Source organism: Parasteatoda tepidariorum, chromosome 3, assembly GCF_982258835.1.
Source record: "Parasteatoda tepidariorum strain Cologne lab strain chromosome 3, Ptep-v5.0, whole genome shotgun sequence".
Taxonomy (NCBI): Eukaryota; Metazoa; Arthropoda; class Arachnida; order Araneae; family Theridiidae; genus Parasteatoda; species Parasteatoda tepidariorum.
In genome coordinates this window covers 9,430,431-9,674,223 of record NC_141757.1, presented here as the reverse complement: position 1 = coordinate 9,674,223, position 243,793 = coordinate 9,430,431, and the positions used below count along the sequence as shown (strand labels likewise).

General features: G+C 28.8%; 4 protein-coding genes across 10 annotated transcripts; all 4 read right to left on the bottom strand.

Moving 5' to 3' along the window:
* Positions 1 to 10,616: 10,616 nt before the first annotated feature.
* On the bottom strand, positions 10,617 to 113,262 carry Nup205 (nuclear pore complex protein Nup205). Its single transcript, XM_087158766.1, has 40 exons — positions 113,017 to 113,262; positions 109,196 to 109,341; positions 102,092 to 102,263; positions 99,185 to 99,403; positions 92,284 to 92,369; positions 88,807 to 89,035; positions 85,795 to 85,965; positions 84,086 to 84,204; positions 81,897 to 81,959; positions 81,063 to 81,179; positions 79,995 to 80,108; positions 78,237 to 78,384; positions 73,643 to 73,839; positions 65,286 to 65,468; positions 65,157 to 65,207; positions 62,004 to 62,213; positions 61,730 to 61,919; positions 58,161 to 58,350; positions 56,551 to 56,671; positions 56,400 to 56,472; positions 55,502 to 55,654; positions 51,759 to 51,998; positions 47,013 to 47,162; positions 43,198 to 43,272; positions 40,333 to 40,553; positions 38,285 to 38,476; positions 37,341 to 37,548; positions 35,848 to 35,934; positions 35,612 to 35,766; positions 33,922 to 34,113; positions 33,131 to 33,240; positions 29,753 to 29,897; positions 28,078 to 28,210; positions 25,068 to 25,289; positions 24,210 to 24,296; positions 22,526 to 22,677; positions 15,444 to 15,561; positions 14,287 to 14,412; positions 12,008 to 12,159; positions 10,617 to 10,830 (listed from the first exon to the last, which is right to left on the bottom strand). Exons 1-40 carry the CDS (start codon positions 113,045 to 113,047, stop codon positions 10,741 to 10,743), a joined length of 5,838 nt encoding a protein of 1,945 aa, XP_087014892.1. The 5' UTR covers positions 113,048 to 113,262; the 3' UTR covers positions 10,617 to 10,740.
* A 40,127-nt stretch (positions 113,263 to 153,389) lies between these two features.
* LOC147812760 (uncharacterized) lies at positions 153,390 to 179,992 on the bottom strand. Of its 4 annotated transcripts, none has more exons than XM_087158764.1 (6): positions 179,833 to 179,992; positions 177,731 to 177,805; positions 173,548 to 173,610; positions 165,610 to 165,698; positions 158,520 to 158,576; positions 153,390 to 153,778 (listed from the first exon to the last, which is right to left on the bottom strand). In XM_087158764.1, exons 1-5 carry the CDS (start codon positions 179,869 to 179,871, stop codon positions 158,552 to 158,554), a joined length of 291 nt encoding a protein of 96 aa, XP_087014890.1. In that variant the 5' UTR covers positions 179,872 to 179,992; the 3' UTR covers positions 153,390 to 153,778; positions 158,520 to 158,551. The 4 variants fall into 4 exon arrangements, 3 of the variants coding, with proteins under 3 accessions (XP_087014890.1, XP_087014889.1, XP_087014888.1); XR_015432417.1 differs by lacking the exons at positions 153,390 to 153,778; positions 158,520 to 158,576 and adding exons at positions 162,919 to 162,968; positions 167,494 to 167,610 and having other exon boundaries at positions 179,833 to 179,966; XM_087158763.1 differs by lacking the exon at positions 153,390 to 153,778 and having other exon boundaries at positions 158,353 to 158,576; positions 179,833 to 179,984.
* Positions 179,993 to 205,873: 25,881 nt separating this feature from the next.
* On the bottom strand, positions 205,874 to 223,530 carry LOC147812759 (ubiquitin carboxyl-terminal hydrolase 34-like). 4 transcript variants are annotated; one of them, XR_015432416.1, is made up of 8 exons: positions 223,438 to 223,530; positions 220,654 to 220,743; positions 215,759 to 215,841; positions 213,651 to 213,805; positions 212,047 to 212,163; positions 210,249 to 210,302; positions 207,977 to 208,055; positions 205,874 to 205,949 (listed from the first exon to the last, which is right to left on the bottom strand). XR_015432416.1 is itself a non-coding variant. In XM_087158759.1 (8 exons), exons 2-7 carry the CDS (start codon positions 220,719 to 220,721, stop codon positions 208,003 to 208,005), a joined length of 576 nt encoding a protein of 191 aa, XP_087014885.1. In that variant the 5' UTR covers positions 220,722 to 220,743; positions 223,438 to 223,530; the 3' UTR covers positions 205,874 to 205,949; positions 207,977 to 208,002. The 4 variants fall into 4 exon arrangements, 3 of the variants coding, with proteins under 3 accessions (XP_087014885.1, XP_087014887.1, XP_087014886.1); XM_087158759.1 differs by having other exon boundaries at positions 210,203 to 210,302; XM_087158761.1 differs by lacking the exon at positions 212,047 to 212,163 and having other exon boundaries at positions 210,203 to 210,302.
* Positions 223,531 to 223,615: 85 nt separating this feature from the next.
* LOC147812758 (uncharacterized) lies at positions 223,616 to 232,643 on the bottom strand. The gene is made up of 2 exons (XM_087158758.1): positions 232,156 to 232,643; positions 223,616 to 223,743 (listed from the first exon to the last, which is right to left on the bottom strand). The coding sequence occupies exons 1-2, from the start codon at positions 232,638 to 232,640 to the stop codon at positions 223,734 to 223,736; spliced, it is 495 nt and encodes a 164-aa protein (XP_087014884.1). The 5' UTR covers positions 232,641 to 232,643; the 3' UTR covers positions 223,616 to 223,733.
* Positions 232,644 to 243,793: the final 11,150 nt, after the last annotated feature.

Sequence of the window (243,793 nt, the reverse complement as noted above, 5' to 3'; positions counted from 1 at the left end):
CATGTTATCTATTTTGTTACAAAATTTTACAACGATAATTTCTGGCCAGGACGTTTTAGGTTTATCCATGCCTTATCAATTAGTCATATTAGAAAGTATAACATAGTGCTTCATACTTATTATAGAACATGGGAATACAACTATTTCTCAGAAATTCAATTCAATTACCACCGCATTTAGATGTAGATTAAAAAATTTATAGTAAAAATAAAATTGTTAAGAAACCTATGATGTATGCTCGCAGAAGTGTTTGGGTGAAACTTTGAATAAAATGCTATTTATTTTATTAAAATATATTTTATCTTTATTGATCCTTTTCACAGATGAAAAAGTTTATATTATCAAGAAAAATTACACCCTTTAATATTTAATACAAAAAGTTTTAGAAAAATACATAGAATTTTCAGAAAAACTAGAAAAGTATTAATATTATGAATTATTCTTTGAAAAACTATAAATTATTTTCTCAAAAGAGAAATTTTTTTGCAAAAACCTAAATATTTTCCTAAAAGATAGAAAACATTTTTATAAAAATAAAAATATTTTCTGAAATATTAGAAAGTTTCCCTCAATAATAAAAATATTTTCCGAAAAACTTGAAAATTTTGTGAAAAAACATAAATATGTTCTCAAAAGATAGAAAATTTTTATCAAAAAGAAAAAATATTTTCTTAAAAGAGAAATTTTTTTGTAAAAACATGAATATTTTCAGATAAAATAGAAAACTTTGAAATATTTTTTATCAAACTGGCAAGTTTTTAACAAAAAGTAAAAATATTTTCTTAAGAGAAATTTTTGGTAAAAACATAAATATTTTCTTAAAAAAGTTTGAAGCACTTTTTCATTGTGAATACTTAATACTGCTTTTTTGTTTGGAAGAGGTAGGTAACTGCTTGCTCTCAAAGGATTATATGTTGCTGTAAACATCTCTCGGAAATGACCAGTAGTAGTTTCCTCTTCTCCATCAACGCTTGTACGAATAAAATTTACTTTGCATATCACCTACCATTTGATAGATCGATTTTCCATTAAATCACTTTCAATTATCTGTTTAAGTTTTGGATGCGTTTCATCAAAGAATATAAGTAAATCTCCTGATGCTACCTCACTTGGAATAAGAGTCTCTTTCTGAACCACTTCGAATGCATGGGATATGATTGAGTAAATCAGATTTTAACTTCTAAGATTCACTACACAAATTAAATTTATGCGAAACTAAATGAGTTAGTAAGTGTCTCATTAAATTATCATTTTCGAAAAAAGGTCTTTTTACATTCTTCACATTAAAAGTTTCTCGATTTTTTCATGAGTTTTTAAATATCTATTCAAGTTACACTTTCGATTAAACACCTTATCTGATAAACGACATTTAAAGTCTTTTTTCATTAGAGTGAATTTTCAATTGTTGAGCCATATTCTTTTTATGCTTGAATATTTCAAATATCTACGAAGTAAAATAAACGCTATTTGAATATCACACTACATTAACTCAATGAATTATTATAAAAAAAGTTAAAGTATTGTACAGAAAAAGATTATTTTTTAAATTGATAAGTTCTTAAAGTTAATATCGATTTTTTTTCTTTGTTCTCTATTATTACTTTCAACAAATTAAATATATGATCTTTCTTTCAAAAATCAATTTTATATCATAAACAGTTACAATCTTAACTATATACGCATATTGAAATCATAAGTTTTCAAAAATCCTCGAAACGTAAATATTCAACAAGTAATTTAAAGTTATACAAAATTTAACTAGTAAAATTTCAAAAATAAAATTTGCTATTTTTAACAAAAAGTAAAAATATTTTCTTAAAAGAGAAATTTTTTTCGTAAAAACACAAATATTTTCTTAAAAGATAGAAATTTTTTTTTGTAAAAACATAAATATTTTCTTAAAAGTAGCAAATTTTTAATAAAAAAGTAAAAATATTTTCTTACAAGATAGAAAATTTTGATAAAAAGTTTGAAACATGCTTACAAAAATAAAAACATTTTCTGAAAAAAAAATTTTTTTTAGTCGAAAAGAAATAAAAATGTTACAATATTTCTGCATAACAATATTTAAATGTAAAATTTTATAGTAATGACATGAAAGACACTAGATTTAGTTTCATTCATTTTGTTATTCCTGTTTTAAAATCCGGGACTCATAAAACTCAGTCTTTGATCATTCACAAATAACACTCGCCAATGATGACAAATAACACACGCCGGATTTTACAACAGGAATACCTATTCCTACACAAAAAAATAAAGAAATAAAAAAAAGAATGAAACTAAATCTAGTGTCTTTCATGTCATTAATATAAAATTTTACATTTAAATATTGTTATGCAGGAAATATTGTAACATTTTCATTTTTTTTTCAGAAAATATTTTTATTTTTGTAAGCATGTTTCAAACTTTTTAACAAAATTTTCTATCTTGTAAGAAAATATTTATGTTTTTACAAAAAATTTATCTTTTAAGAAAATGTTTTTACTTTTTTGTTAAATATTTGCTACTTTTAAGAAAATATTTATGTTTTTACAAAAAAAATTTCTCTTTTAAGAAAATATATTTACTTTTGGGTAAAAATTTTCTGTTTTAAGACAATATTTTTACTTTTTGTTAAAAATAGCAAATTTTATTTTTGAAATTTTACTAGTTAAATTTTTTATAACTTTAAATTACTTGTTGAATATTTACGTTTCGAGAATTTTTGAAAACTTATGATGATTTCAATATGCGTATATAGTTAAGATTGTTACTGTTTATGAAATAAAATTGATTTTTGAAAGAAAGATCATATATTTATTTTGTTGAAAGTAATAATAGAGAGCAAAGAAAAAAAATCGATATTAACTTTAAGAACTTAGCAATTTAAAAAATAATCCTTTTCTGTAGAATACTTTAACTTTTTTTATAATAATTCATTGAGTTAATGTAGTGTGATATTCATATAGCGTTTATTTTACTTTGTAGATATTTGAAATATTCAAGCATAAAAAGAATATGGCTCAACATTTGAAAATTCACTCTAATGAAAAAAAGACTTTAAATGTCGTTTATGTGATAAGGTGTTTAATCGAAAGTGTAACTTAAATAGATATTTAAAAACTCATGAAAAATCGAAAAACTTTTAATGTGAAGAATGTAAAAAGACCTTTTTTCGAAAATGATAATTTAATGAGACACTTACTGACTCATTTAGTTTCGCATAAATTTAATTCGTATAGTGAATCTTTGAAGTTAAAATCTGATTTACTCAATCATATCCCATCCATTCACACACCGTCTTGTTCAAGAAAAAGGAAGATAGATCATTCCACAAATAATAATAAAAAGATGAAAAAGAATTGTGAAAATGCATTCGAAGTGGTTCAGAAAGAGACTCTTATTCCAAGTGAGGTAGCATCAGAAGATTTACTTTTATTCTTTGACGAAACACATCCAAACCTGAAACAGATAATTGAAAGTGATTTAATGGAAAATCGATCTATCAAATGGTAGGTGATATGCAAAGTAAATTTTATTCGTACAAGCGTTGATGGAGAAGAGGAAACTACTACTGATCATTTCCGAGATGTTTACAGCAACATATAATCCTTTGAGAGCAAGCAGTTACCTACCTCTTCCAAACAAAATAGCAACCAAAAAAGCAGTATTAAGTATTCACTATGAAAAAGTGTTAACAAAAATATTCACTATGAACTTTTTTAACAAAAATTTTCTATTTTTTCAGAAAATATTTATGCTTTTACAAAAAATTTTCTCTTTTAATAAAATATTTTCACTTCTTGTTGAAAATTTTCTATCTTTTGAGAGAATATTTATGTTTTTACAAAAACTTTTCTCTTTTAAGAAAATATTTTTACATTTTGTTAAAAATTTGCTAGTTTTGTAACAATATTTCAAACTTTTCAACAAAATTTGCTAGTTTTTCGGAAAATAATTTTATTATTGAGGGAAACTTTCTAATATTTCAGAAAATATTGTTATTATTATAAAAATGTTTTTCTATCTTTAAAGAAAATATTTATGTTTTTGCAAAAAATAATTCATAATATTGATAATTTTCTAGTTTTTCAAAAAAATATTTTATATTTTTGTAATAATTTTCTAGTTTTTCAGAAAATTCTATAAATTTTTCTTAAACTTTTTGTATTAATTATTAAAAGGTGTAATTTTTCTTGATAATATAAACTTTTTCACCCGTGAAAATGATCAATAAAGGCAAACTATATTTTAATAAAATAAATAACATTTTATTCAAAGTTTCACCCAAACACTTCTGCGAGCATACATCATAGGTTTCTTAACAATTTTATTTTTACTATAAATTTTTTAATCTACATCAAAATGCGATGGCAATTGAATTGAATTTTCTGAGAAATAGTTGTATTCCCATGTTTTATAATAAGTATGAAGCACTATGTTATACTTTCTAATATGACTAATTGATAAGGCGTGGATAAACCCCAAACCACCTGGACAGAAATTATCACTGTAACATTTTGTGACAAAATAGATAACATGACTCTCACAAGTTCTGTAATCAGTATCCGTTAAAGGTTATATACTTTGGAATTTACTCGCATTTTCAAAATAAAGTAAGTTATTTGCATTATTATAATATTAAATAATAAAATGAATATGTTTTGAATATAAATGAATTTATAGCGGCAAATATGTTATATGTTTCTTAGATTTAAATTAATTCATTTGTAATTTTCAGGAAATTTAATATATAATTGATAATATTATGTAAATATGTCGTTATTCATTTTCTAATAGAAAACAAAATTAATTCAAATATTTTTTTCACGAGATTAAAAAATAAGTACTTTTATATTAGAATATAATAATTAAATTATATTAGTTGATAAAATTATAAGTTTAAAGATGAAGCAAGTTTTTTTTAAATTGTATTTAAAAATATGATTGAATAAACACCGTAGATATATTATTATATATTAGTTTTTAATTAGATAATAATTTTTCTTTCATAAATGATTTTATAGAAAATTAATAAAATTTATATTTCTTAAATATCTATATTAATGCATGCTGGAGCTCTTGCAAAATAGCAAAACTAAAAATTAGGTGAAACCAAAGGCATCTGTCCAGTTTTCAACTAACTACCATTCACTGCTAATATCATATTCATTTTTTCCTCATTAGTGTAATTCCGTAATAGATTAATTATATCATAGATTAATTAATTATGTTATAATTTATGTATTAGATAAATTAATTCATAGATTAATTAATTACGTAGTAGTTTCCTTCATTAAAAGCAGATGACATAATACTATACGAATTCTCGTGTCTACTATTTATGTTAGTATTTTTCAAAATGAAGAAGCATTTAACGAAGCCAAGTCCCCGACTTGTCGTCCTACTAAGTGTAGGAGGTTTTCGTGGTTTTCCTCCTCATATAACAAGGGTACTCACAAAGTGCTCTTCGAAGACATGTATTGTCTCAAGATCTAGGAGTTCCCTTGTCTTCTGGGTTCAAAAATGAGAAGACTACATTTATAGCAGTAAATCCGAACGACGGTGATAAATGTCTAATCTTATAAAATAACATTCATTGATTTAAAATTAATATGCCTTTAATTCTAATACTTTTAATATTCACAGTAGACATACTTAATAAATACATCTTTTATTTTAATATTAAATCATTTTATTGAAAATGTATTAATTAATTATGATTAGGATAATAATAAGTCTTTTATATCATCTATATTTATGTTAATAACTAAAACGAAGAGTTATTCATATATTCTCTTTAAGTATAGATGGAGCCATTAAAGTAAAAGCATGTGCATGATATCATTTATTTATTATGTAATAAAAAGATGACGTTATTACTTCATAACATACGATTTCTCCCAAAAAGCGTCAAACTTTAACACGTGTATGGTCAGTACCGTTGCCATAAAGAGAAAGTTATAATGTCATTAAGAGGGGCAGAAATAATTATTTAATAACTGTCAAAGGTTAAGTGAAAATATATCGATAAAATTGTAGGATGATATTGATATCAAATCCTCTTCACTTGTATACGTGTTCAGTATACAAAAGTTTAACTTATTTACACATATCTAACCAAGCATTCGTAGGTCAGTGGTTATGATATCCAACTACTGACCCACGAAGGCTTTTTGTGTGGCATGAGTTCGATCCTCAGTCTCGAATATATTTAATAAATTATGAAACAGACTTAAATATTAAAATAGATTTAAAGTTATTTTATTTCTAACATTCCCACATAGATGGCGCCACTAGAGAAAATCATAATATCATTTATTTATTATGTAATAAAAGATGACGTCATTACATCATAATATACAATTTCTCCCCTAAATAACCAAGTTTATTAGTATTGCCATCCTTAAAAACTAATATTAAAAATAATAAGTGTTGCCACCCTTAAAAAGTAATAAATGAAAATATTTAAAAAACGAAACTAAATTAAAAACATAAACCGATCGTCGGAATACCAAAGCTGGTGAGCCATCGCCTCTGAATTCATGGACTTTTCAATGACTTTCAAGAACCTAAAATCAAATTTTTCAAGGACCTATTCGGTATTACAGTTATATGCTAAAGTACATGTGAACCAAATTTTATAATTACGCAGAAGCAGAAAGTGTATATTTTTAAAGCACAATGCTTATTTGACGACAAAAAATAAAATATTTATTAAATTTATCAGCTAATAACAAATGGTTGAAAGTTACATTGCTGTTTCAAACCACTTTAAAAAATTCCAACTGACCAAATTAAGTAAATAAATAAAAATATGCATTTGACATACGAACAATACTAGCTAACATCTAAAAACTTGCATCAGTGAAGCTCTTCTTGAAAAAATAAATGAAGTGAAATAGAATTAATGAAACTGAATTAATGAATAATGCATATTACATTAAACAAGCATAGTAAAATAATCGTAAATAATTGATAAAGTATATGTGATTGTACGGTTAGTAAATTATAAATACATTTTTTTAATATGTTACATTAAATTTTAGTTTACACGAAATGTATATAATTAGACAAAATATCAAAATATATCCATTTAACATATCTGTTTCAATTTTAAAAACATATCTATTTTATTACTTCAGAATATCAGTAATGTATTTAGAACATGATAAAATCTATTGCAGAACAATATTTTACAGATAACTAAGACTTATCAAGCTTTATTTTCATTAAAATATATCCATAAAATGTGAAACATGATTTTTAAAATTTTGTGAACATGCATCTTAAATTAGAACAATATGAATAGCAAATGATACAAAACGCACCAACTAACAAGACGTAATCACAATGTGTGATACATAAATCACTTTAATGTGAATTCTGTTGCGTGATTAGCTAAGTTTTCAGGTGAATAGTGATCATTACGATGCAAATTGCAATTCAAAAGGTGCTCAATATAAAACAGCTATGTGTGATTCTTAAATCATTTTGATGAGAATTGTGAGTGGTAATTCTTAAATCAAATTTAAGAATACACTATACTTTTGTGAACTGCAATTCGTGATTTGTAAACTACTAGAATAAGAATTGTGAGACATGATTCTGAAATAACTTTAATTGAAATCATGATGTGTGATTTATTAAATTCCTTACCTTGATATGAATCCTGATGAGCAATTTACCAAATCACTTTAAAGTCATATTCAATATGTGATTCATTAATCATATTAATTTAAATTGCAACTCGTAGAGCATTTTATATGAATTCCAAACCGTAAATTAAGAATCAGTTTAATGTGAAACACGATGTTTATTCAAAGTCAATGAGACCTGTAGAATTAAATTTTATTTATTAGTAGCAGGGTTTGTTGATTTTTAATTCAAATGAATTTTTTAAAAAAATCATTGATTTAAATCAACTGATTTTTTTAAATATTATATATTGATTTATAAAGTTAAATAAAAAAAAAGTTAGATTATTGATACTTTTATTATTTTCGTTGCTTAGTTTTAAAATTTATTTTAAATAAATTGCTGGATTAATTAATTTTAGTTAACAAAATTACTTTCTTTCTTGGTGTGTGTTAAATTCCAACACATTTGAAATTACATTTTTAAAAATTCTACCTTTTGATTGAAAAAGCACGGTATTAAAATCTACATTATATTTTATTGGTGGAAAGTGTATATTTCTAAAGCTTGAGGTTACCTAAAAAAGAAATTACCCCAATATGCCAAAAATAGGGTTTAAATTCTCTATTTCATATAGTCTTTAAATTTCAATCCTGCACTTGCTTCAAAATGGCTGCTGTGCATTCAAAGCTATGTATTATAATGAAAAATTGTTTTAGGTAGTTAGAGGTTCTTAAAAATTGTTATAATATAGTTTTAATTTAATTTTGATTAAGCATTCATAAAGTTTTTTCAAATCATAAATCAAAATTCTTACAGTGTATTTGAATTTTTTTTAAAAAAAATACAAACCCTGATTAGCAGTAAAAACTAAATGCAAAAATTTGATTATAAATGATAAAAAATTAATTATCCTTCGTTCATAAATTAAAAGAACAAATAGGAAAACAATATTAACCTATCATAATAACGAATTTAACACATTGAACATATTTCTAAATTGATTAAACATTATATATCATTCGAAAACTATGATTTCAAAACCTAAAATTTGCTAGAAATTTCAGCTTTCAAAACATCAGAGATGAACAATAATCTGGTGTGAAAATCTAGGAGAAAAAAGATTTGCATCTACTTTAACCCCTTTTCACTTTAAGCATTAAAAATTGCATCGATCAGAATTTCTATAATCTTCCTTTGAATTTATTTATTATTTTTTTCCTGCTTTTTTGTAAGAAAGATAAGTATTTGAAATCCTAAAAAATCAAGTACTTTTCAAGTACCCTATGGCAGAATTCAAGGACTTTCAAGTACCTTGAGAGCCCTGCATAGGGATGTTTACAGCACTGTCGCCAATAGCCCATTGTGCAGCTCCAGTGCGACCTAAATAAAGTACACAGGTGGACAAAATTAAGAGATGGAAAGCATTTTCGCACATGCAAGATACCCGCACACTGCTCCATGTGTTTGACAATGGTTCCGTGAATGCCCAGAGGTACAGGCAGGAGGTCCTAGAGCCCTATGTGCGTCTCTTCAGGGGGGCTGCTGGCCCTGAGTTCATTTTTATGGATGACAATGCGCGACCACATAGTTCTCTCATGGTTGATGAGTATCTGGAAAGCGAGGATATTCAACGAATGGATTGGTCAGCCAATACCCCTGACCTGAATCCTATTGAACATGCTGGGGATGCTCTTGGGAGAGCTATTGCGATGCGCCAACCTCCCCCCAGAACCATTCTAGAGTTAAAAATTGCTCTGGTGGAAGAATGTCTACAAGTCCTCCTTTACTCCCTTATTAACAGCATGCATATTCGTTGTGCATGCTGTCTCTCTGTCTGTCAGGAGTGACCATACACCATACTAGAGGCAACACACACTGTACAAGCCTCACTTTTATTGTCATCTTTTATCCTTAAGTTTAGACAACATTGGATTTATTGGCAATAGGTCTTGCCAGTGAATGGCACTTTCATTGTTGTTTTGCATGCTTTATTATCATGGAATAAGCTATATCCATACCAAATTTCATTTATTTATATTCAGTATTTTTTGAGATATTTGGAAAAATGTCTTCCATCTCTTAATTTTGTCCACCAGTGTACTTACCTTGAGCTGTGATAGCTTAGGGGATAGAGAGTTCACCTTCCTATGAGGTGAACCGGGTTCGAATCCCAGTGATGGATGGTCGATACGAATTCCGCACCAGCTGGCAACGACCAGTGTTGACGTGAAATATCATCAGTGGTAGATGGATCATGGCTTAGAGTTCCCTTGCAGGCAGGCTAACTGTGGGAGGTTCTCGTAGTCTTCCTCTCCATGTAACGCAAATGCGGGTTAATTCCATCGAAAAGTTCTCCACAAAGGCAACTTTCTCTCAATACTTGATCCAGGAGTTTCCTTGTCTTCTGGATTGGTTTAAAATTACAAGGCTACGAAGTTGAACATTGGTTGTCGTAAACCCAAAAATTGGGTCGGCTGTTCAACTATGGAGATAAAAAAAAAGTACCTACCTTGCGATGGTTCTGTTTTGAGTTCCAGCTCTCACTTTGACCTAGTGATCGAACCTTATTTCGTTTACTTTGAAACTCTGATTAGTAGTTATATTTTTAGATTATCTCTGATTATTTTTGTTGCCTACATTTGTAATAACTAATCTTCTCCCTTGTTGATACATTTACTAGTGAGGGCTTTTTTGTCTCAATTCAATTAACACCCTGATGAGGAGGTATCTATCTTGTCCGTGGAAAAGGGTATAACCGCGCTGATATTGCAGCTAAAACTACTCTAAATGTAAGCAGTCATCTCATAACACTTTTGGATTTAAAATTAATATGTTAATCTGCAGTAAAGGAAAGAACATTGGAGTATACAATAAAACACATGAAATGTTCCATTTCCTAGAAAACCATCAATTAGTATCCGTTGACAGGAAAACACCACCGAGAAAAAATTATTCGAATTCATGACTCTTCATGACGAAAATTAATTGAGGACTAATGTTAAAAAATATTTATTTTATATTAAAAAAAGAGGCAACATCTGTTTTAATGTTTGAAAATGCTGTACAGTAGAAAGAATCATGTTAATAGATCACTAAAATTCAAAATCTAGTCCATTTTCACCTAATCTGAATTCTCACAAGTCTCTTCAGGCGATTAACAATAGCTTCTAAAAAGCTGGTTTGGCTTCTTCGATCTTCGTTTAAATACTGGAAAGAGAAACAATAATCATTTACATCTGCATGTAATTTATTTCCCTCTCTTAAACAAAAATTAAGTTATTTTTAAGAGCTCCTTAAATTCCATTTAACTGTCAGAATATATCGATATCTGTTCATTCTTTTATACAGGATTATCACTCAATCTTTTTTCCCCTTATATCAATATCCATAGCTGCCAACTTGTTAAAAACAAAAATAGGAACACAAAGAATGGTAAGGTAATCAGGGGTAATTATGATACAAAGTGGAAAACAAAGTTTCAGAAATCAAGATTTCCATATCGAAATATCAATTTATAAACCACGAACGTTTTATATTTAACATAATTTTTCAAACTAATGGTTTTAATTAAATTACTTACCAATCAAGAATATCACGCCTTCATAATAACTAATTCCAGAAAAAACCTACTTTTTACAAGGATCATGATATTGGGTTTTAAAATACCTTGAATATGAATTAGGATGTTAAATTTTTAACTTGTGTGAATATGAATCGCAATGTTGGATGCATAAATACGAATCATGATGCATAATCATTCGGTTGCGAGAATACGAATCGCAAATCACGTATAAATACGAAAATAGATGTTTCATATTACAACTCCGGGAATAAGAATCACAATATTAGATTTTAAAAACGCAGGAAAACAATCAGCGACATTGGATTTTAAAAATAAATCGCGATATTGGATTTTAAAATTGCGTGAATATGAATACTGATGTACAATTTTTAAATCACGTGAAAAACGAATCGCAACAAGTAACTTTTTAAGTTTAACGGTCTTGAGATATGAAGAATTCTGCAATATTCGCGGAAAAATCACATACCGTGTGTCTAATTTTCAGACTGGTCCTGGGCTGAAAGAAAATCGGCATAAGGGGTAAAAAGGCGCTAGAATACCGAAAATCAGAACATTTTGAGCAAAAATTTTATTTTCGGAACTAAAATACGATTTTTGGTCGATTGGCAGCTATGTAATATCTCTGAAAATTTAAGATTACTCTGACCTTATAGTCACACCTTGTATTATTATGCCTTTGCAAAAGATCTCCAAAGAAAATTAATTCAAATGAGTAATTAGATGTGAAAAAATTAATGACTTCTTTTGATCATTAAATTAATGAGGTTAAAAAGCGTAAAAATGTTAAATCTATCTGATTACCTGTTCAGCTGGTTTTAATTTCCTGAAGAAAGGCTCCCCGAGTGTAGTTTGAACATCGTTTTTGAAACTGTCAAAATCAAAGTGAGAGGGGAGAGATTGAAAGACATCTGTAAACTTTTCTACAAAATTATCACCAGCACTTCCTTCAACATCTGAAATCAATTTACACATTATTTACTCAACAATTTTGGGATAATGGGATGATAATAGTATATAATTTAAAAAAAAGTAAATAATAATAAATAGTTAAATTTTTCCCCTTATTTTTCGTTTTTCAATACAGGGTTGCCACAGAAAAAAATTTACAAAATAGTTGTTTTTAGTAGCCTAACACACGAAAATAGTCGCCAAAACAATGAAAATAGTTGCCTAAATAAGTACAAAAAATTTTCAATAATATGACTAAAATTTTATTAAATGACTTAATTGTCATATACCATGATCCATTCAGTGAAGTTGGTGGCATTTTTATGATAACTTTTATGTATAGTGTTTTAGCACTAAATTTTTACATCAATTAGTATATTTCAGATATTTAAATGCTTTTAAAAATTAGAATTTATTCAAAAAATATTTTCTTATTAAAAAAAAAAAAAAAAAAAATACATACTTTTTCTAAAATTTTTTCTCTTTTATCAATAATTGAGCTAGCAAATACTACTGCTGTGAAACTACCGTAAGTTTTCATGAGGATGTTCAAAATCAGATGGTTATAATTTCCGAAGTTCAAAAAAACTATAGAGAATATGTAGTAGTTGAAATCTCTTCTGCAGTCATCAAAAAATTATAATTAGTGTTAACCTTTTAACTATCAAGATATTTTGATGATTTGGATACATAAATTATCAATTGTTTTTTATTGCAAAAATCAAATGTTTAGTAAAAAATAAAATACACTTAGTAGTTAAAAAGCGATATTTTGAATTAGATGCATAAAAATTTTAAGGTTTTGTAGCCACTTTATATTTGCTAGAGGCAGCTGCCACACAGCATGGTACTGGTAAAAAAAATTTCTAAGGGAGCATTATTTTCTAAAATTTGCAACAAAAAAAAAGTAGTAATAATTTTCTAAAAAAATAATCCATATAACGTTTCAAAGAACTGGACGTCATTGCGCAACAAAAAAATTCTGCCCACTTTGAACATTAACCTTTATCCTTTGACACCTTCAGTACGGTGCTGCCATCTATAGTTCTAAATTCACAGCTGCCAACACGGATAGAAAAAAAAACTAGCAGAGTCTACGAAATATAAAATTTCATAATTGTTGCATAATGTATGTACTAAATATTTTACACATAGGGAATTTTAAGGATATTTATAGTCATCAAAATAAAAAAACTGCAATATTTTCCTGTTATGATTGACATTTAACATACTTGAAATGTTATGTATTATGTTCCCATATAATTTCGAATAGTAATAGACATTTAATTTTCCCAAGACAGTAAAAAGATTTTTTTAATGAATTTAAAAAGAGAGTTCTGAATAAAAATAAACGGAACATCTTTGAACGAAAAAAAAAAAGTTTTGAACTATTTTTTACAAATGAGGTTCGCATCATTATGAATATTAATACTTATTTAAATATTCAAGCAATAATCTGTACGGAAATTCTATTTTAATAAGGATTCTTTTAGGAAACTTACTCAATTTTAGGGAATTTTTTGAAATGTACAAAAACCAGGTGAATTTTAATTAAACCAGTAGAAACTGGCCTAATCCAGTAGTCTGCTGGAAAATCCAGTATAGTTAGCTATGTAAATTGCATCTAAATAAATTTTTCCCATGACAGATTCAGGTATGAAAAAGAGTTAAAGCTACAATAAACTTCTCACGACATATATTCGGGTACAACAATACGATGCACTGACAGTTAAATGGTTCATATGAATGTTAAAAAAAATGTTATAGAAATATTTCTTTATCCCGAAACTTTGATGCCCGGTGGCAGAGTGGTAGCGTTTTGAGCCACAGGTCCTGGGTTCGATCCTCGGGCCGGGCAAGGTTGACTCATCTCTTTAGTGAGTTGATAAACGAGTATTAAGCATGTTTGGGAAACTAAACACTGGGGGTTCCTCGTTCGGCTGACCACCTGACAGGAACATCTGCTGCTGCATAACAGAGCCCAAGGTAAAGAAAACTGAGATGGGCACAGTAGGCGTTGGCCCTCTATGGGCTGTCGCGCTACTGAGTTTAGTTTCAATTCCAAAACCTTAAAACAAAACTACATTTTTAATCAGGATATAGTTAATATATTGACTAACAACAAAACAAACCTTGTAGACGGCGAATCTGTTGTAGTGGCTTGCTGGAAGCTGTGAAAGAATTGCTTTCTTTTTTAAAAGCAAAGAAATAGTATTCTAAATGTCTCAAAAGAAGAAAAGCAGAAGTTTCAATTATATCTAGCATAGATTAAGAAAAAGTCATTAAATAACATAATTGTACTTAATGCATAAATATGTATAAAAAAAAGCATATTAATTCATTTAACATATTTGAAAATTTTGGTTTGAACCCTCTTCTTTCTTGTCTGCACAAACAAAGAATTTTCGACACTTGTAAAGCAGGCTGCATAGCCAAATCTCTCAATAAAAAATAAGCACCCTTAAAGTGCTTTTTACACACTCTGAAAATATTTTTAAGAGCTATGCAATATACATTAACAAAATGCAAAATAGTTTTCAGACTTTACATGATCATAATAAAAAACTAGTTTCTAACAAAGAACTCCTTTTCTTGATTATATTAGCCACCATTAAGAGATCAATAGATTTTTCGGTTCCATTTCAGAGGGTAAAAAATGAAATTGGAGAATATCTTGCAAAATGCAGCAGAGTTGTACATGAGAGAGCAAGAATCTCACCAAACCCAGCTCAGTAGACGCACATGTGGACTCCTTAGTATTTCATCAAACATGCAACATGATTAGTGCTATTAGACGTTACGGACTGAAGTTACTCTGAAATGAATTGTGGTTGAATCAATTGTGAAAACCTTGAATAGAACAATGTGAAAACAACGCTTTTGCATCACATGCATCTAAGATCGAAATGGTAAAGAAAAAAAATCTCATTTTCGAAAAGAGTAAATTAAGTACATTTTAAAGACACCCCATAAAAAAAGCACCTTTAAGGGCTTTTAAAACACAAAAATAAGCACTTTTTAAAAACGATACACACCATATAATAGTTGGTTGTTCATTTTCTATAAGTTAATATGAATATAATGTACAGTAACTAAAAAAAAAGGACCATTCTTCACAGATCCAAATAACTTCAATTATTCTTAAAAAAAGTTGGCAAATTTTTTGAACTAAAAATGACAAAAATTAATTTTTATGTTAACATTTGGTTTACCCCTGAAATTTTCTACTATGTGCAGAATGGCCCAATAAATCAATATTTGAGTTTATAAGTTCAAAGAAAAAGGATACACGATAAGACAGATATTTCCTTTGATTTAAGTTCTATCAACTTTTGAAGAGAAGACTTGGCCAGTTCTCGTTGAAGTTGAATGGTTGGTTGTTCTTCAATAACAAATGATGGCAAGTACTAATTGAGGAGAAAAAAATATAAGATTTAAATAACTGCACAAGAGACAATAAAAACATTCAATCAGGGATCCCACTCAATTTCAGAAAAAAAAATTCTGACTTTTTCAGGTACACCAGGTAAATTTCAATAAAAATTGAAACCATATTTTCATCAGAAAAGTTTGATTCTTTCATTAGTTACATGAAATGTTAAGACTTTCTGTGTAAAAAATTATTACTAAATGAGGAAGGGCAAATTTCAGTTTAACTAAAATGTGAAATTTTTATAACAAATAATTGTAATAGATGTTGGAATTATTTAACTCAAATCTCAATAACTGATTACTGTTAGTAAGAATTTTAAGACTGGTTATTTTTCAGGTATACCACGGTTTTGTAAAAAAAAAAAAACCCTGCAATTTTCCCTGATTTTTGGAGTTAAAATAAAAGTCCCTGACAATTCCAAGTTTTCCCTGACCTGTGGGAGCCCTGTCAATATATAACACAATATGAAGAAATTAACCCCGATTTTTCAAGGTAATAAAATTCCAGGGTTTTAGAAAAAAAAATTCAACAAAATATATATTTAATAAAAATGGGAATTAGAATTATGGCATGACCATAGCAGCATAAAGCCAGTGTGGGTAAAATTGAAGTGAAATCATATTTAATAGAACATATAAGAGATTATAACACTTAATTGAGCAATACTAACTTCTAACTTAAAAAGATAAATAAATAAAATTAAACAAAAAAAAAACTTTTCTTAAACCCAAATTATCTTAAAAAGAAACTGGCAAACATATAAACAATCCATATTTACTTCACGTTAATCCATATTACTTAAGTTAAATCAAATAGAATGAATAATTAAAACATAATGCTTTTTATTAAAGACAAACAAAAACAAATAAATAAAATATAATCTTATTGTGATTAGTTTTTCCTTTACATTCAAAAATTAAAGCCATCTATATAAACAACTAATCTCTGTAAAATTAATACGAAATAAAAAAAAAAAAATCTGACAGCCGAAAGGCAATCACAGGCAAATGACAAAATGGTTGTTATCAATTGTTTTTTTTTTTTTTTTTTTTTTTTTTTTAACCCTCTTCATTTATGATCTTTACCTGAATTAGTATTGGAAAACAATCTTGAATTGTAGGTTAAAATTTCTGATTCTTCATTAAAACAATAAAAACAAAAATATCGCTCAAATGATGAAATTTTCTTTTATTCACACCTCAAGAAGTATTTATCGGATCTCTCTGGCTCTATATCTCAAAAATAAACTCACCAACTTAATGCATAACAAAATTAAAAGTGGAAAAAAAAAATCCAAAAAAATTATCAAACAGCAGCGGTTGCCATGGCAACACATGCAATGATGAAGCATGCACACTGTATACTATTACTCTTGAATACAGTTGAAAAGTGTGATGACGTCCAAATAATGTGCGCATGCCATCAAACCATAAACAACACCCATTTTGCCAATTGGTAAAAATTTAATATTTTCATTCCTTAGCTATGAAATAGAAAAATGAATGGTGTTTTCCACACTATAGAGTGCTGCAAGCTCTTGACTGCCTATACTTTCAGTTTACTGTTTTTGGCGTGTTTCGAAGATATTTGGCTCACAACGTGATCATTGAGTTTTGAAAATCTCGAGTAGTATTTCTTGTTTACGTGTATTTGTGATTTATTATTTGTGTTTATTGTCATTTCAAGAGGTAAAAATTGTTATTTGAAAAAAGATTCTTTATAAAACACTTCTTTGTTAACAATACACAGAATATGAAATTTAAACCTAAATGAAAATTTGTAAAATGAACTTAATCTCACTGCTCGAAGAGTATGCTAACACTAATGTATGGTCGTGCACGGCTTGCAACAAGAACAAACAGTAATAAACAAGTAAATCTGGACAACCAAAAAAGCAAGATCTTTCTAAATCTAGCAACCCCATGTCACCCTTTTTAACAATACCTTAATAAATAATTCAAACAAATTTTCACTTCGAATTTACCAGAATTACTTAATATCGTAGGATTATATCAGATTTGAGCTTAGAAATTACTAAATTTATTTCTTTTACAAAAAACAATCTGTTTGAAAAAAAAAATAGCCTCACAGAATAAGCTGTAGTAAGCAGCAGTATACTTTCTAACCGGAAGTAAAGCAGGTCAAAGGGCAAGAGATTTTTGTTGTTTACATTTATATTGAAAACACCATCCATAAAACATTTTAAATATGAAACAAAACTACAAAAAAATGAAAAATTAAGGGAGAACTTATTAATCAATAAAATAAAACAACTAAGTTATCCTAAAAATAAAAATATTATACAAATAATCTGTATCCAATCCACTGACAAAAATTTTAAAGAATAATGTAATCTGTTAAGATTTTCCATCTAAAAAAAAATGAATCATAAATAAGATGAATAATAGACAAAAAAAAAAAAAAAAAAAAAAAAAACATAAATTAAGATGCTAAAATCACAAACTCAATAAAAAATATTAAAAAAGAAAAAAACTTACATTAATACTAAATACAAATGTATAAATTAATTGAAGTTGTTCATTTAATTAAAGCTTAGCAAAACTACATCAAATTTAATAAAACCAAATTACAATAAACTAAAAATGTGTTGAAATCACCAAATGAACTAATATAAAACAAAATTAAAGATAAAAAAAAACGCAATAAATTTCATATCTAATTTATAAGAAAAAAGAAAATCATAAAATACAAGGGAAGCTTATTAAGCAACGTAAATAAAAATTATACTTCAAAATTACCAAAAACAGAAACATTAGTTAAAAGAAGAGCCAACATAATTATCAAAAATGCATCACTTGTAAAAAGAGAAAGCTTCAATCTGCTTCATAAATCGGAAATAAAATTACCTGTATTCTCCCACTTTGTAAAGAAAATAAATCAAAATTCCCTGTTATTTTAGGTGATTTTTAAATTCCCCGTATTTTACAGGTTTTCCTTGCTCTACCTGTAGAGTGGCAACTCTGTTAATATACAACTTTCTGCTTTTATTACTTAATAAAAGTAAATCATTTTTAACAAAAGCAGATGTGATTCTGACAAAACTTGCTAATGATATTGCACCTATGAGAAATCAAATTTAATTAAAAAAAATATTTTTTCTTGTTTCTTAAATACATACCAAATAAACTAACATAGCAGACCATAAATTAACACTGTTATGATAATTAATGTATTCCTTAAAATTGTCTTAAATTCCTTAAAAATTCCGCAATTTTTTTTACAAATCTTGACATTCTACTCTATCAATACACATAAAAACTGTCTTAGGATATGATCCCTGTGGCAGAATTTTTTCTGACTTTCTGCGACAAACTTAACTAGAACCAATATCTTTCTGCAAGACATTTTTATCGTTATAAATGTATGTGTAATGAATTTAGAATAATAGATGAAATTCGTGTTTATAAAATAAGTCTACATGCATAGAATAAAACTGTGTAGATTTTTTTTTCTTAATAAGTTTAAATTGTTTAAGTATAAATTTGCATAATCTTCGATAATAACGAAAAGTTATAAATGTATAGATCTGCAGACAAAAATGCTTACTAGAGCATAAATAAAGATTACCCAGAACCTGTAATAAGACAGAACTTATAGAAATAGCTAAGAATGGACAAAAAAATTAAAATTATAAAACAAGATAACTGAATTTGAAGTATTAGTTTAAAACAGTATCAAAATTAAATTATTAAAGCAGTTTAAAACAGTATGGTTTAATGTTTCATTGTAGTAGTTATATCAGGTACAGAAACAAATCAGGTGAAAAAATTAATATTGAAGTTGAGTAAACAAAATAATAAAATAGAATTGACTATAACCGAATTCTAAAAGCAAAAAAAAATAAAGCAATGTTTGTTTCAATTTTTTCTACATCTAATTAATTATAGATTAATTAGATTCGATTAATATTGTACTGACTTATTGAAAGATTTTTTTTTTAAAAAAAGGAGGTAAACAAGACTTTTTTCGTGATCAGATTAAGTTCAGAACGAAAAAAATACACAGCGCTTGTGATTTCGCATTGTATTGTGTAAATATATAGCATTGATTCCACACGAAGTATGCAGAAGCGGTTTCCTACTCAATATGCTCAAGTCTATTCAACATCTCGAAAAGAAATAGTCTTTATCAGTACTGAAACAGCGGTATTAGAGCCATACTCATTGGATGCAATTTTTTTCGCATGTGTATGGAAACCTGTTTGAAAGTGTTTCACCAGTAAATATTTTCCACCCATCTGGTTTTCATTCGCATGCCAAAATTATATCTATTTCTTTTTCTTCTTCTTTTTTATCGACGACTTAATTCAAAGGATATAGGCATTTTATCTTTAAAAAAATATATATATAGTAATTTTTTACTTTTTACTGCTTCTAAAATTTCTTGATTTGTTGAAATGCTGTCTCATCCTTACTAACGATATCGCTACTAGTAAGAATATTTGATTCGAATCTAGAACTTTTTTTTTGTTTCAATATTAGTAACGTGGGAAGCTTCTTTTCCTGTCGCTTTCCAGAAAAAAAATCTCTGACATCGCTAGATGTTGTCGACTTCCATCTTATTTCTTCTTCGGAATGCCGCCTTGAAAAATCAGTTTTCAAATTTGCTTTAATTATTGTGGCTTCACAATTGCAACAAATAACCTTTTCGCTAGACATGATTTTTTAAAAAAAAATAATCTTTTTACGCATAAAATTTTCCACATAAGTGCAAAAAATATAAAATACTCTGCTCTAATAAGAAAACACAAAGCAAATTACTGCGCCAGCGATAGAGGCCGAAGTTGGCAAATTTCCAAAAATAGCTTAATAAAGGGGGAAAAAATTCTCCCCTTTTTTATCCAGTAACTGTTTGTGTTGGAGATTAACGGAGAATTACGAGTGCTTTCTCCTTCCGCGGTACGCTCGAAAAAAAAATATTTAAAACAATTCTGTAAGAAAAAATTTTGCAGAACCATTATTGCTTTTGCAGAAATTTTTTGTTTCTGTAGATGTTTTTTTTTTTTTTGTTGGTAAAACAGCTTTTGTTTCTGCAGAATATTTTTGGAGAACTTTTGTTTGTGGCAAACCAAAAAATTGTATTTCCCAAATAAATAAAAAATCTTTCTGCAAGAACTCAGTCGCTTTCTGCGACAATGTCGCCGTGTTTCTGCCACAGGGGATATAATGCAGATAATTGAATATCCAGAAATTTAGAAGAATTGATAAAAAATGCATGCTTGTCTGTGTTAATACTGCTCTGGGGGCAAATTATTGATATCAGGGGTCTGTCTAGGTTTTTTTTTAGAAGTACCTATTTTGTGAAAATTTAGACATAATTTGTGAAAATTAAAAATTATATTAAAAAATCAACACAACAATATAGTAAAGTAAGAAAATATTTTCAAAATTTGTCACTACAAATAAAAATTATTTATGACTGTTAAATTTCTATATATTTTCCTCATATATTCAAAAATAAGTAAGCTATTGTAAAATTTTGGGATAAAAATTATATTCAAATTTAAAAATCCATAAAACTCAATGTCCATAGTTAAATTTCAACTTGAATTTAATAAAACCATGCATTTAACAGTACTAGCACTAAAAGTTATTTTCATTATGAGAACATTTGAATTTTTAAATATCCAAAAAAGTTTCACAAAAAAAAAAATTTACATAAAAAATAAAGGTCTGTTAGAATAAATTTACAATAGAGTTTAAGAAAATGCTCAAATTTTTAGAACAATGTTTGAATTTCAACTTTGTGTGAAGACAGGGCCTCGTTGTTCAATTTAAAAAAAAATCTCGCTTTGTTATGGTGTAAGCAACCAGTTAGGATTACCATATTGCACTATCTGACCAAACACTTGCTACCTTTGCTTAAAAGACAGCTGGGAGAAAAGCTTCTCCTTTCCATAGACTGCAACGAGAACACGGTTTGCATAAGAACTTGCTTTTTTAAAAGTATTTTGTAAAACTACTGTTTTTCCTAAAGTTGAATTCGTGAAAGTACGCTAAAAAGGAGTAAATTTGCCTTGGACAGACCAACGGATATAATAATTTAAAGGGGTTTTTGATTACATAGTATTAAATATTCATAAAAAATAAAGATTAGTAATTATTTTATTTCATATTATAACCATTGAACAGTGGATTCATTTTTGGGTTTCTGGCTATTAAGGTAAAACTTCATGTCTTAGAAATTTTAAACTCAACACAGAAGACAAGGGAACTTCTGGATAACACATAAAGACAAACTAGTGTATGAGAAAGACTAATCATGGTCATTATAATTTAAATCAATAAATATCCCATTTAAGATTGTTTTTAGAAAAATCAACAAGATCAAAAAGCACTAATTCACTAATGTTATTCGCAAAGAACACACTCCATTTTTATTGGATTTTCTTTTGTTTACCTGTTTAAGGTAACATAGTATGACAGGTAACATAGTATAGTATAGTAGTTACAAAATGATAGAGTGGCCAAGTACAAAGTCAAACTTTCTATAGCATAACTAAACTGTTCTAAGCGATTCAGCCATAGCATATTTCATTTTTTTAAGCAATGAAATCTTGTAAATTATTCATTCATACAAACAAATACCATAGTTATATATACATAGCTGCCTACTTGTACAGCCATTGAGAAATTATTTTCTTAGAGGCAGCAACATTAGTGTTTAGGCACATTAAATCTTCAAGTTTCAAAAATATTTTTTTTACTACAACAGGGAATCAATAATTTAAAAAATCATGTTGATCAAATCTATTTGTTGGCTAATGATGCTCATAGATGTCTGGATAGTATTGTTTTCAAAACTTAGGTACTTTTTGTTTTCAAAACTTAACTACCACTTTGTAAAATCTTTCTAAAAGAGCATATAAGTTGGTAGGTAGGTATGTATATATATTTAAGAGCAATGAAAATGATTACCTCACTAAGTTCATCACTTGTTAGAGTAGCTATAGATTGAAGCCTATGATGAATTAGTTTTTGTTCACCAGTGCTGATTTGGAGTTCAGTTGCAGACTGGTACAAAAGTCTTATAAGAAGACCCAAATCGGGGCCACTTCTTTTTTGGAAACCTAGGAATTTACAGTTGGATGACTATCAATTAAACAAGATTTAAAGTCAAGTAATAAAATATATATATTTACTAGGTAAACATATATTTAGTGTCTATTATATAAGGTGCATAGCTAGATTTTTCAACAAAAAATAAGCACCTTCTAAGTACTTTTTAGGCACTCAAAAAACATTTTTAATCACTTTCCTGAAAAAAATTATAATTAGGATCCGCGTAATAATAAAAATTATTTTTATCTATCGTTTAAAGTTCTTAAATTATAAACATAAATTCAAAAATATTTTCAAAAACTTTATAATCATGATAAAATAGCTAGTTTCTGTTAAATATTGCAGAGAAAAGTGTAGAAAATTACATATTTTTTGTAATTTAGAACGAAAATCGACACTGCAAAGAAAAAATCTCATTTTAAAAGATAGCAAATTGAGCACTTCTTACAAACTCCGAATAAAAAAAAAGGCACTTTTAAGAGTTTTTAAGAAATGTTAATAAAAAATAAGCACCTTTAAGGAATTTTTAAACACACTATGCACCCTGTTATGCATCAATTTTTTATGACATTCATTCAAAAAAAAAAGTACATGCCTGTGCATAGGTGCAAGCATCATGCTGTGAGTGTACCAGATGCAAAATTCAACATCCAGGTTATGTTGAAACTAAGTACAAAATCGGAAATTATTTGCTAGAGATTCTTACTTTCTTAACATCAAAGTGAAAGATAATCTGGCAAAAAAGGGAAAAATTATGTATTCCCTTTTTACCTTCAAGAATTTTCACATCGGAGTTTTTTAAAAGTGCTTGTGCAAATTCCTTTACCATTTCACATTTGATAGCACTTTAAATTGTATATATCCACTGGTGATTGTGAGCCTAACTCAAAAATCCAGAAAATTTCTTTTGAACTTTGGAGTGCTCTCTTGACCTAACTATTGAGAGCCTATTTCCTAGATTATGGCTACCCCCTATATTTTGGGGGTCAGAAATCAGACTCGGTCGAAAAAAAAGGTATGTTGATTCAGAGAAGTACATTTTTATGGCTGAATTTAAAATATTATCTGCACTTATTAATTAGCATATTTGAGGCCACCCCCACAAACCATTATGATTGAATCCTAGAATGTAAAAATCTGATCATTAGATCAAAAGTTATTCATGGTGATCCGTTTTTTTTTTTTTTTTTTTTTTTTTTGCTCAAGGCATGCTTAATTAAAAATAATTTCAGATTTACAATTCATATTTACCTTAAACCAAAATGCTTGATTTTGTACAGGACAATTAAAACCATGGTCAAAACGGGATAAAACCGTCAATTATCAAAAACTTTCAAATCCCGATAAGATAACAAATAAAAAATCTTCCCTCAAAGTTATTTGAAAAATTATTTTTTTTTTTATGAAGAGTGAACAATTACTATACTGCTAAAAAAAGCCAATTCTTCTGATAAACACATAAAAAATCACTGTTGGGGGAAAAAATGAATAAAACAGAAATTTAAAGGAAGTCATGGAAATCAATAATATTAGAACAAACCTGTTGACAACATATTAAATGAATCAACTGTTAACGCTTCACCAACGAAGGGTCCAAAGATTATAGTTGAATTTTTTGGATCAGTTCCTAAAAGAACAAAAATTAAGCAATAAAAAAATTAAACAGCAACTAATAGTATAACTACAGGGTTCTGTCTAGGTTTTTTTAAGAGGTACATATTTTGTGATAATTAAAAATTATATTAAATAATTGACACAAAAATATAGTAAAAAAAGAAAATATTTTCAAAAATTGCCACTACAAATAAAAAAATAAACGGTTAATTTCTATATTTATTTTTCCCATATGTTCCAAAACAATTTTGCTATTGTAAAATTTTGGACTTAAAGTTGTATCCAAATTTAAAAATCCATAAAAATCATTGTCCACAGTTAAATTTTAACTTGAATTTAATAAAAACATACATTAAACAGTACTAGCACTAAAAGTTACCTTCATTATAAGAACATTTTTGAGATAAAAAAAATGTTTTTATAAAAAAATAATAGTCTATTAGAATAAATGCAAATTTCGACTTTTTGTACACAATATTAGAACAGCCCTTAGTGCTTAACAATAAAGAAAGGAATAAATTTAATTTTTAAATTAAACTTATTTTACAAAGAGAAATAAAAATGATTGTGAAGAAAGCAAGAGCAGAGTTTTTTTTTTAAAATGATTACTTATGCTAAAATTCCAACTGATAATTCCAGTTTTAAATTAAATTTATTTTACAAGGAGAAATAAAAATGATTGTGAAGCAATCTTAGGGCTGAAGCAAGCATGGACGGAGGTTTTTAATTATTTTTAAAAATGATTATTTCCGTTGAAATTCCAACTGAAAGGGGAGATACATACCTGATTTAGTCATTATGCTAGAACAAGAACCCAAAATATGGTATGCAATTTGCAGCCTGCTTAATTTCATTAGAGCTAATATTTCTGGACTGAGATGAGATGAGTGTGATGCTCTGCTGTCGACAGCCATCAATCGAGGAATCAGCATTAGCATGTGTTGCCTAAGGAGAAGAAGGTGACCTCTTTGGTCGCTAGCAAAAGTTCGACCTCCAGCATTAATATCTGAGAAAAAGACAACTTTTTTATAACCAGACATGTGATTGCTGGAAGAAGAAATTATCTGAAATATTTTTCTCATTGAGTAATTTTCTTTTTCGCTAGTACATAAAACATTGTTATTTTTATGAAAAAAAGTAACATTTACAAAATTTAAAGTGAGAAAGAAATTTCGTTTTATCAAATAATTTTATTAAAATACAGATTTACGATGGTATTGTGCCCGTTGGAAAGTGATTTCTGAAATAAATTAATCGAGAATTGCATGTTGTTCCATTAAAAATTAATTCAATCTAATTGTACCCAAATAAAACACAAGTAAATTCATCACATCGATAAAATAATTTTTCTGTTACAAATCTGAATTTTCATCTAAGTAGCTATTCCATTCTGCAGCCACTTTATTTTATGATCGTTTTTTATTTATTTTTAAAATGTGGTTTCTTATATTTTTACATTTCAAATTAGATACAATCACACAATGTTATTAAGACACTCAACTTCGCAATTCAGTAACGGTCATTTATCACCGATTTATTCAAAAATCACTTTTTGACATTTTATAGCATTTTTACTTTTCAAGATCTTTTTTTACAATGACTTAAACTTCTCTTTTCTAATTCGAAATTTTAAACACGATATATGTATATATATATACAGTCAAACCCCGCTATAGTGAACGAAATGTTCGGTCCCGCACCTTGCTATACATGATAATGTTATTTTTCGTGGATATAGTGAACCAAAAAAGTGAGGAAGATGGATATAATGAGCTTTTTTCGGTCTTCGACTGATTTTTTTAGTAATAATTTTGAAATTTCTACTTCAAAATAAATGCATATACCAATGTTTAAAACCATCTATAGAGGGGAATGTAGTGATAAGGACTTTTTCTTGTTTGCTTCTTTTATCTCACTTTCCCAAACAAGCCAAGCAGATGTTTCCAACCCAGGCAGATGATGCACCTGTAAGGTGTCAGTGGGATCAATATGCATTTTCTGTCAGAGGGAATGAGTTTTTGGTCAAAGGGAGTGAGGAAATGAGTTATTCATTATTGGTCAAAGGGTTTGACACTAATATGTGTTGATAAGGCCCTCATTTCAACTCCTTTTTGCTCTCAGTTCAGTTAAAAAATGTCTGCAAACAAGCGTCTCTAACTATGGCGAGCAGTAAAGAAACGTTCTCCCTCGATGATAAAATGGGCATAATCAGAAAAATTGAAAATGGATGCAATCAAGTTGATATTTGCAGGGACTATAAACTATCCAAATCTGCAATTTGTAACATATTGAAAAATAGGTAATTAATAATTTCTGCTCATGAAATAAATTTAGATGGAAGAAAAAAGTTGAGAAAAGCAGATCACAAGGATGTTGAAGAAGCATTACTGAAGTGGTTCACCATTCGAAGAAGCCGCAATCTTCCAGTATCTGGACTAAAGTATATGAATTTGCTAAGCGATTCTATGAGACTACTTTTATGTGCTCGAATGGCAGGTTAGACAGGCTTAAAAAGCGGAATAACAGAAATTCAGGAAAAATTATCTGAGAGTCAGGTAGTGCTTCTATATCTGATGTTGAGGATTGCTCATCAGCTAAAAATTACTGTTTTTCTTTTTTTTTTTGCATGCAAGACGAAGAGTAATGAAAATTAACACTACATAATACTTTTCAGTCATTTATTTGAATAATGTGTAATAAAAGGGAGGAGTTTGGGAACCATTAGTTAAATTGCCTGCGTAACGGATATTGTGAACTAAAATTTCAGTCCCTTGAAGGTTTACTGTAGCGGGGCTTGGCTGTATATATATAATGTTCTATTCCACACAAGAAGGCTTTTTTTTAATATATATATAATATATATAAACAGAAAACACATCTGTTAATCGACATCAGTAATATAGATATTTGCTACCATTAAAATTGTACTAGAAAGGTATTAGCACTAGGCAGAATTGTTGCAGAAAGCTCAGAAAAATTCTGCCACAGTGATTACTCCATGCAGGGGTGGTTGTGAGCCCAAGTCAAAATTCCGGAAAATTTCATGAGTTAAAAAAAATATTTAAATTTAAAAAAAATTAAACATGGTTTTTTTTCATTTTTCTCAATATTTCTTAGTTTACTTAAAATATATCTAAAATTTTACACATAACTATACCATTTACACATAACTATGATGACTTGGAGAAGTAATTAAAATTTACAAATAGGTCTTTCTTTCTTGAGTTTATGATTATAACAACAATTTACTGATAAAAAATGAATATTAATCATGAATATAAGCTTATAAAGTATCTCTTTGGCTCTCCCTTACAAACAAACAAAATAAACTTTGTTTTTAAGTTCCACCTTTGAAAATTTGATTTCCGGAAATTTCTGTGATCAATGATTTTTTGAAATGTCTGAACCTTCGATCTCCGGAAACTTCTGGGTCACTGTCAGCGAAAATTCCGGAAATCCGGATTTTTTCCGGAGCACAATCAGCCCCGTCCATGACTAATGAGCTATGAGGGTAAATTTGTACAAAAAATTTACCTGCCAAAATAATTATCTCCATTGAATAAATCCAGTTTGTTATTCAAAGGAGAAATTACTTGGCAAGGAAACTTTTGCACAAGTTTTCTCAGAGAGAATACCAGATAAAAGACTAAAAGAATGTACGTGGCATAATTACTTTTAAAATAGAATCATAAAACACAACTTATAAATTTATAATTCAATGAATTTGTATCATGTTTTAGACAGAAAGATAGGTAGAAAATAAAAAATAACTAAAATAATAAAAAGAAATTCACCATCAAAGCTGGCTCGAGATAAAACAGCTGAAATAATGCTGAGTTCTTGTAATGCTTCAAGGCTGTATAAATTAGATGGATCTCGTATAACATGAGAAAAAAGTTCTCCATTGCAAACAACAAATTCTAAAAGCTAAAAAACAATAGTGTTAACAAAACAATAATAAGCATTAATTGCATTCCTATAAGTAATAACATATTCATAAATCTCAAATTAATAATATACATATAAAAAGTAAATATTTTCTGAAAAAGTAACAAAATAAAGCGAGTAAAAAAAAGATTAGTAATAAATTTAGCATTAATTTAAAAAAAGAATCATAATCAACATTTCTTTAACAGTTGTCTTTAAAAGTTTTGAATCGATGATCTTTTCCAAAGTTAATAATTCTCTTGGAGATTTATGAAGAGAGATTCTACTAGCATATATTCATTTATTTTGTTACCTATAAAAAAAATAAAAGGAAATTCTTACAAAAATCCAGAAATTCAGGAGCTATGCAATTTATACCCGAAAAACACTAAACATTTTAAAAGCTAAAAATATTTTTTTGTTCTAAGCATTTATGCATTATTTCAGACTAAATTAATTAAGGTTTCTTGTTTAGTAATTTCACTTGGGTCTTGTAACAGAATCTTAGACATAATTCTGCTTCTGGCAGACATATTTCATTAGACATAATCTGAGATGGAAAAAAAAAAAAACTCAATCAAAGAACTGCAGGGTGTGCAGTCAGATTTTTCAATAAAAAAATAAGGCACCTTTTAAGCACTAAAAAAATATTTTTAATTAATTTCCAAAAAAATCATTAATTAGGATCTGTGCAGTAATAAAAACTATTTTTTTCTATAGTTCAAAGTTCTTAATCTATTAAACATAAAATCAATAAAATTCCAAAACATATTCAAAACTTTTACATAATCATGATAAAAATAACTAGTTTTTGATAAATATTGCAGAGAAAAATGTGAAAAATCATGAATTTTTTTGTAATTTAGAACAACAGTGGAGATGGCAAAGAAAAATTATCTTTTTAAAAGATAGAAAATTAAGCACTTTATAAAAACCCATAATAATGAAAAAAACTTAAATCAAAAATGAGCACTTCCTAAAAATGTTAATAAACAATAATTAAGGATATGAGACTTTATTCATCTAATCTATAACAATAGTAAAATTAGCTACTATAAAAGGCAATTAGCCTAATGCAATTTTATAGAATTTTTTCCCACATAGTTTCTGTTTGCATTTATGGAACTTGTATGATACCTTTAGCAGTGCTTATTCCATTAATACAGGTGATTTTCATACTGAAGAATCTTTGGAAGAATTCTGAAGAGAATGCTAAAACAGGGGGAGGGGGTATAAATGCTCAGAATGATTTTAGTGAATTTCCTAGATTTTTGTAAGCAGAGGCATATATTTATTATTTATTTTTATTCTTGTACACAAAATATATTACAAAACAAAACATTTATAACTTGCTATAAGTTTAAAATAAAAATTCTTCAACCCACTTTGGTACTTGAAACTCCAATTTATTTACTTTCTTTGACTTTTTAATTAATCCTAGATTAATAATTAAAAATGCTACACATTCTGAACTGTTTATACATTAATTTCAATTGAGAAACTTAACTGTACACAAAATAGAAAGAAAGAGGGAAAGTATACCTGCAAAGATGCTTCCCGATGTGAAGAACCCAGAGTCATAGCTATTGACAATATCAACTTCATGATTGACATAAATATTTGACTGTAGCATTTCATTAAATCTGGAGAAATCCAGCTTTTGCTGTCCTGTTTGTATTCATTATATCTACAAAAAAGAAGAAGTATAATACAAACCACAATAAACAGGGTGCGTAGACAATTGCTTCCAATAAATAAATAAATAAGCACCTTTTAAGCACTATATACATTAACAAAATGCAAATTTTTTCCCCCAAGACTTGGTATAATCACGATAAAATAACTAGTTTCTGACGAAGAACTCTTTTCTTGATTATATTAGCTACCTTAAAGAGGTCAAGAGATTTCTCGGTTCGATTTCAGAGGATGGAAAATGAAGCCTGAATTTGAGGATATCCCGGAAGCTGAGTTGCACACGAGAGTGGAAAAATCTCACTGAACTCAGCTCAGTATGTGCGCATGTGGACCCACAAATATTTCATCAAACATCAGTAAACCGAAATGTATTGTGCTTGAATGAATTGTGAAAATGTTGAATATAACAATGTGAAAACCAAGCTTTTGCATAATAAGTGGGGAAACTCGAAAAGGGAAAATTAAGAATTTTTTTAAAACACTCAATAAAAAAAGCACCTTCAAGAGCTTTTAAACAACGAAAATAAGCACCTTTAAGCACTTTTTAAAATTGCTATGAAACCATAATAAATTATTCAGATTTATAGCCAGGGTAGAAAAAATAAAATTACCCCGTGAAAAAAATATTATTATTATTATTAAAAATATTATTAATAATAATATTATAATATTATTAACAGTGTGACTAAAATGTGAAATTTTTACAACAAATAATTGTAATAGATATTAGAATCATTTAACTCAAATCTCAATAACTGATTGCTGTTATCAACAATTTTAAGACTGGTTATGTTCCAAGCATGATATAGGAATATTCCAGGTTTTTGCAAAAAAATTGCAACTTTCCCTGATTTTGGAGTTATAATAAAATTCTCAGACAATTCCAGGTTTTCCCTTTTCTCTCTGACCAGTGGAAACCTTGTTAATGAAGAAGATAAAGGAATTAAATATCTGTAAAATCTTTTTTTGCCACAAAATTATAAATTTTTCCTTTCCATTTCGGGACTGTTAATAAGTGCAGTTGTTTTGCATTTATAATTCAAGATCCTGACTGCACTAGAATTCTGCCGTACAATTGAAAAAACAACGTTCACAAGATTCTGAGAAAAGAGGCCATAAAACTTTTTTCTTTCTATTGCTAAAATAGAGTTTCAGAAAATTATCAAGCAAAATTTGTTTTTGAAAATGTGTAATTTATCATACAGAGATGCCAAACAAATCTCAATTTCGAATTTTTTGTCGCTTACATCGATTTTTCTTTTGCACCGCAGATTTGGGGTCTTATACATAATGGATTGTAAAAATCTAAAAGTAGATATTTTACAGTATAAATTTAAGATCATACTAGAGCCTATCTAGAGATATTTACACATACCTGACAACACTGGAGAAATAAAATAACAGAGATTTCACAAGCAACAATTTTTAGGCTACAAGTAAAGTATTGATACATCATGTATAATTATCCAAGTGAAAAAGAGTAATTCAAAAATTGGAAATAATATATCAGGGCTCCCACTCTTTCAACAAAGCAAAAATTAAGTTCTTTTTTGAAAAATTAAGGTCTTTAAAAATAGTATGATTGTTTATCATCGAATATACACATGCCACCAGTACAATGCAAATCATTTACCTTGCAAAAAAATAAATAGAAATGAAATAAAAATAATAATAAACAATTTTATTTTAATGTGAGCACTGATATAATTGTATTAATTAACAATTACCAGGCAATTTTGCAAACCAGTGTCGTTTAAAGAAAAAAAAAATCAGATTGTTAAAAGATAGCGTTTTACTTAATTCCTTTAAGCAGATGCGTTACCAGTAGAATTGAATTCCTTGAATTTTGATGGTTACTGCGGGTCTCCTACTTAGGTACCTTAAAACTGCCCACCCCCAAAAAAGCACTATCTCTTCCACGCGCAGTATTTCCTTTGGGATATGCAGTATTTCCTTAAAAGTACTTCCTAAGTACTTTTAAGGGCCCTTTATTTTCCAAAATAAAAATTAGGCAGTTTTTAAGGACCGTACGAACCCCGTATAAGCATCTGCATTTAGAGAAGCAAAATATTTGCATATAAACCTTAATCTAAAGAAGATTTTTTTGAACCATTATTTATAATTAAACTATAAACACTCAACATACTGTAGTAAGCACCATCTGCTGAGGAATAAGATAAGTATTTGTGCCATCAGTCAATATTTTATCGGCAAAATTTTTAAACAAAAATTTCTTCAACCAATCTCTATATATATTTCTCTTACACGGCGATAAAAAAAAGCCTCATTACAACTCCCCGAATGGCAACGCTAGAAAATAGACCAATGATTACCGCTAAAAATGTCACATGCCAAATCTAGCTAAGATGGCTCAACATATAGCGCTTTTAAAAACGGAAACTGAAATAACCAGGGAGAGCATAAGCTAGGCAGAAGTCTTTGTCGATAGATCTCTATTTTGGTTTTTTGTGGAAAGCGTTTTTTTTTTTCACGAATTTATGTATTACGAATTTATTTGACAATTTTTGATTTATATCACGAATTTATTTGTTTTACTAGAATTTATTTGTTTATGCAGGTTTTTCCATTGCAATTCACTTATTTAAATTTTTAATAGACTTAATTATAGCCGAAATTTTAATCTTTTTAAAGAGATATCAGTTTTAGAAATTTTATCTTAAGATTTTATACTATAGCACATTTCTAATAGATTTAACGAATTACATGTCATTTATTTGAATTCAAATTTATTTTAAGGACTCAGTACTTACTAAAAAGATGTAATTTTTTTTAGAAACAAAAGTTGTTATATGGATTTGAATGATTGTTTTGAATTTTTAGAATTTTGTGCATTTGCAATGTACCTAAGTTAGTAGCGAGCGAAGCGAGCTTGGTTTGCGGAGCAAACCATATAACATTGAGTAGCAATTTTCGGGAGTTGGCGAGCGTTAGCGAGCAGGGGGCGCAGCCCACTAGTATGGAGAAATATGCTAATATACTGGTAAACAGGAGATAGTCGTAAAATACAGGAGTCTTCGTTGAAAAACAGGAGACTTAGTAGGTATGTTTACAGACACAAACCGCTTGCCGGGTGAGGTAAAAAACATTTTAAAAGGTATAGTTTTTTCCCCCTTACAAGTTTGATTCAGGTTCACACATGAAAATGTATCGGTTGAAGAACATACTTCAAAATAAGTATTAAATAAAGAAAAGAAGAATACTAACGCATCAGGCCTTAAATCTAAAGCTCTACACTCAGCCATTCTGTGAATGGCACCATTTCGTAATAATGCTAAGGCACCACTGGTCGAACAAGCAATTCGAGTCAACAGAGCCTAAAACAAAATATTGAATACTATAATACAATTCCTACATAATATATTCCTTAAATATAAGCACACAATCAAAAAGAATAACAGGAAAAAAATTTTAAACATGAATTATAAAATAAATTCAGTCAAAACTATTTCGCAAATTTTGACTAAAAGTGCTACATTGATATTCGTTTAATTTATAACATAATTATTGGAAACTAATAATTGTAAACATTAAACCATAATTCTTTTTATTAAAGCGTTTATGAATTCATAAAGATTAAGATCCTATTTGTCAGATATCAAATGAAGATCAGAAAATATAGACGTAAAAAAAATAAAAAAAACAATTCTAATTTATTCTTGACAGAAAAAATCTTTTTATTTATAAGCACAAACTGATTGTTTTATAAGTTTTAAAAATATTTGTACTTAAATAAACATAAATTGGTATAATTAAAATATGTTTCTTAAATAGCAAATTCTTTAACATGCTGCTAATGGAAAGTTATAATTTAAAAGTTTCAAATCATTTTCATCCACGTTTAGTCTTTTTTTTTCTTTCTCCTTTCTTTTTAACAAATCTTTTTATTGTCAAATAATAATTTACATGACAAGGCTTAAATGATTCACAGACAAATCTTTCAATTCTTTATGAAAGGATGAATAATGAATGGAAATATAAAACAATGGGCAACTTACAATCTTTGATTCAAAGACATAGAAAATTCTGAATGAATTTGAATTTTTATTAAAAAGATTCTGTAATTCTTCATCATCTTTGGACAAGCTGTCAAGGATATGTCTTAGATAGCCTTTGGATACCAGGAATGCAAGCCATTGTTGTTGAGTGTTCAAGGACAGAGCAACATCTAGAACAGCCATAGCAAGCATCTGAAATATTTATAAACATCTCAATCTATAATAAAAGTCCCAATTCAAAAATAGTAGGAAAAAACATTTAGGTATCACATGCAAGGCCTCATGGTAGGATAAAAAAAATGCAGGTAATAATTTTTAATAAAAGAGAGTGATTTTTCGGGGCTGTGATCGAATTTAAATCTCATTAGACCATTTACCGTGAATGATAAATAAAGGAAAACAACAAATGTGAGTCAGCGTAAAATACCATATAATAACACGAAAATGTATGAATAATAAAGTAATGATTTTGAAAATTAATAAATTAACATTACGTATAGTAGTTTCCAGCAGATATGTCTCAGCCAATTCATTGGTAAAACCTATCTGGTGATTTCCCCCCCCCCACGAATTTCATGTGAAAATTATGCAATCTAAGTGGATTCAATCAAAATTAAATGTTTGTAAAAATATTCTAAAGTAAAAAATCAATATCAATTTACTGAAAAAAAAAGTATATTTTTAAATAACACTTTTTCATTGAAATACAGCAGGATAAGACAAGCTCTTGATAGATGATGCTTGCTGCCGTCTACAAATGTAAAACAAACTAAACTTTAATACATGAGAATGATTATGTCTTCGCTTGTGTTCTGGAGATTTATAAATAATGTGTTCCAGGTCCATATTAGAATTAAAAAAATATTACTTTTACAATGAAATTTTTTATACATTTTTATTTTAAACTTTCTTAAGTAAACACAACGTTTCTGTTATTTTAAATTAATAATTGTTGTAATCAAAAGTATCTTAAAGCTATGCTCAGGAACCCCGTGGCAGAATCGAAGCGGCATGGCGATATTGTCACAGAACGTTACGGAGTTCTGGAAGAAAGATTTTTCCGTTGGGAAGTAAAAAATTTTGGTTTTCTTTTCTGTAGAAATTTTCATTCTATTTTTTTATGTAGTTATGACTATTGACTTCTACATAGTTTTTAAAACCCTATATTTTAAATATATAGTTTATTACAACAACTGAATCATGAAACGCATTTAGTAACCCCTTTTCAAAAGAATCAGACTCACTTGATTTCAACTTCGATCCTTTTATCCAAGGTTACTACTACGGATTTTACAACTTTTTAAAATTATTTATTTCAATGTGATGATGATTTCAAGAATGCGAAGAAGAAAACAATTAGTGTGTTTTCCCCCTACAAAATGCTCGAATATCAGCCATAATATTAGAAGAAAAAAAATTACATATTCAAATAAAGTTATATTATTTTATTTTAATCGAAAGGCTGTTAATCAATTAATTTATTTATTGAAGTTGACGCTTTCATCATTTTAAATTAGTAACATGTATGTTTGTTATTTTTAAAAATATCTTACAGAAAATTATTAATATTAGAAAGGCATGTCGCAGAAAGTCTGAAAAAATTCTGCCATGGGGTCGTCTAACATAAGGTTCTAATAGCTAAAAAGAGAAACTTTTAAAAATGAACTACAAAAAGGGGAGAAAGCAATACCTTAGTAATATCATGACCAGTGCAAGCATCTCTACAAACAATTTCCATGATAGTTTCACCAAAGCTGAGAATAACATCCATGTATTCTGTTCTCAATTTCTTAGTCTCTGAGCTTTGATCAAGGACAGCATAACCAACATCACTGGGTTTATCAGCTTTTAAAAATAATTTATTTTTATACATAAAAAAGCTGAATTAAAACTAAAATTACAAATATAAAAAGATATTCAACTTACTTTGCATATCATAAGGCTTATGAACAATGCACAACAGATTGAGAAAAGCAGTATAGAAATTGGCTCTAACTCTCTGAAAACCAATCCCTAATAAGGAATATAATATCTTTATTACTCAACTCAAAGAATTACAGCAAACTGTTCATAATGATCGGAAAAATAAAAGTAATCAAATTAAAATAGAAATGATCAATTGAAAGATTGTCAAGTCAAAGAATTTTTGTTACAAACTGGTTAAGTATCCATTGAAAAAATAGTGGAATAGGTAAAAATGTAAAACTTTTCTTAGATCTAGTCAAAAAGCAATTGTTAATATGCAATTTTGAATTATTATTTTTTTCACTTTAAAATAACTTTTTTCACTTAAATTTTTTTTCACACAGGAAAAAACTTACTAATTCTTTTTAAAATGATATGAAAAAATATTAAAACTTACCATATTAAACTTACATATTTTGCACTCTTGAAAATCATAGATTTTTATTATCAATTAATAACAATACTTAGAACTCATAAAAGAGTTTCTGCCAATTTAAACTATTAACAAATTGAGTAATTTTCAAGACCAAAGTATCATATAAAAAATAAAAATATGCAAAAAAAGAATTATGTAACACATGAAGAAAAAACAAGAGTTTTGTTTCGTGTGATACACTTTCTGACATTTAAAAACTGATTAAATTTTTTTTTAAATTTCTAGAGTATAATTTTTGACAAAATTTTCCCACTTTAGTAGCTAGTTTTCAAATTATAAAATGTAATTGTAGAAAATATTGAGATTAATGCATAAGAATATGAATTTTCTGCCAACTACCGCTGGAAAAAGTATTATATATAAACCTTAACTATAGATAATTTTGTAAAACATTAGCAAAAAATATAACAATTAAATTTATAAATACAAGCTATTTATGGAATATAGCCAAATCTTTCATTAAAAAATCAGCCCCTTTTAAAAGTACTTTTCATGCACTCAAAAAATATTTTTAAGTACTATATTCATTAAAAAAATACAAAATAATTGTATTTAGACTTTACATGATCATGATAAAATAACTAGTTTCTGACAAAGAACTCTTTTCTTGATTATATTAGCCATTAAAAAGAGATTTTTCTGTTCGATTTCAGAGAGTGGAAAATGAAGCTTGAGATTGTGAATACCTTGCGTAATGTAGCAGAGTTGCACAAGAGAGTGCTAGATTCTCAGCTCAGTAGACACACATACGGACTCGCAAGTATTTCACCAAACATATAAAACCACTAGCGCTTTCATACATTACTGTCATCCATGCTTTCATACATGGATTGTGAAAACCTTTAATAGAACAATGTGAAAAGTACGCTTTTGCATAATACATGGCGAAAATAGACATGGTAAAGGAAAAAATCTCCTTTTCGAAAATGAAAAATTAAGCACTTTTTAAAAACGTACACACCATGTTAAATTATGAGAATAATCAAGGGTCTTGAAAGAATAAAATGAAATCACAAACCAGTTTTCATCAAACAGTCCACAACTGCCCTCAAAACTGCAAGCAAGGATGAATGATGTGCAACAGGGATTAGAGGTGATTCAGCAAGAGATTCTGAGTGTGGTTTCATCAAAGATGTAATCATGCTGTTTCGAAGAGTGGACATTAAAGTTAAAATAACACTAGAGGCAGGGGGCATTAATTCAGCTAGTATTTCTGGTGACATCACCTGCAACATATCATGTTAAATACCATGATCTCTGGGTTCAAATCATTACAAAAAAATTATTTCTTCAAATGTTTATGCATTTAAGGAAATATACATGTTTTTAAAAATTTCAGTTAGTCTCAGCTTTGTATTGATAGTTCAACACTAATTTTTACTCGAAGCTGAATAGGCAATATTTGTTCTGCTCAGCTATTACTAGATATCTTATTTCTGATTCTCACATTTTTCAAAAATTAATTTAATGTGCTAATTTTTAAAAATTCATTAGTCCACTCAATAAATATTAAGTCGCTTTTTACTATATTTCCTATATTTAGCAAATCAAAAGTAATCAACAAACATATTTTATTTGATAGCTGTCACGCCCATGCTACACAAAGATACTAAAAATAAAGTTTACCTTTGAAAACAAAATGATTAGAATGTCTATCTTAAATAAAAATATTAAACAGTAACATTATTTCTACATTTATGGCATATTTAGTTGAAAGAGTGATTTTAATGCCATGAAAGTAATACATTCTATATACTGAAAACTTTTAAATTCTGCTATATAAATGAATGGAAGATTTCATAGAAAAAAAACTTAATTTTGTAGTTGCTAATCAATTGATTGAGTTAGAAACATGGTTCAAAATCTTGACGTTTTCCTGATAGCAGGATATGGTTTCAGAACATAAGGAAATTTTAATTTTATCAAACAAAGGTGTTTTATTTATAACATAATTTGACATACTTTTGATAAAAGTTCTTGCGATATTTCCAGCACCATTTGATCCTTCTTTTCACTTCCTAGAATATCCAAAGGGCAAGCTATAAGTAACACCTCAGTCACTTGACGCCAGCCTTCAAACGACATTCTTTTTGCAAGAATAATCTCACGTGCTTCATTGCACTCAACAGCATATTCTAACACCTTGGCTATCTCCTGCCAATTAAGATTAAATTAATTTAGAACAACCTTTACACAAAAACAGATTATGACTACTTATTGTACACTTATTAATACTAAATTTAGAAACAAAAGATAATACATATATATAAATGAAGCAAAGAATTCTCATTTTATTTTTAACATTCTTAAAAAATGGTTTTAGTATTAATACAGGCAAAGTTTTTCAACAAAAAATAAGCACCTTTTAAATATTCAAAAAACATTTTTTGAAGCACTTTATACATTTACAAAATAATTTTCGAAGACTTAACATGATCATGATAAAATAACCAGTTTCTGATAAAGAACTCTTTTTCTTTGAATAGGGTAAACGAACCAGTGAAGGAACACTACCCAGTGAAGGAACATTTCATATATATTGATTAAGAATAAGAATTTGAAAGTTTTTCTTTAGATTGATTGGTAACAATAGCTTACTGCCAAACAATAGGAAGTCATCTAGCAATATTTTGGATTACCTGGTCAAATAGACTTCTCTGGAAAAAATTTTGAATTTGTTATTATCTCTGCAACACCTTGTTTCGTTGGAAAAATTGAAGGTGAGTTTTTTGTATTTATATGTTTGAAGTGGAATTAATTGCATATAATAGTTTTATTTTTCTCACTGTGAAAAAAAGAGTTCAAAATATAGTTAGTGAAGTTTTATTTTTTTAAGCATCATAGCATAATAAAGTACTGAGATAAGGGGGTGTTTATTCACTGGATCACCAAACGATGAAAAACCAGTGAAGGAACAAGTGCTCCTTTACCGTTTTTTTTTCTAAGTTAATAAAAATAAAAGATAAACTTTAATTTTCTTGTACCTTTAGCGATGTTCCACATCAAAAGTATATTAAAAATACGAAAAACAACTACTAACCAGTGAGGAAACAGGCATGCTCCTATACTGGGCATAGATTTCCCAGTAAATGAACAATATGTGTTGACACTTTACTTTTCAATTCATGATTACAAAAAGAAAGTTAACATTTTCGAAGTATTTGTATGCTATAATTTCAAGAATAGGCTTGTTTTTAGATATTTGTATGGCATATAAATTCATTAAGAGCATTAAAAAATAACCGAAATTAAGTGTTCCTTCACTGGGAAATTTTGTGTTCCTTCACTTGGTCTTCTTACTACTTGTTATATAAACCTCGAAAACTTTAATACAATATTATGTAAGTTCTCGAAATTTTTTTTACGTAATTTGCAATTAGTAACATATATGTTGACACTCTCATTTAACTGAAATTACAAATTTTGAAATTAATATGATTTTTTAAAAGGCAAGCGAAGCTTAAGTGTTCCTTCACTGGCTAGTTTACCCTATATTAATCTTTTTTAAAAGATGAAGAGGTTTTAGTGCCTGTTTAAGATGGTTGAAAATGAAGCCTGAAATCGAGAACATCTTGCAAAATGCAGCAGAGTTGCAATAATCTCACTGAACCCAGCTCAGTTTACGCACATGTGAACTAGCAATCTGATCATCAAACATGTCAAATGATTGACGTTTTCATATGCTATAGACCGCCATTACGCCAAAACGGATTGTGGTTGAATAAATTGTGAAAACGTTGAAAAAACAATGGGAAGAGCACGCTTTTGTATAATACGCGGCGAAAATCGACATGGTTATTTATGAAAAAAAAATCTCATATTTGAGAAAGGAAAATTAAGCACTTTTTAAAAACACCTCATAAAAAAAAAGCACTTTTAAGGGCTTTTAAAAAACTAAAATAAGCACCTTTAAGCACTTTTTAAAAACACTATGCACCATGGATGATTTCCACTCCAGTGTAAGACTCATATCAAATTGTTATTACAACTGATGATTGCTCTAATAATACCTGTAACATAACTGGCCTTAGAACGTTTTGTAAGCCAACAGTTTCTTCAGACAACCTTTTATGTAGTTCTTGTATGTCAATCAAACCCTCCTGAATTTCACATTCTTTCAGAACACGAATAATCTCTTCGTTCTCAAAATACTCCCAATGGGGCATCGAAGGTAAAGAGTGTTCAAATTCAATACCATCAAGAATTTGCATCAATTTTCTTCTATAGGTGCCTGTTGATAAATATAAAATTGGTGTTAACATGCTAATTAAAAAATATATATATTCCAAGGTAAAATAGTTTATGTAACTTACTTACTTTATGTAACTTAAGTAACTTACAAATTGTCACATAATTTATAGTTAAAAAAAAAATCATTGTAAACGTTAGTCTCAGGGTGACAAATCAATTTCAAAAATAAAATTTCCTGACCTTCCTCAAAACTTAGTGTAAGTATAGAAGTAAAAATTACCACAACAAAATAAACTTTTTTAACTCGTTTTATTTCTAGAGTTCATACTCAAAAAGAATAAATTTCCCCCCCTTGACTTTTCTAAGCAGATTTAAGTAAAATTCTAGGATTTTTTTTATTAAAGTAAAACTCAACAAAATTTTTTTTTCATAAAAAAATAACTTCAAATCATAAATAATATTCAAACTATAAGAAAGCTTTAATAAAAATTTTTAGAAGTAAAAATTCGTAATTAGAAAATTAGGTGATGTAAATAATATTAACTCAGATTAAAAATAAAAAATTATCAGAAGCAAAATGTGACTGAAAAGGAAAATAATATTAAGGGCTATAATTATTAGGCTATATTTATTTAAAAAAAAAAAAAAAACGATCACTGGTTACTGTACTGGACTACCAGACAATCATACATGCATAGCTGCCAACCTCTAGTTATAAAATTGCAGAAGATAGACAAAAAAAAAAAAAAAAAAAAAAATGCAAAAGAAATGCCTAAAAATGCAGAAGATTCGCAACTGCATACTAATTACTAATACATTTACAAAATAAGCAGATTTTAATTAATTATTTATTTATAAATTCACTATATGAGCATAAAAAAGCAATACTCAACTTTTTTTAAAACAAGAAAAGGAAATAATTTTTAAAAAAAACTTATGACTAGCTACTTGATGGTACAATATTCTTGATTAAAGGGAAATGTCATATTTTAAGACTTTATTTTAGACATTAGTTTAATTACTATATAATAGTATGCACAGGGTTGGCAAGGTTTAGGACAGAGTGAATTAATCCACGGTTTAAACGGTCCTGTCCAAAACCCCTTTGTCCAAAACTGTCTTAAACTATCCAAAACCCTTTTACTCAAATTATGTCACAATTTTATCTGAACAATATTTAAGAGGTAAAATAAATATAGAACTAATAATATATTGATAATTAAATATACTAGAGAATATTTGTTTTTAAAAGTATAATGTTTTATTAATATTGTTTGACTCTTCAATTTAAACAAAGGAAGATTAATCAGTAATCAAGTTCAATTGGTCCTCTCATTCAATAGTACATAACTGAAGTTTGGCCTTGCCATACAGGTTAAAATATAAGGGACTAAGTGCTTGGTTCGTCATAAGCAGGTTTATTTATCTATTGTACTATTCAAGAATACTTTTATTTCATTCATGTTCAATTCTTTTAGCATAGTGGTGATACATCACCAGTGTCAGTAACTGAAACTGATGTTAAGCCCTTCAAAACTGTTAATACATTTTTCAGTTATTTTGTATTTTCAATTTAAAATAATATATTTATATTCAAAAACAATTTTTTTAAAAAAAGATGTCTTTTTTATCATCCTGTGATGCAGAAATTATAACATTTTTTAAAAAAAATATTGTGAAAAATAAAAGGTAATTTTTGAACAAATTTAGTATTTTTTTTAAGAAAAACTATTATTTTTTAAAATTGCCATATTTATCGTTATGCAAAAATATTATTTATCAGTATTAAAAGCATATTTATATTTAAAGGATTAGGTATTCACTTTTGTTGTTCAATGAATTGTGGAGCTTCAAAAATTATAAGCCTTTTCCTATTATATTATATTATTTTCTTGTAATAAGTTATGGTAAATTGTATAAAAAATATCAAATATTTATTGATACATGTAATTATTATGTGTACAATGGTTACACCTATAGAATTTTTACCTTTTATCAAAGTTCAAGGTTTTGGACACTTTAAGACAGTTTAGGATAGTTTTACCCAGTTTAGGACAGTTTTACCGAGTTTAAGACAGTAAAACCCACGTGTCCTGTCCAAAACCAGTTTAGGACGTCCAAAACCCCAACCCTGAGTATGCACTATCTATAAACTTAATAGAAATTATGAAAAAAGAATTACATAAAAAAAAAATTTGTTCTTCTGGTGTTTTGTCGATTTTATGTGTCTGACTATATCAGTTTTACCACCATGCGCTATGCTAGTCATTTTTACATATGTTGCAGCGTACATCATGTACTCCAAGATTCGATCTAGAAATAAATGGAAATTCAAGAGAATAGGACTCCTTAAAGGCTTGTTTGTATTGTTTTCGTTCAGCCATTATAAATTAACAAGATGAATGAGCAAATAAATATTGCCATAAGCTGAATTCCTTCTCTTCTGCTTCTTAATAGCTAAAATAAGTAAAAATGCGGAAAGCTTCTGCGAAATGCAGAAGGGATGGCAGCAATGTAGATGCAAGTTGACGATTGCTAGATACTTGCATATTAGATAAAGAAAAATATCTTTACATATTTTTGAAGAACGCAGCCTAAGTTATGATATTATACTCCCAATCCAAAAATATTAAATGAAGGGTCAATTAGTCAATGGTAGATAAAGAAAAAAAAAGAGAACTCACCAGAAGCAGATTTCATGAAAGAATAAGAGGATACAGAAACACTTAAAGGTTGTTCAAAAGTTGCATCAAGATTATCTGAAATACAGAAAATAACATTTGAATATGACATTTCATTCATTTATTTATTACTGACTCATTTCGAGCGAAATCAACCAATGGCTGTTGTCATTATAAGTACAGGATTTTTATGAAAATTTTTTGTAGAAAAAATTTTAATAATTTTTTAGACTGAAACTGCAATTAGGGAGCCATTTTGAAATTTGACTTATTTTAAAGAAAATTGCGAAACACATAGCTCATTAAAAATATTTATATTATGATGTTAAAAATAGCTATATCTTTTTTTATTCATGACTTTTTTTTAATTTTGGTGTCATTATGAAAGAAAAAAGTCAACAGTTAAATTATGTATAAAAAGTGGTCAAATTATGTTTTTGGTTTTTCAAATGTATAAAATTTCAGTCAAACGTTTTGGTAATTTTTCTTCCTCTTGTAAATTTTAACAGGGTTCCCACTCTTTTAACAAAGCAAAAATTAAGGACGTTTAAGGACTCTTTTTAAAAAAAATTAAGCACTTTTTTTGGAAAATTAAGGACCTTAAGACTATTTTTAAAAATAGTATAGATTGTTTATCATCGAATATATATGCACCACAAGTTACAGTGCCAATTACTTACCTGTCTTAAAAAAGAAAATCAATAAATAAAAAAAATAATAAACAATTTTTTTAATGTAAGTACTGATCTAATTGTATTAATTAACAGGGCTCATCAAAGCTGGACCAGGCAACTTTTGGCAAACCAGGGTGGAGTTTTTTTAAAAATATTTTTCAGATTGTTAAGGGTTAACGCCATCCATAAAACGAATATATATTCCATTTTTAATGATTTAATTGAAATTGAATTGTAAAATTAGGATTTACAATTTTTTTCGTATTTTTAAGAAATAGAGTAAATAAAGAAATTTGGGAAAAAATTATTACAAGTTTTTAATAAAATGTTTTTAATAAATGCTATTAATAAATGTTTTATTTATATTAAATGGCATATATATTAAATGAATTAATACTAAGAATTAGAGTTATGTATAAGAGTAGAAACAGACCATACTAATATCTAAGCACTTTAAATCATTCCACTTTTTTTTTCATTAAGCTTAAAAGAAAATTTTTTAGGTCATTGCACTAAATATTTGTATGAAAATTTTTATAGAATAAGAAGATTTATAATTATTTGCTGATTTTGATTATTTGACAAGATTTATAATTTTCAAACCAATATGTTCATTAGTTCTCAGTGAAACATAAATAAAAAGGTCTGAAACGATTTTTTAAAGGTATCAACACATCTCTATGGTCTTTGCCTGTGGCCCCCTCACACATATCTATTGTCTCTCTAAAATGCCCAACTCTTGATGCACGGACTAATCCTAGTTAATAAAAGAACAACTTTTTGTTATAAAAAATCGACTTGAAAAATTTTTTCTATCAACTATAGTGACCCTGTGGCACAATTTTTTCAGGCTTTCTGTGACAAGCTTCCCCATCACTAGTATTGTTCTGCAAGATACTTTTAATTATAACAATTACTAATTTAAAGTAACAAAAAAATTGTGTTTACAGAAGAAAGTATAGAGTAAAAATGTTCAAAAGGTTTTTTAATTATAAATGCAGTATTTTTTTAATTCTAATATTATATGCGATATTCTCGCATTTTGAAGGACTAATTATTATAGCACACGTTAATTATTTCCTCTTCCGAATTTTGTAAATCCATTACATAATTAAAATTCGTAAATGAATGAAACGATTATTAATTAAAATTCTTACAATAATTAAAATTCTTACAATAATTAAAAATCTTAAAACCTGTGGCAGTAAAACCCGAAATAAAGATTGACGACGAAATCACGCAAATAGGACTCTTTAAAAAAGAGAAGTTCAAATACGGTTGTTATAATAAATAAGATCGCATTTAAAATTTCGGATTTTAAATTTCGTGGAAATCGATAGCAATCACCGCCAAAAAATTTATAGAAAAATAATTGAATCATTGTCAAAATATGTCTAAAATTTATCGCAATAAAATATACATTGGTCGGTCTAAAATAAACATTGTGTCTAAAATATATCGGAAAATTTTAAAACCGGAATAAAAGCAATATCAATAACTGCCAAAAATACAATCAAACACCACACAGTTTTATGATACTCTTGGAGTAAATTGAGTTTGTAAAGTTCTGGACCAATGCCGCCCTGTCACTGCAATTTTGTTACAGGGTATAGTAATGCTGAAAAATTAAGGACTTTTAAAAACTTTATTCCATATTTAAGTACTATTAAGGGCCCTTATTTTCCAAAATAAAAATTAAGCAGTTTTTAAGGATTTTTAAGGACCGTGGGAACCCTGCTTAAGAAATTTCTACAGGGAAGTAACAACTTTCAACACTTCAATTTTTTCTGTTGTTATTTCCTCTGCTATACCAGATCCATGAGGCTGTGAGACTTCCAAAAATCGAGGAAAAGGAGAGGTCTCTCAAGAACCTCTTCCATGGTGAAATCCAAGCAATCAAGTAGACTTGCTGGAGTTGCACGTTTTACCCCTTTACCAATTTTTTCCGTCATGATCAATAACGATAATATTTTTCAACATACTAGGCGTGTTTTTTTAGTAAGTACCATTTTAAAATAAATAGAAAACAGATTTTTTTTAACAATTTTATTTTTATATGAAAGACTGTACTTTAATCTATTTTTCTACATAATTGCCACAAATATTGAAGCACTTATCATATCATACAACAAGCTTTTGCATACCATTGTCATAGAAGACTACCGTCTTAATTGTTAGCCACTGCAACGGAACCATTTGACGTAATCGACATGGCGCTCGCCGCCCTGTTGTTTCTTCAAATGCAGGAACAAGTGGCAATCACTGGGCGCTAGATCAATCAGAATGGAAGGTGATCAAGTTATTAGCAAAATTATATGATGAGGTCTTGGGTTCGATTAGCCGTATGTGGGCAGACAATGTCAAGAAGCAAAAAGACATGCATACTCAGCATGCCTCGTCTTTCATTCTGAATTGTGCAGTGCTTTTTGTAAAGTCTCACAATACGTTGTTGAATGGATTGTCACTACCTGCAAAAATACCACCAGCCACAGTCCTTTCCTGTCCAAAAACAGGATACACATGATATTTCAAGCTGATTTGCTTAAATTTCACTTTTTTTGGGTTAAGTTGAATTCTGCCAATTCTATTTTAATTCAGATGTACTGTAGGCCCACCAGGCTTTATCGCCTGTAACAATTTGGCTCTAAAAATCCCACCTTCTTGGTAGCGCTCAAGGCAAGTTAAGGCATTGCCCATACGTTTGGTTTTGTTCACCTCTGTCAACATTTTTCATGTGAATTGATGCAGGTACAAACCAAGCATGTGCAGAATGCCGATTGCAGCACAGCAACAGAGCAATATCAAAACGGTACTTAATTAAAAAATTAGCATAGTACGGTAATATTTGGTAGGTTTACAAGTCAAAATTTCACAAAATAATATTTTTGATTTTTTTTACACATGAAATGTATCTGTAATACTTTTTGAATTACAACAGTTGTATTTCTTCATCTAACACTTAACTTAATTTGATTAAAAGTTAAAAACAATTATCTTTATATTTCTAAAAATTAATATCATATCTCGTAATTGTAACAGCATAACGAAATTCATTTAACAGCAGAATGAGATAGGACAATCATTCAATTTAAAAAACATAACAAGATTAATATATTCAATTCAAAAACATGGTGACATGCTTACCGCTGTCAATAGGAGGTTTATCATCAATAAGTCCACTTAAGAGCCTCTGGACGTGAGAGCGCTGGTGATGAGCTGAAATGACTCTCAATTCCACAGCCAGAGATCGCAATAACCAAGATTGTTGACGCAAAATTTTTTCAGAAGAAGAACCTGTTAGAAATGAAATAAAATATAAGCTAATTAGCAAAACATTTAGTTTTTGTCACTCTTTCTTAACACCAAAATGCTAATCAAAAAGTTTAGGCACTTTCTAGAAATTTGAATTCACAGTTATTCTGATTGAACTAATTACACAACAGTCTTTGCAGAAATGTGCAACTTATCAAATGCAGTACATGAACATGCATTACATCGTAATTTCTGATCCGATAACCTTATAAAGTAATGGTCTAGTTACGGTAGAAATAGGTATACAACAAGTATTCAGGGTTCCTACACTATTTTGAGAAAACAATATCCTGACTTTTGCAGGTTTTTCCTGACCATTTACAATAAAATTCCTGACCCGCCGTTTCTCACTCCAACAAAACTTTTAATATTGCAGTTTCAATTAGTCATAATATGCTACTTAGTCATAAGTATCATAGATTGAATAGGATAAACACTTATATATATTAAAGTGGAATTGCATAATAGCACTTTATATCCCAAATTATATTTTCAGAAAACTTGTGAAACATATTTTTAATTATCCTGGTTAGATTAAACTTTTAGTGTGTTTTTGTAGTTAGATACGAAAACTATTTAAATAAAAAGATCAAGAAAATCTGTTGGATTATGGAAATATTATTTTATTTAACGTTCAGAGGAACCAAATGCACGAGTGTCGTCAGGATACAAAGGGTTAATCAAATCTGCGAGATATGTATCAGTATCCACAAATAATAATCACTCTTAAAACATACTAGAACATTTGTTACATTAAAATACTATTTTTTAAAAATCACAATTTCACTTAAAACTGACTTTTCTTTTAAAAGATAATATTGAATATAAACGGGAAAAAAGTCAAGAAAAGTTAATTAGATACAAATAAAAATTCAGATAGAAAAATTATGCAACTCGTGAGAAAAATAAAATCAAAAATATCTTTTTTTTTCCAGTATTTTTAAATTTATTTCTGTAATACTGTAAGCTTCCGGAGAAACTCAGGGGCTTCTACGTAATATAATATTTCTCAACATATTTTGTTGTTTGACAATTTCTAAATCAAGAAGATCCAGTTCTGTTGCAGCAGTTTTCATCAATTTAGATTTTCTTAATTTCGAATCATCCATCTTTTCATCTGTCCGTTTTCTAGAAATTTCAGCTTTTTTTTTTTTTTTTTGGTTTCTAATGCATGTCTCCATCTTGTTCTAGATCAGGGATGGGCAAACGTTTTTGGTCGTGGGCCGAAAATCTAGGGAAAAAAGTTTGGTGGGCCGAGAAGAAACTTCTAAAATAAAAATTCTAACTTCTGAAATAATAAAATAAAGTCAATTCATCATTGAACGCATGGCACTGTACATCAACTTTGCATTTTTTAGTTGTCATTTCGGGATTAAAAATGTTTACAAATAACTCAAAAAGGCAGTAGCCATTTCATACATTTAATAAATTCACCATTATTTACAATGAACGTTGTAAGTGTGCAGCCTTTCCATACGCAGTAAATTATGTTAGAACTCATGCCGGAAGAAAAATCCGCTCGTTGGAACTTAAAATACGTAGTAAGCCTCATGTGAAGTACAATTCACCTACATTAGATTCCATATGTCTGCTCCTAGAGAAAGACAAATATTAGTTGGAGCTAATCTACGGCTATTCTATAAGGGACTTTTGCTTTCAACATTTTATCAATAGAAGCTGTTAATGCTAATTATTTTAATTAATTTATGTTTTGTAGAACAAAAATAGAGAAAGTAAAAAGTTAAAATTCGGTCCGCGGGCCGGATAAAATCTTACGGCGGGCCACGGGTGGCCCGCGGGCCGTAGTTTCCCCATCCCTGTTCTAGATCCTTTTACAGCATCTAGCATTTTTTCATTAATGTCTATGTTTTTTATTCCATTTATAAATGAAACATAAACATACACACGCCCTTGTGAAATAATAGAGTCTTCATTGAGGTTTTCAACCAATAAGCTTTTATTGATTGAAAACCCCACTTTGACTGTTGCGTTACCATGAGAGAGGATAAGAACAATTTTTATAACCTCCCACAAATTTTCAATTTTTTTTTCTCCACGCAAATATTTCGAAAAAAAATTATCTAATCTCTCTTGCTGTGGATTGAACTCTAAGAAACTCTTTTGCTCTTTTTTTTTTTTTTTTTTGGCAGCATCAGAAAACAATAAAAATTCCTTTTTTTGCCTTTTCTGCTGTTGTTTCAGCTACTATTGTCTGTAAACCAGTTATTCACACAAAGAACAACAAACCTAGCAACCCTATCAAAAATTCCTTATCATTGGATAAACAGGAGGAAAATTGCTAACAGGACAGGTTCTACTAGGGAAAGAGGAATGTTATTATGAGGAAATTACATATTTTGAATTACAGAATTTTTCATTGAAACTTTATTTTTGCCTGTCAGTCTTCGAATGAGCTATAGTTTTTTTTATTTTCCTAACTTTATGAATATGTAAGAAAAATCCTGACTTTTTAGCTTAATTTTATAATAGCCTGACTTTTGCAGGTTTTCCTGACCGTGTAGGAACCCTGGTAAGATTCGAAACAAATAAAATACAAAAATAAAATAATATTAGAATATTAACTGTACATAATTGTTATAAAAAGTCATGAAGTCAAATGCGAAAAAACAATAAGATGATAAGCACATTTCCGTTGCAGAAGTTCTTAAACGGTCATTTCACTGATTATGGTATGTTTAGGGTTAATACATTTGGTCACAATAAGAATTTTTATATGAATATTTGGCCTAACTACTGCCTAAGTATTGCTTCGAAAATTATTTCACAACAAATTTTTATTGAGGGAAAATTCAATAAAGAATAATCTAAAATCATAGTTTTTACTATACATTATTAGGAATAGTTTTTTCACACATGTTTGTTAAGTTCTAAAATTGTTAATTTATGTTTTGAAAAACATAATGTGAATATAGACGAGATTACTTTTTACTTTATATTGAGCCATAAGTTTTGTAATGCTGATTTTAATTTTTTTTTTTTTTTAAAAATGATATTCATGCAAATCAATCTCTGTTTTTTCAAAATTTTGTTTTAAAAATTGAGAACTTTTTTGTTTCATTATCGCTTGTTTTTCTGTTCTAAGTAATGCGAAGCATGTTAACAGAGTGTTTCTAATAGATTTTTAGGAAATAGACATCAGTGCCAATCATTCAAATAACAGAGTAGCCACTCAAATCAGATTTCAAATTTCCCTGATTTTTCCAGATAAAAATCTTAAAATTTCTAGGTGTGTGTTTCTTTTTTCTCATGAAGTGTAGGATGTATACAAGAAAAGTGTTTATATTATAAAACATATTATTCAAAATGTCATTTTTTAACATATCATTTCGAAAAAAATAATTTATTTTGACAATTTGGCAAGATTTTTTATTTATTTTTTAATGTTTTGGGCAAAATTTTGAATCAAAAATTACATATTGACCAACAAAACAGTAAAATTAAATATTAATATATAGTTAGTTCTTAAAAAAACCTTTTTTTAAAAAATTAAAATATGTTATAAAATGTTAAAATGAAATAGAAAAAAATAACAATTGTAACAATTTGTCGACAAGCATTGCTGTTAGCGATTGTAAAAAAAATTTTGTGATTGGTTGGTTTGCTGAGAAAAAATAATTCACAGATTTCTTTGAATGGGAGTACAAAAGCTTTCAGAAAAAGAGTGCAATATAAAATCTATTATTATTGAATTAAAACTAACTAATTTTTGGAGTATTCTATAAAGTCAAAAATACAAAAACACTTTGTTAAAATAGAAAAAAATTACCACCAAAGCATCGGAACAAACTTGAGCCATAAATGGATTCAGCCCAAGGACAGAATTTAAAAACAAAAGCTAATATCCTAATCCCTTCTTCCACCTCCACCACAATCTTTTCTAAATTGCACAGTCCCATAGCAGTCAAAAGTTTCTACATTCGTTTAGCAACTGTGAGAGAATTTTATGTGGCATTCTAGTTTAACAGAGCTCTAATGGAGCAAATTTTTATGCAAGCAAAGTATCGCTAAGTTGATGATATTTCAACTGTTTGGCGATACATTTCCGTCTAAAAAAAAGTGGGCATAATGGATGAAATAATTTAAATTAGTGAGATTAAAAAAATTATCGAAGGAAAAATTTCCAGCTTTTCTTTAAAATTCCCTGATTTTTCCAGGTTTTCTCCAGTATAAAAAAATTCCCTGATAATTCCAGGTAGGTGGCCACCCTGAATAAATAAATAAAAAAAACATTTTATAATTATCAAGCTGTAAATAGGATATAGATTGCACATTCATAGTTGAAATTGCACAGTCCATCATCCTCAATTAAATCTTGTAATATCCTGCCATAATTTAATAAAAAAAAATATTAGACAAAAAATGAAAAATTTATCTCCTTTACCAAGTGAATTGATATTGTTATTTTAGAACATTTACTTTTTGATTGAATCCACAATGATTGCAGATTTCTAAATAGGTTGCATCGGTGGATAGGTTGAACATCACAATAATTTAACCTTATTTAGCACAATAAAATAACGAAATAGATTTTTGAAAACAAAGTTTCAATAGACTCACCTGTGCATTTAAAAGGTAAAAATTGCAGATGGCGATACATAAAGTCATGAGTAGATCGTAAATATCGTAAAGTTGGACCAGAAGTATCACTGTTGGTACAAAGTACGTAAATAAGCTGATAGGCTAATTCCGTAGCCAGGGGAGCTTTTTGAATGTTAGAGGGATAGGCATTTGAATAACTACCACAGTCCAGAAAAGATAAAACAGCATGAAAACACGTTCGTTTGGATCCCATCACTCCTACAAAAAAGAACATTATTATTGGCAAGGAAGTTCAGATATTTAAATGTAAAATATACATAGTAGTCATAATAATTTGTCTCCAATCTAAAACTATTTTATAAAATCAGATAAAATCAACTGAAAAACCCGTGGCAGAATAATAGTGACGCCGCGACAATGTCACAGAATGATATCGAGTTCTTGCAAAAATTTTCATCTTTTCTTTAACAGGGTTCCCACTCAATTTTCGAAAACAAATTCAAGGACCTAAACTCAAATTATTCAAGGACCCATTCAGTATCACAGTTAATATACTAAAGTACATGTCAACCAGATTTCTAATTACGTTGAAGCAGAAATTGTATATTTTCAAATCACAATGCTTAGTTGACAAAATAATAATAACTTAATTTATCAGCTACTAATGCAAATAGTTGATAGTTATATCACAGCTTCAAATCACTTTGAAAAATTCCAATTGACATAAATTGACTAAAAAAACTCCAATAGACATGGATACTAGCAAACATTTAAAAACTAGCATCAGTGAAACTTTTCATGAAAAATTTGAAGTAAATTAGTTGATAAAATTTTTGTAATTGCACGTTTATTAAAATATAAATACTTTTTTTAATATGTTAAATCCAAATCTTAGGGTACAGGAAATTAATATAATTAGATAAAATATCAAAATATATCCACTTAGCACATCTGTTTCAATTTTTTAATAACAATCTTGTCACTTCAGAATATCAGTAATGTATTTTGAACACAATAAAATCTATTGTAAAACAATATTTTACAGATAACTAAGACTTACGAAGCTTTATTTTCTTTAAAATAGATCCATAAAATGTGAAGCGTGATTTTAGAAATTTTATGAGCATGCGCAAATTTTCACCTTGCGTAAATTTTAAAAATCCAAATTATACAAATCTAGATTTACTATATGCAAATCAAAGTTATAAGAAAGGTGAAGTAAGTCTTGAAGATTGCGTAAATCACGTATCACAATTTGCGATTTGAAATCAAATTGCGGTGCATGTTTCTTAAATCGGAACAATATGAATAGCAAATGTTACAAAAAGCAGGAGCTAACAAGACGTAAATCACTTTAATGTGAATACTGTTGCATGATTAGCTTATAATTTTCATGTGAATATTGATGATTATGAGGGAAATTGTAATTTGTGACTTGAAAGTTACTTAATTTGGAACAACTATGCTTAATTCATAAATCATTCTGATGAGCATTGCAAGCGTTAATTCTTAAATATCGTTTAGGTGAACCGCGATGTGTAATTCTTAAATCCCTCTAATAACATATAAACTACTTGAATGAGAATTGTGATGCATGATTCTGAAATTACTTAAATACGAATCATGTTACATAACTCAGAATTAACTTGAATTGAAATCATAATGTATGTTTGATAAATCATTTTAATTTGAATCATGATGTGTGATTTTCAAAATACATTAATACGAATCCTGATGAGTAATTTGAAAATCATAAAGCAACATTCGACATATGATTCATTAATCACTTTCATTTGAATGCCAATTCGTAAAACATTTTATATGAATTCCGATGCATAAATAAAAAATCAGTTTAATGTGAATCACAATTTTTATTCATAATTCATGAAATCTAGAACTAAATTTCCTTTATTAGCAGTAAAAACTAAATGTTAATGATCCTTCTTATAAAAATTAAAAAAAACAAACAAATAAGATAGCAATATTAACCTGTCATAATAATGAAGTTAACACATTCAACATATTTCTAAATCGATTAAACACTAGTTATCATTCAGAAACTATGACTACAAAAACTAAAATTTGGTAGAAATTTCAGCTTTCTAAACATTAGAGATGAACAATAATCTGGCGCGAAAAATCTAGGAGAGAATAATTTTGTATCTTCCTTAACCTCTTTTTACTTCAGCAATAAAAATTCCATCTACTAGAATTTCTATAATTTTTGTTTGAAATTATTTAATAATTTTTTACTGCTTTTTTGTAAGAAAGATTAGTATTATTTTAATTCCAAAAAAGTACTTTTCAAGTACCCTATGGCAGAATTCAAGGACTTTTCAGGGTTCTGATTTTTTCCACCAAAATTCAAGGACTTTCAAGTACCGTGGGAACCCTGTTTAAAACGAATATTCAAAGGATGCCTTTCTCGCACATATAAGTGGAAAAAAAATTCTTATGATTTTTTATTCTCATTTGAGAATAATAAAAAATAATGAAGTAAAGAGTTTGGTTTTTGCTTTCACAGAAATTTTTGTTCTATTTTTTTTGTTGCAGTTATTACATTCATTTTCCACATAGTTGTTAAAATCTTACATTTTTAATACAATATTTATTTATTACTCGAAAACACACAATCAGTAAGCCCTTTTTGAAGAGTTCGATTGTTGTTATACACATGTACATATACATTGTAAATGGCAATGTGATCGAAAAACAAAACGCAGCTCGAGATCATTATGTGTGGAATCCTCCTCCTCAAATGCAATACAGTATTGTATTGATAACATGCTGCACAGAATTGAAGCTATCATAATGGCTAAAGGTGGCAGAACAAAATATTAACACTTTTTTGCATTAATTTTTTCAAGAGTTCACAAATACATATTTTTTCTATAGTTCGTGTTAAAAAATAGACAATAAGGTGGATAATTTACATTGTATCTAGTAAAAACAATAAAGCTGTATAGCATCACCTCATAATTAAGTGCATAATAATTAGCATTATTATGCACACACACTATAATTAGCATTATAGTGTGTCTAATTATTTGGAATTCAGGGACTGTACATAGTTTGACTGTCTTAGGATTGATGTCATTCAATTTAGCAAAATTACATTAAAAAAATGTACTTTACAAGTACTTAGAAAGCTCTTGGTTAGCAATGTAAAGTTTATACACAAGTATGCAACAAAAGAAGTATTTCATGAGCACCCATTCGAGATCCCCATAGAGAAATTCCAATAGACATTAGCTCGCTATTTTGAATGCCTACTTTAAACTCTAATTTGACAGTACTAAAAGATTTTTGATTTTTAAAAAGTGCTAAATTTGAATTTTATTCATTTACATTTTTTTTCTAAGCTACTACCTACTCAATCAAACCTATCAAAATCAAAAGTGTACATAAGTTAGATAATGCTTTAATACAGTTATAATCTCTCTTGTTTAATTTTGACAAACACACTAATAATTGCTATATTCTCTTTTCCAAAAAAAGCAATATTGCTGGCCAATCAAAATTAAAGACATGGAGCAAAATTTTGTTCAAATTGCAATATGTTCTTCATATTAAATTTTAGCATCACAATTATGAAATCTGTATTTCTACGTAGGTAAGATACTTTTAATTTTTGTTATTTTTACCTAAAAGTTTAACCAACATATAATGCCTTTAAAGATAACTATTAAAATAGTAATAATTAGGAAAATATTGAAAAACAACCAGGCTTCAGTAATAGTTAAAAAAATGAAGGAACATACCAGGATCTTGTATTTCAGTTTGAGAAACTGGTTTACGTAAATTGAAGCCCAGCAAGTAGTGGGAAATATTCGTTCCGGGTTGTCTCAAACACTTTAAAAGCAACTGTAATAATTGTTGACGAGCTTTGCTCCTGGCTTGAATATCTTTAACTCCTAAAAATAAATGATGAAAATAGTAAAATTCCCCAAACATTAGTTCAAAAACATTTTCTCAAATAAAGCAATCTATAAAGAGATAAATCTAATATAATTGCTAAGATTTTGAATAAAATAATATGAATGGACTGTAATATAACCAAATTTTTTAAATAAAGAAACTTTTACACAAATAAGCACTTAAAGTGGCATAGCTGCCAACCCCTAGTTATAAAAATGTAGAAGTTCTAGCCCCTCCCCGTACAGCGCTCCGTACTCCGAAAATAACTTGGCGTCGAAGCTCTGTCCTTTGCATCACTGATGGACACTTCTGACAACAACTGATTACAATCATTAATAAAATTCCTTAAAGATATTCATCTTATACAAGCTTCATCCCATCTTTCAATCTACAATAAGCAAGCTATAAGCGCAACCAAGCAAAGAGCTTCAAAAATGCCCGACAGTAATCATCACCCCCCCCCCCCAAATGCTGAAGAAATGCCTAAAACAGCAGAGGATTTTCTCTGCATGTTAATAAAATTATAAAAAATGGCAAATTTCATTTATATTGTCACACGCTGGTGCAAGATCGGCATCGAATAAGTTAATCCAGCTTTTGACATGATTATTAACTCACATGAAATTAATCACAAATATTATTGCTGTAGATACTATGAATAAAGATATAAAAAGAAAATATTTTATCGTATTTCACATTTGGGTAATGGGGAAAAAATAAATAAATAAATAAAATAGTTACCATCTTCATTTTCTTCAGCAGCATCCACTTCAACAACTTCTACGAAACCTTTGAGTAATATATCACTTTCATTCTAAAATTGATATCCATTAATGAATTATAAAATATTAACAAAGAGGGGAAAAGACAGAAAAATTTTATTTAAACTTACAGCGTCGCCATCTAAAACTCCTACAAAATGTTTTGATATATTGAGAGAAGAGCATAAAGCTTGAATAATACTTATAGCAAAGAGACTATGTTGAGGTAATGAAGCATTGTATGTAACATATCTGGAAGACAAAGAAAAACGTAGAAATTCAAAAAAAGATAAATAATTCTTTAGCCAAATTAGGAGCAAAATATAAGAAAAGAAGGGGATCAAATGAGGAGAAGGGATATGTTTAATATTATAACAATAGAAGGGTGGTGTATTATTTTTAATTTTTACAAACTACAATAGCAAACTACTACATATACAAACTACAATAGCAAACTACTAATAAATATAAAAAAACTTAATAATAAATAGTGATAAAAACAATTGCTACAAGTCTTTATGATGAGTAAAATTACTTCAGATTTATTGCTTCTTGTTAAGCCTGTATTTCTTGAGTCAATTTTATTTCAAGTAGAGATGATTAGTTTTCAAATTTAAGTAATCAGTCATTTTGTTATGATTAACAATGTTTCTACATAAAACATTGATCAAACATCATACAACGATTGTAAATTTTGAAGGCAAAATGTTCACTGTTTTTGTGGGAAACATTTAAGTTCAAAAAGAAATAAACAATAATGAATTAGAACAATTACGAGAGTTGGCAAGTGGAACCCTACTAGTTTATTAAAAAATAAATTAATAATATAATTACAGAATGTGCCACAATTAACACGCCGTTAAATATGCACTTTAAGGGTCTAAGATTAATAATTAAAAGAGAAAAACACTAAAAATATTGAATATTTATAGAGGAAAAACATCAAAGTCGGTTTGAATGACTTAGAAAATTAAGAGGCTTTTTCAACACTTATTCTAATGTAATTATAGTTTTCTACTCTAGTTTCATACATAGTGCTAAAATGTCTTTCAAATTTGTTTAATGTTGATAATTTTATGCAAAAAGTAAAAGAATTACTTATTGCTTTTATGTTATTTATATTGGTTACGTTAGGTAGGATGAGCCTAAGAATTTAATACTTCATCGAAAAGTATAAAAATGTAATGCTTTTTTAAACTATGAAATCTCAGTGGACAAAAAAAAGATTTAACAAAATAAGTTGAATAGTACTTAAGAAATAAAAAAATTTAAAAAGGATTTTTTTAAATTTTATTTTAATTACTCAGAAACTTATTGACCGATTTTAATCAAATTATGCATGTTTTCCAAGCAGTTTTCAAAAAAATGAAATTAGTCCTAAGAGACTGAAATTTTTGACTACTCAAATAACTAAAATATTGGTATCTTACTTTTTGGAAAGTAAGATACCAATATTTTAGTTATTTTAATTTAGTTTCCAAAACGAGGTTTTCCCTCATATTATGCAAGAAAACCCTAAACCATCATAAAAAAAAAATAGGCTGATTCCGTGAAATAACACTTTTGTTTCAGATTTTTTAATTTAAAATATTCTGCAATAATTAGCTAGCATTTTTTTAAGGACATCTCTTTGAACTATTAGCATTGCCACTTGGTTCGTGAAAATCCAACCATAGGGACAAAAATAAGAGAGGGTGATCTTTTTTGTGTGCATACTTTACGTATTTATAAAAATGTATACTTGGCAATCACTAAGAGATGATCAGCTTGTCCACTTCTTGGGTTAATATTTAAGAGTAAATTTTCAAAAGGTGTTACAATGAGGTCGCAACCAGCATCTCGAATCCACTGCAGAAAAGCTCCCTGTTTTGAAAGTGTTGCATGCATAAGCTTCAATGATAGAAGAGCACATTCTTCCAAATCAGATTGACCTAATCAAGGGAGAGAAAATAAGACACATTAATAAAGGCATGCTTTTGAAATACCGTAGAACTCCGGTGATAAAAACTAATTCCGGGCATCCCCTAAGAAAAACATAATGTATATATAAGTACAAATGTTCACAGCTATGCTTATTAGATAAGCACTTTTTGAGCAACATTTTTCTTAATGGTAGCAAAATAAAAAATAAATTTATTGCTGATCATAATTTTTTTTAAAAATTTAAATCTAGAAAATTAAAAACAATATTGTTTTCAGGGATATTGGTTCAGCAATATTTGCACTGCGATTGACCAAATGCTTGCATTTTTTCATAAATTATTTACTGTAGCATAAATGACCAATTTTTGTCAAATTATAAGTTTAAAACTGAAAGAGTCGTTTCTTTAATATATATATATATATATATATATATATATATATATATATATATATATATATATATATATATATATATATATATATATATATATATATATATGTATATATATGTATATGTATGTATATGTATATATATATATATATATATATATATATATATATATATATATATATATATATATATGTCATCAAATTTCATAATATATTTGACAATTTATAGAATTTGTTTCCATTAAAAGATTTTAACATAAGTAAAATCAATATAATAAAACTTTTGGTGGAGCTATTTTTAATTATAATGATATTAGCAAAAATTTAGGAAAAATTAATATTACGGATTATGAATGTCACAGTGAAGAAAAGAAATATTTTGAATTTATTGATCAACATCATAAACATATTATTATAGGTAATTTAAATATAGAAAGAAATTTAATGTTAAAAAGGCAAAAATTAATTTAGACCCATTGACCAAATATCAATTAATAAAATGTCTAAAATACTTAATGATTTCAACAATTTTTATTTAAAGGTATCTTATATATTTTTTTACCTTTAGGCATGTTAACAGAATGAAAATGAGTGGTTAATTATTATTTATAATTACTATTTACCTGTAATAATAAATGGAATTTAAACAATAGTAACAATAATACACTAATTTTTTCTAAAATTGATCAAGCAATTAAGCAATTGTGTAATTACCCCCATAAACAAAGCTAACGATAAAATTTTAAGTTTAAGTTTTTAAATAAGGAGTTAAAAAGTAGTAAAAATGTTAAGCTTAGTAGTTTAAATAATATTAACATTAAATTTTTTTTTAGCTTTCTATTCAAGGTAAAAAATTTTAATTGATAATATACAATTCTCATACTTAATTATCAGTCCAAAATGTCATAAATTCCAGTTAAGTTTAGAACAATCACTTGTGGCTCTAATACTTAACTAAATCTGGCGCTATTTTCCCTAAGTACTTAAATAAAATTATTAACGAAGGTTTTTCTTGGATTATCACTAATAATCAACCAATTTTAGAATTTATGAAACAAAATAAAATTAATCTCTGCAACAACATTCCCTTTTCTAAACTAGGTTCTATTTTGTTACTACTGCGATTATAAAAATATCCTTAATTGCAATTTTGATTATTGGGAAATTCCAATTAATGTTTGCCTTTTTAATAATTATCTTTACAATGGAAAATATTTTTTTTTACAAATAGAGAGAATACCACAAGGATCTAATTTCTCATCACTTCTAGCCAACTTATTTATACACTTTTATGAAAAAAAATTATACTTTTAAATTTATTGACGATTTAATTATCTGTAACTTTCAAATTTATACAATTTTGCTTAATAATATAAATCCCAAGGAATTTATCTTGCTTTGCAATCATGGTGATAAAATTAATTTTAATGTTTTGGATTTAGGTATTAAAAAGGTAGAAAATATCTGCATTGTTGACTTTTACAATAAAGGGATGATTTAAAATTTATAAAAAAAACTAATTTTATACAATTCCAATATTTCTAACGCATTTATACTAATATTTCTAAAACATTTTTATTAAAAACTACTTTAAATCAAATGAATAGAATTAAATGAATTTGTAGTAATGTTTATTTTTGCAGAAAACAAATAGACAAACTCTTCTAAAATTTGATTTAAAAAAATAGTAATAATAAATAAAAAAAAATGGATATCCAACAAATTTAATTAAATTCTACATAAAATCATTGAGTTAGTAAGTTTTAATTTTAATTAATGAATTTATTTAAAAACTTTCTTTGTTTCCAATATTTAGATTTTTTCTACGTGCAAATCTAATTCGGGTAAATCTGTGGCTATAAATCTTCTAAGATATAATAAAAAAAAATTTTTTCAATAAATGTTAATAATTTCCTTAAAATCATTAGTACCCCCATTCTTTAAATCATCGTAATTAAAAGCTATAATTAAAATTAAACCTTTTATTAATTATAAACTTTGAATTAACCAATGTAACATAAAATCCAGTCTCAAGTCAATGTAACTGAAAAAAAAAAGTGATTCTATACTTCATTAAGAGCCCGTCATATAAAACACATAACATAATCTTCTCTTCACACTTTTATTTTCAAATTCTATAATCTTGCAAACTTGTTACGAAGATATTTTAAATCAACTTTGGGGGATGCCGATAAGTGTAAAGACATTTGAATTTGTTGCTAGCCTAATATGTTACATCTTGTGTATTATTCTTTATGCTTCGTGAATTTTTATTTCCTATTTTTTGCATACGTTTTATTTTGGAATTTATTTTAATATCATTAATTTAAATTCAAAATTTTTTTGATGCTCCTCACACTATCAGAACAATATATTTTGCACTCTTTTTTGTGCGGATATAACCATGTGAACTGACAAGATTATATCTTTTACTTTTTTTCCTTAATTTTTAAAAATTTTATCTTTAAAAACACTTTACTTAGTAATAATTTTTCTTCGACGAAGATTAATGAAGAAAAGGTGGAAAGAAATGTAATTTCCGACATGTCATTAAAATGTGAAGATTTTGCACTTCTTGAAATTAAGTGTGTGATTCTTAGCAGTAATAATCCTTTTATATGAGAGAAACAAAATTCAATATTTTCTCATGCTGTAATGAAAGGCCGAGATATGATTCTGTGATTTCAAATTATTTTTCCATATAATAGCATAATCAAATAAAAATCGAAAGCAAATCTCTGGTTAAAATCATAAGGAAGCGGAGGATTCTTATCTCTGCATATTTTTTTACAGGTCGCAAGTGTTAAAAAAGATCCTTTTTCGAAAAAGAAAATTTTTGTTTATTTTTAATATTAAAAAGCGCCCAGAAAAAGAGACCTTTCCAGCAAACAGTCGGCCGGATATAGGACTATATAACATTTTATAATTTAACTAAAATTTATAATCTGATGCTTTGGATTATATAAGAATTCATAAAAAATGTTAAACCAATGTCACCTGGTGTTGGAGCATATTGATCTAGAATTCTCATTCCTTCATCCAATGTAAATAAAACCACCCTTAAAAGTCCACTGTCTTGTAACATTTTGGAGAACAGTAAAATACTTGACTTGCTATCAATATTATCAAACTGGTAACTTTTCATAACCTTCTCCAATATTTTATAACAGAGAGCCATTATTTTCCACTGTCAGAAGAAAAAAAAAATATTAAAAAATAATTAAGATCATTGAGAAAAAAAATTATTATTTTTCATTTCACACAAGCGTACCTTTTCCCCAGGGTTTTTATATGCCCGGCTATTACATTTCAATAAGACGCAGTCAAGAACAAATTCAAGGTATGGTTCAATTCCTGGATGGCGTGTGGCATGACCTAGATTGTTTGGGAAGGGGTGATTCAGCAAAGAATCTAATAAAGTCAACATTCCCCTTGTAACAGGATATTCTTCCATACGTGTTTCCACCTCTTCCAACTCCATCTGAAATTTAATACAAATCAAATTATTAATTGAATTTTACAGAGACATCATTAAAAACTATATTAGCGTAGCTGCCATCACTAATAGGAAAAATCCAGTAGATTTTACAAAATAATATAAACGCCATGATAATTGTTGCATTATATACTCAGGGTATTTGCTACATTTTAAATTTTCAAATTCATGACTTTTCATGTCTAATACCAGGAACTTTTCATGACTTAACAAAGTTACTATTTTCTCCGATAAAAACAGAATAATACATTTAAAAAGCATTATAATAACATTAATTAAAATGATAGGAATAACCAAAACTGCTATACTCTGCATTTTCATATTTATTGATTTTAAATTTAAAAAACAGAGTAAAGAAATAGTTGAAGCAATAAAATAGCTGAAAAAATAATAGCTGAGCAAATAATTTTTCTTTCTGCAGAATTATATTCTAAAGATACTTTACTTGTTCATCAGAAAGGAAAGAAATACTCCTGATTTTTCTGTTCTCATTTCGGATTTAAAAAAAATTTGCTAATGACTGGTTTGCTTCACTTAGAATTTTAAATTGATAAAATAAAAAAAAGATGAATAATAATAATTCTGAAATCACATAAGTTTAAAAGATACTTCGCTCTAGAAATTATGTTTTTTCTTTCATTTTTCAAAAAAACAGCATAATTTTTAAAGAAAATGATAAAAACTTTTTATATTTTAATAAAATATGACTCAGGGTGGAGATTTTGTTACAAATTCAGATATTCGGATCACCATGAAACTGGGGAGGGATTCCATTTTAAAAATAAAATTCTACGACGACCTAAATCCATGACTTTCCATGTTTGTTTTTTTAAAAATAGTTAAATTCATGACAAATTTTGTTCAATACCGAAATTCATGACTTTCCAGGTGCGCAGATGCCCTGTATACTAAATATTTTACACGTAGGGAATTTTTTGGATTTTTTTAGTCATCAAAATAGAAAAACTACAATATTTTTAGTTACGTTTGACATTAAACATACTTGAAATGTTATGTATTATGTTTACTCATAATTTTGAATATTAATAGGCATTTAATCCGTCAAAGATAGTTAAAAGATTTTTTTAAATTAATGTAAAAAGAGAGTTCTGAATAAAAATAAACTAAATATTTTAGAACAAAAAAAGTTTTGAATTGATTTCTATAAACGAGGTTCACTTAATTATGTATTAGTAATGTTTATTTAATTATTCAAGCAAGCAATCAAAAACAAAATTACAAAAATTCTATTTTAATACGGATTTTTTTAGAAACTTACTCAACTTTAGGGATATTCTTAAAATGCACAAAAACCAGGGGAATTTTAATTAAACCAGTAGTCCTTGAGAAAATGGCAAAATCCAGTAGTCTACAGGCAAATCCAGTAAAATTGGCAGCTATGCATTAGTCATTAGACTATCAAGCTTGCAATTATCCAGTACCGATAACTGATAAAAGAATCTGACTATATTTAGTAAAATCAGAGTAGCTTTGAAATCAATCGATTGCAAAACTGATGGTGGGAGGGTGGAAAAATAAGGAATGCTAAAGCAATAATCTGCTTTTAATCCACACCTATCGACCTAGTGGCAGAATTGTGGGAACACGTTAACACTGTCGCAGAAAGGTAGAGTTCTTGCAGAGAGATTTTTTTTTTCTTCAGATTTATATTCAAAAGATGCCTTTCTTGGGCATCAGAGTGGAAAATAAATGCTTGTAATTTTTTTAAATTCTTATTTGAGAATAATGAAAAATAAAGAATAATGAAGTAAAAAATTTGGTTTATTTTTCCGCAGAAATTTTGGTTCTATTTCTTTTATGTATTTATTACTTTTTATTTCCACATAGCTATTAATACGATATTATTTATTACATCAACTGAATCTCAAAATAAAAATACGCATTTAGTAACCCCTTTTTGAAGAGTGTAATTCACGTAATTTGACTGTTGATATTTTTTCGCTAGTTATTGCTACGGATTTAACGAATTTGTAATAATTTTTTTTATATATATTTTTTTTAATGTGATGATGATTTTCAAAATGCGTAAAAGGAAATAACTAGTGCATTTGCCCCCAACAAAATGCAAGAGCATCGCCCATATTAGAATTTTAAAAAAAATTTACATATTCAATTAAAAAAATTACTTTATTTGATACAAAAAGTACTTTTTCCGAAGTTGACGCTTCTGTTACTTTAAACTAGCAACATGTATATTTGTTGTTTTTAAAAGTATCTTGCAGAAAGATATTAGTATTAGAGAGGTATGTCGCATAAAGCACGAAAAAATTCTCCCACACGGACTATCGACCTGCCATTTGGTCGCGAGTAAAACTATATAGTTTGAGTCCTATTAGTCATAATTCTTTTTATATTTGTGCCGTTCATTAATAAATAGTAAGTATTTTACACTAATTATTCATATTACAGAAGAAAGTGGAACTCCTGCCTATCCTGCTTTTTTGTTATATGACCTACTCTTTCACACACGGCAGCAGGGTGACCAACATGTTTCAGGACAAGAAAAGGGCGAAAAGAGGATCATTTGTAGTAAAATATGAGACTTTAGAGGACCCTTTAAAGCTTAAAATGAAGACCTTGAAAACTATTTATAGTTAAAAACGTTTATATTTTGATGGCACAAAAAATTATTTAGTTCTGTTTATATAAACCCTAAAAATTCAGTTAGAAGAGAATTCACTTAGGTACAACTAATAAGATATAAATTTAACAATAAGCTTTTTAACTTAAAAATTTATTTTGAAAAGGAAAAAAAAAAAATACTGATTTTTAAAACAGCTCTTTCGGTTGGAATCTTACCAAAACAAACAAAAAAATGATAAATATAAAAAAAAAATTTACAAAAAACTATTTTTTTTTTAAATATAATAATTAAAAAAGAATGATAAAGTTCCATCATCAACAAACCAAAATTCCAGACGGATGATAAACAGCTACTGACTTCACAGTTGGTATAACCTGGAAAAAATACATATCATTAATAATATTATATCCGTGTTTCATTAATATTTTTTTTAAACACAGATAAGAGATTACCTGTGCCATTTCTAATCCTTGCCAAATATTAAGAGAAATGTCAGGAGAGGTAGCAAATGCAGCCATACAATTCAAAAGAGCCGCTTTTAAAGAAGCCGGAACGCTACAAGTTATCAGTCCCAGAATAACAACTGTAGGTACATAATGGGTGTTTTCAGACAGAGTAATTCGTGCAATTTCATCCTGTACAAAAAAAATATAACAAAGCTATATCAAGGCTTGAAAATAACTATGGCCAGTTTCTTCTAAAATCTGACTCGGTCCACCAAAATATACATAGCTGCTAACAAGAATAGGAAAAAATCCAATAGATTTTTAGAAATACAAGTTTTATGATAATAGTTGTATAATGTACTAAATATTCTAAGTAGTATAGGGAATTTCAGGGATTTTTATGATCGTCAAAATAAATATTAAAAAAAAAAAAAATTAGAACAAAAAAAGTTTTAAACTGATTTCTATTAATGAGGATCGCTTCGTTATGTATCAGTAATACGTATTTAAATATTCAAGCAAACAATAATCAGTGCAAAAATGCTATTTCATTAGGGATTTTTATCGGAAACATACTCAACTTTAGAGAATTTTCTAAAAATGTACAAAAATCAGGAGAATTTTTATTAAACCAGTAGACCAAGAGAAACTGGCAAAATCCAGTAGAGTTGGCAGCTATGTAAGTATCAGTGGTCCATTTGACCAGCAATTAATTTATTAGGACGATATGCTGTTTTAATTTGTTGATTTTCAATACATAGTTTGGTCTGTTTTATTGTCACAAAATAGCATATTTGATTATAATAATGAATATTTCACATTCTTCATATTGCAATTTTTCATTAAAATTCACTTTATTAACTTTCTTTTTTTTAAAAAAAAATAATAGAGACAAGTTAATAAACCAGTAGAATCATGCACAAACTAAAAAAAATTTTTAATCCCTAATAACTGGACCAGTAAATATATTTTCTTAATTTCTGACTCTGTTTATGCGACATTTTAATTATATAGATACACCAAGTAACACTGCTGATAAGATATGCCTGTTCTATTTCTAACCATATCAAAGTATACAAAGCTAGAAAGTTTTTGCATTGCACAGTGCACTAAATAAAAAGCGAACGATCCTGAATAACTTTTGATCTCATGATCGGATCTTCACATTCTAAGACTTAATCTTAATGATTCAGGGAGGTAACTTCAATTATGCTAATTAATTAGCACAGATGATATTTAAGATTTAAAATCAGGCACAAAAACGGACTTTGTCTGAACAAACATACCTTTTTTTTCATTGACGGATTCGGATTTCTGACCTTGAAAGTATTTGGGATAGCTGTATTCGGGGAAAATATAATCCCAATAGTTTAGTCAGGAGAACAGTTCAAAGTTCAGTTCCCTTAATAACAATTTTATATATTTTGCCGTATTTCAAGAACTTTTTAAGCAAATTGATAAAATTTTTGTGCACAACTATCAAATTTCTTTCAAAAATACATTTTAGTAAATATTTATTATTTTATTTAACAATAGTTGAAAAAAGATTGAACTGTAAGGCAAGGAGTTTTTGACATTTTAAAGTATATAACTTCAAAATTTGAGCGAAATCGATAGAAGTTACTCAGAAATAAAATTTGAAAAGAGTTGTACATTTAAAATTTGCATTCTCAAGAACTATTCAACCCATTTTGTAAGTTAAAATGATGTAAAAAATGGTATACCGAACAAATCATAATTTATTCAACTATTATTAAAAATTTACTAAAAGTTCTTTTGGTATGGAATTATCGTTGGTTAAAAGAATTTTATATTTGAAATTTGCTTTAAAAGTTCTCAAGATATGTCGAAATACACAAAAAGTAACATTAAGAGGTCCAAAGGACTTTCGATCGCTCTCCCGACCAAACTATGGGGATCATCTTTCCCATATTGCAGCTATCCCCTATATTTTGAGGGTCAGGAATCTGAACAAACAATTTGGGGAAAAAAAGGTATGTCTATTTAGAAAAATTAAGTTTTGATGTCTCATTTCGTAACATAAAATACTGCATGCACTAATTAATTAGCACATTTGAGGTCTCATTCTCAAACCATTAAGATTCAGTCTTAGAGCGTGAAGATCCAATCATTAGATCAAAAGTTATTCAGGGTCGTCAATTTATTTCCAGGTACACAGTACATCTGTTTTATATACTGTGAGCCAAAAAAGAAAGATATTATCCAGAATAATTCTTATTCCAATTATTAGATTTTAATGTACTCACATATAAATTATTTAATGTTTTCAATGAATTAAGTTACAACATCTGATTTTATCTGAACAACCATTTTTTTTTTTGACCGATTTTCATTCTTTACCACTAAAATATGACTGATTGTTATAGTTAGAAAAAATAAAAGTAAAGCTCTTTTATATTTGCTTAAAACAGCAAATAATCTATGAAAGTACTTATTTTCATTTTAAAAACATTCGTTGTCAATAACTTATAATATTTAATGCCATTCAAATCTGGTGCAAAATATTGTCCTTGTCAACTAAATTCTATGATTCTATTGCAAATTAACATAATAATTTTCAAAATTAACAAAACAAAATAATTTTCACTAAAATTACATGCTAAAAGCTTTTTGTAAAAATCAAGATTAAGACTTAATTTCCACCTTTTGCTTTGCAAACACTAACAATTTTTCTTTTAAAAAATATAAGATTACATTGTTAAAGTTCAAAAGTTTGCTTCTAATATTCTATCAACTAATTTGTTTCTTTGCATTAATTTGATTCTTCAAATAATTTCAAAGGCTTTACATGATCATGATAAAATAACTAGTTTCTGACAAAGAACTGTTTTCTTGATTATATTAGCGATTATAAAATGATCGAGAGGTTTTTCGGTTCAATATCAGAGGGTGGAAAATGAAGTCTGAAATTGAGAATATTTCTCAAAATGCAGCAGAGTTGCACATGAGAGTGCAATAATCTCATTGAAACCAGCTCAGTAAACGTCCATGCGGACTAGCAAGTATTTTATCAAATATGTAAAATAATTGGCGGTTTCACAAGTTATGGACCGGCGATAACCCAAATGGATTGTGTTTGAATGAGTTGTGGAAACCTAACATAGAACAATGTGAAAAGCACGTTTTTGCATAATGTGTGGCGAAAATTGACACAGTAAAAAAAAAAAAAATCTCATTTTCGAAAAGGGAAAACTAAGCTCTATTTAAAAACACCTGATGAAAAAAGCACCGTTATGAGCTTTTAGGAAAGGAAAATAAGCACCACAATTATTCACCTATACTACGCTTTACCTTAAATTGGCACTGCAGGGAAGGGTAGGAAATGTAACACTCCGCCTTTGAAAAGTAGTTCCTCGCTATTTTGGAATTAATTGCAGTTTAAATGCGCGTACAAATATAAATAAATGTTGTATTGTAAGAAAAGTTTATCTTGAAGCATGCATTAGAAGATTATCATGTTTAAATATATTTAACTTATAAATACCTTCTCAGTAAAGCGAATGTACAAAGAAGAAGGTGTTTTAGTTTGGCGCTGGATAAGTTTTCAAGGCCAAGGAATTGGCGCGTTGGCTATGTTTTTACACTGGTCAGCCAGCTCTTCCCATTCTCCTTACCTTTGCTTAAGTGTCCTATCTCTTGTGCAATTCTTATTTCGCTTTTTCTTTGTATTTGATTATTTAATTTTCTAAATATTAACCTCATATGTACCATATTTCTTTTCGTCTTTTGCGCCATGTGTAGCTCTGAAGTACAATTCGCTTTTTATATGAACTTTAATAATGTGATGGCGGAAATTTAAGACTTTCAGTTTGTTTAATTAAAGGGACCTTTAAATACTATCTGAAATACAAATTCCGTAATATAAGTGTGCAAATCCGTTAGTTATAAACAAATAAAATGTATAGGAATTGAAATAATTTAAAAAAAGACACAAAATTTGAATCATTAATTTTTTTTAAACATCGAAAGGTTAATTTAAACCAATTAATATTTTAATTATTATTTTCAAAATACAAAGTAAAAAAAGATGAGAGATTCTTTCTCTTATACAGAAAATATTAAGATATTTCACTACTATACTTAAATAATTAATTATACATATTTTTCTCTTAAGCCTCCTTTCACCTGAAAAGATCCTGAAAAGTAAAGGAAGGTTCTGATATTTTAAAATATGTATTTTCTTTTGAAGAAATGGGCCTAACCACCCAAGTAGAATTTCACCTGATGAGATTATGGATTGAATTCAATTCAGGGCGACCCCACAAAGAGTTTTCAGAAGGAACTGTCAACTGTTAAAATATTAAATGAATAACATGATAACCACCAGGATAGGTGGTTATCGTGTTATTCAAAGAGTTCCTGTTGAGTCTAAAAGGGTGGGATATGGTAGCTGAAAACAGGATGTCCGGGCATGCGCGTACTGTTACAAGCACCTTTGCAGGGCAGGTGATGTTTTCATGTTTAAGAGAACGGCAGCTTTCTCTTTGCGGGAATTTTCCCCAATATCTACCTTTACCTTTTCTCTGTCATGTTTGTGTCTAAATAAACTAATGAAAAGACACATGGTCCGTCATTTATTTACAGTTTAATTTACGAGGGGCGTACAAGCAGTACGTGCCCCCCCCATGTGGATATTACTAAAAACCCTTTTACCATTTTTGAGAATTATCTTTTTTAGGTAAGTTCTTTTGTCTCTTAAAAGCAAATATATTTCAGAAAAAAATAGAAACTTTCATGAAGAAAAAAAATTTGAATTTTTTATACATAAAAAAAAGAACAGTAAATTTTAAAAAAACATAGGAAACATATAAAAATAAATATTTTAAAAAAGTATTTATGAGCATCTAATAAGAAAATCTGCTTTATAAATACTAATTAAGAAATCAGCTTACAACTAGTATCTTAAAATAATAATTATTAGAAATGCTCTAAAAAATCTTAATCCGTATTCCATTCAAAATTTTAGTACGATTCTTGGTTTAAAAAAAAAAAAAATCAGCGTTTTGCTTTCTTAAACGCCAATACTGGCCACTTTCTCCCTTTTTTTGCTACCCCATCCCCCAACTGACTTAAAGAGTAACCCAGTTTTCATGACAACAGCTGTAATCCGGTCTACCTGCCTTTCTCTCCAGTGCCAACTTAAGGTGGAATGGACTATAGATAATAGCCCTCCTTTGAAAAGGTTGCACCCCCTACAATAAAATTTAGTCAGTGAAACATTAAATCTGGACACAGATCGAAATAAGTGCTTATAAAAATGCACAAAGCTTAAATTGTGTGGTTATGAAAAGGGTCCCGGCTAGAAACACATAATTATAAAAATGAACATAGGTCAAACTATGTGTTCACTGAAATAGACCTAGCATTTGATTATCTTTTCCAAACAAATGAATTAATAAAACAGAGTGAGTAGCTAGATTTTTCAACAAAAAATTAGCACCTTTTAAGTACCAGGGGTGATTGTGAGCCCAACTCAAAAATCCGGAAAATTTCTTGAATAAAATCATTAATGATGCATTTCAAAATATTAATGTCTTATAAATTTAAATTTTTAATATTTTCAAAAAATGATATTCTAAATAAATTATATGCAGTATAATTTAAATGAATAATTACTTATAAGTTTACTTTTATCTCTAATCACATTCATTATATTACTAAAAAAATAATTACAAATGAAAGAGATGCCAAGAATAAATTCTAGTTCTACCATTTTTTAAACAAAATACAAGAATTTTTATTCATAAATGTAATCGATGATTTCTTAAAACTTCTGTACCTTGGATTTCAGGAAACTTCCGGATCGTAGTTAGCAAAAAATCCGGAAATCCGGATTTTTTCCGGAGCACAATCACCTCTGAAGTACTTTTTAAGCACCCAAAAAATATTGTAAATTACTTTCCCCCCCAAAAAAATCATAATTAGGATCTGTAATAAAAATTATTTTTTTCTATAGCTTAAAGCTCTTAATTTATAAAAAAATAATCAATAAATTTAAAAAAATGTTCAGAAACTTTACAAAATCATGATAAAATAACTAGTTTCTGATAAATATTGCAGAGAAAATTGTGAAAATCATGCATAAAAAAAGCACCTGTAAGGGCTTTTAAATAACGTAAATCAAAAATAAGCACATTTTAAGCATTTTCAGGGTTCCCACTCAATTTCAGAAGAAAAAAAATTTCCCGGACTTTTCCAGGTATATTTCAATGAAAATTGAGACCCTATTTTCATCAGAAAACTTTGATTCTTTTATTTGTAATGTGAAATATTAGATTTTCTGTGTAAAAAAAAAAGTATTATAAAATGAGGAAAGGAACATCTCAGTTTGACTAAAATGTGAAATTTTTACAACAAATAATTATAATAGATGTTAGAATTATTTAACTCGAATCTCAATAACTGATTAATGTTACTGACAATTTTAAGATGGTTATTTTCCAGGTATCATATACAAATACTCCAGGTTTTAGTAAAACTATCCCTGATTTTTGGAGTTAAAATAAAATTCCCTGACAATTCCAGGTTTTCCTTGTTCTTCCAGACTTCTTATAAACGCCACACAAATATGATATGCTTCATTTGTATGAATTCCATGGTATATTTTATTAAATTGGTCTTTTTAAAATCCACTTAATTGTTTATAGTTCTGAATATGAAGAGATTGTCTGTTAAGTTATTTCTGTAACATACCTAGCCTCAAATCCAGGACTTCGGTTTGTAATGATGGTGCTTAGATAAGTCAGGAAACATAAGCACACAAATTCTTTTTATTTAGTCGTTAAATTTAGGTTTAAAACTGAAAAATCACTTTTTTGTAGTCCATTTTTTGTAAACACGCATTTCCACACGCTTTGCCCACTTTTGTAAATATGCATTCTGAGCTGCGTTCATATTTAAAAACTCAATGACGATATACTATTTAACTAAAAATAAACACCAATAAAAGATACTACTTAGAAAGCATGTAACTTTATAGCAATCTTGTGTCAGAATTTTCTTTTTATTGTCAAGAAAACGTTTGTATTAAAAACCTTTTTTCAATAAAGCAAAAATGTTGCAGTTTTAAACCTTTCATCCTAAAGTTCTAAGTTAGTTTTAAAGCTTTTTTTAAAAGTATTGTCACTAAGGCAAATTGGTCATTTAGGTCCATAATGACGTTTTAGCTGACATCACACAAGCAATAGGATCAAATTGCATTGTCCATTAACATTTTATGACAAGGTGGATTTTAGCTGAGCATACAAACGTTGCGAAAAGAAACCTTATAATTAACTAGATTTAAGATTATTTTCACCTTAAGCAGTGTTTTCACTACAGCGTGAGAATCTCGCATATATTTTTATATTCTCGCATTAAAAAATGATTACCGCGAGAAATTCGCGCATTCTATAAACCAATTTCAAAATTCGCGAATTTCTCGTATTTTGAAAAAAATTTCTCATTTGCGCCATTTAGAATAAAATCCGTTTCACTTTTCTTCCTAGATCTTTTATTATTTTCAACATCTGCCCCATTATCTAACTTCCCTATTAACCAGTATTGTTCAGAACCATTAAGAACAACAGAACACCATCCTTCCGAACCACGGAACCTCTTTCAGAACGCACTTCTCTGCAACCACGTGTTTACCGTAGGTAAGGTTTCTTCATGTAAGACGTTCAAATTTTTTGCTCGTTAATGTAAGATGGACAAATACCTTGTAAAGCCAATATCTTCTACTCCGAAACGGACAAATGAAAATGAAACAAATGTGGGTAGAAACGATCAAAATGAAACAAATACGCATTTGAGCAACCTAATGAGAATAGCTGATGAAAAAGTAAATGTAGAACATTTTCCATATGATGATGCAGCAAAAATATTCAATGCTTTAAAAATTAGAAGATGTTAAAAATGCATTATAATTAAAGAAATTATTTTTTTTTTTTCAAGTCTCTTTGTGTTTTTTTTTTTTTTTTTTAATTTTTGAAATCTCACCCTGTTTTTGAGAAAGGGTGAGAAATTCTCACCCATTTTTTTTCTGAGATGAAAACACTGCCTCAAGACTGGCTTTATTCGAAGATTTGTTTCACGCTTGAAAACCCTAAGACAACCTCGATTTTCAGGTTTTATACAGATGATTGCTTTCCAAGGTTTTGCATTAATGTAATGTGAGTAGAATAGAACGGTTTGTCACAGATCTTGTTTTAAGATTAGAAGGTTTACACATAGACCATATAAGAAACCCTTTAAGGTTTACATTAAAAGGTTTTTGCTGAGTGAAAATAAACCTTACTTTGCTATCTGGGTAGTAATTTATAAAATATACTAATTTTTAAAAGAAGCAAGAGGGTAAATACCAATTTAACTATTTGAGAAATAAGCTTCAACACAGAGATCAAACCATCCAATTCTAACGGTGTGATGACCTTAGCATGCATTCTTTGTGGGTAGGTGCGCTGACGATCGAATGCAGATGGTACTTCTTCGTGTAAGCTACTGTAATAACGATGTAAGGTGGAAAAGAAATGATCCCAGGAAACAATATTTTGATTGCCTAGAAAATAAAATTCTTTGTGAAATTTGAGATTTTTTTTTTCTTTTTTCACTTATACCAGCAATCACCAAACTGCTTCCTTTTCAGTACATCGTGTTAATGTGCTAAGATTATTACACAACATACAAAATTTAAGTAATCACTCTTCGCTTGGTTTGCGCTGAGATCATTGTAAATGTTAGACAAATGATGCTAAAAGGAATTTTTATATTTTAATTGATTAAATAACAAAAAGGTACAGGTTCGATCTTCGTCAGTTGTTTAAGATGACGATCTCATGCATTCACCTTCAGGGTGGTCACTCAAATCAGGTTTCAAATTTCCCTGATTTTTCCAGAAAAATTTTTAAAATTTCCAGGTCAGCGGGTTTCCCCCCCCCCCTGCTAAAGTGTAGTATAGGTACAAGGAAAGTATCAATATTAGTGTACTAGTCAATATAATAGTGTAGTATTCAGGCATGAAAGTGGACAAAAATAAAAAAAGCTGAACTTTTACAATGCAGGCCACTGGGAGGAGAGGGGGGGGAGTGCTCTATTTGATACTGAGATTTATAAAAGCAACTTTTAACTATGCTGGGAGATTTTTATTTAATATTTAAAGTGGCAGAAGCATTTAGACAGTTAACTTTAAATTTTGCTTAAATATAATTTTAAAATTGTGACCACTACTGTATTAAAAAAAATTCAGCAATTATAGGAAGGCATGACTATTACATGTCTTACTAATGAAAAATATACCACATCTTTACAGTAACTAATTCAAGAGAAAACTAACTTCTACTTCTTTCAAGAATCGCGATATTGGATTTTAAAATCGTGTGAATATGAATCCCGATATTGCATTTTAAAATCGCGCGAATATGAATCGCGATTTTGGAATTTAAAACCACGTGAATATGAATCGCGCTGTTGGATTGTAAAAACACGAAAATACAAATTGTGATATTGAATTTTTAAATCGCGTAATTAAGAATCGTGATGCATAATTTTTAAATCATGTGAATACAAATTACAATGAGTAATTTTTAAATAGCGTACAAATAAGAAAAATGATATCTGATATTACAACTGCTTGATAACCAATCGCAATATTGGATTTAAAAATGTGTGAATAGGAATAGCGATGTTGGATTTTAAACTTGCGAGAATACAAATCACGTTATTGGGTTTTAAAAACGCTTAAATACAAATCGCGATATTGGATTTTTAAATTGAGAGAATAGGAATTGCTAGCACGGCTTTTAAATCGCAACACGTAACTTTTAAGTCAGTTAAATACGTAAATTGATGATTGATGCTAAAATCTCCGGATTAAATTCCGGCGCAGTTCCTAATATTTAAAATTCCGAAAATCAGCCTAATAAATTAAATCAAATAACGGCGGTCGGGAACGAAACGCTTAAACTCCTTTCCACTCAATAGCGGAAGTTGAGGTAATCCGACTATTATTCGGGAGTCTTGGGTTCTCTAATTGGACTGCCCAAAAATTTTAGTTTTTGGAACATGGTCGGAAATTTTAAAAATTGGGAGAAAAAAAGCGGATTTCCGGTCTTTTGCGGAAGTCTTTCATCCCTGAGTATTTCATATAAAATGTTATTTTTTAAATATATCATCCTTAATAGATGTGGAGGAAACAATGTTTAGCTTGCAGAAAATAGCACTCTTAATGAATAAAATTAGTTGTAAGCGCTAAATAGTTTTTGCACAAAATGTACCAAATAGCAATGACCCAAAACAGCCTTGGATAAGTACAATTTAATATATTTTTATTAAGCAAAAGAAAATAATTCCAGGTGATTAGAAACAAATAAATTTTAATATTTATTTACATTTCAATATAGAGCCATTTTATACTGTATTTTATACAAACAGTGCTCTTTATAAAATTTATTGAAATAATTTTCTTTAAACCAATATCATAAATCAAATGTTTAAATAATGTTGTTTGCTTCAAATTAGCACTATTATTTTAAGACATATTCAGTATTTGTAAAGGAAAAATTGTCAATTTCTTGTTGCATATTCTATAGAGAGAAAAAAATAGATAAAATTCTTTAACTTTTATTATTTTTTTTTCTTTCTTAATGGAAATTAGAATATATTAAGAATTCCAATCTAACATGGTTTCCTAGCTTAGATGAGTTAATAGGTTTTTTTACATTTGGGCAATTCCATGGCGTGGGAATAAAAATGAACATTAATTTCTTAGATAAACTATCTTATAAAACAAAAGTTTATAATCATAAAATTTTTACATTAAATATTTAGTAACATAACCGAACAAAAAACAATTTGTTTTATAAAAACTGATTATTATAAGTTCAAATTAAATGGATTAAATTTTTGCTGTAGGATGTGAATCGCTTGAAAGTAAAAAATGATTACTGATTTACAAATTGTCTAAACTCTGTGAATTTGTTTGTAATTTAAATGTAAACTTGACTGAATTTTGAAGCTGACATTTGAATAAAAAATTCTATGCAGTTGTTTGTGAAATATGATACATAATTAATTTGAAATTTTTTATGTCAGTGTTAGACGTAAATTTCTCAAATTCGATAGAAATTTAAGTTAATGATAAGCATTATAACGACAGAAAATTACTTTAATTCTAATCTTAATGCTACAAATATTATTTTTTTAATTAAATAGCTTCCTTAAATTTAAATTGTCTTCTATTTCTGGTTGAAATGGTCAGATTAACATGTTTTAAAACAATTTCCATCTTATAAAAATTAGTTGAAAAATCACTCATTTTAATTATGCAACATATATTAACAACAATGTAATATATTAACAATATAAATGAAACTCATATTTAAGTAATATTTTCTTAAATTTAATCATTTTAAAAATCATGGAATAAAAAAAAAAAATTTTTTTTTAAATATGGGAAAAAATTTTGACAAAATTCACTATTTTAATATACAATAAAAAATAAATTATATTGGAAAAAAAATAATCACTGCATTAAAAAGAAGAAAAAATACAATTTTTTTCTCTATTATTAAACTATAATAAATTTTTCTGGGAACAGGAAAAATTATAATAATAGCTTTGTTTATTGCCTGCATAAAATTAAATAATCTTTTTGTAGCACAATATTTATGGATATGCCTTTTACTTCTATTTAGTGGCATAGCAAGCAGTGAACAAGAAAGAGTGTCCGGTTGTAGAATAAAAGATGAGCCTAATTTTTGGAAAAATATTTAACATGCATTCTAGAACAAATTTGTATCTCTTTTTAATACTCCCTCTCCAGTTTCATTGACGAATTACAGGCCCAATAAATAACTAATAATTTTTATCCCATTTACCTAAAAATTGAATAGGATGTCAGATATTGTTGTAGTTGGCTATGCAAATATGCTTAATATTTTTTTCCACAAAATTATTTTTCCTCTTTATTCAAAAAAATAAATAAATAAACAACTACAGAATGTTCTGAAATATTTTTTCTCTAAATACATACATTTTTCAAGCTCTAAGCAAATTGATTGATCTAAAATGTTCTAAATGAAATTAAATTGTTACTAAAAAAATTAAAACTGAGATGCTTACCTCAAATAAATAAATAAAATTAAATTAAAAAAATATATTAAAACTTCATTGATCAATTTTAAGTTAAGTACAGCATAGTTTCAAAAATTTTATTAGGTTACTGAGGGTGAAATATATTATTGTAAATTAACCTTAAGGAATATTTATATTGTTTTTCTTTATATTTTACTTCATTTCATGAAGAAAAGGTGAAATAAGAGATGAAAATAAATAAAAACAGATGTAATGAAAAGAAAAGCAGTGGTGTGTAAAAATAATTAATTATTAATTTAAAATAAAAATATTTATTATTATCAAAATCTTGCTTTAAACAGAAAAAATAATTTGATTATATTAAATCCTGGTGCTACAGTACAATTCATCAAACATGCAAAATGATTGGCTCTTTCATACGCTATGGATCGAAGGTACGCCGAAATGGATTGTTGTAGAATGAATGGTGAAAACATTGAATAGAACAATGTGAAATGTACGCTTTTGCATAATACTTTCCGAAAATCAACATGGTAAAGAAAAAAATCTTATTTTTGAAAGGGGAAAAGAATTAAGCACTTTTTAAAAACACCTAATGAAAAAAGCACCTTTAAGGGCTTTTAAAAAAACAAAAAAGCACCTTTAAGCACTTTTTAAAAACACTACGGATTATGTGCATAATGTATATTGTTTATATTCGCCACGGATCGGCAGGTTAAAATACTATCAGCGGGCCGGATAAAGCCTTCCTACAGGCTACAGTTGGTCCAGAGGCCATAATTTGCCCATAACTGGTGAAGACAAAAACAGCAATATCAATTCACAATAAGCAATCATATATCAAACGACATTAGACCAACATACCATTTTTGCAATTCATTTTTAGCATCGTGAAGCAGTTGTGGGCACATCTAGGAGAATTTGATATACTCCTCAGCATTTCATGAAAAGGTATGAAGAGTGGAGCAGGTAATAAATCTCCAGCAATGTGAATAAATTTAAATAAGGCAATCTGCAATTAGATAAAAGAGTTTTCAATCATCTGGAGAGGAAAAAACATTGTTTTTTAAATCATTGATCTTCATAGTGAAACATATGATTTTCATAAAACCAGGGTTTAATGATTAAAGATTGATTCTATTTATTTTACTTTAACTGTAGTTGAACAGCCGACCCAATTTTAGGTTTAGGACCCTATTTAAAATTGGCTGATTAACCCGATATTTTCTAGCCATTAAAAAAAACCTAACATTTAAAATAATAAACACTCTTCTCTAAAATCATATTTAGTTGTTTTCAAATTTCATGGGCGAATAGCCGTCAATATAACTCTAATGCTACTTTTACAATAAAATCAAAACATGCAATGCTCTTAGCTATTCGATGTTCTACTACCAGAACTTTTCATTTTGACCAAAGTGAAAATATTTTATTTTATAACCGCCGTTGAGCCAACCAATGTAACCCAATTCTGGGTCAACGACTACTAATGTTCAATTCCTCTTGTAATTTTGAGCCTAATCCAGAACACAAAAGAACTCCTGGATCAAGTATTGGGGGAAATTTGCATTCGTGGAAAACTTTTTGATGGAATTAACACATATCTGCATCACATGGAGAAGAAAACCACCCACAGTTAGCCTAATGGCAAAAGCACTCTAACCCAAGATCCATCCATCAATTAGGATATTTAATGTCAGCACTGTGGTCGGCGCAAGCCGGATACGGATTTCGCATCGACCAACCATTGCTGCGATTTGAACCCGGTTCACCTCATTGGTAGACGAATGCTCTATCCCCTGAGCCATCACGGCTCAAGATTGATTCTAAGTGTTTTAATACACAGTAGATAGAGAGAGATATCATAAACAAATGACCGCTGATACATAATATACACAAGCCAAGATGCATACATTTCTTTAATAAATACCTCTCATCTGTCAACCATGAATCTCAAAGTTGAATCACGTCATTAAACAATCATTTTTTTACGCGCTTTGCTAAGATATTAAGGTAAATTTAAATGATTTTTGTAAGCCACTATTCTTACTACTTAACATTGTTTTTAAAAAAACAGTATTTTTGTTATGAAATAGTTACGACATGCGAGTTTCAAATCGACATTTAAATAATCACTTTTTAACGCACTTGATTTGTGTTGATTTCATTGATAATTTAAGAGATTTTTAAAATTTTTTTGGCAATTATTTCTCTCCATTTTTCAACTATATTTTAAAAGTTATTTTAATACTTTCCCCATAGTTTTAAAAATTTTAAATACTTTTATTACATCATGCAAATTTAAAATCACCCATTTGACACTCTTTATTCATGCTGATTTCATCATAAATATAAGTAACTTTTTAAAAAAATCTTTTTTTCCTCATTGCAATATCATTTTCACGTGAATTCCCAAGTCTTACATTTCCCGAGATATTATAACATGGTGATAAACAAACAAGAGAGCAAGCAAACATCAAGTATGAAGGCAAAAAAAAAATAAATAAATAAATAAATAAAAAGGCAAGAGCAATGATATGTTATTTTGGGACACATATTTTGAGCACCGTACATGGACTTTTCTCAATTACATAAAAAAACAATGTATTTAAAAATTCTTACCTGTCTATGAGATGGTCTGTTGTAATATGATAATTCTGATAAGCTATCAGATGGACACCAAAAATCTGCAGCTAATTCTAAATTAAGAGGATCTTTTAAATACAAATCTGATATCTAGAAGAAAAATAATACTGAATAGTTGCAATCATTCAATATCAGGCACAATACAAAGTATAATATAGTGATTATAAGCGCAGGGGTCTATCCAGGTTTTTCTGAGAGGTACCTATTTTGTGAAAATTTAGGCATAATTTATGAAAAATTATATTAAAAGATTAACACAAAAACATGGATTTATCGTTTCTTAAGGGATACAAAAATAAAATTTCAAGAAAAAGTATTTTATGAAACTACCGTTTTTCCTACAGTTGAATTTGTGAAGGTACCGCTAAACGGTAGTAAATTTAGCCTGGACAGACCCCTGAATCGGGCAGATTACAAATGATCTGTTTATATAACAAACAAAAAATAAGTCAGAAATTTTTTTAAAAATTTTATTGCATGTTTAAGTGATACCCTAAAAATAGTTTTCATGATCATGATAAAATAACTACTTTCTGGTAAAGAACTCTTTTTCTTGATTATATTAGCCTCCATAAAACGATTGAGAGATTTTTCGGTTTCAATTTCAGAGGGTGAAAAATTAAGCCTAAAATGGAGAATATCTAGCGAAATGCAACAGAGTTGCACATGAGAGTACAAGAAACTAATCCAACACAGCTCAGTAGATACATATGTGGACTCTGAAGTATTTCATCAAACTTGTAAAATGAATTGTGAAAACGTTGAATAGAACAATGAGAAAACCAAGTTTTTGCATAGTACGTGGCAAAAATCGACACGGTAGAGGGAAAAAATCTCATTTTCGAACAGGGAAAATTAAGCTCTTTTCAAAAACATTCAATAAAAAAAGTACATATAAGGGCTTTTAAAAAACGAAAATTGAAAATAAGCACTTTTTGAAAACACTACACACTATGAACATTATTTTGCACTAGTTTCTTGAATTAGTTTATCACAGGATTTGACTGTAATAAAAAAATTAAGAAAAATATAATAATTTTTTACCAGGTTTAATAAGTGTTCAAAGTGCAGAGGTAAATTGGATGGTGGCTCTAATCCTTCCCTGAAATGTGATTCTATGATGCGAGCTGTTTCATCCCCTCTGTTTCGTAGCTCTTTCACCTGAAAAAAAAGAAAAGAACTAAATCATAAAACTCCCCATACAAAATGCGCAACACGTGTTCATTTTTTTTAACTATCAGGTTATCACATATTAAAAAAAGTGCCATATTTTATAACTAAAAAATAAATAATAACTAAAATAAAGAGAACTAATTTTCCAAGGAAGTAATGAGAGAGAGGGGGATATAAATTACTAGGTACTGTAGCGGTTAAAAATATAAACATTTCACGGAAAAATTAAAACATTTTCAGTACAATACATCTTTACTCAACTATTTTTAAGAAGGGGGAAACAAAGAACTTTAAATAATGTAATGCTCTGCCTATATTTCTTTCATTTTCCACACCATTTTTAAAAAATTAATTAATAAAATGAAATAAAGACATGGTCAACATTCAATACTTTTAAATAAAAAAATTCAGATAAGAACAAGTTTATCAGAAATTACTGTCCAGAACAGTGAAATTTCTTGCATGGGGTAAGGAATTTCAGTTCACTGTGAGACTAAGTGTATCGTGAAAGTTCGAAAGAAAAAATAGCGTATTAACCATTTTTTCATCTAGAAACAAAAATGACATTATGACAAGAAAGAAAAATATTTAGTACAATAAAATATAAGCTGCTAAGACACAGAAATATAAAATGAAGAGTGATAAAAAAAACACAACAGAATAATTAAAATTACTACTTTTAGTTCGTAGATATAAATGGCATACCTTTAAAGGCATCAATACAATAAAATCTGTGACAATGCTATGGACACGTTTTAAGAAGAATTCCTAAAATGAAATGAAAAAATTGTCACAAACATCAGAGAAAAATTTAATACTAAATAACTTTATACAATATAATTGAAAACAAATACAAGATTGCTAGTCATATCTGGAAAAAAAGTCACTGTGTTATCCCTGTACACATTATACACAATACATTAAGAGGAAATAAACAATCACTGTGCTATTGAGTGACTTACATTAAGTCTAGCTAAACTAGTTTTAATTGCTGGAGAAAGGAACAGCTTAACATACTTAAATAATGCTATCATCCGAAATTATGAAACATAAATTTAATTAAGGATGATGAAAATCGATAAACAAAAGTGGATTTAAAAAAAACCTAACTAGTCAATACTCTCAGAGTAGAAGTTTCAAGTTATTCAAATTGGACATATCATTGACATCACTCTAAAAATGCTTAATAATAAAATCTTGAGGATATACTTGATGACAGTCGGTCCGGAAAAAATTCTGATTTTTTATTAAATCCTCGATTGCCCAAGAGCAAATTATGGTTGAAAATGAAAAAGTAAAATCTCCCAATTTGACAGGGTATCAAATTCCCTGACAATTCCCGGCTTTGGGGTAAAAGTAAGTTTTCGGTGATAATTCCCAGATTTGTTTTACTCTTTTCTTTTACCGGTGCATACTAACCCTACATTCATTAGAAACGCTCTTTAAAAAATGCTGTGTCATAATAGAAACTTTGAAAAAAAGAAAAGTTTTAAAAAAAAGCAAAAGAAAACAGAAAAAATTGTCCTCGCTTCTGAAATGTGACTTCAACGATGAAAACCACACTTTACTATGTTACCTGTATCATCTGTCTTACCGTAAAGAAAAAAGTGGCAATAAAAAATAAAGTCTATATGAAATGTAATGATGCACTATAATTAGAACAAAAAAAAACAGTAAAAATTAAACAAACTAAAAAAGTTTTCCATTCTTGAAAAAAAAAAATAAGTTAAAAAATGAAAAAATAGACTTGCTCGAATATTATTAAAAAGAAAAACAATTCAGCAGTACATAACTTATAGTTCAGTATAAAGTAATCTAGTTTAAATTTTTCCAAGTTTCGCTTTTAAATATGTCTGTCAGAAAAATCAACAAGTTTTAGAACCTAACAAATAAGTGTACAAACTATTTCTAATAATGTGTTGTAAAAAATACGACATTAAATTATTCTTTACAGTGTTTTCATTACAGAAAAAAAATGGGAGAGAACTTCTTACCCTTTCTAAAAAACAGGGTTAGATTTCAAAGAGTTAAGTGAGATTTCTAAAAATTAAAAAAACACGAATAGACTTGGAAAAAAATATTTCTTTAATTATAATACATTTTCAGCACCTTCTAATTTCTAAACCATTGAATATTTTTGCTGCATCATCATATGGAAAATGTTCTTTATCTACTTTTTCATCAGCTATTCTCATTAGGATGCTCAAATGCTCATCAGCCAATCTGTTACAATATTTTGCCTTAATTCGGTTTTGGGTGCTAAATGACCTTGCAACAAATGTTAAACTATTCGGAATCACTAATTAAATTTGCAGCATTGTGCACACACTTACCTATCCTCTACATCTGCCAGCATAGGATTTTTAATTATTTCTGCTATAGAATAGCGAAGTTCGTTGACGTTGTTTCCTTGTTCATACTTCTTGTTAGGTCATAAAGCATAGTTTTTACAGATTTAAACTTTTACTAATTGCTGTAAATTGTTGATGACGGAGTTTAGTAATTCATTAACAGCTAAAAATAGAGCTAACTTTAAACAACTTATAATAAAGGACTCATTTGTTTTCTCAACACTTGTTCTCATGTCTTTTTTCAAAATGGCGGATTTTATTCAAAATGACGGAAAACGAAATTTTCTCCAAAATTTGAGAGATTTGTGCATTTTAAATTTCATTCATTGAGTGTGCGAACTTCTCGCACTAATCATTTTTTAATGCGAGAAAAGAAAAAAATATGTGAGATTCTCGCGTTCTCACACTGTAGTGAAAACACTGCTTTATTAAATCTATTAAAACAATTGCTTAACGTCCAAAACATAACCATGGTTACAGCATCGGAAAAATAATCATCTAATCAAAAGATTAATTTAAAAAAAGGGTTTATTTAAAACAAACCTGGTTATGAAAGGTAGAATTTTTCACTATGAGACTCCTCAGGGACAAAAATGCGTTTTGATCTATAGCAAGATCAATAGTTTTCTCGTCATCATCTGTACAGTCATCCACATTGAATGCTAAATTGAATTATTTTTAGATTAATAAATATGAACCACAAAAATTTCATCATATCAACTTCTGAGAAAGTAAGTACATCTCATATTATAAACAGGGGTAGCAGCAAAGTTTTTAAAATTTTAGGGTAACTTTAGGAACTTTTTTCAAAAAATTTTAGGTAAATTTTAGGGGTAATATATGATTTTGCTAGGATAAAAACAGATCACACAGTAGTTTATTACATAACGGAAGATTATTACAATTCATCCACACATATCATAAATAATTGCAAGCCATAAAATAAAGCTCTGAAGCTAAGTCAAGAATGAAATCTCTAAAGTGTAAAAATGAAATTTCAACTTTACATATTACCTATCAGAAATTAAGTGCATAATTCAGGAACAGGCAAAAGTGAGAATAAATGAAGAGAAAAAATAAATTAACACCAACTTGGATCTTTATTTAATTTTTACCTTCTTAATCAAAACTTTATTATTACCCTTTACCTTACTTTATTAAGAAAAACTATTGTGTGATATTATTAGATTTCAAATCAGCAATTTATATTAGAAGTTAGAGAAAAAGAAATTAATCATGATCATTTTTCTAATATATTCTTGATATGATTTGTGAGATTCTTTTACTGCCCTCAATAGTGTTGTGGTGATCTTCAACACTCCTCCATAATTTCGAATGGTATCTTTGATTAGTCTAAGAGACATAATAGTATTCTCATGGTGACTCACATTAAGCATTGCTTTATTTATCGAAAAACCTCTCTCAGGATCAGAATTCCCATGTGGTAAAATTAAAAGTTTTAATTAATGTAGTTAAATTCTTGTATTTTAGATTATTGCTTTTTTATTTATATTCAGCCTATAACTCTAATTTTTTAGGAACACCAACAAAATTTAATCAGATTTTTAGGAATTTTAGGGTTTGCACATAGTTTGAGGAATTTTATGAATTTTAGGGGGAATGCAACCCCTGTATAAAATTATATTCACTGGTGTAAGAGAATTCGTAGACTTGGTCGATTATCTCTAGAGTCACTGGATCAATTTTAATGAAATTTGATATGTACATATATTGATACAATACAAAACAAATAACTATGCAATAATTGTAATACACATGCATGATCATGCATTACACTCATTGGAATCAGAAGGTATGATATTGACACAAGATAATTCAAGCCAATTGCCGCAGGAAATGATAAACTGCCCTATTTTAAGTATTAAATCACACTGCAAGGCCTGTATATCTGTAAGAGAGGACCATACCCCCTATTAACCCATTTTTTTGTTGTTGTTTATTCTGCAACCGCTGTTTAATGCCTTCCGACTCCAACGAGTATTACGCACGATCTCGAGTGTTTGTTACAATTGTTAAATGGTGATTTGCTTTGTATTGTATCAATGTATGTACATATCAAATTTTATTAAAATGAGTCCAGTAGTTCTAGAGTTAATCGGCCAAGTCTGCAAATTCTCTGAATTTCTTGCACCAGCATAATATTAAATTATTTTCTAACTGTGAGTTTTAAAACACATCCATAAAATAAGTTTTAAATACATACACTTTCATTTGAAAAAATAAAGAAATACCTTGAAGGTTTGCAGAGAATCGTGATAAGGTTGTAAGAGTAACACCCCAGGCGAAGAGAAGAACGGATTTTAGTTCTGGAACTTTCCATTTATCTTGATTTAAAACTAACAACTTATGAATTGTAGATCCTATATCAGGAATGCTGAATAAATTTAACTTCTGAATGATTCCTGAAATAGATATTTTTTTTTTTTTGTATAAACAATGCATGTCAAGTAAAAAATTCTCGTATTGACATGTTCATTTTTTCATGCCTAAAAGCAATGTTAAATTTATTAAAAAATAAATAGATTTATATTTTCAGCTTAATAAATTCATTAACTTTAACAAGCTCAAATCAATATATTAATTTTCAGAAATAACATTTTAAGTATCTTAATATGCAATTTAAATTTTAAAAAAAATACTTATTTAATAAAAAGTTAAAAAAATTACAATTATTTTTCATGAAAACCAAATTAGTAATAAAATTAGCAATTATTACAATAAAATAAATAAGAGTAGCACAGCATAAAATGACAGCACTAATTCATAGCTGCCAACCTCTAGTTATAAAAATGCAGAAGATAGACAAAAAAAAAAAATGCAGAAGAAATGCCAAAAAATGCAGAAGATTTGCAAATGCATACTAATTACAAAAGAATTTATAAAAAAAGGTGATTTTAATTATTTATTTATAAATTCACAATAATATGAGCATAAGAAAGCAATATACTCACCTTTATTTTAAAACAAGAAAAGGAAAAACATTTTAAAAAAACCTTTGACCAGCTACTTGATGGTACAATATTCATTTATTAATTCTTGATTAAAGGGAAATATGTAAAATTATAACATTACATTAGTTTAATTACAATATAGTAGTATGCACTGTATATGAACTTATAATAGAAATTATGGAAAGAGAATAACATTATAAAAATCATTTTTGTAAAGATGCTTTAGAAGCACTTTTTGCTTTTACTAAAAATTCTTTTGAAAAGTCTCTTTCAAAACAAAGTCTACCTTCTTTAGACTTAATTATTAAAAGTTTTTCGAGAGTCTCATCAGACATCGATGAGCGAAATTGAGTTCTATTTTTTTTTCATAACAGAAAACACCCTTTCACATTCAGCGTTGCTGTGAGGTATAGTCAATATAGCTTTCAATACTTTTGAAATTTTTTTATATTTGGGGCAACCTTCTGCGTCATAGATATTAATCAAAGTTGCAACTTGTTGATCCATAGGATCAGAGGAAATGCTTAAGTGTTCAACTTGCAAGGAATTGAATTCAGTCTCTAGATTATTTAAAGCTTCATCTTCACTTTCTTCATTTTCTCTTGTTAATAAAAAAATAAACTTTTTAACAAAGTATCTTATACTGGCGAAAGACTTAGAAGAAATTTTGGCCAAATCTGCCACCTCAGCATGCTCCAATATCTCATCATTTAGAGGAAATCTCTTTACAATGTATTCACACAAAGCTACAAAAAACTTCCTGACTTCTGCATAAAATTCTTTTCTTTCTTCAATTGTTAAAGATTCCAATATACTTAATTTGCGATTGCCTACACGTAGATCGCCATCATTTTTTTGGACAGTAGGATCCTGAAAGGGGACTTTAATCAACTCAAACTTTTTTAGACAATTAGCATCAATAAAATAAAGAAATATGGTTTTCAATAGATTTGTAAGTATTTGCTTCAGATTATGTATTAGAGGTGAACTTGTTTGCAAAAGCATATTTATTCTTTCAAAGTCCGCTGAGGCAAATAAGACAAAAGAGCAAAATGCCTTATTAATATTAGAAGATAAGAAATAAAATATTTTTTCTTCTCTTTCTACAAAATTATTTTTATTTGCTGCTTTACCTATTTTATTTTTTTGGACTCTGGCAGATGACAGTCTACTTTTCTTTTCTTGGCATTTGAAGGGCCCTGTTGAATTCTTTCTGATCTTTGTTCTTTGCTCAAATTATCGGATGACTTTTTTGCTACTTTGGTTGTTATATTCTGTTTTAGACTAGTAGATAAACTTTCTCTTTTTACTTCACTGAGAAAGAAGCTGAGAAGAGGATCCCACTGATCTAAAATTGGACCTAAGCATCGACCAAGAGACAGCCACCGAGTAGGGGCACGTTTTAAAATTTTACGCATTTCAACATCATGAAGTTGTTGAAAGTATTTTAATTTTTCTTTTCTCTTAGAACTAAATTCCAGATAGTAAAAAATATCAATTACTGCCTGGTCAAGGGGGAAATTCATTGCAGAAATAGATTTCTGTAAAGCTAAATTAAGAATTATATTCAAAATTACAAGGATTTCTAATTATATTTTTAAACTCCCTGAGGAATCAATGTTTTCCTGGTTTTTGATGTAACAAAAAAAAAACATACCTGCCAACATTGGAGAAATAAAATAATGGTGATTTTGCTAGCAACATTTTTTAGGCTAAGAGCGAAGTTTTGATACATCATCCTTAATCAAATATGTCAAAAAGAGAAATTCAAAATTGGAAATTATAAAAGCACTTATATTTCGCGTAGTAAAAAAATACATGTATAAATCCTAATATAAGGAAGATCATTTTAAAACGTTATTAATAATTACTTAAACTATTTTATTTTATAACCGTTGTTGAACAGCCAATCCAAATTTTTCTCAATCTACCAATGCTCAACTACGGAGCCTTGTAATTTTGAACCCAATGCAGAAGACAAAGGAATTCCTGTATAAAGTATTGGGAAAATTTTGCCTTTGTGGATTACTTAAACTTTTAACACTCAACATACTACAGTACTGGAAATAGCACCATCTGATGAGGAATAAGAAGTATTTTTGCCATCAGCAAATATTTGATCGCCAATTTTTATTAAAAAATTTCTTTAATAAATACGGAGAAATTTGAGAATATACAGATAGTTGTAAAATACATTAGTTTTCGTTAAGAAACATGAGACTTGGCATGTTATGTTGGTAACAAGAAAAAATTAGTTGAGATTTTTTAAAAACTAATATCAATAAGCATTACCATCAGCTTCATCACAATTTTGCAAACAGCTAACATCAATGATATATAGAAATGCCATCATTATGAATAGCGTGGGTTTATCGAGGGAGCCATCGCTTGAAACACCAGCTTGCTTTGATAAATATGCCAAGACTCGCAAAATTTCGTCCTTCGTCAAGGATCCTTGGCAAGACCATCCAAAAACAATCTCTGAGAGGGTCAGCTTGATCTCATTGATTAAATCTGTCACCTAACATTTACAAACAAAGTGTTTCAAAATAATAAGAACTCAAATATATAACTAATTAATTAAATACAAGATTGCCACAGAAAAAAATGAACAAAATACAGTGAATTCGCGATAACTCGAATCTGATAGGACTGACGAAAAACTTCGACATATCGGAAGTTCGACTTACCGTTAGTTTCGGTTTTGTTCTTTCAAAATATTGTCGGATTATTTAATTAATGCTTATCAATTACAAATCTTCTAAATGCTTACAATATTTAGGATCATTTTTTTGACAAGCCATTTACGATAAGACTGATGTTTGAAGCACTTAATGATATCCTGGTCCATCGGCTGCAACTTTGCTGTTGTGTTTGGCGGGAGAAACTGCAGGTTTGCTGCTTTCAAATTAGGTAGATCACTATGCGCTGTGCATTTATCCATAAAAAGTATCACTTTTCTTTTTTTAGCGAAGAATTTACGATCCAATTTTCTTACATAGTCTTCAAATAAAAATGATGTCATCCAAAACTTTTTGTTAGACTTGTAATCCAAAGGATACGTTTTTACATTCTTGAAACATCGGGGATTTCGGTATTTTCTGATAACAAGTAAGGGCAATTTCTCTGTCCCAGAAGCATTTCCTTCAACTAGGACAGTCTAACGTTCCTTGTTCATTTTATCCCCTGAGCATTTTTCATCCTTAAACATCATAGTCTTATTTGGAAGACATTTAAAAAATAAACCCATATCACCAATATTGAAAACATCATTTTAACTGTATCCTTGAAGTAAGTTTGGTAACGTTTCATTTAACCACTGCTCACATACTTCAAGAGAGACAGCTTTAGCTCCTCCATGAAGAGTGCGAAAGACATTGCGTGTGTTGCAAAGGAAGGGGCAAGATATCAGCTCCTAGATTTTTTTTCTTGCTTTAAAAGATCCACAAAAAAATCGAGTTAAAGGGAGTAAAGTTCGAGTAATCGAGAATAATTAACATGAAATTGAAGATAAAAGGGTCGGGACCCCTTAAAAAAATCGAGTTATAGTAATATTCGAGTTATCGTACTTCGAGTTATAGCGAATTGACTGTAGTTGCTTTTAGTAGTCTAAAGCATGAAAGTAACTGCCAAAAACTATGAAAATAGTTGTCTAAATTAGAACAAATATTCATCAAAAATATGACTAAAATTTTATTAAATGACATAATTGTCATATACCATGATCCACTTAGTCAAGTTGGTGGCAAAAATAAAATTTTTTATACAAACGTTTATGTTCTAGCATGTTATGTTCTAACTTTTTATACCAAAAAAATTAGTATATTTGCAAAAAATTAAGCACTTTTTAATTACTAGAATTCATTCAAAAAATACTTTTCAATAAAAAAAATATTCCCTTATTACTAATTGATTTAGCATGCATATTTATATATATATATATATATATATATATATATATATATATATATATTGTAAAAAGTGATTACTCAAATTCGAAATGCACGCATCGTAATATCATATTAAAAATTGAGTGTTAAATTATTCAGAATTCCGTAGCAATAGCCATTGAAAAGGCGATCGAGAAACAAAAGAGACTTGCAATGGAATCTGTGCAAACTGGACAAATTAAAAAGTGATGACTCAAATTTGCAATTAAAAATGTTTAAATTTTTTTATTTTTTAAGAAAAGAAAAAAATTTGGCTTGTTCAGAAGCTCCACGGGCAGCAGGTTTTCTACCCAATTAATGCTATAAAAACATCGCTAGGCGTACAGAAAAATCTCCCAATAGTCTCCTTTTCCTGAAAATATATGCTTTTCTATCCTTTTCGAGCAAAAAAAGTGGCCAGTCGCCTCATGTCAAAAATAGTTGCAATTCTGCCGCCTGTGGCAAAATAGTTCAAGTCGCCTGTGGCAACCCTGTAAATAACTTAGTAAATCAATGTGCCATAAATTAAGACCATGAAAGGGAGCATAACTGTTTTCATGTTCTCTACATATCTATTTCGTACTAAAATACAAGATTGATTCAAAACAAAAAGTTGTAACTAAATTTGAATTTTGGTAAAAAGTTGATTTTTACAAATAAAAATATTTATCAAAAATATTATAAAAATATGCACATTTTATTTATCATGGTATTGAATTGACAGTTCGACTTTCTTTTTTTTTTTTTTGAACTAATAATGTAGTTTAGCATGCCATGTGACAATTTGCCACCATTGCCCATTTTTTATTTATTCGAAGTAAATACAAAAGGAGTTTTTTTTCTGAAATGATGCTTTTCAATACTCCAAATGCCATTAATTAATATGAAAAAAATTTTAAATTAGGAAGAGAACATTTCAGTCTGACTAAAATGTGAAATTACAAACAATGTGAATTACCAAATGTGAAATAACAAATAATTGTAATAGATGTTAAAATTATTTAAATCAAATCTCAAAAACTGATAACTGTTACTGACAATTTTAAGACTGGTTATTTTCCAGGAATGATATAGGATAATTCTAGGTTTTTGTAAAAAAAATTGCCCTTTTCAACCTTCCCTGATTTTTAGAGTTAAAATAAAATTATCCAACAATACCAGGTTTTCCCTGTTCTGCATGACCTGGAACCCTGTTTCGCTATGAGGTTAAGGGGGAAAAAACTTATAATTAGAAATATTTAGGATAAATAAAAAAACTGTGTGAAAGCTATAAAAAAATACTGAAGTGGTAAAGTTGAAAAAAAGAAAAAGGGAAATATAAAATTTTTTTCTTCTTAATTCTTAAAACAGAACTTCAATGCTAAAAAAAAAAAAATTTCTGGGGAAAAAAATTATCCATAAAACATTAAAAAAGGTATAATTAATGTAAAAACAGAGCTATCTTAAGACCGCCCATAAAAGATTACATACAAAAACAAAACAGAAAAAATAAAAATAGCTTCTTAATTTTTGAAAGGAACTTTTAAAGCTAAACATCTCTCTTCCATGTTTTACCCTATTTTCAAAAAAACGAGAGAAAAAAAGTAAAGAATAAAGTTTTATTGAATTGCTAATACTATTTAAGACAAAATAGAACTTCAGAAAAATGATTTTAAAAAAAAATTCAATATTTAGCTGATTGTGATTTTTATATTACACAGCAGAATAGCAAAAGAATATTATTTCCAAAGGCATTAAATAGCAGTCAGATCATAAAAATTCAACTTTCTGATGGGTAACTCAAAAGCAATTGAAACAAAAAAAAAAAAAAAAAAAAAGAGAAAGAGATTTGCATACAAACCTGTTTACGATATCTAGGTCCCCCTAAAGCACGGTTACGGTGTAAAAGCTCGAGTTCTTTTGTGGTATCATAATTTTCTATAAGATCTAAAAAAAAAGAACATTTAATTGTATACATCCAGTCACAATTATACACAATAATTTTTATTGAAATCATTTTAAATCATATTCTAAACTTTCTTTAATTAAAGTATTTGATTTGAATTTATTTTACTTAAAAGATTGAATTTTTAAAAAATTTAATTGCAAGAACATTAAAGTTTTTACTGTTAGAATTTATAATAAAACAGACTTTTGTAGCAAGTAAAAGAAACCATCACTTTATCTTAAAGATTTTATTTATTTAATTGAACTGTTTATTTTTAATTTTATCTTTTAATAAGAAGGAAATATTTTTGTTAAAAAAAATAATCAGTTTTCTATTGTTTTACTTGAGCATGTGGCCCTTCACTGGTCAATCGGCTGTGCAAGTGGCCCTTCAATCAAAAAGATAGTGCATCCGTAATGGGTATTTAAAAAAAGTCTGTTAAATTAAGTAAAAATAAAAGTTTCTTTTTTTTCTAAATTTGCAATTAAAAAGAGTTTACAAAATTTTAAAATAAAGATACAAAATCACTTAAGTTTAACATTATGTGAAAAATTCACGAACTTCAGAGGGAAAATAAATATGTAACAGCTTAGAAAAAAAAATTACTAGATTTTTAAAAATAACAGTTACTTAGTTATAGCCATTGTATACAAAGAATTGTATACAATGGCTACAAAATAAATTATAATTTTTAATATATAACTGCAGTTTTTTTTTACACATACTGCCAGAGCTGGCAAGGTTTAGGACAAAATGGATTAATCCACAGTTTAAACTGTTCTGTCCAAAATCCCTTTGTCTTAAACTGTCCAAAACCCTTTTATTTAAATTATGTCGCAATTTAAAAAAAAATATTGTGAAAAAGAAAAGGTTAATTTATGAGCAAGGAATAGAACGAAGAAAAGTTTTATTTTATCAAAAAAGTTTATTATTAATATTGCATTATTTATCCTTAAGCAAACACACAATTTATCAGTATTAAAAACACATTTATTCATATTTAAGGAATTAAGTATTCACTTTTGTTGTTCAATGAATTGTGTCCACTATAGCCTTAAATGTTATAAATCTTTTCCTACAATAATATATGAATTTCCTTTCATAAGTAAAAGCAAATAGTATAAAAAGTATCCAATATTTATTAATATATGTAGTTATTATGTGTACAATGGTTACACATAGAGAATTTTAATCTTTCACTAATGTTCAAGGTTTTGGACACTTTAAGACAGTTTTAGTCAGTTTAGGACAGTAAAACCCACATGTCCAAAACCAGTTTAGAATGCAAAAAAAAAAAAAAAAAAAAAAAAAAAAAAAAAAAAAAAAAAAAAAAAAAACTTCAGCCCTGCATACTGCACATAACTACAGAGGATGCAAAACTTTTATCCTCACCAAACTGTCGATAAACATGATTAGGGTGGCCACTCTCATCAGATTTCAAATTTCCCTGATTTTTCCAGGTAAAAATATTAAAATTTCCAGTATTAAAATTTTTCTAATAAAGTTTAGGTAGGTAAGTACAAGAAAAGTACCAATATTATTTAAAATGTTATTTTTAATATATCCTATTAAATAGATGTGGAGAAAATAATATGTTTACCTGGGAGAATATATTGTTTTTAATGAAAAAAAAAATGTTTTTAAGTATTAAATAATTTTTGTACATGATGTACCAAATAGAAAATACAGAGTGACCCGAAAAAAACCTTGGAAAGTACAGTTTAACATATTTTATAACATAACAAGCAAAAGAAAATAATTCCAGGTAATTACACATCTGTAAATTTTTATATTTATTTACATTTCAATATAGCTCCATTTTATACAGTATTTTATCCAAACAGTGCTCTTTATAAAATTCATTGATATAATTTTCTTTAAACCAATATCTTAAGTAAAATGTTTAAATAATGTTGTTTGTTTTGAATTAGCACTATTATTTTAAGAGATATTCAGTATTCGCAAAAGCCAAAATTGTCTTGATGCATATTCCATAGAAAATCACTAGATAATATTCTCTAATCTTTTTTCTTATTAGAATATTTAAAGAATTTCAATCAAACCACATGATTTCTTTGTTTAGATTATTTAATTGTTTTTGTTCTTACAAGTTGGCAATTCCACGGTATCAGACATAAAAAATTAACATAAATTTCTTAGAAAAACTATCTTATAAAACATAAGTTATAATCATCAAAACTTTAGTTTTATCAAACATCAAAACATATCAATAAAACATAAGTTATGATGATTACCATTAGCTTTATATTAAATATTATTACATCATAACCAATCGAAAAACAATTTATTTTATAAAAACTGATTATAATAAGTTCAAATTAAATGGAATGGATTGAATTTGTAATTTAAATGTAAACATGACTGAATTATGAAGCTGACATTTGAATAAAAAAATTATATGCAGTTCTTAACTTGTAATATAATTAACATTGTAATATAATTAATTTGAAATTAACTTGTAATGTAATTAATTTGAAATTAACTTGTAATATAATTAATATGAAATTCTTTACTTCAGTGTCAGACATAAATTTTTCAAGATGGATATAAATTTTAGTTATTGATAATCATCATAATGGCTATAATTAATTTAATTTTAATACTATAAACATAATTTTTCAATTTGAATAGCTTCTTTAAATTTAAATTGTCTAATATTTCCTGTTGGAATAAAAGGATCAGTGTGCTTTATAACATTTTCCATCTTGTCAAAGTTAGTTGAAAAATCAATTATTTTAATTTTAACACGTTCGCTGCCACTGCAGAACCACACCTCCTGGTATGACGACGAAGGGTTGGTGCGTCGATCGACTCTGAAAAGTTATATGCTCCGTGTTTAGTGTGGTTTTTGAAGTTGAATGGACATGTTCTTTTGGCACGTTATTGAAGCATTATTTTTTGTGGTTGGTTTTAAGAATTTTTGTTTGAATTTGACCGTCACAGCCCAAGAAAAGAAAAGAAAAGAAAATATTGACTGATTTTGAAATATTAGAATTGTTACAAAATAGTGATCTTTCGGATTACGATAGCACAGACGAAGACTACGGTTGGAAATCTTCGGACGCATCAGATGGAGAGTGATATTGTAATGGACACCAGAGAAATGTCGGATTCTGAGACAGTGCTTATTATTTGTAAATATTTTCAGCATTGTTTCATAAATGGTACTACATATACTTGAATGGTATTCCGTTTTATTCCTTTTAAGCTGCTACTTTATGCAATATGCCAGTAATTTCTGAGAATATTGATCAGACGCGCTGGAGTGTCAGTGGCACTCCCGAAGATAGGTTGATTCTGTGTGGCACTGATGCTCCAGAGCGTCGAAAAAAGAAGAAAAAAACGCTCTTTAAACAGGAAAATAATATGTTTCTTCATTTTTCTGGTTTTCCTAGTAAAATATAAGGAACACTTAAACTATTAAAACCCTGTTTTGTAATCCAGCTTCTGAGGATGGAAATATCATTTTTAGTGGCAGCGAATGTGTTAACTGTGCATTGTATATTAACAATGTAAATAAAAATCGTATTTAAGCAATATTTCCTTAAATTGAATAGTTTTAAAAATCTTGAAACAAAAAAAAGCTATTGCTATTTTTTTTTTTAAATATGGGAAAGAATGCCGAAAAGTTTAATTATTTTTATATACAATAAAAAAAAAATTTAAAAAAAAAAAACGTCACTGTACATTAAAAGGAGAAGAAGAAAAAATTTTTTTTTTTTTTTACTATACTATTAGTCTATAACAATTTTTTCTGGGGGAAAAAGATTGTATAGGTAAAATGATAATTTAATAGCTTTATTTATTGCCAGCATAAAATTAAATAATTGTTTAGTAAAAGCTCTCACAATCTATTCTATTTGATGTTTCAAAGCATACGATATTAACCAATATAACTTTTACTTGTATTTAGTGGCATAACTAGCAGTGAACAAGAGTATATGTCCCCGGTAGCAGAACAAGAGATGCACCAAATTTAAGAAAGAAATTTCTAATTTTAATCTCTTTTTAATACCCCTTCTCCAGTTACATATGTCAATTACAGGTCCATTAACTGCTAACAATTTTTATCCCATTTACCTAAAAAGTGAATAGGATGTGTGTTATTGTTGTAGTTTACTATGCAAGTAAGTTTATTATTATTTTTTTCTTCAAAAAAGTATTTTTTCCTTTACTCAAAAAAATAAATATATAAATAAACAAAAAATAAATAACTACAGAATGCTCTGAAATTTTTTTCTCTAAATACATTCATTTTCAGGCTCTAAGCAAAATGACTGATTTAAAATATGTCTAAATGAAGTTAAATTGTTTCTCAAAAATTTAAAGTTATTAATTGAGTAACTTAGCTCAAATAAATAAAAAAATAATAAATTAAAATTTAAAAAAATATATAAAAATTTCATTGATCAATTTTAAGTTATAATATAATTAACTTAAAGTACAGCATAGTTGCACAAATTTTAGTAGGTTACTGAGGAGAAATATGTTATTGTAAATTAACCTATAGTAATATTTAGTTGGTTTCTATTCACATTTCACTTAATTTTATAAAGAAAAAGCGAAATATGAGATGGAAATAAATAAAAACAGATGCAACAAAAAGAAAAGCAGTGGTGCCCGACGTAAATATAATTAATTTACAATAAAAATATTTATTATCAAAATAAACAGAAAAAATAATTTAATTATGTTAAATCCTAGCGACGCAGTACAATTAATTACGTATTTTGGCTTCGCACATAAAATATCAAAAGTGCATCTTGAGATTTTTTTTTTTAAATCAAAATGTGAAATGTTTCTACACTTTGATTATTATTTTCAATTATTTGTATGAATATAAAAAAAAAAAATTTACTTTGTTAAAGATTCACATATCACAGTCAAAAATTTCAAATGATGTAACCTTTCATTCAAAAGATTATAACTTATTGAAAACTGATATTTACAAGTCATTATATTGAAATTTTTAGTTTTTCACCTTGGAAATGATCCCTTTTTTTGAATATTAAGTTTAAAATTTTGGTCATCCCAACTTGAAACCTGTACCAGTACAGTGCTGAAGAAAGTTTTGTTTTCCTTCTTTCTAATGAACAAATATAAATATTTCTTTTATATTCTAAGTTTATACATCATTTTACATGTTTTCCATGCATTGATGGTTTTTGCCAGCTTTTTAGGGTAAAAAGAGAGGCAGTTTTAGAAATATCATCTCTGGAATGTAATTTTAAATTAAAAATTAAATATTCGTAAAAGAATCAGTTTTTCTTTAAAATATGTTATAAATGGTTCAAATGAAATCCAGAAAATTAGCACCAATGCAACAATTGTAACAATTTTGCTGTTGGCGATTCAAGAAAATGAGTGATTGGTTGGCTTCACAGAAAAAAAATAATTCATTGGATGGGAGTATAAAAGCTTTCAGAAAAAAGAGTGCAAGATAAAATCTGTTATTAAATTATAACCAATAATTTTTTGGAGAATTTTATGAAGTTGTAAATACTGAAACATTTTGTTAAAAGAAAAAAAAATACCCCCAAAGCATCGGAACAAACTTGAACAGTAAATGAATTTAGCCCACAGTCTAGAAGATAAAAAACCCATTTTTATGAGCAGAAGCAAATATACCAACCTAACCCCTTCTACCTCCCTCACAATTTTTGACTTTCCTAAACTGCTTAGTCCCATAATCTCCAAAGAGGTCAAAGGTTTCTCCAAGTTTCATATGACATTCTAGTTTAGCAGGGTAATAATGGAGAGAATATTAATGAAGTATTGCTAAGTTGAAGATATTTCAGCTCTTTGATGACAAATTTCCATCTGAATAAAGTGGATATAACGGATGGTAAAATAATTTAAATTAAAAAAAAAATTTCAGCTTTTCTTAAAATTTCCTTGATAATTCCAGGTTTTCAAGGTGGGTGGCCACCCTGATGATACTCAATAACTGTTGCAGTCTCATTTATTAAGGGGTCACAGCTCCCAAAAATTACAAACCAAAAAAAAAAAAAAATTCTGTTTATAATAAAACTTCAAACTATTTCAAATGCACTAGAAAAAAAATCATATCCCTGTCTACATTTTTAAAAAAAGTTATGAATAATTTTAGACTGCCCTAAAACAAAAACTTGCACAGCAGACAAATTTAAAGTGCTTTTTCTCATAGCTGATAATTTTATGTTTTAGTCTTAATTAAATCCCTAAGGAATTTTTTCTATTAAAGATAAATCTTTGAAGTAAACTTTTTTATCTTAAGTATAATACACTTATTTAAATTGTGCAAGGAATACGCATTTTATGAAGTATTACAGTTTTTACAGTACGTTATAAACAGGAATTTTTAACCTTTTTTCCTACTTTTTCAGAAAATAATTCATAAAAAATATTCTAATTGATATATCAACAAATGAATGCACAAAATTGCTAAGATGAATATTGTAAGCACTAAGAAAAATTTTTGTATAAGAAATGAGCATGTAAAACATCCTTAAAGTGAATGATTATACCTTTATTTAAGAAAAATTGTTGCAAGGGTTCTCTGACCCCTTAAAGTAAAAGATATTCTAATATCATGCACCAATAAATATGGACATAACTTAATGACGAATGAAAGTAACAATTCAATAAAATTTAAAATTATTGATTAAAACATTTCAATCATATGGACAGATAATGTATAGCACAGATAATTTCAGAAAAGAACATTTCTTCAGAATTTTAAAACTGAAGAAATATCACAGACAGGCTGAGATTAAAAAAAAAAAAAAAAAAAAAAAATTCATAAAAAATGTACCCATAATTTTCATAAAGATACCATCTTCTTTCAGTTGATTTGTGAAATTAGTTATGATGGAAGACAATTCAAAGCTGATGCCATGAGTCCAAGTTCTGCCTTCACGTGCTTCGACCAGAAGCTGAAGAGTATTGACCAGGTTTCTTCTGCCATCATAGTACAGCAGCATCGCTACTAGGCCTCTCGTTAATCCAGGAAAACGAGGCTGCTGATGCTGACCTGAAAGTATAAAACATTGTCTGTGAAATAAGAAATATAGTAACGGGGATAGCTTTTTGCCGGCAGAAACTGGTTATAATTGATAAAAACTGGCAGAACTAAATAAACTTCTATATTAATTCTAGTATTAATTCAAAAACGCAACAATAAATTAAAAAAAGCATTATAATAACATTAATTGAAATGATAGGTATAACCAAAACTGTTATACTCAGCATCTTCATATTTATAGATTTCAAATTAAAAAAACAGAGTAAAAAAAGAGTTGAAGTGATAAAATAGCTGAAAAAAAATAACAAAGCAAATAATTTTTTTTTCTTCTGCAAAATTATATTCTAAAGATACTTTTCTTGTTTGTCGGAAAGGAAAGAAATATTCCTGATTTTTCTGTTCTTATTTCAGAATTTTAAAAAAATTGCCAATGACTGGCTGGCTTCAGCTAGAATTTTAAATTGATAAAATAAAAAAACAAAAATAATAGAAATTTCGCTTCTATTTGGTCTAAAAACCAATATCTTTTTTATTGTATTGTCATCACTCATTCGAATCACATGGGCACTCTAATTCATTCCATACCAGCCAACGGTGCAGAAATAAAAATGGAGACTTTACGAGCAACATTTTTCTAGGTTACCAGCAAAGTTTTGATACATCATGCGCAATCATGTAAGTCAAAGACAGAAATTCAAAATTATAAGCCCTTACACTTAGAGAAGAAAAAAATATGTATATGAATCTTAATCTAAAGAAGTCTTTTTTTTAAACCATTATTTATAATTACTTACACTATAAACACTCAACATGCTACAGAACTGGCAAAAGCATCATCTGTTGAGGATTAAAAGATGTATTTTTGCCATCAGCGGATATTTAATTGGCAAAAAAAAAAATTTTTTTAAATTTCTTCAAAAAAATATGAAGAAATTTGAGAAAAACAGGTAAACAGGAGATAGCCGAAAAGATACCGGAGTCTTTCTTTAAAAACAGGAAATGTGGCAGGTATGTTATTCTATCTATTTTTATGTATTTAATAGTATCAGGTTGTTTATAATTCTAGTAAAGTTCTAAGTTAAATCTCCTTCTCCAGTTATTGTTTTCATTTACACCACCAAGTATACTCCTCAAAATCTTTCTCTCAAATATTGCGACACAATTGTCCTCCAGTTTTGTCATTGTCCAAGCTTCAGAAGCATACGTCAGGACTAACCTGACAAGAGTTTTTTAAATGAAGAACTTTATTTTTCTAGAAAGAAACCTAGATTTAATAAATCTTCTTAGCCAATTGAAAGTCCTATTTGTCAGATAGTCTGTTTTTTTTATTTCAGGAGACATTCTGTTAATCATAGTAAATCAATAATTTGAAATTGATTCAAGTTTCCTAAAAGTAGTGATAAGAAATTCTTTTACAAAAGAGTTTAAAAGGTGTACACGCGATTAAAGAATGAAATTTTGCACACTTATATGTGAGCCTCTACATAATAAGAAATAATCTTTGAGTTACAAAGAACTGAACATTATCAAAGGTGGAATAAATATTTATTTTGCCTTTTTTTTTGTATGAAATTCGGTTGTTTTGGTTCCATTAAAAAAATCGGATATTTACAACTTTTTAACAGCTTATTTCATTAGTAAAAAGTAATTTTCTGTCTATCTGTATTTAAATTTATATTATCAAGATGTGAATCCTGTGGCAGAATTTTTTTCAGCTATTTGCGGCAAAACTTTTTAGCAGTAATATCTTTCTGCAAAATACTTTTTATAACTAACATATATGCTACCAATTTAAAATAACAAAAGTGCTGTGTTTACAAAAAAAACTACATATATATTTTTAAATTGAACAGGTAATAATTTCATATTCTAATATTATAGGTGATATTGTCGCATTTTGTTTGGGGGGACGCACAAATTATTTCCTTCTTCGCATTTTGTAAATAATCATCACTATAAAAAAGTAATTAAAAATCATTAAATCCGCAGTAGTAATAGCCGGGAAAAAAAGATTGGCGACAAAATCATGCAAATAGAACTCCTCAAATGCTTTTCCCCCCCTTGAGATTATCAGATTTAAAAACTGTACAGAAATCGATAGCAATAACTGCCAAAAATTCGATCGAAATATTGTCTTAAAAAGTGTATACTAAAATGCACAATTCGAATTTTCCATATTGTTCGAAATATATCGGGACATTTAAAATCCACGTCAAAAACAATATCAATAACTGCCGAAAACACAATCGAAACATTACATCGATTTACGATACTATTGGAGTAAATTAAGCGCGTCAAACAGATTACCTAAATGTATGATTCAAATATTATGTGTCAATTTTTAAAGGAAAGAAAAAAAATAAAATTTTTTTACTTTTCAAAAGAAAAACCTTTCTGCAAGAACTGCGTAACGTTATGCGACAATGTCGCCGTAATTCTGCCATGGGGGACATGAAGCATATGCAACATACAAGCATTCCACAATACCTATAGAATAATTCTGAAATAAATTTTTTTTTTAAAAATTATTTCAATTAATCAATTTAGTCTTTCTTCCCTCTTCGAGTGGTTTTCCGAACTTGTGATTTTTGACTACTTACCCAAACCTTGTTCCTTGAAATTCGTAGTCAGACAGTTCAGTTTTCCTATATAGATTTACTCGTTCTGATGAAATACAACAATTAAAGTCATATTTACCTGATATTAGTAATTCAAGAGATGTTACTTCATTTAAATCAAACATATCACTAATGATGAGAGCCTCGTTGATAAGAGACTGGGGTAGGATCTGAAGCACAGGGCGGCCCACCACAGCAATACCATTTGTAGAAGCTTGCTTTACAGCTTCTCTATGGATAGGACTCTTAGGCTGAGGGAAAAAAAATAATCAAATCATTCCTTCGATAAGAAGTTTTTAAAAAAAGATATAAAAAAAAAGAATCTTTGTAAGCTTAAGAAATTATACCAAAATATCACCACAGGAAAAAAAATAAAATAGTTGTTTTTAGTAGCCTTAAGCATGAAAATAGCTGCCTAAATAAAAACAAAATATCATCAAAAATATGACTAAAATTTTGTTAAATGACTTAATTGTCATATACAGTACAGAACCCGTTATCCGGAAATCAGAAAACCAAAAAACCGGAACGAAATTCGATAAATTGTCCTGCTATTTTAAAAAAAATAATAATTTTTTTACCTCATAAGATTTTAGGATTTTTCTTCCTTTTTTGAAAGATGTTTACCTTACCATCATTTTAGAAATAATCATTAGTGTATTACTTCATCATTTTTTCTTCTTTTTAAGATTATTTCTAAATATTTTTCTATTTTTAGTTGGGTTTAACAATAAAAAAACGGCTTTTTGTATCGATTCAGAAAACCGGAAAAATCAGTTATCCGGAATAGCGATAGTCCCGATCGTTCCGGAAAATCGGTTCCCTACTATTATCCTTTGAGCAGGGTTGCCACAGAAAAAAATTAACAAAATGGTTGCTTTTAGTAGCCTAAAGCATGAAAATAGTTGCCTAAATAAAAACAAAAAAATTTCAATAATATGACTAAAATTTTATTAAAAGACTTAATTGTCATATACCATGATCCCTTTAGTCAAGTTGGTGGCAAAATGGATGAATTTTATATAAACTTTAGTGTTCTGGCACTAAATTTTTAAGTAAAAATAATTAAATACTTTTATTTACTAAAATTCATTCAAAATAATACAATTTTCATTAAAAAACTTACTTTCTCTAAGAAAATTTTCCCTTTTATCAATAACTGATTCAGCAAATATATATATACAGTCGGACCTCTATTTAACGAATTCATTAAATCTCGATAATAAGTTCATTGTATGGAAAATTCGTTACTTAGAAAATCACCTTTTAAAATACTTGAACAACACAAAACAGGTATCATACATAAATTCATAAACATTAGACAAAATTAAAACAGCAATTGATGCACCTTTACCTTGTAAACTAGTATCTACTATATATTTTATAAATCATAACCATAAAAGAAATATGCATGGAAAGCAAGAATAGAGTAAAACATTATCCAGTATCACACTATAATGCTACATACATTTTAAACTAAAAAAAAGCTAAATTTATGAATAAAATTCAGAGTTGGGCTTTTGACGTCAAAAAGTGGTTTTTGACATGACAAGGGTATAATACTGGTTTAAACCGTCAAAAATGTCAAAAACTAAAGTTTGCCAAGAAAATATATTAACTTCAAAACTACCAACAGTTGCCATGCATTATATTGAAATTTAATTATACTATAGGTAATCAGCAGGTTTTAAAATATTTTTTAATTAAAATTAAGGTAAAATAACAGATTTAAAATCTCAGAAATTTATATTCAAATCCATGTGCAGAAAAATTTTGCCCAAAATTTTTTTAAATATTTATATTTTGAAAAAAAAAATTTTTTTTGATACTTAAGAAAATTAAAAGTTTATTACTATGCATTTTTGACATATAAGGAACATATAACTAATATTTATAAGGAACTTACAAGTTATGTTGTATAAATACAAACTTGATACAAGTGTATGAAAAAAAAATTTAATGTTATACCGAATATCTTTATTATCCAGTATGTTAATTTGAATTTAAAAGTAGTTATATTTGGGAATAATGATAAATATAATTCATATTATTTATAATATTTATTTATAATTATTACACTTATCATTTTAAAACAATTTTTACCTCTTAATTTTTTCCCCCACTTGTATTAAGAATACAAATAATGCATATCTTGAAAGCAAGAAGTAATTATTCAACAGCTGAATATTTAGATATTCAACAAAACTATATAGTATTCAGAAAAATGAAATTCACAAGTATTTGGATAAACTAAATTTTCAGCATAGTAAATGAATAGGCTAAATATACTGTAAATCGACACTAACTACTCTGTGTATTTAACAGAAAGCACTTAAATTTGTATTGTCTTATGTTAAAAAGGTTATTAAGAAGATTTAAAAGTATATTAAAAAGAATTTTCTTTAAAAGATGTCTAATGTACAAAACTGCTAATGTTTATCTTTAAAAATGTCTAATTTTTAGTATAATCTATACTATACTCTAAATTTGGTTATAAATAAATTTCTTAATAATATCACTGCAGATTTTCAATAACACATGAAAATGAATACATAATATTACAAAAGATGTGAGCTTTCAAAAGTACAAGATTTTGGTTACTATTCAAAATATAAGTGTTTCTTCAAAATTTTAAATTTATTTTTTCTAGAACATATTTAGAAACACTATCCTTTATAAAAAATATATAAATTTTATGTATTAATTAAATTTCACATATGAATATAGGTTTTTGACATTTTCGACATTTTTGACAGTGAGGTTTTTGATGTGACGGTTTAAACCATGGTTTAAACTGTCAAAAACCTGCCAACCCTGATAAAATTATAGCTGCATTTATTACAAAAGTAATTTTACGTATACATCACCACATGCGTTCTTAGGTTTAATTGCTACTGATAAAATCCATTAATTTGGATTGAGTTCTTCGTTTGAAATGCAAACAAAAAGGGAAAGATATTCTAAAAGTTATTTTAGAGAAAGCAGTAAAACATTACATAAAGCAGAAGGTTTGAAAATTAATTCAAAATCATTTCCCCCATAAAATGCATTAACAAGTTTGAAATGTTCTGAAACATTTTAGTTAGAAAATAGGGAAAGTGGATCTCAATGAAAAGTTCGCTAAATAGAAAATTCACTTCGCTATTTGGAAGTTATTTCATGAAGAAATTTCTAAAATATCCTTGGTTCCTCGAAAAAATTCGCAAAATGGAAATTCATAAAATAGAAGTCCGACTGTATATACCTATATACATATATATATATTGTGAAAAGTGATTATTCAAATTTGACAATTCACGCATTGTAATATTGTATTAAAAATTTTGTTTTTTAACATCATGCAGAATTTCATAGCAGTAATCATTGAAAAGGTGATCGAGAAACGAAATAAGACTTACGACGGAATGTGTGCAAATTGAACAAATTAAAAAGTGAAAAGTCAAATTTGCAATTCAAAATTTTCTATTTTTTAAGGGGAAAAAAATTCAGCGAGTTCAGAAGCTCCCGCTGGTCCCAGATTGTCAACCCAATTTATTCTAAAAAAAAAAACATCACTAGGAGTACAGAAAAGTAGTTGAAAATAGTTTCTTTTCTCAAAAACATTTGCAAATAGTTGCATTTTAGTCTCATGTGGAAACCCTGAAATATGAGATCCACAGGTTTTGTAGTGAATCTTAATAAAAATCGGGACACTTTACAAAAATATCAGAGCATTATTTGTAGAAATACATACATACTAAAAGATTTTTAAGAAGTGAAACAAAGAGCTAAAAATAAATTGTAATCCACAACTTTGTAATTTTTGTTTTGTGTAACATATATTTTTTATTTCTACACTAAAATATAAAAAAGGAAATGGGCAACACTCAATGTTTTCAAATAAAAAAAATTGATTAGAAATGATTTTTAAAAAATAGTGCATTTTCACATAATCTCGGAATCTTAATTTTCTTTACCTTGGATATAGATTCCTCATAATGAATATAGCAGGGGTGATTGTGAGCCCCAGTCGAAATTCCGGAAAATTTCTTGAGTAAAAAAAAATAATAAATAAATAAAAAAGTTTAAACCGAAAAATTAGAAAAAAATTTAAACAAGGTTTTTTCCTTTTTCTCAATATTTCCTAGTTTACTTAAAATATATTTAAAATTTTACACATACCTATGATGACCTGGAGAAGCAATTGAAATTTACAAATATGTCTTTCTTTCCTGAGTTTATGATTACAATAACTGTTTACTGATAAAAAATGAATATTAATCTTGAATATAAGCTTATAAAGTAGCTCTCTTATAAACAAATAAAATAAACTGCGTTTTTAAGTTCCACCTTTGAAAATTTGATTTCCGAAATCTTTTGTGATCACCGATTTTTTTAAACATCTGAACCTTCGATCTCCGGAAACTTCCGGATTACGGTTAACGAAAAATCCGGAAATCCGGATTTTTTCCGGAGCACAATCAGCCCTGATATAGATAAAAAAAATCGAATAAGCTTTAAAAGAAAACTGATAATTATAGTCATTCTCTTGCAACAATAAATTACTTCAAAACTAACATACAAAAACAGACAATAATCAACATACTAAAGAATGAATATGTACAAAAATTAGCAAATGGTAAGAAATATAACTCGTCTTAATCAAAAAACAGAGATCATCAAACTAAAAAAATCAATTAAATTTTCAATTGTTTTTTGACAATTAACCTTGAATTTTCCTATTTGAAAAATACATATTTTTTCATACTATTCTATTACATATGATATTCAAATCGGGCATTTGGTTATTTATTTTTATTATGATGATTTGATCCGGGGGTGGGGGTGCAACTTTATGACAGTTTTTAATAATGCTACTAGTTTCCATATGGTATTTAAAACTCTGGTATTTGTCAGTTGATAACATTTTGACGCATGAAATTCTAATTGTGCATTTCAGTAATCACTTTTTGACACACTCAGCTAATTGTATCGTAAATCCATGTGGTATTCAAATTGTATTTTAGGTAGATATTGATTTCCACATGGTTCTTAAATATGCCGATATATTTCAGACAATACGGGAAATTCGAATCATCTTTTTCGAGTATTGACTTTGAAACACAACTACTCTATCATTATTTGCTATCGAAATTTTTGTAAGTAATAGCTTTTTATATCCACATAGTTTATAAAATCTCATATTTTAAATACGATTTTAATTTTTACAAAGAACAAAATTCAAAACGTAGCATGTATTTTTGTAACATTGTTTTAAAGTATCTGATCTGACTGATTTTGATATCAATCTTTCGTTTAGTACTTACTGCCAAGGTTTTAAGGAGTTTTGTTTAATGTACAGATCTACAAAATATGAAAAAAAGAAACAAAAAGTGCATCTTTCTACCTATAAAATGCAAGGATATCACCCATAATACTAGAATAAAAAAACAAATTACATTTACAATTTTTAAAAAAACTAAATACAGTTTTATTCTATGTGAGTACAGATTTTTTTTTTCTTTTGTTAACTCAACGCTTTAGTTACTTTAAACTAGTATACATTATTATTAAAAGTATTTTGCAGGAAGATATTAGTGCTAGGGAAATTTGTCGCAGGAAGTCTGAAAAAATTATATTGCTACAAGGTCAGAAAAAATTTATTTAAAATAATAGTAAAAATTGATAAAGTCAAAAAAGATTAAATTAAAAAAAAAATACTTTTGAGACTTCCTATCACTTAACCTGCGGCAGAATTTTTCCGAGCTTTCTGAAACAATTCTCTCCTATACAAAGTAAATAATTCCTAATAATAATAATTCCTAAAATAAACCTTTCAGAGAATAATTTTTAATAGTAGCAAATACAGGGGTCTGTCCAGACATTTTGTGAAAGGTCCTGTTTTTGTAAAATTGGGGGAAAAAACTAGTCATAATTTGTGAATATAAAATAAGCGTTAAGTCACATTTTTTAATCAAAGTCCTGCTTTTGTGAATTTGTGCAAATAGGGTTATTACAAAGGGTTACATAGGTTATTACAAAAATTGCTTAAAACCTTTTCAAGAAGTTTTTAAATTGTAAATAGATAAAAGATTCTGCTCAACAATTGCTGCTACTGAATTAGAGATGCAACATACAAATATTTCGCATTTAGCCTATACTGCTCAACACAGAATATTCATCTCAGACAAATAATGGAAACAAAATCACTCACATTTTAAATAACACAACTTAGTAATGCATCACTTTTAATAGGGTATGCATTAAGTAAACTTAAACAATTCTTAAATTTATAATATTTTATTTTAAAAATTGCCAGACATTATTTTTTTTTACATAATATTCTATTAATTTATGAATAAATATAAATTGATCAATTCTTTATTTACAAAAATAAATTATGATTTAATATTTATAAGAATGCTTGTAAAAGTAAAAAGAATTTTTTTTTTAGAATACTACCTTTGGAATATTTAAACTTAAACTTAGTTTGTCTCGAACCATCATTCTCCCCCCCCCCCCATCGGGAAGGGTTTATTCGATTAACAAAACAATAATGAAGATAAACACATTTTTAAAGGGTCCAATTAAAAGATAAATTATTTTGTGAAGGGTCCGTTTTATGAAAAGATATTTTGTGAAGGGTCCGTTAAAGGACCGAAATTTCTTCTAAACAGACTCCTGAAATATATATATATTTTTTTAATTATAAATGTACGAAGTTTTTTTTATTTTTAATATACATATAAAAGAGTACATAGTCTGATATTATTGCCGATACTTTCCAGTTCTAAAATCTTTTTTATGTAGTTAACTTTTTAAAATTTTATTGATTTGGAAATTACTATTTATAATATCAGTCATTGTGGAATTTTTTTTTTACTCCCAAAGCAAAGTAAAAAAAGAATAAAAAATTTAGAAGCATTTCTTATATGCGAGAAAGGCATTTTTTGAAAATAATTCTGCAGAAAAGGAGGGGGGAAAGCTCTGCAGAAAAAAAAAACTCTTCCAAAAATTCTGCAGATAATAAGATGCTCTTTTGCTTCCCAAATAAAATTTCTGCAATAACTCTAATGTTCAGTGACAATGTCGCCACGGGGATCACTTATAATTAGTATAATTTTAAACTATATATTTTTAAGCTTTTAGAAAATGTCTAGAACATTTGAAGGTATAATTATTCCTTGTATGAACAAATACTTACAGGGTTTCTTAAAAGACACAGTAAATCAGGCTTGTATTTTTTCAGAACAGTTTCAAATTCTTGTATAGTCGAGACATCTTTTTGTATAATAGCATTATAACAAATACAATACAATTTCTTATAGGGTGCCCACAAAGTGTTGTCATCTAAATTTAATAAAAAAAAGGACATTAACAATATGTTTATTGAATATACAATATGTTTATTGACATATTCTCCATAGAGCAAGTTTATTTGAAGAAGAAAAAACAATAAACTGATAAAATAATTTAAGTAAATAGAATACCATCATACCTGCTAAAATAAATTTTAAAAGTGCACAAAATTCACAACAAAAATGCAGAAGATTTTATAAGGTTCAAAATTCTTATGGAAATTCCCTGATAATCCCGAGTAAACTCGAGTATGTATAGATTGCAAGTATTTATTATCGAGTAAACTTGAGCACAGCAGAATTTGTCAAAACCTTTTGTTTTATCACATTTTCATTCGACCGGAAGCAAAACAAAAAATACTAATCTGCTATGATTGGTGTTTTCCAATATTTTTTTGGGGAGTTTGGTTATTTGTGGGACTGCAGACGTGTTTTGTACAATTCTATATGTGATGGTTGATGAATTTACATGGAAAAAAAATAATTAAAAAAATAGTGTTCACAAGCGAAAGTAATGCAGATGATTTTTTAGATTATGAATATGTGAACATATACAAACACTAATATTTAACTTTTTTCATTTGCCCGAATGGTAAATTAAATATTTTTTACACATAAAATAATTAAAATTTCAACTTAGAACTTGTCTATATGTTTTGTTTTAGTTCCTTGTATTTATTAATGAAATAAAAATATAGGTAAGGGAAGCTGTTAAACCATGAACTATTTTTCTACTCTGCAATTTTATTCTAATAAATTAAAAGTTCTACTCTAGATTCTTACAAACTGAAATTTTGATCAACTATTTATGAAATAAAATTTTAAAAAATCACTTGCTCTAAAAGTAGTGTTCCTTACCAAGGGTCTGTCCAAGCCAAATTTACTACCATTTAGCGGTATTTTCACAAATTCAACTTTGGGAAAAACAGAAGTTTTACAAAATACTTTTTCTTAAAATTTTATGTATCTCGCACGTTTTGCCCAGAAGAATATCTTACGAATGAACAAGTGATTTCTGATTTCAGCAGAATAAATGGAAAAGGTACCTATAGATTTAGATACTGTGAAAGAAGATGAAAATGAATACGAAGACCATCTTTTAGTAGTTGCCACTGAAGAAAATGAGGTTTGTTATGTTTTTAATTTTATGATCAACTACTTCACTAAAGCAGTAATTCTTGTCGACTCTAAGGCAGCTATCCAGGCAATTGCCATAAACCATGATTCAGACTATTTCAGATATTAGAGATAATTTGATTTTTCTCGAGAATGCCAACAAAATTATTATGTTCCAGTGGATCCCTTTGCATGTAGGAATCAATGGCAATGAAAAGGCAGACCAACTAGCCAAGAAAGGGACACTCGAACCACAATGTAATAAACCGATTCCACCAGACTCCCTCAAAAAACAATTTTCCGAGAAACTTAAGACCAACCTCAAGCTCAACCAAGCAGTAAAATCCACTGGAAAACCCTGGGCTAACATCCAAAACAGTTGGAAGAAATTTTGTCACAGTCCTCGTAAGAAGGCTGTGGCAAACTTCAGACTCTCAACAGGCCATGACTGCTTGGCAGAGCACCTCAACAGAATAGGTATCCTTCCATCTAGCGAATGCCAAATCTGCTATTCGGGAACAATGAACTCAGACCACTTGCTTGTATGCCCTTTACTGGACAAACAATCCCAAGAGCGGGGTGATCTGTGTAAACTTTACTGGGATGACAGAGATCACATGAACTCTCTGTAAAGACTACTCCTCATTCTTCACTGTATATATATATATATATTTTTCTTACTTTAATTTTTTTTCTATGTGTTCTTTTTGTATTAATATGTGTTTGTCATGTGTTTTCTTTGTTTGTTTTTGTAATTTTGTTCCTTTTTACTCCTTGTTTAAGTCCACTTAAAGTTGAACATTGTATATGGATTAATATTTCCAATAAAGCCATATGTAACAACATATTTATTTAATGTTTTCAACAGTTAACAATTTCTTAAAAAATATAATATAGCTTTTCAATAAATTTTGGGATTTAAAGAGATAATATTATAGGCAATAGATCAAAATTTTTGAAGAAAAGGAAACTGAACTTCATCCTCATTCATTTTATGCAGTAATGTATAACAGAAGATTTTACAGAGGAAAAATTCTAGAAGACTGTGGAAATGATTAATTCAAGATGAAATTTCTAGGCTAGTGAGAAGCTCAAAAGTTTAAATGGCTGATATGTGATAACTTTGACACAGTATATTGAAGAGCCATCCTCTTTGGTCCTATACAATTATGCGGTGTGGATCCTTTTACTGTCCCAAGCTTAAAAGGCATCCAACTGTTATTCAAGAAACTATTAAATAAATAATTCACACACATTTTGTAACTACAAAACAAATGCTTTACAGCATTACCTTTATGTATTTTTGTTTAGTACAAATTGTATATGTCAATGATAATAAAATATTATTTTAATGGATAACCAACAAGATTATATACAATAAAATGTTAGAAATATCGGTTTTTATGGTGAAATGTATATAGAAAGTAAAGTGTTTGAATAAGTTGCTTCGAGAAGGAAAATACCAAAATATGATATGTTAAAAAAATGTTTTAATTTATTTAAAGCTAAATGCCTCAATAAATTTTACTTTTTTGAATAGACTAATAAAGGAGTAAAATAAAGGTAAAAAAAATATTTCCATATACTTATGCCGCAAAAAGTTATGACAGTTAAAATATAGGTTAAATTTGAAAATTTTCAAGTTTCAACTTCAAATAATTAAGAGCGCATTAAATATGCCTCAATTATATAAATAATTTTTGAAAATGTTTTTGTATATCTTTCAAATGACACTTTATTTACCATGGCAACTAGAAGGGGCAAGCTATAGTTAGCCATTTAAAATTACATAAAACAGCAAAAACACCTCTTTTTACGACTTTCAGGGACCCTCTGGCAACAACTTGCCACAAACTTTTTACCCATTTTAATAAGTTCAACATCCTTACTTTTCTGATATTTAAATTACTTGGAGGCACTTTGCGCTAAGAGCTGTGGGTCATTGCAATTTCCATGTAGTGCAAAAACGCTGAAATTTTTCTGCAACGCTCTGAACTTTAGGGGGCCATAAAAAATGAACAACTCAACTTTGGGGCAAAAAATTTTAGACTTTGTTCTTTGACAAAGTATATAACAATTAGTAATTTTTGAAGAAAATCTGAGATTGCATGAATCACCCCATAATGTTAGGTGTGACAGTTTCTCAGATTCTTGCTCCGAATTCTTAAAATTTATGAATAATGACTAAAAGGTCAATAATCTAATCTTTGAAGTTATGTAATGAATGTAGACATTAGACTTTCAAGATATTTAATAGACGTAGAAAAAAAAATGTTGCTACATAAATTCTCGAATAGTACATTTTTAAAGATACATAAATGTAAATAGTACATTTTTCAATAAACAAAAAATCTTAGTGATGCATTCATAATAATTGTAATAACAATGTTTCGAGTGTGGAATACGTTCGGAGCTATTTCTGCACTTATTAACTGAATGATGACTATAAAAATACAAAACTGCATGCATAAAAAGGGAAGTTATTTCGTAACTTCTTTTTAATTAATCATAACTAAAATACTATTTTTATTAGAGAAACTAAAAAACATACTCAAATTCAGCACAACGTTTTCGGAATTCATGTTAATAACTTATGTGATACATTAAATATAAATCGGCGAAATTAAAACTTTCAAAAGTTATTCGGCCACAACCGCTAAAACATAACAATACTTGCAAGCTCGCGGTTGACAAAAATGTATGGTTGCCATTAGTATATAATCAATGTATTTTTATCTTTAGTGATGTAGATACTAGGCCTAAAGTTAAAGGGAATCTTTATCTTTTGAGTGGCAATGAAATTTCAAGACGGTAGGGTTAGTCCTACGTCACCGAATGACGACACTAACGAAACTTTCCCCAACTAGAGCCTATATATTTATAAATTTGGTTCTTTTTTTTAAACGCTGTACAAACTTAAAAAGGAATTTTATTTCATTTTAAATAAATAAAAAAGGCAGTGGACTCCTATCAAATATCCAATTATAACATTTAGCGGCCGCAATTAAGAAATGATAAATGATAAATTTGAAATGATATGATAAATTCATAAATAGTAATTAAAAAAAATAATTTTTAGGTGGTAGATGATAACTTGTACAAACTGAGTTCTCTTAAAAAAAAAAAAAAAAAGGTGTTATAATTTTGCTTTTAAAAATGAAATTAATGGCATTTTAAAATTTTTTTAACTGCATACACATACAGGGTGATTCTAAAATCATGAGGTAAACCTTGAGGGAAGGCAAAACAAACCATATAAGGAATAAGAATTGTACAGGAACTCATGACCAAAATGTCATCGTAAGCCGTTAGAAGCTCTTCCTCTATTATGAACTATTTCTACGTGTGCCTCCGAACAGGTATTTTTATTTATCTAAATTATCTTAATTTCAAGTTTTCTAATAATCATCTTCAAATATTTCATTTAAATTGGTCCAGTATTAGATTTTTACTTGTAATTATGTGATTTGACGAATAAGTTGACAAACTCACAAAATCATTAAATTACTATAAAACAACTATTTCTGAGTCTATTTGAATGCAGTTTTCGACGAAAATTATCAGAAAACATATCATTAATATGAAATTAGGATAATTTAGATAAATAAATGTACCTGTTCAAAGGCTAGCGTAGAAACAGTTCATAATAGTGTCCTAGAGGCGTAAAATTTTCCGATCTTGGGATCCTATGCATTTCTTAACTCTTATGGTGTATTCTACCTCTCCAAGTTTGTCCCACAATTTTAGAAACATTATGTAATAAGTGAAGAAAAATACGTACTTCTTAAGAAAGATCATTATGTTCTTATCTATTTTTTGGGGATTCCTGTGGAATATAAGTTCTAATCACCTATATGATGGTAATTGAAAAATCATATTTAATAAATTAAGTATAAATCCTTGAATTTACCTAGACGTTTCAAACATATACTCTAATTTCTTTTTGATTTCATTTGCCTACCAAATCACTGCAAACGATTTTAGATTTAAAGCTAGTTACTTTTATTGTGAATGTTTATATTTTAGTAATGTTTTTTTTTTTTTTAAATTTATTTTCCCATTTTATATAATAAATGTTGTATAATATAAGTTCTAGTTACTTCATTTCTGTCAAAGATTCAAACTAAAACCGTTTTATATCTGTAGTCTTGCATCTATATTAACATCATGTATGCCAATCATAGGTGTAAATCGTTTTTTTTTTTTTTTTTTTTTTTTTCCTGTGTCGAAACTTTTTTAGCTTCCCTTTAAATTTTGAGAAGTCGAAAGTATACCGTATTGTGTTAACTAGTAAAATTCCTTCTCTTTATTACATCATATTGTGTGGAAAACATCGGGGAATTAAAAATAAATCATTTTTTAAAAAAGCTAAATACTACTGTTATTAAAAAAACAAACAAGACCAACAGGTTTGTTCTTTAAGGGGGACCCCATACTGAATATTTCAAAAATTCGAAAGAAATGTTGTATTTTTCGAATCTTCGTACCCTTCCTAATGTCTGTCTAAAACGATATCTCGGTACCTAACTTCGTTTGGAAGTTATACCGGAAAATAGAGAGTCGTCGCTAAGCAGGTAGAAAGGCCCGCTCGGCCGGATTAGGAGGGGTGACATTCTTTTTGTGTCTCATCTATTCTGTTGACTGTATATAGAAACTTATTGAACTTATTGTGTTAAACGTTTTCCCCTACCATAAGTCAAAACTTTAAACGCATTTTTCTCAAAACGCTGTTTTTTGACCTGGCCTATCGTTTTTCTCATGAACTGTATAACGAAATGAGCTGTTCTTTATTTTAAATAACGTAAAAATATATTCTTTAGAAAGTAGCATAGGATTTTTTTTAATATTTTTATATTTCGATTTTATATTAGTATTTAAATGAATATTTTTTTAATGAAAAACTTAACTTTTTTTTTTTAAGTTGCCGCCATTTTGGTAATTTTGCGAATATCAAAAAACCGCTATGCTACTTTTTATATAATGTCTTTATGTTTCAGAAAATCTAAACAAAATCGTTTTCCTATTTTTCAGGACTTCCAAATCCATGAGGCCAGTGAGGTGCTACTTTTTGATGACCACCCTCAGCCTTAAATTCGTTTGTTTTCACCAAGCTGGCTTGCTGGCATTGGCAAGTAGCATTAGAAACAAAAACAAGATATAAGTTACAAGGATTTCTGTACTATCTCCGAAAAAAAAAAAAACATTTACAGAAAAGAAGAAATTTCATCCATCTAAATTTTCAAAATGATTCGTAAACACAAAAATTTTTTCAAATTATTATTTTAATGTTCGTATCTTTTTTACCTGTTTGCTTTAGTAAATGTAATTGATTTTTAATTTTGTATTTAAAAAAAAAATGGATTTAGTTTATTTTATTTAAATTTTGCTTCTGTAGTCTCAAAAAGCCTTAACTCCCAGTTGGGACTCTTTTATGTGAACATAATTACAATGTTTATAAATCTTAAATTAATAAAACAAACTCATAAAACCCGTATGATATCATGAAATAAAAAAGAAAACATGGAATCATTTTAAGTTTTTTATTAGCATAAAGCTACTTCACATGGAGAAAGCGAACATCCCGAAAGCTTTTCATTAGTCAGAAAATAAGTATGCCTAGTTCTTCAGACTATTGGATTCTCATCCAAAAATCATGTTATTTTTATAATCTAAACCGCACAGCCTTTAAATGATTTCTCTTTTCTTTGGCTCATTGAAGCCTTGTACTTAGTCCATTTTCTCCGTCATTGGCAAGTTTTTGGAGCATTTGACTGGCAAGAAGTTCAACACTTTTGAACCAGCATTTTAATGACTACAAATATTTTTAGTTTGTTCGCTTGCCATTTACCATCCTGCACTGGTCCAAACTCGAACCTAAACACACATAAAATCAGTATTTGTAAAAATGGTAAATTGACAGTATAAAAAAAAATAGTGCGTAGAGTCCCTCCGCGTGGAAAAAGTTAAACTCCGCAACCTACGACGTTAATTGTAGAAGAATCAGCAGTCGTAGGAGGCTCACTAGTTCTATTCAACGACTCTTTTTTCTGCTCCGCTCGCTCCGTGCTCTGTAATGACGGTAATATTGTGCATTTTTCCCTCGTGGACCTCTTGAACCAGTGGAAGTGCTTGTGGTTGCCTCATCGTCTCGCCATGGAAAATGTATTTGTATTAATAATGTATGTGAATGCGTCATTATGTAATTTTAAAAGAGAAAACCTAACAATCAATTGATATTCACAAGAGACGTACCTTGACATAACCTTAAATCCGTCGCATTGTCCGTGGGATAGTTTTCACTCATTTTTTACAATTGTTATCCACTAAATTTGAAAATAAAAAATACTATCCTATTAAATTGTACTAGGAGGCTTCGCCCCCTGCTCGCTGGCGCTCACCAATCCCCGGAACTGCTTTCGCAGTTAATTTCGGATTGCATCGCAATCCGATGCTCGCTTTGCTCGCTCATTGGATACGCTCTTAACGTCTAGCTTTCGTATACTTTTTTGAACACTGAAGTTCCGAAAACTTTTCACTGTAGAAAATTCTAAACCTGTGCATTTCAATATTAATTTGAAATTGCAAACAATTTACATATTTTTCTTAATCACTCTATTCTAAATTTCAGTTGTTGAGAAAAGTAACTGTTGTAAGTTTTGTTTTAAAGTCTTTCCCACCAGAGGGTTAAAACCATGTGTTGTAAAACAATATGAAATAGTACTGAATGCCGGATGTACAGCATCGGCTTCGATGAAGATAATTTTGTGAGAATTTTTTTTGATAATTCGGTGAGAATTCACCCGATTAGACATATTATGCTCACTACGTGCTCTTGCGCGCCGAAGCCTATCAATTAAAACGAATTAGCGTTTTATATAATATAGATTAGCCATATGATGCTCACTACGTGCTCTTGCGCGCCGAAGCCTATCAATTAAAACGAATTAGCGTTTTATATAATATAGATTAGCCATATGATGCTCACTACGTGCTCTTGCGCGCCGAAGCCTATCAATTAAAACGAATTAGCGTTTTATATAATATAGATTAGCCATATGATGCTCACTACGTGCTCTTGCGCGCCGAATCCAATCAATTAAAAATGAAAACTGTTGCCAGCGTGAGAAAAGAAATATCATCGGTTTTATTGATACATACGTACGTATTAGCGTTTTATATAATATAGACTAGGAGGCTTCGCCCTCTGCTCGCTGGTGCTCGCCAATCCCCCGGAACTGCTTTCGCAGTTCATTTGGGATTGCTTCGCAATCCGATGCACGCTTTACTCGCTCTTTGGATACGTTCTTAACGTCTAAGTTTTGTATACTTTTTTGAACACTGAAGATCCGAAAACTTTTCACTGTAGAAAATTCTAAACTAATAATATTAATTTGAAATTGCAAACAGTTCACATATTTTTCTTAATCACACTATTCTAAATTTCAGTTGTTGAGAAAAGTAACTGTTGTAAGTTTAGTTTTAAAGTCTTTTCAATATTCTGGAGGTTTCTGCATATAGGAAAATTTTTTTGTTATTGTTAAAATGGGGAAAAACTGGAGAAAATCCAGGAAAATCAGTTTATTTGCTCTTTTTCGACTTCTATTGTAACATTTTGGATATTCTAGCATGCATGGGGTGTTTTCTGTGTGTGAAGTCCAGCAAAGAAAGCGTAATGGAATAATAAAAAAAAAGAATAAAAAAATAAAATTTCTCGAGAAAGGTTCAAATTTCAAGACCCCCTAGCTCCCTTTAATATCAAGGTATAATTTTCAAACTCGGACCCTAGGTAGGGGACTATGATCCAAACAAGACTGCTGAAGATAAATTTTATAGGCCATTTGGGGGGGGGGGTCACAGAGGGCCCCTAAAGGTATATTGCGAAGATGAGAGGAGAGAACTTTTGAAGCGAAACTCTGGTAGGCTACACGTATCACCGTGGACTGGAAGGTAGGTCACCAGACAAGCCAGTTCGCTGCAGGAGGGAGGGGTCCTGGGTTCGAATCCCAGGAACGGTCAAATTTTCAAAAAAATTTTTTTTTTCTTCTTTTTCTTTTTTTAAATTATATCATATTTTTAATATGTTTTTCGATATTCTGGAGGTTCCTGCATGTAGGAAAAAAAATTTTTTATTGGGAAAGTGGGAAAAAACTGGAAAAATCCAGAAAAATCAGTTTATTTGCTCTTTTTCGACTTCTATTGTAACATTTTGGATATTCTAGCATGCATGGGGTGTTTTCTGTGTGTGAAGTCCAGCAACGAAAGCGTAATGGAATAATAAAAAAAAAAGAATAAAAAAATAAAATTTCTCGAGAAAGGTTCAAATTTTAAGACCCCCTAGCTCCCTTTAATATCAAGGTATAATTTTCAAACTCGGACCCTACGTAGGGGATTATGATCCAAACAAGACTGCTGAAGATAAATTTTATAAGCCAATTAGGGGGGTCACAGTGGGCCCCTAAAGGTGTATTGCGAAGATGAGAGGAGAGAGCTTTTGAAGCGAAACTGTGGTAGGCATCACGTATCACCGTGGACTGGAAGGTAGGCCAACAGACAAGAAAGTTCGTTGCAGGAGGGAGGGGTCCTGGGTTCGAATCCCAGGGACGGTCAAATTTTCAAAAAAATTTCTTTTCTTTTCTGTTTATTTTAAATTATATTATTTTTTTATATGTTTTTCAATATTCTGGAGGTTTCAGCATGAAGGAAAATTTTTTTGTTATTGTTAAAATGGGGAAAAACTGGAGAAAATTCAGGAAAATCAGTTTATTTGCTCTTTTTCGACTTCTATTGTAACATTTTGGATATTCTATCATGCATGGGGTGTTTTCGTTGTGTGAAGTCCAGCAAAGAAAGCGTAATTGAATAATAAGAAAAAAAGAATAAAAAAATAAAATTTCTCGAGAAAGGTTAAAATTTCAAGACTCCCTAGCTCCCTTTAATATCAAGGTATAATTTTCAAACTCGGACCCTAGGTAGGGGTCTATGATCCAAACAAGGCGGCTGAAGATAAGCTTTATAGGCCAATTAGGGGAGTCACAGTGGGCCCCTAAAGGTATATTGCGAAGATGGGAGGAGAGAGCTTTTGAAGAGAAACTGTGGTAGGCTTCACGTATCACCGTGGACAGGAAGGTAGGCCACCAGACAAGCAAGTTTGCTGCAGGAGGGAGGGGTCCTGGGTTCGAATCCCAGGGAGGGTACAATTTTCAAAAAATTTTCTTTTTTTTTTTTGTTAATTTTAAATTATATTATTTTTTTATGTGTTTTTCGCATGTAGGAAAAAAAAATTTTATTGGGAAAATGGGAAAAACTGGAGAAAATCCAAGAAAATCAGTTTATTTGCTCTTTTTCGACTTCTATTGTAACATTTTGGATATTCTATCATGCATGGGGTGTTTTCGTTGTGTGAAGTCCAGCAAAGAAAGCGTAATTGAATAATAAGAAAAAAAGAATAAAAAAATAAAATTTCTCGAGAAAGGTTAAAATTTCAAGACTCCCTAGCTCCCTTTAATATCAAGGTATAATTTTCAAACTCGGACCCTAGGTAGGGGTCTATGATCCAAACAAGGCGGCTGAAGATAAATTTTATAGGCAAATTAGGGGGGTCACAGTGGGCCCCTAAAGGTATATTGTGAAAATGAGAGGAGAGAGCTTTTGAAGCGAAACTGTGGTAGGCTTGACGTATCACCGTGGACTGGAAGGTAGGCCACCAGACAGGCAAGTTCGCTGCAGGAGGAAGGGGTCCTGGGTTCGAATCCCAGGGACGGTCAAATTTTCAAAAAATTTTCTTTTCTTTTTTGTTTATTTTACATTATATTATTTCTCTAATATGTTTTTCAATGTTCTGGAGGTTTCTGCATGAAGGAAATTTTTTTTGTTATTGTTAAAATGGGGAAAAACTGGAGAAAATTCAGGAAAATCAGTTTATTTGCTCTTTTTCGACTTCTATTGTAACATTTTGGATATTCTATCATGCATGGGGTGTTTTCGTTGTGTGAAGTCCAGCAAAGAAAGCGTAATGGAATAATAAGAAAAAAAGAATAAAAAAATAAAATTTCTCGAGAAAGGTTAAAATTTCAAGACTCCCTAGCTCCCTTTAATATCAAGGTATAATTTTCAAACTCGGACCCTAGGTAGGGGTCTATGACCCAAACAAGGCGGCTGAAGATAAATTTTATAGGCCAATTAGGGGATTCACAGTCGGCCCCTAAAGGTATATTGCGAAGAAGGGAGGGGGAGGAGAGAGCTTTTGAAGAGAAACTGTGGTAGGCTTCACGTATCACCGTGGACTGGAAGGAAGGCCACCAGACAAGCATGAGCGCTGCAGGAGGGAGGGGTCCTGGGTTCGAATCCCAGGAACTGTCAAATTTTCAAAAACTTTTCTTTGTTTTTTCTTTTTTTAAATTATATCATTTTTTAATTTGCTTTTCGATATTCTAGAGGTTCCTGCATGTAGGAAAAAAAATTTTATTGGGAAAATGGGAAAAAACTGGAAAAATCCAGAAAAATCAGTTTATTTGCTCTTTTTCGACTTCTATTGTAACATTTTGGATATTCTAGCATGCATGGGGTGTTTTCTGTGTGTGAAGTCCAGCAAAGAAGGCGTAATGGAATAATAAAAAAAAGGAATAAAAAAATAAAATGGCTCGAGAAAGGTTCAAATTTCAAGACCCCCTAGCACCCGTTAATATCAAGGTATAATTTTCAAACTCGGTCCCTAAGTAGGGGTCTATGGTCCAAACAAGGCTGCTGAAGATAGTTTTTATAGGCCAATTAGGGGGGTCACAGTGGGCCCCTAAAGGTATATTGCGAAAATGAGAGGAGAGAGCTTTTGAAGCGAAACTGTGGTAGGCTTCACGTATCACCGTGGACTGGAAGGTAGGCCACCAGACAGGCAAGTTCGCTGCAGGAGGAAGGGGTCCTGGGTTCGAATCCCAGGGACGGTCAAATTTTCAAAAAATTTTCTTTTCTTTTTTGTTTATTTTAAATTATATTATTTTTTTAATATGTTTTTCAATGTTCTGGAGGTTTCTGCATGAAGGAAAATTTTTTTTGTTATTGTTAAAATGGGGAAAAACTGGAGAAAATTCAGGAAAATCAGTTTATTTGCTCTTTTTCGACTTCTATTGTAACATTTTGGATATTCTATCATGCATGGGGTGTTTTCGTTGTGTGAAGTCCAGCAAAGAAAGCGTAATGGAATAATAAGAAAAAAAGAATAAAAAAATAAAATTTCTCGAGAAAGGTTAAAATTTCAAGACTCCCTAGCTCCCTTTAATATAAAGGTATAATTTTCAAACTCGGACCCTAGGTAGGGGTCTATGTCCCTAACAAGGCTGCTGAAGATAATATTTATAGATCAATTAGGGGGGTCACTAAAGGTATATTGCGAAGATGAGAGGAGAGAGCTTTTGAAGCGAAAATGTGGTAGGCTTCACGCATCACAGTGGACTGGAAGGTAGGCCACCAGATAGGCAAGTTCGCTGCAGGAGGAAGGGGTCCTGGGTTCGAATCCCAGGGACGGTCAAATTTTCAAAAAATTTTCTTTTCTTTTTTGTTTATTTTAAATTATATTATTTTTTTAATATGTTTTTCAATGTTCTGGAGGTTTTTGCATGAAGGAAATTTTTTTTGTTATTGTTAAAATGGGGAAAAACTGGAGAAAATTCAGGAAAATCAGTTTATTTGCTCTTTTTCGACTTCTATTGTAACATTTTGGATATTCTATCATGCATGGGGTGTTTTCGTTGTGTGAAGTCCAGCAAAGAAAGCGTAATGGAATAATAAGAAAAAAAGAATAAAAAAATAAAATTTCTCGAGAAAGGTTAAAATTTTAAGACTCCCTAGCTCCCTTTAATATAAAGGTATAATTTTCAAACTCGGACCCTAGGTAGGGGTCTATGTCCCTAACAAGGCTGCTGAGGATAATATTTATAGATCAATTAGGGGGGTCACTAAAGGTATATTGCGAAGATGAGAGGAGAGAGCTTTTGAAGCGAAAATGTGGTAGGCTTCACGCATCACAGTGGACTGGAGGGTAGGCCACCAGATAGGCAAGTTCGCTGCAGGAGGAAGGGGTCCTGGGTTCGAATCCCAGGGACGGTCAAGTTTTCAAAAAATTTTCTTTTCTTTTTTGTTTATTTTAAATTATATTACTTTTTTAATATGTTTTTCAATGTTCTGGAGGTTTCTGCATGAAGGAAATTTTTTTTGTTATTGTTAAAATGGGGAAAAACTGGAGAAAATTCAGGAAAATCAGTTTATTTGCTCTTTTTCGACTTCTATTGTAACATTTTGGATATTATAGCATGCATGGGGTGTTTTCGTTGTGTGAAGTCCAGCAAAGAAAGCGTAATGGAATAATAAGAAAAAAAGAATAAAAAAATAAAATTTCTCGGGAAAATTTCAAATTTCAAGACCCCCTAGCTACCTTTAATATCAAGGTATAATTTTCAAACTCGGACCCTAGGTAGGAGTCTATGACCCAAACAAGGCTGCTGAATATAAATTTTATAGGTCTATTAGGGGGGTCACAGTGGGCCCCTAAAGGTATATTGCGAAGATGGGAGGAGAGAGCTTTTGAAGAGAAACTGCGGTAAGCTTCACGTAGCACCCTGGACTGGAAGGTAGGCCACCAGACAAGCAAGTTTGCTGCAGGAGGGAGGGGCCCTGGGTTCGAATCCCAGGGAGGGTACAATTTTCAAAAAATTTTCTTTTTTTTTTTTGTTATTTTAAATTATATTATTTTTTTATGTGTTTATCGCATGTAGAAAAAAAAATTTTTTATTGGGAAAATGGGAAAAACTGGAGAAAATCCAAGAAAATCAGTTTATTTGCTCTTTTTCGACCTCTATTGTAACATTTTGGATATTCTAGCATGCATGGGGTGTTTTCTGCGTGTGAAGTCCAGCAAGGAAAGCGTAATGGAATAATAAAATAAAAAGAATAAAAAAATAAAATTTCTCGAGAAAGGTTCAAATTTCAAGACCCCCTAGCTCCCTTCAATATCAAGGTATAATTTTCAAACTCGGACCCTAGGTAGGGGCCTATGATCCAAACAAGTCTGCGGAAGATAAATTTTATAGGCCAATTGGGGGGGTCATAGTGGGCCCCTAAAGGTATATTGCGAAGATGAGAGGCGAGAGCTTTTGAAGCGAAACTGTGGTAGGTTTCACGTATCACCGTGGACTGGAAGGTAGGCCACCAGACAAGCAAGTTCGCTGCAGGAGGGAGGGGTCCTGGGTTCAAATCCCAGAGACGGTCAAATTTTCAAAAAATTTTCTTTTTTTTTTTGCTTGATTTCAATTATATTATTTTTTTTTCATGTGTTTTTCGATATTCTGGATGCTCCTGCAAGGAGGGAAATTTTTTTTTTCTTGTTGAAATGGGGAAAAACTGGAGAAAATCCAAGAAAATCAGTTTATTTGTTTTTTTTCGACCTCTATTGTAACATTTTGGATATTCTAGCATGCATGGGGTGTTTTCTGTGTGTGAAGTCCAGCAAGGAAAGCGTAATACCATAATTAAAAAAAAGGATAGAAAAATAAAATTTTTTGGGAAAATTTCAAATTTCAAGACCCCCTAGCTCCCTTTAATATGAAGGTATAATTTTCAAACTCGGACCCTAAGTAGGGGTCTATGACCCTATCAAGGCTGCTGAAGATAAATTTTATAGATCAATTAGGGGGGTCACTAAAGGTATATTGCGAAGATGAGAGGAGAGAGCTTTTGAAGCGAAACTGTGGTAGGCTTCACGCATCACCGTGGACTGGCAGGTAGGCCACCAGACAGGCAAGTTCGCTGCAGGAGGAAGGGGTCCTGGGTTCGAATCCCAGGGACGGTGAAATTTTAAAAAAATTTTCTTTTCTTTTTTGTTTATTTTACATTATATTATTTTTCTAATATGTTTTTCAATGTTCTGGAGGTTTCTGCATGAAGGAAATTTTTTTTGTTATTGTTAAAATGGTTAAAAACTGGAGAAAATTCAGGAAAATCAGTTTATTTGCTCTTTTTCGACTTCTATTGTAACATTTTGGATATTCTATCATGCATGGGGTGTTTTCATTGTGTGAAGTCCAGCAAAGAAGGCGTAATGGAATAATAAGAAAAAAAGAATAAAAAAATAAAATTTCTCGAGAAAGGTTAAAATTTCAAGACTCCCTAGCTCCCTTTAATATCAAGGTATAATTTTCAAACTCGGACCCTAGGTAGGGGTCTATGATCCAAACAAGGCGGCTGAAGATAAGCTTTATAGGCCAATTAGGGGAGTCACAGTGGGCCCCTAAAGGTATATTGCGAAGATGGGAGGAGAGAGCTTTTGAAGAGAAACTGTGGTAGGCTTCACGTATCACCGTGGACAGGAAGGTAGGCAACCAGACAAGCAAGTTTGCTGCAGGAGGGAGGGGTCCTGGGTTCGAATCCCAGGGAGGGTACAATTTTCAAAAAATTTTCTTTTTTTTTTTTGTTAATTTTAAATTATATTATTTTTTTATGTGTTTTTCGCATGTAGGAAAAAAAAATTTTATTGGGAAAATGGGAAAAACTGGAGAAAATCCAAGAAAATCAGTTTATTTGCTCTTTTTCGACTTCTATTGTAACATTTTGGATATTCTATCATACATGGGGTGTTTTCGTTGTGTGAAGTCCAGCAAAGAAAGCGTAATTGAATAATAAGAAAAAAAGAATAAAAAAATAAAATTTCTCGAGAAAGGTTAAAATTTCAAGACTCCCTAGCTCCCTTTAATATCAAGGTATAATTTTCAAACTCGGACCCTAGGTAGGGGTCTATGATCCAAACAAGGCGGCTGAAGATAAATTTTATAGGCAAATTAGGGGGGTCACAGTGGGCCCCTAAAGGTATATTGTGAAAATGAGAGGAGAGAGCTTTTGAAGCGAAACTGTGGTAGGCTTGACGTATCACCGTGGACTGGAAGGTAGGCCACCAGACAGGCAAGTTCGCTGCAGGAGGAAGGGGTCCTGGGTTCGAATCCCAGGGACGGTCAAATTTTCAAAAAATTTTCTTTTCTTTTTTGTTTATTTTACATTATATTATTTTTCTAATATGTTTTTCAATGTTCTGGAGGTTTCTGCATGAAGGAAATTTTTTTTGTTATTGTTAAAATGGGGAAAAACTGGAGAAAATTCAGGAAAATCAGTTTATTTGCTCTTTTTCGACTTCTATTGTAACATTTTGGATATTCTATCATGCATGGGGTGTTTTCGTTGTGTGAAGTCCAGCAAAGAAAGCGTAATGGAATAATAAGAAAAAAAGAATAAAAAAATAAAATTTCTCGAGAAAGGTTAAAATTTCAAGACTCCCTAGCTCCCTTTAATATCAAGGTATAATTTTCAAACTCGGAACCTAGGTAGGGGTCTATGATCCAAACAAGGCGGCTGAAGATAAATTTTATAGGCCAATTAGGGGATTCACAGTCGGCCCCAAAAGGTATATTGCGAAGAAGGGAGGGGGAGGAGAGAGCTTTTGAAGAGAAACTGTGGTAGGCTTCACGTATCACCGTGGACTGGAAGGAAGGCCACCAGACAAGCATGAGCGCTGCAGGAGGGAGGGGTCCTGGGTTCGAATCCCAGGGACGGTCAAATTTTCAAAAACTTTTCTTTGTTTTTTCTTTTTTTAAATTATATCATTTTTTAATTTGCTTTTCGATATTCTAGAGGTTCCTGCATGTAGGAAAAAAAATTTTATTGGGAAAATGGGAAAAAACTGGAAAAATCCAGAAAAATCAGTTTATTTGCTCTTTTTCGACTTCTATTGTAACATTTTGGATATTCTAGCATGCATGGGGTGTTTTCTGCGTGTGAAGTCCAGCAAAGAAGGCGTAATGGAATAATAAAAAAAAGGAATAAAAAAATAAAATGGCTCGAGAAAGGTTAAAATTTCAAGACCCCCTAGCTCCCTTTAATATCAAGGTATAATTTTCAAACTCGGACCCTAGGTAGGGGTCTATGATCCAAACAAGGCGGCTGAAGATAAATTTTATAGGCCAATTAGGGGATTCACAGTCGGCCCCTAAAGGTATATTGCGAAGAAGGGAGGGGGAGGAGAGAGCTTTTGAAGAGAAACTGTGGTAGGCTTCACGTATCACCGTGGACTGGAAGGAAGGCCACCAGACAAGCATGAGCGCTGCAGGAGGGAGGGGTCCTGGGTTCGAATCCCAGGGACGGTCAAGTTTTCAAAAAATTTTCTTTTCTTTTTTGTTTATTTTAAATTATATTAATTTTTTAATATGTTTTTCAATGTTCTGAAGGTTTCTGCATGAAGGAAATTTTTTTTGTTATTGTTAAAATGGGGAAAAACTGGAGAAAATTCAGGAAAATCAGTTTATTTGCTCTTTTTCGACTTCTATTGTAACATTTTGGATATTCTAGCATGCATTGGGTGTTTTCGTTGTGTGAAGTCCAGCAAAGAAAGCGTAACGGAATAATAAGAAAAAAAGAATAAAAAAATAAAATTTCTCGAGAAAGGTTAAAATTTCAAGACCCCCTAGCTCCCTTTAATATCAAGGTATAATTTTCGAACTCGGATCCTAGGTTGGGATCTATGACCCTAACAAGGCTGCTGAAGATAAATTTTATAGATCAATTAGGGGGGTCACTAAAGGCATATTGCGAAGATGAGAGGAGAGAGCTTTTGAAGCGAAACTGTGGTAGGCTTAACGCATCACCGTGGACTGGAAGGTCGATCACAAGACAAGCAAGCTCGCTGCAGGAGGGAGGGGTCCTGGGTTCGAATCCCAGAGACGGTCAGATTTTCAAAAAAATTTTCTTTTCTTTTTTGTTTATTTTAAATTATTTTATTTCTTTAAAATGTTTTTCAATGTTCTGGAGGTTTCTGCATGAAGGAAATTTTTTTTGTTATTGTTAAAATGGGGAAAAACTGGAGAAAATTCAGGAAAATCAGTTTATTTGCTCTTTTTCGACTTCTATTGTAACATTTTGGATATTCTATCATGCATGGGGTGTTTTCGTTGTGTGAAGTCCAGCAAAGAAAGCGTAATGGAATAATAAGAAAAAAAGAATAAAAAAATAAAATTTCTCGAGAAAGGTTAAAATTTCAAGACTCCCTAGCTCCCTTTAATATCAAGGTATAATTTTCAAACTCGGAACCTAGGTAGGGGTCTATGATCCAAACAAGGCGGCTGAAGATAAATTTTATAGGCCAATTAGGGGATTCACAGTCGGCCCCAAAAGGTATATTGCGAAGAAGGGAGGGGGAGGAGAGAGCTTTTGAAGAGAAACTGTGGTAGGCTTCACGTATCACCGTGGACTGGAAGGAAGGCCACCAGACAAGCATGAGCGCTGCAGGAGGGAGGGGTCCTGGGTTCGAATCCCAGGGACGGTCAAATTTTCAAAAACTTTTCTTTGTTTTTTCTTTTTTTAAATTATATCATTTTTTAATTTGCTTTTCGATATTCTAGAGGTTCCTGCATGTAGGAAAAAAAATTTTATTGGGAAAATGGGAAAAAACTGGAAAAATCCAGAAAAATCAGTTTATTTGCTCTTTTTCGACTTCTATTGTAACATTTTGGATATTCTAGCATGCATGGGGTGTTTTCTGCGTGTGAAGTCCAGCAAAGAAGGCGTAATGGAATAATAAAAAAAAGGAATAAAAAAATAAAATGGCTCGAGAAAGGTTAAAATTTCAAGACCCCCTAGCTCCCTTTAATATCAAGGTATAATTTTCAAACTCGGACCCTAGGTAGGGGTCTATGATCCAAACAAGGCGGCTGAAGATAAATTTTATAGGCCAATTAGGGGATTCACAGTCGGCCCCTAAAGGTATATTGCGAAGAAGGGAGGGGGAGGAGAGAGCTTTTGAAGAGAAACTGTGGTAGGCTTCACGTATCACCGTGGACTGGAAGGAAGGCCACCAGACAAGCATGAGCGCTGCAGGAGGGAGGGGTCCTGGGTTCGAATCCCAGGGACGGTCAAGTTTTCAAAAAATTTTCTTTTCTTTTTTGTTTATTTTAAATTATATTAATTTTTTAATATGTTTTTCAATGTTCTGAAGGTTTCTGCATGAAGGAAATTTTTTTTGTTATTGTTAAAATGGGGAAAAACTGGAGAAAATTCAGGAAAATCAGTTTATTTGCTCTTTTTCGACTTCTATTGTAACATTTTGGATATTCTAGCATGCATTGGGTGTTTTCGTTGTGTGAAGTCCAGCAAAGAAAGCGTAACGGAATAATAAGAAAAAAAGAATAAAAAAATAAAATTTCTCGAGAAAGGTTAAAATTTCAAGACCCCCTAGCTCCCTTTAATATCAAGGTATAATTTTCGAACTCGGATCCTAGGTTGGGATCTATGACCCTAACAAGGCTGCTGAAGATAAATTTTATAGATCAATTAGGGGGGTCACTAAAGGCATATTGCGAAGATGAGAGGAGAGAGCTTTTGAAGCGAAACTGTGGTAGGCTTAACGCATCACCGTGGACTGGAAGGTCGATCACAAGACAAGCAAGCTCGCTGCAGGAGGGAGGGGTCCTGGGTTCGAATCCCAGAGACGGTCAGATTTTCAAAAAAATTTTCTTTTCTTTTTTGTTTATTTTAAATTATTTTATTTCTTTAAAATGTTTTTCAATGTTCTGGAGGTTTCTGCATGAAGGAAATTTTTTTTGTTATTGTTAAAATGGGGAAAAACTGGAGAAAATTCAGGAAAATCAGTTTATTTGCTCTTTTTCGACTTCTATTGTAACATTTTGGATATTCTATCATGCATGGGGTGTTTTCTGTGTGTCAAGTCCAGCAAAGAAAGCGTAATGGAATAATAAGAAAAAAAGAATAAAAAAATAAAATTTCTCCTGAAAGGTTAAAATTTCAAGACTCCCTAGCTCCTTTTAATATCAAGGTATAATTTTCAAACTCGGACCCTAGGTAGGAGTCTATTACCCAAACAAGGCTGCTGAATATAACTTTTATAGGTCTCTTAGGGGGGTCACAGTGGGCCCTTAAAGGTATATTGCGAAGATGAGAGGAGAGAGCTTTTGAAGCGAAACTGTGGTAGGCTTCACGCATCACAGTGGACTGGAAGGTAGGTCACCAGATAGGCAAGTTCGCTGCTGGAGGAAGGGGTCCTGGGTTCGAATCCCAGGGACGGTCAAATTTTCAAAAAATTTTCTTTTCTTTTTTGTTTATTTTAAATTATATTATTTTTTTAATATGTTTTTCAATGTTCTGGAGGTCTCTGCATGAAGGAAATTTTTTTTGTTATTGTTAAAATGGGGAAAATCTGGAGAAAATTCAGGAAAATCAGTTTATTTGCTCTTTTTCGACTTCTATTGTAACATTTTGGATATTCTAGCATGCATGGGGTGTTTTTGTTGTGTGAAGTCCAGCAAAGAAAGCGTAATGGAATAATAAGAAAAAAAGAATAAAAAAATAAAATTTCTCTGGAAAATTTCAAATTTCAAGACCCCCTAGCTACCTTTAATATCAAGGTATAATTTTCAATCTCAGACCCTAGGTAGGAGTCTATGACCCAAACAAGGCTGCTGAATATAAATTTTATAGGTCTATTAGGGGGGTCACAGTGGGCCCCTAAAGGTATATTGGGAAGATGGGAGGAGAGAGCTTTTGAAGAGAAACTGTGGTAGGCTTCACGTATCACCCTGGACTGGAAGGTAGGCCACCAGACAAGCAAGATCGCTGCAGGAGGGAGGGGTCCTGGGTTCGAATCCCAGGGATGGTCAAGTTTTCAAAAAATTTTCTTTTCTTTTTTGTTTATTTTAAATTATATTAATTTTTTAATATGTTTTTCAATGTTCTGAAGGTTTCTGCATGAAGGAAATTTTTTTTTGTTATTGTTAAAATGGGGAAAAACTGGAGAAAATTCAGGAAAATCAGTTTATTTGCTCTTTTTCGACTTCTATTGTAACATTTTGGATATTCTAGCATGCATTGGGTGTTTTCGTTGTGTGAAGTCCAGCAAAGAAAGCGTAACGGAATAATAAGAAAAAAAGAATAAAAAAATAAAATTTCTCGAGAAAGGTTAAAATTTCAAGACCCCTAGCTCCCTTTCATATCAAGGTATAATTTTCGAACTCGGATCCTAGGTTGGGGTCTATGACCCTAACAAGGCTGCTGAAGATATATTTTATAGATCAATTAGGGGGGTCACTAAAGGCATATTGCGAAGATGAGAGGAGAGAGCTTTTGAAGCGAAACTGTGGTAGGCTTAACGCATCACCGTGGACTGGAAGGTCGATCACAAGACAAGCAAGCTCGCTGCAGGAGGGAGGGGTCCTGGGTTCGAATCCCAGAAACGGTCAGATTTTCAAAAAAATTTTCTTTTCTTTTTTGTTTATTTTAAATTATTTTATTTCTTTAAAATGTTTTTCAATGTTCTGGAGGTTTCTGCATGAAGGAAATTTTTTTTGTTATTGTTAAAATGGGGAAAAACTGGTGAAAATTCAGGAAAATCAGTTTATTTGCTCTTTTTCGACTTCTATTGTAACATTTTGGATATTCTATCATGCATGGGGTGTTTTCTGTGTGTCAAGTCCAGCAAAGAAAGCGTAATGGAATAATAAGAAAAAAAGAATAAAAAAATAAAATTTCTCCTGAAAGGTTAAAATTTCAAGACTCCCTAGCTCCTTTTAATATCAAGGTATAAATTTCAAACTCGGACCCTAGGTAGGAGTCTATTACCCAAACAAGGCTGCTGAATATAACTTTTATAGGTCTCTTAGGGGGGTCACAGTGGGCCCTTAAAGGTATATTGCGGGATATATTATATAAAGGGAGAGAGCTTTTGAAGCGAAACTGTGGTAGGCTTCACGCATCACAGTGGACTGGAAGGTAGGCCACCAGATAGGCAAGTTCGCTGCTGGAGGAAGGGGTCCTGGGTTCGAATCCCAGGGACGATCAAATTTTCAAAAAATTTTCTTTTCTTTTTTGTTTATTTTAAATTATATTATTTTTTTAATATGTTTTTCAATGTTCTGGAGGTTTCTGCATAAAGGAAATTTTTTTTGTTATTGTTAAAATGGGGAAAATCTGGAGAAAATTCAGGAAAATCAGTTTATTTGCTCTTTTTCGACTTCTATTGTAACATTTTGGATATTCTAGCATGCATGGGGTGTTTTTGTTGTGTGAAGTCCAGCAAAGAAAGCGTAATGGAATAATAAAAAAAAAGAATAAAAAAATAAAATGGCTCCAGAAAGGTTCAAATTTCAAGACCCCCTAGCTCCCGTTAATATCAAGGTATAATTTTCAAACTCGGTCCCTAAGTAGGGGTCTATGGTCCAAACAAGGCTGCTGAAGATAGTTTTTATAGGCCAATTAGGGGGGGGGGTCACAGTGGGCCCCTAATGGTATATTGCGAAAATGAGAGGAGAGAGCTTTGGAAGCGAAACTGTGGTAGGCTTCACGTATCACCGTGGACTGGAAGGTAGGCCACCAGACAAGCAAGTTCGCTGCAGGAGGGAGGGGTCCTGGGTTCGAATCCCAGGGACGGTCAAGTTTTCAAAAAATTTTCTTTTCTTTTTTGTTTATTTTAAATTATATTAATTTTTTAATATGTTTTTCAATTTTCTGAAGGTTTCTGCATGAAGGAAATTTTTTTTTGTTATTGTTAAAATGGGGAAAAACTGGAGAAAATTCAGGAAAATCAGTTTATTTGCTCTTTTTCGACTTCTATTGTAACATTTTGGATATTCTAGCATGCATTGGGTGTTTTCGTTGTGTGAAGTCCAGCAAAGAAAGCGTAACGGAATAATAAGAAAAAAAGAATAAAAAAATAAAATTTCTCGAGAAAGGTTAAAATTTCAAGACCCCCTAGCTCCCTTTAATATCAAGGTATAATTTTCAAACTCGGATCCTAGGTTGAGGTCTATGACCCTAACAAGGCTGCTGAAGATAAATTTTATAGATCAATTAGGGGGGTCACTAAAGGCATATTGCGAAGATGAGAGGAGAGAGCTTTTGAAGCGAAACTGTGGTAGGCTTAACGCATCACCGTGGACTGGAAGGTCGATCACAAGACAAGCAAGCTCGCTGCAGGAGGGAGGGGTCCTGGGTTCGAATCCCAGAGACGGTCAGATTTTCAAAAAAATTTTCTTTTCTTTTTTGTTTATTTTAAATTATTTTATTTCTTTAAAATGTTTTTCAATGTTCTGGAGGTTTCTGCATGAAGGAAAATTTTTTTGTTATTGTTAAAATGGGGAAAAACTGGAGAAAATTCAGGAAAATCAGTTTATTTGCTCTTTTTCGACTTCTATTGTAACATTTTGGATATTCTAGCATGCATGGGGTGTTTTCGTTGTGTGAAGTCCAGCAAAGAAAGCGTAATGGAATAATAAGAAAAAAAGAATAAAAAAATAAAATTTCTCGAGAAAGGTTAAAATTTCCAGACCCCCTAGCTCCCTTTAATATCAAGGTATAATTTTCAAACTCGGACCCTAGGTAGGGGTCTATGACCCTATCAAGGCTGCTGAAGATAAATTTTATAGATCAATTAGGGGGGTCACTAAAGGTATATTGCGAAGATGAGAGGAGAGAGCTTTTGAAGCGAAACTGTGGTAGGCTTCACGCATCACCGTGGACTGGAAGGTAGGCGACCAGACAGGCAAGTTCGCTGCAGGAGGATGGGGTCCTGGGTTCGAATCCCAGGGACGGTGAAATTTTCAAAAAATTTTCTTTTCTTTTTTGTTTATTTTAAATTATATTATTTTCTTAATATGTTTTTCAATGTTTTGGAGGTTTCTGCATGAAGGAAATTTTTTTTGTTATTGTTAAAATGGGGAAAAACTGGAGAAAATTCAGGAAAATCAGTTTATTTGCTCTTTTTCGACTTCTATTGTATTATTTTGGAAATTCAAGCATGCATGGGGTGTTTTCTGTGTGTGAAGTCCAGCAAAGAAAGCGTAATGGAATAATAAAAAAATAAGAATAAAAAAATAAAATTTCTCGAGAAAGGTTCAAATTTCAAGACCCCCTAGCTCCCTTTAATATCAAGGTATAATTTTCAAACTCGGACCCTAGGTAGGGGCCTATGATCCGAACAAGGCTGCGGAAGATAAATTTTATAGGCCAATTAGGGGGTCACAGTGGGCCCCTAAAGGTATATTGCGAAGATGAGAGGCGAGAGCTTTTGAAGCGAAACTGTGGTAGGCTTCACGTAGCACCGTGGACTGGAAGGTAGGTCACCAGACAAGCAAGTTCGCTGCAGGAGGGAGGGTTCCTGGGTTCGAATCCCAGGAAAGGTAAAATTTTCAAAGAAATTTCTTTTCTTTTTTTTCTTTTTTTAAATTATATCTTTTTTTTAATGTGTTTTTCGATATTCTGGAGGTTCCTGCATGTAGGAAAAAATTTTTTTATTGGGAAAGTGGGAAAAAACGGGAGAAAATCCAGAAAAATCAATTTATTTGCTTTTTTTCGACTTCTATTGTAACATTTTGGATATTCTAGCATGCTTGGGGTATTTTCTGAGTGTGAAGTCCAGCAAAGAAAGCTCAATGGAATAATAAAAAAAAGAATAAAAAAATAAAATGGCTCGAGAAAGGTTCAAATTTCAAGACCCCCTAGCTCCCTTTAATATCAAGGTATAATTTTCAAACTCGGACCCTAAGTAGGGGTCTATAGTCCAAACAAGGCTGCTGAAGATAATTTTTTTAGGCCAATTAGGGGGAGGTTTTCGTGGTTTTCCACTTCATATAGCGTGGGCACTTACAAAGTCCTCTTCAAAGACATGTATTGTCTCAAGATCTAGGAGTTCCCTTGTCTTCTGGGTTCAAAAATGACATGACTACATTGATATACTTAAATCCGAACGACGGTGATAAAATAAAATCAACCATTGATAAATATTAAATCTTATAAAATAATATTCATTGATTTTAAATTAATATTAATTACCTCTATCCAAATACTTTTAATATTCACGGTAGACATATTTAATAAGTACAATTTTTATTTTAATATTGAGCCAATTTATTTAAAAATCTATTAATTAATATTAATTAAGTTAATAATAATTACAGTCATTCATATCAACTATATTTATGTTAAAAAAAACTAAAATGAAGAGTTATTAGTATATTCTCTTTCTAACATTTAAGTATAGATGACGCCATTAGAATACACAGATTTCTTAAATTTATTAAGTTATCTTAAGTGTTCATCTGATCTCTGTGCATTCACAGGATAGTGGTTAGCGAAATCAAAAAGTAATATCCTGTGAAAACATTTTTGTTCTGAGGTAGTGAGTTCGATCCCCCCCCCCCAAAAAAAAATTAAATATCAACATTTATTTATTTATAGATAGTTTTTGAACATTTTCTAATTTCCTTGAATACTAAATTTTTATCACTAGATAAATAATTTAATCACTAGATGGCGCCACTAGAATTAAAGCATGATATCATTTATTATATAATAATTAACTCTAGTTTGGTCAGTACCGTTGCCATCCACAGAAAGTTATAATATCAATAAGAGGGGCTGCAGAGGTATTTAATAACTGTCAGATTTTAAGTGAAAATATATCGATGAAACTGTTTGATGACATCGATATCAAATCCTTTTCATTTATACACGTGTTCAGAATACAAATGTTTAACTTAGTTACACATATCTTAGCAAGCATTCGTAGGTCAGTGGTAATGATATCCAACTACTGACTCACGAAGGGTTTTTGATTGGCATGAGTTCGATCCTCAGCCTGAATTATATTTAATAAATAATTGTAAAACAGATTTAAAGTTATTTAATTTCTAACATTCTCACATAGATGTCACCACTAGAATAAAGCGTGTGCATGATATCATTTATTTATTATGTAATAAAAGATGACGTCATTACTTCATAATATACAGTTTTTCCCAAATAGCAAAGCCAATAAGTATTGCCATCCTAAACAAGTAAAATAATATTAATAAGTGTTGCCTATATGAAAAACAGAAACCGAAACTGACACAACAGGCGGGCATAAATAAGCGACTGCCGGTTGGGCAGAAATCGGCCTCGGTTGACTGTGACGTCACTTTCGTCGGCTATATCGCGGGTAGTACTACTAATCAGAGTTGGCCAAAAATGTAATCGATTACATTTTTTGATTACAGTAATCAATTACTTGTAATCATGATTACAATTTTCAAAAATTTTGATTACAGCTGTAATCATGATTACAATATTGATTACAGTAATCAATTACTTGTTATCGTGATTACAAAGTTTGATTACAGCTGTAATCATGATTGCATAGTCGATTACAGTAATCAATTACTTGTAATCATGATTACAACTTTCAAAAAATTTTGATTACATCTGTAATCATGATTACAATTTTGATTACAGTAATCAATTACTTGTAATCATGATTCCAAGTAATTGCGATTACAAGTAATCACAACAAAAACGATTACGAGTAATTATGATTACAAGTAATCAAAATATATGATTACATGTAATCTAAATACACGATTACAAGACTATTGTATTCTTATAAATGATTATATTTTACAGTAGATAGTAGAATGTATTTTATAATGATACATTTTGCACGTATTAACATGTACTGCATTTTGTACGTATTTGTATACGTACAAATGAATGTAACTAAAATGTATGTACATATGATTTTATCTAGTGCATATGTTCAGACATTTAAGTTTCACGCACATGTACATACACTTATATTGTAGGTATAAAATATATGTACGTATGTATATAGATAATAATTACGTATGCATGTGCAAACAATGTAGACATGTGCATTTATACACAATGAATATATGCATTTTATGCAAATATTTGTGTATGTAAAATGTATATCTATGTTCATGTACGCATGTATATACATGTACTTGTGTTTGTACGAACATACATACATTGTCTGTTCAATGTATGTCCCATGCATGCATGTGCAATTTATTTATGAACAGTATAATATATGTATGCATGTGCAATATAGGTATATCTGTAGGATGTACAATATATGTATGTATGCATGTACTTGATATGAATGTCCAGTGTATTTATGTACATATACATAATATGTTCATGCTCAATGTATGTATCCAAATATGCATAATACATTTGTGTACGATTGTACGTACATTAGGCGTATTTATATTTTACATATATTCATACATACATTCGACATGCATAACGTACGTGCATACACACATTTGAGATGCATATATTGTACAGATGTATATACATATAGCGTACAGATATATATTCATATAATGTACATATGTGTGTACATATACAGTACATATGTGCATAAATATATTGGGCATAATTCTTTCGTACAAATTTTACATGTGTACATGCATTCTATCCCTATCTATGCATATTGTGCAATGTATATATGTCCAATGAATGTATCCACACATGTACAATACACGTATGTTCCATGTATGCATATCCATATCTACTATATATGCACGTACAATACATGAATGTATGTACATACATTACACGTATACATATGTACATTACATTTATGTCTAAATATGTGTACAATGCAATAAATAAAATGCATGTAAGTTAACTTTTAATGACTCAAGCAGGTTAAATGATAAAATCAAACGATATTTAAATTTAGTTTTCAGCTTTAATTGTTCTATATCATTTTGAAATTCTCTGAATAAAAAATTATTTTCAGGTATTTTCATGAAATGTTTGACAATACAGATTTATTTTTTCATAACATAATGCACGATTCATAGAAATTTTTTAAATGGTAAGAAAAACGGTAAATTTTATGTGTGGAATTAATATTTAGAAATTCAAAATAAAATTATCGTTTGCTTTCTAAAAAATATGAGGTCGAGTTTCATATGCCTTAGAATAAATTTTAAAACAAATTTTAATAACTTTACTCATATAAATCTTTTTAATGTATGCACCCACACAGCCACAAATATCCACAACACATCTTTGAGATATCTCTTGGATAAAAAAACTGGATATTGCCATATCCATCAGAGATCCCCGAGACGTCTGAATATCCATGAAATATCCAACAGAAATCCAGGGGTCGCATCTGTGTGATGTCTAGCAGATATTTGGATATTGATGTCTGCTACACATCCAAGAGATATCCGACAGATATCTTTGGCCTATCACAGTTATCCAAGGGATATCTTAAATTAAACATTGATGTCTCTCCAACATCGTTCAGATGTCCGTTATATTTAGTTTCTGGATATCCCAAGGATATTCTTTTAGATATCTCAGAGACAACCCTGAATGTTTGAGAGATATATTTCATTTTTGTTTACTAAAGTATTTAAAAAATGCTTATTTACTAAATTTGTATTATTTATTATTCAACGATACAAATTTTTAAATGAGAATTTCTTATTAAATTGATTTATCTTATATTATGAGTATATTTAGATTGCATATCACGTAAGTTTTGAGAATATTAATTGCAAAATGTAAGGATATATGTAAAATATACTCATAATATCTGATTCACTTTATTTGACAAATTATTTCAGAATTCTAATTTGAAATATTTGTATACTTTAAATTATTTTTTGCTTTGATTGCTGCCTTAAGAAATTTGTTAAAGTTGTAAATTTTATAAAATACTGAATTTAGTAAAATTTTATTAAAATACATTTTTTTCCAAGGTGATTGTAATATTCAGAGTGTTTTAAATTAGAAACGTAATTACAATTACGGCATAAAAATTTTTATTGGAAGAAAAGAACTGGTTGTATTTGAAAAATGAAGGTTTAAGGAATAATATGAAAATATTTCAGGATTCTGAATTTCTTCAATTATGAAAAAAAAAATTGTAAAACATCAATGATTCATTTTCTAAAATAAAAATAAAAAGTTAAATTAACTTTAAGAAAAGTTTAAATTATTATTATGAGTTTTAATTTAAATTAGAAAAAAAGGAACATTTCTGAAACTGAAATTTTTTTACATTTTCACGCTTATTGAAAAGAATGTTTAATAAATAAGGGTATAAATCGAAACAATCATATATAAATAGTTTATTTACAAAAAAGTAAAATTTACAATTTAAAATTTTTTAATGAAGAAACATTCCTTGCTTTTTGCATGCCGTTTTTCATAAACTTTTCAATTTCATGGTCTGTTGCTATGTCTTGAATCAAAGGATTTCTCCTCACAGCACCTAAAAATAGAGCAATGGCATAGCATAAGTTTTAGAAATGATTGAAATTAAATATTTATTAATGACATTCAAGAAAACTACCTATTCTTTCCTTAACAGATTTTTTTTTACCCCTCAATTCTCCATCAGAAATTTTTTTTTAATAAAAATAGTTAAAATTTCAAATTTTGTTTCTGTAGTTTAGTTTGTTTACAGAAATGAGTTAAAAGTAAAAAATGTGTAAAAAAGTTAAATGTGACTTTTTAAAATAGCATTTACTCTCAATAAATGTTAACTTTTTAATTGCATACAGAATGATATGATGCACTATTTTGCCACTATAAAGTACACATTAATCTTTTTTATAATCTGGTTAAAAGCAATAAGCTTGATTTGATTGATAAAAATAGAAGGAATTATGGAGGAGTCTACCAGAAAGAGCATAAAAATCCTTTTAATTTATGCTAAGAAGAAGAAAAAAAAAATCTAAAATGTGTGCTGGTGAAAATAAAAAGACCAGTGGTTAATTTATTGGCATATTAGTTTAAACATTTTTGTTGTAACCGTTCTCCATATTTTTGCTTCTTAAAATTATCCAATCGTACTTTATCATTTAAGGATACAGTAATAATATTTATACAGCATGCATAATCAAATTTTTCAACAAAAAATTGGGACTCAAAAAATATTTTTTATCACTTTCCAAAAAAATACAAACACATTTTTGAAAACTTTAACTAGTTTCGGTTAAATATTGCAAAGAAAATCGTGAATATCACGTTTTTTTGTTTTTGTAATTTACAACAACAATCGCTACACTAAAAAATTTCTTTTTAAAAGATAGAAAATTAAGCACTTTTTACAATCCCCACAATAAAATAAAAACACCTTAAATAGCTTTTAAAATATGAAAATAAAAAATACGCACCTTTAAGCACTTTTTAAAAATGCTAGGCACCCTGTTATGTTAGAAAACGAAGGTAGATTTCATCACATTTTATTACATACCTTGCCTGCTTATATATATATATATAGATAATTATGTTTCAAATTTAAAAAGTTAAATTTTCTTCTTCTACAAATGCCATGAGTTAGACAGTGAACAAAATAATTAAGCAAATTTTTATGAATTGATGCACTGTAAATAAGGGCACAATTTGAAAATCAAAAATAAGCACCTTTAAACACTTTTTAAAAATGCTAGGCACCCTGTTATGATAGAAAACGAAGATAGATTTCATCACATTCTATTACATACCTTGCTTGCTTATATATATTAGATAATTATGTTTCAAATTTAAAAAGTTAAATTTTTTTCTTCTACAAATGCCATGAGTCAGACAATGAACAAAATAATTAAAAAAAATTTTATGAATTGATGCATTGTAAATAAGGGCGCATTATTTGAGTGATAGCTCATATGCTTTTGTAATTATTGTTAAATACTAACTCATAAAAAATTTTACTTAAGGAATACAATTTTTTCTTAAGAAAACAAATAGTAAAAAGTGACAGCTATTTTTTTCTTCTTAATTTTATGATTTTTTTTTCTTCTCTTCACTTATTTTATAATTTTTTTATAAAATATGTGTGCATATATACACATATTTAGAATCGTATATATTTATATATTTTGAACAGAATTCAACGCTAATATTAAAGGAATGATTTTGTGAGGAAAACAGGAATTCTTTGTTGACTTTCAATTCTACAAAGTGAAAAAAATTAATGTATTTAGACTTGTCAATCTGAACTGCAAAGTCTAGGAAAAGGGGGCTGTTGATATTAAAAAGACTTTTAGCGAGAAGAGAAAAATTAGTTCACGTTAGGCGTGTTCACCTGAGGAAGATTAAGTACATTGTGAAAATTTATACAAGAACGAAACGATCCGTTATTATTAGCAATAAGATATAAAAAGTATGAAAAATAATAAATATGTATTATGTAATATAGGTAAGAAGCTAAAAACTAATTAAAATGCAATTAATATTTATAATACAAAGGAAATATGTTGTAATTATTATTTTCTTTTAAGGAAAGGCATTTACATAAAATATGGTTGACAGACACATAAAATAAAGAGGAATGATTCTGAGCCAAAAATATGAGATTTAGCAGGATATTCATAGCTGTGAAGATTTAGCAGGATATTCATAAACATCAACACAGCTAAAAAATTTGGTGACTACAATATTTACACTACCATCTGATATTTTAATAATATTTTTGATTAAACAAATAGATTTATCTTTTAATAAGCATACATTATTAGAAAATGAAATCTTTAAAGAAAATTTTTCAAACAGTAACTCTTCATATTGTAAGCCATAACAATTCATCAAAGTCAGACTTATATCCAAGCTCATACATTTCAGAGATATGTAAAATGCATATAGGTGAAATAAAAATGACAATATAACCAATAAGAAGAAAACAAATATTTCAATAAAAAAAAAACTCTTACTTACTTCAACAATAAATGATTTTTATATCAAGGTTGTAAAATGAAATGAAGACGCTCGCTAAAAATGAATTCTGAGGTTTCGTATTTGGTATCAGGTTTCTGTCTTTGTTGAGTACGGTTAGAATTATAATTATCTAAGAATATTTAAAAATTCAAAATTCCGTTTTAATTCAGAATAAAAAATCTGCATCAGAAAAAGAAAATTATATCAGAGTTTAGAATTGTAAATAAAAGAATATCAATATCCAAAAACTGAAATCTCTGAGATGTCGAAAACTGGATATGCGTCAGCTATTGAGTACGATTTGAAACATCTCTTAGGCATTCTACAGACATCCAGTGATCCATGTAACCAGACAAAGCAAGTTAACCAGTGTTTAGTTTCCAAGCATGCTTGGTACTCATTTTATCGACCCACTGAAAAGGGATGAAAGGCTGAGTCAACCTTGCCCAGCCCGAGGATTAAACCCAGGGCCTGTGACTTGGGTAAGCGCTACCACTCAGCCACCGGCAAAGTGAACTGACACCTACAAAATAACATTCGTCTAATTTTTGTTTTTCTCTTTTGTCTTTAGTTTATTCCAATATCCTGAGAATTAAAAAAAAAAATTGCGTAAAAATCGCATGCAATATTTACAGCGTAAATTGTTTAAAAGTTTAGATCTAATTTTACATTGAAAATATGAAGTTAAACTTTGTTTTTTTTTACTTTATTATAGTAATTTTAGAATTAAGTAATAGAATCTTAGCTCTAATGTTAATAATAAGGCAAACTGTAAATAAAATTGCATTCGAATAGGCTATTCATATTTTTTTTATAACCGCTGCTGAACAGCCCACCTAATTACTTGGGTTTACGACTATTAATGTTCAACTCCGTAGCCTTTCTTAATTTTGAAACCAATCCAGAAGACAAGGGACCTCCTGGATCAAGTATTGAGAGAAATTTGCCTTTGTAGAGGACTTTTTGGTGGAAGAAACCCGTATTTGCGTTAAATGGAGAGGAAAACCTCCCACTGTTAGCCTGACGGCAAGGGGACTCTAATCCATAATTCATCTACTACTGAGGATATTTTACGTCAGCACTGTGGTCGGTGCTGGATTTTTTTTTCTTTACCTTGTCGATTTTCGTCACAAATTATGCAAAAACGTAGTTTTCGCATTGTTCTATTTAACTTTTCCACATTTCAACCAGAGCCGTGGTAGCTCAGGGCATAGAGTGGTCGTCTTCCATTGAATTGAACCGGGTTCGAATTCATTCGATTGCTGGTAGATATGAATTCCAGACCCGGTTCGCATTGACACAAAATATCCTCAGTGGTAGACGGATCATGGGATAGAGTCGCCTTGCCGTCGGGCTAATCGTGGGAGATTTTCATGGTTTTTCTCGTCGTGTAACACAAATTCGAGTTAGTTCTTCGGGTAATTTCTGTTGATCACAGGAACCAACTAAACATTAACAAACTTTTAAAAAAAATTTCGCCTTGCAAAACAAAATTTTATGTTTCGTGTTAATTTCATCGTTGGTGAAGTGTCATCGTCTTCGCCGCTGCCAAGATAATGGCTTTCCGCGTTCTTCTATTTATAGATCAGTACCATAATACTTGAAGGTCTGTTACATTGGTGTGCAAAACTTGAGCAACAAGTGGTTTTTCGGCCTCAGCTCCCCAACAAAGTATAAGATAGTCATAAAATTGCAGTATTATATGCACGTAATTCAGTAGAAAGATTATTTGTATGCAAATTTTAGAAATAAAACGTCGTAGGTGATGTCAGTGTACGTAAACCTTGTGGGTCGGTGAGCGCAGATCAAAGCTGTGATAAAAGGATGAAGAGCACCGTACTTAAAGACATTCGCTGCAAGTGATTTGTTTTGGGAAACATGTCTTTAAGAAATCATTTAGACGACTTTACTCGAGGAAGAATGATTGGGAAGCTTGAGGAGGGGCGTAGTGTGACCAGTGTCGCCGAAGAGTTCGGGATCAACAAAAGTGTTGCTTCTCGTGCCTGGAATGCCTTTAAAACTACTGGTACAGCTGTTCGGAAGGTTGGTGGTGGCCGTCCAAGGAAAACAACACCAAGAGATGCAGTGGCGTATCTAGGGTATGGCAGGCATGGCTAGAGCCATGGGCGCATTATTTGAAAAAGGCGCAAAATCAACCAACACCAACGTTTCTTTCGTTTTTTCAAAATATTTTGATATTTTGCTTGTTTTAAAAAAATTAATTTAACTCGTACACTAATACAAATTTTAAAAACAATAATACAAATTTCAAAAAAATAAATAAAACATTATCATTTAGAAAACTCTCCAGAAAGCAGAATAAAAACTTCCAATGATCGGATCCTCAGATAAATCTTTCTTTTTCCAGTACCACAAGCAAAAAGACAAGATAAACATCTCTTCATATCACATTACCAGGATGTAAAAGGGCAATTATCTGGGGATGAATAGAACACCTGCAGGCATAGAAAATAGCCCTTTGGTGGTGACAGAGGGCAAAGAGATGTGAAAACCATGGGGTGTCCCTGTCCAGTTTAGCCCAATTATCTTAAATTTTATCAGGGGTGAAAATCACTTTGAAAAGCGGCTTTCGAATTTGTTGAATATACAAATAGAACCCTTGCTGTAAATTAGCGTAAATCCTTTCAAAAAGGAAAGTTTAGCCACACATGGTGGGAATCACTGTCACAAAACATTTAAATACTAAAAACAGGAGGTGCCTCTGCCTTGCTTAAACCAGACAGCCATAAATGTAATTTAAACGAAGTATTAGGATTTTCTGAAAATCAAGGATTAAATTGTAAGTAATCATTTCTTATGTATTGAAATCATGCTCACTTCATTATTTCACGTTATATTTTATAGCGATCGATATACTTTCTAGCAATGCCAACTGCTCCACTTTCTTTAAAATATTTTATTCAGTGGTAGTTAAAAACGAAACCATGCAGAATTTAAGATAATTCTGGTGAAATTTATAATTCTCAAAATAACCAAAACAAAATAACAGTAAACAAAAGTATGTTTCACGTGATTTTTTTCAATTATTTATTATTTAAACGTAGAAAGGGAAAATGGTTTTACATTAAATAAACAAAGAATCATACAATAAATGTAACTTTTGCACTCAATAAAAAATATTTTTCTATACGGAGCAGAGCAAGTTTGCATCTCTGTATATGCAGATTCAGAGGGGCGTTTACTACATTATAATATTTTGTTTTTGTATATAATTATTTTTATAAAACAAAATCGTTTAATATGCACAATGATATTTTGGTAACAAAAAGTGAACTTCGTGAATTAAATGCTCGTTATTGTATTATTATTAAAAACAATGTCTTAATGGGAAGAAAAAACGAATGTTAAAATTTGAAATGTTGGAAACATAATTGCAATAAGTAAATATTTTTGTGTAAATTACGTAGCATTACGAAATAGATTTCCTTTCGTTCATTAAAAGATAGATTTTAGGTTTAAACACTCATAAAAGTTCAATTTATTTATTTTTAATTGGTTAATTTATTTATTGAATGAATAGATTAAGGAACGTATCGTTAATTGTTCAAACTGATCTTTTTCTTTTTTTTTTTAATTTTGCCCTTAAGTCACAGAAATATTATTCACACTCAATTTTAATTTTAAATTAATAACTTAAGCTCAAGTTTAAATAATTCTTTTGTTTACAAATTGAGAAAAAAAAAAGTTGTGTAATTTATCAAGACCTTACTTAGTATTTTTTTTAATTTCAAAGCATCTTATTTGTCCATTATAATTAAAATAAAATGGAAAAAAACATCATTGAGGCTATAATATATATTTTATAACTATCTATTAAAGCAACACAATAACAACAATAATTTTTTTTCATTAATTGATTCCCTTTATTTTAAGAAAATAAGAAAAAAATAATGATAAACATCTTATAGAAAAATTTGAGCTTGTTTATTTATGAAACATATACATTTTTATAAAAATTCAAAAAGCCCTCTCTCCTCAAAATATTCAAAAGATTTATATTTATCCTTTTTTTTAAAAAAGAGCATTTTAAAACTAATTAAATTCAATTAATTTTGGAAAGATTTATTCGGATAATGGTTTTGTCAAAAAAATATCGATGGTTAAATCCTTTATTTTATAGATGAATTAATTATTTGTTGCTTGCAAACTGAAGTTGCATTTTAATGTAAAGGTTCTCGATTGGGTAAATTTTTAACCGCTTAAAATTTTAAACTTACTTATTACCCCAGACAATATTTAAATTTAAAAAAAATGTCTCTGCACCATTAAATGTTTAAACGAATAACCGCTAAGGCAAAAATTTACTTTATTAATAATTATGTATTTGTCGATCTATGTGTTAAGATTAAATTTGATCATATGAACTTTAAATCATTTCGTCTCTCCGCTCTACCTTCTTTCTTTTTAATATTTTCAACTAATTGACGCTTGAGTGCAAATTTTAAGAAACGACATTTTTATTAACTAAGATTTAACGTAGTAATTTGGTCACATAACAGCCTACTTTGGTTTTAATAAACCGTAACTATAGAAAATTCTCAGAACTATTTAAAATATTTAATAATAATATTACATTACCTTCCTTTAAAAAGCATTTTATGCCCGCTCGAAATAATATTTTTTTAAACTAATTCTTTTAGCAATTTTTTTATCATATCTTTTATGGATTTTTTTAACAATACCCTTGGTACCTTAGCCATGGCCATGTTTGGAAAAATAAGATTATTGTAAAACAGTTTTAATTTATTGCATTAATTCAGAATATTTCTTCTTAGAAATAAAGCTTTTATCCTCCATTTTATTTATTTTGTGAAATATGCGAAAATTATGTGACAAATTCAAATATGAACAAAAGAAATCAATTTGTGTTATTAACATTTTAATATTAGTGCAGATTTTCTAAATGTGTTTTCAGTTATTATTGTACTTTTGTTACTTTTTTGTTTCTTTACATAAAAATAATATTCTATTTAGCTCAAATTTAAAGGAAATATATTAGGGGGAGGACCTGTTTTCTAGTCTAAGGTTCTGGGGAATACGAAGATCAGAAACCTAAATTCGATGAAAAATGTTTTTATTAAGGGGAAGTATGCTTTTACATTTGATTTTATTGCTCAAGTTAATGTATGCACTAATTTCTATGGGTTTAAAGAAAAATAAAGTAACTTACAATTTTATCGCAATATTTTGTAATTTAAAATAAAATATTTAACGTTTCCCTATCGAACCATTAAAATTGTAATAATACATGATTATCTGATACTAATAATTAGGATTACCAAAGGTCAAAGGTAATTCTTTTTCTAGTTTACTTGATGGGTTCCAACCACCTTCGGACTTATGTGTATAAAATGAACAAACAAGAATTAAAGATAAGAATTTTTAATTTAAATATACAAACTTTTAATTAAATATTTAAATCTTTTGAATAGTTCCAAGTCTACCATACGATTTTTAAAAAAAGTTTTATAATCCTAAAAAGAAGAAAAATTCGAAACGAAACTAAAATGTCTATACTTTAATTGTCTTTATTTTCCTTTTAAAAATTTCAAGCACGATGCCGCAAAAATATGTTCATAATAGTTTCCATTTTCTCAACCTACTTAAACATTAATTATTAACAATATCATTAAAGAAACTTTTTCATGAATTATCACTAATAATCACTCGAGTTTAGAATATATTAAAGATAATAAAATTAACCCGATTGCGACTTTTGATTTCCAGGATCTTTTCAATAGCATTCCCCTTTTTAAACTAAAAGATGTCTTTTTGAATTATTACTATGATTTTAAAAATATCCTTAATTGCGATTTTCATAGTATTTTTAATAACTATCTTAACAATGGAAAAGAATATTTTTTTAAATTGATGGAATACCACAAGGATCTAATCTTTCATCTCTCTTAGCTAATTTATTTTTGCACTATTATGAAGAAACAAATCATGCACTTATTATTAAATATGTTTTTAGATTTATTGGTGATTTAATTATCTTTAATTTTCAAAGTTATACAATTTTATTAAATAATATTTACCGCAAAGAATTAATCTTGCTTTGTAATCATGATGATAACATTAATTAAAATTTTTTAGATTTGGGTATTATAAAATAAGAAAATATTTGCTTTGTTGATTTAAACCAGAGGTTCCCAAACTTTTTTTTCTCGTGGACCACTTTCAAAGTTTTACTATTTTCGGTAGACCCCCTGCTGCTACATTTCTACTGTATTCCCAAAACTCCTAAAAAAATATCACCCTAAATTGGGGGTATTAAGAAGAAGAAAAAAAGTAGCACATTTTCTTGTGTCCTATTTATTAAAATAATACTTCATATAATAATTACAAAAATAATAATCGATACATTCACAGTCACACTTTTATGTTCAAAATCACAGAAACAAATGAGTAACGTTTCATTCTTGGCATTCGTATTTATACTAATGTAGATTGCAAGCACAGCCCAAGTCGCATTTCATCCCTTTGCAGGTCTAAACAAGCATCCCGGACGAGTGGGCGCACGGGTGGCACTTTGCAAGTCTCGACATGTGGTGTACACTTGTACTATTATCTATTCAATTCAGTGTTTGAACTGAGTCTGGAATATTTTTCAGTACCTACCTAGTGAATGATGCTACCTGCCTACGCTGATAGGTAAATCCAAGCCAAAATTTTTGTTCTTTATTATGAAAACCAGAAAATTTTTCGTGGACCCCCACTTACAACTTGTGAACCCCTGTTTTCTTTTCACGTCTACGTGGACCCCCGTGTGGTCTCCTATGGACCCTAGGGGGTCCACCTGGACCACTTTGGGAACCTATGATTTAAACGATAAAAGAAATGATTTTAATGTAAATAAACTAATTACTTAGAATTTTAATGTTTCTAAAATATCTATTTAAATACGATGTTTAATCAAATGAATAGAAATAAAAAGCTAAAGTGATAAAATTCTATGTGAAATCATTGAGTTAATTGTATGTTATTATAAATAAGTTAATTAAAAACTTCTTGGTTAATTTATATAATTTTTACCACGTGCAAATCTATTTCGGACAAATCCGTGGCTAAAAATATGAGCCAAACGGCAATTCATGCTTCTTTCTCTCTTTTTTTCTTCTTAAATAAATGTTATTTTTCTAAAATCATTAAAATTGTATAATTAAATGTCAACCTATTAATTATTAACTTATCCAGAATAATATCAACTCGCGCACATCCATTTTCGAGCCAATCCTTGGTAACTTACAAATCAAACGCGCTTCAGTACTGTATTATATATATATATATAAAAAATATTTTAAGAAGGGGCGCCGATAGGGAGGATTGCCATAGGCGCCATTTTCTCTAGATACGCCTCTGAAGAGATGACCGTTACATTGTCCTCCAGGCGAAAAAAAAACCGTTTTCAGTCAGCAACTGTGCACAGCCACAGGACGACAAGTATCAAGATTTACAGTGGCCAGACGCCTCCACAAAGGTGGCTTATTTGCTAGACGTCCTGAACGCTGCATACCTTTAAAAGTTAGCCATCGGCGGCACCGTTTAGAGTGGTGCAGAGAACACGAAACCTGGACGCCTCATCAATGGAGTCGCGTCCTCTTCACAGATGAAAGTCATTTTAGTGCTACAAGCGATTTTCAACGTCAGTTGATCTGGAGAGAGGTTGGGGCTCGATTTCATCCCAATAACATCGCGGAAAGAGATCGTTACGGTGGTCCTGGAGTTGTCGTCGGGAGTGGGATTATGTTGAACGGGCGGACTGAGCTTCAGCCGAGGCTCTGTAACTGGAGACCGCTACTGCAATGAGGTAATCCTACCCCATGTACGTCTGTTCCGAGGGGTCATTGGACCAGACTTCATTTTTATGGATGGCAATGCCCGGCCACACCGTACTGCTAATGTTTAAGAGCTACTGGAAAGTGAAGATACCACATGGATGGATTGGCCAGCTTACTCTCCAGATCTAAATCCCATAGAGCGTGTGTGGGTTGCATTAGGGAGACGTCTTGCTACACGATAGTATCCTCCTGGTAACACCCATCAGCTGAAAGATGCGTTAAAGGAGAAATGGAGACGTTTACCCCAAGAACTCCTGGATAATCTAGTGCTTAGCATGGGGAGACGATGCCTAGCTACAATTACAGTAAGGGAAGAACATCTGCCAGTTGTACTTACGCTTCTTCAGGCAATCATGTGTAACGCCACTATATGTCAAATAAAGCCTTTTTTTGTTCCATACCCTACTTTAAGCTTTATATTCATTTCTGCGCCATTATTCTTTTACCATCGTTTAAGTACAAAGTAATGTACATCATATTCAAATTTCATGTCATCCGTGTAGAGTTATGACAAAAAACGCACTTGTTGCTTAAGTTTTGCACACCAGTGTATTATCAGCTATTAGTTATAGCTGGTTTGAATTACTTCATTTTATGCAAGCTTCGAAATTAATAATAATAAAAGCTTGTGCCTGCACATTTATTTATTTTGAGAAAAGAAGCCCCCTATATTTAAACAGGATGTGTAGCGTGCTAAAAAGTGCTTATTTTCGACTTTTAAAAGCCCTTAAAGGTCCTTTTTTCATTGGGTGTTTTTAAAAATTGCTTAATTTTTCCCATTTTCAAAATGAGATTTTACCATTATTGTGTTGATTTTCGCTTCGAATTATGCAAAAAAACACAGTTCACATTGTTCAATTCAACGTTTTCATAATTAATTCAACCCCAATCTATATCGGTATATAGTCAGTCATCCGTTTGAAAACGGCTTTCGTTTTACATGATTCAAAATTTCATGTTTTTTGACAATTGTCAAAAACAGTGCTAAAAGTTTTTTTATTATTTGCCATTACATTTAAAACAAGATAAAACCGTCGATTGTTAAAATCTTTCCAACCCTGCCTAATTATCAGCTATTAAGTATATCAGGTTTGCTTTACTACATTTTATGCAGGCTTCGAAACAAATAATAATGACAGCTTGTGCCTCCACATTTATTTATTTTGAAAAAAGGTTTTGATGTTTCAAAGACAAAACATACATCAATGAAATTTTATACCAATTGATCATTACTGGAATCTACTGCCTTTTACTCAATTTCTGAACCGATTCTATTTAGTGAAAAGCTCGAACCCACTCTCTTTTTATCGTCTCTCAAACCAACTAGTATTTAACCTATCTTCGATCCCACTATTTTTTATCCTCAGAAGGACATGAAACTTGACTCATTGGTGCATAATTCAAACCCACGTCCACTTGATAAACAATTGAAGCACCTCTTATTCATCTGTACTCGAACCCATTCTCTTATAACTATTACTCGTACCCACTACCATTTGAACTTATTTCAAACCTAATCTTCAAACTCACTCTTTTTTTATCGATACTAGAACACGCTAGAATCAGTTCTTAGACCTACTCATTTTTTATCGGTACTCGAATGCATTATCATTTGATCAATAATAGAACCAATGACAATCAATAGGTTATCGAACTCACGATTATTTGGCCAGTATTCAATCATTTCATTAATAATCGAGCACTCTTGTTATTTGTACTCTAATGCGTTTTGAGCCTACTCTAATTTGATTGCAAAGCGAAACAACTATAATTTAATCAGCACTTGAACTTACTAACATGCTATCATTAATCGACCACATTATATTTCATTCAATACTCGAACCCACTTCCTTTTTATCGGTCGCTAACATTTGATTAGTCTTTGAACCTACTGTCTTTTAGACAATTCTCAAATAAATTATCGTTTCCATGATCGTAAACAACGCCATTATTATTTCATCATAAATTAGTCCCATTCTCTTTTTGGTTAATACTAGGACCCTTTCTTAATTGAACTGATTTCGAACCTTATTTTTTTTTAATGCTGGAACCCACTATCATTTGACTAATTAAATCGCTATTTTTATCGGTCCTCGAACAAGCTATCATTTGATCATTATTTGAACCCGCTAGCTTTTTATTAGCAATCGAACCAACAAACTTTTCATCCGCTCTCAAAGCCTCTATCATTTTATCAATATTTCTAACTTCAAATTTGCTATCTACTCAAATCCATTATGTTCAAATGATAGTGAATTCCAGCACTGATAAAAATTATTAAACCCACTATTTTCTTATCGATCATAGAACCTTCTATTATTTAAACTCACAATGATTAGATCATTACTGTGACCCATTTTCTTTTAATAGGTTCTCGAAAGCGCTATTTCTTGATCAAATATCGAAAAATGGTGGGGTAAGATTTTAGAAGAATTGAGTCTGTTCTGAAATAGATTAAATGATAGTTGATGGACTGCATTTAATCTATTTCAAGTACTGGTCAGATGATGGACTGCAGTAACAATAAATATAGTTAGTACTAATCTTGATCAAATAATCGTGGGTTTCAGTAAAAAAGAAATGCAATTTGATTTGAAATCCTATAAAACAGCGGTTGGTTTACAGTTTTGACTTAAAGCAGTGAGTACAAAGAACCGATTAAAATATGGTGGGTCATTTAATCAGAGCTTTACCTTTCGGTCAGTATTCAAAGACTTATTTTTTGTCCTGTTTTTTAATCGTTACTCGGACCCATTGTACTATCATCAGTTCTCAAACCTCTATTTTGTGATCACTAGTCAACTGTATCATTTTCCCATTAGTACTCGAACAGACAATCTTTTTATCGAATTTCGGACGAAGTATCAATTTTTAAAGTCTAAAAATTGTTCATTACTCAATATTACTCCTTCATTTTATAGATGTTTGAATCCGCTATCAATGCAACAGTACAGGAACATACTATTATTTGATCCGTAATCGAGTGTACTATCCATGGTACCTTACTCGATCTCTCTGTTATTACATTTATTTACATAATACTTTTTGTTAAACTGCAGTCTATTAACTAATGTACTCGATAAACTAATCAATTGAACGCTTTACCCATTTAATGGATTGCTACCATTTTAATTTAATTATTACCTATAATTTGATTATTATTCGAGCCAGCTTTATTTTGAACACTCTGCTGAACCGCTGTTCTTTGTTGAACGTGAAAAGTAGAAATATTATTAGTTACTCGAACCATCTATCACAAGATCAATATTCGATCTTACTATTGTATGAACATTACTAATTATTATCAATTTGTACGTGTTTAACTTACCTGTGCGCTTCACTCGTTCTCTTTAATCCATAATGATGCATCCTATTATTCAACAGTACTTAATTGAGTGCAGATCAAATTACAGCAAAATCATTTGATAATTTATTTCATCTTTTTTTCTGCCTACTGTAATTTTGGCAATTCATTAAACCGCTCCAAATACTTACTTTTTAATAAGTCTCATTCGTTAAACTCTGACCAAATAACTATTTATCAATATTCTATCTTGCTCAGATGTGATCAATCGAACGTTAAACGTTTTTATTATCATGTGAAAATGTTTCTAAAACAATTTTGATAAACTCGAGATTTCTATTCATGTCTAATATCAAAGCAAAACTGTATCACTTTTTTGTTAGTCACTCAAAACGATTAATTCTTTAACAGTGGCTGAAACTAATATCAATTGAATTAGTAATCTGACACACATTATTTAAACCTCGACTATCAAATTTTTGAACTCTGTTAAACCATTTTCTAATGTTACCCGAACCCTTTAATTCAACCTCAGCTCTCAAACCTGCTATTATATGTTCATAGTCAAACGTATGATCAATTGAGTACTTGTACTACAAGAAGACCTAACATACCCACACATGTGAACTAATGACAGGAGCACTAAATAATCTTAATGAGCAAAAGGGCGCATTAAAGTTAAGTTTCTCTACATAAGTAACATTGTCAATTAACGATGTTAATTATCTACCGAACCACATCGAATTAGTAGAAATATATGTCTCGTCTACTTCCATTATTTATCTTACATGTATTATTTGTTTACGTATTTTATTATAACCATAATATATTTATGTTTTGTGCATCTGGTAATGTATAATAAGTCTGTTTATGTTCTACATGGCTTCGTGCCTGTCTTTCTGTTAACTTTCCGTGTAAATATATAATGAAAGAATTGAAATCTTTGTGAATGAACTTTGAATGCGTTACTTAAGAGAATTGATACTTGATGTAGTTGACTTATTCGAAGTAGAATGGAATGAACAGTTGCTACTAAGTCCCTTGCCATTGAAGAGAGAACAATCGTGTTATGTCTCCGAGTAAATATATAGTGAAAGAATTTAAATCTTTGAGAAAGATTCTTTGTAATTACTTACTTAGACAATTATTTTTCTACCTAGCTGAATATTCCTGTTTTCGTTGCGAAAGAAGACACCCACACAGAATATATTTTACTTACATCAACTGGTTTAGCATTCACAATATATCATATAGTATAATATCTAATTTTTTAGTTATTTTAACATAAATATAGCGGAACCGGATCCGGCTCCATCGTGTCAAACGTATAACATGAATGTTAAACACAGATTCTTGCTTCCGCCATTTTGTCATAAAGCAAAATACGAAAGTTGATGACTTTAAAAGAAAATTCTCTCTTCGGGTTTTTCATCAGGATTCGAAAACAACTTATCTTCGCCATTTCTGTAGAATTTCTTCTCACTTTTGATAGGCTTTTGCAAACTGATCTATTTTCCACTAAATCTTTGTGTTATTCTGCATACTTGGAGAGAAAAACAACTGAGGATTCATCGTCAGAGTTGGATTGCCTAGAACAACACGAGAAAAGTTTCAGTACACCCTTTAAGAACTTCCTAACAAAAGATTTACTGATGTTGCATAGGGTGTATTTAACTGCGTTTGTAGACCTCGAGTGTCCCTGATCCCCTAAACGTTCGGTTGCAGCATTGTTAAGATTTTCTAGAAAAACGTGTCTATGTAACAACAGATGTGTACTACCTCAAATTCAGTACTCTCTCTCCTTTCTGCAGAGAATATGGATAGTGGGGGAGGAGGGGGGGTGCAAAATAACTAATGACGTCATAGCAACAGTTCTGGGCATTTAACTAATAAAACCTCTATTCTATGAAAAAATAAATTTTTAGATTCGTCCTAGGTTAAATCTAGAATTAGTTAGACTCAATCTACTAAGGAGAATTAGTAAGCCAACGAAACTGGGATGTGTCAAATTTCCATTTATATATACTTCAGTGATATTTGATATCTTACAATCATCCTCTCACCAATTCATTGCTCATTTACTTCTCCCCGACTGCAAAACGCAAGATAAGAAACGCAAATTTACTATGAATTCGCATTTTATAAAATATTTCAATTCATAGTAAATTTGCATTTGAAGTTTTCTATGAGAAAAATCAATCATAAAACACTACGATTTGCCTTTGGCTTAGAATTTTGAAACTTGGCTAATGCGTTTGATATTCAACAAATTTTTTGGTTAATAATTTGAAGTCTTTAATCGTTGGCCTTGTATCTATCTATCGACATATATAACTTAAAAAGCTTCAACTAATCTTAGTAATTCATTTACCTAAATCTTTTTAACTTATTATTCTATACAATGCTTTTTCTCACACTTTAATATTCACATCCTGTCTTTTAATCTATTTTTGGCTTCAAGTCATGCATTGATTAACATTTTATCGTTTTTCCTTTTGCTAACTAGTGAGAAATACTTTTATCCCTTGACCTTTTTAATAGACCAATTTGAATTAAAATTTCCCTTATCCCCTAAAACGAAACATTTTACGAATTTACTTTGCGAAACTCTCCCTAACTTTTATTGAGGAGCGATTTGATTTCGTGTCACTTGGAAGATCGCTTTCTCTCTAATAATTATTAAGTAAATATTGTGTCCTCTTCCCTTGCCTAAGACCTGTTTTTATCCTTCCTCTTGGCAACGAATTTAGATGCATATATAGATAGATACCACTCATTAATTTATTATTTTTTAAAGTTAACAATTATAGATCTGCATACGTTTGTCCGGTATACCTAACACTGATTTTTTTAAAATTTAAAGTGTCATTGCTCCTGCTGTTCCTAATACTGCCCATCGAGATGAAGGGTTGCGTTTGTAGTCTTGAATTCGTTCACCATGATGTAGTGGTGTCCTATAACGTAACAGTACCCAATATATCTGCGAATGAAAAGTCTTATCTTAATAATATATATTATATAATAATATATATTATAAAGTCTTATCTTAAGGTTTTGAACTTTAACCGGATAATCTTAGGTTTTATCAGAATCCTTGGTAAAAGTCCGAATTATATTAAAAGAGACTTAGGGCTTTTAATGGGTCACTTTGGCGAGTATTAGGTTTTACCGATAGCTCCTATGATTTACTAGACTTTGAGCTTTTACAGTGACCAAATCATTCTTAGACAAGCTTTATTAGCAAATACACAATCGTGATGCTTTTCTGACCATTTCTTAATTGGTTTTCAAATTCCAATAATTTTTTATATGACATAACGACACAAGAATTTTAAATTATAATCATATTCTGGCGAACTTAATATGCCACATTCCACACTAAATTAGCTTTGTTTACCAATCGTTTTTTTCTCCGTCCGATCAAATCCCCATTTGTTTATTTTTAATTCTAAGATTCTGATATATGTTATTTGTGATTACAACGCATGAATACGCCCTCTAGAGCGGAGGAAATTTTCAGACCATTATTCATTAGATTTTCATTCAGTGCCCTAAGAATAACTAAGCATAGGTAGGACGTGTTTTTTTCCATCAGAAAAGAGGAAACAAAATTTCCCTAAGAAAAAAGCTGATGAACTTGACAAAGCAATCTAGAACATCGGTAAATCTTTTCGAAACAGAACGCAAGTAACATTTCAAGAACATTTTTTCATTAATACTTTTCTGATAAACGAACATCATTTCAGTGAAATGGGAACTTTCGAATTCGTGATGGCATACTATTACGTAAGTATATTACGGCAAAATAAATTTCTTAATGATCAATTCAATTTATATTAATATGATGATATTTAAGTTCCTTGCCTACTTCATCTCAATAAATAAATGGGATTTCAGAACCGCCCAAGTCAAAATTTTTGATGGTTTACCATTGATGGACCAACATAATCTTGATGGTAACCAGCATAAGCAACCTCCTCTTCAATGTAGGAATTTGGACTGATTTATGATGGTCCACCATAAAAAAAACCTAATTGTTTGGATAATATATTCCTGAGAACCAACAAGGATTCCCACTAAACCATCATGAAAATGTATAGTTGAAACTATCACGGTTTATAGTTAGTTAACCATAATAGTATAAAAGTAGCATTTTCCATCATGGAATGATACAAGTTTGTTAGCATATGGAAAATGAAAAGAAAACAAACCATGAAAACGAAATGGAAAATATAGGATGATGGTGACCAAGAATCGCTCTAAAACCAGCATAAACCATCAAAAAAGTTTCAATGGACCATCAAGAATTTTGACTTGAGCGTGTAAAACAGTTCTTGAACATTCTTCCTTATAGAACAACATACATATAAATCGAAAAACAGTAAAGGATCAGCAGATTTACTTGAAGTAGTACATTTATGTGGATTATTACTACAGTTTTAATGTTTTCTTGGTAAGTACTTTTTAATTTTGAATGATCACTTTCAACTGGAAATCAGCTAATCTGTTTTTAAATTACATATTGAAATTCATATCAAGACCTAACAATTATAACATTTCATAGTATATGTCATCTTAAAGTTATGAAGTGATATTCTAGGTATATATTGGAGAATAAAATTTTTAAATCAACGAACATTTTATTTTGGGATTCTCTGGATTTAAAAAGCAGGTAAGTGTTATGATTTTATAATAAGAAAACTTATTTGTAAACAATTTTTTCTTTTAATTTCATGATAGTTTTTTGCAGAATGGTTTTCTAGGTCTGATAAAGAACTTTAAAAGAGAAAAATCAACTCAATGTGCAAAGCTTTAATTTCAATATATTTCAATTTTTTTAAAACTTTATTAAACGCTTTTCAGTTTATAAGTAATAATTTTTTTTTATTAAAAATTTAAATTTTCTACAAAAATTGTCAAAAACTTTTTTTTTTAAAAATTAAATACCGTAAGATTATAGTTTATGTATACTTTACATGCTTTAAGTAATTACATGCTTAAGTAATATTTGAAGTAATTCGATCCAGAAAATTATGGGATGTAAAGTTTAAATAGACTATTCATATCATGAAATTTAGTAGACCACTTTCTCGAGATTTAGGATTTCTCTCTTACAAGAATATCAATACAAATTTTTTTATTTATTCCTTCTTTAAAAAATATAGATTCTATTTCGAGATTTGTCAACTGCATAAGAAGGAATAAAATTTTTTTTTCAAATTTAGTAAATCATTATATATAAGGGACGTAATCATGCCACATTGGAAAAATCTCTACTGCAACTAACTGAACGTGTTATTCTTATAGCAGCCAATCCTCTCAAATAACAATGCCTTCTATAGGTCGTTGCGTTTGCGAATAACGACACGCGATTAGGACAATTAATTTTCACTTATAGATGTTGGTTCCGACGGCTGCATTACAAATTCATATAGGTTTCCTGAGCTTTTATTTATTGTTTTTCGGCTTTTCTCGCAAGGTGTTTTGAGTTCTGATATTGCTATTTGAATTTGATAATTAGATTTGACGCTACTCGATAGTTTGGTAATTATATATTATTTACAACCGTCGTATATTTCTAAAATGAGTATAATTTTTTCCTGAAAAGGTCACTTTTTGGCTATTTTTTGTAAAATAAAAATAGTCAGGGCTAAAGAGAAGATGAAGAAGGGCTGGTTCATTTCATACTCAAAGCTGAAGCTATGATTCCCCATCTCATGACGTCAAGCCGCACACAGATCTCAAAAATCAGAACTAGAGGATATGAAAATTTTTGAAGTTCAGGATTTAATATTCTTTGACCAGGATTTTTTTTCTTTGATGTTCAGAATTTTTTTTCTTTTCTGTTTAAAGTTATCCTTAAACGTCTAAACAAAAAACATGAAATATAATACTTTTATTCACAGCAGAATAAATTCTTCCAGTATATTTTATACCTCATTTGATGACACCTTTATATTTTCTGGAATAAAAAATAGAAAATTGTGTTTTCTCATTTTGTGTTTTATAATAATTCTTGCCGGTCGCTATAGTGCGAGATGTTATTGGCTACTACTGTTAAATTTTTGCAAACAGGTGTGAAGAAAATAACCTTTAAAATAAATATTTAAAAAAAATATAGAAAACAATGAATGTTTTGAAATAAGTTTAAAAAAGACGCTAATTAGATGCGAAACAGTTTATTTGTAAAGCGAGAAGCTGAGACTTTCGCCACCCTGACGTCACTGGTGAAATCAGAAGATTGGAGCGGCACGAGTCTCTTCAAAGGAGTGTGACCTAGCCCTTCTATTCTCTCTTTAACCCTAAAAATAGTAGCCTTAGTTGTTTCACCTCGATCTTGCCAAAGGAGGACCTGTAACTCTTTACCAGAAAATTAAAGGTGACCACCTGAAATAAAAAATAAGAAATAGCAATCAAATCACAAAATTAAAGAAACATTAATAAATTCATGACTTTCTTGTTATACAATATAAATGTGTACCGTGAGCAAAAAAAAAAAATCACTCTGAATAAATTTTGTTCTAAATGATCGGACTTTCTCGAAATCGGGCACAAAAATGTACTTTCTCTGAATACACATATAATTCTTTTGCATATTTGAATTCCTAACCTTCTAAATATGCCGCAATATAGATTTTGTGGCTCTAATAAGGAACGGATGAAAATTTGGTCCCCTTTACATTATTTTCACTTTTAGCGTTTCTAATCATGCTTTAATGACTAATTTAGCAATTTCTAATTAGATTTTACACACTCATAAAACTCATTTACCCAAAGATCATTTCATGCAAAAACAATAATTTTTAATAATTATTTATTAATTTTTATTATTTCATTGTGGATGGAAAAAAATTCAATTAAGGTATAAATTTTTTATACCATATTAATCTACGTATATTTCTATTATGAAATCTAGTTTCAACTGCTTTTATTTAGTAGAAGCCGGGAAAAATTTAAATGGATTATTTTTAAAACAATAATTTAGGGACAGGAAGAATTATTTAAATGGGGCGATTAATATTAAAATGTGGTTAGCTCACGAGACAAACTTGACTTACGCACCCTTAGCGTAAAATTTCATTTATATCATATTTTTTGTAGACGAATGGTGGGTTAACGTTCCCTTGTCGTTAGGCTAACCGTGGGAGTGTTTCTCGGTTTTCCTATAACGTCCATGTAAAGCAAATGCTGGTTAGTTCCATCAAAATTTCCTCGAAGGCAAATTTCACCCCATAATTGATCCTGGAGTTCCCTAGTCTTCTGGAGTGGGTTCAAAATTTTAAGGCTTCGAAGTTGAACATTAATAGTAGTAAACCCAAAATGGAGTCGGCTGTTTAACGACGGTTATAAAATAAAATAACCAATTGCTAAAATATTTTTTTAAAAAAATACGCAATCGCAACGTGTGAATATACCCTCTAGCGGGGCAGAAATTTTCAGGCTACTATTTATCAAGTTTTCATTCAGTAACATCAGAATATCTGCATAGGTAGGACTTGTTTTTTCCCACCAGCAAATGGGAAACAAAATTTCTCTAAGAAAAAAGCTGAAAAACTTGACAAACTAATCTAGAACATCTGTAAATCTTTTTTTAACAGAACGCAAACAACATTTCAAAACATTTTTTTTTTCATTAATGCTTTCCTTATCAACGAACTTCCAACATTATTTCGGTGAACTGAGAACTTTCGATTTCATGATCGCATACTATTATGGATACGGTAAGATAAGTTTCTTACTGTTCAATTCAGTGTAAATTAAAATGAAGATATTTAAGTCCCATGCCGACTTAATCTCAATGAATGAATGTGATTTAAGAACGTGTAGAACAGTTTTTTTTTTTAACATTCTTATTCTTTATAGAATAGTATATATTGCTGAATATATATAATTCAGAAAACAACAGTAAAGGATCATCAGTTTTATTTAATATAGTATATTTGTATTGATAATTTATAAATTTTCCTGGTAAATATTTTTAAATTTAAACTTTTCTATAAAAACTGTTAAAAAAAACTTGTTTTTTAAAATTAAATGACATAAGATTATACTTATATATATACTTTACATACTTTAATGTTTGAATTAATTTGATACTGAAAATTCTGGGATGTAAAGTTTAAATAGACTATTCATATTAGATAGACTGTGCATATCATTAAATTTAGTAGACCAATTTCTCGAAAATTAGGATTTCTCTCTTACAAGAATACCGATGCATATTATTTTTATTTATTTAGCTATTTGCAAATATTTTTTCATTGGGCTTTAGGTTTTCCTAAACCCTTCCTACCAACCCCCATTTCCTAGTTCAGAAAGTTTTCATAATTTGTTAAATTTCAAGGATTTCACACTAAATTGTAGTTTTTGTATAAATAAAAAGAAATTATCTACCATTTTCTTTGAAAGAAAAAGAACATTAATGAATATATTTTCGTAAGGAATTCTGATCGGCCCTCGGCAGTTCCGGTCCCCAGGATAACTGTCCCTCTCTCTGTTAATCTAAAAAAAAAAAAATAAATAAATAAAAAATAAATAAATAAAAAAAAATTATTATAACTTTTGCTTGTTTCAAAAGCTTTGGTGGGTGAAAGTGAGTTCACGATCTTACAATAAGCTAACTTTTTGTAGCAAAGTTCAGAATTTTATAGTTAATTTTATTTCAAAGTTCAGAAACAGCTTAACTTATTTTTGGTGAATAAGCAGACTACGAAAAAGTTTGTTGAGCAAGAGTGATCTACTAATTTCCTTCAATGGGCTATCGCTTGAATGTAAAGTTGAACTCGTGATTTCTAGGACAAAAATTAGCCAAAGGTTGTTTGGACCATAAATTTGTTTTACCGGATAAACTAAAGAATATCTAGCAAAGAGTTGCAAACGAGAGTGCAATAATCTCACCGATCCTAGCTCAGTAGACACACATGCAGACCCTCAAGTATTACATAAAACATGCAAAATGATTGGCGCTTTCATACGCTATGGACTGATGGTCTATGGCTATGGACCAAAAAAAATCTCATTTTCGAAAAGGGAAAGTTAAGCACTTTTTAAAAACACTCAATGACAACAGTACCTTTAAGGGGTTTTAAGTAACGAAAATCAAAAATAAGCACCTTTAAGTACTCTTTAAAAACGCATTGTACCATGTCACTATCCTACTTTGGTAAAACAGTATCATACTACACAACAAACTACAAAATAATGTAGTGACTACAGTAGTTTCACTACGTATAGTGCGTTGCTTCCGACCACTGCAATACATTTTATGTCTTAATAGATTCATCGTGCAATTATTTGCTAAATAAAAATGGGAGGGGAAGAAATGTGCAAAAACACCAATAACCCAATATTGTTTACTTTAAATACTAAAATTGCATCAGATAGTAAAATTCCTATGTAAATTTATAATCAAGTTTTTAAAAATAAATTACAAGCTCACTATGTATTTAAAAAAATGTCTTCATCAATAAGTAAACCCCTGTGGCAGAATTTTTTTGGGGTTTTTTGCAACATTCCTCTATAATACTAATATCTTTCTGCAAGATACTTTTAAAAATAAAAAATATACATGTTACTAATTTAAAGTAACAAAATCATCAACTTCAACAAAAAAACTTCCGGTAAAAATAAAATTACATACCTTTTTATTTAAACATTTAATATTTTAGATGATATTCTTGCATTTTGTATTGGGAAAACACACTAATTATTTTCTTTTTCGCATTTTGTAAATCATGACATTAGAAAAATCGGGAAATCAGTTGCAGTAACTACCAAAAAAAAAATTTATGACAAAATCACTCGAATCAGACTCTTTAAAAAGAAGTTACTAAATGCGAATATTTTATTTTGAGATTCAGTTGTTGTAATAAATAATATCGTATTAAAAATATAGGATTTTAAAAACTGTGGAAATCAATAGTAATTTAAAAAAAATAGATCGAAAACATTTGCAGAGAAGAAAACCAAATATTTTTTAACTTTCTAAAGGAAAAATTTTGTGTCCTGCGACAACGGCGCCTTGTCACCATGATTCTGTCAGGGGGAAGTAAACAAAATTAGCACACATACTAGTAGTTCTTACAAAAAGAGGGATCATATGATGACAGCAGAGTCTTTCATTTGACACTCATAATTTAAAAATGTAGACATTTTGTTATAACTTTGACATCTCATATTTTCAACCAAAACACACAACTCAGTGTGTAAGGCTCTTCAAAAATTGATGACTAACAATAGAAAATGCATTAATTTAAAAGAAAGTCTAACCAACTGAATAGATTAGAACTTTCGATCTCTATTTCAGCTGTTACTATAGTTGTCACTTCCAATATACTCCAATTGTTTTTTTCTTCTTAAACACAGCAGTTTAAGATAAATAGTTTAAAATTAAAAAAAAAATTATGAGTACTTTAAACCTTGTCTATTTTTAGATCTTAATTTATTAAAATAATTACAAATCAGAAGCATATTGTATATAAGTAATTTAAAAGTAATATAAATTATTGATTGAAAAAAATTAAATTAGTAAGATAGTGGTGAAATAAATTATTTTAACTTAATAAGGAAAATAAAATAATAAGGAACAAAGACAGAGATATATGTTCATTTTGAAATTACAATTGAAGCTATTGGATTATAAAATAAATTATAGATTATTAATATTTAACAAATAAATACTTTCTAGTAGTAGATGGCACAGGTATATGTAGTACAGCATTCAATGCTTCCATGTTAGATGGCAAATTACAAGACAATTGTAGAGTTAAATCACAATCCCTATAGAAAAAAAATATGTTCAAATATATATTTTTTTGTATTAATTAATTTAAAATGAATCGAATAAACATCAGATTAACCAACTTTCAAAATTTAATGTTTAGTTAATCAAAGGTAATTTTTCTTGTATAACAGAAAGAATTTATTTATAACACTATATGCATGCTATCACTAAGTTCATGAAACTTCTTTTTCTCTCATTGGCAACAAAACGCTGAAAGAAACTGATCTATAGTTGGGCAGAAGTAAAAAGTTAAAAGCTAACTTTCAATGTAAACCAGCAAACTGAGCTATACTTGTGTTTTAATTTTGTTTCTTAATATACACAGGTTACAATATAATTAAGACTTTTTTTTTGTTTTCATGATGCACAATCTATGCAGATCACTTAATAGTTTGTACACGAAAGAGAAATATTCTAATAAAGAGTCACACTGTCTTATTTAATCCATGAGCTGAGGCATTCATCAATGCCATACGGTGTCCAATATGTTAAACTGTTGCAACTCCAAACATTGAATTTATATTTTTGTGTACATAGAAAAATTCAATGAATTATCCAGTCCAAATCTAATTTCCAAGTAGTAGTACGGAAAAACTACTTGGTAGTATTTCAGTACTACTAGGTAGTATACCAAGAAGTTGGAAATGAAAGGTTTTACAAAATTTCCAAGAAAGAATTAAAAACAGTACTGCAAGGAACTAGTATTTAATGAGCGAGTAAAATCAGCTCAAACAGCGAAGCTATCTGAAAGGGTTGACAAGCACAATCAGTGTGTTCTATCATTACATTACAGTCAAACCTATATTTAACAAAGCCGCTAAATCCCGAGAATAAATTTGTTACAAAGAAAATTAGCTAAATAGATAATCACCTTTTGAAATACATAAACAACACCAAACAGGTTATAAAATCATAAACACTAAATTAAAATAGCAATGGCTACACCTTTATCTTGTAAACTAGCATCTACTATTTATTTTATAAATCTTAAGCATAAAAGAAATCTGCATGGAAAGCAAGAATAGAGAAAAACATTATCCAGTACATGCTACCTACATTTTCAACTAAAAAAATGCTAAATTTATGTATAAAATTATAGCTGCATTCAGTATAAAAGTAATTTTAAACATACATCACCACATGCGTTCTTAAGTTTAATTGCTACTGATAAAATCTGTTAATTTCGTCTCCGTTTTGTTTGAAATGTAAACAAAAAGGGAAAGGGATTTTACTGCTTTCTCTAAAAGTTATGTGGCTTAAAAAATCAATTCAAGGTCATTTCCTTCATAAAATGCGTCAGCAAGACCAAACATTTCAAAAGAACATTTCAAAAAATGTTCTGAAATATTTTGGGAAATATTTCAGAACATTTAAAACATATGGATCTCAAAGAAAAGTTCGTTAAATAGAAAATTCACTTCTATTTGGAAGTTATTTTACCAAGAAATTTCCAAAATGTTCTTAGTTTCTTGAAGGAAAAAAATCGCAAAATAGAGAAATTCGCAAAAGTGAAGTTCGTTAAAAAGAAGTCCGACCGTATTTAAAAAATATTGCAAAGAAAACATGTGATGAAACCAAAATAATGAATTAAAAAGAATTTCTTATTGTTAATAGATTTCAGAATAAATATTATTTATTGCTATCATGTACATTAAAAAATTTCTTTTAGGCAATAACAATATGAGTAACTACAGATTGATTGTAATTTGTAACCCTGGGATCAGGAAAAGCTTCTGCAAAATACAATTGTATTTTGCTTGTTCCTACTAATTTCATTTTTTTGTAAGGTAAAAACTTACCTGCCATTAATAAAATGAATAATATTTTACTCAGAGAGTTAACTGTGAAGTTATTGGCGTGCATAGTTGTCTATTTGGATGTTTTAAGGATGTAAATAAATGTTTTAAGGAATATTTGATCTTGAATTTTATGAGATTCGATTTGGCTACTTTAAATATTTAGAAGGATTTGGAAACCAAGCAGTCATTCTTTTTATACATATAAATCACTTATTAGAAAAATTATCAATAATAGATTATTTATCCTACCTATTGCAAGTAAAATACAGAATAAAAAAATACAGCTATGTTTATAAATATTTCTTTAAAAAAATCCTTATTTTACTTTATTTAATTTTCGAAAAAAAAAAAAAAAAAAAAAAAAAAAAAAAAAAAACAGCTAGCTTTTTTGTATTGCATTGCAATATAGTAGTTACAGAATAATGTGAAAAAGAATTAAAAGATCATAAAATCAATTTGTATTCTGCATAGTTATATTAAGAAAAATATCAAACATTAGTGACAAGAATATGTTTACATCCATAATATTAAACCTTAAAATAAATTTAAAAAAAAATTGACATGCATTGTAAATTATGCTAAAATTGGCACATTTGCTAAGCTCTAAAATAGGCTATAGTATCTAAAGTTAGCTTGCAAGTTAATAAAAAATGAATAGTTAATACAATAATTCAAGTTAATAAAAAAGCATGTTCTTTTTTGGATTAAAAATTAATAATCAATTCAGATTATAATGATTAAAAAAAAAGCAATGTTATTACAAACCGAGTTTTAATTAAAATTATCCTTTAAATAACAAATTTAATAATATTCAGCAGTTAAGAGAAAAGAAAGTCACCTGTTTTTATCCACATCTTCAACAATCGAAAGCAGTCTAAATGGCACAAATGATGCACTAGTCGTGGAATAATAAGTCATTGCTTTGACCTGAAAAAAAATTAACAATCATTAACAATTTCAAACAATTATAAACCATTACATATTATCAGCACATAAAAGATAGGATATCTAAAAAATGCAATAAAGCTAGAAAATATTGCAATTTTTAAGATTATGATTTAAGTCTATTAAAAAAGCTTCAAAGAAGTAAAATATAAAAAGTAAAATCACAATCAACTATATGTTTATAACATAAAAGGTAGAATGAATAATCTTTTATAGAAAGATAGTATTATAGATCAAACTCTTTTTCACAAAACTAAATTGGCATAATTAGGTAGAGATCAAAGGGAATAAGAAACAAATAATTATTTTCGTTATACAGGTGACTAAAATATTAAATGTTAGCAAAATTATTTCTATTGTGGCTCAGTGCCGTGTTGATTGTGATGTGAATGTTTAGTGAGAAGAAAAAGAATATGACTGCGAATCAAACTCAGGGGTTTATGATTATAATAAGCAAGGGGTGAAGTCTCTAAGTCTAGCAAAAAATAGTTAGAAGAAATATATTATAAAATATAGAAATTTAAAAAAAAATATGAAACAGAATTTAAGAAAATATTCCATATGTTAAATTGATTTATAACACATTGATGTAGAAATCATCAATTGTATAATGAAAGAAACTAAAAATAAGTTGAAACTATAAATAGTATTCTCAAAAATATTTAATAGTTTATCTAACTGCATGCTAAACTTTGAATTTATGAAAGCCTCAGCATTTTAGTACACTTAAATATTATTCATTGGCAGTAGAAATATTATTTGTTATTAATTTAATATACTTCATTTCTTAACAGTTAATTTATTAGATGTGAAAATAAAATTAAATCTATCTTATTATTCATCACGTCACATTCATATTATAAAAACAGCTTAATTCAAAGGAATGTAAACAATTTTTCAAATTAAATACAACTTCAAACAGAGAATATTATTTCTAACAGAGAATATTAAAATCATATCAAAATTTTTATATTTTAATTTGAAGTTCACATTCGAATATTTTTAGTTTTGTGCATGTAATGTAATAAAAATAAAATAAAAAAAAATTCAAACTGATTTTCTGCTGAAGACATACAGGGTGCGCAGTCAGACTTTTCAGCAAAAATAAGCACCTTTTAAGTACTTTTTTATCACTCAAAAAATATTTTTAATCACTTTCGAAAAAAAACAACATAATTAGGATCTGTGCAGTAGTAACAATTATTTTTTTCTATCGTTTAAAGTTCTTAATTTATTAACATAAAAATCAATAAAATTCAAAAACTTTACATAATCATGATAAAATAACCAGTTTCTGATAAATATTGCACAGAAAATTAAGCTCATTTTACATATCCCGAATAAAAAAGCACCTTTAAGGGCTTTCAAAAAACATAAATCAAAAATAAGCCCTTTTTAGAAACGCTACGCACCCTCTGCATAACTATCATGTATTAGCAATGCATTAAAAACTAAAATTATTACAAATGTTTACGTCAAAAGAAACAGGCACTCAAAATAATTATCAACGAAAAGAATTATTTATTCATTAAAAAAAACTTAAATTAATCTAAAACAAATGTTAAACAGTTAAAGAATTAATTATTTTTATTTATAACTTCATACAGACACAAATTATGAAAATAAGAAATTACAAATTTCTTTTTTTTAAAAGTTTGTTACTTATAAATAATAGAACAGTAAATAAATAAGAATATTAATCAAAAAAAAAAAATAATCTTCCAAAATTTTTAAAAAATGTAAAAAACAAGTTAAATTTTGCTAAAATAAAAATTACCTTTCATTACGTCACCTTGTTTTAAATTATCTTCAAATTCACAGTTATTTTATGACTAAGCGGTAAGAAGCTTTTCAAGAGTATCATTCCATGCAATTCGTACTTTTGAATTATTCCCTGCAAATTAATAAGTTTTAAAATGGTAAGAAATTCACCAAGCTGTGCTTAAAAAAACGAATCACACATTTAACAATAAGTAAAATAAAGCAAAACTACTTTTCTTTAATTAAAAACTACTACAAACATTATTTCCAAAAAAATGAAAAGTTTCCAAATTAACTAAAAATAAATTGCATTTATAAAGTTAAGAGATGATATCTTACTTAAAATAGTTGATCCAAGGTCAGAAAAAAAATTTCCACAGAAGCAGCAATCAATTTTTTTTTTGGAAAGAAGGAAAATTTTCATATTAAATTAACTAACTTTTGAACTCTACAAAGACAATTTTATAGAACTCAACTGATATGACGCAGATACAAAAGAAGCTACTTCAAAAATATCCTTTTTAGTCTTATAAAATGTCATGCAATATTGTTTTAGACTTTATCTGTGCTTCAAACTATTTTCCTAAGAAGAAATAATTCTTAAGCAAAAATTACAAAATATAAACCAATTTTTAAACAATCTTTTTCTTATTCACGTGCATTCCGGAGACCACTGCGCGAAGGCAGCTCTCACGAGTCATGTCAATAATGTTAACTGTTATATCCTTCTATCCTTTTTATTTCTATTAAATTGTTATGTTTGCTAAATTATCGTCGTTATTTACTCCTATGCTACACTAACTCCCACAGATAAATATATATATATATGTGGAATATATACGCATATATATATATATATATATATATATATATATATATATATATATATATATATATATATATATATATATACACAGTGGAACCCGCTTAAAAAGTTCCCTTTTAAGAAGTTTTCCCGCGTAAGAAGTTATTTTTTAATAAAACCAATTACCATAATGTTAAATTTACTTTTATAAGAAGTTTTTTTCCCGTTTAAGAAGTTTCCACTCCTAATTTCAATTTTTTAAAATTTTATTTAAAATGTCTTATTTAGTTTTAACTTGCCCTTACAAACACATGTATGGGTACTGACCACTGACCTTCATCACTCCTTTGTTACAAAAAAAGGTGACTTATCAGGAACAGGTGTGAGCAAAGGAATGTGAACCTTTAGATGAACTATGAAACTGATAAGAATGCAGGGAACAGCTTTGTCATTGTGTTCACCTTAAATGAATAGCCTGGTGACTCACGAACTTCACTGCTGTCCACACCCATTCAATAACTGAAGAGAAAGATACATCTAAACATTTAGCAGCATTTCGTTGAAAATTTTCTTAGTGTAGGCGCTTATGTTATCTTAAAAATCATCGTAAAAAGTTTGATTTTTGTGGAAAATGTCCTGTAAAGGCATTAAGCGTAAAGCTCTATCTATTGATGACAAAGTAAAAATTTTAAAAGCTGTTGACAGCTATCCTCAATTAACACGAGTTCAAATAGCAAAAAATTTAGATCTTCCTGTTACTACGTTAAATGGCATTATTGCTAAGAAAGACATCATTTTAAACTCTTCTTGTTCCGGTGCATCCCAGAAAGTAAAAAAAGTGAAGAAAGGAAAATACGAAAATATTGAAGAGAAACTGATGATATGGTTTAAACAAGCAAGATCCGCCAACATACCTGTCAACGGAACTCTTCTTAGAGGAAAAGCATTAGAGATTGCGGAGAAATTGAATGTTGATTTTACGCCTTCCAATGGTTGGATTGATCGGATGAAAAAAAGAGCTGGTCTAGTTTATAAAACAATTAAAGGAGATTGTAACAGCGTTGATTTACAAGAAGCTGAAGAATGGAAAGCTAAATTACCTGAAATTATTTCAGGGTATCAACCAAAGAACATTTTTAACATGGATGAATGTGGACTGTTTTTCAATCTTTTACCAGATAAAACTTTTGCCTTTAAAGGTGAACCCTGTCATGGCGGAAAAAACAGTAAAGAACGTTTGACAATTTTAGTTGGGGCCAGTATGAATGGTATAGAAAAATTACCGATTTTAGTTATCGGTAAATCGAAAAAACCAAGATGCTTTCGAAATGTTAAGTCACTGCCTTGTGATTATGACAGTAATCAAAAATCCTGGATGACAATTAAAATTTTTGAAACGTATTTGAAAAAATTAGACAGTAAGATGCGAAAAGAAAAACGAAGCATCATAATCTTCGTAGACAACTGCGCTGCTCATTCCAAGGAGAATAAGTACACTAACATCAAGTTGCAGTTCTTACCACCAAATTCTACTTCTGTTCTACAACCAATGGATCAGGGAGTTATTAAGGTATTTAAGCAGCATTATAAAATGCGACTTGTGAAACGGATGCTGGAAGAACTTGAAAATACTGGAGAGCTAAAAAAAGTCAATATGTTAGAAGCGATTGAGTTAATTGTATCAGCATGGGAATTAATAACACCATCTGCCATTGCTAACTGTTTTCGGAAAGCTGGATTCTCTGACGGAGATACAACTGAAGAATATCTCTTAGAAGCTGAATATGAAATATCAGATGAAGACGAAGAAACAAACGTAAATTTTGTTAATGATTGGAAGTCATTCAAAAATAAACTTAATTTCACAGCATCGTTTGAAGAATATGTATCCGTTGACGACGAAATTTTACCTTGTGATATGCTGACATTAGAGGATATTTGTGATGTTACAAATGATACAGAAGAATTCAGTGAAACTGAGGAAGATATTGCTAAACCACCTAGCTTTTCTGATGCCAGGAAAGGGCTGGATACTTTTAGGAAATTTATTTACACTGTTGAAAATGTACCCCCGGAAATGTTTAAATTTTTACAGCAGTTGGACAATTTTCACTTAAAGGTAGGTGAGAAAAGACAAAAACAAACCACTTTACACGATTTTTTTTCACAGAAATCTAGTCAATTATTGTAACAACGTATATTACATTGTATGAAACAAAAAATAAAGTAGGTTACTTTGTTTTTATTTATTAGCAATTTTTTTTCTAAATGAATATTAAAATTCAATATTTATTTCATTAGGCTGAGAATTTAATATAAGTTACACAATTTCAAATTTTTTAGTTTTTTATTAATGTGTTTTTAAGTTTCACCGTTTAATAAGTTTTCCCGTTTAATAAGTCATTTCTTTCCACTCCCTTGAAAAACTTCTTAAACGGGTTCTACTGTATATATATATATATATATATATATATATATATATATATATATATATATATATATATATATATATATATATATATATATATATATATATAGTTGGACTTCTATTTAATGAATTTTTCTTTGAGAACCACCTATCCCTATTTCTAAAAATATTTCAAACTTGTGGATGTATTTTATGGAGAAAATGACCTTGAATTGATTTTTGAAGCCATTTAACCTTTAGAGAAAGCAGTAAAATCCCTTTCCTTTATTGTTCGCATTATTAACAAAAAACTCAGACAAAATTAACAGATTTTATCAGTAGCAATTAAACTTAAGAATGCATGTGCAAAATTATTTATATAATAAATGCAGCTGTAATTTTATGCATAAATATAACTTTCTTTAGTTGAAAACGTATGTAACATGACAGTATAACACTGAATAATGTTTACCTCTATTCCTGCTTACAAATTATAAAATAAATAGTACATACTAGTTTACAAGATAAAGGTGTATCAATTGCTATTTTAATGATGTCTAGTGTTTATTAATTTAATACCTGTTTAGTGTTAGTATTTAAAAAGGTATTTCCTTTTTAACGAATTTTCCATGTATCGAATTTATTATCAGGATTTAGTGTCATCCTTAAATAGAGGTCCGATTGTATATATATAGCTTAACAAAATATGTAATATATCAAAACTTAATTTATTAGAGCACTCAAAGAATTGACAAAGAGCTGCTAGCCATTTAGATTGATAATTCTTTGTCACTTTAGTCTTAAGCAATAATCTTCAAATTTTTCGTTATTCTTGAAAGTTTTGTGTTTAGAGAGAAATAAATTTAAAGAAATATCAATATTAAAAAGCACATCCTGATTTTTTAAATTTTTTTAAGGAAAATAGATAACTACAAAAAAATTTACTAATCAGTTCAAAATGCTATTTCAGATGGTATTTACATTGGTAATTCTCAATCGTTTCAATAAAAAAAATATTTAAATAGTTATTTTCCAAAAAAACTACACATAGAAAGGAAAAATAAAGCAATAAATTGAATAGAAAATAATTTTGAATTAAAAAGAAAATAGCCTCAATTTATTTCAACAATCCCCCAGTACAACAACACATTTTGAAATAACTCAGCATTGTTTTACGAATATCTAAGAAATGATGGCATTGCACTTTTAAGAAAAGCGACATAGAAATGATATTCAGAAAATGTCGAGGTAAGGAATAATTTGTAAAAATATCAAATTCAACAAATCAAAAGGTTTTAAGCGTGGTAACATTATAATAAAAAAGAGTAATAAGTTCATAGGTCTTCTCTTTATATAATTTCAAAAGTATACACCCATAAGCAGTACTTAAATATAAATTTAGATACATAATGTAAAACAATTATGCAAGGATTATTTAGTTAAGAAATAAACTATGCTTTTATAAATTGAGCCACCGCTTTACAAAGAATGGGTAGGAATTGGCTTGGTAATAATTGGTGTCTTTGAAAATCAGAGTTATGTTTAAAACACTTATTGTTGTTGTAGGCCATTAGGGTGTGATTGCATTTGTTTTCTAGTGGCACATAACCAAGAATTTGACTTCTGCCACACCCAGAATCCCGTTTTCACGAACACGAGACCTGTACACTGCTAACCAGAATATCCCTTTAAAACACTTGCTTTTCACATTAAACAAAACACTTATTTTAAGCATGTTTTTTTAAACATTATTCTTTGTTAAGTTCAAAATTTAACATAGAAAATTCTAAGTCAGAGAAGCAACTATATCTTTAGTACAAAAACCATAAGTTTAAAACAAATTATTTGCTTAGAGCAACTGAACCTAAATTGGCGATCATTTTAACTCATTAAAAAGATATTGATAAAAAAGTGTTTCCAGCAAAGTCTCATGCAGTTTAACGCTCACAAAATTTCCAACAAGGTTTTTTTCTTTTGTAGAAAGAAAAATACGACTACTTTTGGGGTTGCTAAAGCAGCAAAACTTGTAACAATATTCAAAGATTTTACAAAATAATACATTTTTATGTTTTCAAAGTAAATGTACTTTAAAATAATTATTTTTTACTTTGTAAATAATAACAATTTTAATGCATACATGAAAATATTAAATCTGCATGAATATTCCTTGCATTAAAAAAAAGTATTTTTAGAAAGAAAAATATGACTATTCTTTTTTTTATGCAATGTATTTGTAGAAGGAAACAAATTGTAGAAAGAAAAATAAGACTATTGGTGGGATGCTAAAGCAGCAAAATTTGTAACAATATTCAAAGCTCCTATGAAATAAAATATTTCATGTTTCCAAAGTAAAAGTGCTTTAAAACAAATTTCTTTCACCTTGTAAATAAAAAACAATTTTAACACATACATGAAAATATAAAATATGCACGAATATTTCTTGAATTTAAAAAATAATTGTAGTAAAAAATATCACTATTCTTTCTATATTTCTTTCTACAAAGTATTTGCAGAAAGAAAAAAAATAGGACTTTTGGGGGATTGCTATAGCAACGATATTCAAAGTTCTTATAGTACATTTTTATATTACTAAAACAAATGGGCTTTAAAATAAATTTCTTTCACTTTATAAATAAAAAATTTTTTAATACATACATGAAAGAATAAAATATGCACGAATATTCCTTGCAGTAAAAAAATGTTTTATGAAAAACATTTATTACTACAATCATTTCATTTCATAGAATGCGAAACATATAAATTTTTTTTAATGTTAATTCATATAAAATGGATAAACTAACTAAGACATGTTGTAAAATTTTAAACTAACTATGTTTTGATATCGAATAATTTATTACCTCTTCAGAAATATGGACCACCATTTTTTCAATAACTTCAACAAACACTTCATTCTTCAAGTTCTATAAATAGAATATTCAGTTAAATTTAACTTTTTGGTGCAAGGAAGAAAACTAAATAAATAAACAAGCAATGCTTTTAAATCACTCTCTGATACAGTATGCACTTTCTTCGATACCTTAAATTGTTTAATATCCACTAGTTTCTCTAATTTTTGCATGAAATTAGTTGTATTTTATTTGTATCAGTCAAAATATTAAAATTTTCTAGTTAAAATTTTTTTAACAATAAAATAGCATTTCCTTTTGCTGAAAAAAAAATTATAAATGCCAAAACTGTTTTAAGAGTTCGTGATTTTTAAAAAAAAGGAAATGTAAGTTTTTAGAAAAACAAAATGCAAGGAAAATTACAGTGAACTGATATTACTTGCATTATAAATTTAGAGCTTTCTGAATTTGTTTTCAACTAAAGTGGAATAATCTTTTAAAAAAAGTTCACAGAACAATAACTCATTTTCAAATAGTTTACGTACTTGAATTTTTTTATTATTCAATAACTACACATCCTACAGTTTTGTTGGGTGAAAAGTTTTTACAAAGTCTTTCTAATAAAATATTTGTAAAGGAATTTAAATTAATAATTCAAAAAGCGATTTTGATTCAAGTTTTAATCTGTCATATATATTGCATGATATAGACTGAAGCAGTGCAAGAACACCTTACAAATTTGTCAGCAGATAATTTAATAAAAATATCTATCAATAAAAGTGCATTGGTTACAAATCTAAAAGATAAGAATGAGAAATATAGTTTACTGCAGAATTTAAAGTTTTAATAAAATGCAAAAACAAATTTATCAAGCAAAATGAAATAGATTCTTATTTTACTATTATTTTTTCTTACTTTATTATGCTTGTTATAAACAAATAAAACAAATTATTCAGAAGATGATAACTAGAAAATTATGAATTTGAAGATTTTAACTAAATACTTTTCAATACTCAAAATCTTATTTACTTACTGTAAACAAATATAACAAATCTAAAACAAAAGTTACAATACTAAAAGTTTTAATGAGTCAAAGAAAGAAAGTAACAGCTGAAAAATGTTTGATTTAATGATTAGATTTTCAGTACTAATATAAAATGTTAATAACTTTAGCAGGGTTCCCACTCAATTTTTAATAAAAAATTCAAGGACTTTTCAATGACTTTCAAGGACCTAAAATCAAATTTTTCAAGGACCTATTCGGCATTGTTATATGCTAAAGTACATGTCAACCAGATTTTACCCTGCCTAGAAATTGTATATTTTTAAATCACAATTCTTATTTGACAAAAAAAAAAAAATATTTATTAAATTTATCAGCTAATAATACAAATGGTTGACAGTTAGATAGCTGTTTCAAATCACTTCCAATTAACAAAAAAAAAAAAAAAAAAAAAAAAAAAAAAAAAAAAAAAAAACTCCAATTGACATAGGATACTAGCCAACATTTAAAACTAGCATCAGCGAAACGTTATGAAAAATTTAATGAAGTGAATTAGAATTAATGAAACTGAATGAATGTATAATGCATATTACATTAGTGTGAATTTTAAAATTTAGTGAATATACCTAATTTTCACTAAGCGTAATTTTTAAATCGCATTTATACGAATCTAGATATACTATATGTGAATCAAAATTATAAGAAAGGTGAAGTCTCGAAGATTGCGTAAATCACGTAGCACAGTGTGTGATTTGTACATTAAAATAGAATTGTGGCAAATGTTTTTTTAAATCGGAATAATATGAATAGCAAATGATAGAAAATGCATGAACTAACAAGACATAAATCAAAATGTGAGATACATAAATCACTTTAATGCGAATTCTGCGTGATTAGCTAATAGTTTACATTATGATGTAAATTGCAATTTGTGATTCAAAAGGTTCTTAATATAGAACAGCTATGTGTAATTCTTGAATCATTTTGATGAGAATTGTGGGCAGTAATTCTTAAATTTCTCTTTTATGAATCGCAATGTGATTTGTAAACTACTAGAATGAGAATTGTGAGGCATGATTCTGAAATTACTTAAATATTTATCACGTTATATATTTCAGAAATAACTTTAATTGAAATCATGATATGTGATTGATAAATCACTTAATGGGAATCATGATGTGTGATTTATAAAATACATTAATATGAAGTTTGATGAGTAATTTGCAAATCGATATGTGATTCCTTAATCACTTTCAGTTAAACCATAATTCGTAGATCCTTTTATATGAATTCCGATCTGTATATCAAGAATTAGTTTAATGTGAATCACGATGCTTATTCATAATCAATGAAACCTGTAGAATAAATTTTATTCATTAGCAGTAAAACCTAAATGTAAAAATTTGATTATAAACAGGGTATCTGCTACATTTTAGATTTTCAAATTCATGACTTTTCATGATTTTCCATGACTAATTCCAAGAATTTTTCATGACTTAACGAAGTTACTATCGTCTCCAACAAAAATGCAACAATTTTAAAAAAGCATTATAAGAACATTATTCGAAATGATAGGTATAATCAAAACTTATACTCTGCATCTTCATATTTATAGATTTTAAATTTAAAAAACAGAGTAAAGAAAGAGTTGAAACAATAAAATAGCAGAAAAAATACAAAAGCAAAAAAATTTTTTTCCTGCAGAATTATATTCTAAAGATACTTTTCTTGTTCATCCGAAAGGAAAGAAATACTCCTGATTTTTCTGTTCTCATTTCGGAATAAAAAAAATTAATCACTGACTGGTTTGCTTCAACTAGAATTTTAAATTGATAAAATTAAAAAAATAAAAAAAAATTCGTAAATCCCAGAAGAGAGAGTTTAAAAAGATTCGCTCTAGTAATGATGTTGTTTCTTTCATATGTTGAAGGAACACCATAATTTTTAAAGAACATGATAAAATCATTTTATATTCTAATAAAATATGATTGAGTGATGATTTTGTTGAGTTTTGTTTTGAGTGATGATATTTAGAACAGGATGAAATTTGGGGGGGGGGGGATTCCATTTTAAAAATTACATTTTTCGGAGACCTAAATCCATGACTTTCCATGATTTTTTCAAAAACATAGTAAAAATCATGACATTTCATGAAAAATTTAGTTCAATACTGAAATTCATGACTTTCCATGATTTTTCAAGACTTTCCAGGTGCGCGGATACCCTGTATAAATGATATAAAATTAATCATCTTTCGTACGTAAATTAAAAGAACAAATAGGATAACAATATTAACCTGTCATAATAATGAAGTCAACACATTAAACATATTTTCAAATTAAACACATTTCAAATCAATTAAACACTATATATCATTCGCAAACTAATGACTACAAAACCTAAAATTTGCTAGAAATTTCAGCTTTCAAAACATCAGAGCGATAAACAATCTGGTTTGAAAAATCTAGGAGGGAAACATTTTGCATCTTCTTTAAAACTCCTTTTCACTTCAAGTATTAAAAATTGCATCAATCTTAATTTCTATAATTTTCCTTTGAATTTATTTATTATTTTTTTACTACTTTTTTGTATGAAAAATTAGTAGGATTTTAATTCCTAAAAAATCAAGTACTTTTCAAGTACCCTATGGCAGAATTCAAGGACTTTACAGGGCCCTGATTTTTTTAAACCAAATTCAAAGACTTTCAAGTACCGTGGGAACCCTGTTTAGAATTATTAACGGCCTAAATTATGCAAAGAAATTTGTATAGACAATATTTTAAACAGAAAAATCAGTCACGAAAACGTTTTCAAATAACTCAAGGAGGACATCTCTTAAATCTGATCCCAATAGAAACCAGTCAAATGTTTGGTTCTTTAATGTTAATTTTACTTTTTGCATATGTCTTAAGAACTATTTTAGAAAATAAAACAAAATTGCACGAAACTCGTTTATCTAAAGAGTTTCATACAGATCATAATTTTGTGAAATTATTTCTTGTTCTATTATTTATTATTTAGTTGCATCAAAAATTATTAAAGTATTTTTTTGAACTTGATGCACTGTACTTAATAAGTAGTTTTGCATAAAAAAATCACACATTAACTAATGCTTCTTTTTTAAAAGATTACATAAATTATATTTATTTAATAAAGAATCTAATATAAAAATATACATAAAACAAAACATACCATCAGCTGAGATCTAGATTTTACTAATGGTCTTCCTGCAGCCAGATTAGGAATAAAATTTTTTCCCAGATCAAACTAAAAACAACACAAGTTTCAGAAAATCAAACAGAAAATTATTTCTATTGAAGTTGTTAGAAAATAAAATATTTGAACTCATGTTCTTAAACAGAAAAAAAATATTAACAAGAAAATTTTTTAAACCAAAATCAGCATAGTCAAAAATTAGAAAATTTTACAGTTTTAAACATTTCACATAGGATAATGAATTGTTTATAATAGACCATGATGAGAGATTTTAAAAAATTAAGTGAATATGATTTTTAAATCACATCCAATTTGAGATTTATTTATTCCTTTAAATACAAAGCACAAAGTTTAATATTTAAATCCTGTGATATAAATCACGTCGTGGGATGTTGTGATTAAAAATATTGATGTGGGACTTTCAAATCTAATGAAATCTGATCATGTTCTGTGATTCTTTAATTTACACGAATGCGGATCGCATGTGATTTTTAAATCACCCGAGTATTGATCATACCAATATGGATTATAACGTAAATTTTTTTTAAAAACATGCTAATGTGTTTCATGATTAACAATTTTTAAATTGCACAAATGGATCTCATTGTAGGAATCTTTAAATTGCACGAATACGGATCGCACTTTGTGATTTTAAATTCAAGTGAATTCAAATCATGATATGCACAAAGTTAGATGTGTTTTTTAAATCGCACAAAGATAGATGTGATGCGTGATTTTTTAAAAACCACTTGAATGCAGATCGCCATGAGTCATTTTTTAAATCGGACAAATATAAATCACGATGTGTAAATTTTAAATCACGTGAATACAAATTGTGATGTGCGATACATGAATCTTTATACTTTTATGGTATTTCTGAAAAATTTATTATAACGTTCACATTTGGAATTTGAGTTTTCACTTTTTGAGGTGTTTCTTTTAACGAATAAAATGCTGTTTTAGGGCAAATAGCCAAATCTTTCAACAAAAAATAAGTAACTTTTAAGTACTTTTTAAGCACTAAAAAAATATTTTCAAGATTTAAACGATCATGATGAAATAACTAGTATCTGACAAAGAATTCTTTTCTTGATCATATTAGCCATTATAAAACAAACAAGAGATTTTTTGATTCCATATCAGAGGGTGGAAAATGAAGCCTGAAATGGAGAATATATTGCAAAATGCAGCAGTTGCACATGAGAGTAAGTAAGATATCATAACTGTAAGGTATCATTATGATACCTTACAGTTATGATTAACTGTTAACTCACCATGAATTTTCAATTTCGATAATAATTTGAGTTATCCAAATTTTATGGTACTAGCTTAACATAATTTTTATGCTTTTTTTAAATATAAATTGCAATCTTGTTTCAATAAACCAATATATGAAGAGCAAAGTATTTTGCATTTCAGCAGAATTTTTAAAAGATGCTTAAAATTAAAAGTTATCATAAACTATTGTAAGTCATTATAAAGGCAAACAAAAAGAGCTTCTGTGAGGCTGTCGCTCACTCTGCTGGTGGTTGTGAGTTCAATCCTAGCAGTCAAGTAAGCGACCAGTGTGGTTGCAGTAAGTTGCAGATTACACCCATCGAGGCTGAAAATCTTCTGGGTTGTGGTATGGAAGTTATAGTTTGTCTACGGTAAGAACTCCCCCTGCTACAAACTCTGAGGCTGTCTGCTGTTATGGAAATAAGAATAGCAGATTTTAGAGAAGGTAGCTTCTCTTCACTCTATGTCTAACGCAATAGACAGATGAAAAAGATTTCCTTCTTCTTGCCGGCTGGAGCAAAAACATGTCCTAAGCAATGATCCTGCAACCATACTCGAAATAGTAATACCTCATTACCATAGTCACCGCTATGGGTCCAGACGAATGTCTAGAGGAGTTCTTACTTTAGACAAACTATAAGAGAAAGAGGTGCCAGCTCAGGTGCTGCACTGGGATGAAAATTACATAGCATTCCTACCATGAATATTTAAATAAAGAGCTTTAAAAAATTGTACTCTGTGCTTGACTATGGTTCAGTGGCGTGGACAAAGGAAAAAAATATTTTTTAAAAATATATTACTTCTTTAGTTTGTTCAGATGCCTTCATTAGATTATCCATACAATGCTGAATGAATTCTTCTTCTCTTTCAAGTGATGAACTGTGGAAGAAATTAAATTTATTTAGCAATTAAAATTGCATGAAAATAAGTAATATAAAAAAGAAAAGTTTTTTAAAGTCAATTCCTACTTCAACAAAGAAAACAAAGTACAAACAAAGGTCAACAAAGAAAAATTTTATTTTACTTACTTTTTATTAAATAATAAAGTTTTCTCTAAAATTATTTTTAAATCTAATTTAAAATTAATTAAATTTAGTAAATGAATTAATATGTGAAAAAACTGTATTAACGTAAAGTGTCATACACAACAAGTTTAAAAAAATGTATTTGAACTTGAGTGGATGGATAAAAAGTACAGGGTGTCTATAAAAGAAGTCCGCGGTTTTGAGGCAAAATATTTTAATGAAATAAAAAACATACATACATGTTTTATATATGACTGAAAAGCTTATATTTTCAAGTTTTTTTTAACACTTACAGGGTTCCCACTCAATTTTTAATAAAAAATTCAAGGACTTTTCAATGACTTTCAAGGACCTAAAATCAAATTTTTCAAGGACCTATTCGGCATTGTTATATGCTAAAGTACATGTCAACCAGATTTTACCCTGCCTAGAAATTGTATATTTTTAAATCACAATTCTTATTTGACAAAAAAAAAAAAATATTTATTAAATTTATCAGCTAATAATACAAATGGTTGACAGTTAGATAGCTGTTTCAAATCACTTCCAATTAACAAAAAAAAAAAAAAAAAAAAACAACTCCAATTGACATAGGATACTAGCCAACATTTAAAACTAGCATCAGCGAAACGTTATGAAAAATTTAATGAAGTGAATTAGAATTAATGAAACTGAATGAATGTATAATGCATATTACATTAGTGTGAATTTTAAAATTTAGTGAATATACCTAATTTTCACTAAGCGTAATTTTTAAATCGCATTTATACGAATCTAGATATACTATATGTGAATCAAAATTATAAGAAAGGTGAAGTCTCGAAGATTGCGTAAATCACGTAGCACAGTGTGTGATTTGTACATTAAAATAGAATTGTGGCAAATGTTTTTTTAAATCGGAATAATATGAATAGCAAATGATAGAAAATGCATGAACTAACAAGACATAAATCAAAATGTGAGATACATAAATCACTTTAATGCGAATTCTGCGTGATTAGCTAATAGTTTACATTATGATGTAAATTGCAATTTGTGATTCAAAAGGTTCTTAATATAGAACAGCTATGTGTAATTCTTGAATCATTTTGATGAGAATTGTGGGCAGTAATTCTTAAATTTCTCTTTTATGAATCGCAATGTGATTTGTAAACTACTAGAATGAGAATTGTGAGGCATGATTCTGAAATTACTTAAATATTTATCACGTTATATATTTCAGAAATAACTTTAATTGAAATCATGATATGTGATTGATAAATCACTTAATGGGAATCATGATGTGTGATTTATAAAATACATTAATATGAAGTTTGATGAGTAATTTGCAAATCGATATGTGATTCCTTAATCACTTTCAGTTAAACCACAATTCGTAGATCCTTTTATATGAATTCCGATCTGTATATCAAGAATTAGTTTAATGTGAATCACGATGCTTATTCATAATCAATGAAACCTGTAGAATAAATTTTATTCATTAGCAGTAAAACCTAAATGTAAAAATTTGATTATAAACAGGGTATCTGCTACATTTTAGATTTTCAAATTCATGACTTTTCATGATTTTCCATGACTAATTCCAAGAATTTTTCATGACTTAACGAAGTTACTATCGTCTCCAACAAAAATGCAACAATTTTAAAAAAGCATTATAAGAACATTATTCGAAATGATAGGTATAATCAAAACTTATACTCTGCATCTTCATATTTATAGATTTTAAATTTAAAAAACAGAGTAAAGAAAGAGTTGAAACAATAAAATAGCAGAAAAAATACAAAAGCAAAAAAATTTTTTTCCTGCAGAATTATATTCTAAAGATACTTTTCTTGTTCATCCGAAAGGAAAGAAATACTCCTGATTTTTCTGTTCTCATTTCGGAATAAAAAAAATTAATCACTGACTGGTTTGCTTCAACTAGAATTTTAAATTGATAAAATTAAAAAAATAAAAAAAAATTCGTAAATCCCAGAAGAGAGAGTTTAAAAAGATTCGCTCTAGTAATGATGTTGTTTCTTTCATATGTTGAAGGAACACCATAATTTTTAAAGAACATGATAAAATCATTTTATATTCTAATAAAATATGATTGAGTGATGATTTTGTTGAGTTTTGTTTTGAGTGATGATATTTAGAACAGGATGAAATTTGGGGGGGGGGGGGGGGATTCCATTTTAAAAATTACATTTTTCGGAGACCTAAATCCATGACTTTCCATGATTTTTTCAAAAACATAGTAAAAATCATGACATTTCATGAAAAATTTAGTTCAATACTGAAATTCATGACTTTCCATGATTTTTCAAGACTTTCCAGGTGCGCGGATACCCTGTATAAATGATATAAAATTAATCATCTTTCGTACGTAAATTAAAAGAACAAATAGGATAACAATATTAACCTGTCATAATAATGAAGTCAACACATTAAACATATTTTCAAATTAAACACATTTCAAATCAATTAAACACTATATATCATTCGCAAACTAATGACTACAAAACCTAAAATTTGCTAGAAATTTCAGCTTTCAAAACATCAGAGCGATAAACAATCTGGTTTGAAAAATCTAGGAGGGAAACATTTTGCATCTTCTTTAAAACTCCTTTTCACTTCAAGTATTAAAAATTGCATCAATCTTAATTTCTATAATTTTCCTTTGAATTTATTTATTATTTTTTTACTACTTTTTTGTATGAAAAATTAGTAGGATTTTAATTCCTAAAAAATCAAGTACTTTTCAAGTACCCTATGGCAGAATTCAAGGACTTTACAGGGCCCTGATTTTTTTAAACCAAATTCAAAGACTTTCAAGTACCGTGGGAACCCTGTTTAGAATTATTAACGGCCTAAATTATGCAAAGAAATTTGTATAGACAATATTTTAAACAGAAAAATCAGTCACGAAAACGTTTTCAAATAACTCAAGGAGGACATCTCTTAAATCTGATCCCAATAGAAACCAGTCAAATGTTTGGTTCTTTAATGTTAATTTTACTTTTTGCATATGTCTTAAGAACTATTTTAGAAAATAAAACAAAATTGCACGAAACTCGTTTATCTAAAGAGTTTCATACAGATCATAATTTTGTGAAATTATTTCTTGTTCTATTATTTATTATTTAGTTGCATCAAAAATTATTAAAGTATTTTTTTGAACTTGATGCACTGTACTTAATAAGTAGTTTTGCATAAAAAAATCACACATTAACTAATGCTTCTTTTTTAAAAGATTACATAAATTATATTTATTTAATAAAGAATCTAATATAAAAATATACATAAAACAAAACATACCATCAGCTGAGATCTAGATTTTACTAATGGTCTTCCTGCAGCCAGATTAGGAATAAAATTTTTTCCCAGATCAAACTAAAAACAACACAAGTTTCAGAAAATCAAACAGAAAATTATTTCTATTGAAGTTGTTAGAAAATAAAATATTTGAACTCATGTTCTTAAACAGAAAAAAAATATTAACAAGAAAATTTTTTAAACCAAAATCAGCATAGTCAAAAATTAGAAAATTTTACAGTTTTAAACATTTCACATAGGATAATGAATTGTTTATAATAGACCATGATGAGAGATTTTAAAAAATTAAGTGAATATGATTTTTAAATCACATCCAATTTGAGATTTATTTATTCCTTTAAATACAAAGCACAAAGTTTAATATTTAAATCCTGTGATATAAATCACGTCGTGGGATGTTGTGATTAAAAATATTGATGTGGGACTTTCAAATCTAATGAAATCTGATCATGTTCTGTGATTCTTTAATTTACACGAATGCGGATCGCATGTGATTTTTAAATCACCCGAGTATTGATCATACCAATATGGATTATAACGTAAATTTTTTTTAAAAACATGCTAATGTGTTTCATGATTAACAATTTTTAAATTGCACAAATGGATCTCATTGTAGGAATCTTTAAATTGCACGAATACGGATCGCACTTTGTGATTTTAAATTCAAGTGAATTCAAATCATGATATGCACAAAGTTAGATGTGTTTTTTAAATCGCACAAAGATAGATGTGATGCGTGATTTTTTAAAAACCACTTGAATGCAGATCGCCATGAGTCATTTTTTAAATCGGACAAATATAAATCACGATGTGTAAATTTTAAATCACGTGAATACAAATTGTGATGTGCGATACATGAATCTTTATACTTTTATGGTATTTCTGAAAAATTTATTATAACGTTCACATTTGGAATTTGAGTTTTCACTTTTTGAGGTGTTTCTTTTAACGAATAAAATGCTGTTTTAGGGCAAATAGCCAAATCTTTCAACAAAAAATAAGTAACTTTTAAGTACTTTTTAAGCACTAAAAAAATATTTTCAAGATTTAAACGATCATGATGAAATAACTAGTATCTGACAAAGAATTCTTTTCTTGATCATATTAGCCATTATAAAACAAACAAGAGATTTTTTGATTCCATATCAGAGGGTGGAAAATGAAGCCTGAAATGGAGAATATATTGCAAAATGCAGCAGTTGCACATGAGAGTAAGTAAGATATCATAACTGTAAGGTATCATTATGATACCTTACAGTTATGATTAACTGTTAACTCACCATGAATTTTCAATTTCGATAATAATTTGAGTTATCCAAATTTTATGGTACTAGCTTAACATAATTTTTATGCTTTTTTTAAATATAAATTGCAATCTTGTTTCAATAAACCAATATATGAAGAGCAAAGTATTTTGCATTTCAGCAGAATTTTTAAAAGATGCTTAAAATTAAAAGTTATCATAAACTATTGTAAGTCATTATAAAGGCAAACAAAAAGAGCTTCTGTGAGGCTGTCGCTCACTCTGCTGGTGGTTGTGAGTTCAATCCTAGCAGTCAAGTAAGCGACCAGTGTGGTTGCAGTAAGTTGCAGATTACACCCATCGAGGCTGAAAATCTTCTGGGTTGTGGTATGGAAGTTATAGTTTGTCTACGGTAAGAACTCCCCCTGCTACAAACTCTGAGGCTGTCTGCTGTTATGGAAATAAGAATAGCAGATTTTAGAGAGGGTAGCTTCTCTTCACTCTATGTCTAACGCAATAGACAGATGAAAAAGATTTCCTTCTTCTTGCCGGCTGGAGCAAAAACATGTCCTAAGCAATGATCCTGCAACCATACTCGAAATAGTAATACCTCATTACCATAGTCACCGCTATGGGTCCAGACGAATGTCTAGAGGAGTTCTTACTTTAGACAAACTATAAGAGAAAGAGGTGCCAGCTCAGGTGCTGCACTGGGATGAAAATTACATAGCATTCCTACCATGAATATTTAAATAAAGAGCTTTAAAAAATTGTACTCTGTGCTTGACTATGGTTCAGTGGCGTGGACAAAGGAAAAAAATATTTTTTAAAAATATATTACTTCTTTAGTTTGTTCAGATGCCTTCATTAGATTATCCATACAATGCTGAATGAATTCTTCTTCTCTTTCAAGTGATGAACTGTGGAAGAAATTAAATTTATTTAGCAATTAAAATTGCATGAAAATAAGTAATATAAAAAAGAAAAGTTTTTTAAAGTCAATTCCTACTTCAACAAAGAAAACAAAGTACAAACAAAGGTCAACAAAGAAAAATTTTATTTTACTTACTTTTTATTAAATAATAAAGTTTTCTCTAAAATTATTTTTAAATCTAATTTAAAATTAATTAAATTTAGTAAATGAATTAATATGTGAAAAAACTGTATTAACGTAAAGTGTCATACACAACAAGTTTAAAAAAATGTATTTGAACTTGAGTGGATGGATAAAAAGTACAGGGTGTCTATAAAAGAAGTCCGCGGTTTTGAGGCAAAATATTTTAATGAAATAAAAAACATACATACATGTTTTATATATGACTGAAAAGCTTATATTTTCAAGTTTTTTTTAACACTTACAGGGTTCCCACTCAATTTTTAATAAAAAATTCAAGGACTTTTCAATGACTTTCAAGGACCTAAAATCAAATTTTTCAAGGACCTATTCGGCATTGTTATATGCTAAAGTACATGTCAACCAGATTTTACCCTGCCTAGAAATTGTATATTTTTAAATCACAATTCTTATTTGACAAAAAAAAAAAAATATTTATTAAATTTATCAGCTAATAATACAAATGGTTGACAGTTAGATAGCTGTTTCAAATCACTTCCAATTAACAAAAAAAAAAAAAAAAAAAAAAAAAAAAAAAAACAACTCCAATTGACATAGGATACTAGCCAACATTTAAAACTAGCATCAGCGAAACGTTATGAAAAATTTAATGAAGTGAATTAGAATTAATGAAACTGAATGAATGTATAATGCATATTACATTAGTGTGAATTTTAAAATTTAGTGAATATACCTAATTTTCACTAAGCGTAATTTTTAAATCGCATTTATACGAATCTAGATATACTATATGTGAATCAAAATTATAAGAAAGGTGAAGTCTCGAAGATTGCGTAAATCACGTAGCACAGTGTGTGATTTGTACATTAAAATAGAATTGTGGCAAATGTTTTTTTAAATCGGAATAATATGAATAGCAAATGATAGAAAATGCATGAACTAACAAGACATAAATCAAAATGTGAGATACATAAATCACTTTAATGCGAATTCTGCGTGATTAGCTAATAGTTTACATTATGATGTAAATTGCAATTTGTGATTCAAAAGGTTCTTAATATAGAACAGCTATGTGTAATTCTTGAATCATTTTGATGAGAATTGTGGGCAGTAATTCTTAAATTTCTCTTTTATGAATCGCAATGTGATTTGTAAACTACTAGAATGAGAATTGTGAGGCATGATTCTGAAATTACTTAAATATTTATCACGTTATATATTTCAGAAATAACTTTAATTGAAATCATGATATGTGATTGATAAATCACTTAATGGGAATCATGATGTGTGATTTATAAAATACATTAATATGAAGTTTGATGAGTAATTTGCAAATCGATATGTGATTCCTTAATCACTTTCAGTTAAACCACAATTCGTAGATCCTTTTATATGAATTCCGATCTGTATATCAAGAATTAGTTTAATGTGAATCACGATGCTTATTCATAATCAATGAAACCTGTAGAATAAATTTTATTCATTAGCAGTAAAACCTAAATGTAAAAATTTGATTATAAACAGGGTATCTGCTACATTTTAGATTTTCAAATTCATGACTTTTCATGATTTTCCATGACTAATTCCAAGAATTTTTCATGACTTAACGAAGTTACTATCGTCTCCAACAAAAATGCAACAATTTTAAAAAAGCATTATAAGAACATTATTCGAAATGATAGGTATAATCAAAACTTATACTCTGCATCTTCATATTTATAGATTTTAAATTTAAAAAACAGAGTAAAGAAAGAGTTGAAACAATAAAATAGCAGAAAAAATACAAAAGCAAAAAAATTTTTTTCCTGCAGAATTATATTCTAAAGATACTTTTCTTGTTCATCCGAAAGGAAAGAAATACTCCTGATTTTTCTGTTCTCATTTCGGAATAAAAAAAATTAATCACTGACTGGTTTGCTTCAACTAGAATTTTAAATTGATAAAATTAAAAAAATAAAAAAAAATTCGTAAATCCCAGAAGAGAGAGTTTAAAAAGATTCGCTCTAGTAATGATGTTGTTTCTTTCATATGTTGAAGGAACACCATAATTTTTAAAGAACATGATAAAATCATTTTATATTCTAATAAAATATGATTGAGTGATGATTTTGTTGAGTTTTGTTTTGAGTGATGATATTTAGAACAGGATGAAATTTGGGGGGGGGGGGATTCCATTTTAAAAATTACATTTTTCGGAGACCTAAATCCATGACTTTCCATGATTTTTTCAAAAACATAGTAAAAATCATGACATTTCATGAAAAATTTAGTTCAATACTGAAATTCATGACTTTCCATGATTTTTCAAGACTTTCCAGGTGCGCGGATACCCTGTATAAATGATATAAAATTAATCATCTTTCGTACGTAAATTAAAAGAACAAATAGGATAACAATATTAACCTGTCATAATAATGAAGTCAACACATTAAACATATTTTCAAATTAAACACATTTCAAATCAATTAAACACTATATATCATTCGCAAACTAATGACTACAAAACCTAAAATTTGCTAGAAATTTCAGCTTTCAAAACATCAGAGCGATAAACAATCTGGTTTGAAAAATCTAGGAGGGAAACATTTTGCATCTTCTTTAAAACTCCTTTTCACTTCAAGTATTAAAAATTGCATCAATCTTAATTTCTATAATTTTCCTTTGAATTTATTTATTATTTTTTTACTACTTTTTTGTATGAAAAATTAGTAGGATTTTAATTCCTAAAAAATCAAGTACTTTTCAAGTACCCTATGGCAGAATTCAAGGACTTTACAGGGCCCTGATTTTTTTAAACCAAATTCAAAGACTTTCAAGTACCGTGGGAACCCTGTTTAGAATTATTAACGGCCTAAATTATGCAAAGAAATTTGTATAGACAATATTTTAAACAGAAAAATCAGTCACGAAAACGTTTTCAAATAACTCAAGGAGGACATCTCTTAAATCTGATCCCAATAGAAACCAGTCAAATGTTTGGTTCTTTAATGTTAATTTTACTTTTTGCATATGTCTTAAGAACTATTTTAGAAAATAAAACAAAATTGCACGAAACTCGTTTATCTAAAGAGTTTCATACAGATCATAATTTTGTGAAATTATTTCTTGTTCTATTATTTATTATTTAGTTGCATCAAAAATTATTAAAGTATTTTTTTGAACTTGATGCACTGTACTTAATAAGTAGTTTTGCATAAAAAAATCACACATTAACTAATGCTTCTTTTTTAAAAGATTACATAAATTATATTTATTTAATAAAGAATCTAATATAAAAATATACATAAAACAAAACATACCATCAGCTGAGATCTAGATTTTACTAATGGTCTTCCTGCAGCCAGATTAGGAATAAAATTTTTTCCCAGATCAAACTAAAAACAACACAAGTTTCAGAAAATCAAACAGAAAATTATTTCTATTGAAGTTGTTAGAAAATAAAATATTTGAACTCATGTTCTTAAACAGAAAAAAAATATTAACAAGAAAATTTTTTAAACCAAAATCAGCATAGTCAAAAATTAGAAAATTTTACAGTTTTAAACATTTCACATAGGATAATGAATTGTTTATAATAGACCATGATGAGAGATTTTAAAAAATTAAGTGAATATGATTTTTAAATCACATCCAATTTGAGATTTATTTATTCCTTTAAATACAAAGCACAAAGTTTAATATTTAAATCCTGTGATATAAATCACGTCGTGGGATGTTGTGATTAAAAATATTGATGTGGGACTTTCAAATCTAATGAAATCTGATCATGTTCTGTGATTCTTTAATTTACACGAATGCGGATCGCATGTGATTTTTAAATCACCCGAGTATTGATCATACCAATATGGATTATAACGTAAATTTTTTTTAAAAACATGCTAATGTGTTTCATGATTAACAATTTTTAAATTGCACAAATGGATCTCATTGTAGGAATCTTTAAATTGCACGAATACGGATCGCACTTTGTGATTTTAAATTCAAGTGAATTCAAATCATGATATGCACAAAGTTAGATGTGTTTTTTAAATCGCACAAAGATAGATGTGATGCGTGATTTTTTAAAAACCACTTGAATGCAGATCGCCATGAGTCATTTTTTAAATCGGACAAATATAAATCACGATGTGTAAATTTTAAATCACGTGAATACAAATTGTGATGTGCGATACATGAATCTTTATACTTTTATGGTATTTCTGAAAAATTTATTATAACGTTCACATTTGGAATTTGAGTTTTCACTTTTTGAGGTGTTTCTTTTAACGAATAAAATGCTGTTTTAGGGCAAATAGCCAAATCTTTCAACAAAAAATAAGTAACTTTTAAGTACTTTTTAAGCACTAAAAAAATATTTTCAAGATTTAAACGATCATGATGAAATAACTAGTATCTGACAAAGAATTCTTTTCTTGATCATATTAGCCATTATAAAACAAACAAGAGATTTTTTGATTCCATATCAGAGGGTGGAAAATGAAGCCTGAAATGGAGAATATATTGCAAAATGCAGCAGTTGCACATGAGAGTAAGTAAGATATCATAACTGTAAGGTATCATTATGATACCTTACAGTTATGATTAACTGTTAACTCACCATGAATTTTCAATTTCGATAATAATTTGAGTTATCCAAATTTTATGGTACTAGCTTAACATAATTTTTATGCTTTTTTTAAATATAAATTGCAATCTTGTTTCAATAAACCAATATATGAAGAGCAAAGTATTTTGCATTTCAGCAGAATTTTTAAAAGATGCTTAAAATTAAAAGTTATCATAAACTATTGTAAGTCATTATAAAGGCAAACAAAAAGAGCTTCTGTGAGGCTGTCGCTCACTCTGCTGGTGGTTGTGAGTTCAATCCTAGCAGTCAAGTAAGCGACCAGTGTGGTTGCAGTAAGTTGCAGATTACACCCATCGAGGCTGAAAATCTTCTGGGTTGTGGTATGGAAGTTATAGTTTGTCTACGGTAAGAACTCCCCCTGCTACAAACTCTGAGGCTGTCTGCTGTTATGGAAATAAGAATAGCAGATTTTAGAGAGGGTAGCTTCTCTTCACTCTATGTCTAACGCAATAGACAGATGAAAAAGATTTCCTTCTTCTTGCCGGCTGGAGCAAAAACATGTCCTAAGCAATGATCCTGCAACCATACTCGAAATAGTAATACCTCATTACCATAGTCACCGCTATGGGTCCAGACGAATGTCTAGAGGAGTTCTTACTTTAGACAAACTATAAGAGAAAGAGGTGCCAGCTCAGGTGCTGCACTGGGATGAAAATTACATAGCATTCCTACCATGAATATTTAAATAAAGAGCTTTAAAAAATTGTACTCTGTGCTTGACTATGGTTCAGTGGCGTGGACAAAGGAAAAAAATATTTTTTAAAAATATATTACTTCTTTAGTTTGTTCAGATGCCTTCATTAGATTATCCATACAATGCTGAATGAATTCTTCTTCTCTTTCAAGTGATGAACTGTGGAAGAAATTAAATTTATTTAGCAATTAAAATTGCATGAAAATAAGTAATATAAAAAAGAAAAGTTTTTTAAAGTCAATTCCTACTTCAACAAAGAAAACAAAGTACAAACAAAGGTCAACAAAGAAAAATTTTATTTTACTTACTTTTTATTAAATAATAAAGTTTTCTCTAAAATTATTTTTAAATCTAATTTAAAATTAATTAAATTTAGTAAATGAATTAATATGTGAAAAAACTGTATTAACGTAAAGTGTCATACACAACAAGTTTAAAAAAATGTATTTGAACTTGAGTGGATGGATAAAAAGTACAGGGTGTCTATAAAAGAAGTCCGCGGTTTTGAGGCAAAATATTTTAATGAAATAAAAAACATACATACATGTTTTATATATGACTGAAAAGCTTATATTTTCAAGTTTTTTTTAACACTTACAGGGTTCCCACTCAATTTTTAATAAAAAATTCAAGGACTTTTCAATGACTTTCAAGGACCTAAAATCAAATTTTTCAAGGACCTATTCGGCATTGTTATATGCTAAAGTACATGTCAACCAGATTTTACCCTGCCTAGAAATTGTATATTTTTAAATCACAATTCTTATTTGACAAAAAAAAAAAAATATTTATTAAATTTATCAGCTAATAATACAAATGGTTGACAGTTAGATAGCTGTTTCAAATCACTTCCAATTAACAAAAAAAAAAAAAAAAAAAAACAACTCCAATTGACATAGGATACTAGCCAACATTTAAAACTAGCATCAGCGAAACGTTATGAAAAATTTAATGAAGTGAATTAGAATTAATGAAACTGAATGAATGTATAATGCATATTACATTAGTGTGAATTTTAAAATTTAGTGAATATACCTAATTTTCACTAAGCGTAATTTTTAAATCGCATTTATACGAATCTAGATATACTATATGTGAATCAAAATTATAAGAAAGGTGAAGTCTCGAAGATTGCGTAAATCACGTAGCACAGTGTGTGATTTGTACATTAAAATAGAATTGTGGCAAATGTTTTTTTAAATCGGAATAATATGAATAGCAAATGATAGAAAATGCATGAACTAACAAGACATAAATCAAAATGTGAGATACATAAATCACTTTAATGCGAATTCTGCGTGATTAGCTAATAGTTTACATTATGATGTAAATTGCAATTTGTGATTCAAAAGGTTCTTAATATAGAACAGCTATGTGTAATTCTTGAATCATTTTGATGAGAATTGTGGGCAGTAATTCTTAAATTTCTCTTTTATGAATCGCAATGTGATTTGTAAACTACTAGAATGAGAATTGTGAGGCATGATTCTGAAATTACTTAAATATTTATCACGTTATATATTTCAGAAATAACTTTAATTGAAATCATGATATGTGATTGATAAATCACTTAATGGGAATCATGATGTGTGATTTATAAAATACATTAATATGAAGTTTGATGAGTAATTTGCAAATCGATATGTGATTCCTTAATCACTTTCAGTTAAACCACAATTCGTAGATCCTTTTATATGAATTCCGATCTGTATATCAAGAATTAGTTTAATGTGAATCACGATGCTTATTCATAATCAATGAAACCTGTAGAATAAATTTTATTCATTAGCAGTAAAACCTAAATGTAAAAATTTGATTATAAACAGGGTATCTGCTACATTTTAGATTTTCAAATTCATGACTTTTCATGATTTTCCATGACTAATTCCAAGAATTTTTCATGACTTAACGAAGTTACTATCGTCTCCAACAAAAATGCAACAATTTTAAAAAAGCATTATAAGAACATTATTCGAAATGATAGGTATAATCAAAACTTATACTCTGCATCTTCATATTTATAGATTTTAAATTTAAAAAACAGAGTAAAGAAAGAGTTGAAACAATAAAATAGCAGAAAAAATACAAAAGCAAAAAAATTTTTTTCCTGCAGAATTATATTCTAAAGATACTTTTCTTGTTCATCCGAAAGGAAAGAAATACTCCTGATTTTTCTGTTCTCATTTCGGAATAAAAAAAATTAATCACTGACTGGTTTGCTTCAACTAGAATTTTAAATTGATAAAATTAAAAAAATAAAAAAAAATTCGTAAATCCCAGAAGAGAGAGTTTAAAAAGATTCGCTCTAGTAATGATGTTGTTTCTTTCATATGTTGAAGGAACACCATAATTTTTAAAGAACATGATAAAATCATTTTATATTCTAATAAAATATGATTGAGTGATGATTTTGTTGAGTTTTGTTTTGAGTGATGATATTTAGAACAGGATGAAATTTGGGGGGGGGGGGATTCCATTTTAAAAATTACATTTTTCGGAGACCTAAATCCATGACTTTCCATGATTTTTTCAAAAACATAGTAAAAATCATGACATTTCATGAAAAATTTAGTTCAATACTGAAATTCATGACTTTCCATGATTTTTCAAGACTTTCCAGGTGCGCGGATACCCTGTATAAATGATATAAAATTAATCATCTTTCGTACGTAAATTAAAAGAACAAATAGGATAACAATATTAACCTGTCATAATAATGAAGTCAACACATTAAACATATTTTCAAATTAAACACATTTCAAATCAATTAAACACTATATATCATTCGCAAACTAATGACTACAAAACCTAAAATTTGCTAGAAATTTCAGCTTTCAAAACATCAGAGCGATAAACAATCTGGTTTGAAAAATCTAGGAGGGAAACATTTTGCATCTTCTTTAAAACTCCTTTTCACTTCAAGTATTAAAAATTGCATCAATCTTAATTTCTATAATTTTCCTTTGAATTTATTTATTATTTTTTTACTACTTTTTTGTATGAAAAATTAGTAGGATTTTAATTCCTAAAAAATCAAGTACTTTTCAAGTACCCTATGGCAGAATTCAAGGACTTTACAGGGCCCTGATTTTTTTAAACCAAATTCAAAGACTTTCAAGTACCGTGGGAACCCTGTTTAGAATTATTAACGGCCTAAATTATGCAAAGAAATTTGTATAGACAATATTTTAAACAGAAAAATCAGTCACGAAAACGTTTTCAAATAACTCAAGGAGGACATCTCTTAAATCTGATCCCAATAGAAACCAGTCAAATGTTTGGTTCTTTAATGTTAATTTTACTTTTTGCATATGTCTTAAGAACTATTTTAGAAAATAAAACAAAATTGCACGAAACTCGTTTATCTAAAGAGTTTCATACAGATCATAATTTTGTGAAATTATTTCTTGTTCTATTATTTATTATTTAGTTGCATCAAAAATTATTAAAGTATTTTTTTGAACTTGATGCACTGTACTTAATAAGTAGTTTTGCATAAAAAAATCACACATTAACTAATGCTTCTTTTTTAAAAGATTACATAAATTATATTTATTTAATAAAGAATCTAATATAAAAATATACATAAAACAAAACATACCATCAGCTGAGATCTAGATTTTACTAATGGTCTTCCTGCAGCCAGATTAGGAATAAAATTTTTTCCCAGATCAAACTAAAAACAACACAAGTTTCAGAAAATCAAACAGAAAATTATTTCTATTGAAGTTGTTAGAAAATAAAATATTTGAACTCATGTTCTTAAACAGAAAAAAAATATTAACAAGAAAATTTTTTAAACCAAAATCAGCATAGTCAAAAATTAGAAAATTTTACAGTTTTAAACATTTCACATAGGATAATGAATTGTTTATAATAGACCATGATGAGAGATTTTAAAAAATTAAGTGAATATGATTTTTAAATCACATCCAATTTGAGATTTATTTATTCCTTTAAATACAAAGCACAAAGTTTAATATTTAAATCCTGTGATATAAATCACGTCGTGGGATGTTGTGATTAAAAATATTGATGTGGGACTTTCAAATCTAATGAAATCTGATCATGTTCTGTGATTCTTTAATTTACACGAATGCGGATCGCATGTGATTTTTAAATCACCCGAGTATTGATCATACCAATATGGATTATAACGTAAATTTTTTTTAAAAACATGCTAATGTGTTTCATGATTAACAATTTTTAAATTGCACAAATGGATCTCATTGTAGGAATCTTTAAATTGCACGAATACGGATCGCACTTTGTGATTTTAAATTCAAGTGAATTCAAATCATGATATGCACAAAGTTAGATGTGTTTTTTAAATCGCACAAAGATAGATGTGATGCGTGATTTTTTAAAAACCACTTGAATGCAGATCGCCATGAGTCATTTTTTAAATCGGACAAATATAAATCACGATGTGTAAATTTTAAATCACGTGAATACAAATTGTGATGTGCGATACATGAATCTTTATACTTTTATGGTATTTCTGAAAAATTTATTATAACGTTCACATTTGGAATTTGAGTTTTCACTTTTTGAGGTGTTTCTTTTAACGAATAAAATGCTGTTTTAGGGCAAATAGCCAAATCTTTCAACAAAAAATAAGTAACTTTTAAGTACTTTTTAAGCACTAAAAAAATATTTTCAAGATTTAAACGATCATGATGAAATAACTAGTATCTGACAAAGAATTCTTTTCTTGATCATATTAGCCATTATAAAACAAACAAGAGATTTTTTGATTCCATATCAGAGGGTGGAAAATGAAGCCTGAAATGGAGAATATATTGCAAAATGCAGCAGTTGCACATGAGAGTAAGTAAGATATCATAACTGTAAGGTATCATTATGATACCTTACAGTTATGATTAACTGTTAACTCACCATGAATTTTCAATTTCGATAATAATTTGAGTTATCCAAATTTTATGGTACTAGCTTAACATAATTTTTATGCTTTTTTTAAATATAAATTGCAATCTTGTTTCAATAAACCAATATATGAAGAGCAAAGTATTTTGCATTTCAGCAGAATTTTTAAAAGATGCTTAAAATTAAAAGTTATCATAAACTATTGTAAGTCATTATAAAGGCAAACAAAAAGAGCTTCTGTGAGGCTGTCGCTCACTCTGCTGGTGGTTGTGAGTTCAATCCTAGCAGTCAAGTAAGCGACCAGTGTGGTTGCAGTAAGTTGCAGATTACACCCATCGAGGCTGAAAATCTTCTGGGTTGTGGTATGGAAGTTATAGTTTGTCTACGGTAAGAACTCCCCCTGCTACAAACTCTGAGGCTGTCTGCTGTTATGGAAATAAGAATAGCAGATTTTAGAGAGGGTAGCTTCTCTTCACTCTATGTCTAACGCAATAGACAGATGAAAAAGATTTCCTTCTTCTTGCCGGCTGGAGCAAAAACATGTCCTAAGCAATGATCCTGCAACCATACTCGAAATAGTAATACCTCATTACCATAGTCACCGCTATGGGTCCAGACGAATGTCTAGAGGAGTTCTTACTTTAGACAAACTATAAGAGAAAGAGGTGCCAGCTCAGGTGCTGCACTGGGATGAAAATTACATAGCATTCCTACCATGAATATTTAAATAAAGAGCTTTAAAAAATTGTACTCTGTGCTTGACTATGGTTCAGTGGCGTGGACAAAGGAAAAAAATATTTTTTAAAAATATATTACTTCTTTAGTTTGTTCAGATGCCTTCATTAGATTATCCATACAATGCTGAATGAATTCTTCTTCTCTTTCAAGTGATGAACTGTGGAAGAAATTAAATTTATTTAGCAATTAAAATTGCATGAAAATAAGTAATATAAAAAAGAAAAGTTTTTTAAAGTCAATTCCTACTTCAACAAAGAAAACAAAGTACAAACAAAGGTCAACAAAGAAAAATTTTATTTTACTTACTTTTTATTAAATAATAAAGTTTTCTCTAAAATTATTTTTAAATCTAATTTAAAATTAATTAAATTTAGTAAATGAATTAATATGTGAAAAAACTGTATTAACGTAAAGTGTCATACACAACAAGTTTAAAAAAATGTATTTGAACTTGAGTGGATGGATAAAAAGTACAGGGTGTCTATAAAAGAAGTCCGCGGTTTTGAGGCAAAATATTTTAATGAAATAAAAAACATACATACATGTTTTATATATGACTGAAAAGCTTATATTTTCAAGTTTTTTTTAACACTTACAGGGTTCCCACTCAATTTTTAATAAAAAATTCAAGGACTTTTCAATGACTTTCAAGGACCTAAAATCAAATTTTTCAAGGACCTATTCGGCATTGTTATATGCTAAAGTACATGTCAACCAGATTTTACCCTGCCTAGAAATTGTATATTTTTAAATCACAATTCTTATTTGACAAAAAAAAAAAAATATTTATTAAATTTATCAGCTAATAATACAAATGGTTGACAGTTAGATAGCTGTTTCAAATCACTTCCAATTAACAAAAAAAAAAAAAAAAAAAAAAAAAAAAAAAAAAAACTCCAATTGACATAGGATACTAGCCAACATTTAAAACTAGCATCAGCGAAACGTTATGAAAAATTTAATGAAGTGAATTAGAATTAATGAAACTGAATGAATGTATAATGCATATTACATTAGTGTGAATTTTAAAATTTAGTGAATATACCTAATTTTCACTAAGCGTAATTTTTAAATCGCATTTATACGAATCTAGATATACTATATGTGAATCAAAATTATAAGAAAGGTGAAGTCTCGAAGATTGCGTAAATCACGTAGCACAGTGTGTGATTTGTACATTAAAATAGAATTGTGGCAAATGTTTTTTTAAATCGGAATAATATGAATAGCAAATGATAGAAAATGCATGAACTAACAAGACATAAATCAAAATGTGAGATACATAAATCACTTTAATGCGAATTCTGCGTGATTAGCTAATAGTTTACATTATGATGTAAATTGCAATTTGTGATTCAAAAGGTTCTTAATATAGAACAGCTATGTGTAATTCTTGAATCATTTTGATGAGAATTGTGGGCAGTAATTCTTAAATTTCTCTTTTATGAATCGCAATGTGATTTGTAAACTACTAGAATGAGAATTGTGAGGCATGATTCTGAAATTACTTAAATATTTATCACGTTATATATTTCAGAAATAACTTTAATTGAAATCATGATATGTGATTGATAAATCACTTAATGGGAATCATGATGTGTGATTTATAAAATACATTAATATGAAGTTTGATGAGTAATTTGCAAATCGATATGTGATTCCTTAATCACTTTCAGTTAAACCACAATTCGTAGATCCTTTTATATGAATTCCGATCTGTATATCAAGAATTAGTTTAATGTGAATCACGATGCTTATTCATAATCAATGAAACCTGTAGAATAAATTTTATTCATTAGCAGTAAAACCTAAATGTAAAAATTTGATTATAAACAGGGTATCTGCTACATTTTAGATTTTCAAATTCATGACTTTTCATGATTTTCCATGACTAATTCCAAGAATTTTTCATGACTTAACGAAGTTACTATCGTCTCCAACAAAAATGCAACAATTTTAAAAAAGCATTATAAGAACATTATTCGAAATGATAGGTATAATCAAAACTTATACTCTGCATCTTCATATTTATAGATTTTAAATTTAAAAAACAGAGTAAAGAAAGAGTTGAAACAATAAAATAGCAGAAAAAATACAAAAGCAAAAAAATTTTTTTCCTGCAGAATTATATTCTAAAGATACTTTTCTTGTTCATCCGAAAGGAAAGAAATACTCCTGATTTTTCTGTTCTCATTTCGGAATAAAAAAAATTAATCACTGACTGGTTTGCTTCAACTAGAATTTTAAATTGATAAAATTAAAAAAATAAAAAAAAATTCGTAAATCCCAGAAGAGAGAGTTTAAAAAGATTCGCTCTAGTAATGATGTTGTTTCTTTCATATGTTGAAGGAACACCATAATTTTTAAAGAACATGATAAAATCATTTTATATTCTAATAAAATATGATTGAGTGATGATTTTGTTGAGTTTTGTTTTGAGTGATGATATTTAGAACAGGATGAAATTTGGGGGGGGGGGGGATTCCATTTTAAAAATTACATTTTTCGGAGACCTAAATCCATGACTTTCCATGATTTTTTCAAAAACATAGTAAAAATCATGACATTTCATGAAAAATTTAGTTCAATACTGAAATTCATGACTTTCCATGATTTTTCAAGACTTTCCAGGTGCGCGGATACCCTGTATAAATGATATAAAATTAATCATCTTTCGTACGTAAATTAAAAGAACAAATAGGATAACAATATTAACCTGTCATAATAATGAAGTCAACACATTAAACATATTTTCAAATTAAACACATTTCAAATCAATTAAACACTATATATCATTCGCAAACTAATGACTACAAAACCTAAAATTTGCTAGAAATTTCAGCTTTCAAAACATCAGAGCGATAAACAATCTGGTTTGAAAAATCTAGGAGGGAAACATTTTGCATCTTCTTTAAAACTCCTTTTCACTTCAAGTATTAAAAATTGCATCAATCTTAATTTCTATAATTTTCCTTTGAATTTATTTATTATTTTTTTACTACTTTTTTGTATGAAAAATTAGTAGGATTTTAATTCCTAAAAAATCAAGTACTTTTCAAGTACCCTATGGCAGAATTCAAGGACTTTACAGGGCCCTGATTTTTTTAAACCAAATTCAAAGACTTTCAAGTACCGTGGGAACCCTGTTTAGAATTATTAACGGCCTAAATTATGCAAAGAAATTTGTATAGACAATATTTTAAACAGAAAAATCAGTCACGAAAACGTTTTCAAATAACTCAAGGAGGACATCTCTTAAATCTGATCCCAATAGAAACCAGTCAAATGTTTGGTTCTTTAATGTTAATTTTACTTTTTGCATATGTCTTAAGAACTATTTTAGAAAATAAAACAAAATTGCACGAAACTCGTTTATCTAAAGAGTTTCATACAGATCATAATTTTGTGAAATTATTTCTTGTTCTATTATTTATTATTTAGTTGCATCAAAAATTATTAAAGTATTTTTTTGAACTTGATGCACTGTACTTAATAAGTAGTTTTGCATAAAAAAATCACACATTAACTAATGCTTCTTTTTTAAAAGATTACATAAATTATATTTATTTAATAAAGAATCTAATATAAAAATATACATAAAACAAAACATACCATCAGCTGAGATCTAGATTTTACTAATGGTCTTCCTGCAGCCAGATTAGGAATAAAATTTTTTCCCAGATCAAACTAAAAACAACACAAGTTTCAGAAAATCAAACAGAAAATTATTTCTATTGAAGTTGTTAGAAAATAAAATATTTGAACTCATGTTCTTAAACAGAAAAAAAATATTAACAAGAAAATTTTTTAAACCAAAATCAGCATAGTCAAAAATTAGAAAATTTTACAGTTTTAAACATTTCACATAGGATAATGAATTGTTTATAATAGACCATGATGAGAGATTTTAAAAAATTAAGTGAATATGATTTTTAAATCACATCCAATTTGAGATTTATTTATTCCTTTAAATACAAAGCACAAAGTTTAATATTTAAATCCTGTGATATAAATCACGTCGTGGGATGTTGTGATTAAAAATATTGATGTGGGACTTTCAAATCTAATGAAATCTGATCATGTTCTGTGATTCTTTAATTTACACGAATGCGGATCGCATGTGATTTTTAAATCACCCGAGTATTGATCATACCAATATGGATTATAACGTAAATTTTTTTTAAAAACATGCTAATGTGTTTCATGATTAACAATTTTTAAATTGCACAAATGGATCTCATTGTAGGAATCTTTAAATTGCACGAATACGGATCGCACTTTGTGATTTTAAATTCAAGTGAATTCAAATCATGATATGCACAAAGTTAGATGTGTTTTTTAAATCGCACAAAGATAGATGTGATGCGTGATTTTTTAAAAACCACTTGAATGCAGATCGCCATGAGTCATTTTTTAAATCGGACAAATATAAATCACGATGTGTAAATTTTAAATCACGTGAATACAAATTGTGATGTGCGATACATGAATCTTTATACTTTTATGGTATTTCTGAAAAATTTATTATAACGTTCACATTTGGAATTTGAGTTTTCACTTTTTGAGGTGTTTCTTTTAACGAATAAAATGCTGTTTTAGGGCAAATAGCCAAATCTTTCAACAAAAAATAAGTAACTTTTAAGTACTTTTTAAGCACTAAAAAAATATTTTCAAGATTTAAACGATCATGATGAAATAACTAGTATCTGACAAAGAATTCTTTTCTTGATCATATTAGCCATTATAAAACAAACAAGAGATTTTTTGATTCCATATCAGAGGGTGGAAAATGAAGCCTGAAATGGAGAATATATTGCAAAATGCAGCAGTTGCACATGAGAGTAAGTAAGATATCATAACTGTAAGGTATCATTATGATACCTTACAGTTATGATTAACTGTTAACTCACCATGAATTTTCAATTTCGATAATAATTTGAGTTATCCAAATTTTATGGTACTAGCTTAACATAATTTTTATGCTTTTTTTAAATATAAATTGCAATCTTGTTTCAATAAACCAATATATGAAGAGCAAAGTATTTTGCATTTCAGCAGAATTTTTAAAAGATGCTTAAAATTAAAAGTTATCATAAACTATTGTAAGTCATTATAAAGGCAAACAAAAAGAGCTTCTGTGAGGCTGTCGCTCACTCTGCTGGTGGTTGTGAGTTCAATCCTAGCAGTCAAGTAAGCGACCAGTGTGGTTGCAGTAAGTTGCAGATTACACCCATCGAGGCTGAAAATCTTCTGGGTTGTGGTATGGAAGTTATAGTTTGTCTACGGTAAGAACTCCCCCTGCTACAAACTCTGAGGCTGTCTGCTGTTATGGAAATAAGAATAGCAGATTTTAGAGAGGGTAGCTTCTCTTCACTCTATGTCTAACGCAATAGACAGATGAAAAAGATTTCCTTCTTCTTGCCGGCTGGAGCAAAAACATGTCCTAAGCAATGATCCTGCAACCATACTCGAAATAGTAATACCTCATTACCATAGTCACCGCTATGGGTCCAGACGAATGTCTAGAGGAGTTCTTACTTTAGACAAACTATAAGAGAAAGAGGTGCCAGCTCAGGTGCTGCACTGGGATGAAAATTACATAGCATTCCTACCATGAATATTTAAATAAAGAGCTTTAAAAAATTGTACTCTGTGCTTGACTATGGTTCAGTGGCGTGGACAAAGGAAAAAAATATTTTTTAAAAATATATTACTTCTTTAGTTTGTTCAGATGCCTTCATTAGATTATCCATACAATGCTGAATGAATTCTTCTTCTCTTTCAAGTGATGAACTGTGGAAGAAATTAAATTTATTTAGCAATTAAAATTGCATGAAAATAAGTAATATAAAAAAGAAAAGTTTTTTAAAGTCAATTCCTACTTCAACAAAGAAAACAAAGTACAAACAAAGGTCAACAAAGAAAAATTTTATTTTACTTACTTTTTATTAAATAATAAAGTTTTCTCTAAAATTATTTTTAAATCTAATTTAAAATTAATTAAATTTAGTAAATGAATTAATATGTGAAAAAACTGTATTAACGTAAAGTGTCATACACAACAAGTTTAAAAAAATGTATTTGAACTTGAGTGGATGGATAAAAAGTACAGGGTGTCTATAAAAGAAGTCCGCGGTTTTGAGGCAAAATATTTTAATGAAATAAAAAACATACATACATGTTTTATATATGACTGAAAAGCTTATATTTTCAAGTTTTTTTTAACACTTACAGGGTTCCCACTCAATTTTTAATAAAAAATTCAAGGACTTTTCAATGACTTTCAAGGACCTAAAATCAAATTTTTCAAGGACCTATTCGGCATTGTTATATGCTAAAGTACATGTCAACCAGATTTTACCCTGCCTAGAAATTGTATATTTTTAAATCACAATTCTTATTTGACAAAAAAAAAAAATATTTATTAAATTTATCAGCTAATAATACAAATGGTTGACAGTTAGATAGCTGTTTCAAATCACTTCCAATTAACAAAAAAAAAAAAAAAAAAAACAACTCCAATTGACATAGGATACTAGCCAACATTTAAAACTAGCATCAGCGAAACGTTATGAAAAATTTAATGAAGTGAATTAGAATTAATGAAACTGAATGAATGTATAATGCATATTACATTAGTGTGAATTTTAAAATTTAGTGAATATACCTAATTTTCACTAAGCGTAATTTTTAAATCGCATTTATACGAATCTAGATATACTATATGTGAATCAAAATTATAAGAAAGGTGAAGTCTCGAAGATTGCGTAAATCACGTAGCACAGTGTGTGATTTGTACATTAAAATAGAATTGTGGCAAATGTTTTTTTAAATCGGAATAATATGAATAGCAAATGATAGAAAATGCATGAACTAACAAGACATAAATCAAAATGTGAGATACATAAATCACTTTAATGCGAATTCTGCGTGATTAGCTAATAGTTTACATTATGATGTAAATTGCAATTTGTGATTCAAAAGGTTCTTAATATAGAACAGCTATGTGTAATTCTTGAATCATTTTGATGAGAATTGTGGGCAGTAATTCTTAAATTTCTCTTTTATGAATCGCAATGTGATTTGTAAACTACTAGAATGAGAATTGTGAGGCATGATTCTGAAATTACTTAAATATTTATCACGTTATATATTTCAGAAATAACTTTAATTGAAATCATGATATGTGATTGATAAATCACTTAATGGGAATCATGATGTGTGATTTATAAAATACATTAATATGAAGTTTGATGAGTAATTTGCAAATCGATATGTGATTCCTTAATCACTTTCAGTTAAACCACAATTCGTAGATCCTTTTATATGAATTCCGATCTGTATATCAAGAATTAGTTTAATGTGAATCACGATGCTTATTCATAATCAATGAAACCTGTAGAATAAATTTTATTCATTAGCAGTAAAACCTAAATGTAAAAATTTGATTATAAACAGGGTATCTGCTACATTTTAGATTTTCAAATTCATGACTTTTCATGATTTTCCATGACTAATTCCAAGAATTTTTCATGACTTAACGAAGTTACTATCGTCTCCAACAAAAATGCAACAATTTTAAAAAAGCATTATAAGAACATTATTCGAAATGATAGGTATAATCAAAACTTATACTCTGCATCTTCATATTTATAGATTTTAAATTTAAAAAACAGAGTAAAGAAAGAGTTGAAACAATAAAATAGCAGAAAAAATACAAAAGCAAAAAAATTTTTTTCCTGCAGAATTATATTCTAAAGATACTTTTCTTGTTCATCCGAAAGGAAAGAAATACTCCTGATTTTTCTGTTCTCATTTCGGAATAAAAAAAATTAATCACTGACTGGTTTGCTTCAACTAGAATTTTAAATTGATAAAATTAAAAAAATAAAAAAAAATTCGTAAATCCCAGAAGAGAGAGTTTAAAAAGATTCGCTCTAGTAATGATGTTGTTTCTTTCATATGTTGAAGGAACACCATAATTTTTAAAGAACATGATAAAATCATTTTATATTCTAATAAAATATGATTGAGTGATGATTTTGTTGAGTTTTGTTTTGAGTGATGATATTTAGAACAGGATGAAATTTGGGGGGGGGGGGGGATTCCATTTTAAAAATTACATTTTTCGGAGACCTAAATCCATGACTTTCCATGATTTTTTCAAAAACATAGTAAAAATCATGACATTTCATGAAAAATTTAGTTCAATACTGAAATTCATGACTTTCCATGATTTTTCAAGACTTTCCAGGTGCGCGGATACCCTGTATAAATGATATAAAATTAATCATCTTTCGTACGTAAATTAAAAGAACAAATAGGATAACAATATTAACCTGTCATAATAATGAAGTCAACACATTAAACATATTTTCAAATTAAACACATTTCAAATCAATTAAACACTATATATCATTCGCAAACTAATGACTACAAAACCTAAAATTTGCTAGAAATTTCAGCTTTCAAAACATCAGAGCGATAAACAATCTGGTTTGAAAAATCTAGGAGGGAAACATTTTGCATCTTCTTTAAAACTCCTTTTCACTTCAAGTATTAAAAATTGCATCAATCTTAATTTCTATAATTTTCCTTTGAATTTATTTATTATTTTTTTACTACTTTTTTGTATGAAAAATTAGTAGGATTTTAATTCCTAAAAAATCAAGTACTTTTCAAGTACCCTATGGCAGAATTCAAGGACTTTACAGGGCCCTGATTTTTTTAAACCAAATTCAAAGACTTTCAAGTACCGTGGGAACCCTGTTTAGAATTATTAACGGCCTAAATTATGCAAAGAAATTTGTATAGACAATATTTTAAACAGAAAAATCAGTCACGAAAACGTTTTCAAATAACTCAAGGAGGACATCTCTTAAATCTGATCCCAATAGAAACCAGTCAAATGTTTGGTTCTTTAATGTTAATTTTACTTTTTGCATATGTCTTAAGAACTATTTTAGAAAATAAAACAAAATTGCACGAAACTCGTTTATCTAAAGAGTTTCATACAGATCATAATTTTGTGAAATTATTTCTTGTTCTATTATTTATTATTTAGTTGCATCAAAAATTATTAAAGTATTTTTTTGAACTTGATGCACTGTACTTAATAAGTAGTTTTGCATAAAAAAATCACACATTAACTAATGCTTCTTTTTTAAAAGATTACATAAATTATATTTATTTAATAAAGAATCTAATATAAAAATATACATAAAACAAAACATACCATCAGCTGAGATCTAGATTTTACTAATGGTCTTCCTGCAGCCAGATTAGGAATAAAATTTTTTCCCAGATCAAACTAAAAACAACACAAGTTTCAGAAAATCAAACAGAAAATTATTTCTATTGAAGTTGTTAGAAAATAAAATATTTGAACTCATGTTCTTAAACAGAAAAAAAATATTAACAAGAAAATTTTTTAAACCAAAATCAGCATAGTCAAAAATTAGAAAATTTTACAGTTTTAAACATTTCACATAGGATAATGAATTGTTTATAATAGACCATGATGAGAGATTTTAAAAAATTAAGTGAATATGATTTTTAAATCACATCCAATTTGAGATTTATTTATTCCTTTAAATACAAAGCACAAAGTTTAATATTTAAATCCTGTGATATAAATCACGTCGTGGGATGTTGTGATTAAAAATATTGATGTGGGACTTTCAAATCTAATGAAATCTGATCATGTTCTGTGATTCTTTAATTTACACGAATGCGGATCGCATGTGATTTTTAAATCACCCGAGTATTGATCATACCAATATGGATTATAACGTAAATTTTTTTTAAAAACATGCTAATGTGTTTCATGATTAACAATTTTTAAATTGCACAAATGGATCTCATTGTAGGAATCTTTAAATTGCACGAATACGGATCGCACTTTGTGATTTTAAATTCAAGTGAATTCAAATCATGATATGCACAAAGTTAGATGTGTTTTTTAAATCGCACAAAGATAGATGTGATGCGTGATTTTTTAAAAACCACTTGAATGCAGATCGCCACGAGTCATTTTTTAAATCGGACAAATATAAATCACGATGTGTAAATTTTAAATCACGTGAATACAAATTGTGATGTGCGATACATGAATCTTTATACTTTTATGGTATTTCTGAAAAATTTATTATAACGTTCACATTTGGAATTTGAGTTTTCACTTTTTGAGGTGTTTCTTTTAACGAATAAAATGCTGTTTTAGGGCAAATAGCCAAATCTTTCAACAAAAAATAAGTAACTTTTAAGTACTTTTTAAGCACTAAAAAAATATTTTCAAGATTTAAACGATCATGATGAAATAACTAGTATCTGACAAAGAATTCTTTTCTTGATCATATTAGCCATTATAAAACAAACAAGAGATTTTTTGATTCCATATCAGAGGGTGGAAAATGAAGCCTGAAATGGAGAATATATTGCAAAATGCAGCAGTTGCACATGAGAGTAAGTAAGATATCATAACTGTAAGGTATCATTATGATACCTTACAGTTATGATTAACTGTTAACTCACCATGAATTTTCAATTTCGATAATAATTTGAGTTATCCAAATTTTATGGTACTAGCTTAACATAATTTTTATGCTTTTTTTAAATATAAATTGCAATCTTGTTTCAATAAACCAATATATGAAGAGCAAAGTATTTTGCATTTCAGCAGAATTTTTAAAAGATGCTTAAAATTAAAAGTTATCATAAACTATTGTAAGTCATTATAAAGGCAAACAAAAAGAGCTTCTGTGAGGCTGTCGCTCACTCTGCTGGTGGTTGTGAGTTCAATCCTAGCAGTCAAGTAAGCGACCAGTGTGGTTGCAGTAAGTTGCAGATTACACCCATCGAGGCTGAAAATCTTCTGGGTTGTGGTATGGAAGTTATAGTTTGTCTACGGTAAGAACTCCCCCTGCTACAAACTCTGAGGCTGTCTGCTGTTATGGAAATAAGAATAGCAGATTTTAGAGAGGGTAGCTTCTCTTCACTCTATGTCTAACGCAATAGACAGATGAAAAAGATTTCCTTCTTCTTGCCGGCTGGAGCAAAAACATGTCCTAAGCAATGATCCTGCAACCATACTCGAAATAGTAATACCTCATTACCATAGTCACCGCTATGGGTCCAGACGAATGTCTAGAGGAGTTCTTACTTTAGACAAACTATAAGAGAAAGAGGTGCCAGCTCAGGTGCTGCACTGGGATGAAAATTACATAGCATTCCTACCATGAATATTTAAATAAAGAGCTTTAAAAAATTGTACTCTGTGCTTGACTATGGTTCAGTGGCGTGGACAAAGGAAAAAAATATTTTTTAAAAATATATTACTTCTTTAGTTTGTTCAGATGCCTTCATTAGATTATCCATACAATGCTGAATGAATTCTTCTTCTCTTTCAAGTGATGAACTGTGGAAGAAATTAAATTTATTTAGCAATTAAAATTGCATGAAAATAAGTAATATAAAAAAGAAAAGTTTTTTAAAGTCAATTCCTACTTCAACAAAGAAAACAAAGTACAAACAAAGGTCAACAAAGAAAAATTTTATTTTACTTACTTTTTATTAAATAATAAAGTTTTCTCTAAAATTATTTTTAAATCTAATTTAAAATTAATTAAATTTAGTAAATGAATTAATATGTGAAAAAACTGTATTAACGTAAAGTGTCATACACAACAAGTTTAAAAAAATGTATTTGAACTTGAGTGGATGGATAAAAAGTACAGGGTGTCTATAAAAGAAGTCCGCGGTTTTGAGGCAAAATATTTTAATGAAATAAAAAACATACATACATGTTTTATATATGACTGAAAAGCTTATATTTTCAAGTTTTTTTTAACACTTAGTAAAGTTCTATGTGAACCCCGTTAGTGGAACGGCAGACGTCTAAACGGTATTCTACCTCTTCCCATGTCCTGGCGAGCATGTCTGGGGGACGGTTGCCACACAATTGACTATTCGTTCCCTGAGATGTTGAACATCACGAATTTTCTCTGCATACACAAGATTCTTGATATGCCCCCAGAAGAAAAAATCCAACGGAGTCAGATCAGGGCTCCTTGGAGGCCATGGAATAGGTCCCTCCCTTCCGATCCACCTGTTGCCGAGCCGAGCGTCCAATGCCTCACGCACACGTAAACTGAAGTGTGGCGGGTCCCCATCTTGTTGAAAGTAAACTAAACCCTTCTCCGCCTCAATGTCATCTAACTGAGGAAAAAGATACTCCTCCAACATATCACAGTAGACATCACCATTGATATTTCTCTCAATAAAAATAAACGGACCTATGATTCTGTCATACATAAGCGCACATCAAACATTTACTTTGGGCGTGTCGCGTTCGCACTCAACGAACTCATGGGGCGGCTCAGAACCCCAAATTCCGCAATTATGCCGGTTTACGTGACCATTCACATGAAAAGAAGCTTCGTCACTAAAAATTAAACTTTTTAGCATTGAAACAGCAAAGTCGTATCTCTTAACCTTGTCTGCTGGTTTGATGTGGTGTACAAGATGAATCTTTTAAGCAGTTAAACATAGTCTTTTATGAAGTACCTTACCGACAGTTGATCTTGGTAACCCCAACTCCAGGCTGCGTCTTGTCAATGATTTCTTAGGGCTTCGAAGGCATGAAGCTCGGATTCTGTCCACTTTCTCTTGAGACACACTCGGCCTACCCGGTGACTTTTGCTTCAAAACACTTCCTGTTTCCTTAAATGCACTGAACCACTGACGAATGGTTTTGTCAGAAGGCGGGTTAACACCATAGTTACGTCGAAAGTTTCTTTGTACGGTGACTAAAGACTTCGTTTCTATGAGCCTTTTGTTGCGGAGTCGCCATCATTTCAAATTTCGCGACGTCATTTCAAGGTCAACGCCCTGCAGCGCCGCCAACAGTTGATACAAACATTTCTAATTGGTATGAGTAAAACTTTTTGAGCTACTCTTTTCAGAGAAATCGACTAAATTTTGCTATCTTTTATAGTTAGTGAGATATGAATTTTTAAAACCCCGGAGTTCTTTTATAGACACCCGTTATTTTATTAAACAATTGGAAATTTGAACAAGATATATAAATATGTACAGGGAGAATGTGAACTAATAATAGGTTTTGGAAAGAAAAAAACACAACTATAAAAATATAAATTTGGCATCGCGGACCACATGTGCTACCACGTAATGTTCTTTATTGAATTTATCCGACACAGCGAATATAAAATAATTAAGTGTGGGCAATAAACTATTTTTTTTTGTTCAAATAGAGCTGTAAGTTAGAAATTATTACCGATGTTATCTTTAAAATATGTGAAAAACTGAATTGCTTATAGTAAAATTTAAAGCAATGACTAAGGTTTAACTAATGAGAAAATACCATTTTGTTTTTCGCTCATCCCTATTTAATGAATGAATCAATATTTGAAAAAACTGCATTAACATCAAGTGTCCTCCACTACATGTTCAAAAGAAATAGAATTATTTGAACAAGATATGTGTGGGGAGAGTGTGAACTAATAGTATGAATTAAAAAAAGAAAATTATTCCTACAAAAATTACCATTAATGTAATAGTTATTCAGATATAGGATGGCTGCCATACTCACATCAGTATTCAATGCACGGAGAGCGATTCTCCACAGCTGTTGCATTCCGTTCACCTGATGAAAAATAAAACCATGAATAAAATTCAAAACAAAAGAAACACACTCAATACCAGGTGAAATGGAAATACTAATACACAGGAGTGATAAAATTTTATGTGCAAAAAATCAATATCAATTCATATGTCATACATGCTTTGTATGCACAGGGTATCTGCTACATTTTATATTTTCAAATTCATGACTAATTCCAAGAACTCTTCATGACTTAACGAAATTACTATTTTCTCCGACAAAAACAGAATAATAAATTTAAAAGGCATTATAATAACATTAATTGAAATGATAGGTATAACCAAAACTGTTATACTCAGCATCTTCATATATTGATTTGAAATTTTAAAAAACAGAGTAAAGAAAGAGTTGAAGCAATAAAATAGCTAAGCAAATAATTTTTTCTTCTTTTTTTCTGCAGAATTATATTCTAAAAATACTTTTTATGTTCATCGGAAAGAAAAGAAATACTCCTGATTTTTCTGTTCTCATTTCAGAATATAAAAAAATTTGCCAATGACTGGTTTGCTTCAACTAAATTTTTTATTGATAAAACAAAAATATATAAATAATAATAATTCTGAAATCACAGAAGTTTAAAAGATACTTGCTTCACTCTAGAAACGATGTTTCTTCTTTAATTTTTTGAAAAAACATAATTTTTAAAGAACATGATAAAAATATTTTATATTTTAATAAAATATGACCCTGAGTGGGGATTTTGTTACAAATTCAGAACATCATGAAATTGGGGGGGGGGGATTCCATTTTAAAAATAAAATTCTTCAGTGACCTAAATCCATGACTTTCCATGATTTTGTGATTTTTTTAAAAAAAAAAATAGTTATAATCATGACAAATTTTGTTCAATACGGAAATTCATGACTTTCCAGGGGCACAAATACCCTGTATGTAACATATTTTTGTAAAAAAAATAAGATTTATAATTAAATTACCTACCAACGAAGAATGTTAAACTTTTATAGTAATTAATTTAAGAAAAATCTTACTTTTGACAAGAATATGGACGTTGGAGTTTTAAAATTGTGTCAATAAGAACCACAATATTGGATTTTAAAATCGTGTGAAAATGAATAGCAAATTAATTTTAAAAAAGTGTAAAAAACAAATTGTGAAATTGTATTTTAAAAACATGTAAATACGAATCGCAATGTGTAGCTTTTAAATAACGTAAAAATACAAAAATCAATAATTGATATAACAAACGTGTGAATACAAATCGAAATATGGAATTTCAAAAACATGTGAATACAAATAGCAAAAAAAAATTTTAAAAAATTCGTAAATACAAATTGTGACATTTGATTTTTAGATATTGGATTAATTCTGCGTAATAAATTATTGGATTAATTCTGCATTACAATTTTTTTTTGTACCAGCATAAAAGTGCTTTTGTATTAATCTCGTGATATTTAACTGCAAAAGTAAATTTATAAAATATTTAAACGCAAGCTCAATTATGATGTAATTGTATTTCTTGTAAATATCAAATTTTGAAATGTGGTTTCAATAATATGAGCTCATTTCAAAAATTTTCATATAGTGGGACAATTTTTTCACCAAGAAATTTTAGTTGTCAAAAGTTGCTATTAGTTTAAATAAAATATCTAAAATACGGAATTTCCTAAACTCTAGAGAAATCATGATTTCTGAGATTATACAGCAATATTTTCGAGTTTAGATGTTTTTGTAAGTGAAATATGTGATAATATCAGAATATAATTACATCAGCAGCAGAAGATGGAGTGTTATAGGAAGCGGTTGCTAAATGTGCTAGACTACTAAGTTGTTGCAAAAGATTTAAAGCCATCATGCTAGTAGACTCAGGTGGCAACTGAGGCATCTTGAAAACAAAAAGAAAGTGTTTTAATACATTCATATTTACAGTTTGTTTACTTTTCAAAAATATACATCACCAATAAAATAAACATGATAAATTTTATTCATCATTTACAGCAGGGTTAGCAAATCCCAAATCAAATAAAACTGAACTTTCATTATTTAAATTTAGATTCTCCTCAGAAATTTTCTCTTCGTACACAAATCAAAACTTTAATGAAACATGTCGATAAAGCTTCATATTATTTAAAAACAATAATAGAATTACTACAGACTAGACACTGAAGAAATAAAATCTTAGCAGCTATATTCAAGATTAATACTTTAAATTAATTTGTAAAGACTAAGACCAAATTTGTCAGTTGGATATCAAATAAATAATAAATTTAAATCAAACAACTAAATATTTTACTTACAGCTAGTAAAAAGAGATAATTTAAATGTTTGTCATTTTCTTCTACATTCAGTACTTTGTACAAATAACAATACTTCTATGCAGTTTTTAAATTAAGTATTTTTTAGCATAAAAGTTGGATAACTAAATTTAAGTCAATTTTATATAATTATTCTGTTACATAACATATTTCTTATAAGTAATTATGCTTATTTAGAAAAGAAAAGAAATTATTTAAAAAAAAAATTCCTTTTTTCCTCCTATATATTTCTGATAAGATAGAAGATACTCTGTAAAAAAAATAAGCCATGGAAAATGAAATAAAAATTATGATGCAAAATGTGTAACACTTCCCTAATGATTCCCTATTTGCATTGGCCCACATAAAAACATGTAATTAGTGAATGATCCCCAAGTCAAGTACGAAGATTATGGTACTGATCTATAAATAGAATATCACAAGAAACCCATTAGCTTGCCAGTAACGAAGACGATAGCACTTCTCCATTGTGGAAATTAACAAGAGAAATAAAAATTTCAATCACTATCAGGGAATTTATTTTTTTGATTATGTTCAGTTGGCTTCCGTAATCAGCGAAAATTCGAGAGATTTTTCAACTTCATATCAGAGGATGGAAATGAACCCTGAAATTGAAAATTTTAGCGAAATGCAGTAGAGTTGCACATGAGAGGCGAAGAATCCTTCCCACTGAATACAGCTCTATATATGAAAATGCTGACCTGCAAGTATTTCATCAAACACGTAAAGCATTTTCAAACGGACATACGGTACACCAAAATAGATTAGAGGAAAATGAAATCTGAAAACGCTGAATAGAACACTGTCTTTTTGCAAAATTTGTGTCAAAAAAAGAAAAAATATCTCATTTTAGAAAAGGGAAAATTAAGCACTTTTTTAAAACACCCAATGAAAAAGCTTCCTTAAAGGCTTTAAAAAAATAAAAATTTGAAATTAAGAACCGTTTGGCACTTTTTAAGAACGTTATTAAAATTAATTAACATTGCAATAGTATGACAATGTTACTTCCTTGCAGTAGTACTAACCATCTCTACGCAACAAAGGTGTTATAACATACCTTTTCAAGGAGAACATGCTTAAGCAAAGAAATATTCATAGCATGTTGATCTTTTTCTTTTGCCTGATTGAGAAGCCAACCAAAAAGTTCATCTGCATACTCTGTATCTTGAGCTAAACACTGCCATAATATATCAACTTGTTCATGATTTAATTCTAGAAATGAATATACATAAAAAATAATTATAAAATTTTTTAATCATTGAATTTACACAATTATGTATCATAATTTAAACTTAATGTGGTCACCTAATAAAATATGTGCTATTCCTATATTTGAGTCCCTTAGCGAACAATTAAGACACATGCAAATAATAAATTTTATTTAATTCCATGCAAAGAAAACATAAGTGACGACCCCCGGGGCAGAATTGCGGCGACATTGTCGCACAATGTTACAGATTTTTGCAGAAAGATTTTTCCTTTGAGAAGGGAAAATGTTCGGTTTTTCTTCTTTTTCTACAGAATTTTTTTCAAAGATGTTTTTCTTTTGCATCAGAGAGAAAAGAAATAATCATGATTTTTCTATTCTCATTTGAGATTTTTTTTAAAAAAAAAAAAAAAAAAAAATGGTAACTGGCTTTAGCTGAAATTTCAAATTAATAATGTAAAATAAAAAAATTCAGAAATCACGAAAGTTTAAAAGATAGTTCCGTCTAGAAATTATGTTCTTCCATTTTTTTTTCTTTTAAAGCGCAACCATATTTTACTTACACTTATTTGGGTATGTCTTTTTTAAAGAGTCTTATTTAAGTCATCTTTATTTTGGCAGTTCTGCACAGATTTTAATATTTGTAATTTATATACGAATTTTAATTTATTTACGAATTTTATATGTGCAATGATTTCCAAACTTTGAAATTGCATCATATGCCAACAAAATTTGTTAATATCGCCAACAATTTTAGAATTAAAAAATATTACTTTCACAATTTAAAATTTTTATACATTTTATTCTATACTTTCTTCCGTAAACAAAGTTTCTACTACTTTCAATTAGTAATTGTTATAATTTAAAGTATTTAGAAACAAAATATTAGTGCTAGGGAAGTTTGTAGCAGAAAGCACAAAAAAAATCTGCCACAGGGGTAATAACTGAACAAACAAGATAAATAAATAAAATTTTTTATTTAACATAAGATTGAAAAAGAAAAATTTTACTATGTCAACACCTTTGTTCTAAACTAGTAGCATAAATTGAATCTAAAGAATTTAAAATTATGAGTGATATAACTAAGACAAGAAAGGAAATTTACTTTTTGTCAATATGTGAAACATCAAAACTTTCACTTATACTTTACATGATCATGATATAATAACTAGTTTTGGACAAAGAACTCTCTCTTTTTTTAATTATATTAGCCACCATAAAAAGATCAAGAGATTTTTCAGTTCAATTTCAGAGGGTGGAAAATGAAATCAGAAATTGAGAATATCTTGCAAAATGCAGCAGAGTTGCACATGAGAGTGTAAGAATCTCATCGAATCCAGTTCAGTAGAAATATTTAATCAAATATGTATCATGATTAGCGCTATCATACGTTACAGACCGACGGTATGGCGAAATGGATTGCGGTTGAATGAATTGTGAAAACGTTGAATAGAATAATGTGAAAACCACGAGTTTGCATAATACAGAGCAAATATTGACATGGTAAAGAAAAAAAAATTCTCATTTTTGAAAAAGGAAAATAAGCAAAAACACCCCATGAAAAAAAGCCCCTTTAAGGGCATTTAAAAAACGAAAATAAGCACCTTTTAATAATGCTATGCAATATGAAGAAGAAAAAGAAAAATAACTAAAACCAATAGCCCATGACAGAAGATCATTAGAGAGAGTAGAATTAAAGATTATTAGAAAACTAAAATGTTAAAGGTGCTCTAAAATGATACATGAAATGAACGATGTTTATCATACTTATTGCTCAGATAACTGACCCAAATGGTTTTACTAGATTTTTGTCTTCACTTTTTTTGACTAACAGGACCATTTAGTGCTGTAAAATTTGATGCGAAGGAAACACCTAAAAGTTCTGATTTTCATACCTTTCAGGAAAATAATTAGTTAATTTAAATTTCAGAAGGTAAATTAGGTCAATTGATACTTACGAAATATTTCAGGAGAACCAGCTGTAGAGAACACATTTGTAAGAAAATGCAAGTGAACCTGAATTGCATCCTTATGAGAATACCTATGCATAAAGAGTAAAAAAATCTATATCACATAGAAAACATTAATATATATTTATTGATAAAAAACAGATGAAAATGTTTCTTTGTATTAACAATGAACTGAAATACAGTGAAGTCTCGCTACTACAATATCCGATACAACAATAACTCCCTCTATTACGATAATGTTTAGTGGTCCCGACAAACTTGCATATGAATTAATGTTATCCTCCTCTCAATATTACGATATTCTCTGGAGCAATAAACCCCTGTAAATTTTTTTTCCAAACTTTAACCTTACTATTTATTATTGGTTGTCAAATAATGTAAAAAAATCTTATTAAATCATCTTTTGCCATTTTTCCTGACAAAAGAAGACTCACTGCTGACCACCACAATAGCTTTCTTTCTTAAAATTGCCTCACTTATCTCTTAAGAAATCACAGAAGTAACATTCTTATCTGATTTCATTTCCTTCATGTTAAAAGCTGTGGGGCACCATTCACAAATGAAAATCATTTTGGTATTCTGGACTCAAGGCATACTTTATTGGTTGATTTAACAATAAAAAAATAATAATCAAACAAAAATATCAGACTATTTTCAACAAAAAATATTTTCAGGTATGTTTACGATCTTATTTTCTGAATTTATTTCAAATATTTTTAATATTTAACCATAATTAACACTCTGCAAATTAATTTTTTATAATATATAAAAATATTTATAGTTAGTATATATAACATTAAAAAGTCTTATTGTGTCCCTAAAGTACGCAGGCCCTCAATATAACAATATATCTCTCAACAACAATATATTTATTTGATCCCCAAAATATTGTTGGGATTATTGTACAAAGGTTTTACAGTATCAAGCGAGTGAGCTGTCGCAAGTATGAAGGCTTAAAAGCACACGATTACATATTTGTGAATGAAATTTCTTTTCTCTCCAAAGAAACAATTAACTTAACTACACAAACTGAGTTATAAACTTTGGAGAAATAAAAAGCAATCAATTCATGTAAATAAATTGTTCTATTGACTTTTTTTAATGCTGTTAAAATGTTAGGTGGGTTCAATAATAATTAAGAGCTATATTTTTATTTCAGAGATACTTCATTAACTCAGGAGAGATGCATCCTACTAAAGATCAGCCTTAAAATAATGCTACACAAAAAGTTGAAATTTCTAAATTGTGTTTAAAGGGAAATTCAAGGAATTATTTGTTTCAAGTATGATTTTCAATGCATACAAATTAAATCATAATATACATAAATCAGTAAATGATATGTTTATGATGAATCAAGAAGTTTCACAGAATGCATATGTCTCATATTTACATTCTAATATGAAAATTTTATACATGTGTAGATTAGTTTTACAGTTATTTCAAGTTTAAGGTCTTTTCCAGTTTGTTAGTCATTTTATCACAAGCAAAAGAACGGTGATTTTTCACAACCATGTACTACTCATGCCTAAAGTTGAGCAACGTCTGTTTTACCTTAACATAGTTTCGGTGTAATTAAAATTTTTTATTTAAAAGGCAAACTAATTGCAGCAAAACTGTTATGTCTAAAGACAAAAGGATCTTGCTAAAGTTTGAATTAGCTTTGGAGTAATTAAAGTTTAAAATATTTATTTTCTCACTTTTTTTCATAATGATGTTTTTGTATAATAAATAAAAGCTTAACTAATAACTCTGTGACACAAGTCACAGTTTTTTTTATAAAAATCACAAGTCTTATTTAGAATCTTTATCCAAATTTGTTAATTTCTGATACCATTTAAGTATTTCCTGATCCATTCCTGTAGTTGCTGATCCCATTCTTCTCGCCCCTTAATGCACTAGCACAATGAAGACATCCTCCCCAAGAAATTCCTTAGCCCTGCCCTTTCTCGGAAAACGGCTGTTTGTGGTTTCTTTTCATCGTCCATGAGGATTTGACGAGTGTTAGTTTGTCACAACCGTAACGATGGTAAAATAATAGAGATAACATGTCAACTTTTTGAAAATAGGTAATTTAACTTTAACTTTGAGCAAGAAGATGAAAACGAGAGCACGAAAGTCGATCTGCGCATTCGAATTCAGTTACTTCTTAGGGTACGGACTCCCTCGTGAAGCAGGTTTTTTTACCTCCCTCCTCAATTGAGGAAAGGGTTTAAAATTTTACATGGCGTCCAACACCGCCATTGATGGATTCCTTCACGGCTATTTTTTTTAGCCTTTTTTTTCTTGGCTTAATTTAAAGAAAATTCCAAAAATATCTGCAGCTGTTCCTTTTTGAAGATGGTTTTGTTTGAACCTTTTCCAGTAGTTTTTTTTATTTATTCCTCTTCACCATGATGCAAGAGCATGCTGATTGATTGTCGACACCTACCGTGGTATGTGGATTTGCTGACATCGAGTTAGGGAACCCACAGATCTTATCCGTGTTCTTTTACAAGATTTTTCTGAACGTTCAGTCTCCTGCTCCAGCTACCCACTAGTACCAATATTTTTGACACTGTGCCTCTTGTACAAATAGTAAGATGTTGTGCTAAAGAGTTTTAAAAATCTTCAATAAAAAAAATTTTTAGTGCCAAAATTGGATTCCTTTATTTATACTGATGGATTGCTTTTCTAGGTGAAAGATAACATGATGGAGAAGAGGTATGTCTTTTTTGTAAAATGTATTCTTCTCTTGAATTTTAAAATTGATTTTCTTCTGGGTTGCAAATTGCAGCACAACGCTAAAAATGTACACCTATATCGTTTTACCCGGCCATTATTCCTTTTTTTTTTTTTAATGTTTTTATCAGTTGTCTTTTAATCACTTATTAATACCCAGCAGTTACCGGTGCAAACTCACATTTATTTTTCCTCAGAGTATTAACATGGGCAAACAGGCCGCTTAATAAATTGAATTAAGTGGTCTGTTAAGCTGTCTAATTAAATTAAAAATTGCATTATTTTAGTTAGTTGTAACTTAAGGCAGTCAATTAATTTAGGAATCCTTAATGTTAATATTACTTTTCTTGAGACTTAATGCTAAATGAAAAATTTTTGCATCATTTACCCAAAGCAAAAAATAATTTTTGATATGCATATTATTTTCTGTTACTTTATTTAAAAATACCTGAAAATTTTTTCACTGTAGAGTATACAAATTTTTATGTTACTTCAAAGAATGTAATTTTACATGGTGCGGAATTTGGAAAATACGACATTAGGACAAAATCGGTTGATTTGTTCTTGAGAAAACAAATTTGAAACATAAAATTTTTTGAAAATTTGATAACAGTATAAATGTAATGATTCTAGTAGGGAAACAGGAAATGGCCAAAAAATTGAGATAAAATATTTTATAAAAAAGATAAAACTGTAAAAAAACGTTGAGTCTTCATATGTTGTTAATTCTTAAAATCAAGTTTGCTTCAAAGAAATTGAATAAATGCACCAACATATAAAAATTTATTTATACTTATTATGTGTTTCATAAATTTCTTATCAAATCTTTTAAAGAGAATGTAAGAAGAGTAACAAATTTTTTTGTAATAAGAGAAACCAGGAATTTTTCTCTTAAAAAATAATGTGTTTGTATTTATAACTTTTTCATGACTGTAATTTAATAAGTTAACCTTTCTTTCTTGATATTATTTACAATAAGATTTTATTATATAGTTGAGATTCCTCATTGCATAAAACTATTAAAATTCATCAAGTTTTCTATCACAAATATGAATGTTTGTTCATTGTAAATAAAGGTGCATAGCCAAATCTCTCAACAAAAAATAACCACATTTAAAGTACTTTTTAAGCACTCAAAAAAGCAGGCACTATATACATTAACAAAATGCAAACTAATATTCAAAGACTTTACATGATCATGATAAAATAATTACTTTTCTTCATTATATTAGCAACCATAAAAAATTTGAGAGATTTTTTGGTACGATTTCAGAGGGTGGAAAATGAAGCCTGAAAGGGAGAATATCTAGCAAAATGCAGCAAAGTTGCACATGAGAGTACAGGATGGTAAGCCAAAATGGTTTGTGATTGAATGAATTGTGAAAAAGTTTAACACTAGAAAGACAAATTTAGTATATACCTATAGTGCCCAAAAGCAGTCAAAGTAACTGCATTGTGAAAGAATAACTAGTGTGTAAAGAAATTTGTTTAAAATTAATTTTAAATATTTTTTTTAATATTATTTACAGTTATATAACAAGTTATTAGTAAATATTAACACTAGAAAAATTATATGTTGTACAAAGAGTCACAAAATTCTAAGAAATTGTGTCATTATATACATCATTGTTTTTCTAATTGAAATAAAAAAGCAGTCAAAATGATTTTCCTGGGCGATCTAGTGTTAATAGAACAATGTGAAAACCACGCTTTTGCACAATACGCAGCGAAAATTGACATGGTAAAGAAAAAAAGTATTTTTGAAAAGGGAAAATTAAGAATTCTTAAAAAACACCCCATGGAAAAAAGCACCTTCAAGGGCTTTTAAAATATGAAAATAAGCACTTTTTAAAAATGCTACAGGCCATGTTATTCAACTAAAAAAAATTTATTCAATTTGAAATAAAACACTCATTAGTAAAAACAAATCGATGTGCAACACAACAATACAAGTAACCATGAAATTGCCTAAACTGATTTCTTAGAAAGAGAGTTCATTTTGTTAGAATTGTGAACATAGAGAGAGGGAGACTGTGGGGATATTTAGAATAGAGTATAAAAAATACACTAAAGTATAAAACCTGGGTGAAATAAACAAACAAAGCAAGTACACCTACATTCCCTTCTTTTCATTATTATAATAACAAATTGTTAAACTGACTTACATTGGGTTTTTATTATTAAGCCTATTTGAAGTATAAGTCATGAGATTGTTGAAAAAGTGCTTCAGCATTTTATGTTCTTTCTCTGCCTACCTAAAGAAAACAAAATTTGATTAAGTTTTGAAGTTCGAAATACAGAAATTGGAAAACACAGTGGTTAAACTTATTTCTTAAATCAATCAAAATTTTTCAACAAAAAGTCAAATAAAAATAGTGCAAAGTTACCAAGTCAGGGTTTCCACTCAAATCTGAAAAAAAAAATTCCTTGTGTTTTCCATGTACATACTATACACAATATATTAAGAGGAAACAACAATTACTGCGCTCTTGTGTGAGATATATTTGGCTAACTACATTTATTAGCTTTAATCGCTAGAAAAACAGATGAACATAATGCTATAGTAAATTAAATAGTTCAGTATAGCTGAAACAAGACAAAAATAAAAAACAAAATTCCCTGCATTTTCCCTGTTATTTTAGGTGATTTTTAAATTCCCTGTATTTTGCAGGTTGTCTCTGCTCTCCCTGTGGAGTGGCAACCCTGCAAGTACAATTTAAAGGTAATTGTCATCCACAACCAACATTAACTATACCTGCATTGACTGATGACATAAGGCATCTATATGCCGGAATACATGCGCATTACTTGCATTCAAAATTTTGGTGGTTACATCGGTTATTAATGTACCACTATTTCATATTTAAAATGGTTTTTCTCTAGATTGCCTACACTTGTGATCTTGAAACTTGGATAAATTAAATGTTACTATGACAAACGCATTGCCATAATTTCATTACTCTACAAAATAATTTTTCTCTGTGCAGATATTTTTTTTACATCAGTGTATATACACCCTTGTGCAAATTAATTGAAACAAACTTTTTTTTTCGTGTTTTTTAAAGAAGATGTTTTGGGGTTGTTTCGGTTACAATGGGGTTGGACCTTTGCAGCCTATTGACGGTATGATGCGTTCTGAGCAGTACATTACTATTCTGTGTAAAAAAGTTGTTCCAGAGTTGAAGAAATGATACCCTGATGGAACAGGGATTTAGCTCCTTGCCATACGTCCAAAATTGTCAAGAAATTCATGTATGAGAATCAAATTGAGACATTGGAATGGCCAGGGAACTCTCCGGATATCAACCCAATTGAGAATCTCTGGGCCATATGCAAGAATGGCGTATTAAATATGGACTGTACAACTATGGAGAAGCTAATCACGGCATTAATTTATGTGTGGTCAAGGACACAAATATTATAAATGACTGTAAAAAATTAGTGGAATCCATGCTGAATCGTGTCCAAATGTTAATAAAGTGTCGTGGAGATCATATTATGTACTAAAAATTTTTGAGTTTGTATAAATTTAAATAAAATAGCATTTTCTCTTAGTTTTCTGAATTTATTGAGTTTGTTTCAATTAATTTGCACAAGGGTGTACATATACTTCTTTACATACAGCTGTAAAAATGTTCTTTTTTCTATCTGATTTCCATTTTTCAATCTCTAGTACAGCATCCAAGATTTCTCTTAATTAGAAAAGGCTTTATACCATTTTATTTGTGCAATATAAGAGCAACTTTTTAAACTATTGCTTTATTTTATTTTGGATATTTTTTAACATTGTATAACGGCACACCCTAATACTTAAAGGCAAATTTTTATGTCTTTAAGTATTTATTTAAATCATTTTATGACTTATCTGTTTTACTATTGCAGCCATGTTCAACTGGTAAGTTTGAAGATATATTAAATGATTTGTACAAGTCAAAACTCTATAAGATGCTCTTGCATTTCAAGGTTTATTTTATAAAGATCTATGTATGTACAATGGGTATTGCGGTAATTATATGTGCTATGATAATAGGTATTTTATGAACCCTGACAGGACAGTGTGACAGAATTTTTTCTAGCTATCTGCGACTATCTAGCACTAATATCTTTGTGCAAGATACTTTTAATAATAACAAACATATATGTCACTAACTTCAAATAACAAAAGAAAAACTATATAATTTTTTCAAAATTAAACATGTAAAATTTTTTTAATTCTGATATTATGGAGATACTCTCGCATATTGTTGGGGGCGGGGGGTGAAGCACAAATCATTTCCTTCTCCACATTTTGTAAATAATTATTACAATAAAAAATCATGAAAAAATAATGAAGTAATTGCCGAAAAGGATCGGCGAAAAAATCATGCGAATCGGACTCCTCAAAAAAGGGTAACTCAGATGAGTGTTTTGTTTCGAGATTAGGTTGTTGTAATAAATAAAATCGTATAAAAATATCAGATTTAGAAACTATGGAGAAATCAATAGCAATAACTGTCAAAAATTGGATAGAATCATTGTCTTAAAAAGTAAATACTCAAACGCACGATTCTAATCTTTCATATTGTTTGAAATATATTGCGATATTTAAAAATCAGGTGAAAATCAATTTCAATAACTGCCGAAAATACAATGGAAACAATACATCGATTTACGATACTATCGGTGCGAATCGCGTGCCAAAAAGGGTTTATCTAAATGCATGATTCTAATATCACGTGTAAATTTCTACTGTAAAGAAATCTGAACTTCTTTTATTTTCAAAATTTCTCATAATAAAAATACAAACGAAAAATCTTTCTGCAAGAAACTCTGTAACGTTCTGCGACAATGTCATTGTGATTCTGCCATGGAGTGTTGAATGAATTTCTATAATCAATATACATCAAATTTGAATATTTGTGAAAAATCAATTTACATAGCAAAATTTATTAAATGTTTAAGAAGCTTACAATGTCACTGAATGAGTATCACTGCTTCCTCTGAATTGCTAGAAGAATGAGAACAGCTTAGGTAATAAACGCATAGACATGATGACTCATCTAATGAGAAAATAAAAATGTAAAGGAAGGTTATGGTTGAAAAGACTAATCATTCATTTTATGAACTATCAACTGAATAAATTTTTACCTATTATTTGCTATATTTTGTAGGCAGCCTTCCGTGAATTTCATTCCTATCATTTTGTCAGTACACCAACAAACGAGATTGCATAAAATTTTTTCTGCTTCAACTGCAAGACCCTCACTTAGCTGACCCTAAGAAAAAAAAAGAATTTAAGTCTGGATGAACTCAAAATCGTGCGAAACTTAGAAAGGTACTTGAAATTTAAATATTCAAAGAAACTGAATTTTTAAATTAGGAAATATTTATGCAAAAAGTTTTTTTGAGTTCTCGAAATTGTTCTAAAATTTTAACCTATAACGGCAATTTTTATATAAATATACGTTTGAATTCCACATATGTTTGTCTAAAAGAAGAGTTGTGTAATTTGTAAAAGACTGTTTTAATTTGTGTATATTCTCATTCAACTGATAATAAAAAATAATTGAAAAGTAGCTTCAAAATTTTATGGCAATTAAAAACTCTTGCTACAAAAAATTTTTTACTTCAAAAAGTACTTTGAACTTAACACTTACGAAATTAATAATGTATCTTTTTCATAGCTAACAACATAGATAGGAAAAAATCCAGTAGATTTTACGAAATAAAATAAATTTTATGATAATTGTTGCATAATATACTAAATATTTTACAGATAGGGAATTTTATGGTCATCAAAAGTATAAAACATGCAACATTTTGCAGTCATGATTGGCATTAAATATGCTTGAAATGTTTTGTATTATGTTTACTCATAATTTTGAATATTAATAGGAATTATAGTTAAAAGATCAAATATAGTTTAAAGAATTTTTTTAATTAATTTAAAAAAGTTCTGAATAAAATTAAACTGAACAATTTAGAACAAAAAATAAGTTTAAAACTGATATCAATAAATGAGGCTAGATTCGTTATATATAAGCAATACTTATTTAAATATTCAAGCAAGCAAAAATCAGTGCAAATTTTTTACTTTAATAGGGATTTTTAGGAAACTCACTCAATAGGGATTTTTTTAGGAAACTATCACTTTAGCGAATTTTTTAAAATGTACAAAATCCAGGAGAAACTAGCAAAATCCAGTAGTCTACTTGAAAATGCAGTAGAGTTAGCAGCTATGCTCTTGAGATAAAAAAATTCTTTTAATCTTTTGTTTACAACTAGTTCAAGCAGTTGACCCTAATAACAGGCTTTAGCATGTTAAACATCATAAGCTAAAGATAACTTTCCCCAATGTTACTTTGAATATATAGCATTTTATCACATTCTTATTCCACAATTCTTATTCCATAGACATGCATTTTCTGTCATACAAGCAGGGTTCGTGATTTTTTTGATTTTTTTAAAAAAAATCAAAAGAATCAGATTTTTTTGATTTAAATCGGATTTTTTTGATTTAAATCGGATTTTTTTTTTATCTAAATCAGATTTTTTTGATTTTTATTCAAATACACTGTAAGAACTTTAATTTATGATTAAAAAAATTATAAATGTTTAAACAAATTAACTTAATATTAAAACTATATTGTAACAATATTTTAGAAGCTCTAACTAAAACATGGCTTTGAATGCATAGCAACCATTTTGAAAGAAATGCATGATTAAAATTTAAAGAGTAGATGAAATAGAGAATTTAAAGAATACTTCAGGGGTCTGTTTGGGTCTTTCTGAGAGGTAAATATTTTGTGAAAATTAAAAATTATATTAAAAAATCAACACAAATATAGTAAAAATATGGATTTATTGTTTCTTACGAAACACAAAAATAAAATTTTAAGAATAAGTATTTTGTGTGATTATTCTATCATTTTTCCTAATGTTGAATTTGTAAAGGTACCGGCTTGGACAGACCCCTGTGCTTTAACTATTAAAACAAAGTTTCAGTTAGCAAACCATAACTTTAATTCAAAATTGTGATTTCTTTTTTTTTTCTCATGATTTTTAAAATGACAAAATAAATGTAGCAGACTCTGTTTATAAATGTTAAAAAACATCTGAAGTATTCATCAAAAAATAAATAAATATTTAATCTATATATTTTTATATTAAAATATTCACTTTTAATTCTATATCAAAATAGATAAGTTAAGCTAAAAAAAAATTAGAAAATCTATGTATTCATTGGAATTTTTTTTCACAAAATTTCTTTATAGAAAATCAGATAATGTCAAAGATACTGTAAACATATTATGAGAAAAAAATACCAGTTAATAACCCTACTGCATCAAATAGACTTCGAAAGAGTTTGAAAGGGAGACACTACAATAGGAAAAAAAACATCTGAATTCATCAGCCCGTTTTTTTCTTCTTTTTCTGTTTTTGGCATATTACGGTAATTTCTTTTTAATATAACCTCAAGCTTCAGAAATATACATTTTCCACCAATAAAATATGATGTAGATTTTAATTAACGCTTTTTCATTCAAAAGGTAGAATTTTAATTAACATTACTTGTATTATTTTTTGAAAAAAATTCATGTTTATTAATTACTTTCTACAGCTATGCAAGTCTATATTAAGACAGCATTAAATGTTTACTTTAATCTGTACTTTCAATCTCAAGAATCAAAAGATTTTTAAAAATGTAATTTCAAATGTGTTGGAATTTAACACACACCAAGAAAGTAATTTCGTTAACTAAAATTAATTAATGCAGCAATTTATTTAAATTAAATTTTAATACTAAGAAAAGAAAATAATAGAAGTATCAAAAATTTAAAACACTGTCTTTTAACTTTTAAAATCAATATATATAGATAAAAAAAAATTAGTTGATTTAAATCATGATTTAAATCGTGATTTAAATCAAGCTGATTTAAATCAACGAACCCTGCATACAAGTACTTAAAAGCTAAAGAAAAAGTGGCGAAAGTTCCTTACTAATAAAGAAAATCATGAAAAAATATCTAAATTTTGAAAATAAATTTTCTTGGTTAAGAGGGAAATCTTAAAATTTAAAGAAAAAAAAATTTAAAATTAAAGGGTAGTTTCCAAAAGGAGAAAAAAAATATAATACAAGAAATTAAATGACATATTTAATTCAAAATATGGACTTTTGGGACAAAATGATAAAAAAATAAAGGACATTAAGAGACAATTTATATAAATGTAACAGTTAATCCAACAGTTGGAAAAGCTGGATCTGTCTTTGTATTGTAAATTTACCAAAGTTCATGATTTTTTTAATTTAAAAAAAAAAATAAAAAATCAGATTTATTTGATTTAAATCAGATTTTTTTTTTATTCAAACACACTGTAAAAACTTTGATTTATGACTAAAAAAACTTTATAAATGTTTAATCAAAATTTAAATTAAGATTAAAACTATATTATAAGAATACTTTAGAAGCTCTAACTACCTAAAGCAATTTTTCATTATAATAGCTTTGAATGCATAGCAACCATTTTGAAACAAATGCATGAATGAAGTTTAAAGACTAGATGAAATAGAGAATTTCAAGAATACTTTAATTATTAACCTTTTCCGGGGGGCTGTGACAGCAGTTGTCACATCTGATCTTGGGATCCTGTGGTGGGCATGTGACACTTTCAGCGAGAGAATAGGGGAAAAAATCTCCTCCTCAGTTAAGAGACAGGATCAAGTTACAGTGGGATTTGTTTTATTGTTTTAGTCACTACGAGAGGTCTCACCTTTTTAAGTTAAGGGGAGAAAAGTTTTTTTACATTTCCCACCTACCTTCAAACATCTATTCCAAGTTCGGGTACATTTTTGTTTGTCTGTCGTTTTCTTAGGTCTTTTTTAGTCAGTTTCATTATTGCTATTTTTTTGTACAAATTTTTTCGTTCTAGTTGTGAGTTATATTTTGAATAAATTAATTTCTTTATTACAAATATAATTTAACGAATATTTTCAATTGTATGTAAAAGATATGGAATAATCAGAATCGAAAAGCGCTCTTTTAAGTAAATTAAATCAAATTGAAATGAAATATCAAAGCAATATATTTTACATAAACTCAAATAAATAGTTTTTTTTTTAGGTTATGTTTTAAATTCGTGTTATTAATATAGTTATTGGAATTTTGAAATTTTGCTTATAATTCCTGCAGTTAAAAAAAATTTTCTTACATGATTTTAAATAAATATCTGCATTTCCGAAGAAAAATATATATACTTAATACTACGTAAGAGTATTTACACTTTTGGATACATAAATATTTTAAATGTCACATTTATAAATATATAATTTATAATTACTAATGTATTTTCTATGTTTAAGAAATTGAAATCATAAACGCTATTTTTAACTTTCTTAAGAAAACCATTTTCCTTTTGTGGCAATTTTCATTTTTCTTTCCTTCTTTCTACACACAGTATAACTTTCAGTTATAGTTCCTAGAAATTCTTTTAATATCTCAGTTTTGTATCTTTTTATAAGATTGAAGCTAAATTTTTGAACAATAAAATTCTACAAATCTCTTACATGAGTAAGTTGAAGTCAATTGTGAATGACTATGTTTTTCAAAAAAAATTTAAAAATGCTAGGGAAAAAAATTATATATGCTATGCAGTTTCTATAAAGTGCTTACTTTTCATGATATTTGCAGCAAAATAAAAGAAATGAGCCCGATTGTTATATGTTAATCATTTGCAACTGAAGCACATTAACTGAAATATTTATGAGTTTTCGCATTTTTGGAACTATTTTAAAAAGACATAAAGGAAGTTGAAGAAAAATTTTGTTTGAAATTTAGAACGCATATTAGATTCTAACTAAGAGTTAAAGGGATAAATGTGCTAAGAATCGTGTTTTAAATTTAGAGTTCGGTAAACGCATAAGATATTTCTTAAAGGAATGATATAAACTATTATGAACTATTTTGAAAATTAATTCAAAAATTTTTTTATGTTTATTTTTAAATAATTAACAAAGTTATTATAGTTTATAATTTCTTAAGAAATCTTAAAAATTTATAAAATAAGAAGAATTTATTTGATAACATAATTTTCAATCGAAATGATCTTACTTTCTTAACAAGAGAGGATCTTTCAAATTAGCCGGGAGTTAGGGCAAAATTATCCTCATTTACCTTGCTATCTTATTTCATTATTATTATCAATAATAATAATAACAATAATAAATAAATCATTCTGCTGAATAAAGAGAAAAAAATATTTATCATTTATTGAAATGACCGGTATTTTTCATAAGTCGATAGCTCAAAAAGATGAAAATAAAATAATTCAGTCAAAGAGTTAATACCAAATTAAATTTCCTATATTTTCTTTTCCATTGGCTATGACTTAAATCCATTCACTAATAACTCAGACTGAATAGACCTGTCTACAAAAATATGACATTACAATTATTTATGTTCTTTCCTAAGATTTAGTATCTTTCGATAAGATATTAAATTTTCAGCAATGTTACAAATATTTATAAATTAAAATATTGATATTTATACTGTATAATATAGATATTTATAATTAAATGAATTAAGACCACGAAAAAAAACTCTTCATGCATATAAAAATTGATTCAAAGAAAAGTCGATTTTACTCGCGAGTAAAAGGGTTTTTCCGCATTATGACCCGATTTCACGGCATGATAACTCTCAGGAAGAACTGATTTCACACTTAAAACATATATATCCCCATACATATATAAATCCCCAAAATGCAAGAGAGGAAGATCTGTTCATTATTTACTTGAAAAATGGATATGGACCAAGCTTTTCCCTTTGGTCCTCAAAATTTCCGACGTTTTTTAACTCAATAAAAGAGTGTTTATTATCACTGTGCACCTCATTAGTTTGTTTATTTTTTGCGGAAACATGTAAATAAACCAATCGTTTTAATATGGCATCAAAGAGCTTATAAAAAAATAGATATAACTTTAATAACTGATTTAAATAACGCCAGCGATACCAAACTGAAATTTTCAAAAACTGAGTTACCCGTTGAAACAATATTCCAAAGAACAAAGTTTTTTTTAACTATTCTTCAAATGTGTTATAATACTTCTACATTTTAAACAGTAAAGTGTTTAAATGTTTCAAAATACGTTGAAAGTATTAATGTAAAGCAATGACACACTACAATTACACTAATTTTAAAGTAAATATATGATGAAAAATATTTGATAGAACGAAAAAAAAACTTTTTAAACAACCTTTAATAGTAATCAAACGTGAGAAAGATAAAAGATTCAATAAAATTATTTTCATGATGGAGATTTTAATTGTTAATATAGTTTAAAATAGGTATTGACATTGTAATTTATAATTTTCTTTTTTATTTGTCCTATATGTATATATATATATATATATTGATTGTGTGTGTGCATGCATAATACTTTTGTAGTCAGCTTAATGAATAGTTTTTCGGAACTATGGTTAGGATTATGTGTTGTTTATAGAATTTAAAACAATAAAATGAGGAAATTGTGACACACCGTAATAATTCTGAATGTTTGTAAAACACTATAAATAGTCGACATGTGACATTCGGAATGTAGTTTTTTACCCTGAATCCTATAAAACCACCAAAGAAGTTTTCCCGCGCTTTTTCAGTTGTCAACAAAAAACTGGAATCCACCCCCAGTGGTATTTCTATTATCCTGAACTGCGGTGGTGTAAAAGATAGCAAATGGCGTTTAGAATAACAGAGGGAGAATAAAACTCTCGGGGATGTTTAACACTCATCACTTGACTTGTTTTAGGGATTAGCGGTTCCCTTTCTTGAATTCATCCCCCAGTCTCAAAAAGAGTCCACCAGAGGATCTCGATTTGCTATTTTTCCGCCCACGTGAAAAGGTTAAAACTAAGTTTCAGTTATGAAACCATAATCTTAATTTAAAATTGTGATTTCTTTTTTTCTCTCTTGATTTTCAAAATGACAAAATAAATATTTAATGCATATATTTTTATATTAAAATATTCATTTTTAATCCTATATCAAAATAGATAAGTTAAGCTAGCAAAAATTTATAAAAAAATATTTTTTTTCATAAATTTTTTTAATAAAAAATCTGATTATGTCAGAGATACTGTAAATATATTACGAAAAAAAAAATACTAAAATGTTTACTTTAATCTGTACTTTCAATCTTAAGAATTGAAAGATTTTTAAAAATGTAATTTCAAATGTGTTGGAATTTAACACATACCAAGAAAGGAAGTAATATCATTAGTCAAAATTAATTAATGCAGCAATTTACTTAAAATAAATTTTGAAACTAAGAAAAGAAATAATAAAAGTATCCATAATTTAAAACACTGTTTTTTAACTTTTTAAATCAATATATATATGCATAAAAAGCAGTTGATTTAAATCAATGATTTTTTTTACAAAAATCACTTGATTTCAATCATCAGGATTGAAATAGTGATTAAAATCAACAAATCCTGAAATTTACTGGACCATCTTATAAAGAATTAGTTCATTATCATAATGAAAACAAATTAAAATGACAGTGCAAATTAGTTTTGTTTGATCTAATGGGGGAAAAAAATTCTTAAACAGACTGTCAAATGAACAGAATAAAAAAAAAAAAAAAAAATAAGTAAAAAAAGATCTTTTAGCAGAAACCAACATCTTGGAAATCAATTATCACAGAAGCAATAATTAAACAATCAATAATTTTTAACAAATTAAAGAAATAATATTTTTTCCCTACTGCTAGCAGAAAAAAAAGAAGATGGTAGTATAAAACCCAGGAAACATGAGGGGAAATTAAAATAGTGCAAGAAAATTAATAAATATGTTGTTTGTTCATTTGAAAACCTGCAGATTTTTTTGGCACTCAATAATGTATTTTTTTGCTTTTAGCATGCAAACTATAACAGGGTGCGTTGCCAAATCTTTAAACTAAAACTAAGCACCTTTTAAGTACTTTTCAAGCATTAAAAAATATTTTTTAATAGTATACATACATTAACAAAATGCAAACTAATTTTCAAAGACTTCGTATGATCAAGATAAAATAACTAGTTTCTGACAAAGAACTCTTTTCTTGATTATATCAGACATCATAAAATGATCAAGAGATTTTTCGGTTCGATAACAGAAGGTGGAAAAATGAAGCCTGAAATTGAGATTATGTGGCAAAATGCAAGAGCTGCACATGAGAGTGCAATAATCTCACCGAACTCAGCCCAGTAGACGCACATGCAAACTCGCAAGTATTTCATCAAACATGTAAAATGATTGCTGCTTTCATACACTATGGACCAACGCTACTCCGAAATGGATTGTGAAAACGTTAAATAGAACGAAATTGAATGTGAAAAGCATGCTTTAGCATAATATGTGGCAAAAAACAACACGGTAAAGAAAAAAAAGCACTTTTTACATACACCCCATGAAAAAAGCACTTTCAAGGGTTTTTAAAATACGAAAATCGAAAATAAGCACCTTTAAGTACTTTTTAGGAATGCTATGCACCATGTTAAAACCTGCAAATTTCTGAAATCTTTAGCACTCAATACAGTACTTTTTTGATCTCAGCATGCAAACTGTAAGTTTATATTAATTTAACTAACTATTATAATATGCACCAATAAAAAGAAAAAAATTTTTCAAGGTAAAAGGAATGAAAAACTCACCCCGAAGGTGGAGCATGGCGTTGAGTAGCAAGGTACTGTCCACACTCGTACATGTCGTTATCGATATTGTCACTGAATCCAGCAACATTTTCTTCCCTCTCCAAAGCAACTTTAACAAGTTGCGGCAGAATTTCCGGTGCTTGCTGCCGATGAATGGATTTCTTTCCAGGTAAAGAATTTATTAGTTTATGATTCCTAGAATTTACAAATTTCTTATTTTTTCCCTCGATATCCTTCGAGGGAGAAACACACTTCATAGCAGGGTTCTCCACACTTTTGTCCTCGGAAAGTTCAGCTTTTGTCATTCTTTTATTCATGATGCGTTGCTTTTTATTTGCCACTAGTCTGGCTCTGTTTCTCCTAATTGTTTTTTGACTCCAAATATTGCACAATTTATTGCACTCTCGGCCCAAATCCTCAGAGTTCTCCATCAGCGGGGGTCTACCTATCTCGGCGGGATCCTCTGAGCAATCCCCGGCGTCCATATCGCTGTGACGAACACGGGTGGTCGAACGTGACCGGGACACACCGGATGCCACTTCCTGCCGTTCTGATGCCTGTGGCATGGCTTGTTTGCACTGCTCAATATCACAAGGACTACTAGGTGGACTGTCGCCGCTGTCTTCAATGCTGCTTTGAGGGTGATCACTTACTTGAGAAGTCATCTAGTAAGACACATGTAAAACATTTAAAGCATTACCTTTTTTCAAACAAGGATAAATACAGTTTATAATATCTATAATGAAATAATTAGAAATACAATAGCATAGCTGACACCATGGATAGGAAAAAATCCAGTAGATTTTACGAAATAATATAAATTTCATGATAATTGTTGCATAATGTACTAAATATTTCGCTCATAGGGAATTTTCGGGTCATCAAAATAGAAAAACTGCAATATTATCCAGCTATGGTTAAACATACTTGAAATGTTATGCATTATGTTTACTCATAATTTCGAATATTAATAGGCATTTAATTCATCAATGATAGTTAAAAGATTTTTTTAAAAAAGAGGTTCTGAAGAAAAGTAAACTGAACCTTTTACAAAAGAAATTTTTTTTAAAACTGATTTCTATAATGAGGTTCGCTTCATTATGTATTAGTAATACCTAGGGCTGCAAGTTTGTTGCAGGAAAAAAAACCACTAACTCGAGGAAAAATCGCGGGAAATTTTGAAAATTACACAAATTCTAAAACTAAAAAAATTTATTATATAAATGATGCAAAACACAGAAATTGCGCAAATAATAAAAAAAGCGTAAAAATACACAACAAAAGTATTTCTTTGAATTCCAAGCAGTATTAATATTTTTATTTAAATGAACAGAATTTTGGTACAAAGTATTGTACATTGTCAGATTATTCTCATTTATGCTTCGTCTTTCATAACTTAATACTTTTTATATTTAGAAAACGATGTTTCTGCGTCAATGCTGCTCTTAGGCACCGACAAACTTCGAATTGCCACTTTTGGAGCGTTCGGTCTTTGATTTCCAAAACTCGATAAATTTTCCTTCACCAACGCACAATTCCTTGACTGTTGCTTTGTAAGAAGTAATTGCCGTAAAAACTCAAACATTCTACATTCAAACTACTAGTTATAAGTCCCTAATAATTACTAGTCCCCCCCTTCATCTAAGAAACTGATCCATATTTAAGAAATCACAAGAAGCCGCCTAGGAAAAATTAACTGGACATGTAGAAAGACAGTAGAAATTTCATTGCCCAGTGCAATAGCATGCATAACAATTTCTCTGTCAAAGATTTGATTTATAACATTTTCCTTCCTTTGTGATTCCAATTTCTTTTGTACTCTTACTGATTTCAGGAATGTAATTACCCTCCCTAAGTGTAGAAAGACCACCTTACTTGACAAGATTGTGATTATTCTTACCTCTGAACTATTTTCATGTTACTTTGCTATTGATTCACTCCCCTAAATATCTAATCAATTTTACGTGTTCAATTTAAGGTTCAGGAAAATAAAAAATTCTGTTTTATAAAAATAATAATAAAAAAAAAGAATCAAATTTTAAGCAATTTTTGCGCAAGTCAAGACATATTGAGAAATTCGCGGATTTTAGGAAAAAAGATGACAATTTCGCGGAAATTCGTGCCACGACAGACCTGCAGTTCTAGTAATACCTATTTAAATATTCAAGCAATAATCTATACAAAAATTTTATTCCAAATGGGATTTTTTAAGGAAATTTACTCAATTTTAGGGAATTTGCAAAAATCTAAATAAACCAATAGAATTTTAATTAAACCAGAAGTCCAGGAGAAACTGGAAAAATCCTGTAGAGTTGGCAGCTATGCAGTAGCTATACTGTGAGTGAAATCTCTTTCACAATAATTAGAAACTTTAAGTATATAGGAAGAGTGAATTCAGATAAACCCAGAATAAACCATGTTATAAATTGTGGAAGAACAAAAATTCTAAATATCAAAACGCAAACAAATTATGATAGAATTACTACTCAAGATTGCATATTGAGAAGTAATTCTGCCACAATTTATTTGCATCTTCATAGTTTGAAAGGGGTAAGAAAAAAAAATCAGCGCTTGTGAAACTTTATACAGCTAACTCTGGTTTTAACTGAACACACTTTGTTCATAATTTAAATTTAAAATGGAACAGAATTTGTCACGAAAAGTTTCTCAAGTGGTAAAGCATCCTCTTAATCAGGAGATATCAAGGCCTCACTCCAGTCTTGAAAATGGTATGTTGCATTTCAGAATGAACTCAAACAAATTGAAACATACACTTGAACCTTATTTAGCTAATTAAAATCAAAGATACTTTTATATAGGTCTGCAAGCACATTATTAAAAATTGTATTTAAGCTCTATATAAAGGGGTTGAAAGTGTGAATACAGGATAAGAGAATTTCACTTTAGTTACACCTTTATGAATACATTCATTACAAAAGCAACTCCTAATAATTTGTTTTTAATTACCTTTTGATAGGCACATTTGTTTAAAAAGCTTCATGTGATACGGCAAAATAATATTTCATATATATATAAAAAATAATAAATTTAATAATAAATTTAACCACATATAATCATTCATATAATAAATTTGACCACATCTAAGACAAATTTATTTAAGAAATAATTGGAACAGGTAGATCAATTTTTAACGTAAACCACATTGTCTACTTTATCATCATAGACTCTGGCCTTCTCTAGATCACTTCTTTAAGTTTTAAACAAATACCAAATTGATTAATGCTTTTTTTTATTAATGTTATAGCAAGTGGTTTATGGTTGAAAATCTTATGTGTTGTGCTAATTGTACCTGAATAGTAAATAGTTTCTGCATAGCTTATTCTGTTTAACTTCATAAATTTATTACTATTATATCCACATAAGTTTCGTAAATCTTTGTATTTGTTCTTCTTTAGAGACTGCACTCTCTGCCGAAAAAGACTTGTAAGATCCTTTTTTCTAGATTAATTACCCATTATATTTAAGTTTAAGAACCATAGCTGCCAACTTGGATAGGAAAAAATCCAGCAGATTTTACGAAATATTAATTTCCTGACAACTATTGCAATATACTCTAAATATTTTACATATAGGGAATTTTATTGCAATCTAAATACAAAAAGTTTATTACACTAAACACTATAAATAATCTGCAATATTTTCCATTATGTTTAGCTCATAATTTCGAATAGTAATAAACAAGCAATTTATTGCTAGTTGAAAGTTTTTTTTAATTAGTTTAGAAAGGGAATTCAGAATAAAAATAAATTGAAAATAAAATAAAATAATAATAAAAATAAACTAAAAATAAAAATTAATAAATGCTTACTATAAATGAGGCTTGTTTCACCATGTATTAGTAGTATTTGTTTAAATATTCAAGCAAGCAATAAATTGTGTAAAAATTCTGTTTCAAAAGGTTTTTTTCTTTTTAAAAGGAAACTTACTCAGATTTAGGGAATTTACTAAAGTATGCAAAAACCAGGACCATGTGAAACTGGCAGCTATGAAGACTGGTCATTTTTCTATATTTATAGAAGCACATCCAGAGCTCGATTAAATATTAATAATAATTAGGAGAATATTTCAAGATTTAATATTTTATTACTGACCTCATTAACAACACGAACATGTCTGATATCACTACTCTCATCTTCACTATTGCTTGCTTCGATACTTACACTCCTTTCACTACTACTAGGCTCACGTTTCCTTGTTAAATCTCCACTATTTACACCTAAAAACAGATAAAACCAGAATTAAGCTTTAAATAAAATTATTTTCAGAAAAAACTTTAATGGATATAAAAGTTTGCTAAGATTTTAGCACCAAATATTTATGACTTTTCATCACTACAATTATTGTGGATCCAGAAAAAGCAATGAGCTTCTGAAAATTTAAATGTAAGCTAGATACAGGGTGCAGCGGCTGTTGATAAAATGCAAACTAATTTTTCAAAGACTTTACGTGATCATGATAAAACAGCTAGTTTCTGACAAAGAACTCTTTTCTTGATTATATTAGCCATTATAAAATGATCCAAGAGATTATTTGGTACAATATCAGAGAGTGGAAAATGAAGCCTGAAATGGAGAATATCTTGCAAAATGCAGCAGAGTTGCACATCCGAGTGCAATAATCCTACAGAACCTAGCTCAGTTTACGTGCATGCTGACTCTTAATTATTTCATCAAACATGTAAAATGATTGGTGCTTTTATGCTACAGACATAATATAAGCAAAAATGGATTGCGGTTAATTGCTAAAACTTTGAATATAACGTGAAAAGTATGCTTTTGCAAAATACATGGTAAAGAATAAAATTATCATTTTCGAAAGGGGAAAATTAAGCACTTTTTAAAAACACGCAATAAATATAGCACCTATAAGGACTTTAAAAAAAAGAAAATTGAAAAGAAGTACCTTAGCACCTTTCATAAAAGTTATGCACCATGTTTAATATTCACATTCCTTTTTGAAACAAAAAGATTATCTTTACTGTTAAAAACATTTCATATTCCTAAATGTGATTTAAGACCACAAGTAAAAATGAAAACTGATTTTGAGGCAAATATATTACAGAACAGCCTGCATGTAACTCACCCATATGTAATGATCCCTTTACAAGAACTGAGAATGGACTATTGGCGTTTTGATGATCTCTCAATTCTGATGCCATCGTAGAAGATGAACTATTTCCATGCAACCATATAAATTTGATTAGAGCAGAAGCAAGAAGAAGTGTCTGAAACAAAAAATTTTTATATTTCATTACATAAATCATCTCAATTGCTCATTTTCATTAAAACTATGTCAGTTGGGCAAAAAGTTATGTACATTTTGCAGATAAAAATATGAACACAAATATTTCAAGAAAAAAAATTCCTTCATTTACACACTAATTATGAAATTATTAAATCCAAGATAGCAAGAGAGATGTTACTGTGGAGGATTTGCTATATTTTTCATGCATTAAAAAAAAAGAGTAAATGAAAAAAAAGGTGGTAAAAACATTGAAAAAATATTATTACAAGTTCTTACATTTAGCTACTAGGCATGCATGACATATTACGTTGTGGGCCGATTTTGAAAAAAATTTTCTTTTCTATTAATAAAATGTTTAATTTATAAGAGCATATATTAAAAAAATTAATACTAAAAAGTTGAATTAGAGTTATTATAGTAGTTTTCTTAACTATGTCATGTTAAATTAAGCTCTATTTTAAATAAAAACAGGCCATACTAATATCTAAGCACCTTAAATCATTCTACCTTTTTTCTATAGGCTTAACTTAATTCATTCTTAACATTATTATCTATTATTACAGTAGAGTGCCGATTATCCGAACCCTTATTATCCGAACTATGTTCGAATTCGCTTTTTTTCGTCTCTTTTTTAAATTTAGATTTTTTTTAAACTTATCGACAATTTTTCTAAATTTAGAGGAACAGATAATATCCACAACATCTGAAGACCATATTTAATTTACAACCTTTTTCAGCAGTTTTCTTATAGTAGCCATAAATACATGTATTGTTATACAGTTAAACCTACAAACCTAATAAAATCGCAATTTTAAAAATGCTTAAATACAAAACGCGATATTGGATTTTTAAATCTCGTAAATAAGAATCATAATATACGAAATTTAAATAGCGTAAATAAGAATCACAATGCGCAACTTTTAAATCAAGTAAATACGAAAGAGTCTGGAGTAGGGATTTCTAAAAGGCTTGTTTGCATTGTTTTTGTTTAGACATAATAAATAAAAATTTACAAGATTAATTGAATGAGCAAATAAATATTTTTATCGCAAATCCACCTCATATTTTTTCCCGTTTGCTTTCACGCCAAAAAAAAAGAAGCAGCAACGTCAGAATTACGAAAATATGAGCTATCAGGAGAGGGATAAAAAAATGGAAAATCTTATTTTCTGTGAGTAAAATCGGAGAAAATAGCTAAAATAAGTAAAAGGTGGAAGGATTAGCAGCTAGGATGTAGTCTGAATTTTCTGTTTATCTTTGAAAATCGTAAATAAATATAATTGTTTTATTTTTCAATGACTGAATTTTCACAAAAAAGCGAGATATTAATTTAAAAAAAAAACTTTTAGAGAATTGGAGTTTTTGATTTAAAAAAAAGGCTGAAATTCGAGAGACAAAACCGAAAATCCTCTAAAAAGCGGAAAAATCTCGTCCCTGATTATAAAAGTCAACCAGTTTTATCCCAAGGAATTGATTTTTAGGGAAACATCAGAGGGAAGAATGAGGACTTCAATACTTTCGCTCGGCGGAAAATTAAATTCCTTCAGCAGAAATTTTTTTTCGCAGAAATTAGCGGATGAAATGGAAAAATCTAAAGAAGAAAAAAAAAAAAAAAAACGGAAATCCGAGAATTCCCGGAAGAATCACATCCCTGTTATTGGGTAACGTTTTACAAAAAATATTGAAACAGTTTATGAAAAACATATCGAAAATGGGAAGTAACTTAACCATTTTGAAATTATTACTAAACAGCAAATGTGTTACATTTAATTTTATGATGAGCTTTACATAATATTACTAAACAATCTGGCAAAAAACATGAACTAATTTTAAGGCAATCAAAAGTTGAATGAAAAGAAGAAACAGTATATTAAGTTGCAATGTTAACTGAATAAAATGATTATTAAAATCCAAGTTTGAATTTTATTCTATCAGAGAATAATAACAAAAAGTTTGGATCTTTTAATTGAGTAGATAAAAATTTTTATGTAACAATCTGCTTATCCTTAAAAAGTAAAAGCGTAACAATCTAAGACTTTAAAAAAAAATTACATTGTAATAAAACAAGCTATAAATAATAAACAAAGATTTGACTTTCTTGCTAGAAGCAAATCATGCATTCTTATTTAGTACTCAGGAATGAAAACTTAAAAGTATTTCTGAAATTAAAGACTTTTAAAAACCTTGTACAAAAATAAAGTACTTCTAGGGGCCCTTATTTTCCAAAATAAAAATTAAGCAGTTTTTAAGAACTTATCAGGATCGTGGGAACCCTGTATTAAGTTCACGGTCGTGGTCGCTTTTGTGTTGCCTTTAGTAGTCGAGTGATTACGTAGTGTGTGATCAAAATTAAGTAGCAACAGCGCAAGGAGGTGGATAATGTCGCAGTCACGAGCAGTAAGTCAACTGTTTAATGTGGATCATCTATCGAAGTGGGCGTTACTGTCAAGGTAGAAGTCACAAGTAGTAAGTCAACTGTTTAATGTGGACCATCTATCGAAGTGGGCGTTACTGTCAAGGTAGGTGTGTTCACATCATGTCCGGGTCACCAATGTCTGCCTGATTGAGCAACTCTTTGAATTGAGTCATTTTGAATTAGCCTAAAGACATACTAATTGAGTGTAATAAATCTCAGACTGAGAGTAAAATAATGGAGACTTTTCCAATTTGCCTGATGTATTACAAAATGACAGATTTTTCAGTTAGCTCAAGATATAAAAAATAACAAATTTAATTAGCAAACATTTAATTAATGACAGAGCTATGTCAAACTATTATAATTATAGATTTAGAAACACATTATTTTAAAAGTTATGCGAAAAAACAATGAAATATTTCAAATTCAAGGAGTATAGAGCAAAAAGCAGTTTATTATTGGTGTTTTCTTAATGTCAGCTAAAATTTTACCTAAAGAAATAAAATGCAGAGTACCTGATCTGTTTGTTCCTTTGTTTCAATATTGCACAGTAATTTGTATAAATGGAGAACAGGAGAAACTTCCAAATTTTTGATGAGAGGAGGTAACAAATCAAGAACTTGCCGAGAACAGTGTTTCAACTGAGCAGCACACCAAATTGTATCGATGTGTTCATTAATTATGCGTCCTTCCATCACCAGAAAATTTAAAATAATGTGGCTCTGTTTTATTAACTATAACAAAGATAAATAGAAATACTTTAACTCATAATAAAAACACAGCTACGTCAAAATCAATGCCTTAAAGCTCAATTAATAATAGGCATAGCTGCTAACATGGATAATATTAAAAAATCCAGTAAATTTTATGAAACAATATAAATTTTATAATAATTGTTGCAAAAGGTACTAAATATTTTATGTATAGGGAATTTCAGGGATTTTTATACTCATCAAAATAGAAAAACTTCAATATTTTCCCGTTATGATTAACATATAAATGAACTTGAAATGTTATGTATTATGTTTATTTGTAATTCTGAACAGTAATAGGCATTTAATTCATCAAAGATAGTTAACTGATTTCTATAAATGGGGACCGTGTCATTATGTATTAGTCACACTTACTTAAATATTCAACCAAGCAAAAATTTATTTCAATAGGATTTTTTAAAGGAAACTTACTAAATTTTAAGGACTTTTCTAAAATGTACAAAAATCAGAAGACTTTCTATTAAACCGGGAGAAACTGGCCAAATCGAGTAGAGTTGGCAGCTACGAATAAGCTTTTTATAATCTCAAACTGAAAACACAATGAATATGCTGCTTAAAACATTTTTGTACAAAAGCAATTCAAGTAATTGTAAAACCCTCACTTTATTTCAAAATTCAATGATTGCTGATTATGACAGATCTCTTTTAAAGTAACAGGAAAAAAATATGGGTAATTAATGATAACAAAACTCTCTCCCTCAAAATTTTTTATTCATTTGCAGAAATTAATAAATAAATGCATGACCCCTGAATTCACCACCATAAAAATTTAATAACATAAAATTGAGTTCCTTTTTCTCACAAAATGAAAAGGGAAATCTTGCTAATGTCTGAATCATGTATACAATTAGAGGACAATCCGTTAATTAGAACTATCAAATCACCATATTCACGATCATCATAATATAAAATATAATGGGTCAGAAAAATAAATCTTTCGATACCATACAAGAATTCTTTTAAGATTCGCATTGGTATTCATAGAAAACAAAAACTAGGCACACACAAATATCAAAACAAAAGGCAAAAATCAGGGAAAATACTCCTTAGAAATTCTTTAAAAAATTATTTTATTCATCAATTGAAATAAATATCAAATAAAATTTAAAGAAAAAAAGAATCAATGGAAAAATTATTTATCCATTTGATATACTGCTCTTTTAATTTAAAAATATGAATAGGATCTTAAAGTGATTGTGCCGAATTCCATATAAATCCTAAAAGATTTTAAATTCTAGAAAATTAAATAAAAAATCTAAAATAAATGTTGGTATAAACACTACTTGAAAAAACATTTATATTATTCACTATACATGATCTTTTTAAAAAGTACTCTACCAGACGCGATAGTGAGCTCAACTCAAAAAGCCTAAAGATTTCTTGAGTAAAATCATTAATGACCCATTTTAAAAAAATAAAATTTGTTTATAAATTTAAATCATTAATATTTTCAAAACATGAAATTCTAAATAAATTATATACAGCATAATTTAAATGAATAATAATGTATAAGTTTACTTTTATTTCTAATCACATTTATTTTTCTACCAAAAAAAATTTTTACAAATGAAAGAGATGCCAAGTATAAACTCTAGTTCTAATATTTTTCAATAAAATATACAAGAAATTTTATACATAAATGTGATCAATGATTTTTTGAAACTTCTGAACCTTGGATTTCCAGATACTTACAGATCGCGATGGCGAAAAATACGGTAATCCGGATTTTTTCAAAAGCAAAGTGTCATCTCTGTAGCTTTTAGACCCGGAAGAATGATACATAAAACCCGGAATACTATCACCCCTTGATCATTATTATATAAAAGATAATCGGTCAAAAAAACCAAATATTTCAATACCATACAACAATTCTTTTAAAATTCACATTGGTATTCATAGAAAATAAAAAATTCTGAGCACACACAAATATCAGAACAAACGTCAAAAAATAAGAATAAAATATTTTTTATTTTACTATTCATTTAAAAAATTCTTAAAAATTATTTTATTCATTATTTGAAATAAATATTATTCGAAATAAGCAATACTTGAAATAAAATTTAAAGAAAAAGGAATCAATGGAAAAATTATTTATCTATGATATACTGCTCTTTTAATTTAAAAATATTAATAGGATCCCCTTAAAGGGATCATGCGAACAAATTCCTTACAAATCCTTAAAGATTTTAAATTCTAGAAAATTAAATAAAAAATCTAAAATAAATGCTGGTACAAACAATATTTTAAACACAAATTTTATATTATTCATTTTAGTGAACGTGACATGATTCATACATGATCTTTGTAAATTTAGCCTATTGAAGTTTTAGTAATTTTTAAAAATCTTTTGAATCAAATAAAAGTAACTGCTAAAATGAATTAAAAAATATGATCCCAAGACAACTCACCTCAACATGAAGATTTGGACCAAATATACATTCAATAATTTTATTTTCTAAAAGCTAGTTAGCTAAAGAACTTCCAATATTTTCAGCATCACTTAAGCTTTCATTTTGACAAAGTTCATTAAACATGTTGATATGGTTCAGTAAAAAAGACTATAATTAGAAAATATAAAAAGTTTTTATAGATTAGTAACAAAAGATAGCTTAAAATTAGAAGCATTTATAAAATTTTTTAACAAAAATATTGGTTATTTTACTTTCTTTGACAGATGTCTAAAAATTCCAGACAGTCTGAACACACACAAAAAACAAAAAAAAAAAATCCAAACTGATAACAAAGACTTATGTAAAATTTAGGATAAAAGTAAAAAGGTTTAACACTGCCTTCTATTTCATAACATATCGGCCCTATAAATATTGAATTCTTGCAGACCCATGCTTGCAGGTATCCTGAATTCTCCGAACCCCCGCCCAATGAAGTGTACAACAGTTTTCATAAAAACAGGGATAACTGTTAGCCGAACCCAAATATCCGGAAAATTTTCTTGAGTAAAATCATTAATGATGCATTTCAAAAAAATTAATGTATTTATAAATTTAAATCATTGATATTTTCAAAACATGAAATTCTAAATCAATTATATGCAGCATTATTTAAAGGAAAAATTATGTTTAAGTTTACTTTTATCTCTAATCACATTTATTATTCTACCAGAAAAAATATTTACAAATGAAAGAGATGCCAAGTATAAATTCTAGTTCTAATACTTTTAAATAAA

Bases quoted from the DNA above. Each gene is read 5' to 3' on its own strand.
- LOC147812760 (XM_087158762.1), bottom strand. From the start codon at position 179,871: ATGGATAATCTAATGAAGGCATCTGAACAAACTAAAGAA. The intron at 177,806-179,832 runs GTAATATATTTT...TGTTGTTTTTAG, and splicing joins CATCTGAACAAACTAAAGAA to TTTGATCTGGGAAAAAATTT. The intron at 162,969-165,609 runs GTGACTTTCTTT...TTTTTTCTATAG, and splicing joins GAAGATGTGGATAAAAACAG to GGATTGTGATTTAACTCTAC.
- LOC147812759 (XM_087158759.1), bottom strand. From the start codon at position 220,721: ATGCTGAAGCACTTTTTCAACAATCTCATGACTTATACTTCAAATAGG. The intron at 213,806-215,758 runs GTAAGTATCAAT...ATTCATTTCTAG, and splicing joins TGGTTCTCCTGAAATATTTC to AATTAAATCATGAACAAGTT. The intron at 212,164-213,650 runs GTATGTTATAAC...TTTGTTTTCAAG, and splicing joins AGCATGTTCTCCTTGAAAAG to ATGCCTCAGTTGCCACCTGA.
- LOC147812758 (XM_087158758.1), bottom strand. From the start codon at position 232,640: ATGGACGCCGGGGATTGCTCAGAGGATCCCGCCGAGATAGGTAGACCC.
- Nup205 (XM_087158766.1), bottom strand. From the start codon at position 113,047: ATGAATTCCGAAAACGTTGTGCTGAATTTGA. The intron at 78,385-79,994 runs GTAAGAATTTTT...ATCTAATTGCAG, and splicing joins ACAGACCATCTCATAGACAG to ATTGCCTTATTTAAATTTAT. The intron at 12,160-14,286 runs GTTTGTTTTGTT...AATTGATTTCAG, and splicing joins ACAGATTCGCCGTCTACAAG to ATGTTGAAGGAAGTGCTGGT.